The sequence below is a fragment of the Periophthalmus magnuspinnatus genome, chromosome 16, assembly GCF_009829125.3.
Source record: "Periophthalmus magnuspinnatus isolate fPerMag1 chromosome 16, fPerMag1.2.pri, whole genome shotgun sequence".
NCBI classification, from domain to species: domain Eukaryota; kingdom Metazoa; phylum Chordata; class Actinopteri; order Gobiiformes; family Gobiidae; genus Periophthalmus; species Periophthalmus magnuspinnatus.
The window spans coordinates 20283301-20514526 of record NC_047141.1 but is presented as its reverse complement, the minus strand read 5'-3'; the positions used below and the strand labels follow the sequence as shown (position 1 = coordinate 20514526).

Sequence of the window (231226 nt, the reverse complement as noted above, 5' to 3'; positions counted from 1 at the left end):
TCCTCCCTTCTTTGTGATTTAAAACCCACAGCATGTTTGAATCATTACAACGTTGCGACTGTTAACGTTGCAGACCCTGATTACAGATGCCTTTTAAGAGTATTTATTGTTCACTTCCTATTTCTGTGATGTCAGCAGGCAGGAGGGGAGACGTCAGTACTTTCTTGGGAAAATCAACTGAAGTTAGTCATGTTGAAAGCCTCAAATATGAGTTAGATTGTGTTTATAGATATTTTGATTCCACTACAACATTTTTGCATTATGGTTTTTGCTGACCTAAAAAGACCTGTATTATCAACAGTCAGTGGTGCACAAAGGCTGTGTCATAGAAGGCATCAATGAACTGATTGTGAGTGACTAGTGAAATAAAACCATATGTATTTGTTTATGTAGGTCTGTGATGTCAAGATACAACTAACTTAAGACTAGCAATTCAGATGCTAAAGTTTTCCCTAGGCACATTTAATATTGTCATAATAAATAAACTCCACTTTTCTAGTTTTCAGATTGAAGAGCACTCATGTATGGTTCATTCCCAACTATATACCAACAGATCAAGACTTAGGGTAAGATTTTGGGTAAGACAAGCATATTGCAAATCACTGTGGGATCCAATGAAAAAGTGATTTTTCAAAATGTCTCCTCCTCCAGACTTTATTCTGTGCAATGTCACCTTGCCTGAACCTTTTCCCTCTATGCTTGAAAATATCTCTATCTGCTTATATGCATATCCCTACACTAAAACAATGGCAGAAAGGAGAGAGCAGTAAAACATAAGAAACAGTCTACCTCATGTGTCATATCCTCTTTTCTTACAAAGACCAAAGCTACCCGCTGGGTGTGTTGCGTGTAAAGCAAAGCTAATTAGCCTGAAATGGGTTAATGGCTTACCGCCTGGTATCCGTTTACACATGCAACTGGGCTGCACTGCTGTCCTGTCCAGTCAAGATGATTTGGACACAGGGCCAACATTGCTTTATCTAATGGACTGTGATGTTCCACTTTAAGTGTAAGTTTGATTCCTAGGACACATGTTACTGGTAGCTCCCCTGAATATAAGCAATATATGCTTTGAAGATGAAAATCCCATTCCAAATGGTACTTGTAGTCATGCAATACAGTTATGAGACAGACAATACTATATGACTGTATTGAAAGTGGTCAAATGAGATAGAAATAGTAGTAGAAATTAATAATAATATAAATAACATTCTGGGTTCAATTGTATGCAAAGCCTGCAAATTATGTGCATTTATGGATGAACTGAGAAGAATTGCCTTAAATGTTTTCTTGAATGTACTAGTGTAGCCTGGACATAGCTCAAAGTATCAGGAACGGGCTCTGGCTTCTGAGATTTATTTATCTATTTATTTACTTTTTATTTACTTATTTAAATAACCTTTACTTTTCACAGTCAGAGCCTAGTAGTGTCATCTCTTCACCTTTTTAGGCATGTTCTACTGTGACCTGGCACAGTATATCAGTAGAGTTTTTGTCCAATTTGTTGTGTTTTATTGATGGACCTTGCTTTTACTTTAACCTCCCTACCTGTAGCTGTGGAAAGGATCACGACCTTCTTCTCCACTGCTGTTGGGCAGCCAATTAGCACACCTGTGTCAAGAAGAGTGCGAGGTATAAAAGGTAGACTGATTGCCGGTACAAGAAGAACCATACAGAAGTGAGGGACACCAGCGACATGGTCTGAGAAGAGCACCACAACGTAGAATACAGTCAGTGGCAGAGTGGGGTCATGGATGGCGCTGGCCTCTCGTGTTTTGTGTTGCAGGATGGCCTTGTCGTATGGGAGTGGTGACTTCTGTGAGAATGAGGAGGTGTCCATTACAGGTCATTCTACTATTTTTTTAATAGTAAATTTGAACCGTTATCATCAATTTACATTTTCAAATGTATTGTAAATTCCATTCCTCTCTTTTTTTATGAGGTGTTAGTTTAATTCGGCCATGACATTTCAAATTCAGCCCCACCAATAACCCACAATCCCTATCACACTGCAATGAATGATATGTCTTTACTTATAGACCTCTTCCTGTATGGAGTTTGTCTTTCATCTGCATGGGAACTAGAACTTTGCACTGATGTACTACACTAGTTTGCTTGTAAATGCAACTGCAGCCTGTCTCTTCAATACTTTATACTTCCATCTGTGTGTTGTTCATCTGGGGCAGAAAGAGGAAGTTGAATGGCACTCTGGTTTCCTTTCTTTGACTCTATAAAGCCATGGGGACCATTTGTTAACTGTCAATTGGTCTGCCTCTGTCCCCTCTTTAACCTGAAATAAAAATCCTTGAACATCTGTAGCCTGCAATTGTAAAGGTGGAGCACACACTGTTACATCCAGGCTCTACAGGCCGAACCGATTAGAGCCATTTGGTGGTGTCTTTGATCCAAAAGGCCTTTTGAAACATGGTCCACAGGCGCTCAAGCTGCTGTATCTTCGGATGAGATGGAAGAGTACAATGGGCACTGTGATTCACTTCCACATTTGGTTAAAACGGATGTTTTAACTTCTGCATGTCCTCTAGGCCTGGACCTCATTTCAAACACATGCTACAAACCTCAGTCCATTCATAAAAATACAAATATATCCACATTAGAAATACGCTAAAATAATGACTACGGAACATTTTTAAGTTTTTGATGAGGTTGCATCAGGACAGCTAAGGTCACAGCCTATTGCAAATTAACACACAAATATTTAGCCAAACACTAAAGCCCAGATTGTTAGGCTTTGACAATTACATGAAGACTAACTTTAATCCCCATTTTGAAGAAATTATGGTCAATCAATCACAAGTGTGACATCAGCCATCTCATTTTAGAATGATCTTTCATCTCTGCACCTCAGCTAAACATATGTGTTTTCTTATTCACAATACCAATATGATTTAGTCTTATGTATAAATTTGTTTAAAATTAAGCCTTGATGAGATGTCCTTTCACTGAAAAAAGTCATCCAGTCATAGTTTCATTCAAGTCAGATATCTCTCCTCATCCTTTTGTTATTGAATGGAATAGCTGAGAGAGCAAAGGGCGTGTTGAGGTCATTTGACGTGTTGTTATTGGGTGGTCTGACATGACAGGAACCTCCACTGACTCAATCAGAGCCCATCCTTTGGGATCCTCAGACAGTGCAAACACCAGTGAGTGCTCAGATTAATAACACTGCCGTAAAGGACTGTTTATATGCTCCGTGAAGTCATCCTGATAAAGAGGTTAAAACAGCCAATTACTGCATCACATGTGTGGAGTCACTCTCTATAAGGCAAACAAATACGGACTCATGTTAGCTCATAAAATCTTTCTCTAAAGGTATACACATTGCCAATTTCTGTTTCCATTGACATAAGTTGCCCATCATACTTTGTCTTTCATGAGGATAGGGTCAAAACAGAACTATCTATGTTAAAATCTAACATAATGCAATCCCTCTAAGCCATCATACAGCTCTGGGAATATGTAACCATTTAGAATCCCCAAACAATCTGCAGCGCAATGGACTGGCTGACAAACTATGGAGGCTTTGTTCAGGCTCTCTGCTTATATCTTAAACACGTACAGGGGGTAAGCCTCAGTGGGGGGGCTATTATGAAAACTGTGGTGGGAGACTAGCCACACACAAATGAATCTCTCCTCCATGCACTTACCGGCAGAGCAGAGAGGCTACTGGAGGTAATTGTGTCAAAGATGTATGGCAAGGGTTATGGGCAGAGAACAGCAGAGAGAGAGGAAGCAGGAGCTAGAGGGGGCAGTGTGCTAATGGGAGCCAAATGGGCAGCAAATGAAATGAAGTGGTTCACTGTGTAGTCACTCATTCTCTGTTTTGGCATCATTGTCAGTGCCCCATGCAAATTAATTAACAGATCATGTGGCTGGCCGCCTTGCAGTCAAAGCGCCATTGTCAAGCTGGTATAAATCATATTTTTAAATTTTATCTATATTTTAATAATAACATTAAAACAATGATGTGGTCAGTCCCTGGCAAATGAGAGTAGAAACAAGGATGTTGCACTGCAAACATATAAGTAGGCCTGTGACAATAATTCATATATTAACATAATGTAGCAGGAACAATATATTTGTATATATAAATACGAAAGAATTTATCGTGTATAGTTTGTGCAATAGGGGGAAATATGTTGTATTTTTTCTAAAACAATAAGAGTTGGGCTGTAAAGGGTTGAATAAGTAATTTCTGTGGCTAATAATTACTTTATTCTCCCATGTATTTCTTGCAGCTCATTTTGTATATTTAAAAAATTTCCTGCTTTTGAGTTATTGTGTGGAATAAATTTGTTTCAATATCATCATTAATTGCAATATTTCTCTGCATATTGTGCTTCAAATTTTGTTGTCTTAACAGTATTATATGATATTAAAATGTCAAAAGTGTTTAGTTTGGCTGCTTTAGGTGTGAGGGATCAGAAAGCATATCCAGGTGAAGACAGAGACCAAGAGGAAACTGTAGTGGAATAAAAGCAAAAACATGAAAGTGCAGAGGCGCAGTAGTGTGTAGTTGTGATGTGGTAGAGGTGCTGATGGCTGCCCACTGAGAGCAAGACACAAGGAAGGGGTTGTCAAAACACTTACTGAGTTGGAATATTTGAATTTTTACATTTTTATCATGAAGGGGGTTTTCTTCAAGTTCAGAAGCTGTCAGAAAAGAGTTAACAGTTGAAACTAGAAATTTACATACACTATATAAAAAGAGACACTTTTTTTTTTTTCTCACCGTCTAACATGAAATCAAACTAAACATTTCCTGTTTTAGGTCAGTTAGGATTACCAAAATTATTTCTATTTGCTAAATTCCAGAATAATGACAGAAGGATTTTTAAAATGTTTTTTTTTTTACATTACTTTATTTCAAAGTCAGAAGTTGACATACATTGCATTAGTATTTGATGCCATTGCCTTTAAACTGTATGACATGGGTCAAATGTTTTGGATATCCTTCCACAAGATTCTCGCAGGAATTTTGGCCCATTCCTCCTGACAGAACTGGTGCAAAGTTTGTAGGCCGCCTTGCTCACACATGCCTTTTCAGGTCTGCCCATACATTTTTGATTGAGATAAGGACTTTGCAATGGCTAATACATTGACTTTGTTTCCTTAAGCCACTTTGTAACCAGTTTGGCAGTATGCTTTGGGTCATTGTCCATTTGGAAGACCCATTTGTGCCAAAGCTTTGACTTCCTGGCTGATGTCTTGAGATGTTGCTTCACTATTTCCACATAATGTTCTTTCCTCGTGATGCCATCCACTTTGTGAAGTGCACCAGTCCACCCTGCAGCAAAACCACCCCATAACTGTATTTCACAGTTGGGATGGTGTTCTAAGGCTTGCAAGCTTCACCCTTTTTCCTCCGAACGTAATGATGTTCATTAAACAAACAGTTCAATTTTTGGTTTGGTCAGACCACAGGACATGTCTCCAAAAAGTAAGGTCTTTGTCCCTGTGTGCATTTGAAAACTGTAATCTGTTTTCTTTCTTTTTTTTTTTTTTTTTTTTTTTTTTTTTTGTAGTAATGGTTTCTTCCTGGCAGAGTAGCCTTTCAGCCATGTCAGAACAGTACTAGTAGTTTCACTGTGGATAATGACACACTCTTGCCAGCTTCATCAAGCATCTTCACAAGGTCTTTTGCTTCTGTTCTTGGGTCAATATGCACATTTCGGAACAAAGCACGGTCATCTCTGGAAGACAGAACCCATCTCCTTCCTGAGTGGTATGATGGTTGGACATTCCCATGGAGTTTTTACTTCCATGTCATTTTTTGAACAGATGAACGTGGCACCTTCAGGCAGCTCGAAATTGCTCCAAAGGATGAACCAGAATTGTGCAAGTCCACAGTTCTCTTCCTGATATCTTGGCTGATTTCTTTTGACTTTCCCATGACGTTACACAAATAAGCAGCGTGTTTCAGGTGTGCCATAGGTGTGCCATCCATAGGCGTGTCTCTAATTAACTCAAACACTGCCATTTAACCTATCGGAAGCTTCCAAAGACATGGCATCATCATCTGGGTTTTCCCAAATAGTTTAAAGACATAGTAATCTTGCTGTATGTAAACTTCTGACTTTGAAGAAAGTAATGAAACAATGTCTTAAAAAATCCTTCTCATTATTCTGGCATTTAGCAAATTATGTTGGTAAGTTTAACTGACCTAAAACAGGAAAAGTATGGTCTGATTACATGTCAGTGACATTGAGAAAAAAGTATGTGTCTATTTGTATAGTGTATGTAAACTTCTGGTTTCAACTGTATATGAAAAAAGGTTATAACCAAAAACTGATTTGTGATTTGAAAATAAGATAACATAATGTTCACAAAATCAAGGGAGGTGGTGGTATACAATACTTAGTGCTTCAGCCTTACAACAAGAAAGTTGCAGGTTTGATTCCATGGTGGGGCCTTTGTGGACTTTGCATGTTCTTCCGTCCTCAGAGTTTTTCTTTTGGCGCTCTTTTTTCCTTAAATATGTACATAGGCAAGGACTCCCCGACTACTATCATGGTGAAGGTGCTAAGGTTAGGAAGACCATGCACCATAACTTGTACAAAAACAGTAGTTATATGTCTGTGAAACTCTCGTAGAAATCCCGAGGAATGTGAGTAATTCCTTGATCCAATTAAATGGTGGCCCACAGGTCACAGCCAATCAACAGATTGGTAAAAACTCCATGTGATCATTAGGAGAAGTCCAAAAGCCAAACACTAATTAGCACTTTGATTTCTTGCAGGATTTGTGAGACGAAGATGATAAAAAGTCACATGTCAGGCTTTCCTGGCACAGAAAATGTCAACAACACACACTCCCAAGTCTGGAAATCAGTTGGACTGACACCTATTCAGCTAAAATATACAGAATACACTCTCTCACTCTCACGCTCTCACTTTTGACACAATGCTGTCTTCCACTCCCCAAACCACCTCCATGTTATTGGGATCAGGGACCTTTAGCAGCGGCTTTCACATCCTTCAGTTATCACTTTGAGGTGCACAAATGTATTGGGACTAGTATGGGAACGGTGAGTAAAACCAATACCAACTGAAGTGTGCTTTGTATAGACCCAAACCAGCAGATTGAACACGATAGCCACAGTTACGACAGTAAGTCAATGTTTCTCTATATATCATGATGGTGTCAACTAAAAAATATAGGGTGCCTGGAAACATCAACTGGATCTATCCTCATTCAGTAACCTGGATTTAGTTGAAGTCACTGAAGACAAAATGCCACTTTTTAACCAATCATTTAAGCTGGTTGCTCAAACTACATTACTGGACAGACATTGTAAGTGCATGCTTGAACTTCATTTTGTGTGGTTAGTTTGGCAAACACTCAGCCAACTATTGCACTGCAAGGCAACTAAAAACAAAACAAAAAAGATGCCACATCTGTTTCTTTCTCACATGCGGAATGCATTAAATCTGGACATCACCACAACACTTAGAAATAATTACAGTGTTGTTAACAAATCTCTTTTGTTTGGGTGTGCTAATGAAAATGGTCACACCGATTAGCTCAGTTCACATGAGGTTAAGTTAATGTAAGTGTCAATGAAAATGCTAAGCAGGCAGAAAAGATGCAATGGGCTGCATGCAATCATCACAAATACTGGCAACTCATAATATTTGGAGACCTTAGCCCTGTTTGCTCCAGTGAAATCAAAGAAACATTAAATAATGCTAATAACTAGAATTATTTTTCCTTTGTTTAACTGTATTTAGTTTTCCGCACAATTTACTCCTGTGGCTTTTCCAACATAGTGTAATCCAACAGTGATCTTTTTCCTTAACATTTCCCCCTAAAGTTAGTTGCATATAATTGGTGCATATAATTTTGATGAATGTCCACATGAATCCAATATTTTCCCATGACAGTCTATGAGGAAGAGGATTTGTTAATATGCATGATTTCCACTACGGTTAAACAAAAAGGCATCATTGTTCTCTTTGATTTAACTAAAAGCACAGCATACTTACAATTTGCGTTGGTAAACCCTTTGAAAACAGAGATTATTGTATCATATAATTGTAATCACCAAGCCTAATTTGCCAATACAAATGTAGACTAGAAGTTTTGTTATATAGTTTTTTGTCAATGAATTTCTTGGGGCCAAAGAATCTTTCATTCATCACACATGGTCAATTGTCCCAGAGGAAAACCAGTTCTTTTGGTACCGTTTGTTTATTTGTTTATGTGTGTGTGTGTGTGTGTGTGTGTGTGTGTGTGTGGGGGGGGGGGGGGGGGGGGGGGGGTGCGTGTGTGTGTGTGTGTGGTCCTTTACTTCAAGCTTCAGGTCCTCAGCAGAGCGCAGTCTGTAGTGCATTGTTGGTTCAGTATTTCATTTTGTATTTTATTTTTGTATATTCCATTTTTGTATATTCCATTTTTGTGTATTCCAACTACAAAACCAACATTTTTAACCTATTTGAATGGGCAGCAACAGTTAAAGGTGCACAAGGTAGCTTTGCCTGGAATATAGCACAGTATGGCATTAAACCTATCTATCTACTACATGTAGATGTGGGGTGTGGAGAGGTGATTCCAGAGTCGGCCTGTGGCATAGCCAGTATAGGTAAATACTAAGGGTGCACGGTGACGGGGGCCAGTTGCTGCCCAGTGTGCTGTGTTCAATGGCATATGAATGCAGCTGAATGTGTCTGATCATTGACAATGTGCAGTCCCAAATCCAGAGTGGGATTGTAAATATCACTTCCGATAGGTTGAATGGGTTTGCACAATACGGCACACTTGACCCCTACCTCCTCCCTCGCTCATACACACTTCTCAGCGACAGCGTGAAAATAGCATAATGCAAGTTTGCCTTGACTTTGCCTCATGCCAAAAATGTAGCAGCTTTGGTCTGTAGCCGGTTGCTTACAGTTGTTGATACGAGAAGGTTTACCTTTGCTGGGCGAGAGAATGCACCGTGAACGATCCGCAAATGCGCTCCCATTTTTGTGCATAAGTAATGAACGCTAATGTAGGCTACATTTAAGTGCATATCATACACATATTCACTTTGTCCCGCATTTGAAGTTTTCCTGCATTTATTGAACACAAATAACGTGACCATGAAGTGTAACTGAAGTGAAAGTTTTCATGTCATTGCATAGGCTAGTCACATCACATGATAAAGATGGTGAACCTATAATATTTATAGTGAGTAGGCCTAAATCAAAGTGTTATGTTGAAAGTATTCATTTGGAGACTGTCCTAGAGCATGTTTAGGGGCCTAGTATGGCACTACTACATAACATTGTATAACATTACAGATACATAAGTGCTAGCCAACTGGAAAACATTAAAATGCACTAGAAAACAGGAAAAAATGTCTATAATACTGAAAATGTTCTGATGTGAGTATTACAAATACATATAGGTGGATGTTGACAACTGCACATCATATTGTGGCCTGTGAATAATCACTTTGAACCCGAGTGGTACTGAGGTTTACCCAACCAGCCAGAATGACACGCTTTGACAAAACTTTACAAAGACCTGTGGATCTTGAGCCATATCCTGTCTCCCCGATTTCAGTGGGTATGATTGACCTCGTGGTGTCCTTTGGGGGGTGCTCTGGGAGTATGGGGTCCGGGGCTCTTTGCTAAGGGCTGTCCGGTCCCTGTATGACCGGAGCAGGAGCTGTGTTCGCATTGCCGGCAGTAAGTCAGACCTGTTCCCGGTGCATGTTGGACTCCGCCAGGGCTGCCCTTTGTCACCGGTTCTGTTCATTATATTTATGGACAGAATTTCTAGGCGCAGCCAGGGGCCGGAGGGGGCCTGGTTTGGGAACCACAGGATTTCATCTCTGCTGTTTGTAGATGATGTTGTCCTGATGGCTTCTTTGAGCCAGGACCTGCAGCAGGCACTGGGGCAGTTTGCAGCCGAGTGTGAAGCGGCTGGAATGAGAATCAGCTCCTCCAAATCCGAGGCCATGGTTCTCGACCGGAAAAAGGTGGTTTGCTCTCTCCGGGTGGGTGGTGAGTCTCTGCCCCAAGTGGAGGAGTTCAAGTATCCTTGTTCACGAGTGAGGGAAGGATGGAGCGGGAGATTGACAGGCGGATCGGTGCAGCGTCTGCAGTGATGCGGTCGCTGTATCGGTCCGTTGTGGTAAAGAAGGAGCTGAGCCGGAAGGCGAAGCTCTCGATTTACCGGTCAATCTACGTTCCTACCCTCACCTATGGTCATGAGCTCTGGGTAATGACCGAAAGGACAAGATCGCGGATACAAGCGGCTGAAATGGGCTTCCTCCGCAGAGTGGCCGGGCGCACCCTTAGGGATAGGGTGAGGAGCTCGGTCACACGGGAGGAGCTCGGAGTAGAGCCGCTGCTCCTACACGTTGAGAGGAACCAGCTGAGGTGGCTCGGGCATCTGCTCAGGATGCCTCCTCGACGCCTCCCTAGGGAGGTGTTCTGGGCATGTCCCACCGGGAGGAGGCCTCGGGGAAGACCCAGGACACGCTGGAGGGACTATGTCTCTCGGCTGGCCTGGGAACGCCTTGGGGCCCCACGGGAGGAGCTGGAGGACGTGTCCGGGGTGAGGGAAGTCTGGGAGTCCCTGCTTAGACTGCTGCCCCCGCGACCCCGACCCGGATAAGCGGAAGACAATGGATGGATGGATGGATGGATGGATGATTGACAGGTGGATTAACCAATCAGAGAGATGCATGGTCTGTTTGTGTCAAAAACAAACATGGCTGATTAAGGAAAAATGAATGAATGAATTCTGAATGTTGTCAGATTTTTTGAGGGGAGATGTCTACATTTGAGAAACCCATCATACAAATTAGCGACTGTGGTTGAACCGTTTCAAGTTCCCACACTGCTGGATTTGATCAGAATGTAGGGACTTGCTGCTCATACAACCCTGAAGTGGCAAAGGCCTCTATGTCAGACTTTGCTTAGGGCCCCCTAAAGGTTAAATCCAGCTCTGGCCAAATCAAAGATATTAGAAACTGTCTGAAATCTGAAAAAGTGTTCTACATCCACTAAACTTTTAGTCAGTTTTTATTTTTCACCAGTCCGCCTCTTATTCAAGGAGTTATGAGCACAAACAGCTGATGAACTATTACGTCACTATAGATTCTATAGCGTGAATACTGCGACAAAGTGCAGGGCATTTCTCTTTACACTTATGTTGAACATAAAACATGAGGTGAGGAGTCTGAACAAAAGTTTTAGGATACAGACTACATGGGCTGATGTCTGGAGCTCTGTCCAGAGTCCAGTGTGAGGCTGCAGCTCACAGTGTGCTCAGTGCACCCAGTGTGCTGCAGCTGGGGTGGAGCCAGGGAGGGAGCCATAGTAGAGCTCTGAAATCTACCATTGTGTTTGCAATAGAATTCACCAGTCCTATTTTCAGCAAGGTTGAAAAATAGGGGGAAAAAAACAAATAAAATAACCTACACAAATCACCCAAATATGTAGGAGGTGTTAGTGCATTGTCATTTTAAAACCTTTTCACAATAGGGCCCATAATGCCATTCATCAATGCAGAAGGTTTTATTTTGAAAGTGTTTAGTTGAGGTTAGCAGTGCATTGACATAGCATTTGCTGTAGAAACATTTCTGAGGTTTTGGGCTACATGTCAATTAACACACGACTTGATGGCACTTTGTGGCCCACGATGAAACGAAGCAGAAGGAAACAATGTACTACACAGGAAAGCACTCATGTCTCCCAATTGTCACCCCACCACTGGAGAGAGCACAGGTTCTGGGGCTCCACTGAACCACTGATATATGATTTGGACACAAGTGACAAGCACCAAGTGTAAAATACAAGCTAGCTCCAACTGTGCCATGAGTGTTCTTGTAATAGGTAATTCCCCCCTTTGAATCTTGGAGAGAAGCAGCCTATAATCATAATGTATAAATAATAAACAGAAATTAACTGCTGGGGAAAAATAAATAAATGGTTCATCTAATTTACCTCAGATTACAGGGCATTACTTCTTTTTTGTTCAAAAATGTCCTGGGGGAATCCCAGAAAGAATTGTATTTATTCTAATTAATGGACTAATGCCTACGAACATCTAAGCAAATCTACCAATCAATTTATAAATTACTAAATTAATAATTCTCAAATAGGGTGGCAAAAAAGCTAGGGTCAGTGCTGGGTGATTCCACTGTCAGTTGAATGCATGTTTTACAAGATATTTTTGAGCAATGAAAACATCTGTGGTTGAATAAATGCTATTTAGTTAAGTATAATTTCAGGCACAGCAATTATATCTCCATGAAGACAAGCAGGTCAGACTACTACTACCCACCAAAAAAGTTACACATTGCATTTTTATTGCAAGTTTCATTGTTTATCTGCACATTACAGGGTACTGATATTTTCTGATTGTGTTCATTGCTGTGATTTTAATTCTCTAAGGAAATGCTGAATATAGTATAGTATAGTATAAAGTAGTAGTAGTAGTAGTTGTTTAAATATCCTATTATAGCCATGTTTGGCTGTCACAGAATTTCTTCAGTTCAGTGTTGATTTAAGCTGTATTTTGATTTCCCAAAGATGACATACTGTATTTGTCCAAGAATACACAATGGGGACCTTGGTGAGCAGCTTTCACAATCATCTATATACACTTACCAGGTCTTTGGGGATGACATCTGCAGAGTGTATTCAACCGTTTTAGAAAAGGTTGCATGAGGTGAATCAAACTACTTATTTGAATGAAGTAATTTACCTATATTTACAATGATAAATATTAGAGCATGTTTTTGTGTATTTTCATTAAAGCAATTAATCAAACCGTATCACATTTAGTACTGTAAAACATACAGCACAACCTAGTGTTAAACTCAGTATGGGATCATTCAGTGGACATTGTAATGTAAATATGTGTCACTGTGATAAATTAAGGTGTTCTTTAATGTCAAAAACCAAGGGCTATCAGTGGCCCAGGACACTGTCTGTTGGGACCACTGAAAGCATAGCAGATGTAACATGGGGCACTTTTTAGGATGAAACAAGCTAAACCCATTACTCACTTTCATACTATAGTTTCTATCCCCAGCATGCACAGTACCAGGAGGGAAAGGTTCTGTTTTTGTCCTGTTGCTTGCGTCAGAGCTCTCCCATTGTAATTCAATCAGTATTTTATTTGTTGCAACATCAGCCCCAGTTTTGGACACTATTGCCATGGAGATGAGTGTATTATAAACAGAGAGTTAAAGTTGGCATTTTCTAACAATGTCACACCAAAACATCACTGTATAGACTCAAAAAGAAAAATAAAAACTCAAAATATTTGAAAACATTAGAATTTTAGAACATTTATTTTGACTTAAGATATTTTGATCTCATTCCACCTCCCCCACTTTTGCCTCTAAATGCTACTCTTCCGGTTAAGCAGGATTCCCGTTTATTTCAATGGAGTATGTTGATTTGTGTGAAATGTTCATGTGCACCAATGTGGCAACAATGCACCAATTCAGTAGGAAGGCTTTAAAATGCCTTTGTTGTCCGTATAGAACTTATTATTAATTGAAAAGATTGGCAGCCCTATGTAAAATAATATGACCTGAATGATGATGGTCCCCATGGCAACTTCCAGAATAAGATGAATAGTGATAAAATGCATGCTTGTCTTTTATCAAACTCGAAAAAATGTTTAGTCTTAGGTTTCAAAGTCATAAATAAATATCAATATGTAGCCATGATTTCAGATTTGTGTGTTTTATTGAATAAGGGCCTAAGGCAAAATGCATTTGTGTAATTGTTGGCAGAGTTTGTGAAGAAACCTTTGCTCTTAAATCTCTTTGGAAATGCTTTGTGTTTCCAATCCAAACAATGTGTGAATGTTTCATTAGAGCAACAAGGGCAGTTTTGATTCATTTACTTTGATGTTGTTGTCCATTTTCAAGTGATCATAGCACACACCACTTGAAAAGGCAAACTTCATTCATCATTTTAGATATTTTATTGCTGACACATTATTGTTGACTTGTATATTGGCAACAAATGCTCCAGTTTTGGTTCATTCACTGGCAATTGAAGCACACTGAAAACAGGCTTGGTGTTACAGTTTTGCCTAACAGGTTTTAAAGCAGGGTCACACTGAGTCTTATAGTCTGATAATTATAGGTGATTAAGGGTTGGGTGTTCAGCATGAATAAGGTGGGTGTGTGGCATGAGCAGGTTGGTGATTTTTTACATCACTAGAAGTGGTTGATGTTTCTTATGGCACTTTTTCTTTCAAAAATAATCATAGTGAGGAAATACAGGGTATTACAATTTAAGCCAATAAAATATAAAGATGTAGATAGGCCTTGAGGATAGTTAATAGCTTGAAAACGTGACCAATACCCCAAAGACCGTACCTATGGATAAATGCATAATGATAGTATGACATATGGTTACTTGAACAAGGACAAAGCAAGGCTTTAATGCATAAATAACCTTAACATGTTATGGTTTCCATAATCAGTGCTGAAGTGTTGTATAGTCCAGTGCACTGAGGCCAGATGCTTAACCAAGAACTTTATGTGAACTGACAGCCTACTGCAGCCTGCACCTTATGGAGACCAGTGCTTTGAAAGGCCAATAATACAATGTGGAGTTTTACGCTAACTTCATTTGTCACAAAGATTTTAGATTATGTTACAATCAGTTAACAATGACTCTAATTCCCACATACAATATGCATAATGTGAAAGAAAGGTATTGAGCAATAAGTAAATGGATACATTAGCTGTCATTATACGCCTAGTTCTGATACATTTTTACTAGAAGTCCCCAGTGTATTAACCATGTTTTACATTCTACATATAGATTACATATATAAATACAGTAATGATACTGCTGGGTTTCAAATGACATCACAACATTCTATAAGGGGGGCTAAAATGAATTAATGTAGATTTGTGTGGCAATACAGCAAGGTCAAGGGTCCAGTCACTAGCAGAAATTATCAGGTTTAACATTTGTGAATTTACTTTTTGGATATTTTGGAAAATATACTGTAATGAATAGGGAAAACTGTCTCTTGCATTTAAGAACTACACTTGTTTTAAAGCCTGTTTGCCTTCTTTCAACATTGATTTTGAAGAATAGTTTTAATATAGCACACCTGTTAAACTTAACAATAGCACAAAGAGTTACAACAGCCCATCAGAGACCAATGCAGCAAACATCAGTCACATACACAACCGATAGAGCTTTATAGTTTGGGAGGAAAAAAACAGACCGAGATGAAAACCATCTTGATTGATTGTAATGATGCAACATGTGTGTGATTTGGAGGAGAGTGGTGTGGAAAGCCCCTGAATAAAACAGTCCATTGTGTTGGTGTTGTGATAGAGAAGACATTGTTTCTGCTTCAGCTGGACTCCCTTTTACCCCTTTGGCTTTTGTTCATGGGGCAGAAACTGGGGGACAGTGTTAACAGTTCTTGAGGCCTAAACCTTTACTTTATTCTTGAATGTTTGAATAAAACATAGGTCATTTAATATATTGAAACTTTTGTTCTCTATCCACCTTATTCTGGAAGCTGCCATGGGCACCGCCATCGTCATTTGGGTTCGGGCTGCCGATGTTGAGATCAAATCAGTCCAGGAGGCACAGATGAACAGATGAACAAGCCACCTCAGCTGGCTTCTCTTGACGTGTAGGAGCAGTGGCTCTACTCCGAGATCCTCCTGTGAGACTGAGCTTCTCACCCTATCTCTAAGGGGGCACACAGCCATCCTGCGGAGGAATCTCATTTTGGCAGCTTATATCTGTGCTCTTGTCCTTTTGGTCAAAGTAGAACGACCAGTAAATCGAGAGCTGTGCCTTTCAGCTCAGCTCTTTCATTACCACAACAGACCAATACAGCGACCACATTACTGCAGACGCTGCACTGATCTGTCTGTCAATCTCAAGCTCCTTCCTTCCCTTGCTCGTGATTCCTTGGGATTCTTCGGGGATTCTCATCCCAGCTGCATCGCACTTTGCTGCAAACCGTCTCAGTGCCTGCTGCAGGTCCTGGCTCAAAGAAGCCATCAGGACAACATCATCTGCAAACAGCAGAGATGAGATCCTGTGGTCCCCAAACCGGACCCCCTCTGGCCCCTGGTTGCGCCTAGAAATTCTGTCCATAAATACAATGAACAGAACAGGTGACAAAGGGCAGCCCTGGCGGAGTCTAACATGCACTGTGAACAGGTCTGACTTACTGCCAGTGAGCTCCTGCTCCGGTCATACAGGGACCGGACAGCCCTTAGCAAAGGCCCCTGGACCACCCCCAAAGGACACCACAAGGGACATGTTTGAATGCCTTCTCCAGATCGACAAAACACATGTGGACTGGTTCGGCAAACTCCCATGAACCCTTGAGGACCCGATGGACAGTATAGAGCTGGTCCAGTGTTCCAGGATCGGGAAGGTTTGACTATCGGTCAGATTCTCCACTCCAGTACCCTGGAATAGACCTTACCGGGAAGGCTGAGGAGTGTGATTCCCCTGTAATTGAAACACACCCTCCGGTCCCCCTTCTTAAAGAGAGGGACCTCCACCCCGGTCTGTCAGTCCAGAGGTGCTGTCCCCGACTGTCATGCAATGTTGCGGATCCTCCCACAGGTGGTAGGTCCACGGGAGGACGGCCCCATGTCCCTCCTTTGGGCCGAGCCCGGCCGGGCCCGTGGGTAAAGGCCCGACCTCCAGGTGCTTGCTCTCGAGCACCCACCCCAGGCCTGGCTCTAGGGTGGGGCCCCGGTGACGCCAGTCCATGCGACGTAACTGGCCTTGATCTTTCTATCAACATAATGGGCTCTTTGTCTGAGCTGTCCCCTTAGTCCTGTTTGCCATGGGTGATCCTACCAGGGGCACAAAGCCCCCGACAACATAGTTCTCAGGATCATTCAGGTGGTCAAACCCCTCCATCATGTTAAAGGTGGTGGTTCAGGGAGGGGTTATATAATTATTTATACAAATCAATTTACTTTATATAATATTTTAGCAGTGAAAATTTCTCAAATTCTCCATTGAAATGGGATTCCCACTTTACCGGTGCTCCCACAAAGAAAGTGCATTTTGGTACCATTTAGAGGCAAAAGTGGGCAGGGCAGAATAAGGCCAATAATATAAGATACTTATTCAAAACAAAAATGAATGCTTGCACATCTGTTTGGCACCCCTCTATGATATGTGTCACAATACAACCTAGTTACCTTGATTCAACTTACAGTACTGAAATTTGGCCAACATAAGCAATGCTTTTAGGCACGTGTTTTTTGATGAGACTTCACAGTAGTCCTACCATTTAGTGGAACAAGTGACAAGAAAATGAATGTACTGTGTATCAATCATTTAAATGGACAACACATCCAGCTGGAAGTAAAATTATTCTTAGTAAAAAGTGTATCCCAGATGGGCCTCTCACTGTATCCTGTCTACAATTGGCTTTGACTCCTTTTGAATAGTTTCTAGGTTTCTATGGACATATTGAGCAACCCATAGATTTTAACAATCCATTTTACGGTACACTATTGTGACATTAGTCCTGGAGTTTGGCAGGTTGCAGTTGGTGCTGTGGTCAATGCTGCCACAAGAATAAGAATAGTCTATTTGTTACAAAAATATCTGACATGGGCTTGGAAAGCGCCAGCCATTTTTCAATTGCAGTATATTAAGCAATAACGACACTTTGATCGTCTTGCACACATATATTTATGCAGTACAATAAGAATTACTTGAGCTTTGAATGTTTCTCTTTTTATAAATCTTGAAGGATACTGCACCCCATTGTAAAGATTACACAAAGTAAATTACAGATTCAAACATTCTGGATTTGTGGACAGTGAAATACAGTGGACCACAGGTGTTTCCCATCAGCCCCAGGGAAAAACACCTGCTGTGACATCACAGCAATCTTTCCAATCAACTCATATTATTTCCATAGTGTCAACCAGTTTAAACGTTTTCAGTCAATATGTACATAAGCTTCCATTTAGCCTATTCCTCAGCATCTTTATCTATCTCACCAAGTAATGTTTCTTCATGCCTAAATTCCCTGTACACAATTTTTACCATTTCTGATTTTAATCATTCCTCATGTTCTGACCTTATTATTATCATCCCAATTCTTTATGGAGAAGTTGCACATCTTTGAGGGCATCATAAAATATGAAAATAATGTCTTGGTACCTATAGCCATGACTGAACCCTTAATTGCTAAGAGATGAGAATGTACAATGTACAGTCATCTTACATTGTTGCGTTGTGAGTGTGGATATTTCAAAAATGTAGATATTCTTGACCTCTGACCTCACAAGCGTCACAAAGTCATGTAATAATAACAGTCTAATCAGAGAGACAGTCCAGACTATCTGACTAACTGTAGCTACCGGAAAGATCCTGAGGGGCTTTGCAGGAAACTCCCAGCTAACAAGCCAGAAAACTATATGCATCATCATGACCCAATGAAAAGTGTAGGAAAGTATTAGTGATCCTAAATATAACAACAATCTCAAACCGAAATCTTAGACCCTGGACAGACCAGGACTCCCTAACCCCTAACAATACCTTACAATGATAAACTATAAGTTGTTATTGCCCAAGAAAGAAACCAAATCTCAAATACATATGGAATGGATATAGGTTCTTTATTTTTGTTGCTGAGTACCAGAGATTTTTGAAAGTAAAAGCATGCTGCCAAAATATTGTTCTATCATTAGCATATGAAAGAAGTCCAAAGAAAAGCCTAATCATCTTAATTTGTAGTCCCTTTTGCGCCTCTTTGTGGTTTTCCCGCTTAAATGCAGATAAATGAACTTTAATGCAAATAAACAAGAAATATTGAAAGTTCAGTAACCATAACCATGTTCCCCCAAGGCCCATATGTTAAGAGTGGTATCCAAAACATTTAGTCTTGCTCCTCGTCCCAACCTCCCAAATTATGTTAGAAGAAAGAAAAAGGGGGCTTTCCATCGCAGAGGTTTTATGACCCTATACGGTCTTTATCGAGCTCTGGATCAAAAGGCGAATCAGAAATCAAAAGTGTGACGCAAATTACCAACAGGTGGCTATAAATACATTCTTGTCACATTACATTTATACCACAAACTCACGCAAACCTCCGCTACAGTAGTTAGTCAAATCAGCAGCATTAAACGGCATTCCCATCTTCACATTCATCAAGTGACTATGAGTGATGCCGCTCTCAAAGACTTCTGGAGGTTAAGGAATGAATATTTGTGGTGAAATTCTAAGGCTCCTAAATCCACAGAGTCCAACCTAAGCCAAGACTAGACCTTTCCAAGCCAAATGACTGACTCAGTGTGTGTGGACATGCTCCTGAGTGTACTGTGCAGCGAAACAGTCCAGATTTAGAAATATTATCTTACATTAAAGCTGTTGAGAAATTATTAAACAAAGGCTGCATTCAAAACCAAATAGCATGTCAAACAATTGTATTTTGACTTATTTGTATACTAAAATGTCATAAAGATGGTTCTCCTAAGCGTGATGCATGCATTTTTTGCAACAACTGCTATTTTCTGCAATGCCACTATTATCAAAAAGACACTTTGTTGTTGTCATATAATATTCCTACCCTTATATCCACTTTACTTAATGGAAACACACTTTTCATTAGACTGTTGTAACTAATACATTTTTCTTTAGGGCATATGATGTGAAAAGCCATCTATCCATTTTCTTCTTGTGTCACAGGTAGAGTTGAGTACCTTTCATTTATTTTCAGGAACCAGTGCTTAAACAATACTTGATTTGTTTTACTGTTCATTTGTGGTGACTGTTTTAAGGTTCCATTTTTTTTTTCTGGACCAGTGGAACCTTTCTATTCGGTACCAGTATCTTTACACGGGACGCTGCCTTAATCATAGAGGCACTCCAGCATGTCCTAGTTGTATCTTAGGGCCCCTTCCAGGTGAAACATGCCTGGATAAGGGAGACATCCATGGGCTATTATGAGCCAACTCAACTAACTCTTTTCCGAGCTCCTCCCAGGCCGCTCAGCATCTGCCTATCTCTAAAGCAGTGTCTAGCTACCCAGCAAAGGGAACTTATTTTGATTACTTGTGTATCTGAGATTTTGTCCATGGAGTGGATATTTTGAGTTTTTGTACAGATCACCATGTACTTATTCTGCAAGTGTACTGCAGAGGTTAAAGGGATAAGATTTTTCCATCCTCATGAGGATACCAAAATGTCAACACTGAAGTGATGCATACGTTTCAATCTTTTAGATAAGTCCAGAGACATAGATAAGGTAATTTAATCACTGTTTAGTGTAATTTATCCTTATTACCTTTAGGACCTAACTTATAATCTGTTTTATTTCATATGTCAACTCCCAGGTGATATTACTTTTCATAATATCTATACAATCATCTCTTTTAAGTTTGTGTGCAGTGTATGCTGTCCCTATGGTTTATCCTATTCAATACCCACTCTAGACCACACATATGAACATGTAAGTGAAAAATAGAAGAAAAACATAAGTGAAGAGATTATGATTGTAAGCAGTCTATTAAACATGGTCCTGGGGAAAGTATTGTGCCTATTAATAATAAAATATCTCAAAGCTACAATAAGAATACAAATATAGTGTTTTGTTTGTCTTATACATCCTGCAGTGAAGAAATACATATTTTGAGTCAGTTTCATGGCAAATCCGCTTTATCTTCAAACATCTTGTAAGTTTAAAATGTTTAGCATAAGCGCCCCGGATGACTGCACTCTAAATCAGCACACAGCCCATCTATCCTCCCTCTGCTCTGATCAACTGCAGTGGGGCTCACAGTGCTTTTGTTGGACAAGTCAAAGGAGGTTGTTAAACATATTTCCTAACATGTAAACCCATGTGTGTACCACTAATGGGAGTTATAATAAAATGCAAGTTATTTCAAGTGTTGGCAGCACATAAATACTTCCTGACACAATCTCACGTTTCTTACATTACAAAAAGGGACTCTTGTTAAATACATATATAGTTAAGTAATTCTCCAAGGTGTTGATTTTACCTCAGTGCATTTCAAATGAAATTCAATGTTTTTTCCTCATCTTTTCTTAAATTATAATTAAATCATTAATTAATCATTATTCACAATAACCGTCTTGTGAAAGTTCTTCACAGCTATTAGTCTGGGTACCATTTTATAATAACTATACCAAACAAATTCTTATTTCATTATGTATTGTATTATAAAGCGTTACCATGGCCTATGATGTGATACTGTAAGATTTTAATGGAAATGGGGAAAAGCAGAATTGGAACATCAGGCTTTTCTCTCACATGTGCTGTTGTTGCCAAAGCTCAATCCATGCCACTGTGAGAAACTAAAAGTGTTAAAGTCACTTTGAAAGTCAAAAAATCTTTTAGTAATTCTGCCTGTGATCTCTGTATTGGTCATGTTCTGGATCATATGAATATTATAAGGGCTCATATGACTTACATTTTGAAGACTAACATGTCAGTTTTCTCATGGTTGTCAACTCAAAAGCTAAAACATATAGTATTTCTCTTTGTAGTGAATGTATTGCCTTTACCACTGAGAATACAGGAAGTTTGGATGTAAACCATAGCAGGAAATGTGGGCCACATCTTAGGGTGAGGTCACCAATGGTTTCATTCCCTTGACAGTGATAAGTGACACAGCGAGGATTAGGGGTGAACTCAGAGTTTCAGGAGCAGAGCTGACAGACAACACTATGGAGTTTAACTTGTGAAATGATGAGAATTACATTAGTTATTCCCTTACATTTATAATTGCGAGCACTACAATTTAAAGGGACCATATTACGCTGTTTTCTGATCTATGTTATAATGTTGTTTTTTGTCATCTCAAAAATATGTGGAGTTGTGCTTCATTCACACATGTTTAATGACACAAATCCTGCATATTTAGGCTAATCACTAATAAAAGTGATTCTGATTCTGATTCTGATTCTGAGTTCTTCTCTCAAACTGAAAACATTCTGTTTCATGTTGTGGGGTCACGTGGTAATACAAGAAGTGCTCCACTGTGTTTTTTAAATCTATACTTCACTAGAATCATTTGGATTAGTTCAGCCCTAGATTTGAACAAAAAGTAAAATGTAGCTGTTAACTTGAAAACTACCACTTCATAACATCACAAGGTGGAACAGAGCATTTTGAGGTTTGGAGATGTAGACAGACATGAACATGAAGCATGAAATGCTCAATTCATTTACTATAGTTATATGGTTGGTTAAGGTTAAGGTTTGTTGTTGATAAACCAGGGAGTTAAGGAAGGTCCTCTTATCAGCTGCAAAAAAGTACAGTCTGCATGCTCATCTAAAAAAAATATTTTCTTCACTGACCCCTTACGGTAGGAATAAGTATGTTTGCAGTGTTCCTAACTTCCAAAATCCCAAAAATCCAAACAATGACCTCTACACCATATACACACCTTATTAACAGGTCAACAATCAAACCAAAAGTGTTAAAAAATCGAGAAACTATAGCACTGGCACTGACCATACAGTTTTTGTAATAAATGTCTGTCACTGAAGATTTCCTGTGAAGTTTTACCCTAAATCACTTGAGTGTAATTTGTCTGGACTATTGGAAATGGTCACGCCTCCTCACACTTTAGACTAAACATTTTAATGAGTCTCCCATGACTACTCCTTTGGGTCCTGACTGACAGGAGGATCACTCCACCCCTGACCTACTGCTGTTTTTTGGTCATACAGTCCACCCTAGTTTCTTCCAGTGTCTATGGATCTGTTGTATGTCATTTGGTGAAAAATACCTTGATGTAAAATGCTTTGAGGCCCAAAAAAGGTTGAAAAGAGCCATACCCCCATTTATCATTTATACAATACGGAATGTAAAAATCATCAAATCAATGTTATCAGCAGATAGAGGACCAACCTTGTTCACTCCGATTACATTTAATGAATATAGCAGTCAGGGCTGTAGTCAATGAGCGTGGCCCTGAGCAGACAGACAACATAACCCTGCAGTTCCCTGGATACAGGTCACTGACTTTGACTCTCCACTGTGTTACAGACATCATCATTAAGGCAGTGTTGCTAATTAAGATTTTTATGAATGTATTTGTGATTTTGATGATTTCAACACATTATTATACAAGTATTGACTAACATTAGTTTGCACTTGTAAGGTTTGAAACAATAGGCCATATGTCTGGTTAGAATTATGCACTTCTTACGATTAAAATATTTCACACTTGAACTCTGACTACCTGAAGGCCTCTTAAAACTCAATTATTTCTTTGCAGTGAGCAAATATGAAGTGTTTTTGTGACCTTAGCATATCTTTACTCCCACTGCAACTGGTTGTGAATTTGAATGAGTTTAGCCCACATGAAATTTTAAAAAGGCCTCTATTTATTAAGACAGCAACTATTTACTGTGACAGCGACAGGAACCACATGTAGATGATTGAGACAGCTTGGGACATGTACTGACTGCATAATTAGTACATATCCTTTGAGGTTAATAGAAATGGAAGTTTTGGCTTGTGACTGAAATGTTGACAGTGTGTCTGCTCAAAGGAAACACCTGCCCTGTGTCTGAGGGCCTGGAGTCTGCAAAAGCTCTTTGAACTACAGTGGACATATACACATCCTAACGCAACACTATAACCACAATGAGAGTGTTGGTTTGGGACCAGTGAAAGAAGTCATCAAAGCACAGTGACGGGCTGCCCCAGACATGTACTTTAGGACCACACAAAGACATCAACCACTAAAGGAGTAGTATGTAACATTTGTGGTACTTACCTGGCTGAGGGGCTGCCATCTGCACGTGTATGTGGAGATTGGATTGCTTTGCCTGAAATGCTCCACAATTTGGAGTTATGGAGACAAACAGGAGATGCCACCAGGCCACGTTACTGGATCTGTGTAGAGGCGAGTTACAATTCATGTTCAAAATATTCTTCAGCCATATAAAGGTCTACAACCACTAGATAAATGTAAACTTGTTTAATGACAAAAAAGGAAAGATAGGAGAGTTACCATAAAAAAATCAAATAGTGCACCTTTAAAATGTACAGATGTATCTATACTGCCTGTTCAATCAAGTTGTGGCTACAGTGTTGGTCTTAAAAAAAATCAGACCTATATTTTGGAGGCAATTTTTTAGGTTGTGTTCACACTTTTTGTGCTTTGGATATTTTAGCTTATTTTAATGTGTTGTGTGTGCACACATGTGAATAGAACCTTATATGCTTCACTTTGTCTTTCTAATCCTTGGTTCCCTTTAGCACTGGATTTTGGAAACCTGTCTTTTGCACCTCACAAAGTCCTCAGTAGTGACCACTCTCTTCAGTTTCAGATCTTCTCTTTGGTTTTCATGAGCTCCTCGCAGCTCTGGGTCAGTGGGTCAGGCCTCCCGCTGCACTCCACGCAACCATAAACACTTCCTCTCCATTTGTCTGTAGAAAACAAAACAAAAAAAAACCCAAACACTAAACCTGCCTCAGTAACTGAAAAGATGAATGAAAAAGAAACACCAAACACTTCAAGTTTACTCATTCAAGTTTTAAGTTGTTTAAAAAGCATATAAATACTTTTACTTTTGCCTTGCAATACATTTATCTTTTGGGTATACTGGCAAAATAGCCTCCTTCTTAACATAATATTTACACCTTTCTTTAATGTTTGGCAGAATTCATTAATCACGTCACATACCAGAGGAAAACAATCTGCTTTTGTGGTCTTACAGTTCAGTTACAATTACAATTACAATTACAATTACAATTACAATTACAATTACAATTACAATGTCATAGATCAATTGATAAATGATAATAAAATATGGAATGTAGAAAGTAAATTTTGTTTGAATATTTTAGAATTATTCAGTAATAAATTAATAGTGGCAAAGAGCTTTGCAATCTGTCTCCAAATGCATTTTTAATTATAATCCTTTTAGCTAAGTGATGTAGTTAAAACAAAGCCACACACATGCAGTCCCTTTCTCAATACATTCTGGGAATGCTTTCTGCTGATCATTGGCTACTGCTGCCCCTAAAAGCTTCTCAGTAGTGAGCTGCCATCCAGTGATTCAGCCTTTAAAGGTATAAGCCAGACCAGACAAGCAGCTGAGACCCTCTGTCCAAGATCAAGGTTTTCCATGATCTCACCAGGTTTTTCCAGGATACGTCTGGAGCCCAGCCATTACAGAGCCTAATGTCAACCTCACACTTAACACAAGTTCACTTTCCACTGTCTTCCTTAAGTCCTCCATTATCCTGTCACTTCACAGTTTGGACAACACTGTGTCTAATAGAGACCCATTCACAATTGATGCCTCCATTTGTGAAGCTGCATTTACTCAAGAGTATTTTATTTTGAATATAAAATGGCAAAAATGCAACAATGAGAAAGGGATTGAACGAATGAATGTTTACACCATACATTTACATGTATTTTGCATGAAATAGTTATGCATATTCTAATATTCATATCAACTTGGTCTTCCTAGCTCAAGATCGAGACATTCTTCCCCGGGCGATGCACTGTGGTTGTCCCAGAGACATTGAAGGATAAATGCAAATGCAAAAGACAAATTAATAAAATAAACCTTAAGCTTAACAGAAGGCTTTGCCCATATGAGCAAAGATCATGCACAAGATCGGAGCAAGAACCACTACTTCTTCGGTGACCAATCTGGGATATTAGAACAAAAAAGTTTCACTGACAATTTAAAGCTCCTGAAGTCTTGGCATCTTTAGTGAAATCCCTGTGGAAAAGGCTTTGGCTGTCTACTTCCAGCTTACTGTGGCCATATCACATTTTATTGGCGTGGCCAGAGGATCTGCAGAGCTTGCCTTCTCTTTGGGCTATGTCACTTCCACTGGATTGAGAAATGCCTCTCAATATCCACACTGTTTTTCAGAAACCCTATTAAGTGCAAAAGGAGTGGCAACCATCCATCGAAGTTACATTTTTCTAAGAAAAACTAAAAGTAAAAATAATTCTATAAATGATGATACTATACTTTTTATTAAGTATACTAAGTAATAATCTTGAGCACACAGCTGTTTAATTACTTTTATAAAACCCCATCTTGACTTATTCTAAGTATTGTAAGAACCATGCTCTTGGACACGTGCACGCTTAAAGCGCCCATTGTATAAATACTGTCAAGTGATAATGTTGAAACCAGAGGGAAGAAGTTAACTTAAGGTTATGTAAACCACTCAGCAACCGTGTAGCCCTTAATAACAGTAAAACATACTGAGAGTGAGGTGGAGAGCTTTCCACTAATAACCAAATTAGGATTGTTGGACCAATTCAATTATTTGTAATAAATGCTTTTCTTACTTAATATCATAATAAACAACCCAGTCCCAAGGGAGGAATAAGCACTAGTTGCCCCCGCATGATTTTACATAAATAGCCTGGACTGACTGGAAATATGCTGGTGTTTGTGGGGTTGTTATCAGAATGGGAAAAAGATAGTATAGAGAAATTGTTCAGCTCTTTTAGAATGACATTTCCCAGTCTGGATCCATAATGGAAACACACCTATGTTAGTCTGCACTTTTCTTATGGGAGAGCCAAGTGGATGGCTGACCTTTGACCTTTTGACCCAGCCACACCTCTGTCTGCCAGCTGAGCACACCCACGCAACCGGTGAACAGGCTGCAACAATCACTCAACATTATTACACTCATTTTACCTCTCACAATATCTAAACCTCAAATTGCTGAAGTCCCTCCTTAACGCCGCACAAAAGTAGCCTCAGACATGTCTTACGTTAACCAGACGTCAGTGGTTCAGTGGTGTCAGGAGGTGAGATCATCTGGGAGACTTCCTCAACAACTAAAGCTTAGCAGACATAAACATTACTAACAGAGAGCATTTGTGAGAGGAAATGGTTTACTCCAAAACATAATCCACCGCTAAAAAAGTAGGGTGCAAGTCAACATCAAATGATATTGTACACCCCATCAGTCTACCGCAAATGCCTCACTACAATTTTCCCTCAGTCACTGCTATCCCTGTCCCCTCTTGTGTGTGTTATATGCTGAAACTTATGCTATTCCCATTACTAAATAAAATGTATATATAAAAAACAACACCCATCAATTCAAACAGCCTTTATGGTCTGTTGTAAATGGCTTTCTGAGAGACAAAATGTTTTACACAGCATCCTCACAATTTCAATTTGGTGTTGTATTCCACAATATTATGAAATACTATTACATGGTGTATCTTTAAGCTTTATGGAAATGTTATGCTTTATTAAGCAACTATTACAGCCTTGGGACAAGACCACAGCATCAATTTCTTGGAAATGGTGCACACCGGCTGCTTTTTTTCCCTTCAAAAACCATGACAACAGTATATTTGTAAATGCACTGCTGCTTCCAATGACTTGGCTGTGTATTAGTATGTACACATGTCGGTGTCTAAAGTATATAGAAACAATAACTATGATTCACATGGTGTTTATCGATTAAACTGGGTAAATATACTTTTTGGAAACAGTCCAACAATTAGATTTTTGTTTCAAATTTTTACTTTTATGAATGTGTATATGCATATTGTTACCCCAATACAAACTGCAATTTAAAAAAAATGTGGTAGCTTGTAACAGCTTATAGAACTTCAAGGACGATTGACGTCTTGGGATTTGTCTTAATGCAGACTGTTATTTCTTTCAGTGTTGTTAATTATGATCAGCTGTGATTGTAACATCTTGCATAAATGCAAAACATGTTCTGCCCTTAGTTAACACCGTATGACAACTGACTCAAATGTTTCTTTTTAGCTTAATAGGCTGGATGAAGGTATAATGACGCAACTAACCTTTTGAGGTTGCTCAAGGAAGAAGGGTGGGAATGTTATTGATTATCGCCATGGTAATGGCCAGAGATGTGTTCTCTTTTATTGGAAAGATGGTGGGTCAAAATCAGAATTTATGTATAATTTTTATTGCAGTGCACAAGACGGTGAACTGTGCACCATAGGCTGCACAGATCCAGATGTTTGGGACATGTTTGTTGGCAACACCCTTCATAAATCAAGTTCAAGTTCAAGCTTTTATAATGAACACATCAAGGAAAGAGAGAAACAAATGCAAGAAAGAAACTAAACAAAAAGGAAGAAAAGTGAATTCATGGAAACAATAAATGTTATTTATATTTATACAGGACAATCGGTAGCAAAAGAGAGCTTCACAAATATTAATGCTGCTTGGATAGCTATGTTACTTATCAACCCAACAGGGAGACTGTTACTGTATTGTTGGTGCTGAGATAATGTTGATTGAGATTGTTATTGAGACAGTGGGGAATAGAGATGGTTGTGAATTGATGTGGTAAGGATCTGTCATAACAGGAGATATCTGTACATGCTGAATTTCCTTCAAAGCACTTACATCAAGGAAGCACTCACCCATTCCAACACATATTTATACACCAATGTATACCGACATTGGGGGTGAGGTGGTTAAGTGTCATGCCCAAGGACAGAATGGCAGCATTCATCTATGGGAGTTGGAATCACACCACCAACCTGTGGGTCAGTTCGAACCACCAATCTTTGGATCAGTGGACAAACGCTCTACCAACTGAGCTACTGTCACCCCAATCTGCATTTTTTCACCCCAATTAGCATTTTTCACATGCATATTGTAGTGTATTTTATGTTGGTAGCACATACTCTTACAGGTTTTCAACAGCATTGCAGAATCAGATCCAGATGAGGGGTGATAAAGATTATATAAGACCATTATAGCAGAAGAATTACGACATTTGGTTAACTTTAGCTCATATCTACCAAGCTTAGAGGTACCTGAGACGAGGGCATTTTTGTGGATCATAACCTACATTTCAGTAAAGTATTACCAAACACCACTATGTTCATTCATGGTTATTAGACACAGGATGTTAAGGCTTTTACCAAATAACGAAATCTGATTATGCCTCATTGGATCACCTCTTTTCACTGTTGCCCTCAATCTGTCCATATGTTTCTCATGTGTCAATTTTCACGGCCTCCATCTCAGTCCGAGTTTGGTTTAGAAGCTGAAGTGAACATGGTCCAAGAAAGTGGTGGGATATACAATGATCCTGAGGGGATTTGCTGTTTGATGGAGTGTAGCGGTCACTCAATTTTCAGTAAGATACTATGTAGTACAAATGTAAAAAGAAACTTTTTTTTATAGAGCTGTGATTATGATTTTTTTCTTCAGTGTTACTTTGGTGTTTGGATATGAAGAACCCATACATCTGTTTTGCTTTGTGTTTGCCTTTTGATTTGCTGATATCTGTTTAAACAAGTGTAATACAGAGAGGAGTAGACGTGTACTTCCTACTCCCTCATGCCCTCCACGTGAACTTTAAATTTTTCAATGTCTCACTGATTGGGTAAGCCCGAAATCCCCCACAGCCGAATAACTCAAAAGTCGGTCACCACGATATAGACTCCCCTGGGACCTCGGTATCTCGGCTGTGTGTTCCTGGTCTCTGAGTCACCAAAGGACTGAGACTATGGCTAACATGGGCTTTACTCTCGTGGATGTGTGGAAGGTTACGCCAAAACCTCTGTGTGAGGTATTCAATGAACTTAAAAAACATGCTAGGCTAAATAAAGAAAATTAATTACAGGTCTGTCAATGGAAGCTGTTATGCAGTACTTGATATGTTTGATCCAACTACATGTAATTATGTAGTGTTTCCAATCATAGAATCCATATAACTACATTTTTTTTTTTTTTTTTTTTACATGTAAGAGGGTAGAATATTGAAGTAGATATTCTCATACAAGTTCAGCAAGTGTCTACCAAATGCATTGGCTCATAGTGAATATCACCACATTTAAAGATTATTGTGTTGACGTTACACAGATTTATTTCGCTCCAATATTCACGTTGTTTCAATACAGTAATTTTAAAAATGTATTTACGCCAGCTATTGGCAACCTCACTTCAAGTGATCCGATATTCTGTCCACTTGTATAGTTGTCATCCATTGTGCACAAGTTGTTCTAGCCAAATATAAGAGTCTTACTCAGTCATTGGCATTGGTGCTTAAGCCCATTATGAGGATTTGGTGCCACTGTAAAAACACATGTTTTTTACAGTTTCACTTTATAGGTGAAAATGTAATGAGTATTGAAGCAAGCCAACTGCATTGCAACACATAAATCTGTAAAACTCACCTGGGAGATAAAACTGGGAGACAGCTTTGCAACTTTCTTGCAAGAGACAAAATTATTTTGATGAAGTGTGTTAAAATAGTGATACTTGTTGGACATTAAATGGGACCATTCCTGCAGTTTGGAGAAGAAAAGAGTTTTGACAAGAATTCATCAGCGTCACATCCAGACTATTTTCACTGGGGCGACCCAAGGGTGGCACCAGGACCTGCCTAAGTCCTTAAGATGACAATTTTGAGAGAAATAGCTGGCAGTGACTCTGACTTGGATTGATGTTTTCATTGTTACCCCTAGCTCAGACTATACACAAAGCAACTGTGGAGGAGGCATTCTGTTGGGAATCTATTTTCATCGTACACTGCAGACCTTTACAGACGTTTTTCCTATATATGGTTAGTTATAGGGTGAACAAGTGCAGCTATCAAAGCCTGTGACCGCAAGAGCAGTTCCCCACTCCTTTTGTGAGTGGAACAAGAATATCAGTCCAACACACGGTTTACAAATGCTGGAAGACATTTCTTGAGAAATGTGTTTTCTCATGATCCCTTTATTACATTTCCTCTCAACAGATTATTAGAAAGCACCCATTCTAATGATGATCATATACCACCTCAATTAAAAGAGTCACTTTTTGTGAATGAACACTTATCTCAGATTTCCATAAACATGTTGAAATCTAAGCAATAATACAGATGATCCGCACCTAATTTAGTTATCTTGTCCTTGACCCATAACCGACCTTTACTAAAATCTTTGTAGCAAACTGGATTTGAATAAAAGAGACTAGGTCTATGTTTTAAATGGTTTATTGTCCCTCCCTGTTCTGGCCTGATGAAGTCCTTTAAGCACAAACAAAACACAAACACACGTGTCTTCCCTGAGTCCTTCCACTTGAGCATCTGGGCTCAATTTCACACTTCAAAAACATGGAGAACAGCACAGGCAGTGTTGGCCAGTGCTGTGTGAATGTGATGGTTGTCCTATTGGAGGTTGGAGATTTAATTATTTCTTGCTTATATTGTTGTATTAGCCGTTAGCAATGCCAGGGACAATAGCTGGCACTGACAATCTCTCTGTGTAGGGGGCACCCAAGGACTGGCTGTATATGGCCATTATTATGTACACAGTGGAATTGGTCCTCTGACTTTGTGCCACTAATATGGGCAGGAAAATTTGTACTATTTTTGCATTTCTTTTCAAGCTTACACAACAGCTTACAAAACAGCTTACTACCAGCAATGAAAGCATTCAAAATAGGGTCCCATTTGCTTTGTGGTAGTGAATCTGAACAGATGAGGCCCCAGCCAAGACAATGTACATTAGACAAATGAATAATTTTCTATATTCAATTATTTTCTACATTTTGATATTTCTGCCATACATTTTCATTCAGTATGGCTACTGTATGGACGAAAGCATCACGATAAATGAACAACAACCTCTGGGGATATGTACACAAGATTCCATAAAACTGGCGCCATTATAATCTTCCAATTCCAACATAGTAGCACAGATCGTTAAGCTGCATTTTGTTGAACTGCCTAAAGCAAATACCCAAGCTAAGTCTTAGCATATGAGGCTAATGCTAGGTCATGAGACTATTTACTTTGAGATCAACCTTTTCCATAATTTCACTTTGATCAGAGGCTGGATGATCCCCTTGATTATTTTCAATATTATACCTCTCCATATCATTATTGGAAGCCTGTGCTCATTCCTCTCTCTTGGTACGCTATTCAAAGATGAGCCACTCTCTGCATTACTGAATTGCTTTTGTAGTTTAGCTCTGCGCTTCTCTCGTTCTCTGTAATGGTTCTTTAAAGTTTAAATCCTTCGTGTAATCAGCTGTGTGGCTCAAGGGGGAAATCCTCCTCAAATTGCCAAAAGGAACCAATCCAAAAAACTAATCTTTTACTTAGAACGATAGTTCTGAGGACATGAAGACCACACCGACCTGAGAAGTGATGATTAAAACCAGATTGTACAGAGACCAAGACAAAGACTTCTGGGCTCAACAGCAGGGACAGCAGAAAAGTGCTGATGTTCAAATAGTGCAGAAAGCCCAAGCTCATCACAATGGCACACATTCACCGGAAGAGCCCAGAATAATATCCCTCTGTATTTTTATACTGATTGATATCAGTCTGGTCCCCACACCCTTAACTGTGTCTCAGACATGGCCAAACGTGATCATGCAGTCAAATTTGTCTTTTTTCAGTGAAAAATGTAAAACCAAATTTATCTCACCTCAGAAATCCATGAGGTTTTTAGCCCCATGTGATGTTTTTTTTTTTATTATATTTTTCAATACAGATGGACCATACACATCCCTGATTGGTTAATCCATCTGTCAATCATGGCCAAATGAATATGGACATAACTGATCATATTAATCATCTTCATAAAGTTTTGAACAAGTGTGTATTCTGGATCCCAGGCAAAAAAAAAAAAAAAAAAAAAAGTTTTTTCATTATATTTTGTGGAGATTGTAAAAAGGTAGGCCTTTTGATAAATTAAGACCTCAATTATAATCTATAAGCCAACGGCCTGGTGTCTCAATACAGTGTGCTATTGTCTATTGTCTCTAATTCTCCTTCCACTAACCATATCATTATGTGTGAGCTGATTCATTCAGTATCAAATTGTTCACCTTAAAAGACCCAACTGAGCTGCATTAAAGTCAAACAACGTCACAGAACCAGCTGCCAAGCTACACAAAGTTTCAACGCTACACATATGTACAGCACTTTCCAAGCTGGGATCCCCACTTATGAAAACCATTTTCATCTTTAGAGCAGAGGAAGTAATCACAAAGCAAATTGTAGCTGAAAAAAAGAAAAGAGAATGATCCTGTTGTTCTGGAGGATGCAACATTTTAACATTTTACTAAAATTGTCACTTAATGAGCTCAACTTTGTATGGGTGGTCAATAGAGAGGTCCTACATGGAAACATTTAAAGAAATTCAAAGAAAAAGTAATAACATTGTGACCATGGGGTAATAGGGCATAATTATAGTATTAGTAATAATTTTCGGACCCCTTTTATGTTTAAGACCTTTTGATTTTTGGGACCCACCTGGTATGTTTACAACTCAATAATACCTTAAAATCAATTGTGCAGTAAAAAATTCATAAGCAGTGTTAAAGGGGCATTATGTTGGATTATAGAATTTCTAATCATTACACTTATTACTAGTGAAACCACACTACATTTTAGATAAAAGATTATTACAACAAAAATGTGTTAATTAAATATTCTTTGTTTTTGAATGAAAAATAGTTTCAAAATTGAATCGTTTTAAATCACATTGGACCCCAAAAATCAAATCACATCATCTATTAGTGATTTTACGCCATAGAATGCATGATAGAATGTTTATATATTTACTTGACACCAAGTGGAATTGGACAGGTACGCACATCCTACAGATGTGCAGTGCAGTGTGCAGACCCGTACACCCGAGTTTGAACTGAGTTTACGGGTCTGGTACAGGCTGCCACGGTTTATGGGTTTAAAAAACAGTTGTTATTATTACAGAGAATCTTACATAATGCATCTTTAAGGGATGTAAAAACTTAACTGCCTGTTAATTTTTTAGTTAATGAAAAAGAGCTGTTGTTGGACAGTAGACAAGGGGTCATGGATAAATGGAGAAAGTTGTGCCTGCCAACCTGCATAAAACCAGTCCATGGATCTATCACCAAAATGAAATGTAGAAAAGGAGATTTGGGATGACACTGGTGAGCACACACAGCAATAGGATCCTTCGATTCCTAAACCAGGTGGAGGGGGAGGGTTTGGGTAGGTTTCCTGCAAATGCTCCTTGCAGACTGAATCAAAGGGTGATGCAGAGGACAATTAACTATACTGACAAAACACTAAAATCCATAAAACAGATACACAGAAAAACATGCAGTGGTCGGCTCCTGTATTGATGGATGGATAGGGGTCATACTGGGTCTGGAAGAGGTCAGGTTGTTTTGGGACATATTTAGTATAGGTCAATAAAGTGCTATGGGACGGGAGTTGAGAATTAGCTTTTGCTACAAACTCTATATGCATCACATCAGCTGCAATGTTCATGTTGTAACTATGTCAGATTGCATTGTCCCTGTCAAATAAATATATAAATAAATAAATAAATATGTCCGCTGCATTCAAATCTATCAAGTCTTCTGGAAGAGGCGCGTGACTGGCTATGTTAAATTCATGCTTTGACTACGTTTGACTTGTATGTTTAGGCTTTACAGAGTGCAGGATGGAAAATGACTAATTGTGGGTGGAAAAAATACATGAATTTCAATGTATTTGAGGAAAAGATCAAATTATATTGGCATAATAACCAATGTACTAAAAGCACCAAATCAATGTTATTAAATATAAATTAGATTTTAGCCACAAGAGACTGTTATAATCAGTACATTTACATGCAAGGTCATGCATTACGCTAAGGTAAACCAGGTCAGTTGACAGGGGTGAAAACTAAATGTTGAGGGAGAAATGGTTTATTGAACCACGTTTTTCTTCTTTTGTAGAAGAGTCCTGAAACAACATAATACCAGTACCATCTGACCATTCCTTTTTCAAGACAAACAATGAAAAAACAGAAAATGACCCATTCAAAATAGATGAAAAAAGTCTGCTTATTCATTGTTTTTAGAATTCAAAAGGAATGAATGGATACATGGAATCCAAATACGCAAAACATACAGAACTGTGCATTGGAGAATCCCTTTTAGACTGAAACTCTGCACGATTACCCATTGACATTGAGTAATAGGCAACATTTCCCAAGAATCATCAATATTCAATCCACTGTCAGAACTAGCATCCAAAGAAATAACTCATAATATGGAATGGTACCAACATGTATTGTTGCAAAGAGGACAGCTGAACAGTAGGCCTATAGATGTTAGCCTTATTCTCTATTGCTTACATATTGCTATTTATTTGTTGAAGACTGGGAATGAACCTGGTCCGACCCTATTATAAATCACATAGGTCTTTGAGTTGATGCCAGACAATGTGAGCAATTACATTCTTAGCACCTCTCAGCAGTGGTTAGACTTTGATGATTTTTTACAGTATGGAATTTATGTCCACATCCACTTTTACTGACTAATTCATTTTTTAAAAGTTTGAACCCCTAGCAAGATCCAGCTGAGCTTATAGGACTGTATAATTCCCATGTTATCATAAGGCCTGGGGTGAAGACATTTTTTTCACTGAGGGAAAAATATTGAACAAAAATATTCTAAGCAGAGGGCAGTGACTCATTTAGATGAATGCATTTTACTTAGCGTTCACAAGGCCACCATACCTTTAATAAGGCTTTAAATCCTATTATCAGTTGAGGTTATAGTGGGATATTTATTAAGTTTGCAACACAAAGTACTGCCTATGATTATTTGGGCCAATTCCGCAGAAGGCCCATGGGCCAACAAAAAATGGTCTGAGGGTTGCATATTTGGCCCAGGGCCATAGTTTGGTCACCCATGGGTTAGACTATGGGTTGTGTAAAGGTCCAAATGACATCTGACACTAAATCCCAAAGAGATGTTATGGCATAATGAAAACAGAAGCAATCTTCTGAAGTCTTATGAAAGAACTGTAAAAGTTAGCAGTGTCTTTCAAATGAGAATGAAAACAATGTTTCAGGATTGAGTTCAAGTTTCTTTAGAAGGTCAAATACGGGTCAAGGGTCAATTAAGCACAGGTCTGTCCTTGCGTAATGCTCCATCGCAAATGTAACAAAGGTGTTAAAGGGTTAACATAATGTGTGAAGAGGAACTGAGGAGCCCAGCTGTGCATAAAGTAGAGCATGAAATTATATAATAGAAAGAAGCAGTCACAGCAGTGGATGGTGTTGGATTACATTTCATTGAATGCTAATTGCAGGAATATAGATGTACTAATGTTAAACATATTTTTTTCCTTCTTTGGGCTCATACCACATAAAATCAATGGCACTGTGGGGAGTTGCATCAGTCCAAGGTATGTGGTTAGGTGAAAAATGGCAAGATGATTTTTGCACTTGCGGTCTATATTAAAAATGTTTGTATTTTCTCAAATCCAGACCAGAGTGAGTCCCTGTGTTCGCTTAGTTTCATCTGGAGGTATCTGCATGAGGAAAAAACAAGTCTAACCACAACACTGGCTCTCTGATACAGAATCTGCTTGCTGTGGTATCTGACTGTCTCATAGTATGACACACATTTTAGGTATAGTGCACATGGTTTCTATTTCCTAAGCTCCTCTGCTGCATACCCCCCACTGCTGGCAGCATTCCTGACTTTCACCAATTTCCCATTCTTATCCAAAATCAGTCCCCAAGTGCACCCTCTCCCACAAAGTTCAACGTGTCAACCAGTTATGTTGATTATATTTGTGTCACAAGGTCAAAGAACCAACACGACGTTGTCAGTCTCTGCAAAGTGTGTGAATTGCTAAACACTATACACATCTTATATCACAGCTATTCATAGCTAGATGAGATATGAACTACTGTGAAACACTAACAACATGTAAGCATTATGACATACACAGAAAGGCTTCAATTTTGGCATTCATTACATTCTTACAATTCTTTTCCATAGATCCAAATTACCTTGACCCTTCTCAAGGGGCATTAGGATCCCCAATAAAGAAACTTCAGTTAATCTTGAACCATTCTTCATGCCTTGTTTTCATTCTCACTTGAAAGACACTGCTAACTTTTGCTTTTACAGTTCCTTCATAAGACTGACTCCTTGTGTATTGATTACACCTTAACATCTCTTTGGGATTTAGTGTCAGATGTCAGTTGGACCTTTACACAGCCCATAGTCTAACCCATGTGTGTGCAAACTATGGCCCTGGGTCCAAATGCGCAGCCTTCAGAACAATTTTTGTTGGCCCTCAGACCTTCTGCTGAATTGGCCCAAATAATCATAGCAGTACTTTGTGTTGCAAACTTAATAAATCTACCCCTAAAGACATATTTTTCCTTTCTCTACTTCCATATATGCCCTATTACAACACTAGCTGATGACTCTATTGCCATCAGTGGCACAGAAACAAGAGGAGGTTAGTCCGTGTTTGAGTAATCTCAGATCTTGAGACTGGTAGCATAAAACTAGGTCAAATTTGGGCTTGAGAGTTATTATGGAACCAATATAGACAAATGTTGTTATTGTTGTAAAGCAGGGAAAAGTGGCACAGAAAAATCTTATGCTGAGAGAATCCTTATGCTCAGAGAAAGCTTATGCTGAGAAAAAATCTTTAAAGCTGGGCCCCTGAAGGGAAGTGGATATTTTTGACCCTTGTCCTTAAAGCTCTGATTGTTAAATCACTTACATAATCTCACATTACCTGTGGTCCACTGGCAGCCCCCTTTACTTTATTTGAGGGAGTTTACTTGTATGTATGATCATAACAAGATGAAGATGTATAACTAGACAATAGTATTTTTTCAGGTTCTTTTTACTGTGTGGTAATAAAGTTTCCAAAAGGTCTCCATATTCCTTTGATAATTTCGCTTTGTGATATCGAAAAGAAAATTGCACTTGGTATTATTTGCTTAATGGGGATGAAGAGACATTACTTTGTTAAGAAATTCCAAGTTCACTCTTATAAAACTAAACAAAATAAGAGGGGATTTATCATGAGAACAAAGGAAATGTACTTGCTCAGACTATGTTACAGTAGGAAAGATATGGATAAATTAAAGAATAATATAATGTTAACACGGGGTCTATTCTTAGTGATTGAAAAAATGCTGTTATGTTTGCTCCAAAAATAATCTTGCTATAGCTTCTTTCGTCAATCTAGCAGTTCAAAAATACTTGAAAATCTATTTGTTTCAGGAAGTCTTCCAGTATATGGTTTAGCAGAACTACCACAAATGTGTAGTAGTAGCTTGATTGATAATTGTGTTGATATTGGTTTTGTTCAGCTTGAATTTCTTATAGCACATGCTATATATTGTTTCCCATTTTTAAGCTTGTTTTTAAAGTAGGTCAGAACTGTCTGCTCATAAATATGGTCTGTGTTTTGAAGATGCTGGGCATAATCGATTAGAGCGTGACAAGGTAATGGAAGGTAATACTCCACAAATGTCACTTAAGGCTGAAGAGGTTGGGTCATGTCATCTGGGGTACTTTATTCTTTACATAAACTATTGGCTTGAGCTTCTTATGCCTCACACAATTTTAAACATCTTTATCATATTGCTCACGATCTCAAATTACAAATGTGTTAATTCTATCTTTTGGTGGAGCCCATGCCTCCTTCACAGTGGGTTTATGTCAAAGTGTGAAAATTGTTGAGTGCATGAAACCGTCTGAAGCACTTGTAACTACTTAACACTGACAATTACAAGTACTTAAAACACAGACAGTAAAGAAATAATGTGCATCAAGTGACCAGTAAAATCATATAGTGAAATGAAGTTTGAGAGACATCAGGCTACGAGGTAGAAATGAAGGAAACTGAATGTTTGTAAGCTTTTATGACATTATGTTAAGCAAGCAATTGGCAAGTTATGTAATCATCAAAAACAACTATTCTTTTGATATTGAAAGGTTTTTGTCTTTAGAAGTGGGATTAGAGTGTTTGTTAGTGAACAATTACAAGTAAAACCATGTTTTACTATTTTCCCACTTAAGGTGACTGCGTCCTTTGCGTGTCAAATGTTCATCACCCCATTCATTACAAAACCTCTGAGAACGATTTCATCAGTTTTATTTATTAACCTAATTGTCAAAAGGAAGTGAACTGTTAACGCATATACCCCAAAGAATCTTATTCTTAATCTAAGTTATTATGTTTGGAATGTTGCCAGAAAGATAGAAATATGAATATGCTTTAAAGTCTAACTAGTCTAACTACCACTGAGTGAAATATGAAATTGCAAGTCTATCCTTATGACCTTTAAGCATTTTTCAGAGCAAAGTAGAATGAATATGCAGTAAAATGGAGTACAGGTGATGACCAGAAGACCAAACAAATGAATACATTTTTTGACATTTGAAAGCCGAAAATATGTGTAAAACATGTGAATGTGTAAGAAGCTGGTTCTGCAAAATATTATTAGAACTATAAGGATTACTTATATTACTTAAAATCAAATCAAATAAGTTGTATTTTGAAAGAAGTTTGATTATGGTCCTATGAATCAAAAAGCATTTTACACATTGTACTCTCATCTATCTACAGAATCTACAATCAACAAAAATCTGAAACTACTACTACTACTGTGATCACTACCTATTTTTTACACCATACATTTTACCACTCAACTCTTAACATAATTCATGATTGTTCAGTGATATTTCTGCAACTACAACTACTAAACCTCTGACCCAATCCTGCCATTACACTTGCATGTGGCTGGAGCTCCTCAGCTTCAGGCTGATTTTCACAAACATTTATCTTCCGGCTCTTCTGTGCTGACCTTATTTTAGCAGCAGCCGTGCTTCCAGCAGCCTTCGAGCCAAACCAAACACATTGTAAGCTATATCTGATGTTCCTCTTATCAGCACCCTGAGCTCCTGCTGTCTCAATCCAGACACACTGGAGCTGGGTCCATGAAATAGACCTCTATGCGCAGCGCACCTTTTAAATTTTCATAACCCTGCCCCCCTACACACATTTCCCAAACATATGCCGGGGGTTGTAGGTGATTTGGTACTGGGTCAGAGTATGCTGTTTTTGCACAACTCAGGGTCAAAAATTTGCAAAGTGGTCCAGCAATTTTTTTTTTTTTTTTCTTGGATAATAAACTGAAAGTCACTACACTGAATTCACTTACATAAAGGAGGGATAATTCTCTTGCTATTATGAATGAATATGTGCAGACTCATATATGGTCAGTCTGCCTATGTGCAGACTGAGAACAGAGTAAATTAATAAAGAGAAGCCTCTAGAAAAGAAAGTTTTTCCATCATAATTGCTCATTTTTTGGGTAAAAAATGAAGGACTGTTTGTTTTTGTGCAGCTGTCCTGTTCAAATGGCACAGTTATATTTCTGAGATGAAAGGTGGGTGCACTGGTGGAAGCTATTGCTGTATTGTTAAGGAAAGGCTCCAGATGTAACCTTTGGTATTTTCCTGCCAGTGAAAACAGACCCACCCCACTGCCTCTGCCCTCGCTCTGACCTCCCTAAAAACCTGTGTGTTGTGAAGTGCTGTCATCTTAACCTACATCTGCCAGTCTAAAGGAGGTTGCCTCTGATGCAGAGGGAAATCTAAGAACCTCTGTCCCATAGCACTGTGCAGGCATGATGACTTTACAGAGAGCAAACAAATGCAACTGGTGAGCACAAAAATCCCTTACTTTGTTTCCAGGCTATGTGTTTTTATTGTCCGAAAGCCTAAAAGTGGATTCAGATTTATTCACCAAAGCCTTCTCATGAATGAGGCGAGTAATTTTATCGACACTGTGTTGTAGGGTGTGGTGCACTGCTTCCACGACCTGTACTGTCTGGCCAACACATGTCAAGGTCTGGCACTGAGAATGACCACAGATAACTCTGGGAAAAAACTCTCCACCGGACACAGGCAGATTTTTCTCACAGTTACAGTCAAAATGACTATTTATTTCTATTAGATTTTGATATCTTCAGAGGTGAACATAAAGAGTCAAATTACTAGTTCACACCTGAAGCTGCTGATGATCTAAAATGGATCCTTTGTTTACTTTATATTAGAATTATGGTATGATTTACAAGCAATAATCAGATGAATACTCTCAATAAAATCTAACAATAAAACTTATTAAATGAATTAAATAAATAAATACATATATTAATATATTACTACTTTTGGAACATGGCAAATATAAGTGTTCACACTTAGATAATGTTGGTGTAGGCCACCATACCTTTGGAGCAAATTACTTATTTAAATTCTTTATATAAATATATGAACAACACAAGGGCAGATTCAGGGCCTTTTAAGTGATCTACTCAAAATCCCTCCCAGTCTGTCGTTAATGGATTTCTGTGTAGACACAACATTGTAGTAAGGTCATGCATGGTCATGACACATTTTGATTTATTTATTAATCCCTATTACCCATGTGCTTTGATTGGGTGATTGGTGAAGATGATAAGCCCAGAGAGCTGTAAGTTTGTTCTGATTTATGATGCTGATGAGCAGAAGCAAAAGTAGGACAGGAGCTGAGGAGAGTCCTAGTACTGTGGCTGTAACTAGGACTCCAGTAGTACCAGCATAAAATGCATTACATAAGAATACATGTGTAATCTCCAAGAAGAACATGCAAGTATAAGAAAAAACTACTTCGGTGTTAGGATTTTTAGAGTTTCTAAAAGATTGCATATTTATTGTGTTGCTGCATGACTGTTTGCTTTCCCAGTTTTCTATGTTTGAATGAAAACGTTTGAATAAAAAAGTTAAAGTTTTAAATAAAAAGTTTTAACTTATTTTATTGCCACCACTCAGTCAACTGGACTATAAGAATGACAGAATAATGAGCACATCTAGATACTGCACCTTAAGATTCTGGAGTAGTAGTTCTATCTAAAAATGTTTATCCAAAGTGGTGCAGAATGTTGTGCTTTCTTTTTGTGAAAGGGCATTTTTATTCATCTCTACAAGGGGTCATTTATACTACACAAAGATAGAAAATAGAATCACAAGTTGTCATTTTACCCAAACAAAACAGGAACACTTGCAACAACCAAATGATGTGAAATCAAAAACATATGGTTTGGTACTGTGGTCTCACCATACGCCCTCTGCGGTTGCCTTGGTAAATTTACTGGTTTGAAATAAAAACAGCCGTTCTTGTATGTGTATAATGTTTACCAGGTCTAAACCAAAGTGTGTACATTTGCTCATAAACACCGGACGCAGACTCTTTCCTCTCTCTCCCACCCATTTCATAATAAAAACAGAGGTAATCAAATGAAAAATGGGCAAATGTCTACAAAGTAAACTTCAATCTTGTTATTCAATATGAAATTGCTCTTCATCAATGGAATGGTTTAAACTTATTCGTCTTACTTTAACATGTTTATTACTTTAAATTTACCCACACTGTAATTGATGTGTTCAGCACTTTGGTCACTCTTGTTGTTGGTTTTAAATTAAAGCGCTATACTGTTTCACAGTACTGATACCTGGAAATATACATTTTTGTTGTGTTACTCAAATCTGCCTTTTTTGTCATACAACACTCATCCAAACCTACACAAACAAATAGACTTTTTCACATCGGGGTTCTTGGAATTGTCCCTAGGTGACCTCCTTGCTCCGTTTAGCCAATCAACAGCCTGATCTGCTCAGACTGTAATCTTGACTCCCTGGTTTGATGGAGGAGGCCTGTCGTAGAAATCATCCCACCCACAGTGACTAACCCTGGCCCAGCCCTGTGTGTGTGAGGGGAGCTGTGATGGTGCAAGAGTGTATGGCTCCCTATAGTGTTACTCACAGGCTGCCAATGCCTTTGTATTGTTTTGTATTGTGATGATAGTCAAATGAGCACATGTGGAGACAGTGTGTTTATCATGCTCTTGTTTATAAGGCTGTTGCACTTGTAATTGTGATTGCAAATAAATCGTGAGTCTGAATCGTTGTCTGTTTGTGTCAGGCTACAGCAGAAGCGTGGAGTGATAGACAGATATTTTGTAAAATGTAAAATGCAGATCTCATCAGATCTCATTTTCATATTTATAATTATAGTAAGTGTGTACATAATACTTCTTTTGGCTTTTGTTCCATAACATACATCACCGTAAGAAGAGACAAGGTGGCTTGATAGTCTTCCCTAAGGGTGCAATGACAATAATGATAAAGGGATCAAACCCTTTAGTAAGTTATATTTATTAGTTGTAATATTACTTACATTTAAAGGCTTGGAACTGGCAAAACATGCTTTTGTTTCACCTCACTTTGGATGAATTGCGCACATGCTGCTTTCAAACCCCTGTAAATCAGAGAAGCATGTCAACAAAATTGTCCATTCAAGTTTATTACAGTTTCTGTGAAAAATGTAATGTTTTTATCCAAATGGCTCAGCTCTGTTTCAAACCGTAACCACTCTAGCTTGGACAGAGTTGTGGGTGCATGTGTGTGTAAAATTTTCACATGGTGTAAATGCTACAAATGACCACAGATGTTCTTCTGAGCTCTGTGCTATCAAACCAGTAAGTCAATTTAGTGTTGACCAGGCCCTAATGTGGGCCACTATAATGAGATTTTTAGTTACTTTATGAAATATATAATACAAACTGCATAACACATTTTGACCATCTTAAATTCAAAGGGGTAGAAAATAAATACATTCACTGTTGCCTGGGCATCACTTGTTACAAAAAGGGTCTTTTGTGTGTACTGACACTGCTACACTACTTTTTATTACTGGAGAGAACGACAGATGTCAGACTGTACGTTTTTATCTAAGGCATACTTTACTAGCCTCTGCTGTTTCTACAACACCCTACAGTTTAGAGATTTCTTGCTTCATGCTTTCATGCTTAGACATTTATGCTGTATCCAATAAAACCCACAGCAAGAGACATTGCCAGGACTTAGTTGCCCTCTTTGAGTGCTAAGATGTTTACTCATTGGTTGTCTCAAATTTATAAGACTATTTTTGGTTGTGCATCTACCTATCTGCCTCCCTCCTGCAGAGAGGTGAAGGCCACTATACCCTGCGTCCATCCATCCATTTCTTCCACTGGGTCACAGGGGCAGCAGTCCAAGCAGGGAATCCCAAGCACCCCTCATGAAAAACACTTCCTCCAGCCCTTCTGGTAGAACTCCAAGGTCCCCAAGGTGTTTTCAGGCCAGCTGAGAGACATAGTCCCTCCAGTGTGTCCTGGATCTCCCCTGGGGCCTCCTCCCGGTGGGACATGCCCTTAACACCTCCCCAGGAAGGCGTTTAGGAGACATCCAGAAAACAAGCCCAAACCACCTCAGCTGGCTCCACATGGAGGAGCAGAGGCTCTACTCTGAGCTGCTATCGTGTGACTGACCTCCTCACCCTCTCTCTAAGGAAGCATCCAGCCACCCTGTGGCGAAAAACTAATTTCCAACATTTGTGTCCATGATCTTGCCCTTTCGGTCATTATTCAAACCAGCCACCATGTGTTTACCAACACATGGTGGCTGACCTTTGGGGCAATAAGCAAGCCCATATCAGCTCGCCACCTCTATGCGTGGGCAATGCCAGTGGAGAGTCCAACCCCTCTCAAGAGCTGGGTTTCAAAGCTCAAGCTGTGCATGTTGGTGAGGATGACTATATGAAGTCAGTAACGCTCAACCTCCCACCCAGTGAAGTCCCCAGAGCCAGTTTCCATGTCTGGAGATCTGGTTGTCGAGGTCCCCGCCTTCAGCTGCTGCCCAGATCCCTCTGCACCAGAAGGCCCGGCCACCAGAGGCTCCCTGAAGAGCACCCACCCTAGGTCGAGCCATGTGAATCCAGGTGATGTACCTGGCCTTGTTGTTACATTTGTCATAAGGGGCTTGTGAACCGCTTTTAGTCTGAACCATTCCCTAGGGCCTGTTTGCCATGGGTGACCCTACCAGAGGCATGAAGCCCCTGTCAACATAGCTCCCAAGATCACTTGGGTGCTCAAACCCTTCTACCATGTTAAGATGGTGGTTCAAAGAGGGGACTATGCCCTGGACTTGCGTGATATTTACTGTCTTTCTGTTGCTCAAGTGACTGAACTGAAACAAGCTCATTCAATCTGAATTTAAGCTTTGTGAGCTGTTTTTTCAGAGGTTTTCACTTGTGAATCTTAAGAACATTGCCTCTGTTCTTAAATTTAGTCCTTTAAAGTCATTTATATGGTTTCCAACATGTTAGTGCCATATGAACCATCTTGCATACTAAGGACTTCAGGGACCGGCCTCCTGCTGGTGCCCAGAGTCAGGACTAAACATGGGGAATTAGCATTTAAGTTTTATGCAGCTAAAACCTGGAACAGTCTTCCTGAAGATGTGAGACAGGCCTCGACTTTGACAATGTTTAAATCCAGGCTCAAAACAGTTCTGTTCAGCTGTGCATACGACTGAAGGGTTTTTATTCTGCACTCTTCTCTTTTAATGGTAATTTTATGATGATTATTTGTGATTATTTATGTTTTTATTTGTGTGATTTCGATGTCTTTCTTATTCTGTAAAGCACTTTGAATTACCTTGTGTACGAATTGTGCTATACAAATAAACTTGCCTTGCCTTGCCTTTCTATTTCAGTATGTCTACATGTTTTTTTATGATGTGTGCTGCAGTTTCACTTTGTCCCAGTCCACCCTTGAAAAAAAGATTTCGACCTGTCTTTTCTCTTTTCAGCTGGTTAAATAAAGATTAATAAACATTTCTAAAACAAAACTAAAAAGAGGAAAATGTCTATATATTTTATGCACTATCAGTACAACTGTTTTCTATTTAGAGCCACACACTGAAATGATTTTTCACAGAATGTACAAACAGGACAGACATATTGGGTCTTGAATCTTTAAGAGTAATGCTATAGCTATAGCCATTGTCCATTATGCAAGCTTTTAGTATAAAGTATTATGCTGACTTTATTATTAATGTGGCTTGTAAAGTAACTATTTTGTTTCAGCCACAAGCCTCTTTAGAATATATTCCATGTACAGAGTGTGTGTGTATATATATATATATATATATATATATATATATATATATATATATATATATATATATATATATATATATATATATACTTACTTATTACTTCAAAAATTAATCGCTTTCTTCAACATATCCAAACTATTTGATTTTTTTTATTTATTTGAGTTTATTGTCATTTTGCAAGGTATTTAAATGTTGTTTAAATTTAAACAAAAAATTGTTTTTCACCAGTAAATATTAACTAATCAACAAACTAATCAATCATTAAAATGAAAATAAGCCAAGAATAAACCTGTCTTGTTCTTAACCTGGACTAAACCAGGGCATAACCTAAACATAATGTCTAAATCTTACTAATGTAGCACTAAACCTGGACATATGTTTGTTGATTCAATCATGTTTAAAACAGGGAATGCAGTACACAATACTGGGAATTGAATCACCAACCTTTTGATTAGTTGGCAAATGTCTCTTCCATTTGAGGTACCAGACCAATATTTCACTTTTACTTGTATAAAACAAAGGTGTTAGCATTCCTGGATCCTGATCACATATCCCCACCCACCATATTACAAACCACATGAAAACCCTTTCAGCTACTAAACCCAGGTTAAGTGCACAACGTAATGGAAAAAGTGAAAGTAGCTGCTAGTAAATTCAATAATTAGATGCTTGATTAAGTCATATTGGAAAACTTGTACTGCACGTGCAGAAGTGATTAAATAGACAGCTGTGAGTGTTTGCTTTTCAAAAACAGAGTTTCTAACTTGTGAGGGTGACATGCCATTAGTGATGATGTAATATTGGACACATTAACGGGGTCTGTCTTCCTGAGTGTGCTCCTGACACATTCCCAGCTGTATCAAAGTGTGGACTGCTATTACAGCTGCTCATGTGAAGAATACCTAAGGCTCTTTTACAAGATGTGGGTGTGTCTGCGATGGGACAAGTTCAGTGCTAATGGCTGATAATGAAAAAGACTAACTAGTAATCAGTTATGTATACTTTATGTCTAAAATTATGATATATTTTGTGTTGGATAGTTTGCAATTGCCAAATATTGGCCATACCTGCTTTAGCTTTTCAATGCCCGACTTGGTCAAATAGTGGAACTTAAGCAAGGGCAGATCTGGTTAGTACTTGGATGGGGCAGCTGGGAACACCAGGTGCCACAGTGGGGCAGCACTGGCTCTAGCGGAAACTGCCATTGTATCCTAAGGCAAGATATTTGTCCATCATTGGTGTGATATACATTTTGAGTTTGCTGATTAACCTGAATTAAAATAATAATAATAATAATAATAATAATAATAATAATAATAATAATAATAATAATAATAATAATAATAATAATAATAATAATAATAATAATAATAATAATAATAATAACAACAACAACAACAACAATAATAATAATAATAATAATAATAATAATAATAATAATAATAGTAGTAGTAGTAGTAGTAGTAGTAGTAGTAGTAGTAGTAGTAGTAGTAGTAGTAGTAGTAGTAGTAGTAGTACTATTAGTAGCATTTGACTGAACTCATTACATTACATGTGTGGTATTGCTTTAAAACTAACCCCTGTTTTCACACCACATCATTTATATTCTACTATAATTTGTATAGGCCTCTCTGCTGGAGCCATGCCCTCTGGCCCATTTCCCCAATTACTCCTGTCAAAACAGTCAGAAAGCTGCGTCTTTTTCATCTTTACCTAGCGTTGGTACAAAACTGTTGGTGAAATGAAAAACAAACAGAGTATAATGCCTTAAGTCATTTGTAGGTAGCATAAATGTGTTGATCAAACAACGATCTTTGAATGAAAATGTTATTATCATACAGCCTCATGTGTCAGACTGATCCAACTAGAAGATCTGAAAGAGCTTTTTGTTTTAAACTCTCTCTCTTCCCAAAAGTTATTGTCCGCATATGCTTGGGCTCAACTCTTGCTGAGGACCAAAAAGGCGAATAAAGAATAAGGTTAGCCCCCGTAGAAATAGGAGCTTGGTGGCTTTTGCATAAAATTTTCAACCTGTGAAAGTAAATAAAACAATATGTCACAAGTCTTCTGTCACTGTTCCTGCTGATTTCAGTGATAAACTAAAGGGGAAACCAAGTCTCAAACAGTTTCACCTTCTCAAAACACTATGCTCTGAGTGGTGCTACAGGTTTAGAAAGACATATACAGCAGACCTTTTTGAGCATTTAATTGATCAACTCTATTCACCCATTGTCTTTAATCAGATGTAGAATAAACATCTTCAAGTACAAAGCAAACAGAGCCACAGTCATTTGGCCTAGTAGCAGACTACAGACTGTCTATGCAGTGTCCAGGTGTGAAAGAGGAGAAAAGGACAACCACAGGAAATCCTCGCTGACAGCACTAACCAAAAGGCGTTTACTCAGGGTCTGCAAGTCTGGGTGGGTGGTACTCCAATTTGTTGCAGTCCTTTAAAATAAGAGCCCTGAGCTGATTGGCAGACTAGAGGGGTCAGTAATGATGTTTGTGGACTGTCAATCAAATTGTGGGAGGAAATGAGAGAGAGATTGGCTTTGGTCCTGCTGCTGTGTTAACAAGGCTGAAACAACACGATCACCCAAATGCTTTCCTCTGCCCTGTCTATTTACAGCACTGCTCTGTCGACCTTATCTAAGTTTACTTCAAATGGAGAACAACTGGGAAATCAGGTCTTAATGGATAAGGTCTTTTTACTTTTTAAACACCTTGTATTTTAAAGGTAATCAAAGATTTATCTGCAAATTTTACTTTTTTTTTAGCTTATAACCATGTAATATTGTTGTCCCCTCATCAAAAACATACCTGGAGTAGCCTTTTGCTTCATTTAAGATTCTTTCATTAATCCAATAATCCACAGTTGTCTTCACTGAGCACTAAAAAGGCTCTGTTCACAGTTTGTCAGTTTTGTTGTGTTGTAGGTAAAAAATCGCATTTTTTAAATTCATAAACCATCACCAGATTTGTTCTGCGATCAAATTGTGTTCACAATGAATGTGTGGCTCTATTAGCATAGCTTTCACATGGGGATAAAGGGCTCATTTGTTTACTTTGTGATTGTTCATTCCTGTTCTGACAGCCTAAATTCCTCATTGAAAGCAGAGTTGAAATTTATGAAAGCATATTTTACAAATGCAGACATTATTTTAAGTTAGAAAATGTGAAATACTTGATACGTGACCCAAAGCATGCTTAAAGGGGAATTAAATAACCTGGCTCATGCCAGATGGATATGTGTAGTGCTCTGACTTAAGCTCTACACATCAATCTGGAATGGATCTTGCTGAAAGAGATTGGGAAAAAGCAGAATGTCATGACTAATATTTGAATCTGATTGGTTGAAGCATCACAAAATCAAACTTTTGTAACGTCCACTTGAGAGAAAAGCATAGACATCTTCCCTGCCACAAATGCACAAACCGCTTATCTTCAACACTTTTTCACAAACCAAATAGTCCATATTTTTGCTAAAATAGGCTAAAGTACGTCTGTTGGTGCTGCCATGTTTGATTTGGTTTGCTTGGGCGCTTCGCCTTTAGCTTCCGAACAAACCTCAATGCTGTCGTAGATTCTTGTGAGTTTGTGAATATCGAGAGAATCCATCTTGCTTTGCAACGTTAGGGATTAAAGGCATGAGAATGTATAATATGTGTTCTTTAAACAATGCCTTTTTGTTACATATTTATATATATAGAGTATAGAGAGGACAACAATAGCGTAATGATTGTCTTCAATAGAAAGAGGGCACATTTACCATTCTATTTCATGGATAACCCCCTTGTTGATTACTGTGTTTTAAAATACAATCCAACCATGAAAATTAATGTATAAGCAAATATCCAATGCACCAAATCTTCTGAATTGACAAGCATTAATACTGACCAAACCACAGAAATAATACATTTTACAACACTCACAAGTCCTTTTCCTCAGTAACGAATGTAATCTCTTTATTCTGATTAGTAAAACCATTTTTCCGTTGCTTCTGTCGGTCTTTAGGGAGAGCAGTGTGACGTTTCTTTGATTTTAACAATAACAGATCTTATTTCTTATCCTGGACTCATGTACTTAGCTGACAAAATAAAAAATTACCTCTCTTTTCACTGCAACTGCCAGTCACAACACACAAGTCGATATACAGAGGTCAAATCTGCCAAATCCACCAGATCTACATCAAGTAGAGTTAAGAGTGCACTGTGTAACTTTTTTGGTACAGGGATCAGCCAACTGACATTAACTTATTTATCATTTATTTAATTTCAGGTTTTATTCGTAATAAATAAATAAATAAATAAAAATAATTGAGAAACATGCATTCTCATTGTGAGTGGGCTTGCCCTTCCACATATCTGACCACTTTAATTACAATTTTAAGATGGCTGTCACAATAACCGAAGGTATTATTTCCATTATTTGTACACATGCATTTTTTACATCATTCTATGCAAATGTACCTACCATAATGTGGTTTGTGGAAAGACTTCTGTTCATTTATGTTCCTTTATGAGGGACCTCTCATGTTATGATCAGGTCTGCAGACCAGTCTAGTTAAACTACAGTCTCCTTCCTGTAGCTGCTGATTGAGCTGTGTTTACTCATAGGGTAGCTGCCTTCTTTACTTGTTGTCTTCACTTAACAATCTCATTCGTCACTGAAAAATGGGCCAAGTACAACTGTTTACATTCAAAACAATGATGCAATGCTTCTTTATACTTCAGCCTCCAGTCACAAGGATTTGTGTTATTCTAGATTTCACCACTAGGAGGACATTACTGGACCCACAGAATAATAAGGCAAGTGAAATTCAAGTTTGAACAGTTGTCAGTAATTGAGATAAACTTCTAAAGTGATAAGATAAAATGATTGTCTGTGGACTTTTCATTTGAACTCCTTTATTGGTGTGGGTTATTGGAAGTTATCAGATGACAACAATTTGAGCAGTGATGGCCCCCCCTGAGCAGCTGAGTGCACTTACAGAGGGAGAAGAGGAAGTTCAAATGTACCACAGGATGGGTCACTTTGAATCAAAGGGAGCATTATCTGGCACAATAGTCATCCATCTGAACATTTGGTTTTTGTCTGCTGCTTTTAGGACTGTTACAGCTGTGCAATTTTTACTAGTCAACATTTATTTTCTTTATATCATCATTATGAACACTATCCATTTGTGCTCAATGTATTGCCTTTTATTTTTTATTTTATTTTATTATTTTTACAATATAATAAATATAATACAATATAAAAAAGATGATCTGTACAAAGTTAACAGTTGACTAATCACATGGTAAAAAATGTTGTTTATTGCCTACCATTCCATCAACTTCAAATTAATGATTTGCATGGAAAATACCACAACATTAGTGATTCTTGTTTTGTTATGTAATCAAGCATTTCTTCACTCAGCATGTGGTTTCTACTCAGTAGAGTCCATCTGAGAGGTTATGATTTTGTAAGTAACTTCAAGGTCACTTGAAAGACAGTACCTGTAGATGTTGTATAACATACTCGAAGACCTTATAGTCATTCTCAAACACATTGGACCACTGTATTGCCTTACAAAAAGCAAAGATAATTTCAAAATACATTCTATTCCATCCCATGAGGGTCATCCAGCCACTGCAGAGTTCACATGCACAGGAGGCTTGAGCTTGATGATTAAAGTTTAACCTTTGACAGTGAACAGTAGCAGCCAGCAGGACACTTCTTCACGCACCAGTTTTTCTCCATGAACATCATAGTGAGATGATAAAGCACCTCTCTGCTTGTCAGGTTCACAGGTTTCCTAATGAAATACCAGCACCAGCACCTTTGAACAGTTATATAAGTCAGACAGCCATCTTTTTGTGCTGGTTTTGCATTCCAATGAAATCTGAGGCCTTGCAAATTCTTAATTTTCTTTGAATTTCATTGTACTTTAGACTATTACTAAATTGAGATTTATTATAAACAAACTATTGAGATATATGTCAGCGCTGCATAATACAGTTTGAAGCAAGTCCCTTCTTTACTGACCATCCAAGCCAAGGTTGACAGGCCTCAAAAGCCAAAAAGGTTAGAATGATAACAACAATTAGCCTAAAACTGTGATTTATTTACTCCAAAACTTGATAGTTCATTAACTAAACCATATAAAAGGACTGGAAACATCTCTCCAACAGCAGATGGTTGGAGTATCATTGTCACCAACTGTGCAGCTGTCTGAATCTTTTATGAATGCAAATAGTTCTTCTAGACTTGTATCCATGAAGAATACAAAAGCAAGACTAAAACCATGATGTGTCGTTTTGGGATTGGGGTTGGAGATTGGGATTAAATTGACATGAAAATGATAGATCATATTAGTCACTTCATCATTACTTTTATTAGATATGTCTTACTTATATTATTACTATTTTTGTGATTTTTAATACCACAAAATGTCTTTCTTCATGCAGTCTAATTTATTTCCATCTTCTGAATTAAAATATTTAAACTGGAAATAACCTCAAGTTTGAAATCACTTTATATTGCACAATTTTCAGACACTTTTGGGCGCCTACAATTTTGAATTTCAACATTTCTGTTACTATAAAAGGTTCCAGCCTGACACCAATGCCTTTTGAAAGATGTGTTTTCATTTTAATGCATTTGTTTCTGTACTGAGCTGGGTGTTTTCCAAGTCACTGTAGAAAAGATGGGATTTAGACCAAGAACATATAGGAACATACACATATACATACATATACAACAGTGTGTGTAAGAAAATATTTTAAGCCATAAACAATGCTTTGAATTGAGTGCATTAAAGCCGTCTGCGCAAACATTGGGGCACTTTTAGACGCCTATGAATAACTGTTTGCGTTTTGTCTCCTCTTTGTAAGCCATGTCTTCAAACCTGTGCAGCGGTACATGGGGGAATACCACAGCATTACATCACCAGCAGATTCCTCTTCTCTCCCAGCAGAAAACTTGACAAGTGTCTGAATCTAAAGAAACACACAATGCTGTATTTCTTGGCAAATGGGGAACTCTCAGTGTAATTCCCTGACTCAACTTTGGCCAAGGTCCCAGAAACATATGCAGCATATGGCAGACATGACGAAGGAGCAGGGGTTCATGGAGGAGGGAGTTGAGCCTATATAGAAGTGGGTTAAAGGGAAATTCAGTGTTATAAATGAATTTGAAAGCAGAGGTGTTATAGTAGCAGCAGTAAGATCGGATTGTGACAAGTAGCTCATGTCTCTATACTTTTTAAAGCAGCAAGAATTAATGCCACTTTGAGTCACAAATGTCTGTGATACAAGCAGCGTACAGTAACTTTGCATAATAAAACAGACATTTATGGTCTCTTTGGAAATATTTCAAATGAGCAACAGCTTGTATAATAGCATTGTAAGCAATGATAGCGTTTGCACGGATACACTTGAGAAAAGAAGAATGTGTGGATGCCAAGAAAGACGTGTAATGATTCATTGGAGATCTGTAGTATGTCAGTAGCAGCAAAATTATGGTAGATGAATGCATTGTTTTGATTTAATCCTTCTCATTAATCACATGTAGTAATTAGCCCCAAAGCAGCTATACAGTTAACAAAATATAGACATCAAAATATACAAAGTGAGGTGTAACATAACTCAATACATACATATATGAAAAAGGGGCTTGTGAATGTCCACAAAAGTTATGAGACAAATGCAGGCTTATTATTTTCTGGGTATATTTTATGCAGCACAGCATATTCTGTTGTATCTGTTTTATCTGGTGTAGCAAATTAGTAGTGGCAGACAACACTCTACTTCACTTTTTTCCCCCTTTTGAACAGAATGTAGAAATGTTTCACCAATATTCGTTTCATATCACAATTTCTTTGGCAAACAATAACGTGTATCAGATTAATGCTTGCTTTTCATTGCTTGTGTGCTATACAGGACTTCTAAGATAATGTGCTGACAAATGTTGATTTCACCAAAACAATATGATCTATCAATAAAAACAGCAGTCACTATGATACTGCACAACAGGGCTGAACAGAACCAGATGTTCCAGTACAGTGGCATATAGACATACCAATACTAAACAAGCATAACACTGATCCTTGGCTTTGGGCATTTTTAAATAGACACCCAGGCACAACATGGTTCTTTGGTTCACATAATTTGTAGTTTTCTTTTCCGAAATACAGCCTGATTTATGCCCATGGTCCTGGACCTGGACTTGGATTTAAACCGGGATCATGACGGATCAGAGTTATGTCTGGCACACACTAATTTCTCTTCTCACTGTCACACTTTCCGTACGTTGTCCCAAGAGACAAATGTATTCAGACTATAATTCACAATATATAAGTGATGAAGTGAATGTTGAGTATATGGCAAGACAAATCCAGCTAATCTACAGTTTTTAGAGTGAGTTATTGCAAAGGCCATCTGTGTATTTAAGAAGCAGATATTCTAGCCACTTATACACTCAAGTTGAATGTTCAGTTCAATGATGTAAAAAAAATACTTCACTGTGTTTGCTTCAACTAAACTATAAGCAATTATTGGGTAAGATGCTTTCTAAAACATTTCTGCCTGTATAAAAGGACTATCGCACTATATATAGTCCTCTTAAAAACATACAGTACTATGAAAAACCTGTTCAGTAGCAGCACAGACTAGATCACTGTTAGCGTTTTCATTTTTCACAGCTTTCACTAAAACTATGTTGAGGTGAGAACGACATTACCAAAAATTGCACCCTGATGACAGCATTTAGTGTGTTCCCAGGGATAGAAAAATACATTATTAAAATGCTGTCAAATTTGGTCATGTCAGTGTTGTAATGTCAATGGTCCTTATGATTTGCAACGGCAGTGGGGGGTCTCTGTGGTAAAGGGAGAAGTGTGTGTGTGTTTTTGTGGTAGCAAACAGATGTGAGTGCAGGGGGTAAGACCAGGTCCAAATTGAGCACCCCCCATGAACATTAGTTACAAACAGACTTGGGACAGCTCTGAGGTTGAAAAACGAGGGATGAGAGACCATGAATGTAGAAAAAAAATGACAAGTTAGAATGTGTTGAAGGAAAGAGAGGGGAGGGGTTGAAAGAGATCATAGGAGACCAAGCAGATCTAGGGCAAAAGGCAATGTAAATCGAATGGAGGCACTTGAAGGTTTGAATTTCAGACAAAAAAAATCCAATTTATTTGCCAAATCAATTCCTCAAAAAGCATCTTTGGTTTATTTAAAATGCTTTAAGCAGATTAGTTCTTTACAGCCGCTGTGTGTGTTTTGTGGTCCATGTGAGCTATTCCCCAAGGTGAGAATGCTAACAAACTATTTCGCGATCAGATATTTTTGTTTTCTCCTGCAATTTTGTGTATTAATGCACTTCTCATACACTTTTTATGATTTTAAAGAATGCTTTCCCCTTTATTAAAGAAAAGCTGTTCTTTACATACCAGAAAAACATACAACTTCTCTTGAGAAATATGTGGTGCCATTTCCCATTGGTGTCATTCACTCACTCAGGGGGTAACCATTGCTGGAAACCGTTAGTCACATTAAGACAGTTCTGGCTGTCAGCTCGACAATGAATCGAAGCCAAAGCTGGTGTGCATTTTTATTTATTTATTTTTTGTCCACCCTACATTTCCATGGTGTCTGAGAGTCCTCAGATGGACAAGCAGATAAATTCATATTCAAACAGCCTTGAAATATATGTTCCTCATAAGAACATATATGCCAAAAATGTGGAATGCATTATAAACAGTATTTCAGAGTAATATTTCCAAAATAATCAAAGAAACATACTAAAACAATGTAGAACTTGTCTTAAAGACCCACGAGTACTTGTCCAGTCAGCTGTAAATGTAAATAAAAGCATGTTGTTGTTGTTGTTGTTGTTGTTTCCATTTTGGATGTTTTTATTGCACTGAAAAATGTAGAAAAACATCCATCCTTAGTGTGAGCTGGCTTGCATCTCCACAAACCTCACTCTTACTTGGACTGGAGCAGGGCCAGCTTGTTTTCATGGAAATTATGTTCCTTTGGTTATAATATCCCACAGTATGACATAAAATGTATGTATCTCCGTGGAGAATATTTTGAAGTATGGATGTAACTTTCTATCTCCATTTAATCATGCAGGTGATATGCCACCTCCAGAAAATTACACAGTGTCACTTTAATTATGGAAATAGAGACCAAGAACTCCCACCCTGATGAGAAAAAGGTGCAATCTCTTGAATTGAAGATGTAATCATTGTATATGAAAAGTGATAGTTCCACTTTCTGTCCAGTTAAATAGGTAATGTTGATTTGAATGACGAACTGTTTTCATTCAGACTTAAGAAGCTGTTGAGATATTGAATGTGACAAGTTAGATCTATTAAGATTAATGAGCAATGATTTTCGACACACCCTGGACTTATTATTATAGAATAGAGATAGAATCTTGCCAAACAATTTACAGATATTTTAAAAGATTAATAAGATGGACAACGTATATGCTTTTCATATTTCATTATTTATATATGTATATATATATATATATATATATATATATATATATATATATATATATGATCGATGGTCTACCAATACTCCTGCCGTATGTTTTTTTTTTTTATAATTACAACGAAATTACCAAGATTTATGATGTGATAGAGATTGATTTGATAAAATATGTGTGTCTGATGGAAAATAAATTGAAGTAGCCCAAGAGCTGAATGAAGAGGCAAAGAGGCACGAGGCTGAAGTTCTAACTCAGGAGAAGTTTATTTATCATCAAAACACAGGAGCCATTGACATGAATCCTCAAAACATTGTGATAATATTATCCATTCCGGTCTGGTCCAGTACAGGTTTGGTCGTAGGGAGTATAATACTTCACATGTGGATACTGCCTAAAACGAATGAAGAAGTAAGAGCAGGTTCATCTTACTCACAGTGATAGTATTCATATTTACTCATTTCTTTTAGTCAAACAATTTCATTGTCAAAATGTATTTACCTTGGCCTGCTTCAGCTGCTAGCTGCAAGCCATTTTCAGAACTGTCACTAGTCTTGGTGACATGCCAGCTGCTGTTACTTCCTGAACGGTGGTCAGCCTGATGAACCTCGCTTTCTGATTTCAATGACCTCATTGAGCCAGCGTCTGAACTTGTGGATTTCGGCTGCTATCACCCCAGGTCTGTCACTGTCCATGATATGCTTAATACTTTTGCGGTGATCTGTTTTTCACCCACCTCCCATGACCACTGGGCAGCAGGAAGTAACAGCTGATATGTGACATGTCACCAAGACTCGTGACAGTTCTAAAGAGAGCTGGTAGCTAAGGAAATTGTCTGACTAAAATAAATCAAGAGATTAAGTGCTTGTATTTGCAACCTTACAACTCTGCAAGGTGCTCTGAACTTTCCCCATCTACCATTTATTTCACTGAGGTTGTTTCTATTCCTCAAAAAATACACTCAAAATGCATTCCTACTGTGACTTAGGTCACCCCTCCACAGATCTGACCTGTAACTTGGCCTAGTGGCATATCACCTGCTTGTCTGTATGGAAATAGATGAGTTTAATGCCATACTGTGCTTTGCCTAATATATAGGCTCAATCTGTATCTTGCAACAGCCCAATTTTATGGCTTGGAAAATCAATGCACCCAAATTGGTTGCGAAACCCTATTCAAACAAGGCCCGTGCCAGTGTAGAACGTGGTGCATGAGAGGGTGATGTCAGCTGGCAGTGTGGACAGACTGAACTCTGTGTCGAAAGAGTGTCTCAATGTGAATATGCCATATGTGTGTTAGCCTGACTCAGTCCACAACATCATGCAGATCTGAACTGGCCCATGCAGACTTTGAAGTGATCTCAGTGGAGCAATTAGCCTAAAGCTGGAGGGTCCTGCCAAAAGAAGGATGGCATCATGGAACAGAGAGTGGTGACAGCATCCAGTTTTGCATATGAGAAAAATAGTTACCAAAATATGAGTACAAAGGTCCAAGAGAATGGTTTATCAGTGTTCAAGTGCTTTAGCATGATTGGTTTGCAATGGTATTATACAATAATAGAAAATTAAAAGAAAAGCATCCATCCTTCAGTTAGGAATACTACTAAGGAATACTAGTGCAGCATAGGGTAATAATGTGTCACCAGTTTTATGTTGGAAGAAAATGTATGTAATTTATCCAAAATATCACTATTCATGCCAAAATCGGTCTGATGTGCATTGATGATTGTGTTTTTACGTCCTCTGCCTTCTCATTGTCCATCAGACACTTAAACTGACCGCTAACAGAGTCACGCCTATGTAGAGGTTACACCCCTGTTTTTACTGGCACATTTTCCAATTGGACTTTATGGGCAAAAACACATCCTCCCACTAGACATTATCGATGAGGGTGATCTGAACAGCACCACACACACTTATTTTGATTTTATTGGCACAAGATTTGGCCAAAATGTGAAGTCGCTCTTCAGTTCATGGTCATTTCTGCAAGAAATACCACCTTTTCCAGAATATGATTTTTGCAATCATTTCAGTAATATGAATTTGCACCACATTTATTGATATGTCTCTTGTAAAACAAATCTTTCATTTGTCCACTGTCAGATGTTGAAAAGTTTGAGCGTATAATCATTTTGAGCATGTAAAATGATGTTTGAAATACCTTTGAAGTCATTTGCATTGGTGAAAGAAAAGTTTTCCTAATCTACTCTTAGAATTCAATTTTAATCATAACAAAGATATAAATTTATTGTCAAATATAAGCACGTAGTATAATGTTTATCATTGTCCCGTGTGCATGCATGTGAGTTTCCACCCAAACAGAGGGTTTCCTAGAGGGCTACTTGACACTGAGTCTGGTGGTCTGGTGTTTGGGCTCAGGAGGCAGGGGATTTTCCCTCAGCAGCCTAATTAGCTCCAGCGATGATGTCACAAGCCAACCATGGGTCAGTGTTGTCAGGACGACAGGTACTGTGTAATACCTGACTGACAAATTATTTTACAAAGGTGTTCATTGCAAAGATAACATTAAAATATTATGATTGTATACTGTAACTAACCTGCAGCAGGTGTAATTCAAACCTAAGAGCTATTTACTGTGATAATACACCCTCCTCAAAAGATTGTTAAAGCTATGACTTTTCCTAAGTATTTATTAATCTCAGATGAAAGGAACTGAGTCACCATTCTTTCATTTATTGAAACAGCAATAACCATGCCTACAAGATGAAGGGTATAATGCCAAAACAATCATTTTCTTCTTGCCTAGACCCATTTGAAAAGGAAATGCAACTTGAACTTATTAAAGCCACAGTATGTATCTTTTAGCTAGAAAAATAGACTAAAATAGAAACAAAAAACAATTTAAAAAAAAAGCATCTTCACAAACCTGTGTCTTGTGTGGCCTGGAGGTGGGCTTACTTCTGCTTGTTTTTATGGAAATGTTGTTCTTTTGGCTATAATCTTCTGCAGTATGGCATAAAACTTTGGTATCTTCATAGAGAATGTTCTGAATTATGATTTTCTGTTTCTTTTTCCTTGATCTCACAGATGACTTACCACCTCCAGAAAGATACATACAGCACCTTTAATAATGAAGGAACTTTGGCTTCACAGTAAATCATTGTGTGGTAAAATAACTGATATTAATTCTGATTAATATTTTTGGTAACATATGTGGGGGATAAATTGTAGTTGTATTTCAACCTTGCAATGATTTTTTTTGCATAGTCTCACATGAAAGCTGCAAGATGTTTGTGTTGTCCCAAAACAATGCTCTCTTTCTCCGCGCTGAGGGAGATTTCAGGGATGCACGTCCAGATGTAGCCGGTGTGGCAGTTTGAGTTCTCCCATGCGCTCACTCACAGGCCTTCCTAAATGTGTTCCTCATTGGGTCAGGCTGAGTGACGTACTACAGACTCTTTATCTCCATTTAAAACCCGATCAAGACACACATGAATAAGCCCTCTGTGCAGGGTTCTTGGATGTGTGTTAACCAACAGTTTTGCACCCGTGATCTTTGTATTTTACAGTTGTTGACACAATGTTAGACAGTCCAAGGATCCTTTTCCGATTTGAGCTCAGGCCAGTGTCCTCAGAAGAATAGGAGCTTCAGTAACACACTGAATTGGTGAGAAATATATTTGACAGTTTTAGTCTTTTAGTCTACTGCTGATTCTGGAAATGCAACATACCATGTCATTGGCTGAACTGATAAAGGTGTGGGAGTACACCGTAAAAAAGTGTTTAAAAGAGTTGGTACATCATTACATTTAACTAGGCATGGTACTGTCATCAACTACTCAGGTTAATGGCCTTCCAGTTGAATTATTCAGGAGGTACATTATTTTAAATATTATGGTTTACTTCATTACAGCCAGTCATTTTTGCAACCCAACTTTTTTGTTGTTGATTTTTAATACTGTTTTGCTTTGTACTTAATAAAATTATATTTACTTCAAAACAATTGGAATAAAACATCTTTGTTGCAGCCGTATAAACAGTACAAATTGGCCAACTTCTTGCTAATACTCAGACAATGGCATCAGACACAACTGGGTCTGTAGAAAATGATTAATTGTCCATTATCTGAGTCCCACAAACTCAAAGGTCTGCAATTCCCAGAAAACTGAGGAAGTGGAGCCTGTTCTCTTTATCACCCAAATACTGCTGCGGCCAACAAACTGGAAACAAGCTGGAAGTGATTTTACAAGACAAAAGGTAGCCTGTGTCTCATCCTTACACAATTCACCATGTTTTTTCATGGTATAGACATGATAATGATATAATGGGGACAGTGAGATACTGGCAACTGCTGAGACACAAAAGCATAGAGAAACAGAAATGTGAACATCAGGAAGTAGGAAGAAAACAACGTATGAAACCTATAGAGGGAATATAAATCTCGACATATGGCACACTCTGAAAACATCATAAATCAAATCATGCAATAAAAGTGTGAAAAGAATCGCTGGCATGTATTTGGGGGCTAGGCTTTATCCAAAAGTGTATGTCTATCAAACAGCAATCAGCTTAAATAAATAAAATGTCTGCAAGGATGTGGACAGAGGCAAGAGTAATCTGCCTCAAGTGGGAGAATTCTACAAAACCATTAACAGCATTAGTGCTAACAGCTAAAGGCCTCGTGTGCCAACCAGATTACACATCATCCTATTGTAGACTCAGATTAATTTTAAACACATTTGAATGTTGTTGAAAGTGCCTTCAACAACTCTTTGGAACAATAACACATATTTTGATATGACAGATTTACATGGAGGGCTTGCACTGTGTGTATCTTTTTGCAGGTAAAATTCTATAATAAAACTCCAATGTGGGAACTTGAAGAATGTAGATGGATTTTGTCCTCTTGATTATTATTTTGAAGCCTGGTTGCAATGTTTCTGGAACGTTCATGCTATGCTAAGTATTTCATGCTAGAGGTGACATGGGGACTCCCTAAATATTTAATATTTAATATAATTATAATATTTGGGAGCAATCTATCCCAAAGCATTAACCTTTAACCAAATGAACTGTCCCTAAACCAATACAAAGGAAAGAAAATGAAATAAATAAACCAATAGAATGTTAAACTACGCCCTGGACGAAATGCTGAATATCATGGTAATCCCCATCCTCTGGAGACATGGGATTACCAGGGTAACACACTATTGCCAAATCTAAAATGTCATAACAGAGCAGATACAGATTTATGTCACAGTGAAGCAATGTTTATCTTTTTATAGAAAATAAATTTAACTAAAGCAGTACTTTTCATCAGCTATGTGTGCGACAATAATTTGTAAATGTTTTCAGTTTAGCACCTGATGGAATCACTAACGGAAGAATGAGAGAAATAGGGACATCTGAGTGTGGTCCTTAGAGTGCAGGCTCTCAGTTTGCAAACTTGTACCACTGTGGTGGGCTTGTACTGTGTTTGCACTTCTAGGGTAAATAATTTAAATCCTTTGCATTGCTATTGTCTATTCTCTGTATGGCTTTTCAAGATACAGGTAAAATTACTCTTATAGACAATTAAATAGTCCAAGTCTATTGGGCATTTGCGCGAACTTACACATTTATGTGAGTGTCACTGGCCACTTTGCCACAGTGCAGGTGAAAAAGAGTTATATATAGAGAGAATATTTCAGGCAAATTTAAAACTCAAAGATAGCTATACATATTTAAATAAAAAGGCATCATATTCTTCAGTAGTAAATCAAGTAAATGTCATAATTTGTGGTTACACTTCCTCATCTCTACCCTTAATTTGACACAGTTTGAGTAAATGTGTCCATGACATCCATCAATTTTATTCATCCAGCATGTATTTAGTTTATAGTCAAGGAAACAGTAATGCTGTCTCAAGCTTCAAAGCCAGCGTGAGTAATTTTAGTGCGTACTGGGACTCCTGGATCATTTGCTCTCCCTGAAATCAGTTGTATGTTTGGTCGATGACACACCCATTTGCAAATCAATCATTTTGTGGGAGCAATGCAAGAGAGTTGTGCTTCTTAGTATCTGTGCTGCATCACCTTCACAGAAATACGAGGGAAAGTGTGGGTTCTCACATGGAGCAATGCATCAAGGGATTAAAATAATATGTTTTGGTCAAAAGAAGTCCAAGCTATTAGAGCTAATTGGTTAATTAACAACCATACATTTTACAAATATCACAGACAGGACCAGATTATGTTTTTCTAACAAAGCGTGTGCATGTTAGCACCAAAGCATCCCTAAGGAAACACAGTGGTGGCCAGGTCTTCCTATACAAAATAAATACAGGCACAGGCGTTTATTTATTCTCATCTTAAATAGGGGGTTTAGAAAAAGAGTGAAACAAACCTACGAAGGGGGCAGTGAGAAGAAAGTGGTTTATTTTTGCTGTGGTAAAATGGGTTTGTTTAAACTCTGCAGTGTTTTGAGTTGGAGTTATCCCCTCTGTGAAGTCGGGAACAGATGAGGCAGAGATGGTGCACAGGGCGACAGGAAAGAGAAACCCAAGACGCCAAAAGGGGAGCAGAAGAGAAAAGCAGGCAACAACATCAGGCACATGTGTTGGTGCTTATTGTTGGGAAATCGGACATTGAAACAGGAGATCCCAGGGGCTTTCACTCCACTGCCTCGGCCAACTTTGTGTTTTTGAGCCGCTGCACACACCACTGTGAGAATGACCAAGGCACCTCCTCTGTTGACGCACAACATCAGTGTGACGTTACTCTTATAATTAATCCCTGCTCACTCTCTCGCTCAACACTAAATGACATAGACATTAAGTTTGAACAAATCTTTTTAATTAGGCAAATACATATAAACTGAAAATGATGTTTAATCTTTCACAGTTGGCCCACATTGAACGTACTTATATACTTATTTTGATGTTCTCAAAATGTCTCATGTAAGTCCTACTGAAAGTTTCATAGTCTGTTCTATGTCTCCAACTATACTGTCCTGAGGGTAAAATACATTTTTGGGTTTTGTTTTGCTTAACTACTGTTTATTTCACAATGCTATGCTCTTCAAAGCCAGTAAAAGATTTTAGAAGGCTGTGGTTGGCTTTATTGACTGTTTTGAAATTTGTTCTCAGAATTTGGATTATATTTAACCACTGGGACAACCCTCAGAAACCGTAGATGAATACAGCACCTGGAGACCCTATTCCAGATGTGGAGCCAGGATCATGGTCAGGAACACCTACCTGGAGGATTACTTTGCTGTGCATGTTTTAGTTTAATGCAGAGCATCCAGCAAATTCCCATATGAATACCATGTAAACTCCAAACAGAAAGCCCCAAGAAATGAGTCTGTGTGGTGGTAGTGCTAGCTTCAATGTCTTTATATTTTATGATAAACTTAAAAAGTACCACCCATTATATAGTGTTTAAATGTTGATGCTGTCCACATAGTCAAGTTCACTTTTAAACATATTCAATATTTTGAGGTCTACAGTATTATTTGCGCTTAGCCTTGATAACACATGACAGCTAAACATAAATGTTCAATTTACTTTAGCCCCATTTGGGCTTTCAATTTAACATCAGACCTTGAGGCTAAACAGTACTCTGCTTAGTGTGTGTATCTTCAACAACACAGCCATCACCTGAACTATACTACTCTCCCTCAACATTTATTTTGGCTTTGTCCTTTGGCACCATCTAACCCATTGTCCATTCTGGTTCGCATCAATCATTGACTCTTAATTTTCTATGCAGAATATGTCTCAAACCACAACTGGACTGTAACTGCTGAAACCAAACCTGAGCGGGGAGTGCTGGTGCGGAGCATCTCTGTGTGCAGCCCTGACAGGAGTTTATAGAGTGAAGTGAGCTGTTTTATTCTGGGATGCTTGATGCTACTGCCTGGAGAGTTACTGCAGAGGGAAATTGGCCCGGACATATTCTTGGTAGAATCTTACACAACAAAGAGATAAGCAGATGTGAAAGAGCAGTGGCCTATTGCCCTTATGGTGTCAGTTACCCTCTTTGAACCAAAAGGCCTGATTTATTTCACTTAAAAAGCCAAGATATAGCATTAGTCACAAACTGTTCGCAATCTTCCAGAAGAGGCCTCACATCATGTGTTTAGGTACACACTGAGGTCTTAACGCAAACACTAGCCTTCATCTTCTCAAAAATAAGAGCGGTAAAAAGGTGACCAGAAAAGATGTAGAAAGAAGTCATGGTTGAGTGGAGCATTGTTTACTTTCTATCTATCCTGAAACAATGTATAATTTGGAAAGAGTAGGTACTTCTGTAGAAAATAAACTGCCTATTGGTGAACAATTCAAAATCAAGAAATTGTAAAAAAAAAAAAAAAAAAAAAAAAAATTGACTCAATCAGTCAAAACATGATTGATGTATATACCTACGTAAGTGCACATGAGTAATACCATGTGTTTTCTCTCATAGGCTCATCATAGACATTGACATGTCCAACGCATCTGACCCAAGTAATTTAGAATGGCGTCCGCAAGCTGTAGAGTGCCAGATCAATAGGCTGCTTTGTGGGGGAGGACTGCACTGACTGGACAGGACAGCTGTGCCGTGTCCACTTTGACCTTGGAATGAAATATATCTACACCTCAACAGCATGAACCATATGATCAGAGCTTTATCTGCTTGTGACCTGCTGGGAGAGAAATGAAAGAAGAATGATTGACACTAGCGTTCGCCTTTTCACTGGCTGAGGATAAGCCACCTCCACATCGAATGCGACATGAAAGCAATGGGATGAAGGGGTGGGCGTACTTCTAACTGTACATTGGCCCTTGTCTGGTGCAAGCCTAAGCGCCATGGATCCTCTTTTAGCTCCTTATCACTAACTTAACAGGCATCCCGTAAGATGACTCACCCCAATGACAAAAGCACTGCAGTATAAAAATAACTCGCCTTGTATTGGAAGATTTAGAAGACTGCTCGCAATTGTAAAATGTGTGTGGACAAAATCTTGACTAATTAATGCCACTGAGATATGAACATACCCACAACACATTCTAAAAGGAGGGCTTATATATGTATTTGTAAATTGGATACTCATAAACTTGATCAAAGGCAGATTGCTACTCTCTGTATGAAAAAAGATAAAAGTTATTTAGATGACATGACTAATCTTGAGTTTACGATATAATGTGACATAACAACATGACATAACAGTCCACTTGGAATGAAAATGATACTAATCGGAAAACTATAGGTAGCCATAGTGGTTTAGTTATTGCATTTCTTGCAAAAGCATATATATGTCCATTCAACATTTAACACTGCATGTGTCGTTCCTGCTGCTTCTGTGGCTATAAGCCTGAAGAGCCCTGTGTGAGAACTGAATTTCCACCAGCAGGGGTCCTGAACTTTGACCTATGAGGTGACAGGTCATGAGGTCATTATTTTTGCTTGCTGATCACACCCATATATCTTTAAACACGCTGAATCGATAAACCACGAAATCGAAAGTATATTGACCTATGCATGGGGAAAAATAATGACAAGGTAGAAGGCATTAGTCAGTAAAAAGAATGTGTTATCCCACTGGAGGGGTAGTGGGGGGCTGGGTATGTCACATGTTTACCTGTCTGTTCAGATAAGGCCAATGAGTACAATGAAAGGACGGCAGTGTGCTCTGGCAGCGGGAGGCCAGGATAATCTAATGTGGCACGTCCTATACTCTGCATGTACCTGGATCCAAAAGACCACAAATCAGACTAGCTGTTTCACAAATAGTAACATTACAACACATTTTTACTTTTTTATTATAACTTTGATAATAGTCTACTAAATAGCATTAGTTGTCTGACACAGAATAAACAAAATTGTGTCTAAATGATGGTTTGAAACAAGTATTTAAAAATAAACATGAAAAATGGAAAAAAGTAAAATAGTCCATTTACTCACTCTAAACCAAGTAGAAAAAAGGCAAATATCAGAACTAAGTCAGGTAAGGCATAAACCACAAATGTGCAAATACAACTCAAATTTTCTCAAACTCAAATTCAAAGGACTGAAGACTGTACATTATTTGACTGATTCGATTGGTTTTATATTCCCCAAAGTGAAATAATTAAATTTTTTATATAGTTGATATTTTATGTAACTTGTGACTAAAATGCAAATGCACAGAAAATGTTGCTGATTTAGTGGCAGATTTGTGCACTGTCCCCATAAATTGTCTCTGATAAATAGCAGCTGTGTGCAAGTGATTAGACTATGTATTACTTGTGTGCAGTGAAGATGTCATCCAGCACTCAGCTCAGGTCTATAATGACTCTCCTAAATGTCACAATTATAGCCATCAAAGACCCAGATTCCTTTAACATCCCATTGATCTTCATTAAGGTGCAGGTACATGCAGAAAACTAGTTAATGAAATTAGAGTGAGGCCATCTCAGTACCAGGCTAGTAATAGTTAGGAAAGATGTATGACTGTCATTTACGCTGCAGATAAAATCTCGAGTTACTGACATGAACATATTTTGGTGCTGGTCTGATAGAAGTGCTCGTTGAAGAGTTTTAGAAGATGATTGGGGCAGTAAAAATAATCAACAGACTTCCTGCTTCACTTCAATCATTCAACAGAAGGTTCTGAACTTTTGAGATGTGGTGAGCATTAAAACGACTCGCCCTTCACCAAATCATAAAAACATCAAAAATAAAAGTAAAAGTAACACAGTCATGTCCGTGGATATAATCATGAAAGATGTAGGTATATTTTTTAAAAAAAATACTTAAATTATAAGTATGTGGACAAAATGAAACAGTACAGTAAATACTGTGCTCAAAGTTTGAAGTCCTACAAAACCTAGAATTGTAAAAGACCCTAGTCATTACAACCCTGTTTTTGTGTCTCATGATGATGTCTTTTGTTACATGATAGTTGAATGGACAGGATCACATGTGACGAGTGAAACTGATTTCTTTAGCTGAGCAAAAGTTTACATTTCTTGGCAGCAGACTTGTGAAGTTGTTAAAGATAGATGTCTCTCGGAGGAGGTTGTAGGGGGTTTTATGACATATTTCGTGTCTAATTTTATTCGCAACAATCCATCAATCTGAAATCTCTAGTCCCAAGTTGTTTGTGGCATTAGGAACAGCAGAAGTACATGTTGCATTTTACAGCTCTGGTAGTCTTACATATTATAAATAAATGTAAGTGTCTTTGGTGAATGTGCTACTTGAGGTGGTGCTAAAGTTTAAAGTTTTTTTGTGTGTCCATTTTCTTTGGCTTGGTCCTGTACAGTGTCAGCTAGTTGAGGGGCATTCTCTCATCCACTAAGTTTAGACTAGACTCCAGTATATTGGCAGTTGAGTGTCACTGCATTATTGAGCCAACGATAAGTCTGTTATTTCTGACTATCAAACTAATCACATATTCATAATGTTATAATGTATCCTCTTTTTGTCTCATTTGCAGCTTCTCATATGCTATACGTTGGTTCACCTCAGCACACATGTTCCCGATATGTGCTCTTTGCCCTGTAATGATATAATCTTTCAGGGGTTCCATGTTGCAAACATATGGACTGTTGGTAAATGCTGTATTGTCCTGTGAAAGGGGATGATGATTGAGCGCATGTCAGCTGTAGTTCACACAGGTTTAGGGGCCCTAAAGTGTGAGTGACCTCGAATTACCTAGAGGTAGACTGAGAGAAAGGTCAGCAGGTGATACTAAGAGAATCAAGATTAAAGAGTTCCTACATTCAGTTATATATTATACTCCATAAATACAACACTCATTGGGATTTTGGATCTCTTCACAAACCCTTCCTCCATTTCTTCTCAGGAAATCACAGTAATGAATTTGATTTTCATAGTGACACCCATCGTGCCTTACATTGCGTTTTTCATTCATCATACACTCGATACTAGTGTAACCACAGCTGCCCTGGGGTAGACTGACGAAATTGAGCCTTTCAAATTGCACCATCGACTCCTCTGTCCACCACTAACACTTGCTCATACACCACTTTCATACAAGGCAACGTGGGTGAAGTCTCTTGCTTAAGGACACAACAGCAACTTTCACTAGAGCCTCACTATCAAACCTGGTATTCCCAGTTGCCCCATCTGAGTTTTAACCATACTTAGTTTCTGAGATCAGAGGAAATCGGGCACTGACAAGCACGCATGGCCACACAACAATACACCAACTAAGGAAATCTCTCCAGCACGTCCAAATTTGTCCGTGAAGTCTGTCATGACCTTCCTTTTACTTGAAAATGAGAATGATTTAAGTAGTAAGGTTTTACAGATTAAATTAATATTTGTCATTTCTAGTTATATCAGCCTCAAAAAAGACCTGTGTTTCATCCACACAAACTTGAAAATTACTCCCTTACTTCTTCACGGTGCATGAGGCTCATAAGTTTCTATAGTAACAACACCATAACAAGAAAGGGCTGGGTCTTTTTAGTCCAGACCTTGTTTCCATCGTTGAAAACACACCCCATTTGTTCCCCACAACTCCCCTCTGAGAGCAAATCAACACCAGTACCATCTCCTCAGCACAGTCTCGGGTCTTCCCCCCTAAAATTATGACGTTTTTGCCAAATCTTTTTGCTCTCCTCGAAGAGCTCTGTGGCTGCTCTGACGTTATATGCATGTTTTATTTCTGCAGATGTGGTGGTTGAACTCTGACCTTAAATGAACTCTCAAAGATGAATAACATTTCTGATATATTAGCCATACATTATAATAATTTGTTCAGACAAAAGAAAATGCTGCATGTTTAGATTCATCTTATACATAACAGACCAGCTAATTGTGGAACCAGATGGAACATGCCAAAGTACCATTTCATGAATAACAAACTTTACTACAATACAACAAGCTGATAGCAAACAAGGACCATCAACTACTAAACCAAGATTTAAAAAAATAAGATAAGATGTCTGAAACAGAACAGGAATTCAGGTACATTTGAGTAGTGCTGAACTGCCTCCTCCACATAAAAAACTCTGTACTTTTATGACCTGTATTTATCTTCTATACAAACCTACACTTCCAGTAGACTTAAAGGGACACTTAAAGAAAGAAAGTAACAGACTGAGATAAACATTTTCTTTTCTGATGAGTGGTTGATTGGAGAAGAATAGCAATGACTTTTCCTCAGTTTCTGACAAATCACAGTTCAGCATACAGCCCTCTAGAGGAATATAAAGGAAACCATCCACTTGTAACATATTAAAGGGCAGACACATGGTACCAATTGAGCTTCAGCTTTTGTATAAACTCGTTTTGTATCAACAACAACAACATGAAAATTGCTTGTTTTCTCACATTTCTATACGGTTTCTATGGCTTGTTCCAGTGTCTGGCGTAATCACAGCAGGCAAAATAACACACGTCTATATCCAATCAGGATCTTATTTCTGGTGGCTTGGTGATGGAGAAGTTTAGAAACATGACTTCACGCCTTGAAACCACACCCTGGGACTAATTTACGTCTGCGGTTACCCTAAACTCTTGATTTACCATCCACCCATTACCTTCCAGCTTTTTACAGGCCTGTGCCATTGACTAACACATTTTCATACGTGACCCTATTTAAACCCACCCAAGTTCTATCCAAACAACTAGTGATGGGGACTCAAAATGTATCCAAATTAAAAGTCAAAAAGGTCTTAATAGAAGCTACTAATTATAAAGGAATACCTCCACAAATCCATTAGCTATTATACAGTATTCTACAAACAATAAACCTGGCCATATGCTTCTTAGATTGAACTGCCAATGTTACGTTACATTAGTGAGGTTTATAATGGAGGCAGCCCCCGTATACTGAGTGCTCCAAAGCTAAAACAACACAACACTGACAGCATGACATTTTATGAACATTTGCCCATTGCTAACCATATACCTCCCAGGATAATTACCCAGTTTATTCCCCCAGTGCGCTGTGGATATGTCTGCCTGCAGAGTTTCACAGTGATGGACAGTTTCAGTCTGTGTTTTACCAACATGTCATGTAACACAAAATGCAAAAGTAAAAACATGGAGCTGACAGAGCTATGGATGGTTTCAGAGAGTAAAGTTGGATATTATCCTATAAAACGATTGCAATAATTGAAGTCTTAGAAAAAGCAATGTATTGATTTTGGCAAATTTGTTGAATTTTGTTTCTCTTTTTTTGCTCTTACAAGTGCATTTTGATGTGAGCAAGTGCAGACTGAGATCATGAAATTGCTACACAGAAGCAACAAAAATATAATTGGTGGTAAGATGTGTCAATGTATGTGATCAGTTTGATCAAAGATTATTGTTATGCAAACAAATCCCAAAAACATATTCACAGAAACAAATTGCATGATATTTGTACCAAGCCACAGGTCTAATACTCTCTACTGTTAAGAACTGCCTGCCCTTCTTTTCTGTGAACACATATATTAATACAGTCCTTTCCATTCAATAGAGCTTTTTAGTGGGCAGAGTTGAATGATCACTATGAGCCTGCGCTGTTTTAGTAATGAGTCTTTCAACATAAAATATACACATTGAATCATAATCACAGAGCAGATGACGTACCATAGTAACAACTTAACTCCAATCTCACTACCATGTTTAGGAAGCTGTAAGTAATGGTATATTTCATAAAGTAAATAAACATAAGGGGAAATGAGTCAGTGCAGAAGTATAAACCTAAACAGAAAACCATATGAGGAGTCTTCAACAATATGTGACCCCAGAGACACTATAATGTCACTGCCTCAGACCTGGCACAGTCAGACTGACCTACTGCAGCTTGGAAAGTGTATGTTTATTCTCCATCATATGTAAACACAACATGGTCTATGGGGGGTTCCCAGCAGCAGGCCTCATTCTATACGTCGCTTTGGCTGAACGTCTAAACGTACAGAAACCTGCAACATGCTCTGTGTGTGCACTCCCATGACCTCAAATGAACTGCACAAAACAGTGGCACTGCATTGTAGCGTTGGAAAGCTAGCCTTTTTACTATGTGAAAGGGAATGTAAATACAAATTATTGAATTTGTCTGGAACTGCTGAACTCACACCCAAAAATCGCTTTCCTTGCTTTTGTATTATTTCATGTGTGCTCATTCTTTTACAGTGAGAGTGCTGTCATCTTAAGGTATAAAAGCAAATCCATTATTATTGTTATTATTATTAGTCTACCATTACTCTATTATTACTTTTATCATTATCCCCATTATTAGCAATATTATTATAATGGCGGTAGTAGTATGGATGCGTTAAAAGTCACGGATGCTGATATTATCCAATAGCCCCCTCCATCCGACCGGAGTCATCTCATATCCTCCTACGCTCTGCATTAAACAGCATGACCTGCTGGTCAAAGCCGGATACTGCATGTACATTATTCAATTATTCGATTTTAAAATTACAATTTATAACTGCTTCGGCTATCTTGAGAGGGGAGAGACATATTTTTGATTTATTTTACATTGCTCCAAATCTTTTCCATGAGTAAGTTAAATCAAACTGCAAAGTGTCAAACTCTCATCTTAAATTCAAATCCGTGAGTTTTGAACTGTGCCAAACTTCACACGTTGTCCTGTCATCATGGGTGATGCGTTTTGCTCGTTTAGGTGCCTCTCTGGAAACTGGCACAGCCGTGCGCGGCTGCCTCCAAATGGCTGAGCAGCAGCCGGCGCATCTCAGCGTCGCTACTTGAAGAGTTTGAATGAGTTGGGATGAGATAGTCCCCCTCTTTTTCCTCTCCTCTCCCTTTGCTCCTCCTTGTGCGCCCTCAAACCTTCCCCTCTTATTAAAACAACACGCCAATCTGTTGTAGGCCGGTAAAGGGCTTTGGGAGCCACAGCAGCTGTAAAGGAGGCTCCACATACAAGCGTCTGGAAGGAATTAAACGACTGAAACACTTTTGGTCACCACTCTGCACGTTGGCTGGCCTGGATGCTTGGGAGAAATTCTAACAGAGACTTATCTATGTGTGCCTCAAGATAATGCTGACCTGACATCCAATACCGTTGGGAATAGACGCTGGCAAATTTGACGTCTTTTTGCATTTCATCCCGTATACTTTTGTATATTTTACACATCGATGCAGATATTTTTTTAAATAATGAGAAGTACCAAATTGTTTGACACGCCCCCTTTTCAACAAAAATGTACACTTTGACAAGTATTTTACCGGACACAACAGTGAAATATATAGGAGTCTTCTCAGTGGATTCATGAGACATATTACCAACCCTCAAGAAGTTTTGTCCATTTTTTCACGTGGTGAACTGGTACCAACGCCACCTGAGTTGACGCATCGTTGAGGGGGACGAGCAGCTTTTGATTCAAGGTAAGTTTTTCATGTATGTGCACAATTAATGGAGACAGTTATGAGTTAAGAGTTCATAACATTTCAAGTATGACTAGTGTCCAATTAATATCGTGCGTAATGTGTGCGTAATGTGCGGAACTGTCATTTTTATTGTCATTTTAAAATAAAAAGGAGATAAATGTATTTAATTTGCCACATTAATAATGTGGTAAGTTAATTAATGTGTAAAATATAGATAAAATCGCTCTTTTCCATTGGCTACATAATACTATGACAACTGTAACTGATGCTATGACGTCCAATGCCTACGTGGTTGTGGGCTCGTCCAATACGCTGCATGGAGTGGGCCAATGCGCACCTCGTGGTGGAAGCGCGTATTTTAATACAAATCCCATCCACTACCCCACATTCATAGTCATGTATCATTATAATCTAACAATACGTCTGGGTCTGGACTGACATGCATTCGCGAAGTGTATAATTGATTCACACGTATAGGCTAAACGATTCTTAACCACCTCCGAACATTTGCCCCTTGAAAAAACTTTAGACCACCGACCTTGCCATTTGCTTGCACCCAGTAACGAATACCCATATAAATGCAAATTGCCATCTGTCACACTGCTTTCTTTCTGTCATGTTTTTTTCATCCGCCTCTCTCAGATACCACTGCTTCCTCAGATAAAACCCACATAAGGAATGTTCATCTGTGAGTTGGATGGCTAAGAATTCATGACATTTATTCTTGATGTATTCTTGAATTTTCCATCCTACACATTAGGTCCTGGGCCATCGATTCATAATCATGATGCACTTAAGTTCCCACAATCTGCCATTGAATCGTTAGTGGCAGGGACAGAATATCAGCACAGATAGAAATGGCACCACAAATGCTGATGTTATGAAAAAGCAAGAGAAAATTGTCAATTGCTGTGATAGTGAAGTGATTTCATTTCCTGTGAGAGAGACCTCTTTTGGTGACACATAAAGAGATGTGCAAAGTCATCCGGATGCAGCTGTGGCCATGGTTTTCCAGCGTTAGACAGGGAGCAGTTTACTACTTACCAAAACAGGCATTCCTTAGCTGGTCCCCATTAGGGCTCACAAGCAGTCTCATGTGCCATTACTCCTCACAGCAAGAGTCAGTCAGTTTAGAGGCCCTGGGGTTACCAGGCCAGCTACTGAAGTCCAAAGACCAAAGTGACTTGATACAAAGCTCAACAAACCACTATATGCCAACTTCAATTTCTAAGATTTCCGTCTTACTTCGACCAGTTAATTTAAAGTACAGTTGGTTATCGGTTTGATGGTTATAATGGCATAATTTTACTTTAATTATAACTCATCCAGGGGAAAAAGAGTGTATCCAAATCATATTCATTATATTCAAGTGGACGTTTTTAATGACATCCTTTTCTGTTCTTTTCTTGCTATTATCTATTTAATGTGTGGCTCCTCTCCCCACTATCTTTTATCTCTTGAGACAGGATAACTAAGTTCTATGTATAGTCTTAGTCAAGCACTGGGTTAGATCAGTAGACGACGGCCTGGTAAAACATGCCAGCAGAGGTTGTTAGGGCTCTTAAACTCAATGATAAGTTATTTGCACAGAGTAAGAGTTTTAATTTACTACATAAATGCAGGGTAAATGTAGGCACTGGGTTAAGGAAATGCCCAAATGAGCTACATCTGTAATTTGGCTCAGTTTCTTGTAGACTGGCACATGCTACTGTATAGGCATACCTCCAGTGCCTCAGCTGGCAGTGAAATGGGCCAAATCCAATGCCAGGCTTCCAGTTTTCTTACCTCTTTGTGGTGTCTGCCATGCTGCCCTCATTCACCCAGTTCTGCTTTTTATCTCGGATTCACTCACAGTTGCAGCCGACAATCTCCTTCTGTGATACGTTTGCATATCTTTGAGTCATTCACATAAAACAGCAACGGGTTTAGTCAAGATACCAAACAGAAAACCTTGGCCTTGAAATCAAATAGGGATTATGGAATGATGAAGCACAGATTCACCCAGCAGAGCAATGAAAGCAGTGATGCAACTCCAGTGGTAAAAGGCTGAGGTGAAACACAAGGCTATATTATGCACAATGAAGAGCAGATTTTAAACCATGGTCCATTCTGACCCCTCGGGACTTCCTTATTAGTTTATCTTAGATTTCATTCCAGATTCACTGACTGACATTTTTATTGATCCAAGTTTAGGAATATTTTGACTCGTAGTTGGAATAATTTTGATATTTTTCAAAGCCAGATCTTTGGTTTATGGTGGTTGCCCTTCCTATAGCTGCCCTTAGCTGTAGCATTCACTCATCTTCTCATCATGACAAAATAACATAATGTGCATGTTTTGCAGTTGCCCTTTGCCAGTGGCGGCCGCGTCCACCTGATTTCAATCATGTAAAAAAGGTAGTGCATTGCCGCTCTGTGGGTGGTGTTCACTGTTTAGCTCTGGTTCTTATAATGACAGCAGCTTACTGTGGCCATTGAGGGGTTTATGAGTAGGAGGAGGGGACGAGGTCGAGTGACGAGATGCAGTGACTTCTTTTTATTACTGACATGACCTTTAGTTCATTCACAGTGTAATGTTTCATTGTAGTAGCGTCTCAGGCAAAGTGCATATACCTTATCATGCATGGTACTGTAATTAGAATATGTTCTGTCCAGCAGAATCTTAGGTCTTTCCCAGCCTCTCCCTCTCGTCTGCCTGGGGACTTCAGATCTTGTGTTGCACTCTGCTATAGCCATCATGAGAGCCATCTTCAGATTTAATGCTTACTGTATTCAGACCTGCCCAGTCTTCCAGACACACACCCACCTGCCGTTGCACGCAGCACTGCATACAATATAAATGGAGTCAAATCTCTACATTACAAGCCTTTACATGCTTATTTAATTTTCTCTGGTTTCTTACTGTCATTGATTTCAGAAACCTTTGTAGAGTTTGCCCGGCTTTCAGCAAGTTCAGCCTGGTGGTCAGAGTGCTTGCAGGACTATTTGTATCATGATGTTTTATTGCAGAACAATATGGGAAAAACATGGCAGCAGTACACCAGTTTAAGACTTTTCCTCATTCTCTGACAACCACCACATGTCAAAATACTCTTTGTAGTAGTCTCAAACCGTTAAATGGAGAGGACTGCATCTGTATGAATATATGGCACATGCAAGTAAAAAAATATATAGCACAGGACGTAGACAGTTTGCCATGGTGACCTTAAAAAAGAAAAGTAAAAGTCAAAAATCTTGCAGATGATGATGGCATGATCTTTAGTGTTATAGAAAGTGCTGTAGTTTGAATTGTGGCCAGCGCCTCCTCTCAATGTGCCGGATTTGTGAGTGTTACACTTCCAGCTTGTGTCTGCTGAGTCACAATAATATAAAGATGTGGGCTATATGTTATCTCAACTCCACACGGCCTGGTTCAGCGGCTGTCTTTTTTGGCTGTGCTTCAGATATACAGTGCAGAACATGTAGTAATGGATCGCACATTCACATATAGCACATAATGTATATAGTCGCTCAAGAGTCTGGCAAACCCTGCTATATTTTATGTTCCATCACAGGTTTGAGCTGCGTGGGACCTTCTCTGACAGGGATTCATACTCTCCGGTGTCTTTTCCTCTTTTTCACACACAGATGTTGGGTTTCCATGCTTCTTGGGGACATTACATTGACTTACATTAATTTCCTTCAGACTGAACTTTAACCCCAATCTTAACTTTAAAATATGTAATTAATCTAATAATAAAGGATTTACATAATGGTGATTAATGGTTAGATTTTGGTCCTCATAAGGGAGGCAGGTTCCCTTTAATTGAGTTTGTATACAGATGTCCTCACAATGTTATATAGATCCAACCCCCACACAGTACCTTTAGCATAGTGAGACACACGTGCAACACATGGCAACAGGCAGATCTGACCGTGTGCATTTCATCAGTACACTATATCTGACAACTAACCGCACTTATGTAACTCACTTTAGGGTATTACAACATGGGGGTATTCCTCTGGCTGCACTAAATCATTTCCCCCAATGACCATTTGAAAAGAGTGCGGACGTATTAGTTTTTTAGTGAATGTACTGTATGTCTGCTAGGATTCATTCATTCTGTGTGTTCATTCATCATATGCTCATTAAATGCAGTGATTCCCAGACTTTTCCCACAATGTATAGCGCCTTTTATTTGTTGGCCTTACAGGAGCATTTAAATATTTACTGGCTTGTCTAAATCACGTCTGAAATTGAAAGTTACAATGTACAACTGGTGGATTGGTTTCCCTCTTCCATCTACAACAAGCAAAAGTAACTAGTCCTCCAGCTTGGTACCGACCTAATCCCTTGCTCAAAATTGTTCACTCAGCGACAAGATTTTACAGTTAAATTGATTAGTCAAATGCAGAGGAGACTTTATCCTCAGTTACTTTAAAAAATGTACCCAAATGTGTGTAAAACAAAAGCAACAAAAGACAAAACTATGATTTTCAACCCTGCCCACTCAAATTAAATCTACTCAATATAGATCATAATATTAGAGGAACTGTGATGCAGCAAAGAAGAGTTTACAGTAGTTAGTGGAGGATCCAGGAAAGTTGGTATACAATTGTATCAGGGCCCATTGCAGAGCTGAAATGACCCAGCCCATCCATCTGCTGTTAATCTAGCTACAGACTGAAGTTAATTACACGAGTCTGACCTTTAGTGAGTGTATCTAATCACACGCCCAAAAGGATGCATGAGATTCTGTCTATGAGGGGCACAGCATCTTCACCACACAGATGCAATATTTGTTTTGAATCACTGTTTTCACAAAATCTTCAGAAAACTTTTAGCTGGTCAGTCTGTGGCTGAAATGAGAGAATACTTTCAACGTGACTATTTAAAATGAAAAGTTATTACCAGCTTTGGGAGGATTTTTATGCAGTGGCACTCAAATTTCTTCTAATATTTTGGTGTATCAGTATCAGTCACCTGTACAGAATGTTTCATAGTAATTCATTTTCTAGTTAAAAAATAAATCAAAACATAGAGCTCTATAACAAAATATATTTACAAAGTTTCCAAAAGTACATCTGACCTGCATACTATTGTAACTTTTCTTCAAACCCCTGCATGATTAAGCAGTAATGGCCCATTCATTGTATTGGCCTAATTGCTGACTGGCTGCTGCATTGCTTTCCTCATTTAGCTGTAAAAACAAACATACACACAGTGGCCCACATTGGCAGAGGGGGGTCTCCTGGAATTGATTTACACAAACACATAGCCCTTTCTCTGGCTCTACTCTGTACTTGTGCCTGCTGTATACTGTAGTCAGTGTATAGAATGTATCTATCTCCTGTAAATGAGCAGCTTAGGGTCCGACCTGCGCCACGTGCCAGAGGAGGGCTGCTTCCCTCCCTGCAACATTCTCATGTGGAGATCAAATGAGTTAGATGCAGACAGTGCCAAGGGCTTTGAGCCTGAGTTAGTGTCCTGTCTTCTGTCTGTTTTTATTTGTTTTGCGCATTACTGGGTCGTTTCCTATCATGCTTCTTTCTTCAATCATCTGCACAATTCCTTTCTGTCTGTGTATTTCTCGATCCCTCCCTCCATCTGTCTTGTGCATGTAGGTGTGGTGCAGTGAACTGTTGCCAAATGACATCCACTTCTGGTCTTTGTGCACTCCTCTTTAGATGGCTGCATGGACTTCCCTGATCATCTTGTCCCACATTTCCTGAAAATGACATAAAAAGTGTGACTCAAATGATGAGCATTTAAAATGAGGATGTGTCTTATAAAGATGTGCCACATGGGGGTGCTACGTCAACTATACGACCTTTGCTCTAGACTATTACCCTCAAACTGTAACTCTCACAAATCTTTTTCTATTACATTTATAGACATGATCATTTTCTCTAATAGAAAAAAGACACATATGAAGCGTTTTGCAAGTCTAAAAGTCTTTGTCCAGCTCTTCCCACGGAGATATAAACAGATGACATCACAGGGTGGTCCGCTCTGCGCTGAGCTGAACCACTCTGAGTGGGTCTTCTTGGGTCTGCCAAACAGATGGCGGTAGCAACATAATGAGCCCTGGAAACAAACTGCTCGAGATTTAGTTCAACAAGAACATCAATTCTCAAAAAAAGACAATTGCACCAAAAACATATGTGTTTGTGAAAATGATTTTTAATTTTGTAGTGTTTATCTGAACCACTAGGTTTGGTTTGAAAGCCTGGCATGAGAAAGTATTTTGTTGGTTAATTAGGTCAAGAAATCATGTAATTTGGCCCACACAGGAACTAAAAGAGAACAATCAGCTACTCACAAGTATCTGACATTTAGAGCGAGATTTGGGGAGAGGAAGAAGTGGGTTGAGGAGAGGTAAAGAGGTGGGGGGTTTCTTTACCTGGGTATAGGACATAAAGAAGTCTGTGTGGCACGGTAACAAGAATGCCTATTTTGGTATCCTGCTTCCCTTTTCTTCTGTCACTGGCACAGTGCCAATTTTTTTCATATACAAATAAAATCAGATCATGGTGTGGCATTTGTGAAGTCTGGTATTTCCATTTTGCAAGGATTACTTCCAGATTTGACTATGGCTATTGAGGATACAACCCCATAAAACAAGACATTGCACTGATGTTTATTTGTTATGCCTCTTCTAAATAAAACCTCCTTTTCCTTTGTTGCAGATGAATTGTCAAAAAGGGCTCACATACCTGCGGATACTCGGCACCACTTTGTTCGGCGTGTCCCTCCTCGTGGGCATCTCCACCGCTTACATTATGGGTTACCAGTTCTTCACCACAGCCCACAATTACTTATCCTTTGGCTTGTACGGCGCCATCTTGGTTGTTCATCTCATTATCCAGAGTCTATTTGCACTGTTGGAACACAGAAACATGAGGAGATCTTTGGAGACACCAATCAAACTGAATAAATCATTAGCATTGTGCATCGCTGCCTATCAAGAAGACCCCAACTATCTGCGGAAGTGCCTCATTTCAGTAAAAAGACTGACCTATCCCGGGATCAAAGTTATTATGGTGATTGATGGGAACAATGATGACGATTTGTACATGATGGAGATATTCAAAGAGATCATGGGCTGGGATAAATCGGCTACATATGTTTGGAAGAGTAATTATCACGCCAAAGGACCAGGGGAGACGGAGGAGAGCTTCGCTGAGAGCCTGCAGCAGATCTCCAGGGTAGTCCTCAATAACAAGTGTGTGTGCATCATGCAGAAGTGGGGAGGCAAGAGAGAGGTCATGTACACCGCATTCAAGGCACTGGGCCGGAGTGTCGACTATGTGCAGGTAAGGACACCACTGCAAACATTTTGACCAAAATATATGTTAATATGAAATAGTTCCTTTCTATGGCAACAGACCAAATTTTTTCATCACACTGAAACCAATGGATGGATAAATTTCATAAAGCTGGACATGGGCAATCATCGATACACATCAAATGAGGCTTGTCATCATTTTTCTAAGCAAACGCTTGTTGCTTCATAACAATCATAAACTTAGTTAAAAATTCTAGATTCAATAGTTTTATTTTATTGGTGGTGTCAAAAGTAGCCACAAGATTGCATTGGGATGTCAACATAGATGCAGAGAAAATATTAAGGGCAGGTATGTAAACAGTCACACTCCTGGGAAAAAGCAATGATTGTAAGTGAAAGTACATGGATCCTGTTTTCGTAATAGTATATCAATCTAAAGTTCAACTCCTTAGATGATGTCTGATAGAGAAAAAGTCAAAAATTGGGTTTTGTAGAAGGAGGGGGCTTCTCTGCCAAGTCAAACACACAGTCTACAAAGACACTTTTGTGTTGCCTCAGACTGACTGTGGCTGTGAGCATCATGTTGTGAAGTGTGGTGTGAAGAAACACAGCAGTAGCCTATGTTTGAACGTAATAACAGGGAAAGCTATTGAACACATCACGGACATGAGCTGTTTATTTTTACGACTCATAACTTTCTTTTGATCTCATCTAATCTGTTACTTTAGTTAGGGAAAGCTGTTTCCCACCTGTTCTTGTGAAGAGTATGCCAAAAACTTCATTATCAGTAATTATTTCAAAAGGTCTCATGCAGAGCTTAGGCAATGCCACTGTGATCAAAACAAATGTGTTAGCTCATTTAAGAGTTGGCACCAAGCACAGTTTTATCACCTTGAGTAAAGGAACATATACCATTTAAGGAAGGTGATCAAACGTACAATTACAGTACAGAGTGTCATTATCTGCTTTTCTTTTACCAAGGTCTGTGACTCAGACACTATGCTGGACCCAGCCTGCTCAGTGGAGATGGTCAAGGTTTTGGAAGAAGACCCAATGGTGGGGGGTGTCGGAGGAGATGTGCAGGTAAATACATACAGTAATTCAATATTATTCTCTTTATTCTCCAAAAATTATAATATTATCACTAATCATCAATCATCCAATGTTTCAGCCTTCCTTTGATCTTATCTTAACTTTTTTTATGAAAAGAAAAAGCATGAACTGTTACCCTCTTTGTGTCTTTAGATTCTGAACAAATACGAGTCATGGATTTCCTTCCTGAGCAGTGTGCGATACTGGATGGCCTTCAACATAGAGCGGGCATGCCAGTCTTACTTTGGCTGTGTGCAATGCATTAGTGGGCCACTGGGAATGTACCGAAACTCCCTCCTGCATGAGTTCCTGGAGGACTGGTACAATCAGACTTTTATGGGATCTCACTGTAGTTTTGGAGATGACCGGCACCTCACAAACCGAGTGCTTAGTCTGGGATATGCCACCAAGTACACAGCACGCTCCAAGTGTTTGACAGAGACGCCTATCACATACCTGCGCTGGCTCAACCAGCAAACCAGGTGGAGTAAGTCCTACTTCAGAGAGTGGTTGTACAACTCCATGTGGTTTCACAAACACCATTTATGGATGACATATGAGGCTGTCATCACAGGCTTCTTCCCTTTCTTTCTTATTGCCACTGCCATCCAGCTCTTCTACCAAGGAAGACTCTGGAATATTCTGTTGTTTCTTCTGATAGTGCAAGCGGTGGCATTGATCAAATCCACATTTGCCAGCTGCCTTCGAGGGAACATAGTGATGGTGTTCATGTCTTTTTACTCTGTACTATACATGTCAAGTCTTTTACCAGCAAAGATGTTTGCCATAGCAACTATCAACAAGTCTGGATGGGGCACATCTGGGAGGAAAACCATTGTGGTAAACTTTATTGGGTTGATTCCCATATCAGTGTGGTTTACAATCCTTTTCATTGGGATCATTTACACTGTGATCCTACAGACTAAGAAGCCCTTCCCTGATTCAGAGAAGTTAGTTCTGGTCATAGGAGCAGTAGTCTATGCCAGTTACTGGGTCATTCTCTTGACTTTGTATGCAGCGCTCATAAACAAATGTGGCAAGAGGAAGAAGGAGACACACTACGACATGGTGTTGGACGTATGACACCTGTCATCCTCTACTCCCTTAGTTTTTCTGTCACAATATGTAGGTATCGTATAAAATGCTGCTCTGGAGACATTGGTTGAGGTGAACCAAAATGGGCAAACCAAACAACTTGAATTCTCATTTTAATGCAATGGCTGCTATTTTGTTAAATCATGGAAAACCAGTGTGTGTTGTGGCTATTAGATCTAATATTTAAATAGAGAAATGGATTATATTTATTTTAAATATGTATTATGATCAGTTTATCCACAGTGTAGTTGACAGCAAGAGCGCTAGGCTTTATAATATTTAGCTACCTCTTCATGTGTCATTTCCCTGAGCTCATACATTCATCAAACAAACTGGAAGAATCAGTTTTGCCCATTGAGGTTGTGCTCAGCCAGTGGCGATATCTTCTTCCATTGCACCATTGTGACCAGTGTGTCGAGCAACAGCAGACACAGCAACCTGAGAGATCTGCCACTACACTATATGTATCCGTTTGGACGGTGCTGCTGTGAGAAATAGATGTATATTTTACTACAGGAACTTGGTGCTAACAGCTTTTGATTGTCAATGCTTCTTGGTCAGGCCTTACTAAGCGCAGTTACTGCAAAGCAATAAATGGTTGAATGAATGACACTAAACAATGCAATCAAATCAAACCATGAAATACAATATCTTCCCAAGTTCAAGGAGCTAAGGTGTAAATAGACAGTAAACAATATAAGGGCACTATAAGACCAGCAGTCCATGGTCCTACGATACAAGTACCCTTCACAGACTTCTCTGAAAGACATTCACTTTCTTTGCTTAGGTTATTTATTGTATCTGCCTGCACTCATTGAATGTGCACAATAAAATGTGAAAACATAACACTATGCCAGAACTGAACATCACAGTTACTGATTTGTTCAAGCCAATCATGTCATCTAACTTCCTACAATGAATGACTGCAGTTATTTTTAAAACATCGTTTACATTGTGAATAATCTCAAAATAATGAATGGTGAGTAGATCTAATCTCCACCTGTTTATGTGATCATATGACCAGATGAGGATGTCGTAAACTTGCTGCTGTCACTTTTGCAGAAACAGTGACTATAGTTTTTATATGATGCAATGATGCAAATGTAACACTAGTTTTTAAACTGATGTATGTTTGTAAATTCACCAACATGGCGGACAGGTTCAAATCCAAAAACACTGTGCCTCTCAACTGATTCATTGTCAAAGTGCCACAAAAAATCCTTTTACTACCTTATATGGGAACGTGAACGGGGCACTGGAGAGAAGGAGCAGGTTTTGGAAGGAATCACGTCCCGTGTTTGCAATGCAGCAGGATCAGACATGAGTTTAATTTTGATGCACTTTTGTGTCTATCCTGTTGCCCTTGTGTTGCTTGACTGAAACATGATAAAATACCTCAGTGGTTGTTTTTGCCTTGTATCATTGTCAGGATACAATTATATTCTGATTGTTTTTACTAATTTATATATTTGTTTAAGTGAAAAATTTTACTTTTATGCACACTTTCCCTATTAAGTCAAAGCTGGATTTTTTCTGCCTTTTTGGCCCTTTTTGCTGTAGCCAGTGTCATCTGTATTTTAATACATTTTATAGGCATTATATATTCTATTTTTGCTTATCTACCAAAGAGCTTTTATTTTCATTCATGTTTTTTTTTTTTTTTTTTTTCATAAGAGAGTGAAAAACATTTAGTTTCTGACCAAACAATGTGAAATTTTGAGCTGTGGGTTTTGTTTGCAATAACAATGAAATGCAATAGGGATAAGTTATTGAGTGCAAAAGGAGACAAACCTGTGGCCTTTACTTTACTGTATTTAAGTAAGAATTTTCTTTTTATAGGATTTGTACTTGTACATGTGCTTGTACAAGTACATGTAAAGTCATTAGGCATCCGCTGCATTTTGTACCAAACATTAACGATTATAGCAATAAGTCAAATGCAGTGCCAGTGCCTTTATGAAATACAGGGGAGTTTTGATGTGATTTTTGATAATGAGACCAATTTTAAGCCAAAAGAACAATGAACAGTGTTATGTCAAAGCACTTTTGTGTTGTGCCAAATAAACCAGTGAAATCCTTTTGTAATTTCTGCTGTCGTTTTGTTTCTCATTTGAGTCTGTCTTCTTCTTGTTTCCTTCAGAACCATTAGTGATGGGAGCTTGTCTGCAAAACTAATAGGCTTAGACATTCTATAGTTTATAGACAATAGTATAGACAGAAAACTTTGACTTACATCTACTAATAACATATACAAATTCTATACATGTTCTGACTATACTTAAGTAATTTCACATAGACTCAAATAAAGGTCAATAGACTGCACAACATTGACCCGTGTGTGAACTACTCTGCCAGCTTCCCACAGACATTGACAGAAATATGTATGTGAATGTGTTGTATTTTAGGGAAACTCCATTCTGAAAAAAAAAAACAACAAAAAACAAAAAAAACAAAACAAAACAGATGCTGTTTATAAACACACCTTTTTGTCAAGGATTACATTTTAATTTTTGGAGTTTTCAAACAATATCATACGCTGAGTAAACAGAGTTAAACCTAAAGGTGAGTCAGCCCATCTGGACTGTGGCAGGCTGCCTGGAGGTCCAACTCCACATTAGAATAAGAAGTACTACGCTGAGAGAGGAGGAGGGGAAACAGAGGGTATGTATTTTGGAGGGAGTTATTGATACTACTGAGTGAAATCATCATCCAGACAATGGTGGCTGCTGTTGTGATATTGGGTTTTAGAAACAATCAACAGTTTCTCCTTATTAATTTTGTCAGTTCTACTGAGTGACTTGCTTCTGCCCGAGTGACAACTGGACTCAAGTTTGTAAATCCCTGAAGGTAAATTCATTTTTATGGGCATGTTTCTGTGAAGCCTTGCTGTCTGCCTGTCCTGGCACCACTCATGGAAAATACATGATAAACCTTAGCCATTTGAATACAAAGCCTTTAAACTGCATTTTATTTGATGCTATGTTCCCTTTATGGGCAGCCATAACTACTTTAATGAATCAACTAGAAGTGGGGTACACTGTGGCATTTAATTACAAACTCAAATGTCCTGATGGAATTGCATAAGAGATGTGCATGTGGGTAGAACAGTGAAAAAAAAAGAAGACATTGTTGTCCCTCTGTGCGTCAGCAGTGAACGCCATAGCTGGATTCTGCCAAAAGCATTACAGCACTGCATCTCCCGGCTGCAGCAGCTAATGGCTCCCTGTTGTCAAACTGTGTCCAGCTGCTGACTGAGCTGTAGCCTACTTTTCTCTTTTTAGCCAGTAGTTTTAGGGTTTTTTACACTTGCATGCATACGATGACTTTTAACCCCATTTAATCCTTTACACCTAACTGCAGAACCTATAACTTTGGAGTTTACACAACAAACGATGGTGTTCTTTAGCGACAGATGCATCTTTGGAGAATGACCTCATGCTAGAAATTTCTCTGATTCTCTCTTGCCGGTGCCATATTCAACTAAATAATATAACTGTCTATATTAGTCTGATGACTACAAGAGGATCGATGTTTGGACAAATAAATCACATTGTCATAACACTTGTGAAAACTCTGAAAAAACAGCTTACAATTATATAGCGTATGTGGAGCTGATGACAGGTGACACATGGTAGATAATTGTTTGTTTGGTAGAGTATGGGGTTAAGTAAATGAGAGAAGTGAAATTAGAAGGTGAAATAGTAACACTACTGGCTTTAGAAGATATTATTATCAAGATCACTTTCAGAGTTTGTTTAGTGTGCAGTATTTTGCCCTAAATCACTTCGAATGGGGGTGTATGGTGGCTGGTTTCTCCAATTTCCAGACAGTAGAAAAGTAATCTAAGTTTTGTCAGTCATGTTTTGTCATTATTAAAGTATAATTTCTATTACTTAAGATGCATTGTTATATTTGATTATGTTTTCTTTTTTGTCTTTTGGGAGCATCAGAATCAGCTTCTATTGAAAAAAGTGTAATCTTGATTACTTTCCCTACTCCCCTTTGTCTTCACTGTAAACTTATACTCTGTCTTAAGACTTGTTTCAATCATGTTTTCCTTTTAAACTTTTCCACCACACGTTTACCTATCCCTATGCCATCTTTGATCCATCTCTCACTTCCTTTTCCCCTTGTCTGGATCATCAAACACTAATAGGCCTCATTCACAAGAGTTAATTGTGTTAAAAACTCCCATGTGTTCCCTTAACCTGGGAAATAGTCAAAGCAGACAGTCAAAGAACAAAACCTGCTTTCTTAAATGTGTAAGGAGAATACTGAATGAAACATTATCTTAGAATTCCTGATTAGACATTAATGTAGTATACGTGTACTTCCTCCTTGTCTGCAGACAGAGGAGCTGGTGGGTGCTGTTGGCTGATCCAGACGTCTGTCGCCCAGGGCCAAATGACTGGCCACCCACAGCTCGGCTTTCAGGCTGCACAATGTGAAGGATTCTTTGCTTTGACAAAATTATTAGAACTCAGATTATTCAACTGCCAACAAATACAGAAATTGTGTAGCAGATTTAGGGTAAGACAATAATGTTAACCCTATTATTTAATTGGATTCTCTAATCTTCTGTAACAGACCCAAAAAGCAATGGTTCAGATGGAGTACCTCCCCTTGATTCCAGTTAGTAAAGTGTACAGAAAGAAAAACATGCATAATTTGATGGGGTACGTGTTATTGTTTCTTTGTTGTTTGTCCATTAGCATAGTTTTATATTCTCACTAGAATTTTAAGAATATTAAAGTCAAATATCACATTTCATAACTCTGACGTGGTTTGTGTTAGTGATCATTCTGGCATAGCCAAACGTGACGCTTGTACTTATTTAGACATTGTTTAATACAAAGTTCCAACCTCACTGAGTCACACATTAATCAAAATAAAAGATTAAAGTGAATAAAACTCTAAACCCTGTGTCACGTGTAAGGGCCATGATTTTGTGTTATTCTAGTTTTAAAGTAAAGTTCATTCACCTTGTTCCTTTTCATGTTTTCAGTGTATTAAAATCAAATGTTGGGATTTGCTCTGTATTAAAACAACTTTTTCTGCTGCAACATGTTTACAATTAGCTTACCATTCAAAGTAAAACAATACGTGCCAGTGTCATTGATAATCATGAGCAGTGAGGGTGGGAAGGCTTTGTGTGTTTGAACACTGAAATCCCCACTAGAATAAACAACTAAACAATTATTATATCAGAACACAATAGAGAGAACAGGGAAATCCCATGGACCAGCACTGCTTGGCACGCACATGTTGACAGCAGACAGTCATGATTAGTTTTAGGGGGATACTGGTGCTTTGGTAGCCAGTGTTTCCACCCATGTTTTCTGATGATCTGAAATAAAACAGTGATGGGATCATTGTGGTGGGATTTAATTATTTTATGGCTAAGCTGTCGTCAAAAGTGTGTGAAAGCAGGTTATAAAAACGTATTTACTAGCACATCAACTAGATTATGTGTGTGTATGTATGTGTATATATATATATATATATATATATATATATATATATATATATATATATATATATATATATATATATATATATATATATATATATATATATATATATATATATATATATATATATACCCCCACACACACACATACATACATACATACATACATACATACATACATACATACATACATACATACATACATACATACATACATACATATGCATCTATGTATATGGAATATGGAACACGTAAAAGGGTCAAGGGTCAGGCAAGAAGGAAAAAGCCAACACTCATTTTGTTCACATTCCCTGGTCATGGATGGCTCATTGGGTCTGCTATTGCACACAAGAGACTGCATAGGAAACCCATATTTATCTTTTACAACAATCTTTATAATTCATCAAACCACTATAGGCACAATATGGATACCTAAACATAATTAGAGACAGCTTGTAAACAAATCAGGCCTTATTCTTCTATCCTTTGGTGTTTAAGTTAAGTGTATGGATTATATAACACACTATAAATTCTGTATGTTGTGTATACGTGCTGTGTTTACTCAATGCGCCGGTTGCTCCGCACACAGTTATGAGGCAGAGGGCCAGCTATTGATTTACTGTTACCATGGGAACGGGAGATTTAGGGACCAAGCTCCAGATGTTTGGTTCAGGAGATGGGAACTTCCTGCATCCTGAAGGACTTGAAGAGCACATTAACCTTGGGCTATGTGTGTGTGAGGGAGAGACTGAGTGAAGCCTGTTTCAAAGGCTTAAAGGGTTGTTATAGGTTCAGGACGATCAGCATGGCCTCCTCCTCTGATGTCACACAAGACCTTGTTCAAACCAGACCCTCCCTGAAGAATAGGGTGTCCCATAGTTGTACTTGTAACACACCCAAATGTCTGCGCACAAGAAGTTTTATTTTGATTCCAATCGTGTGAATCAAATATACTTTTTGAGCATTGTTCTAGATGATACAGAAGAGATTGCACTAAAAAGATTTTGATGGGTTTCAGAATTATGAAAAATTTGCACTCTCGTCATAGCAATTAACAATTCAAGAGCAAATATTATATCTGTTGAATGGTGAAAAGTATTCAAAATGGCGTCTTTAAGCAGGAAGCTGAAGCCCATTAATACTTTTTATGCAGGTCTCAAGGGCATTATATGTAAAAAAAAAAAAAAAAAGAAAAGAAAAAAAAGAACAGATACTATTTGTGTCAGTCCAGTCTGCTTGCTTCTACTATTCCATGTGAAAATTCTGCGGGACATATTTCAGTATTGGCAAGACAATAATTCTGCAGAAGAACTACTGAGGGAAGCGTGCAGCAAAAAATGTGTTAACACTATATTGATGGCCGCTCTGCTACTCTCAAGTATCCTTCGGTCTGCAATGTCACTTAGAGTGTATCATGTAAAATGTAAGATTTAACAACACCTTACTTTCATCCAAATCCATGCAAAAACTATTAGCGGTGTTCTTTTGAAAATCTTTGCATGAGAGACAATTGAGAAAGAAGTCAACACTTTTTGTTTCAGTGTCAAATGTTGAGATTTAAAGACAAACACTTGAAATACTTCCCAGATGCATGTAAAACACCCACAGAACCAAGTGAAAAGGTTATAGGCAAGCTGGATTGGACACACCTCAGTTCACGTGCCAACATATCGTGCCTGTCTATGATCTTTGTCAAAATATAAAATCATTAACACATTTGTCATTATGTCACGCTTTAGGTCAAATGCACATGGCAAGCTGAGCCTGTAATGGCCAAGTTTCTCTTTGAGGGCATTGTGTTCTCTATAAAAATTGAGGATTTCATCATTGTCCATCCACAAACTAAGTATATAATTAATACGTTTTACTGCATGTGAAAGAAACTGTGCAGACTTAATAGAGAGAATAATAAACAGGGCTGTGATCATTGTATTGCACTATAGGGAATAAAACTGCTTACCTGAAATCAACTTTTCATTTGTGCAGTTAATACCATTTCATCTAGGCTCATCATTCCCTCATTAAATGTTGTCTTTTCAATTGAATACTTTCCTGGTGATTATTTTAAAGAACCATCCAAAAAGTACTCAAACTTTTCTGGTGGAGGGTTGCCATCTGCTTGTCTTCGTGGAGACAAACCACAGAGACTAACCACTTTGTGTACTAAATATGTGACCACAAAAGGTACCTAGTGCTCCTTTAGCAGAGACCAGAGGACAGTGGAGGCAAAGGCCGTTTGCAGAGGCTAACGGTCTATCTGCATTTTCCTCCTCTGTGGTTACCAATGGTGTTAACACAATATGGCCTCATTAAAGCCAGATTAATGAATGACTCATTCCCAATTTAAAGTCGAGAGTGTATAGAGATATTCCTTTATCATTTTAACTTGTTCACAACTAACTTGTGTATGAATTAATGTGAGACTCTATATGTCTATGTGAGAACTGTGCGCTGCCTGTGGATAGCCCATGACTTGAATAATCTCAGAAATATATTATTATAAACATAATATCCAGGAGGTATGAAAAGTGAAGTCAGGTGAACCAGAAAATGGTGCAGGTGGCAACTTTCCCAAAAGCTCAGTAACATTTTAAATGGTGAGCCTTCAAGCAGCTGACAATAGACCAACAGAAATCAAGGCACTAAATCCCTTTGGGAAAAGCACCCCTGTCCTTACCCCCCACCCTCTACATGGTGTCAGTCTCACAGTCTCACTCAGTGTTATGTAAACCAGGCATGGTAAAAGTTGTTGAAAATCAATTTCACAAAAAAGTGGCAAGAAAAGCTATGAGCTTTGGTAATAAGGTTAGGTTTGATATCTTCTTACACCAAGCGTATTTCATAAAATATCATGTAATGGAACTTAATGCCTATGGCCTTTTTAACAGAGGTACTACAATCACAACTGAACCTGAGTTGCCAGTGCCCAAACATGCATATAGAGGACACATTCTAAGTATATTCTAAGCTCATGTGAAAGCTCAGAACCTTCAGAATTTACTCACTGAGCTGCAGAGGCTGCACTAGCACAGATGAATGATTGGCTGCAGGTGCTGGGGGGACCATTCAGGTCAAAGAGAGTCTTTTTAGGGTTAAACCAACTAGATGTCAGTATTGAAACTGGCAACCCAAATGAGAGACTCATGTGAGGCCCATTCTGCTGTCTGTTTGCATTATTGTCTGAGAACCAAAATGCCACATTATAACATAAACTACTTGGCTATTTTGTCTTATGTTATTGTAATGAATCTTAAATCAGCATTGCAACTGTGAGCAGTAAATGCTATATTTGGTTTGAAGATATATACCTCATTAGGGGGCACTGCAGGTCATGTTTGTGGAATTTTAAAATTAAAATCCATCAAAATGTAACCTCTGTAACATGCAATGTTAATTTTGTTTATCCATTGTTGACAGCATGAAAATAATCTCTGTATATATTGCATGAATACTCGCTGCAAGGACAGAAGATGGCTATTTGCCCCGATAAGCTGCTCTAGACCAAACACTTAGCCAACCACAGTGGACACAAACAGATTTCCTGCCAGAACAGGTAAGTGAGCAGGTAACAGCTATATTTACCAAAGTCGTATTTCAGTAAAGCCCTTTTACTTAAGCTACTTATGTTTTCCTAGAAACTATTACTTCCTAGTATATTGAAGTAATGTCTACTAATGTCACTGGTAACAGATTAACACTGTATCTGATTGTTTTCATGATTATCTGTCTGGTTCATAATGCATCTGTACAATTTCTCGTGTCCACTGATTAAAAAAAAAACAAAAAAAAAAAAAAAAAAAAAAAAGATTATGGTCTTTAGCAGGAGCCATCCTATCTCCATTCTATCTCCATTCTATCTCCATTCTGTCCCTTGTTATTCCTCTTGATACAGCTTTTAATACACCACCCTATAGTATGAACAGTGTTCCCTCAGTACTGTACTCCTCCCTTATAGGGGATTTGGCATAAAGTCATCTTGTTACATTTATGGGAGAAACAAAATCCATGCTGACTAATGCTATTTTTAATGGTGTCATTATATTTGACCGCATGTGCTGATTAAGTAAATCAAAACGTGAAATGGTAATGACAGGTAATGATATCAACAAATGCCTGGCCAAAATCTGAAAGTAGGCCAGATGGAATCCACAAACAAATAATGGATTTACACAGCTAAATAACCCATTCCATGTTAAGATATTTAACAAACAAAACAGGTAAACAATCACACTGCATAGTGCAAAACATTATGCTATATCTCTTCCCGAGTAAAACTACACATGCATGGATCATATGGGAGCTATTTCATTGTTAGTTTGACCAATACTGACAGAAGTCTTTATGGGGAGTCACGTGCAGAAGTGAGGTAACTGGGCCAGGAGTGGGTGTATATGGGAAAGGGCACTTTTAGGTTTGTAAGACTATGCTTTTGGGGTTGAGACTGAACAACATCACAATTTGACTCTCATACACATGCACACACACTCCCTGTTATTATGAGTCCTAAAAAGAAAACATAACTGTGAAAAGGCTCATAGCAAGGAGGTTATGTTTAGGCTAGTGCTAGTCTTGTGTTGGTGACTTTATAGAATGTTTATCAATATTAACAGAGGACTTTTGTTTCTTTTATTCTTTTATTTTATTTTAGTATTTTTTGCCCTGTTGACTTAAAGGTGCACAGGTGGTTGCTCCGTCACCTGTTTGTATTTATTTATCACAGGCGTTTTTATTGCTCCAATAAACTAAACAAATAAACAAACAAACAAAAAACTCAACAGATCTGACCTGTATCTTTGTTCCAGGCAACAGCAATTACATATTAATGGAGACAAGAAGAAAAGTTACAAAGTGCATCTATAACTATAAACTAATTTAGGTTTGATAATCTTTGATGTCTGAATTAATGTCATTTTGCAGAAAGTTAATTGCCCCTTGCAAGAACAGCTTACTACAAAATCCATAAACCAGACGGAGGATAACACAGTGCATTATGAGTGCTGCTGGTCATCTAAACATCCTCAAGGAAAAAGCTCACTAGTGTGTGTGTGTGTGTGTGCGTGCGTGCGGGGGTGTGTGTGTGTGTGTGTGTGTGTGTGTGTGTGTGTGTACACCATCAGTCAAACAGCCATGATTTAAGTGTCAGTGCTGCATTGGGCCCACCCAAAGAGACTGGGGCGATAAAACCCTTGTCCCATCTCACTCTGGGAGTGAGGACTCCTCTGACCTGATTCAGATACTTAGTATGAATCATATTTTCATCATATCAGTAATGCCTATATGTGCCAAAACAAAATTAATTTGAAAGAATTAATATTTTGTATTTAATTTAAATTTTCTGTATTTCATGATTGCATTAGCAGAGCAAAGACTGCTGCCAGGGACCATTCCTTGCGCAACTGTATCAAACTGGGGTTTCTCCAAAAGCGATAAATTCTTTCAGACAAGACACTGAGTTAATAACAGAAAATCTACTAAAATGTTTTTTTATTTCCCCCTTGTGTTTCTGCTTAGAAAACTGCCCCTTCTTTTGCAATGGTATATAAACTATTTAAAAATAAAATCTGAACGCAGGTGTCACAACCCATGTATTAGGCTACTGTTTGACAAAATAGCCTCAGTGATGATAACCTTTTTTCTTTACATGTGCACTATGGCTGTCTGTTTTACAAGATGCTACAGAACTGAGCTTTGCTGTGAAGGTTTAGTGAGCTCCACCCAGTGCTGCCTAACCGGCACATTTAAAGTCGAAGCAGTTCCTTTTTCCTTGACTCTTCTTTTTACACACATGGATACAGTCACACACTCATGCATTCCCCAGGTGATAGCCCTGGCCCAATCCCTCAGCTGACCTCACGCTTCTAGGAAAGGACACAGCAGTAGGAGAATCTGTGGGTGGGACAAGGGCTGACAGACCCCAGCATAAGTGTCCCAGCTGTGCAGTGGGTGGGTTTTGCCAGGATACCTGAATGTTGTTTAAATGAATGGAATGCTAAGTAAAATGTATACGAAAGAGGCACAGTAAAAAAACACTGTAACTGTGTGTAGCATCACTGCACCAAATAAAAGCCAGACTTGGTTTAAGAGAATCCTTTTTAAGAGTTGCATTTGGGTGATGTATTTAGAGGCTTCCATGACTTCATGTGACAGCTGCTGATCCCATAATGAAGGAAACATCTTCAGCAGCAAACATAGACAACAGAAATGAATAACAATAAAGTTTATGTAAAAACGGAATAATAGTAAAGCAGTTGTATGGAAAGTCTGCATTTGGAGGGCTGTGGCTAACCCTTCTTATAAAATGCTATATGTGTGGTCTAATGTAAAACGTCTATAGTCTATCTCTCAAAACTATTACTGCTGATATTGCTAAAAAGTTGCACGTATAGTCTTCTCTACAGAGCAAAGTTACGGCATTAGGCCCATCAGTAGGCTTATCTCGTTAAAAGCACTTTCTTAGAGCAAACCGCTCAAAGAAACTTTTCCCCTCCGTTTGTGAAATGTGTCTCGGGCAGTTGCCATAGCACTACAAAGACACACAGAATGCAGCTGTTGCGGAGGTTCGCCAAAACACTGAAAATGTGCATATTGTGCCCTCTAGCGGGTTTCCATGAAATTACCAACATGACAGCTGTCTCCTGCCAAAGCTAGATAAGCTGCAGCAGAGATCTTTTGTTAAAATTAATTTCATGGACAATTAATTTGCACGAAACAAACTATTTACATCAAAGTCATATTTCAATTTAGCTATAATAAAAAAGGATCAAAAAGTCAACAAAAACACTAGAGATCAAAAGCTGAGTAAATGTGAAATCTTTTGTTTTAGCGGAAAGTTAATGGTTGTATATTTTAAAGTGTACACTTCGCTAATACATCGATCGAAGCAAGCAATGAACGCACTGACCGGTTTGGCACAGTTTGGCACAGTTACCACGAGCGCAACACGCACGCCGCAAACACAGACTGTAGCCACGCCCTTCGCTGTGACGCATGGCCGAGGCTCAGGCTACGGTGCGCCATTTGTGTCTAGCAGGAAAACGCGCGGAGATCCCTAAAGTATCAATTTTTGCCAGGTATGTTTTAAATAGCAAACGTAGGATAGTTATATAAACAGCCTAAATTGTTTTAACGACAATCTGTGTAAGTTTTATGCTTTATAAAAAGCTCATTTTGGGAATACAGTGTACTCAGATGGAGGTCGATGTTAGCCTCCTTTTTGGGCCAGTGTGCTGCCGTCGTTTCCCAAGCCTGAATCTCTTTCAGACCCACCTCGTCTATGCTGCGATTGGATAAAAAAGTAAAAAACGTGTCTTGATTGGCTTTGCGTTACACTGCTCAAAGTACAGTTGAGAAACATGTTGCTAGTTAGCAAGTTAGCTCATCTGGCTAAGAACAGCATGGAAAATGTCTCTGTTTTGTCCTCTAATTTGAAAATTTTAATGATATGTTTGTTTCTGGACGCGCATTTGCCATACATGCCATCGAAAGTTTTTGGCGTTGCAATATATAAACTCTGGTTTGCAGTTTAATGTCTGAAGTGCCAAATATCAGTTGAAGCATTGGTGGAAACAAGTATTAAGTTAAAGCATTCAGTGCAAATGCATTTTATATTCTTTTACTCTTAGTATCAGTGATTAAATGCAATTATTATTCAATAAAATCCATATTAATTTGAGAACATTTTTGATTTAGTCATGTGTAAGTTTGCACATATTCTTTTTTTTGTTCCTGGATATCCTGCAATATCAATTGAGTATGCATGTCATTTATTTCACATATAGGACTAGTTTTTTTTTTTTGTGAATCTTGCTTTGCACACATATTACAAATGCAATAAACTAGAACTAGGTCCCATTGTGAGCAGGGTAGGAATTTTCAAAAACATTTCTTAGCAGAAGCATGCATTTGTGGTTGTTGTTTTTTAACATGTATTTTCTTCCCATATGTAAATTAAACATAGAATATTCTTGATGTATTTTTCCTTTTCAAAATATTTGTAAAGTAATTACAGATATGTTAAAACTGGACCGTAGTTCACTAAAATACCCAATAGATGGCGACATTGCCCTAATTTTGATTACATGATGGTGACCTCTGAATAAAAAATGTTCTTCATAAAAGCTTATATTTTGTCTGCACATGATTGTTTAAAATAAATGTAATGCAACTTTTCTTTTTTTCTCAGGAGTTAAAGCCTTGATAACAATGATAAATTTGAGATAAAATATGGAAGAAACAACAGAAGCTGTAACGCCCCAAGATGGTGAAGCAATTTGCACAGTGTGTGGCTTTTGTGCCAAGTGTCCCCGGTCCCTAAAAATACACTATGGAAGAAAACATGGGAAGAAGAATGTCTCTGATGACATGGAGGCCGATGAGTTAACACAAAAGCAACAATGTGACGGTGATCAGAGTTCATCACAAAATAAGAAACAAACCAACAAGGAAGAGGCACAGTCACAAGAGAGACGAGTAAGCAAGCGAATCCCAAAGCCAAAAATCATTCATTCTTGCAATTACTGTGGTCAAGAATTTAGGGACAAGGCACCGCTGGACATTCATATCCAGAGATACCATACCAAAGATGTGCCGTACACATGTAAGTATTTTCAGACCATTAATACACAATATTGCATGTTTTTCCATTAAATAATAAAAATATTATTATATATTTTTTTTATTTAGTTGAAGTTGACGATATGGAGGAGGAAGTGGGAGCTGAAGAAGTAGTATCTGAGGAATCGGGCGATCACATAAAGGCCTCCCCAACACTTGGAACCCCTAAACTGTTCCCAGACAAATTTCAGCTGAAGTGTGAACACTGTGATTTCAGAACAGGAACCCTTACTTCCCTGGAAAACCACACTCGAGAGGCACACCCAGACTCTGACTGGTACTGCTGCAAAATCTGCAATGTTTTTTCAGCTACAAACCAGTGGATGGACACTCACCTTGTATCTGAAAGTCACCAAAAGCAACAAAAGGAAGAGATAAATTTAGAATCTTCTTTATTTGACGTTTGTGTGAAGAAAGTTGGTAAAGATGAAGTCATTTTTGATGCAATCACTGAGGTTGTACCAATAGTTGGAGATCAGAAAAATGATGAGACAGTCCGTCCTAAAGTATTGTTGGTTGAGGAGCATGACACTGAAGAGCCTCCTAGGAAGAAAAGGGGCAGACCAAAGCTTGGGGCTTCACCAACTTGTGAATACTGTGGCCTAGTGGTTTCTAATGCTACTAATCTTAGTGTCCATGTACGCCGTAAACACAGCAAAGAATATGGTTACAGCTGCACCCTCTGCAGCTATAACTGTGTGACCAAAGGCGATATGGACCGCCATTGCATTACAAAGAAACATATCAGACGTGCACAAGAGTCTGCAAATAAAGGTGATAAATCTGTTTTAGCAGCTGAGGAGCCTGTATCCACAGAAGAGCAAGAAGAACCCGAACCCATGCAGACCACTGCCACAGAAAATATCACTAAAAGCACAACAGACATCAGTGGAGAAGAAGAAAGCCAGTCTAGCCCCAAAGAAATAAGTGATGACCCAGTCACTGCTTGCATTTACTGTGATTTTGTGGCTCAGTCCCTCCCTTCACTTCATCTCCATGTGAAGCGAAAGCACACCAAAGAGTTTGAATATGTCTGTTTAGCATGTAGTTACTATGCTGTAAACATTAAGGAAATGTCTCGGCATGCAAACACTGATAAGCATAAACAGAAAAGCTTGGAATACTTGGAACAACAAGGAACCGAAGAGCAAAAAACTTTACTCGTCATAGAGAAAGATCCTAGTGAGGCTAATTACGATAAACAAAACCCTGATTTTGTCCCAGTTGTGGAGGAATCTCAGTCGAGTTCTGATGGCAACGCAGGAGCACAAAACTCAAATACTGAAGCAGTTGCATCAACTGAAGTGGCGTCAAATGAGAAGTTGACAGAAACTGTTGTATCCAACGAGGATCAAACCATTGTGATTTCTCAAACTCCATCAGGTCCATCTAACATAAAGACTGAGGTTACAGTGTCTAATACAGAACTTTCCACAGAAGTTCAAACAATAGAGGATCCAGTAATAGAAAAAGACAATGAGGAAGATTATGAAAATCTAGAAAAAGATGAAGTTTTAAATTCTGATAGTTTTGATGTACAGTTAACAGGGGCCTCTTTTGATGCATCTATAGTTTCCTATAAAGCGCTTGTGGAGCAGGAGCAGTTTCAGGAAGGGGAGGCTGCTGTCATATGTTTGACTACGGGAGCACCAATGCCTCCACTCTACCAGTCTGCAGGTGGTGCCTTTGTGAAGAAGCTAAAAACCAAGGAAACAAGGCCGGAGTCTGGGGGCCGTATCCGCTGTGAAGACTGTGGTTTCCTGGCGGATGGTATGAGTGGTCTCAATGTCCACATTTCAATGAAACACCCAACAAAAGAAAAGCACTTCCACTGTTTGGTGTGTGGCAAGTCATTCTACACCGACAGTAACCTTCATCAGCATCTGACCAGCGCCGCTCACCTCCGCAATGAGCAGAACAGTGTGGAAGAGCTTCCAGAAGGGGGCGCTAGTTTTAAATGTGTAAAGTGCACAGAGCGATTTGAGAATGAACAAGAACTCTTTCTTCACATCAAAGAGAAACATGAGGATCTTTTGAGAGAGGTCAACAAGTATGTACTGGAAGACACCGAGCAGATCAACCGGGAGAGAGAGGAGAACAAAGGCAACGTGTGCAAATACTGTGGCAAAGTCTGCAAGAGCAGCAACTCCATGGCTTTCCTGGCCCACATTCGAACACACACAGGTAATGAATCTTCTTACATTTTGTCAATACAAGCTAATACAAAATATATAATTCCACACTATAAAACATTTCCAGAATAGGTTATGTTTCCAGTGTTTGGAGTGGATCCAGACCACTGTTTGGATTTATCATTGTGTAAGTGTACATCACAAATCTCTTAAGAACTTTTACATTTCTTTTCCTCAGTCATATGTTTAATGCGTTTATTGTTAAGGCCGACAATGCTATAGCTCTAATGTTAAGGCCCTATCTACTTGGGCCAGGTAATGGCTGTTTCTGTAGAGGTGAAGGTGAAGACTGATTGAGCTTCAGACCAGCAGGAGAGACGCTAATGGACCCCAGATTGGGATTCCCTGAGCAACGCCTGGTCAGAGACATGTGCGACTCATAATTGATGTGTCCATTACTAAGACTCAGTTGTAATTATAGTCAATAAGTCTCTGTAAATGTGTTAAAGCTTAGGCTAAAAGCATTGGAGGTCCAAAGAGAGGTGGGCTAATAATTTAAAATAATCAATGCAGACGTATTCAAAGCCTTTAATTTCCCCAGTGTCTGTACGTCCATGTTTGTGTATGTGTGTGAGCCGCTCTATGTGTAGTCACTGTGTGTATATGTCAGCCTTCATGGCCAGCTGATTATTCTCAATCCATTAAGATTTATCTTGTCATTTATAATGCAAAGCAGGGCTCTGTTGGTCAGGGCTTTGGCTGGGAGATGTCCGGCAGGTTAAGAACATAGGGCGCTCCATTACTCCTCGCCTGACCGTGTGTATTAATTGCTTTTAAAATCAACTTAATGCAGAAACGAGATGTGAGGGCGCCATCAATAAATGCCCTTCTTTACCTCCCATGGTCCATCCCCCTTTCAGCCCAAACTTTAATGGGACTTTAATTAAAGTCCTTGTTCTTGGCTTTGTGCGCGTAAGTGCTGGTGTCTTGGTGTGTTCTAGTGTCGGCTGAGTGCAAGATGCAATAGGATTAGGCAAGTAAAATGGCACACGGGGCTAGTAAATCTCATGGGTGCTACACAAAATACATAAATTTGTTAAAAAAAAGTGTGACTTGCTGTATTTTTCCCCTTGTGCATGCATGCCAGTCACCTTCTGTGCCAAACTCAAATTGGTTACAGCTAAAGTAAGATGTATAAATCTGTACGATTTAGAGGTTAAATTCTTGATGATGAATGTCCGGTATTACTTCTTTTTTATTAACAGTCTATATGTATTCATAATTTTTCCTTGTGCCATAATTTTTGAGTTTTAAGGTCAAGAAAGTCTTACTTAAGAAAATGAAGATTTGACACTGAGGTTTCAATGAATGGCTTCAAGTCAAGGGCACTTTGTAATATATGGAGGAGTGATATGTGTGTTATTTCTCTTACTCTGTTGTATGTTTTTATTAAGCATAGTTATGGAATTATGTTGTTTGTTGCATCCTCACTTTTATTTGCACAGTTCTTATTTGCAGAAAGGATTCATTTTTTATCAGCTTGACAACATATGCTAGTGGTTATTATTGCTAAGTTCCCTCATTACCGTGAATTATTCACCTTTTATGTTGTGGTCATTTATTCTGAAGTTTGTTTGCGAGGCTGAGGAGCAGCATGGTGGGGGTCTGCCAGCATCTTCACTGGGAGCATGTCTAGATTCTTTTAATTAAGACCTACTTTTGTCCACGTGATTAATCAGTGAAATCAGGAGAAGGCAGGGGGAGGCTGTACTCAGATTTGTCATGTTTTCTTTTAAGGAGCATCTACACATAAGTGTGTTTTGCCAATGAGACCTCAGCTGGGATTTGCATTTTGAGCCAAATTGGTCAGTTTTTCACAGGATGAGCTGCTGACCTCAGGCTGAGCTTTCAAACTAATGGCCAATACCTCAAATGTGTTTGAACGCAGGGTGCACTGCAGAATGTGCCGCATCATTTAAATGAATACTGACCTGCCATATGTTTGTGGCTACAATGAACACAGAAGGAATCACTGGTCATTGCATCAAAACATAGTAATGTCTTTTCTGTCTGTAGTTTTTGTCATTAAGGGCAAGATGGTAAGATGACAGGAATGAATAAACCAGCCAAAGCATTTGTAAGGCTTTATGAAGAATGTTAATAAATAACTATTTGTATCCATGGTTGTATTTGATCCACTCACATTCAGATTTCAAGACCGCATATGTGTGCGATGTGCAAAACTGAAATGTGTGTCTGGTGAAATGTTGCATGAGGTTCCTCTCTCCTCTCAGGAAATGAATTAGTCATTCCCTGTCTCATCTGGGCTGTGAGGGAGCCACATCGCCCCTGTGTGGATGGCAATATTAATTTAACATGACACCACATTGATGGTCAATTTCAGTTTCACGGAGGCTGTTTAAGTGGAGTGGTGGAGTATTAATGTGATAAGATGTGAGAACTGAGGGACGTAACATCTCTCTCCTCTCTGCCATGTCTCATCCTCAGCCAGCCATCTGGACAGATCGGCCCCCCACCCACCCCTCTGTCTCACTCCCACTCCAGGTTATGTGCGACTATGGGGGAACCATTGTGTCGCCAAAGCTGCGTCCCTGTTGAGTCTCAGAAATGCCATTCACATCTAAAGGTGTGACATCAGGCCCTGAATAGAGATGTTTTTTGGTCTCATAGAGGGTGTTGTGTATGTCTTGACTCTTAGTTTCACTAAAAGTGTTAAGGATTTTGTTTTTTAAAGTGCGCGTGAAATTATGCGTACATTTAGGTGTGAATGTAGACAATGTGTGGTGCTATTATCTGTTTACATGCCTATTATATTTTGCTTATGTGGCTTCCTGACTTGTGTTGCAAGCTGTTTTTGTGCATGCAGTATTCAGCAGGGACATGTGAAATGAAAGGGGCTTGCTCTGCTGTTGCCCACATGTGTCTCCCCCTCCGCAACACCTTGCCCCCTGTGTTTATGGGCCTTGTTAGCACAGGCTTGCCTTTCAATCTTCGTTACTGGCTTAAAATTCGATGTGTCGTACTAGCAGCTCACAGCAAGTGAACCGTGTATGAACGAATTAGTAATCTACACAAAGTGCTTAATCAAATCAGTGGCTGCCCCTGGAATAAATATTGCAGAACGTCTTGGGATCTGCACTGGGAGTGGGTGAAGGTTTCTCAAAGATGTGTGTGTGTAATGTGGATATTGTACTGGATGCCACTTTAGAGCACAGTGTTGTACTGATGTCTCATATGATCTTATGTTTTTTGTTTTATTCTATTAAATTCATATATGTACTTTCGGTTTTTATAAACATTTCTCTGCATTTACTTCAGGAGTCTACATTTTAGGGGCAATATAGTACTACAATGACAGCAAAAATATTCAGTTAAATACAGAAAAAAATTGTGAGGCCAGCTTCCTTGATTTTTAAAACAGTTATGTCTCATTCTCACTGACCAAATCTCGTGATGTAGAAATTATGTCTTGTCCCATCCCTCTCAGTTTATGATGTTTATCCCACTTAAGGCAGTTTGTGCTACTTCTACAAAGGGCTCCTATGATCAACAGGTCTCTGTTACTATCTGTAATGCACCTGACATCAATATATACTTCATTGAATTGGGTTGTAAATTTGGCCACTTTGCAGAACATGAAAAGCTTCTTGTGTTTTGTCCAAAGCCAGAAACATCAGCGTTGCAGCTCTGCCCTTAAGTGACAAATGAGAAGCAGAGGTTTTACCACTCCCTCAAGTGCCACACCACCTTCAGGACTTATTAATGACAATAATTAGGGAGGACCGTCCTGGCGAGGCCCAGCCGAGTGATTAGTGCTTTCATGATGGAATGTGAGGTACTGGGCACACACAGAATTGATTTACGTATTTGCCCTGACCTTTGAAATTCAATTTACGCATCCACAGGAAAAGAAGCTTATGAAGGAGAGTGACAAGAATAGACGTAACAAAAAATATTATTTTCTGTGAAGACAAGCAGACGGCCAGCTTCTTTTAGAGGTCTAAAATGATTTTGTGTGAAGCTTTACCAAAGGAACCAATCTAACATGTCTAAAACAGACTTGTTGTAATACACTAATGTAAAATTAAATATCTGTCCTGCTGTTATACAGTCATGTTTGACAAAAATACTGTAACATATGAACTCTTCACACTTTATTCCTCAGGATCCAAGCCCTTCATGTGCAAGATCTGCAACTTTGCCACGGCTCAGCTGGGCGACGCCAGGAACCATGTGAAGAGGCACCTCGGCATGAGGGAGTACAAGTGTGACATCTGTGGGTGAGTTCAGAGCCCAACGTTTTTAGACACGATTAGAAACATTTATTTTTACATCAAGTGCCTGATTTCAGACTTTGGCATGTTGTGTCTAATTTATGTAGACACTGGGTGCGCTTTAAACAGTAACCAGTAGGGGGCTTTGTGACGCCTGCAGTGCATTTTATTTTTGTGCAAATTCAAGTCATTTAGTCCCTTTATCTTTGTCTTAGCTGGGTCTTACTATTAAGATATCGAACTATATTTTTGAACTAAAATAGTATCTAGTACGGTATCTAGTACATAATTTAGCCTTCTGGCGTTGCAGAGAGCCTCCTGCTGGAGAGTTATGTGAATTAAAGGCAGTGAATTTCTACAATAATAATTTTAGCAAAGTGCAAATAATGGTAATTGAAACTATATGTAGGTAGCACAAAGCTATACATATCCAGTGGTGTGCTGCCTAGAGTTTGTGTGGCACGATCTGGTACCCCCTACTTGTGCACCATATGTTGTGCTGCTTGCTAGGTTCCCATGGTAGACCTTCTCTCTGGCACTATGTTCAAATAGATTTGTTAAGCACTTTTACATGCAACAGGGGGGAATACAGTAAATTGTGGGAATTCTAGTCTTCTACCATTGAGCTTCTGTGGCTCCACATGCACCAAGATGAAGACATATGTATCATTATTAGTTTCTCCCTCTGTGTAATTCTATGTAAACCATTCCATTTAGTTCAGTCGCGGGACGATTTTGTTCCTCCAAAGCGGAGCCGAGTGAATGTGTTTATTTGCTCCCGCTGATGTACGCAAACATTACAGCAGGAGCAAACAAGCTTTGGTTTAAACACAGCTTTTCTCTTAATGAGAAGCAAGACTCATGTTTCACAGGCCCTCCAGCTAAAAGCCCCTTTTCCCCAGTGAAGCAAATGTATTGGGCTATGGCCAACTGTACACACATGCAACGACATACAGAGCACTTCTCCAATATACCTTTAAATGGGACTACTAAATACAAAGCCCAGTTTCACAAATCATGTGAAAGGAGGAGCAGTGTGCTGGTGACAAATCGTCCTGGTGTGTGCCTCAGTCCTGACTGATCACCCGGCCATCTCTCTCTGTGACTAAAGAGCAGCAAACACAAAGAAAGCCCCAGAAACAGTCATTAAGGCCAGAGCTATACATATAAGCCAGTCCCTTTGCTAAACTTTTCACGTTTGACGATATGTCCTTAATCTGAATCTAAAGTGTGTTAGTAATGGAGGGCCATGTTTCAGGTGTAATGTGATTACCTGTTTTATTTTGCATGACCCAGAAAAGTGAGATTATGGTGCGATTAAGCTGTGCGCTCTCTTGTGGTTACTAATGGCAGGGCGACATTTCACTTAACAAAAGAAAGTTTTATCTGTGTATGTAATCACCATTTATCATAGCAATTAACTACAGACAATGGTAGTATGGCTTTTTATTGTTATAAAATGTATTTTTTATACATTGTTAAACACCTTTTGACTCGTATCGTTTTGAAAAAAATGTGTTTATTATTATTTATTTAAAGTTTTTTCTTGAGGTGTTTTGCTTTCCGCTGCCTTTGCCTTGTTAACTATACCTAACTCAATGTTTTAAGCTGGCTCTTGGGCTGCCCGCCTCACTTAAGCTTCATCCCGCTTCGGTTTGTCCCCCCACAGTTGATTGTTAAAGATCATATTGTTGTGGCATTTAATTAAGAAATGCAAATGCAGGGCCAGCACAGATTAGAACCCCTGACCATGCTGCCAATCAAAGCTGAGTGTAGTGGTCAGCTCCTCGCTCATCCTTGCTAACTCTTTATAGGCTTTCTGTCTCTGCCTCTCTACCCTCTCCTACTCCCTCTGTTGTTTCAGTCCCACCTCTGTCTCACTTTAAAGCAGATTGATGTATCTTAATTTGCCTATATATAAAAATCTCTTAAGGCCCTGAAACTGCATAGAAACACAAATTGGCTGTTAGCATGCAAGATAAGATTCTTCATATTTAATTGGTTGAAAAAATCCTCCAGCATTCGAGACGGCAGGTTCTTTGCATCTCCTTCTGGCGTGATTCGTCCACAATGGGGGCCCGGGCCACTTAATGAGCATCCTCCTCTCCTCCTCAATCATGTTCGGTGGGAGATAGCCACAGATTCAGCATTTCGCGTGCACTCCCCGCACCTCCCCAAAGATACAGTGGACATGCAGTTGCTGTTGTAGATGTTAAATTATGCATAAACACTCTAAATGCTTTGAGGCATTGGTTTAATATCTCAGCCCGGGCCCTTTGACGCATTAACTCTATCATGATGTGGATTGTCCTCCTGTGAAATGGCGTTTTATGATTATGGGTCATAAGCTGCTCTTTTTCCAGTCAGGAATTTGAGCAAAACTTTACAACTATTTGGTAAAAGTTTGACTGAAGTTCTCTGAGGAGGGCATTGCATTGTGCACAACCCACTGCACCCTTTTCAGACGTCTTATATGAAGGGATTGTGAGGTCAGGTGATAGATAGGTTTAAATTTTATTTTGTGTTATTAAAAACTAATTAACATGGCGTAAAGTATTAATCTTATAAACAAGACAGTCATTTAATGCCATGTAACACAAAATACAGTCAAATTTCTTCCTCCAAAGGCTGAACTCCGCTCCAAACCACATGCTTTTACTGACTGAGGACTGGCTATGAAATGTTAAAAATTGGGTTAAAGTTCCTTTAAATGGCAGAAATATAAAAGATTATGCCATTGCTAAGAATAATATTTATAATACATATTTTATTTGGTCAAAATGCAATTTAATTTATGATAACATAGCACAACAATGATTCACCCTAGCAATCTTGTGTCGTGTGGGCAGTGGACAGTTAAAAGAAGTTATTATGTAGATTTATACAATTTTAAATACTGTGATCACTGGCAAACCCTTTTTAGTTTAGCTCTTGAAAACAGTTGTCGAAAGTTTGTCGAAAGTTCACCGTCGGAAGCGGCATTGTGCATCGCCCTCCTCTCTGCACTTCTTGACTTAGTACTGGAGTGAGTATATATAGTCAGAGCTTCATGTCGTGTGTTGTGTATGTGATTTGACTGTTAACAGGGTTTTATGTCCCCCCTGTCTTGTGAGAATGTCTGGCCCGTTCCCAGAATAGCCCATCAGTTCCGCCCTGCGTGGCTCATCCCCTGTAATGTGCCTTAATGCCCGGGCCTGTATGAGTAGTGTGAGGCCTGCCACTGACACAGCATAGCAGCATGTTAGCTCTGCTGCTTATCCACAGAACGCCGTCACTTAACTTGCTACCCCTCTATTGTCTGTCCACACCCCCAACATGATTCTCTATAATCCTCCAGCAGATTGTGGTTAGAACTTTCTGCGAACTATTTTTATGTTTTTTTTTCTTCCCATTTAAACATTAATGGTTGTTGCAGATGAAGCTAAGGATCCCTATGAAGATGATTATAATGTCACTCCGCTGATCTCATGCCGCCCCGAAATAATTGTACATCATCGCTTCATAACGTGTCACAGCGACACTTTGGTGGCGTGCAATTAAAACCGCAGAATATAATACACCAAATTACTGCCTGTCAGGCCTACGAACAACACACTCTGTATTTGAGTTACACTTAATCATTACGTACATTAGCGATTTTGCTAAGATCCTTCCTGCCTACCCCCTCTGCACAAGTGTAAGATGTGCTGGTACTTAGAGGCTTAGGGATTGCCTGTACTGCAACAATACAATGTAGAAATGTTGGAGATGCATATTTTTGAATGTTCTACAGTTTAAATGAACGCTTCCTGCAAAAGGGCAGCACAATATTAAAAACAGATGAAATTAAATAACACACAAATTTAATAAATGTGGGACTGCAAATAGAATTAAAAATAAAAATTTAAACATTGAAAAATAGTTTGTAAAAAAACGCAAAGTGAAATACAGTGTTTATTTAATTTGATTTAGATACAGATATAAAGTCTTTGTTATTGGGATAATGACAGAAGTATTCCTATTCTGATACCTTCCTCTACTTCCCGTAGTTGGCCATTTTAGCCAACATATTCTTCCCAGCAGGGTGGTGATTTTTTAATGTTTACTGGTTTGGACACTTTTACTACCTTTGCTCGGGAACATGGTCCTTGTCAGTCAGTCCAGTCCCCTTCACCAAAATAAACACGTTTCACTCTGATGCATTTAACTAAATTTAGTGTGCCATTATTGGAAATGAAATAAGTAACACTAAAGGTCATAGTGAAAATAATGCAGAAAGGCTGGTCTGTAAAGGTTAAGTATGTGGTGGAGCGGCCCTGATGATAACGAGGATGTGGACCACTTGGAGGAGAGCTGGGCGTTTGGGTCGGACTCGGCACTCTGCGATCGCTCTTTATGACCGCGACAGCTTTACAGCCCGTTACCCCCCATAACACGATAAAGCGCAGCATAATGGATTGGATGTGTTTAGTAGCCTTGGGCTGATGTTTGTAAAATTAATGTTTTTTGCAATAGAAACACTCACAGAAAGAAGATGGGAGAGGAAAACTGGAGGAGAGGGGAATCAATTCTAAGTCCCATCAATATATCAATATAAATCTGCCGCTATGCTGTTTTATAGTTTGTGTACAACTGATTTGTCAAACTTTATCTTCTCAGATGCTCTCGGACATCTCTCCTTTAAAGAGACGACAAGAAACATATGACTTCATTAGTCCGGTTTGGCTTAGAGTCCTAAAACTCAGCAAAAAGGATGTGGATGCTGAACAGCAGTCAGACTACTATTAAATTTGTGTATCAAATGACACTGCAGCAGTACTTGAGGGAGATAAAAGTCAGCTTGTGTAGACCATAGTCTGGTGAAGAAAGCTTAGTTTTAAATGGAGCTTCTCAACCGCTCCGAGCGCCAAACACTAAGAGAGGAATCTTTGTCAGCATATCAGTCCTATTAGGTTTTAATAACAATCTCATATTCTTTTGTGGCTTCAGAGGAGGCCTGGGGGGTTCATAATCAAAGCATTTTCCTTTAATCACATGCAAACAAAAACAAAATAAAGGGCCTATATAGGAACAGAATTGTGGCTAGGGAGCCAGCACAGCACAAAGGCTTTCAGTAAGTTATACCACTCCTGAGAAACGTGTCTACTAAGATCTACTAAACTCTGAAAACTTTTTTACTCATTCACTTTTTTGTCAATTTCTTCTCTCAGATGCCTTCAGCAGGTAACATGTAACGAGCTAGAATTATCTTAACGTTGCCTGAACAATCCATTCTATAGAGCTAATCGTGTCGTATGTATAGGCGCGGCTAGGGGAGAAGTTAATGAGTGATTAACAACAGCAATTAAAAGATGAAGAGGAAGGCAGATGAAATAAGGGGATGTAATTAAAATATCAGTCCTCTCATTGTCACAAGTGCGAGTGTCATCCATTGTGCACTTATTAAAAAGCTAGGTGGAGGGGGTGGAGGAGAGCTTACACTTTCAGCAGCCCAAAGTGTCGGGTAATCTCCCCATAGACGGCGCAGGGAGAGGCCGTAACTCATGTTTAAGTGTTGAGGCCATGTCATTGCAGGTTCACAGTCATGCATTTCCGTGTTGACACCCATCGGGGCAGCGGATATTTGGCAGTCAGGAGTAATTTAACTTAATTAATGGGATGCATATTTGATGGAGGAATAAAATATCCCCGGCTCAGCAAAGTGGAAAAGGGGAAGATTTAGAGGGAGTTAAAGGTGGAGGGGAGAGTAATTTGTGCGTTGAGTTATCAGCGGCTTGAGAGACAGAGAGAGAAAGGAGGAGGAGGAGGAGAGAGAAGTGAGAGATGGATGGTTGACACGGAGCGGGGCTGATGTGGAGAGGGGAATGTGCTGTCCCACCATTGAGAGGCCATCACACTGACAAGCCTTGATTTAATTGATATCAGGATTGAACCTTTACCCAGCGCAAACAGACACATTACAGCGCTTTGTAAACTTGCGGTGCTGCTGCAGCCTGCCAAAAGCCACTTTAATATTCATAAGGGGGCTTTTAAGAGTGTTGGTCGGCCGCCTCGTCTCTCTGCCACTGCCACCTGATTCACACACACCTTTTACAGCTCAGACTCCAGACAAACCCGTGGCCTGACAAAAAGCTGTCACGGTGCTCTTAATCTCCCCTGGCACTTTTTAATTGACTTCCTGTAGGTATAGATTATTTTCATGGCGAGTCTGCCACGAAGATGTTTGATACCAACGCACAGACTGGCATCTGGAGTGCTGTAGCTCACTGTAGCTGATCAGTGTCTCTCGCTCCTCCCCTGTCGCGCCTCTGTCTGTGTGATGGCCAGACTTATGGGGGAGCGGGGGGAGAAGTTAAATGTAATCAGTCATTGCCATCATCATAATTGAGCTGATGTACCTGCTGGGAGTGTTGGGCAAATGTTGGCCAGGCTGGAGGAAAGGCTCTTTGTGTCTGCCTCGAGCTGTTAGGAGCATCAGGCTGCTAAGAAAGGCAGGCAGTGGCCTTCTGTTCAAAACTGGACCCTTGCCAGTTTCTGATGTCCATCTTAGGTCGATAGATATGATATGAAGAGACTGGTTTTCACTATATTCTCATGAAGCGGCAGAACTTGGTCACAAATGAGGTCTCTCATAGGTGTATTCTATATCTTTAACTTTAAGATTCACGTTGTACTCATATTATCAATGTCATACTTGCATAACATGATAATAATGAGTCAAATTCACAGTGCTCTACAAAGCAGTTGACTTTTATAAAGTTATGAAATACTTTCTGAAACTGTCAGCTGTCTGTGGCTTGTGTCCAGAAATATAGTTAGTTGTACAAGACTTATCATTTGGTGTGCCAGAGAGTGTTCTCACTTTTGGAGCACATGTGGTGTGGCCCACACACTCTCATAGCAGGACCATAAGCAGCCCTCCTCCCACACAAGTCCCTGTCTGCACTGACGCACACAGACGCATGCAGATGCATGCGGGCGCACACAGACACAGACGCACACAGATGCACACAGACGCACACAGACACAGACACACACAGACAAACCACGCTGGTTAGAGCCCTCATCCTTCTCAACTCTTCTCATCTGCTGTCCTCAAGATACGCACTCATGCACCCACGATGCGAGCATACGTAATGCGCGCACATACAATGCACGCACATGCTGTGTTAATGCCATTTCCTATAGGCTTATAGAGAGTCTATAGGACACTCAGTCAGACGGCTCTGTACGGCTCTGTGGGTTGGGACCTGAGGTGTTTAGGTCTGACAGCCCGGTCCGGCCCGAATCATGTAAATCCTGTCTAATCCTGCAACATTTGGGTCAGAGCCTGCGTTTTTTTATCCTGTACTTGTCGTTTTTGTGGACTGTGTGGACTTTTTCCTGCAGTCAATCATTGAGTCAGAGTAATCAGACATAATATGATCCAATCTCAATGATTTTCAGATTTATGAAGTGATATTGACCATTGTCTAAGGAAGATAGATAATAGGCTGTGATAAATGGCTGACATTAGTGATGAAATTACATCAAGCCTAATAGGCTATTGTCTTAACACACCTAGCCCATTCCCCTCTCGCCCGCTGCCCGTTTAATTGATTAATTGCTGACATGGATGGATGAGGACTTGTGGGCTCTGAATCGGTGGCTGATTGCTAGTCAACCATAAACAGCAGCAGCCACACTGGGCCCTCAAGGGCTATATTCATGCTCCCCAACCTCATGGTGATTCCTTATCCGGCTCTGACAAGAGGAAAAATATTCATCCATAAAACTGCTGGTATCACTGAGCTGACATATAACGTGCTCCGTCATTCCCTCTCTTTCTTGTTCTGCAGCTCCTTTAGCTCCGCGACGTTCAGCACACCCGTCGGGCCCAGAAATCACCCTGCCTCCTTTTGCATGTATAGCGACAATCCCTCAGGTAGGCCCAGGCCTCTCAGCGTTAAATATGAGCGAATAATGGTGGAGTGAGTGATGCTGGCCGTGTCCTTGACTGGGATCCTCTGTGTGCTGTAGCCACTGCTCACTGTCTGCAGCCCCACGGGACCCATAAACCTCCACAGAACCACTCCCAAGGCTTTGCAGTGCCATCTCTGGATGTATGCAGCGCCGCACAATGCCATTGCTCGCTCTGTTTATGCACGAGTGGCCAGCAGTATTAATGTTTGCACAACAGTGTGTTTAATGAGAGAGGAGCTGTGTCCACTTTATGTGTTTGCATTTCAGATGTGCTGAAACAAAGTTATAAAAATGCCGCACTGTATATCACATTACTTTATAGATGAATGTTTTCCTGGAGCGGCGCGGGTTGGGTTCAGTGGAGTAAGAGGTTGTGGCCAGACTCTGTTGCTGCTGCCACTAAAATCTCCTCATCAGCACGCTGGCCACTAAATGGTTGCAAATTTTTTGACAAGGGCATCTGGGGCTAAAATGTGAGCATCATAGGATGAAGTGGAGTTTGCATGCCCTCCAGTCAGAGATCCACAAGTGTCAGATCTTTGGGAAAGAGGAGTGGACATGTGGCCAAAGAGGACAGGACCCCATTGTCAGCTGTGCTTTATTTGTTCACTCCTAAAACTGCACCACGTTAACCCTTCAGTTGCTCAGCCCTCGCAGCCGCCCGTAAAAACGCTGACACGTTTAGTACCCTCAGGAAAAGGAGTGGAGCATGATGAGGAGGAGTGCGTATGTGAAGAGGAAGCATTTATTCATTTATTCTGTTTATTCAGCAAAACAAACAGAGGTCATGCTGCAGCACTGATAGCTCGATGTCTATTACAGTTAAATTTCAAATTAGGGGTTCACTCTGCCCACTTTAATGGTCATTTCAAAGCCTGCCCGCTGCCTTGGTTTGCCCCCACAGCAGAATCTGATTACTTGAACTTTTATTAGATACTCAGCTTCAAGAAGAACCAGCAACTAATTTGTTACTTTGACTTTGTGCTTTTGCTCAAACAAACAGATGTATGTTACCAACTCTTGTTGTGGTATTTTTATTGACCAGTAGATGGCGCCATACAACTTGTTTGAAAACCCACAGTTACACGTTTCATTTGTAAATATGACTGCCTGATGTGTGGTATCTTTGGCCGTCTCCTATGAATGAAAAGTAGGTATGCTTTTCTTTGCACCTACTTTATTATATTGCCTACTTTATTATATTAATACTTTAATCAATAATTTGTGTTCCTATTGATGAAGTTGTTTTCAGTGTGAAATATGTTTATCAACAGCACTAGTACATATAATTAGGAATAAATGTTCAATTGTAAATTGTATTTGCACAAATACAATGGGCTCGATTACTGTTAATTAATTAAATGCCCACAATAAAAATATTTTCTTTCACTCTGTGCTGGTGAATGTTCATTGTGGGTGTTTTTACACTTTGAAATGAGCTGAGTTGGAGGCTGGGCTTGTGCTGGGCACACTGTGAGAGGGGTGTCCCTGCTGGAGCTGCTTTAACTAGGACAAGGCTCTCTATCGCGGTGGACCTCAGGGGCCGATCAGCAGGTCTCAGGAGAGGCTGCACTCGCTGTGGCACCAGGCCTGTCACAGGGGGCTGAGGCTGGGTGTGGGGCTGTGGCGAGGAGGCTGGAGCCTGGGCTGACATGCCGAGAGGGCAATTACAGCAAGGACAAAGACTACCCAGTGATAAGTCCCCACAGCAGCCTAATGAAGAGCGGGTTAGCCTGTTAAGAGGAGCCGGGGAGCCAGCATGGCCTGAGTGCGTGTTTATTTGCATGTGTTTTTCTGTTTAACCTACCCGAGGAGGATACATTTTCTGAGGTCATGTTGCTACCACGCTCGCTAACCTCTCTGACTGATGCTCTCCTAAGCTGCAGCGTTAACCCTCATAGAGCAAAAGCAAACAGCAACAGAAATCTGGAGGCCAGTGTGTCTGTAGGGAACAGCTTTCCTGGTTTGTTTGTACGGTGTGAAAAAAGTGCAACCCATTAATGTAATAAAATCCTTTTTATTGCTTCTAGAAGTAGAAATATTTTAAATGTATTTTTAATACAAACTGATTGTTTTCCTTCCTAATCTTCTGTTTTTTTTCTTACAATACATTCTGTACATTATAGGTGACTTATACATAGTACAAATTGGTGTAGATCAGTTCAATATAATTAAACAAAAGAAAAAATAAATTGATTATATAAATTATAAAATGTTTTTACAAAAGATTTTTGCTTGTCTCTTTAGAACACTTTTGCATACATCACCGGGCGTGATTCAATTGTGTTATCAGGGAACACTTCCCAGATGCTCCAACTCCTTTTACTCTTTCTTCTCTTCTAAAGTCTTTATTTTTATTTATTTATTTATTTTGGGGTAGTGAAGAGAGATGGTTTGTACCTGATACTGCTGTGTTGGCACACCCGTCTGGGATCTGATAAGAAGCCTCTGGAGCGGCGCTTATTCAAATCAGTGCATGTTCACAGTGAATAGGAGCAGGTAAAGGCAATAAGATACAACGCGATAACCTTTGTGGAGAGAGAGGGAAGAGTTTAACACTGTTTCTCAGTCCTGCACACCACATCAGCCATTTGACTACAGTCTAATTGATTTGCCTCATCCTAAATGAAAAAAGTAAAAAATGTATCGTTAGTACAACTGTAGACTTGTTAACTGTTACTTCATATAGCAGCAATGATTTTATCATTTTTTTTCTTTGTGAATTGATTATCCCTCAGCTTCCTCATTGGGTGGTTTTGCCTGTGTACTTGTATATGGCTCTCTAGACAAGTGTGTGTTTGGATTTATCAGTTCCATATATTTATTTCCATTTATTTTGAAATGTTACAGAATCGTTTTTTAGCACTCTGTAATCTCTCACAACTGACTAAAGTGGCCTGGTGTATATGTGTCTGTGTAAGCCACAAACATAAACATCACATTAAATCAATTAAATGTACTAACTTGATCTGTATTTGGATCATTTTGAAGCCAGTGCAGAGAGGGGAGCGGGGCTTGGAGCTTAATTGCAGAGCGCGGGGTGGTGTGCCGGCGTCTCGGGGGCTGGGGCTCTAACATATGTTGCATGCAGTCGGCGCAGGACTCAGTAGCAGCCATAGTTAAACATGGTGGTGAAGCGCGTCCTCCAGGGCCTCAGTGTTAATGTGTTTGGCTTGTTCTGAACTCTCACTACATCCCTACGTTTAACAGTGCAGTGTTGTAAAACCATGGCCCTCTACAGTCGTATTTAAAGATACAAATTAGAATAGAAATTAGAAAATGGTTACATCATAATATTTGCAAACAATTATTTATATATTTAAAAAACTACATTTAAGTGGTTTGTACAAAAGGTAAATGGTAATGGTAAGGGATTTAATGACATTAGTCTGTACAGTTTATTTTTGCATTTAAAAGGGAATAGCTTGGGCAGTAAATGCATGACACACATTTAGTCCAGCCTGTGCTGTGTTATTTTCTACCTTTAAACCATGCACACATTTCAATAATATGTGGCGTAGCAGAAACATTGAAGTTTCTTGTTTATTTATTAAATCACATGCTTTTGTTATTTCAAATGCATTGGGTTCAATTCTATATTTCCATTTTGTCTTCATCCTATGTGCACCTTACTGAGCGAACAAGATAATGACACAGCTCCTCTTCCCTTTGCAACCAAACACCACTAATCTAATGTATTAGTCAGCCTTTGCTTGTGTATGAGTGAGCAATTATTGTAAAAGTTTCTGCGCCATGCTGAGGTGACAAAGGGGATATGAGCGAGGAGCAGCGGACCTGTTTGACGGCTGCTTGCTGATGCTGATAGGCCAAACGGTGGTGGGAACCCGCCACTTTTAATCATGCGCTGCCTGATGCCTTTCATAAGAGCGTGCGGCGACTCTGACAACTCTAATAAGTGTGTCACAGAAAGTTTGGGAGTTAGAGGCAAAGCAGAGGGGGAAGGTTTGCTTGTTTTTTATGAGTGACATTTTTTTTTTTTCTTTGGTTTTGGTCTTAGTATACAAGAGGAATTTCACAATCTGAGACAGTATTTGTGCTGAAAGAATGTCAACATTAATAAAAGGCTTAGGGGACAAGGTCACCCGGGTTAGTGTACCACGGAGCACCCCCAGTCTGTTTGTGACTTCGAGATACAGGGAAACATGTTAAGAAGTTTCCTTTTGCATAAGGTAACTGACCATAGAGTTTGCATTGTCAGTGTTCTCTTCCCAATCCAATTTGTGATTCCTCAGCTTTTTACTCAAAGACAATCTTAGGTCTATGTAAAAAAAAAAAAAAAAAAAGCAGAAAGGAATGATGCTTTGAGGATATAATTAAAGATATCGTTCGAAGAACAACTTTTTGCATATTTGAATTATTACTGTCGTTAAAAAGCACACAAAATATGGAAATATGATTGCCGTAAGCACATAAATCAATGATCAGCAAGGCCTCAGAGCCCAATAAATATGGGGAGTTAAATACTTTAAAATGCAAATCACATCTTAAAATTAGCATATGGGTGAATTTAAAGGAAGCGTGCTTCTTTAAGACCCTCTGAGGTAGAACAGATCGGAGCTGGAGGGGGGCAGACCCAGACAGGCAGCCAGCGCTCTTTTGTTTCACTTTGTCATTGGTCAAGTTGTCTGATCGCTCAAATGATAGAGATGAAGTGGGCTGACAGAGACGGTCGCATCTCTTTTGTGGATCCAGAAAGTGCCTTAAGTGATGTGAATAATTAGGAGTTAATTATTCTTCATCCATCTAAATCAGAAAAGGACAGATATGGGAATGGAATTTATAATTTTAGCCCAACGTCCTGTCTCGTACTAATGTGGTAAACTAAAGTGACTGTGAATAATACCTACTGACCTTCGAGTAATTACGCCTCGCCTGGCAATTTACTTGCTGTTGCTAATTGAGGGTATTGATTCAGTGAGATTCATATTAAAAATACATATGTTTTATGGCCTGGCTTTTTTCTCCTGCTTGTGTTTAATGTATTATTAATCCTTATTATTTTATTTTTTGAGCAATAATTAGCAGACAGGATGTGCTGCACCGGAGGGCTGCTGCCTTCTTTGTCTAATTCCAAACACAGGTAGTTTATATTAGGATAAACTTTTTGCTGAAGCTAAATATTTTTTGTTTTGGTTGTGGAAGTTTAACTTTTGAGCTCTGAATTTTATGAAACCAAACCATTATGCATTTTTTTTATTATTAAAAAAAGATAAATACTGATGTCATACAATTAGCATTGCATAGCAGTAGATGGTTATCACCCTTAGTTTGGTATAACATCAAATCAAATCCGTGTAGCCCACCCCCCGCTCACACATTTAAAGACACTCTGGCGACGGCACAGCTGGATCAATGGACATGATGTCTGGTTGTGCATTAACACTTAGGTTAGAGTGTTAGGTTAAAAACCTGTCCAGCTCCTCCCTGCCAAGAGACAAGGAGGAGAGAAAAATCAATGTCCCATGTGGAAGCTGGAGGTGTTGGTTCTGAAGGCATCCCTTTACCAAACCATGTCCATATGTGTGTGTGTGCTGCTTTATGGTGGGGGTGGTCAGGTCTGTCATTGCTCAGAGTTTACATGTGTGAATGCCCTCCCTGTGGCGCCTGCAGGTATTGACCAGTGCAGAGGACGGAGCTGCTTCTCCCCTTCCACTTTAGCCTCTAATATTTTAAGCCTTTTCGACCCAGCGCTGCTCACACTGGCAGCTCATAGCCTCGTAATAACCTAGATAGGAATCGATGGTGCTGGATTTAGGCACTTACCCCTGCTAAAACTGGTAAACTCATTTGTCTTTCCTGAGCAGCGGCCTCTCTGTTGTTTAAGGAGACACTTAAAAGAATCCCCTGAATTAAGATAATGTGACTGTTGTGTGTGTGATCAGGCAGACTCAGCGAGAGGACAAGCCGCTTTAGCTCTTTTATTAGCTCTCTGTTTAAGGGGCCATACATGTTTTGACGGAGTCCGACTCTCTTTATTTTATTTCTGTCATGGCGATTAGCGTGCCAGGGAATACCCGCACTGTGGCTGCCCCCTCCCCTCCACACGACCGTATGTGTGTGTGAGAAAGAGAGACTGTTAAGTGTGCCCGCTCTAAATGAGATGGACCAAAGTGTGATGGCCTTGCTGCTTCTCAGGCTGCAGCCTACATGAACAGCTCAACACAAATTTCTGCTGAAAGACTCAATGGATGCCGTGAAATCGTATTTGCTGTACAGCTAATAGCACAGGACTGGTTTTGCAAAAATGTTCCTTTGAGCAAAACATGTCATTTGGCTATAATGCATCCTGACCACGCTTTCTCTGCCATGTAAAGACTATTATGTTCCTGTTAAAACTCAGGAGTTTTGATTTAGATTTTCATAATTTAATTCTTATTGCAAGTTTTAAGTTTTTTAAGCCTCATGGTTTATGAAGATGGAGGACTAATATAGGCAATGCTGAGTACAAAGGCAAGAGAGACAAGTTAGTTAAAATTTCAAAATTGAATTGAAATAGACACAATTATTAAAATCAACTGCAGTTATTTAGGCAATAGAATGTCCTAACAACAAAAACAACAAAATATCTTGCTAACCCTTCAATTTTAAGCCCTCTACAAACATGTTCTGAAATACACAGTATTAGTTTAGTAGTCCATAGTCTATTTCAGTCTTTGCTCAAAGAATTCTTTATAATGAGCTAATGTGCACTCTGAACTAAATCCTACTTTTTAAACATTAATCACAAATCTAATCCCAATACTTCAGAAAAATTACAATTACTTTTTCTCTTTTTTTTACTCAAAATCATGCAGTCCTACAACACAGCCCTTTTGGCATCACGCGGCCGTCTCTCCCTCCCTCCCCCTCTTTACCCTGTGTGTGTCTGAAACTACAAAGGGACGTTGTGGGTCCGAGCTTGCCGCGGGTGCTGCCGGGTGCTGGTGGTAATTAGGCGTCACAACACTTAGAGCGGGTGTCTTGCTGCCGCCCAATGCCTTCTGACGTGACGTGAGGGACGCAAGACTTATTCAACTCTGCAGTTTCTTCTGCTCTGCTGGTCAACTGTCCTCTTCAGGGCCCATCATCAGACTTAACAGCCCTACATCAGACTAACCAATCACACATGCACAGACCCCCCCTCTGCTACCACCAACACTTTGTCGCCCCCCGCAGGCAGTGTGTTGCACAGAGAGATATTAAAGGCCTCAGGGGGCGGGTACAAGGCTATGGGGTAGGTGTGTGGGTATATGTGTGTGTGTGTGTGTGTGTGCGTGTGTGACAAACGGGGTGTTAGTCAATACTCAGACCTCTGCATCACTAACTGTACAGACAATATGATCGATAAGAAGTGAAGGCACATATATTTTACTAATTACAGGAATAATTAAAAGGGTCTGTTGTGATTAAAATGGAATCAGTGGGTGGTCAATTTTCAGGTAAGTGGATTCAGGCACAGTGGACTAATTCTGTTATGGCCTCTTGGCTCCCTTGTCATAAAATCATTTGAGAAAACAGCATTAGTGAAGTGAAGTTTTCTCTTTCCATTTGAATAACTTTGCAGTGATGCATAGAGCAGTTACTTACAGTATACATATGCTGTCAAATCCTAAACACTTGTTTAGGTAAAACCTAATCATTTATATATTGAAGGTTAAATTTTTATCCACAATCTATTGAATTTACATTGTAGCAACAACAATGGCAAATGTAATGTGTATATGCAATGAACTAGCAATTATGGTATGGTCATTGTCCTATGCCCAATAATGGTATTTGCTAAAACAAGATAAGATCATTAATGTAGATCTAGTTTAGTTTGAACTGTTTTCAAATCACCTCGTATTTTCTCATGTTCTGCACTGTTGTCTCACATCAAATGTTTTGAAATATAGGGCCACTCTGCATATACATCAATTAACCCTAGGGTTGGGCAATTTATTGCATTTGAATATTGTGATTTAGTCATGTCTATTCATCAACAATATGCTTAGGTCTTTTTAATAGAGAGGTCTTCATTCAAAAGACAAAGGATTGGTTTGGAACTGAATGACACTGATTAAAGTCTGCATTCTTTATATGTTCATGAAATCAATACTAACTTATTTTTTATTTTGTTTTTGAAGTATAAAAATAAAATTCATCCATAGATTGATCAATATGAAGAAGGCAAAAACATATATTTTTTTTGGCACATTGTCTCACAGGTAACCCTAAAATGTTTGATTGATTATTAAAGCTACATTTGCTTGTAGGGTGGCAGAAATGTGCTGTAGCAGTGACTCTGAAGTTTGTGTAGCATGCAGAACAGGGACTACTAAAGGCAAGCTGCTTTTATGTCCCTAAGCCACATTCATGTCTAGTTCTCTACACAGTTTCTACACAGGTAGGCAGTTTGGGGACTATCTCTGTAGGAAGATGGGGCAAAAGGAAAAAAAAAATGAGACGAAAGGAATCGAAAGGATGTTCCCCTTTTTAATAATGTAACAAATATTCTAATTTCTAAAAATAAAACCTCCTCTTCATCCTTCCTGCTAATCTGAGCGGTAATTTATTCCAACCCAAGGCCAAATTAGTATGCTAGCCAAGGGCACAGTGGTTATGACAAGACTAAGTTCTTTCAAAAAAATAAAAAAAAAAAATAAAAAAATTGTAGACGCATAGAAAAGTGAAGATTTAGTGGCAACTTGTGTGCATGCTTGACTTTAATTATTATTATTTTAAATTCAATTTAGAGAATTTACTATATAGACTAATTTTATTCTCTTATAATTCTGTTGTCTGAAAATAATAAATCAGCAACATAAAATCTGAAGACAAAAGGCCTATTGAGAGCTATAGAAAAATACAGTGTTGGGGTTTGGTCTGCTCACTTCAGCCGTTCTTATGATTAATTGCACCAAAATTGTAAGTTTCCATATTCCGTTGCATTTATTAGCATAAGGTTGCCTGTGTGTCCACGTGGATATATATCGATGTCATTTTATGATAAGCAATTGAGCAATAGGACTTTGTTGCAGCCATCAAACAGACACTTCATTATGGGAGCGGTGATAACAAATACATTGTGTTGGATAATGATGGCAGTGGTTCATATTGTTCATTATACGTCTGGGTGTCACACTGCTCTGCAAATGTATATGCATGTGTGTGTCTTTGTTTTTGTCATTTTACAACATCATGTTTCAGCAAATTAACGCCTGAACCATTGGGAAGAAAAATATACCATCATTTGGCATCGATGACAAACTATATATTTTGGATAATGATTGCATCTATTGGCTTGTGCATTTGCAAATGTGAGGTAATGAATTTCCTTTGTGGGCTATGAAAGCAAACAGAGATATTATGTCACTTTGCTTGAATAGGCCTAGTGTTTTCATGATTGACTGTCACTTGATGATAAACTGTAAAGCACAAATAAATATCTTTAATAAAATATGCACACTGACTTGAGTCCAAGTGCTGCATAAATATTTCCATAGATGGCACTGGTGCAGAAGTGGGTGGTGTGATGTGGAGAGTGACTGCTCACGGCCTCCAGCGCCTCGGCTGTTTCAGAGTCTGGGCCCGTCAAAGGTTTTGGGGCACTGGACTGAGTCGATGCCTGCCACACACGTGTCATGGCTCTCCTCCCTGATGAGCCCTGCAGTTAAGCAATCAATAGAATTATTGCTTAGAAATGTATATATTTAAATTATGAAACAATGACAGTTTCGCTTGATTTATGGTGCAAGGCAAGGTTTAATTAATTGAAAAATGCATATTACCCTGTGACTTAATTATTAGCTAATTAATCATACAGTACTTGTTCAGTGTTCCCCCTCCTGTTTCCACTCTTTTCGGGCATATTTCTCTCTGTGTCTGACACTTGAATTTCCTCCCAGGGTCATTTCTATGTGAGGTCATGCTTTTTCTTCCTGAGTAGTTGCTGAGATGAAGAACATGCGTTCCGTACGGCTATAAATGCTACAAACACCTATGCAGTATGCAACGTTTTTACTTTGACTTAGTTTTAATAAAAAATATTCTGATTAATAATCTCCTTCAGTTCAATAAATGTCTTATACATTACTTAATCTCACCATGTTTGTGTAGATAAATGAGACTCAGTAAGTTTTTACTGTAGTATAACAAGTAAACATGTCAGTATTTCAACTGTCATATAACAGGGGATTCTGAATAACAGTGTTTTTGTCCATCATTTATTTTTATGGGACAACTTCAGGTTGACCGTAAAATCAAGGATTTCTGTTCTGACCAGAAAGCTGCAGTTAGTAAATGATAGGGAATGGACACTTTGGTTGTGAGCTTCCATAAAAGAGAAGGTGTGGCACTCACTTCAGGCCGGCCTGCCAAAACACCTTACCCTTAGCAGGCGTCCAGTGCTGTGTGGCCCTGTGTGTCTGTGCCCGCCCGGTAATGGTAAGCGTTTTAAACTATTAGAGGTGCTGTGAAAAAGGCCCGTCTTGAGTGCAGAGCTGTCAGTCTGCAATGAGCCAATTGGGGGTGGGGGGCTGTCACGGCTGTCACTCACGGGGAGGATGAGAACTGTTTGGCCCTAATGGATTCCTCCAGGCGGACGGCTTACACGCTGTCTCGAAGTAAAATCGATGCGTTGTCATGAGCGAGTGAGGCATCATCAAACGGCCAGGTGGACGCAGAGGCAAGGAAGGAAGGGAGGTCTGCCTGCCCGGGTAGTTATGTCTATATCTCGTGCAATGTGTGTGTGTGCACCGTTTGGAAGAGAGAGAAGAGACAGACAGATGCTCAGCTTGGCTTTACACGCCCAATGGGGCTTCCGTTATGATTGTAAGCATGAAAGGGGGCTCTGACCTCCATCATCTGTGTTGTTTTTATTTTCCGGTTCTCTTGAAATCGGACAGAGATCCGCATAGACGTACCAGCACACATACAGGGAACTAAATGTGAAGCTTGTAGATGGGGGCATAGTACCTTGACAAAAATCAAACATCATCTCGTAGGCAAAATCACTTTTCATAGAGCACTTTTCTATCACACGATTCAAGGTTTTGACTAGCACCTGCAGAGAATATGGCAAAAAGGCTGGGAGGTCTAACATGTGGTGACAGAATATCACATCTGCAGATGCCTCACACATAACATTAACACAAGCAAATGAAACAGCCTGGAAAAGTGTGGCTGTGAAACAGGAGTCTATGGTTATCAAAAGAAGTTTATAGGGAGTATACATTTTGATGGGTTTGAAACATACATCCAAACACAGCTATTAGCTCTGTGTGCTTATTTTAGATCTCTGTGCTAGCTCCTCTGGTGGTGGACGCGGGCCTCCAGGAGTGTGATGGGGGCACCCCCTGGCCCCAGCCTTGGTTCCTGAGAGGGTTCCTGAGAGGGGCCCTGAGCGTGTGATTGACAGCTGGAGCTGGAGGAGATTGCTCCAAGCTGGCGGTGCTGATGCAGAGCAGGGATGCTGGTGTACGACTTCCTCACTTGGCCTCTCTGCCTGTGCTCAGTCAGCCTCCAAATGCTCCTGTCAGTCTGCTTCCCTCTGGGTGCACTTTAGTCTGCTCTGCAGCGCACAGGAATGCTCTTTTCTTCTGATACAGCCTCTATGGTAATAATGTACACACTTTTGTGTATCTTGTGTATTATTATTTTGGACACTCTATTTAGACAGCATTGAAAAAGAAATGGTAATTTCTGATTACGCTTTGTTGAACTGCCATAAAGACACTGTAGTTGATTAGTATTAACATATATTTCCCTCTTCTTGAGACATTATTTTCCTGTGGCTGATCTTTGACATAAATTAATTAATCAATAATGCCCTGTTCTCCAAGCATAACACAACAACATTGTTTGTTCTGCACCCTTCCTCTAGACAAACTTTATAAATGAATTCAAATCAACATTTCCAAGTGAAGACAAGACATTCTCATGATATTCTCAGTTTAGCAAACACATTTTTTCTTTATTGCCAAACACATGAAAGAGTTGGTGTTGATTAAGGAGGCCTTTTAAGCTGCGAAAGTCCTAAATGTGCTGTGTCCTTAGTAAGATGAAAAGGAGTCCAAGTTCACTGGAGTTGTTTCTTACCTTAACTCTTCCAATGGGAGCTGCTCTGAGAGGATGCCTCAGAGAGCGAGAAACTCCAAGCCTGTACTCCTTATGCAAATGTCTCTGTGTTTTACTTGTAATTATGCCCCGGCATCCTCCTTCCTCTCCTCTCATTCCCCTCTATTCTTCACTAATGGCACCCTCCCTGCTTTTGCTCTTATTGCTGATGAAACGTTTTCCTGCTTACTCCGTCATCGTCATTTTCAAACAGCCACATCTCTCAGACCTTCCTCTGTTCCACAAAGACTTTCTGATTATTTCCATCTTTATAAGAGTAGTTGTTCCAGGATGAAACAAAATAAAAAATGTTACTTACTTCATGGGTGCAGGGTGAATTGAAACAACATGGTGCTTTATCGATGCTCTGTGCTGTATGTCTCAAGCCAAAGTGTTTTGTGGTGACGTATGTCCCCTTTCTCCTTCTAGCATGTCACTTCTCCTCCATCTCCACTCTGCCATTGCCCATATTTATTTTATCTTACTAATGTGGGTCACCCCTGTATGGCGGCCATCAGCGAGGCACAGTCAAATAGCTGTGTCTGAAAACTACCTTTGGCATGATTTATGGGCCGCTGTGACGCGGCGCTCTCAGAAGGACCGCCATTGTCCTGCTACAGCTCTCAACTCTCGACGTAGGGGCGCTTTGTCTGCGCTGAGGCAAACCAGACCCCCGTCTTTAAAAAGAATCAAATTATTTCATCATGTTGGAAATGAAAAGGCTGTAATTACTCCTAATTAGAGCCTGACTTTTTTCTTTCTCCTTTCTTTCTCTTCTTCTCCTCCTCATGCCTCTCTCCTTTCTCGTAGTTTCAGAGGTGAATTCTTTTGCAGAGGTTTTGCCATTGCTCTCAATCAGAGCTGTTATGGGTGGAGAGTAGGAAACAATTTTCAGTTCAGTTTGAAATTGATTAATATAGGCTTGTGACAGCTCTTCTGGCTTTGATATTGAGGGGAGGTCCAAAGTGGTGTGATGACACTGTAATATTTGCTTTGAAGATGTACCTTAATGGGTCTTTGCCCCACAAAGTCACAATGTTTCATAAGCCAAAGAAAAATGAGAAGCTAAGCACCACATTTTAAAGCATGTATTGTATACTGTGGAGGAACGGAGTCTGCTTGGGTATTTGACTCTGCTGCTATGTTGAGTTCCCTTAATAACACCATCTATGATGAAAAGCACCAGCCTAATGGTGGACTATCACAGAAAATAATTTTCTACCAGCCAACTATTTACATATATCTTTTCCATACAAGTCTTGTCATTTTAGGCGGCTTAACAATTTGCTAAGTAAATCCACTCACCGTTTATCTATCACTGTGTATGTCTGGAGAGACTCGGGGTGGGCCTTTAGAAGAAGTGGGGGAGTGTCGAGGGAAGCAAATATTTTTTCTGGCTTGTAACACCACAGTAAAAACACACTTCTGATGCTGATGTGTATTAGAAGTGAGCCGGGCAAATATTAGCATTGCTTTACAATGGCAGAGGAGTAGTATGGGAGATGATTGTGTGTGTGGTGGGAGGGGCTATGGACTGCTGCACTTTGTAAAGAGCTGCCATTGAAATATGTTTTGTTCCAAACACACAGAAACATCACTGTTTTAAGCCAGAGGATGATGCTTGAAGTAACAGTTTGTCATATTATTGTCATAAGTTATATCACTTTATTAAAATATTTATGATTGACCATCTGTGATTAAACACTTAACATGTTTGCAAACCATAAACAGGAAATTGACTCTAGATGGATTTTCTTCATCCCACCCGCTTCTTTCAAATAAGTAATCACGCTTTACTCGGCTGGACATTAATTTCTTCAAGTCAACGTGTGCTCAAGGGCACAACAGAAACAATAACAACATTCAACTCCACCCACATTTCCAGCACCAGTCAAACATTAGTGACGGAGAGAAACAGGAAGCAAACATCTCTCTCTCTCTCTGTCTCTCTTACTCTCAGTCTGTCTCTCTCTCTCTCTTTTTCTCTTTCTTTCTCTCTTTCTCTTTGTCTCTCTCTCTCTCTGTCCTTCTCTCTTTCTCACTCTCTCTCTGTTTCTCCAGCTCTCTCTGCCTCTCTTTCTCCTTTTCTCTCTGCGTCTCTGTCTCTCTCTTTCTCTCTCTCTCTTTCGCTCTTTCTCTCTCCGGGTGGTGGTCAGTGCAGTACATTGATGCGACTTGTTTGTCAGAACCCAAGTGCAAAGGAATGTGACAGAACGCTGGAGGAGGTTTCCAAATCCATTTCCTGCTGGTGTCTGTCCACATCAGCCGCTGACGACTGCAGATGTGTTGGTTATTGTGTTGTGTTATAGTGGGGTGGGGGGTGGAGGGTAGCAGGGGTGATTTGCAGTGCACATGCCCAAAATGATGCATGTCCTTTGATCTGCTGCAGCCTCATGAAGAGTTGAGCCGCCAGCTCATGCATACACGTGCATATGCAGCCCTGCAGTTTGGCCCTTGTACTTTTCACAGTCCTGCTCTGTCTGTGCCTCTCTGCGTGTGGCGGTGATCTACTCCCGCATGGTGTTTTTCCATTCACATGTTTTATTCCTCGATACATTTGTAGACTGCAATGTAATAGGACCTGGTGTTGTGGTACTGTGTTTATTAGTTTCTTATCTCGGCTAATTACCCATTAAATAACCACATGCAGACATACTACTATTACTGGATAATTAGCAAGTGGCCCATTTTGAAAACACTGCTCTTAATTTATAAAATCTATCTATTTTAATGACCTTTGTTTCAATCTAATGCTTTTAAGAAAAAAATGTAAAAGCCATACTCTGTAATAGCACTAGAGTTAACTTAAAATAAGTTTTAGGCTGTACAACATGCATTTAATATTCAGTTTGTTGTATTTAATGTAAAATCAACTTTTCATTGCTCCCTCATCAATGCCTTACTCAGTTATATTTTAACTGATTCATGAATGTCTGAGTTGAATAACAATAATGATAATAATATTTTTTTTAATATATGTATGTGTGTATATATATATATATATATATATATATATATATATATATATATATATATATATATATATATATATATATATATATATATATAAAAAATAGTGCTCTAAAAATAGCTTTCCCCTACCCCATATCTCAGCTCACAGGCCTGTACTTACTTATAAAACGTAATGAACTTTAGTTAAAATGTGTCACATACACATTTATTAACAATAAGTAGTGAATGAGAGTGTATTGATTATATTGCTAACATTTTATATTGTACTTCTCACCTGCTCAGGGACTACAGATGGAAACTAGTTTCAGCTATAATTTGGTGTAAAGCATCTTTAATGTTTTTGCACATTGTCCCTGTCAAATAAACTAATAAAAATAAATAAAAAACATGTAATCAATCAATAAGTGCTGTTTGCCATGGTGAAATAACCCTATGGGACGGGTTTCATATTAACTGCATTCCCAGAAAAGGCCTCACTAACTTAAACACAATACCTAAATTATTATTCAAAATGAGATGACATGATTATTTAGGTTAATATGTGTCACTGTTTCTATTTTTGACAATCACCTCTCATTTGACTTCACGGCTTGTGTTTGTTGTTGTTCCTCTATGGCCTAGTGTGCAGTGAACGCTCTGAGCAGTGTGTGTCAGTACAGGTGCATCAGGGGGTCCTGGCAGGTGGCCGCTGACCAAAGCTATCCCAGCCAATCAGCTTTTGGCAAAATGACCTTTTGCATGTCTTCCTGACCCTGATGGGAGGTGAAGTGTGTGGCTGGTAGCAGACAGCAGTGGTGCAGTGGGGCGAGGCAGTGGAGGAGGGCAGGAGGAGTATAAAAAGGAGTGGGCCGGGGGCAGAGATTTTCTTGGCCAGATTTTCCTCTTTCTGCTCTGGGTCTGTCGAACCTGCTCATGACAGCCTCTCTTGGCTGCTTGCAATTTCTCATGCAATGATTTGTTCTTGATGAACCATCTGATCATCACATTTGATGCTTGCTTGGTCCTTAGACTGTTCTTGCCCTAATAACTGGCAAAACAACAATTTTCACTTGTAGCATGTAGTTTTTTGGGTTTTTTTTTTTTTGGAATAAATATGTATCTAAAACATTCAATTGAAAAAAACATTCAATTGAAGTGATATGTTTTTTAAAAGATTGCAATATGTTATTATAATTATAATAAAAAGAACACTGCTCAGCCATAAGTACTGGTTATGGTACTCACCTTCCAAATGTTGTGATTACACACATTTCACGTTTGTTATTGAGTGAGTAGCCATCCAGTCTCCCACTGGGCTCTCCTGTCTCTTCCGAGGTGCTTAGCAACAATCTGTCCACAGAAAACGAAAAAAACTAAAATCAGAGGATGCTCGAAAATACTCTGAATTGCAGTAATGAATATTTTAGACATAAAGGGCCACTTTCCCAGCCTCCATTTTCCTGGCTCAGCCCTCCAAACAGCCCTTTTAAAGTCAAGTGATGGGGGTTAAGTTAATTATGCACATTAGGGCCAGCCTCCCTCCTTTGCCGGCTCAGTCTGTGTGCATATTTGTGTTTTGGTGTGCGCATACAAGCTATGACGGCAACTTGGGATGCCCAAACTCTGCTTTTAATTAAACACAGACGCATAGAAGGCTAGACTGACTGTCACACACGCTTTCTACAGCGGCCGCACGCATACCAGCACACAGGGAACTTACATACACTCAAACTGAGAAGATAAAAAGTGTTGCTGATTTGGTGTGCAGGGTTTTTTTTTCTGTCTTTGTGCCGCACGAGAATAAATAACTTTTAGCCACATGAAGCTCGAGAATGAGTGTCTTTTAAAGAGCAGCCATATTGGTTATAAAAATATTTGTGGGTTCTAAACAGCCAGTGTTAAGTTTGTTTTTTTAATATTTTTGTGTTTACTCTTTCTCTCTATTTGTTTATTTACTATATGCTACCACAGCTTACTTTGGCCTTTTTGCTGACAACCGGTTTGTGTGCTCATATTTTGACAGTTTATTGATCGCGTCTCACATGGTAGCTGATTGATGTAATCCGTTTGCAGGAAGCACATGGATCGACAACAAAACGACGACATAAGAATTACCACTTGAAGGCCAAAAATAATCAGAGTTGCATGGCTAACACAGACCAGTCGCTGCAAAAAACGAATTGTGGCTTTGTATGTTTTGGAATCCATAGATGAGAAACAGCCGCGCTCAAACTGCAGAAGGGAACAAGGAGATTTACAGATAATGTTTGAAAATGACATGTAACTGTTTTTCATTATCAACCAAATAAAAGTATTGGTTGATTTATTAACTGTGTGATTAAAATGCATATCGCATTAACGTACATTCTCATAGTAGCTAAATATATTTTAAAAGCTAAATCATTGTTTAAAATGTAGAAGCCCCTGCTGTCTGACATTGTTGGAAAATATTATCTCAGTCCAGTTTAAATTGAGTGTAGTTGTAAAATAACTCTTTCAATATTTAATTGTGCCTTATTAAGAATTTCCAGCCAACAGTTTTGGTAGTGAATAGAAGTGCTCCTTGAAGCAGTAAGTCCAAAGCGTTTGTTCCTCTTTGTCTCTCGCTCCTTCCTGTGCCACTGCTATGGCCTCATTTTTCATTAGAGGATTGCCCCATTATTTCATTTCTTGTGATAAAATGACAAAAGATTACTCACGAGAAATACTAAATACAGAGTGGACCGATGGGATCTCTCCTCATACGTAACAGCACTGCTCTGCTGCTGAAGGCTTCATATTTCCTATTTCTCTCTCTATTATATATATCTGGCACTGTTGTAGATACAAGGTTTGTGTGTGAACGCGTTCCACTGTATTACACTCTACTCCATCTGATCAGACAGTAGCTGGTCAGCAGACCCTGATCTTATTTTATCCTTATTTAAGTGGAAAATATAGAAAAATTAGTTGCGCTCTTGACAGAGGTGTCAGTGTGTGGAAATGAACATGAACTTATTTTGCACAGGCCACAACCGATGGCTAACCGGAAAGTGTAAGGAAGTACCAAATAAATAAATAATATCAACCCTGTATCTTTATCTAAGATGATTCATATTTTATTTCATAACAGTGCTTCCAGTGGTCACATTTTTCAGTTGTGGATAATAGAAAATGTAAAGATATGGGCGGTGAAATATGGCTTGGTTTGGGGAGGTAAGAATGAGAAAAGATTAGCTTGAGATTAGAATAAGAGAGATGGAGGAGGAGGAGGAAGAGGAGGGCGAAGAGTCTGAGGATGTGGGGAGTTTGTGATTGCAGGTTGGTGTGTCCGTCTGAACCAAAGAGAAAAATGGTGATTGTAATCGCGTCCACATTGTTTTGTTTTTCTTCCTACTAGTCCACAGCACATTCAGGCATCCTTGACCCACCTGCTGGACTGCACTGCCCACAGAGGTTTAGTTATTGACCATTGTGCATGAGGCAAATACATGTACAGGTGCTCTTAACATTGTGATCTTTTCTTTTGCATGTCCATTTGCCTGCTTGTATCAGATAACGCACCTCGCTTGGTTTCCAGTCATTGTTTACCTTGCAAAGCTGTTTTTCATGATTTCTTCAGCTCCAGTCCCTCACTGGTGCTGTGGTTTGCAGGCTACTCGCCGAGTTGCTCTTTAAATGAACAAGATACCCACCATGGAGAGTTGTTTGTGGTCTCTTAGTCATTAAAGCCAGCCCATGGTGAGGGACACCCAGTCAGGCGTTTGTGGGATTGTACAGAGAAACACACAGAGCCCCAGGGTCAATGAAACTCACAGATCAAATATTCTTTGTCCCAACCCAGGCTTTGGAACGTCAAGGGAGTCCAACCACAACTAACACAAAGAACACATACAAAAACAGGATTCTTACCTTTTACTAAGCAGTGGTGGAAGTAATCAATATTTGCCAAGCTTTCATTGTAAAAATACACATTATACAACAGACATGTAAAAACAAGTGATGGAATTTAAAATATTACTCACTATACTACTCATTTGTGTCTAGAAACTTCTGCTACCTATTTACAGAAGGAAAAAAGAAATAGACATTCTTTCCTCCCGAGTTTATAGTCACAAGTAAAAAGAAATTGTGATTCATAAGTGTGTGCTCAAAGCATTTCACAGTTTTTGGTCATTGAACACACACTAAAATATATCTTTAGTTCAGTTCGTTACTGTGTTGTTTTTCTCCTCCTGGTTTGAGGTGCCCTGATGCCATCTGCTCTGCTTTAGAGGAGAACTGACCGATCTACACTGACACACGTGGTTTTCTCATCACGCAGGCCTAATTGACTTGAAGTTCTTCTGTGTTTACATTACCTCACTTCTGTCGCATGATCACATTGATGTTGCTATAGTGCACTGTTGTTTTGTTTGGGCTTTGAGAAACCAAATAGGGAATAGGGGAGTGATGAATAATCCCCTATGACAGATGAAGGCTTTTGTTGCTGGACATGTCTGCAGGGACTGGTGACTACAAGATGTGCTTGTCAATATTATTTCAAGAATTTAACATTTGACGAAAACATAAGTCAAGTGTGTAAACCTGGTTTTTGTATTGAATCAGTGAAAAACAGCCTTCTTATAAGAACGTAATGCTCTTCTACAGCCAAACAATAGAACAAGAGTATAAGAATCCTTCAAATGCTGTAAAATAACTCCTTGAACTGCTTTGTGTAAAAATACCTCTAGTTAACACACTGCCCTCTCAGCAGAAGTGGAATCTTTTTCAAAGCTGCCAGCCTGATTTGAGAGAAGTGCAGCTTCCTACGACTCTTTCTGCAGATGTTGAGGAATTGTTTGTCTAGTTAACACATGTCAGTTGACACTCACAAACCCTTTGTCTAATTAAAGAAGAGTCATTGTCGTCTGTCTCCTAATGAGGAATCATGCAGGCTCCTTAGCTCTCTCTAGTGCCATTTGATATTTTACTGTGTCTGCAAATGAACGCTTGAGTTCCCATATTTTAAGATTGTGTTATAAACAGTTTTTTTTTCCTCTCCGTGTACTGTCAATTACCCAGTGGCACTTGCCTCGCAGATGCAGGGGAGCACTACTGTGGCTGGTGCCTGACTGGGTGACTGCTTGGGTGGCTGACTGGCTTGTCTCTTGGAAACCTGTGAAATATGATTTACATTAAGACCATGTTGTAGCAAACTCTAGCCCACGGTATGCATATTCTCCCATTGTTTGTGACAGTTGGTTGTAGCCACTCCGGGGGGAAGCGCCAAAGTAGGCACCCGACTTTGCATTTCAGTGGCTGAGCTCGGGTCAGGAGCACATCTGGTTGAGTGAGAGGTTTGCGCGGCGTATCGTTTTAGCTTCAGATTACACTGCTCGTGCACAGGCGGCAGGCTCACTTGTTGCGGTGCACAGTGGCTGGTGTGCAGAGAGCAGCTACACACACCGCTGCACTCCCACACAAACAAACAAACACACCTGCTGCTCCTGGCAAGTGGCTCTGACAATCAGCCCAAGGAGGGAGGCAAACAAAACAAACAGTTTAATTTACATGACAGTATCCAGCTTTACATTAGCATGCCGTGGCAATGATAGAGTGAAGCTCAGCGGGAAACAGCAGGTAATGAAAAGTGATGGTCCTATTTGCCATATACTGTAAGCACAGCAACGGTGAGCGCGAGCCATCGCGACTAATAGCATGCACCATGCTGCACAACTCCAGTCCTTTTGTGAGTTCTACAGGCGGACAGCGTTAAGATGATTTTTTTTAAACATTGCAATAAATAAAGTCCTATTAGAACTTTATCTGTTATGTTTTTCCTTAAGGCAGAAACTAAAATGTTTGTGTAAACTGTATGTGTAATTTTAATGAGCAATTAACTCCTGCAATAAATAAATAAAGAGTGTTTTGGCTGTCTTGTAACTGCACAGAATTCTATTTGTGTCTTGAGACTCCATATACTCTTGGATAGCTTTATTTCTGCTGACACAAATGCCATGTGTTAAGTGTGTGTGGTTTGTGGTGTATGTTTGTGTTTTTGTAAATGATAGTATGCCTCAGTGTGTCATGTGTTAATATGTGTAATGCTATTCATGTATTTGAACATGAGTGTGCGGCGGTGCGCTCTGGCTCCAGTGGTCTGCTCCTCATGTAAAGAGATAGCATCTTCCCACAACAGATCAATATGGGAATATTTCTAGAAGCCATACCACTATCTCTGATAGAAATCCTCTGTGTGTGTGTGTGTGTGTGTGTGTGTGTGGTTGGCTTTAAACATTTCTGAGATTGACAGCTGTATTCCTGTGCTGATAATTAGAACCTACCATGATTAAGGCTATTGGTATTTTGTTAAAAGGAGAAATAAGTGCCTCGATGAAGTGTTTGTCAAAGCTTCAACAGTTAAAATATAAATAAACAGATGAGTAGATCCACATTTATATATGAGTAGTTAGAGGTACACTATATGCACCGTAGTATGAACTGCCCTGGAGTAAAGCATACCACACATGATTTATATTGCTAGATATGATTTTCACCATAGTTTAACAGTGATATGTGGCACCACTGTCTGTGGGTCTTGGTAGTTATAAAAGACTGAATAAACAAACTAACAAAATGTTCTTTATTGTTATTGTCAGTATTTTGGAGACTGAAGGTGAAAATAAATTGTGTCATATATCTGCAAATCATATGGTAAAGACTTGTATGTCTATAGAGATATAAGATATCAGGCATGTTTTGTTAAAGATGCGTTTAGAAATTCTGGTAATAAAATATATCTTTAACATGTTCTTAACCAAACAAATATATTTGTTTACAGTTTAATACTATTAGTATTTTAATATTTCTTCACACCGTCCCCGACTCAAGGGAAAAGTTCTTTGTAAGAAATGTGTATTGTACACTTACTTTTGTCATCTTGGCTTCTTCTCATCTCATTTGTGACTTTTTGGAAAATACATTATATTTAAGGTTGTTGTATTGTTCTACAAATCAAATGAATTGTATTACTGTTAGGCTAAAGCACTAGAAGGAACATTGCACGTAGCAGTAATCTAAACAAAAAGGTTTAGATTGTCCTCCTTCTTTCTGTACTGGACTTTTATTCCTCTGGAGGGTTAGTCTTTCCTCACACTGTCCATCTCAAAAGTAGGATTACACAGTTCAAGGTTAGTCTCCAGTCCGTCTCAGTCCAGCTCACAGATGACTGTCAATACAATCGATCTTTCTATCCTGTCCACTCTAAGATCCTGTCTCTGCTCATATGTTTCGTCTCTGTCCCTCCTCCCAGACACTTCCCTTTCTGCCCAGGCTCCTTTGTCTGTGTCCTTCTGGTCATCTTTACTCTGATAAGTCTGTGCCTGGAGTGCCAAGAACACCGAGTATCACTGCTCTGTTTTTCCCCTCTCTCTTATGTTCTTCTCACTGGCCACTGAAGCTATGTCGCCGTTTCTCAGGGAGTTTTGATGCCTGGATGTCTCCTGTCGGGCTCCATCTCGTCTGAGCGCTGGTGCTAGGCCTATGTGATGTGAACTGCGCTGCCTCGCTGCGGGTCAGCCTTCACGGCCGATTAGTGTCGGAGCGCCACTTTGGTCACAAGTTGTCGGGAGCGCTTATCGTGAAGATCAACAGCGATCAGTCTGGCCGCAGCACTCTCTTGTGGTCCTACACTTCCGCTCTTGTGTTTCCTCTCCTTTCTGGTGCCCTTTCCCCTTTTGACATTACCACTCTGTCCTTGTTTTCCACTCAAATCACCAGATTTTCATCTGTATCTTTCACCTTCCCCCAGTCTGCTTTGGTCAAATGCCTTCCTGAAAAATGTTTTTGTACCTATACCTCTGTTACAAATTTTAAGAACATTTTTTGATATAGTCAAAGACTCCAAGCTCCATGCTATCGCTCCAAGTCAAACGTGCCTGCATGGTTCACGTGTCTCAAAAATAAACTTTTCAATGTCTAAGCTTCAATGGAGGAATCACCTGTGAAATACCTCCAGGTCACTGTTTGACTGTTTAGACTCATTAGCTCTTTTGTCCAGTGATACTTTTATTTCCCCCTGTCCTGTATAATCTCCCTCACTTCCCTCAGTGCGTCTGTGTGCTGTCAGGCCTTGTCTATGATGGGAGTAGTGACGACTCATGTTTGGCCTGTCAGAGGGGCTGGTAGTGTCAGTATCTACAGCGACTGGTTGCCGTGACAGCGCTGGAGGGGCCTGGTCCTAGCAGAGTGGCTCCGTCAGCCTGTGACATGCTCCGTGTCAGTGATCTCCTCCAAAGGGTGACATGCTACCCCCCCACCCTACCCACCCATTCTCTCCTCCTCCCAGCCACTGGCCTTTTCACTGCCGCTCACTCACTTACTGCCTAAGTCTTCTGTGACAATGACCTACATCTGTTTTGAGAGCCGATACTAGCATCCAAAGTGGTAAAGTGCCACCAAATGCATCAACTGTTACTAATTTTACGATTGCATTGGTGATATATGGACGGATGGACAGATAGATGGATAGATATATACGGTTGGAGCACAGCAGGACTAAATATGTGTGTGATTTAATCTGGCCTTGGCAAGTGCGGCACAGTGACAAATGGATGCTCACTATGAAACCCCCTCATCCAAGAGACAGTATTAGTTTTTGCTTTAATTACCAGCAGCAGTAATGTTTCCTATCCATAACTGTCGAGCGGCGAGAATGCAGGCTGGCAGAGGGGTGAGGGCCTTGTCTCTTCTCTCAGTGGGCCTCCTGTCTGTTCTCCCCCCTCCCCATCCGTCTACATCCACCACCACCCCTTTCCACAGCCCCATCGCGCCTGCCGCATCTTTCATTTCAATATTTCAATATTTATGTCTCATCTGAGAAAGTTCAAAGTCACTGAAAGGAGGCATAACTTTCTCTCCATGGCCTCCCAGTGGACGTCAGGGGAGGTGCCGCTTCTGGCTACTGTTCACTCCCCTTTCACTGACCACTGGTGACAAAGTGATGGGGAGAGGACTAAAATAGTTAAGTAAAAAAACACAAAGCTGGTTCAGGCATGGATGTCTGAGGCTATTCATGTCCACATACAGAAGTCAGGTATTGAAACAAAAACATGGTTAGCATTCCGTGGTTTTGTTTGTGATTTCAATGTGAAAGACAGAGAATATCCAGCCAGTCAGCTTCCAAATTCTATGCAGTTATATGGCAGTTTGTGTACTTTGTAACTGTTCTAAAAACAGTTATACACATTTATGGCTTCAAATTGAGTTTTTAGAATTTAAGAGAAAGACATTGTGCTTTATATATAATATGAATCAATGCCCTGAATTGTACTGTCCTGGGTTAAAGTCAAGGGGAATGTATTAGGGGTCAATTATCAGACTTCTGTATGCCAGTTCCCCATCTTATCAGACTATCTGCCCCACATAATGCTGCGACACAGAATATTTCTGCTATTTTAACTGACCACCTCTATGAAAAACCTCCAGCCAGTTTTAATAAATAAGGCATGTGACAAGTCCGTCCTTTGCCATAAAGATCTCTGACAGGCGGCGTCTGGTAATAGATTAGCCTAATTACTGCGTCTCTGAGTTTAGATCACAACGTCACGTACTCAGGCTGTCACTCTAATAGCCATTACACTTCTCTCGCCCACTCGCCTTCTCTTAATGTAAAGTTGTAAAAAAAAAAAAAAAAAAAAAACAGCCAAAAGGAAAAGGTCGTTCTCATTTGCATGCGTGTCTTCATTAGAATATGCGAATATGCTAAGGACCGGAGCAGTTTTGCTTTTGCATGTGCAGGTGATGAATGGCCAGCTCACTGCAGATCGGGCCGAGATGGAGGCTTCGTCACCCTTATCTGCATAACGCACTTTATTTACTTATTTATTTATATATTTATTTACTTTTGAGAGCTTGTTTGTCGTGACATATCCCATGTCTACAGATTGAAGAGGAACCTTTGCAATTTACCCCTATCCCTTTGACACAGTGCTTTAATAAACAGCTTGTATAGGAGCCCGGGGTCTACACAGGGCTATATAAAGTGTTAAAAAGCTCTATATGTTTTGATGTAGTCACAAACAAGATGGCTCAAAAAAGTGGAGAGTGTTTTGTTATTGGGCAGTGATTCAACTTGTGGAGCATCACAGAATGTCCACAGTGGGAGGGATGGAGGCCTGAAACCTAGCGTTTTTATGGAAGGTGGGGGTGGGTTTTTTTCTGAGGTGGAGGGCAAGTTTCCAGAGAGAAACTCATCTCTTCGCGCTCCTCAGTTGCTGGGGCGGCAGATGGTGGGTGTCAAGACAACGGCAGCAATAGCTAAACAAAGACGTCTTTTGTGTGTGTGCATACTTCCTGAGAGGTGTAGAAAAGTGCCCGGGCTCTGAGTAGGAGGCTCAGCATCTATAACAACACTTAAACTGTGCATTGTGTGAATTTATAAGCGGCATTTACACTCAATTTACTTAAATACCAATTGTGTTATACTAGCTATCCAAAATACTAGATTGATTGGGATTGGAATTGTGCCAACTAAATTACATTATTATTTCTACCTCTAAAATCACTATCCTTGTGCTTTGTCTTGTCCACTACCTTTTTGGTTGATATTTTCTATTATATTTTACTCATATTACATTTCAAAAGCAAATCTTTAAAAATATATATCAAAGTTTTTTAAAGTATCAAAGTAAGATCTCGTTACTGTGCAGCATGTGAGAAAGATGGAGAGCATTTTTATAAAATGCTTCTTTATATTGGTAGTTTCTCTATACCAAAGTATTGTGATCTTTCAATTTGTTCAATTCTGCTTGTATATCCCTCCTACTGTTAAGCACCTAATAATGGTGTGTGTGTGTGTTGGACTGATGCTGTAATGGCTTATTTTGTTGGTTTGCAGAGTGACCTTAGCTGCTCTTTGGAAAGGCGCGAGGATAATGAGAGTGGTATCTGGCCGACAGACGGGCCTGACATCCAGCTACGCCCTTCACTCAAGACGCTTGAGAAAAGAGGGAAAAAATGAACGTCAATAGTGAGCCCTTATGTTTTATGGATTATGTGCTTTAGCAAAACTATAGTGAGAGAAGTACAAGTCTTTCTTGTCATGTCAGCGCGCTCCGTTTTAATGTGCAGGAACAGTCAACAAAACAACAACAGTGAAAATTAGGGGCTGTAGTTTAGAGTTTGGATTTATTTTTTCACTTTGTTCACATCCTTTTCTTTGTTTTCTTCATGCTTTGATTCTTCAACTTAGAACACTGACCTTCACAGGCACTTTTTATTGCAGCAGGGTTCTACAGTGATAACAACTGGTAGACTATACTTGAAAAGAAATATTTCCTTTGCCATGCAGAAAGGATTGAAATAGTCATAGATGAAATTAGAGGTGAATAATATTGACAAAAATGAAGCTTAGATCTTTTTACTATTCTGATAATCAAATAAGATTTTACAATACAAGAGAAATGTGCTAAAACATGTCTTTAAATTTATCAGTTTAATTATAAGACGATGTACTTGAATAATGACTTATTTTTGCATTTCATCAGAATAAGATTGACAACAACTAAAACCGCTAGGAGTACACAAACCAAAACAAGACTAATCAAATTTAACGATGACAAAGAGACATAGATTAATGATGATCATTTTAAAATTACTTACTTCATTATTGTATAGGTTTAATCAACAAATTCATACATGCCCCATCTTTATTGTGTTCATTACTCTTGCAAGCCCAGGTAAATTAAGATGTTAGAAAGTGCAAGGCTCAAGCATCTGCTGTGGTGACCCTTAACGGAAAAGTTACTGTTCATTTGTTTTCAAAAGATGGTAAATGGCAACTCCAGTAAACACACTGAATAAATCATATTGGGGAGTTAGTTTCCTTGCGTGTGTTTGGGGGCTTAAGGTCTCAGGGCTGGTGTTGCTCTGTATCCTCCAGAGGCCAGAGAAGGTTTGGGGTTGTAAACGGACCCAAGTGCTGCTCTGTTATCCCACTTTAATCTGCCCACTGGGGGCCAGGCGGGTCGCTCGTTCAGGGGCTCATCTATGCTCCCAGAAGGATCACGAGTCAGGGCCAGAGCAGTGTGCAGAGGTGAGAGCAGTGGATAGTGGCCCCAATTAGACTGTTTAGCACAAGATAAGGGTTGCTGTGGCGTTTATAACGAAGGCACAGGCAATAATTGTGATCAGATAGAGTTTCATTTTAGAACAAAAATAATCTGGGGTTATAAATGCTCATATTGGAAAGGTGATGAGAAAAAAATAATGAGATGAGAAAAAATAATTAAATTCAACAACCTTTTTTTGAATCTAATTTTTGAAATCTGGTAAAAATCCTGCCATTTCATCTATGGATGCTGACATACTTTTTCCAGGCATAATAACATTGACAAAGTTGAGAACAACTCCCCAGTCTTCACCTCATATCCCAGTGCTCCCAATACACACACCTAAAGAGACTTTCGAAACATAAGGAAACCTGGATTACAAATTACTGCACATCACAGAAATTGTGCAGCAAGCTTTTTAAAATACCAACGCTGCCAGTGAGCCGCTTTGTAATTTATCCCTTCACGGCTGTTAGCTGCGCTGCGCAACGGTGATTTATTTGGTTTAAGAGAAGTTTTGTTTAGAGAGATAATGAGCAGGACTTCTCTTTAATGATTTAACACGGCGCGGAGGAAAAGAGAGGGGGAAGAGGAAAAAAGCCCATATATTTTTCATATCTTTAACTGCACTGCAGAGAGGAGGAGAAGAAAGGAATGAGAGAGAGATGCATTAGCAAAAGAAGCTAACAGCCTTTAACAGCCTGCATTTTTTTGATTCATTTTGTTTTGTTGTGCAAAATGAGACTTTTTCACCTCCCAGTAGCACAACACTACTTTAAGATGTTATGTATTTCATTTAAAATGTTTCCCAGCACTTGTTCTTTTTTGTAGTGAACGGCGTTGCCATCAATAAAAAAGTGATTCTTGTTTTGTGCTGATTCCACACAATGGATGTGTTTGGTGAAAAGTGCTGCAGCCATTTGTGTAACTGTCTCCTTTCATCTTGACGCCCAGTATTATTCTTTCTTGTTCAGCAGTTTCAACTTTCCCCCCACACTTAAGATTTAAATCCCAAATTAAAGGGCTTAATTAGAAAATATAATGAAGCTGAGTAGCATAATATGCAAACAGTGCTATGACGCCCTGCTCTGGGGGCTCTGTAACATTGAAAGTGCCATGGGCGCATAACGATGATCATATCAATAATAGATGACTTCATCAATCGGTATTCTCTTGAAGATGGAAATGCGCTGTTGGGAGCGGACTGATTTTTTTATTACATCTTTTCTCTTCCTTCCTCCCTGTCTTCCCGTAGCTTGGAAATGTCTGTTTCATCTCACATTAGGCTGTGCTCTGCATAAGTGCAGGTGGAACTTGCTCTCATCTAAATGATCCTTTAATGGAACAGTGTGCACTGGAGCTGGGAGCTCTATGGGGCGCTGCCACTGTCGATGAGAACTTTGCCTCAATCAATCCGTCAAGGCCCATCACCTGCCTCAGCAGATGATCCAAAAAACCCTTTGGAGAGGCACAGAGCTTTTTATGCACCTCGTCTGGGATGGAGGACAAAATGTGCACATACACATGACGGGCTTCAGCATCATAAGTGAGAGGTGTCTGTTTCACTCAGACACTTGACGCTGAGCAGTTGTCAGAGAAACGCCTTTCCTCTCTTGTATTTTTATCAAGATCATCTTAGAATAGATCAAGTATGGGCATGAAAGCAAAATCAATTCAGAGGTTTTATTTATTTATTTCCCTCCCCAATATCTGCTGCATTATGGGACACTTCCATAAGTGGATCTCTTAGAAGCCCAAGCAATATTGATGTGAAGTCGCCTCTTACTTCCATCAAACAAAGCGACAGCACCACAAACTGCATTTGCCTTGGCGTCTCTCCCTTGTTCACATTCACTGCAACTTATCTCACTACTCCATCATGATTTTTTCATATATTCTTGTTTCTTTTCCCTCTTGTCTCCTGTGGCTTCTCTTTCTCCATTCCTCCATCACCATCTATCTCTGCATCTGCAAATTTGACACCACATTTAGTTCTCCCGATGTGCTGCTATGGGCTGACTTGTAGAACATCCATTAAAGTTAGCCTGTAAACTCAGCAGAATGGCTCTTTCTTGAGTTTTGATTCCTGATGCTTGCCTGCTCGTCTGTGGCAGGAAGCAGTCACTCTGTCTGTCAATAAGAGTCTAATCTGCACACTTCTTGTTCCTGTCTGTTTATCTGTCTGTCTGGCATGTCGGCAGCTGTCTCGGCGCTCCGGGGTTGCTGTCAGCCAAGTGTTAGTTTGTGTTCTTCCGTCAGTTCAGCTGCCTGTCAAAGCCACTCACATTAGACATTTCAACTTACCTGTCTGCCTCTTTTCACTCACTATATTTACTAAAAACACATTATGTTGTTTCCTCAGAACAGCCTTCAACATTTTTTAAACTGAAAATATGGTTTTAGTCATGTTAGTCATAAGACCAACAAATATAGTCAAATTGTGGCATTGATATATCCTTTTGAGCGGCCTGCGATTTTTGATAATGAAATAGGCTGACATGTAGTACAAGTTTTGACAAATGATCCATCAGTTGTTTTTCACTTGTCAAGGTTCTGGATTTGATCCTTTGGAGTATTTTATTGGCAATTGTAGTTTATTAGCTTTATGATTTACTATGAACAACTGACTAATGCCTGATGTATAGCCTGCTTCCAAACCCATGAATGCTGCTATATAAGAACTTTAGTGGATGTCAGTTATGTATATTCAATGCATATTATTCCAGCAAGTAGAGTGCATTTTGTTATATCGCGGTGTGGCCATTCTCCAGAAACCATTACACAATACTATGACACTCAAATGACAGGTGATTTTGTGTTCCTATACAGTGAATCTAAGCAGAGACAGATGGATCATATAGTCTATTCAGACGCAGCCATGGCAGATGAGGGAGGCCTGGCTGTGAGGGGAGATGGAGGGGGAAAGAGTGCATCGGGGAGCTACCTGCTGCTGATGGGAGCCGCAGTCAGTGAGGGATGGAGGCCGATCCAGCTGTGACATTAAAGCAGCAGGTGGAGGCCATCATTAGACCTGGCACAGGATGGGCCCACACACACTCATTTCTTTGGGGCTCAGCGGACCTCTGAAAACTCAATGTGTCTGTGTGGTGCTGTGTATGTCCCCTCCAAAAGAGCTCAACCATAGTCCCATAACTTCTAAGAGCGTCTCCGGCGTACATCTGTGCCCCATGGAAGGGCGCTATTCCTCTGCAGGGACCAGCGCCTCTGCCTGGTGAGGGTTGAGTGGTTCCTACATCTGGTGGCTCTCTGGTAATGGCTTTTCACTTACCTTTTAACCAATTACAATACAGAAGTTTGTTCAACTCCAGCCTCATTTTTCAGCTCATAGATTTGCCCATGTTGCAGTGTTGAGAAATGCAAATGGTAGGCAGAAAACTTTTATTCTGAAGAAAACCAATCTTATCCTATGTGCATGCTTGATGTAATCTCTTTAAGATGCTATTCATGTTGAGGAAAGGTTACTAAAACTTGTATTTTCTGACACTTTCTCTACATACACGCCTCTTGGGAATCGCTGGGTGCATGTGATTGGGGAGGATGGCTTATAGCTTTTCTGTGCCAAGTGTTGCTTGAGGCCCTTTCTTAGATCTCCATCCCTTCCAGACCTGTAGATGGGCCTATCCAGGAACACCATTAGGCAAATGAAGTTGTTTGTATCCAATATTGACATGTTATCTCTTCATCGTCAGGCAGTGGAGAAAGAGAGAGAAAGATTGTAACTGTGGGTAATTGAGCCGTGTCTCCCCTGCTTATCGGTAAAGCTCTGGCACGTCACGGACCTAACGAGCTGTGGCGCGCCGATTAGTCTGAAGGGAAAGTCGAACGTGAAACAGCAGCCTCTGTCTTTCTCTTTCCTTTTTTCATATCTGCAACAGATATTATGAGCCTCCCTGGAGGGCACAGGCACAGCCTTATTAGTTCAATTCATGGGGGAAGAGAATTGATATGGATGAATGGCATGTTAAAGTATCCCTTTGTTACAATAACCATCTAGGCTGATGGTTTGGGTTGATGGTGCCCGCAGCAGCGGGCGACAAGCTGCGGCCTTGACCTCAGTGGTATGGGGCGCACTCACACAAGAGCAGGGGGCTGATTACACTCAGTTTTAAACAAATGGACATGGACCTCTAGACACTATATTGTGTTGTGCATGTGAAATGTAAAAAGATATTTGTAGATGTCAGGCGTGAATGTGTGTGCTGTCAATCACTTCTCAAGGTATGAGCAAAAATATATTATGTGTGTGTGTTGTACTAATAATTACATGGTTAATAACTCATTATTTAATGTGTGTGAAATGTGTTGTATTATTTGAGGTTGTGGATGTGCATTCTGAATTTGCATGTTTGTGTGTGTCTTTGCCAGGTGCCTCCGCAGAGTATTACCCATCTTGCACTCTGAGAATAATCCAGGAAAAATGGGCGAGATGAGAATCTCACAACATGCCAGTTTGATTTGTACCCCTCGCAATCAAAGAATGCTAATTAAAATCATATTTTGCATATGTCTTGTATTTCATGTGCATATGCAAATTGGCCCTGTTGCCTTTCAGCACTCTGTAATTAGGTTTATGAAGGACAGCTGTAATACATAATTAACAAAAATGTTTGCAAGCTCTTTTTTCTTTCCGTCTAAACACAGCGACTTAAACAAGCGTGCACTAAGGCCGTGATTTTCTCTCAAATATATCAGTTCATTCTTATTTTGTCAGAAATTTCTTAATTATGCTGTTTGTGTATTTATAGATGATGCCATCAGTGACAGTCCTTTTCATACCAGCACAAAGACTGAACATTTTGATCTTGTTATTGTTCCTTATTGGAGTATACAAGATTTTGCTATGCGCTAGTTTAACTCCGAGGCAACATTGTGGACAAATGGATGGATTGAGTTCGGAAGCAATGATAAAATGTGGAGTGATAACAAGGCAAAACAGTGGCACATGTTTGAATATTTATATGGTAGTGTTAGTTAGTGTGTGCCTACGGGGCCACAATGACGGACTCAGCTCTTTAGTGTGTGTGTGTGTGTGTGTGTCCAGATGTTGGGGGGAGCTGACATGGTGACATAAATGGTGAAATAATTACGCTTTTGCTTCATGATAGACTGACTCCAAAACATAGAAGGAAAGCATCAGAAAGACACAGACGGGCTTGCCGGAGAGAAAACAGAATAATGATCTACAGTGCTGGGAAAAAGGCAAAGTAAAAGCCTCCCCAAATAGAGGGAACAAGGATTCACACAGAGGAGGGCACAGTGTGCAGTGACAGTGCCAACCACAGGCCTGCTTGTCCCGCCTTGGCCCCTTTCATGTTGCCTAGCCCCATCCTTGGTCGTCTGATGTGGTCACTGTCACCCTGTGCACAATAATCACAAGTGATGGGTGCTAAACGAAAAGGCAACTGCATGAAAACACTGGTGAGGCGGCTTGAATGTTCAGTGTAGTTAGCCCTGTCATCCCTTCATTATGTTTTCAGATGCTGTTTAGGAGACACAGTAAACTCCTAAAGTCAGGACACTGTGGTAAATGTCAACTTGTGGTGCCAAGGCAGTTTTGACTGCAGTGCGTGCTTTTGCAGAATATTCTACATGCACGGTCTAATGGCATGCATATTTCTGTGGCACATTGATGTACTGCATATGGCACTCTTTACCAGCACATTGTCATTTAACTGTCAAACTAAAAATGGCTTTTTACTGTTAAACAAATAGAGTAAAATGTTAGTACAGTAAATGATACATTCAGTGGTTTCACATGAAAAGCTATCATCAATTAACAAAAGAAATTCCACCTAAAAGTGCTATGACGGCTTAATATTCTGTATAGATGTTACTCTGGGAAAGGTCTGCAAATGTAAAAGAAGGATGATAGAAAGTGTACTTAAACAAAGAGTTTTCTATCATTTGATTAACCTTAGGACCTCTTTGTCTTTTACAGATGGGCCTTTGTGATGAAGAAACACCTGAGCACCCACATGCTGGGAAAACATGGAGTGGGACAGCGTAAGGAGAGGTATAGACACATGCTTTTAATGCGCACACATAAAAATAATATGAAATAAAACATCCCTGTTAGATTCCAGCTGGGATGTTTTATTTCATTCATTGCTTTGTAAAATAACTAATAATAATGTAAAATGCCTTGACAATAACTGACAGTTACAAATATTTAACAAAAAAACAAACCAAAAAAAAACACTTGTTACGCTTAAATTTGCCAACATGGTTCCAGGGCATTCTTTCTGTGGTATGAGGTGACAAAGCTACCCACAGGGCCCCATGGTTATACATTAAAACCTGAAGGTTAGCACTATTATGCATTTGCTAAAAAATTACAATTCATTTGAAATATCTAGTTATCTTGTTCAATATGAATCTAAATTTTATGTTTGCTGTTTCACTGTCAAACTCACTTCCAAAGATCTTAGAGATGCAGCTGGCAATTAAATTAAATCTTACAACCTAGATCTGGCTTTTGGAGCCTTCAAATCCAAAATTCCCACAAGTTAAGTAACAAATTAAATTTAATGCGCGATCCTCCTCCTCCCAAACCAGTTAAATGACTTTCACTCATTCTGTCTGCCTTGGTCTCTTGCTTACTTCTCCTTTCCTGTCAAACTTTATTTGGCTCCCTTCCTCATCTCACACTCGGCCTCCCTCCTGAATTAAGAATGAATGATGTGTATGAGCCTGTATGAGTGTGTGTGTTTGTGTGTATGTCTAATACCTCCCGCTTGGTCCTGTCCATCAGAAGCAGAGCAATGCTGTCAGTTTGTCAGGGTCTATGTGAACAAGAAAGATGTGGAGATGAAGTTGTGAGGCCTCCCTTCTGTTCTGACAAGCCAAAACCAGACGCTAAACACCTCTCAATCTGTCAAGTGAGCAGCTAAAATAGAAACAGACCTGCTTTTTCATTATACCACAACCACATTGATACTTTTGACAACATGTGATATTGGATTTGACAAGTGGCTTCAGATATTGATGCAAGTAGCCCAGCCAGATGCCTCTCCATCTCCCTGACAGTATAAACAATATTTCTATTGTCAGCTCCTTATCTGTATTCGATGGAGACAGTTCTTCACATCCTCACTTATTACATTTTATTTTGATCTGCATTTTTTGTTTCTATAAACTCTAGATGCAGCTTTCACATTATATTAATTTAGTGATCCACCAAGTGCCAGCAATGGTTCAAGTGGTTAGAGCACTCATCCACCAACCCAAAGGTTGGTGGTTCAAACCTTGCCAGTGCCTACTGCAAGGCACTTCATTCAACTTGCCTAGTTTGAATCTGGTTTGTGAGAAGAAAGAAATCCAGACACTTAACACACATTATTCACTGCACAGTATCAAAACACTGTATTTGTATATTGTATAACACTTTCATTTTATTAACTCATCTGTGAAGTATTCCCAAGTGGAACTCCATTTTTGTCTCCCAAAGACCCCTTTGTGCCAATAGCTTGTACATTATAACGCCACGACACAGCAAGGTCAGCAGGGACGTGCACACGTACACTTGGAGGGACTTGAATGAAGCTGTACTCTTTGTGTGTTACCTGATAGCATTGGGCTTGCCGAAATGACTCTAGTCACTCCACTCAGCCATAACGCATTATGTCACGCTTCATCATTACATCACTCATACTTTAAAAGTAATGCCACCTATATGAGAAACACTCCATTTTATTCACATACTTGCATGCTAACCATCACCAAAGAACAGCTATTTTCCTCTTGTATGCATCATTCACTTAAGCAGTACTTCGCACTTACACACACATCTAGACAGAGAGAGAGGGAGTGAGGGAGGACAGCCACAAGGTTTGTTCTATTTAAACCGCTAAAATACAATGTCATCATTTTCTGACAGTTCTGCAGACAGAATTTATCTCATCATTAATTAACCATCATATTTTCAACACAGAGTGGCTTAATTAGCACAAGGTCATTGGGGAGGGCTTATTAAGTGGAACAAATTTGGGCAGCAAGTGTAGGAGAGAGGAGGTAGAGGACACAAGGAAGGAATGAAGCTATAGAGAAAGCAATATGCACTGAGGAGGTTTGGTTCGGTCCCACAATGATCCTCCGATGATTGATAACTACACTGGTTTTGAAAGACCTGAAGACTGGGATTGTAGATAGAGAATTGTAGTATGTACTGTATGTAAGTGTGTATGGGGGTATCTGAACAGGCAACGTGGGACCAGTGAAGGGGGAGTTGGGGGGTGGGTTCTGAGGAGCGATGGGGGTTGCTGGGGGGAGCCAATTGCAAACATATGCTGGCTGGCAGGCAGCGGAGAGATGGATTGCAGTGGGACAGTGTCAGAGAGGCAGTTTCATCACCATCTCTACCACGGCCCCATTCACCTGGTATTTTTAGAACACGAGGGAGATCTGTTAGTCAAAAGAAGAGAGGAGGAGTGGTAAAGGGAGGAAGAGGCCTGACGAGCTGGAGGTACTTAGCCAAATCAGTCCCAAGTCAGTTCAGGTGAGGTCTGGATCTCAAAGGCATTCACACCAAAAGAGAGGAGCGTGGGTGTACAGGTTGACATGTTTTGGCCTTCTGAATATTTACTATTCTTATGCAATTTCAATTTTTTATTTATCTAGGCTTGGGACTGACTCAATGAATGACTTGTGGTATATTGCTTCTTACTGTTTGATCGTTCTATTTTCAGTAGTGTTGAAATAAAATTTTTGATGGTGGCATTTAAATTTAGTTATTTTTAGAGTAATACATATTCCATAAAATTCCTGTGCATTTTTATGATCATTAATTGTGTCGAAATCTAGGGAATTCTAATTGAATATATCGAAACAAAGAGCATTTATATACACCCTTTTATGTAAAATTGTAAGGAAAAGGGTCTCGCTGTCCTTCCACCGGGGGACAGCCACACTCACTATTCACTAATAAGTGACTAAGGCAGTCCCACTGGTCAGAAGTGACGCTAACTAAAAGGCTAACGCGTATTGTTGTAACCCCAGTGGGAGAGAGGAGGATGAGGATTCAGGGGGGAGGATGGGTGAGATGACAGGCGCTGACTCCCTGACAGGTTCTGGGTGAGAGAAAGAGAGAGGGAACTGCTCCAAAGTGACACAACTGGGTCTCTGTCTCAGTCACACCACCACCGTTCACTGCAGGCGTCGAGGGAGGAAGAGCGCCTTTGTCTGCCGCTATCTATCTGCTTTAGGGTTAGGTATGTAGGTACGTGGACACTTAACTCCCCAAATCTGACACAGTTGACTTTTTCATAGCCAAAGAACTTCAGGACATTGTCATAGTATGTTGTGTATGCTCAGCGTTCTTCCCTGCAACACTGTTTTTTTAGTGTACTACATCTTTTGACCTATATAACATGTTTTTATTTAACATTGAAGGATGACTTTGTATGTTTTGAAAACATTATAATTTTAATATGGAGATGGTAAAGGAGCCAAGTTTTCTCTATAGACGACAAAGCTGATATTGGGAAAAGTAGTTCAGGGGTAATGATTTCTTTTTTTTTTCTATTTATTTTCACCTCAATATCAAATTAATACTACAAATGTGACAGTATTTTAATGGATGACATTAAACACTCCCGGATCGTAATACAGAGAGGCACCAACATTGCTTGCACCAAATATAGTTTACTTAACTAAAATATCCATAACAAAAAAGTGGATTTTTAAAAAAAAATTATTTAACAAGACTTTTTCCCACACTTACTTCCACTTTCTCTTGAACGCAGGATTCTAAAGAGTTCTTTCTTGGCCCATGCTGGCACCTAAACCAACACTTCAAAAACAAGGAACTATATCGTTGGAAGTTTGATTGACAGCACTGACCTTGCCTCAATTGCTTGTAATTAGTGCTTTAAAAACAGGGCCCTGAAAGACAACTGACCTGTCTCGCGTAGCTGTTTTCTTTGGTAATTGTTGAAATGCCTCCCATTTTCACGCTTGTAATAATAAACTCCTTCAGCTAATACAGCCATCTTTTTTTTTTTAAATAAGAGTGCTGACAGGCTCAAAGAAAGATGTTTTTGTTTAAGTCGGAAAGCACATGATACAGGCATTGGGAGAAAAGAGGGTCAAGGTTTCTTTGGAGATTTGCCATTAATAAATCCTTTGGAATAGAAGGTCTATTAAATCAAATCTAATGTTTTTGTATTCATATATTGTTACTGTACATTCAAATGTTGTGTATTAGTTGATGTATGTCCCAGAAAAAGAGAAAAGACACAGTTGTAAAGTATAAAGCATGATCCAGAAATAGTTAAGATGATGCATGCAGCACAGGTGGGATGACTCACAAAGATGACAAGAATATTTTGAGCATCTGTGCATAGCAACATCACAGAGAAGTCTACAGAAGTAGGACTCAAATGCAAATCCTTATTACTAATATGTGTTCCTAAACCTCCCCAATAATGTGAATCATTGTATTCAGCAATTATTCCTGGCATTATGCGTGGTTCAGTTTTCATGTTATGAGGGGGTCAGTCCGTAGCAGTGCCTTGGCTAAGTGGGCATCTGGCTTTAGCGCAGCATGCCGAGCGGCGAGGCCATATTGGCTTGGCTCAGAGGGCTGGGGGAAACTAGGCAGCGGAAGAGCCCTGCCTGGAGCCAGCATGGTGGCAATATGGAGCAGAGATAGCAGGCCCAGGTCAAGCCACATGGAAAACCCCACACTGTGCAATGGGGCAGCACCATAACATAAAAAAAAAAACAAAACAACAACTACTGTGATTAAGGCTATGATAACAATATAACTGCCATTATTTGGGGTGTACTGTCTTTCAGCTACAAACCCACTCAATGTGCACATCACTGCCAGGAAAGGTTCTCCTAGCAGTGGAAACATAGATATAAAATAAATACACAATATTGCATCCAGAACTATGCATTGCTTAAGGCTAAATACTGGATAAGCTATTGTAATATAAAATCACCAGGATGATGTTCTTACTCTGCTAGGGTAAAGTATATTTTACTTTTTATCTTACTTTTTCTGTACTGTTATATTGAGCTGTTGAGTATTTTTTTTATACTCAAATTATATTTAAGATAATTACTCTTGATTTTTGACACTATTACAACATATGGCCTGCAGTTATAGTAATTTTATAATTGCAATATGTTAAACAGCTCATCTGTTCACTGTATATGAGTTAAGTGAGTGCAAGTGAGTTCTGTTATCAGCAGATAAAGGGTACATCAAGACAAGCCCCAATTCATTAGTATAATGCCTTACCCTTAATTATTAATATTGAATAGTCTCTTTAATCTTTCTCTCTCTTATCTCCACGTGTCAGCACTTTGTCTCCCTGGCTTGGTGTTGGGTGGTAAGGCCTCGTTTTCAGCCACCCAAGGGCAGCAGTCAATAACATGGCACGCTGCTAACACTGTAAATGTGAAAATAACCTTGCTTTGGTTTAGAGATATTGTAATATGCCCCTGTAATGATGAAATGCTTTACAAAAAACTTCAGCTCAACTTTTCCGATCGAAGTCCTGACCAAACACCAATGATCAGTGCTGGTGTAGTAATATCTTATCTGCAACATCAGCGTGTAGTTTTTATGTGTTTGCACTCATGAAATGCCTCAATTTCCCAGAGGTCTTTGCAGCTCTGCCCCACTGTAGTACTGGCATGGCCTCAGCGACCCTCAGTTCACCTCTGTGTTTTCTGCTGCCGCTTGTTTGAACAGCAGCCAGCGACGGACCATAGAGCGGGCTGTTTACCCTATTCAATATTTCATGGCGAATGAACACTTGCAGGATGAGGGATTGTGTTAATATTGCTGTTAAAATTAAGCGATAATTAAAATTTGTTAGTTTAAAAGCCATCGCAGTCTATAAAAGTTTGATTACTGGAAAATTAGGAGCATTACGTTTTTATGGGCTGGCCTGTGCTATCACTTGGGAGCGATTTTTATGCACTTGTCATGGGCATATGGCGCAGAAAATGTGTGCGTGTTTGTGGTTTAGTAGAAATGCATGTTGTTCGATGCTGACGCACATAAATGCTAACATCTTCACCCTTGTGTCCCATTCATCCTTAGTTGAAGGAATAAACTAACACAGCCTTGTAGCAGCAACTTTGATAAAATGCCAATTGATAAATCTGGCTACGCTTTTTTCCTAACACAAAGATCAGAGGTTGTTCACAGCTTTCCCTACTTAATATACAAGTCATCCGGTCAATGATCTCACATCAGCACTTCTATGCGTCTGTCCGGAGAATAAAGGCCCCTCTGGGTGGTTGAAATGTGGCCATTATTAGTCACAGGGTGCAGCGTTGTCCTATTGTATCTTATTACTAATATTAATGTTAGTTATTATCTTACAGCTCATAGCATAGTGGGCAGCCACACATCATGTCCAGTGTAACATGACCTTGACTTGTATAATCTGCCATGGTTGTTTTTCTTCACCTATAACAGCCTCTACCTTATCTTTTGAAGTTTTTTTTGGTTTTTGAGAATGATGTCACCTGCCTCTGAAATCCATGTGGCTTTACTCAAGTCGACAAGAATGGAAAGTGTGCAGCGCTCACCTTCATATTCATTTCACATCACGTGGCACAGAAGCAGCGCAGCACAGTGGCACACTTGAGCAGCAAACTGTTGACAGTAGTTAGACATTATGCACAGTGGGACCAGGGGAAACTGGGCCTTTGCCAGACTGTTTTTCTTCTCTATTGAAACATCAGACTGTCATGGCTGGAATGGATGTTGCCAGGCATCACTAATGAACCAATTAATCAATGAATTAGCTGAGCAGCGATTAAATAAATGTGCAGTGGACGACCGAGCGGCAGGCGAGCATATATCCTGGGAAGGTGATTAACACACGGAACAGGCAGCCATCAACAAGGAACCATTAAGTCCCTAAGTAAGGCAACTTCCTGAACTTTTTCTCTTTTCTGCTAAATATAGAAAAGCTATTGTGTTCCTTTTGGCCCGTGATGGATTGTTATAATTCTCCATTTGGGTAAATGACTGTGACAATTTATAGTGACATGTTTAAAAGACTGCACTTCACCGTGTTTATAGATTTTATATCTTTGTTTGTTGGCAACACAGTGAGAAACACACACATAGATCTATTATACAGTATAATAATTTTATAAAAGCTGCTGTTTAATTTTATAGCCAACACAAAGACTACTACATAGTTTAAACATTCTTTCTTGCAAAAGCTGTTACATAACTCAAAATACTAATTTGTTAGGCTATTTGCATTTTTACAGTATAGATTTAAAAGATGTGACTAACTTTATTAAAGCGTATCAGGATTTGATTTGACTAATCAGCTAAGTCTTCCAGGCAATAAAAGATCAGAAATCTGTGACAAATTCCATCAGAAATCCCTGTAGCCCCCGGCAGACCAAGCTAACAAAGTAGAACTGAGATGGTGGATTACCCTCAGCACAACAACAAAGAAAAGATAAACCACATAAACACATTTTTCTGGGTAGAAACATTTCTTCTATTGACTCATTGAAAATGTATGTCAAATATTATACATAAAACACAAAGCATATAATTGAATGAATAACATTCAGTTATTTGCCCAAGAGCAGAAAAGTGGAAGTATTAGGTGAATTACAAACAGTCTCAGTAGGTTGAGTAGGATCTCTGTATACAATGAAATGATCTATATATACAATAGTCTACATGTACTAACCCAATCCCTTTGTGGAAGAAAGCTATCCTTGACTTTGAGCACATATTTCTAGTTATCTAAAATTATGGGCATTATAATGTTACTGGAAACACCTCTTAACGTAAGGCATACACCCAGAGATTCAGATATGATGTACAGTATGTTCTCATGCTCTGAGTCTGCTGCTCTGCCTGTGTGGGCGATCGGAGAGTGTGATGTGAGGAAACTAGAACCATCATTTAGTCCAGACAATTCACTGCAGCTTCTCAGGCCCAAGGACAACACAGTTAACATCAGTTTGGGGAGGCCCTACACCCTGGCAAGGACATCCAACAAGTCATACACTTTTATTTAAACTTACATTTAAATACCAAAATACACACAATCCATTGTAATCAAAACTTTTGATAAGAGTTACAGTTGTACTTCTGGAATATAATCATTTACAACCACTGCTGCTCTGACTGCATCCAATTCTAACTGGTCAAATGAGTTCACAGCCACCTATTGGGATCTTGAACGTGGCCTTTATTTGACAGGGGGAAAACCAACTTGTGTTCCTTTGTACAGCCTCCAACAGGCACTGCTATTTTTCATAATTTGGAAAAAGAAGACTTAAAATGCAGTCTTTATATGTGCCTGTGTGAGCAATGTACTGATTAGAATTAGCTTCCTATTAGCCATTGGTCATACATACATCACATCATTTCAAAGCATATTGTCCCCGACCTGGCTGATGTAAAGCGGTGGTGGATGTGTGCAGGGCGTGGGAGGCCTGCCTGATTATGAGACATCCTCCGGAAGAGCGCTGGACTTGTTTCCTCCATTACTTAGAAAAGGAAAAAAGAGGCCTTTTCACTATTGAGACTGTCACTCTCAATTTGGCCTAACGGTAAGCATGCACAAGGTCTCCTGGATATTCACCATCCTCCCCACCTGCCCCCCACCCGCACATTCGACCCTCCCCCTCCTCCCCTGCAGCGGATCGCCGTGGTGACAGTTTGATTAGATCATCAATCGTGGCCGTTAACAGTGGTTTTCCTGAGCACCTGGACCGGCAGGTCACAGCTGGCTCTGAGCTACCGCTGTCCCCCTGACCCAGAGCTGTGCACGTGTCTGTCTGTGTGTGCTCTGTGAGTGCAAGCAGAGAACATACAATGCACCAGATTGTCCTTTTTGTCATATTCTGTTTTTTATTAGTATTAGTATTTTCCTTTGCTTTAAATATTTTCTGTCCACAGCTGAAAGTCACCGTTAAAATAAGACTTAAGACAAAAACTGGTCGGAGCATAAAAGTAACCCCATAACACAGTTAGCCATGCTCTTATATGAATTGCCAATGCTCTTTTGCCACCTAAATACTTGTGATATCTTTCCTGAGTGGCCCCACACTCACACAGATGTTGCACACTGTAGTTAGGAGCCAGTGTTGCTTACAAACACAATAATAAATTCACCTGCTTTCCTGCGTTGTCTCCTCCGCTCGTATCAGCTGCTTCCGCCGTTCTGGTAAAGCTGTTAAATTTATGGGCTAACAATAATGGGACAAAGTGTGTGTCTCATTGTGATTCCTCAGGTATTCTATGATTAAATAAACATCCCCAGTCTTTTCATAAAGCTTGTTTATGGCAGCGTGGCACCATATGCTACTGCTACACCGCTACCACGCACCCATCCCTGCCTCCCTCTCTCTCTTCTCTGTTTCTTTCTATTTAATTCAATGGTGCTTTTTCTTTGTCGGCTTGTTTCTCTACACTGCCCTACACTTGCTCTTCCAGATGCGGGCTAGTCATTACTTTGTGGCGGAGTCGTGGAGGAGAAGCTAAAGTTGTGAATTAACATGTAGAAGCCATTATGGAGTGATGATGATCTCCATCTGCATCGTTCATAGGTGCTACTTAGTGAGGTGTCTGCGCTGTAATGGCACAGCAGTAACTGTAGAAAGGTGTTTCTGACTGCAGGGTCTGGAGGAGTACTGCTCTCCGTTTGCAGAAGAAATATGAGGTGTTTAATAGACTCCAATAAGTATTTGGGAGGAGTTTAGTTGTTTTGGGCGGAGTCAGAAGTACTTTGTTTTGTGCTGTGTTGTAATAATAGAATGAATCTCCTCTACATCATCAAACATTCAGCACTAAGAATGTATGTGTTTACAATATACAACAAATAAAACATGAAATATACATACTTTAAGCAATAATTTTATTTTTACATTTCATATGATACTTGTGATTTGTTGTATTTTTCATGAACTAAACTTTTTCTTTATTAGCAGTATTTAATTAAATTACGGAAGGTTTAACTTTTTACTCTACTCTGACAGAAATGCATTATTGCATTATTTATATGAGAAAATATGAATAAAGACAGTTGGCTATAGTTGAAGAAAAGCATAATTGTACATTTTAAATTGGATCTAATGGACATATATGAGGAGTTGTGATGTTTTGTCCCTGTCAAAGCCCAGTTCTCCACTCCTATGCGGCTGTGACAGTTTTGACTATGCAAACATAAACAAAGCAGAGGAAGTTGAGAATGGTAATTAATTCTCTGATGGAGCCTCTGCCTGTGTGTATATGTGACTCCCTGGATAGACAGAGGGGACTGAAAAAAACACTGCTACAAAGCACAAAGTCAGAAAAGCAATTAACTTCTCCAGCCGGGACATGGCAGTAAATACACGTGGATGCACATTATATTGTCCTGCTCGGGTTCACTACAGACAAGTCAAGTGAGTTTACTTTTGTTAAGATTATTAATGGCCGTTTTACGTTAACCTCATCTTGCTAATACACTCCACAATGGCCCATATCACCTGCAGTCCCCTGTCCAGCCAACAGCCGCTACGCCAATGTCCCTCCACCAATGACCAAGATTAATGAAACCTCCGCCGATTTTAATTAGCATGGCCGCAGTCATCAATTACGTCTGCCCCACCCCAAATACAAATATTGTTATATTTGGGGGTAAAAAATTCTTGATTTATTTCATTGTAGTGGCCAGAGGAGTGAGATGAATGGCCTCCCATCATGGTCATTTGCAGGGATGAGGAGGAGGAGAGATGCAGAGGGAGGGGTGAGGGGGTAATAAGATCACAAGAGGGGGTGGTGTTGCACATAGTACAGTGTACAACAGCAGTAGCATAGACGGGACAGGCCAAGGGAGGTCTACAGGGACTAGGGCCAGACTGGGGTTTATATCGTCCCAGCGCTGGGACATGACTCTAGCAACTTAATTAGACTTTCCTTGAACCCAGAGCAGTGGCCTTACAGTCCATTTGAGGGGCAGGTACTGGGTTATTGGGTACTTTTACTTTACTATCACAAGCTGCTAGGTTTTATTATGTAAATCTATATTTTGGTACAGTTTCATCTCAAAATATTGTGGAAAGTGAAATGTTTTTTTCTGTGTTAAATGATTCCATTGTGGATGAGTGCAATGCCAAATGCAAAAGAAATACTTTATTATGTTCTTATATAATGCACAGCTTTATCTGATGAGTGATGCTCTGATGGTCTTTTTGCACCATTTGAAAACACTTTGCTCATTGTTCCTCAGACACATTATAAAAAATATGCAAAATGAAAATGGTAAAAAAAAAAAAAAATGTTTATAAACATTTATCTTAGGTTGACGTCATTAACATAATCCCAGGTTGATTTGTACATTTCCACTTCATATATTTTACATTCACCTGCATCAGGCAAAAATAATACTGATCAATTAACCTGATGTAATGATAGGACTAAAATGATTTGTCACATTTTTGTCATCTTGCTGGATTTTTAATAGCCAATTTATATAATTCTGAACAATGAGCAAAGTGTGTTAGAAGTTGAGAATAAATGGCTCCCAGAGACAGAGCATCATTCATTAGATAAAGCTGTGCATTAAACAAGAACATTTAATAAAGTACATTGCATTTGCATTTAACTCTACACTCATCGTCCTCATTTACATTTATCATGCAGGGTTTGTCTCTTAATGTGTCCCATACAGTCACAGCAAATGTACTACTACTATTACCCTCTGTCTCTATCAGATTCTGTTGTTCTAGTTGTCTTGACTTGCATCCTCAACTTGCTATACTGGTTTTGTCCCTTCCTAAAATGAAATAAAAATAAATAAACCAAGCAGCTAAACCGGGAATTAAATCTCTGAAATCTAAACTAAACATTTCAATATTTCTAAGCCACAAATAAACAGTGGCCAAACCATCTGCATTGGCTGTGATGTAGAGCTGAAACCTAACCCTTACCCCTAATAATAGCAGGATTAAAACATGAAAATCTCTGAACTAAATCAAGATTGACTCTTCACTTCCAAGAACAGAACCTTGCATACAGCCAGATGTGTCGGTATCACAGCTAAAGAACCACTCGTCTAGACTGAAATTACTTACATAGGATTCCTTTGTAAGCCAAGATATGTAAAAGCATATATTTAAAAGGGAGTCGTAGTAGGTTTCTGCATTTCATCACACTGGCTAATATAGGAGCAGGATGACTTACAATAATAATCCTATCCGCTGCTTTATAACTTTAAGATGTGCTCATATTTGTGGTTGGGGAGTTTGCGGCAAGCCACCAGCCGACCACACACACATACCGTACACACTATATATATATGAACAAATTTTATACTGCCACGCCATCCCCTGCCCACTGACTCTGGAGGAAAAGGGTGGGAAAGATCTTGAATATTTTATGAAGCTCAGGAACCCCACCTCTGTCTTCTCCCCACTGTCCAGCAACACACGAGCACGCGAGCGCACACCAGCCGCGCAAAACAGAAATAATGTTTTAAATGCAATCATTGTCAGGCCCAAACAATGTCATTTATCAAGGGAGCGTTTGGGACTGTATAATAAGTTTCACATTATTAATACAATTTTTCATCCTCTGTCAAGCCTATCTGATTTATGGCACGCGTGTGATCTAAGGTGATCATTGAATTACAATTCCAGTAATAAGAGGGAGAATGGACCTGGTCTTTTACTTGGTGCCCACTCAAGCGCACACACACACACGCACACAAATCTACACACACACCAAGCCCCCCCCCCATAAGCACTCTGCACTTGCAACGCATTGCAATTATATACAGCTATGATCGCAGTGGAATAACTTTGCACTGTACAGCAAAAAAAATTATATTTGAAGCTAAACAAGCATGTTCCTAATTGGAGTAAGGGTGCTGGGATAGGACAAAAAGAGGTGGAAAAAAAGCGAATGAACAAAGGCCTATAGGTAATTAGATAAGGGACAAAGCTCATTATGCTAAAATGATATTGGGGACCAGAGAGTAAATATGTGTGGCTTGTTAGGGAGCGTGGTAATGGGACAGGGGTGCCTTGTCGTTACCAGGACTAGTGATTTACAACCAGATGATCGTTGATGTATAGACTGTACTGTTTATTAAGTAGCTATGGTTACGCTCGCTAGTTCTAGTGTCTAATCAAAATCCTTATCCACACAGTCGTGACCAGAAAAGTATGAGAAGAAAACTGTAATGTTGGTGGAAGCTCCTCCAGCACACAGCGCACAAAATATTGCCGCAGTTATTTGTGGTACTGAAAAACACATGTAACAATCTACAGCAGCAAATGTCTAAATTCAATTGTGATAATTAGATAATAAAGACGGACTCGGATCATAATATTTGGATCTTGTTTGAACAAGTTGCACTATTAGCAGTCGGCGGTGCCTTATCAGATTATTTGGCTGTTGAGGCCCCGGTGATGGGTGTCATACATCATCGTGTTTGATTTGTGTTAGGAGCCATTTTGGAGAAGATGTTAATTGGATTGTGGAAGTGCCGCTCGGTTAAAAATGGTAAACACTGGAGCAGACTTGTCCCCCAAATGTCTGAGCCCCACAGGCTTTAAAATATGCCCGCTCTTCTCAGGATCACCACAATTTATGACACTTTTTTTCTGTGTTCTTAAAAGATAATTAGGTTTATCATCCAGTTTTTCCTGCCGGCCCCTCCTTTTCTTCCCATTTGTGTACCTGAGAGCATACAATCGCTGCATAAAAACATAAATATTTCTGCAGCGCAGCAGAGCTGGCAGGTGAGCCTAATGAAATTCTAGGAGTGTAATTTGATTTACGAGGTGCTAATGCGGCCTGATATTAGAGAGAAAAAGCTCTGATATGGCTGCCTTGTGCTGCATTTAAGGCCCATCAGAAGCCTGATAAAGAGCATCCTGGCCTCAGCACTGCGGCTGAGTTATTGTTGCAGATATTCATATTGATAGTAATTCTTCCCGACGCAATTTAGTCCTGGCAATATATAAATATGGAGATAATAGTTAATTTTAGTTGCTGCCCAGATTGCCACGCTTTAAATTCCAGAGAACAAAAAGTTGAGCTCTAAAGCATGTGGACACATTATAAAGTGCAGTAAAAGAGATAGGTGCTGATGGGAACATGCCCTTGACCGAGCTACGTCACACAAATCAGATCTCCAGAACTTTCGCCACTGATCATTTTAACTGGAATCTTTAGGGACTCTTGATTTGCTGATGTCTCTTAAAACATTTTGCGTAATGGGACGACTAGTGTAAGAGCTATTAAGATTTTAAATCAACTGAATAGAAAAACAGCACTAGCAGGCTGAGCAAATGCTGCAGATTGGAACCATTGTGTGGAGTGGTCATATTGTTCTATGCACAAAGTTCTGTTAATTTATTGCTGTTTAATTCACTTATTCATTAGATGTGAGCACCTTGCTGAGTTTGTTGTCCTATTGTCTGTGAGTGTGTCTGTTTGTATTAACAGTAAGCACACGTTGGGTGTGTGTTTGGGTCTGCTGAGCTATGGCTCATAATAAAAGCGGGCAATAACAGGGCCACCACAGAGGGACGTGCCCTCACTGCTCCCCGGCGCCCCCTCTCCTGCAGCGCACCTCCTCTTGCCTTCATCCCACCCCCAGAGTTATGGGCTGAATAACAGCGCAACAATATTAAGATAACATTTCCTGATTGTTTGTCAGGCAGGAGGCTCCTTCACCCCGCTTTCATCACGTCCACCGTGTTCATTAAATTGACAATTTGTATTTGCCCTACAGCAGGATAAACAGCAGCTTATCTGATGGGCCTGCTCTTTTATTATTTATTTCATTATCCTTTTTTCTCCTCCTCCTCTCGGGATTGAAGGTAAACATACATCAGCAGCAACATCTCAGTTGTGTCTTGATACTGCAGTCATAACCAGCGCAGTGCTCTCTGAGGATCCCAGTCCTGTGTACATGGTGTGGCCTCTTCAGGATGCTTTACACATTGTATGACAGCAGTAGCCCTTACTATATCACTACTCATTACACTGACTTTTAATGTCCCTCTTCACATTTATTTTGGTTCACTCCTGAGAATTTGCATTTGCATCAGTTTTTTTTCCATTCTGTTGCACCAAATTTGAGCTTATTGTTGTAAATGACTCCTGCAGCCTCAGTCCGTGTTCTCTCCTGTGCTAAAGCACTTTTTCTAGGGAGAGTGAGCAATGATGTTGCCTGGTTCGATATCTTAGTCCAGGAACGAGCCTGTCGTCGGTCGACATTGTGCACAGAAACGAAAAATAACGAAGCCAGTTCCCTTATTTAGGAAACAGTTGTCCCAGAAATTTAATCTTTTTCCCATTTTTTATCCAACACCCTCAACTTAATCAGGTTTCAATTGACTGCCATTGAAGGAAGAGCCTCTCCTTAGACACATATATAGGTCCAAAGGCAGTCAGACAGCATTTAAGGCTTACTCAGTCTTTCTCCCAATATGTTGGAGAGCTCAGGGCCAAATGATTTAATCTTCATTCAGCTAATTTAGTCTAGATTTAAGCTGCTGTGTTGTCGAAGTGCAGAGTGATGGAGTCTGAAAACAGGATGAGAAGGGCAAACGGAAGGAAGGGAGTGAGGGAGAGATATAGAAATAGCGGAGGAAAGCAGAGGGGAGGGGTCTGATGATGATGATCCATCCTGACCCTAGTGAATGCTGTCATGTTCCTCCCTCTAGGTAATCTCTCTCACTCACTCGCTATTTTGCATGTGAAAATGCTCTCCTGACAGTTGCATATCAGATAAATTTTCCCTCCCCCCTCCCTTCCTCTTCGCCAAATAAACAACAGTCTTCACTTTGAAGTTGTCTGTTTGTGTCAGTTTGGCTGCAGGCGTCAGTTGGCCGCACTCTTTTCTCTCGTTCTGTCTTTGTGCTGCAGCGTGAGAGCATGCACACATTATTTCTCCTCAGTGACTGGCCAGCACAATATGAGTAACCAGGGCAGGAGTCGTCAGCTGCCAGATAGGCCAGAGCCATTCATTCTATCAATTAAACAGCCCCATGTGTCTAGCTTAGAGTGATGTTCTGCTGTGGTGTGAGCCAGAGGAAAAAATGTGGCTTTAAGCTTCATTGTCAAAATGGCTTCATAAAATCAGTTCATATAAGAGTCACTTTAGCTTCTGTTAAACACAGTTGACAGTTTAGAATTGCAATTTGAGTTTGTGCAATCAAATCGCAAAGGCTGCCATTGTTTGTCCTCTGACAAGAACAAAATACCCTCTATTTATAGATAAATCTTGTTTTATCTGTAGTTTAGACTGCAAACATGTTCTGAAATTCTTGGGATTCTTGCATTAGTTTAGCAGTTCATATTTCAGTCTTCTCTCAAATGTTAATGCTCCTGGAGTTGTTTACTATGTGCTCTCACACATATATTACAAATCTTATTACACATTCAGTTATAACTATTTATGCTGCCCTATTCTCAGATACATTCTATTTTGTATTTTTTAGTTACTAACCTGATGTTTCGCTTACCTTCAAAGAATGCCATCATAAACCTTTGCTACATAGAAATCTCTAACTAAACCACAATCCTACTCTCATCACCTCCCCACTTGGGGGTGGTAGTGAGTCCTTGCTAATAATTTGGGTCATTTCCCTGCCTTCTTTCCTCTGTACATGTATTCTTTATTCCCAATTAAATCCTGACCAACCCATGATGATGTGACAGTCGCCCCGTACACAGGGCTGGTGGCGGGCTCACAGCGCTATATAGATATGGTAATGAGTGACAGTATAGACACAGATCATGCAGCGCTCACAACGTACAGGCAACAGTTCCACCTGGGCCTTGGAATAAATCTTCACACAGTGTCAATCACGTCACCTCAGCCTCATGATCAGAGGAAGCAGGGTGAAAGGGAGTGAGAGGAGAACAGGACGTAATGACTGACAGGGAATATTTATGATCAACGAGTTCTCTTGAGTGAATGAAAGATGGGAACCTCTGAACCAACTCCTCCTAATTAAATGGCTTTGGGATTTTAGATTTAGTGGCATAAGACACTACAAATTATGGTGTCCAAGCAAGACCATAATCCTCTCAGTGGATTCATTGCTAGGAGGTAGAAAATATATATGTACACAAATTGCAAGTAATCAGGATGTGATGATGAATTAATTTGCTTGTAAAAGGCAATGCTTAATGGTAAAGTACATCTAAGTCATGTCTAAATTGATGTGTATATGGTTGCCCTCACTATAAGGTTGTTCTTGTTTTCTTATTAAACAAAAAGAATGAAAAGGAGCAGAGTTAAGTTGCCTTATGTTATAGTTTACAGCCTTGATTAATAACAGATATAAAATCATGAAGATAACTGATGATTTGACATACATTTACATTGAATAGCTTAATTTAAATTGACCTCTAAATGCAGTCATTAATCTTAGCCAAAAAGACATCTGTTTGTCTCTTTATGCCCGACAATTCTCTAAATTCAATGACATCTATAGTTAAAGATTTGGAACTTGCACTACTCCAAGGACTGTTTGTTGCTCTCACAGTAATGTATTGTTGTGTCTCTGTTGATGTTAATTACATTATGTAGCAGCAATTATAGACCGTAATTTCCTCAAAGCGTCTTCTCTCGCTAACATAAGCAAACATGCGCAGACATTCACTCAGCTCCCTTCCCTCTCCAGCTCTGGTTTCCCCTCTTCCCGTACCTCCTACCTCTGGCGTGTTTTGCATGGTGCCTGGCTGTTTAGAGGCTGTATGCATATGTATGGGCGAGACGGTGGATCGTGACGGGATCTGACACGTGGGGACAAGATCAAAGCGCTCCATCTGATCCCATAAAAACAGACGCAAACCCTCCTCTCATCCTTACAAAACCCCCACTGATAGTCAACTCTGCCAGCCCCGACTCCTCCATCTTCTCTCCTCTTCTCTCTGTGCCTTCCTCCGGTTCTCGCTCATCCTTGTGTGCAGTGTGCCCACGTCAAGGCCTGGCCCGCCTGCCTGCCTGTGCGATTACGCCCCGTGATAAACAATGGCCCGTTTAGCTCATAAAGCAGGAGTGTTGTGCATAATGCTTACAATAAAAGATAGCATCTCTTCACTCATCTTATTTACCTCTCCCATGGTGGCACAAGCGACGAACGCTTCTATAAATACCATAGGGAAGGAAGAGGGAACAGGGGAAGAGGAGAATAGATGATGATGTACACTTGTTAGTCAAGTAATGTTCAAATAAAAGCCACTGTGTGTAGCATTTTGTTCTGGACTGCTTGAAAAAATAGGAGCTTGAGTTTAGTTTTAATGGCGTCGAACTATATTCTGTACATATTTTGCATGAAACATATGAAACATACATTTTACCCAGTCAGAGAGAGTCAACAAAACAGCTCAAACTTTGTGACTATCACTCAGACATCATGTTGGCTTGTCCTGCCAAACAGTTTATGCACACTGCTGTTATGTCCTTTGGGATTACACTCAAAGTTGACCTAGCCAATGGCGATTTTAAGATGCTGAATACTAAATTTTGCGTTCATTTGAAAGTATTAGTAGTGATCCAGCAGCTTATCGGGTTTTTCCATTTTTACATTGTTTTTGCTAGTGTATCTCTATGGATGTTTGGCATGTCTTGCCATAAACCTTTTTTTTGGTGTTTGATCCTGACCTCTAGAGCCTCTGCATTATCAAGATGACTATATAAACCTGCATAAACAATATGAAAAGCAAGTCTACATTATTTTCCCATGTGTTATTTCTTTACATTAAATAATGTTTTATGGTTTATATTACACATATTGATAGTGTAGTGACAATATACTATGCAGACTGGCGCCCAAAGGCAAAGCAAACCCATCCTTTCTCCAAAGTTTGTTCCTCTAAACTACAACATGCATATTACATTCAGATTTATCTAGATTGATACGAAAGCCAGGACACATTTTCTTTGCTATCTCTCCTCTGTCCACCTCCCCATCTTAATTCCCTGCTTTGGTCCCTCTCCCTCTCCTCCACCCCCTTCCTGCAGTAAGGAAGATGTATGAGTTTGAATTATTGATTCAGACACATGCTACATGCTGCTTGGAGTCATTATTTGTTCAGGTGAGTGTCATGCTGCTCACTATGAAACAGATACCGTGGGGATTAAGCGACACAATCAGGACTTAAAGACAGCCGCCCTCCCTAAAATAACATGGCCCGCACCACAAGACAAATGCTCCCAAAAACACCACTTCATTTGTTTATGACTCGCACATTAGTCATTCAGTGCCTAAATTATAGCGCAGGGCTAAAGATTAATTCAAGCACAGGCTCTTTATTGTTTTAACTTGTACGTGTTTCTTGAAGCCTAATAACACAGCAGATGAATATAGGTGCAAACATCCTACACAGAGATATAAAAAAACTCCAGCTTTTGTCAGCTTGTAGGCGTCAGCATGAACAACAGATGTCCAAAGTCAACATAAAGACAAAATGCCATGCATATTCACATTTTTGTTCTCGTTTGCAAAGATGCTTTTTGGAATTGCATATCAAAAACACTTAAATAAACAATGTCTCTTGAATCCTCAAAGAAAATGGTGCAGAACAGTTTCGTATAAATTCTAGGAGAGAGGAAGACCTTAAATAAGAGCTTTAGGATGGTAGCAGTGGCTACAATGTTGCTAACTGTTCATTTAGCCTTGCTAAGTGGTCAGGGACGCTGGACAGGTGAACTCTATTCTCCCACTGGCCCGCGGCATGTGTATACTTGTGTGTGTGGAGTGTAACAGAATTTCTCCAGTCCTCTGGGCCCTGGTGCAAAGCGTAGAATAAATGGTGGAGGTGGCAGGCCAGGACAGAAAAATCAATGCCTGCTTATACAGACATGACACACCAGCAGCAAACTGCCCACTGTGTGTGTTGTGTGTCTATGTACAGCGCACCATCATAAGATCAGGGCTATACCACCACTGGGCAGCCACCATTTCCTTTTTCAAAGGTTACGCTTTGAAGCATTTTAAGTCAGCTTTGGGATCAGTAAATAACGTGTTGTTTTTTTTTTCTCCTCTTGTCTCTTCCCCTGCCGCAGGAAGTTTGAATGTGAGTTGTGTGAGCGCTCCTTTAGTGAGAAATGGGCCCTGAACAACCACATGAAACTGCACAATGGGGAGAAGCCGTACAAGTGTGCCTGGCCTTCCTGTCACTACGCCTTCCTCACCCTGTCCGCCATGAAGGACCACTACAGGACGCACACAGGTGAGACCAGCCACAGGATGAGCCTCAACAAATACTGTCTGACCCTTATCAGGGCCTAACAAACAAACTATGCAATAACTATTGTTGTAATGTCAGCAGACTGAATATTCATATTGAATTGAAATCATTATTAAATTGTTCTGTCTAATAAAGTTGCAGTTTAGTTTTGGATAGCTCTTTATCTAGTCTTTATTCACATTCATATTTGAATAGAGTAAATTTTGAGTTTGTGAGCCTAGTTTAAAAGATAAAAATATGTTATCAAACATATCGAAATCCGTTGTGTTCTGATATGGCAAACTGGACTGTCCACTAGCAGTCACAGACACTTTGACTGACGCCTCAGTGGGAGAATCTGTGCTCACTTAAGGACAGCGTGTTACAACACTATTCTTGGATCACACACAGTGTATTTTTCTAAAAGCCACAACTTTCTGAAGCTCTAGACTTTTTAACAAAAATGAAGTTCATATGTAAACTGTGAAAGTCTCACATCGATTTGAAATCTTCACAGCTTTGTTGGGAAGAAATACACACACACATTTTTGGCAGATAAAAGCCATGACTTGTCCATCTGTAGTGCTTTTCAACAACTGAAGAACGGCTTTCTTGGCATGCTCAAACACAAGCCTGTTTGAGGGTGAAACATTCACATGCTCCCATTATGGCCATCAGATAATCTAATAATATTACAACAGATTTCATTTTAATTAGTGTCCAAAGACAAAAAGATGGACTGCATAGAGACAACATGGAATATTTTTGTTTTGTGCCACCCCAGACTTAATGAGGGGATTATTACAGGTTTGTATTCCCAAAATCCAAATGGTCGTCATCTGTATTTCCACACAATCCATCTGGTGAGCAAGTGTGTTCTCAAACCCAGCTGGTCAGCAAGTCCTCGCCGCAAATTCATCTGATCATGTTTTTCACAAATGTTTGAGTTCTTATTTAAACTTATCAAAGCTAATATCACTCTTGAACACAGAACTGACATGGGTGGCTTTACTTTTAGTTTTTTTGTTTTTGTTTTTTTTTTTATCATACATTTGCCGATGCAATACACTGTAACATTGGCACAAAACAAGAAATCGAGCTTCAGTTTTTCTTTGAGGTTCTTTCAGCAAATGACCATTGTTTTCTCAGACACAAAAAGTACAATGGTTTGTGATCCCTTAAGTGTGAATATATGAAGGTATATATGAGGACAACTGTAGCACTGACAACTCTTGAGTGAAACAGTGCAGGCTGTGTGTGTGGTGAGTGGTGGGAGGACTTTGTTGAATAATTGCCCCTGTGTGGAGGCCCGAAGCAGCTAAAGACTGGACCCCAGCCGTTCGCCCTGAGCCTCTGAACGTCCACACACTCTGACTCTGAGCGCCACAGCAGCAGACGTCTGACAGGCTGACTGAGAGCTTACAGGAGCACCCCCCATTCGTCACCGTTGCCCGCTGTGGCTACCATCATGCTAGCACCACTCTCACTGGATGTTATTTTAAATATGTTTTAACAGTGATGTAACGTCAAGGTGCCCCTCACATAATTAGACGTTTTATTTTCATTTGTTTTTAGTCACCATTGTTCCCCATCAGGAGGTAGGAGTCAAACTGTCAAAGAGCTGTCAACTGAGCACCAGTCAGGAGGATTTTGTGTGGTTTTAGCACCAACAAGAAAAGAAAAAAAATCCAATGATTGAGATGGAAAGGGGAAAGTAAAGAGCGGCTGAGCGTGAGCTATTTAAAATCAGAAAAATCAAGATTGAACCTGAAAAATCTTATTTAAGTGATTGAGGAGACCCTAGTTGATTAAAAGAATTCCCAAAATCTAACAGAATTTGCTCTGCTCTGACCCTCGCCCCAACCCTTTTCTGGTTGTAATTGGTGCAGGGTTGGACGCTTTTAGCTGCAGCTATACAATCATTGCAATCACATTCCAGCAGCCAACCTGACACCCTGAAATATTATCAGCGTGCGTGTGATCTGTTTAAAGGTTATAAATCGGCTCCTTCACAGCGCTAAGATGCAATACTAATCAAATCAGGTGGAGATTTAAGAAGTTGAACTTATCCATCCTGGTACGGAGCAGTCACTTAATGAAGAGCTGTGAGTTGAAATACACTCTTGTGGGGGGCAACGGAAAAGACAATCTGGCAAGTTTGTAAAGTGACTACGTTTAAAACATCTAACTTGTAACTTTCGACTTTAAACCTGTTTTAAAGTGCTCCAGATTTGATCATTGCTTCTGCATCCTGACTGAGTTTGTGTTATTCATGTGTGTTTAATTGGCTTAGAATTTGTTAAAATAGCATTTATCATCATTTGCGGTGTTTGGTGTCATGTTTTAAAGCTGGAGCACTGACATTAGGATGTACATTTAGCATTTTGTTCAAACTTGAGGCAAAAAAACACGTACAAAATACATCGTTAACTACAGCTCTGTGATTACTTGCAACCACAGTATATGTTGCAAATGGCTTCCCCAAAATATTTGCCATCTCTCTAAATCAGCTTCCAGCTTACATTTTCTGCTTGAGTAACTTTTGGTTAAATTGGGTCTCAGGAGTTTTATTGCAAAAGCTTATATTATTTCTTACCTTTCATTTATGTCTTATAGTTTTATTTTTTGGTAAAACCAGACATCTGCCCATCATTTACTTGATTTTTTGTTTTGTTTTATTTTACTTTTTAGTATTTGTTTATTTATGTATTCTTAACTTTTTATTTAAATAATGTTATTATTCAAATGAAACGATACTTCTAAAATACAGGCTATTCTATCCACCTCTGCTCATCGGCCTTTAATACCACACTGAAAGTTATCTCTCCTTCTCTCTTGCTTGAGTTGCGATTCAGTGTCCCTTTCTGATTTGTGTGTTTTTTATGTTAATGGCTGGCTCCTCGCACACCCGTCTTGTCTGCGTTGGGGGCTTGGGGTGGGGTCTGGGTGGTAGTCAGCCGCCGCGGTCATTTGTAAAAGCTGATGAATGACCGACTCAAATAAATAAATAAGTGCATTGAATTTGACCCATAGAGCTTCTTTCCCAGGCTCGTGTGTGTGTGTTGTGTGTTGGTGTGAGCCGACGGAGGCCCTAGTAACGCCACCGACAGGGCCACAATTGATTTCCTCATTGCTTCAGTTTGTCGCTTAATCTGGCGATATGCTGATAAATCTTCGCACTTTGTCAATTAATTTCCCTGAAAAATGAGACCCAAAATGGCGAGCACATCAATACAGCAGCGGATTCGGTGTCAAAAATTAAGCGGTAAAATTAATTGCCCTCCCATCCGCTCCTGCTAAAACATAACTAATGAGGGAGGCAATTATAGCCGCATGCACACTCCTCCGGGGTTATTTCAAACACACACTGTACATATATATGTACTCAGACACCCACAAAGATTGTATATTTGAACTTCTAGGTGGTTTTATTGTCTGATTGTAAACCCCATTTTAATGTAAGATGTGGGTGTGTCAGAAAAAAGATAGCAAGTCACCATTTACGGCGGCAAATATGATATAAAAAAAATTATAATAATAAAGGAATGGACAGATAAACATACTTGACAAAGAAATGCAGAAAAGGGGGGGGGGGGGGGGGGGGGGATTTTGTATTGGTAATGATTCCTAAACTAAAATTGCAATCAAGAGTCTCATTAAATTCACAGCTGATTCTAAAATATTTAATTTCAAATTAAGACATGTCCATCTGGATTCATTATACTTAACGTAAGTTTTTACATCTGGGTTAAACTTTTTTTCTTTTTTTTTTTTTTTTTTTACACATTACCTTTTGTCACTGTTTTAATTTGTTAAGATCCCAGGCTGATGGCTGGGGGTCACCCGTTAAGGTCAAGTCCAGTCTAATATCAGTTAAGTAATAAATTACCATGTGGTTTTCAGGGTCCCAGTAGGTTAGGGGCGGGGGTGCAGGGGGCTGTCCAAGGCAGGACTATCCCATTTGTTGACAGCCGCTTGTCAGTCCTTTGTACCTGCCCCATCTCACTGTCCCAGCCCAGGTTCTCCCCCAGGGCTCTGCGCCAACCTCGAACAGCAGATGAAAAGCACACATGTAATTTATAGCCAATGTTTCCTCTTCAAGAATAATTGTGGCGACCGCGGCTGGGCTCAGGGATCGATGGCTATGGATTTTTCTGTGGTGGGGTCTTGTAGCGTCGGCCGTAATGAGAGATGGTAAGGAGGGGAAGAAGAAGAAGAAGAGAGGAGGAGGGAGGAGAAACTGGTGCTTCTTTTCTGATAGGAAGGAAAGTACTGGCCATTGTGATTCACTCTACAATTAGGCATCGTAACATGTTTGCAAACACGACAAAGCAAGTTTTATAAAAAAAAAAGTTATTAAAAAAAAGTCCAAAGGTTTTTCCTTTCACCTATTTTAATATCTAAATATGAGATATGATATATGAGATATAAACATACATACATATATATACACACACACACACACACACACATATATATACACACATATACATATATACACACACATACATATATGTGTGTGTATGTATATATGTACACATACATACATATATATATATATATATATATATATATATATATATATATATATATATATATTTTTTTTTTTATTAAACTGGTATATTAGATAATATGAATTTTAACCTTACAAAAAAATTAACAATAGCAATTAAAACAAAACCCTAATCTTAAGCAGTGCATAATAAACACAAATGCTCCTGAAAGCAAAGCTTTGTCGGAGAGCAGTTACATAGAGATGGTGTGAACTGGCTAACGAATGTACCTTTTTAAGGCTGTTTTTCTCCTCTTTAAGTGGCACTGCATTAAAACTCTTCTCTCAGTCGAGTGGCTTTAAATGGGCGTAATCGAGGCAAACTTGAGGCTGCTTTGTCTCTGTGGACTGTGTGAAAGCTGCTGTATGAGCAGAGGCCCAGCTGGAAGAGTCACCCAAATGTGTTATGGGTGCACGCCGAGAGTCGAGTTCAACATCAGCATTTAGATGAATATTTAAGTGCGGGACTTTAACGTCCTGCTTTGTGTGTGCGTACAGACACTATAGCACTTGGATATGTCTCACCTACTAAACATGTCATGGCTTTTGCAAATGTGCATGTGGCGCACAACATGTGAAAATGTGCTGCTAGCAGCACACACACATTGGCGTCTAAACTATAGCTGTGTTTTTGTGGGTTGTGTGTGCACAAGTGTGTGACTGCCTGTGTTCAGTGGCAGTGAGAAAGAGGGGGACCATAATGCCGTTAATGACAGAGCCAGATGCAGGGAGGAGAGGAGGAGTGTAAAAAGCTCTCCACGCACCCCATCTGGAAGGCATCGCCCCCAAATGAAGTTGTACAAAACCATCCCATTGATAATAAAGCTAATTTTTATGGCTCTGACAAGTATGTAATTATGTTCAGCGGTGCTTTTCAGATTTTATCACAGTCAATAAACCACACTGGCAATTTCCCGTCCCCCATTTGACATATTTACACGGATCCATCTGATTGGAGGAATTAGTTAGCTGTGAGAGCTCTGATGGATATACACTAGTGATCTGTGACTTCTGCTCGGCTCATCTGTTAGCCAACGAGACCCGCTGTTCAGCTGCTCAATCTGTCTGCACTTTCCCTTCCCACTTTGTGCAGTTTTCTGTCTGTACTGTACATTTCCTTCTGTATTATTCATTCAAACTTAACTTTACCCCATTAACTCTTCAGCATTGAGGTGAATGAAGATCGCGCTAGACTATTTCAGAGACTGTCCTATTGTCATTATATTATCCACCACCAGGATGTGATTCACGGTTATATTGCCTAATTAAACTTTTGACTGGGGACACGCTGGTTGTTAATCATTATTAATTCTGAAAGACTTGTTGGTTTAAAATTAGAGGCAATTGACTGCAATATGGACAGAAAACAACTCAAAGGAGACAAATGCCATGAAACTGAAATGACTATTAATATAAAACATCAGATATTCCATTATTACATGGCAACAGTTCCTTTGTGTCTTAATTGAAATCACTTACACAAAAGTTATTAGTATGTTGTTTTCATGTAAATCATATAATGTCATGACTCAATATAGCACTGTCTATTGTATAAATGAAAACTATTCCTCAGAATGTGAATATTAACTTCTTTCATTATTGCTCTTTGTTTCTTTCTATAGGTGAGAAGTCCTACCTGTGTGATCTGTGTGGCTTTGCAGGAGGCACAAGACATGCACTCACCAAACACAGGAGGCAGCACACAGGTGGGTAACACTGTGCCTCCCAATCATTAAAAAGGAGTAAACCTGAGCAGAATAAAACATTGTCATCTGAATGCAGCATGCTGAGATTTAATTTAGTAAAATGACTGACACATCGAAACCCCGAGTGACATCTCTTAAATATAAATTCTTTAAGTGAATATTATATACAAACTCGCAGGCATCAGCCTGACATGTCTGTCAGTGATGGGCATGTGTACCAGTATGGCTGACTGAATCTCAGATTTTTAATTTCAGTTATCATTTCTCCCTGTCATTCTGCCGCTTAGGGAAATTGCATTTTTCAGATAGGCTGTCATTAACACATATCTTTTTTTTCCAAATTTGGGTAGTGAAATAAATATAGTTCTTAAGTGTTGTCTGGCAGCCACCCAAGGATCAAGTGTCTGCTTATGAACATAAATTTGTTTTTTCATAATTAATTGCATCTTGGCCATTACATCTAGAAACTTCAAATTTTAGTCCTTTTCACCCAAGCTTTTATGTGTCAATTCCCCAATTTAAGAACCCTTACTGATCTGCTGTCATGTCTTTGCCCCCAATAAAGCAAGAACTCTATGGTATACACAACGTTTACTTTGTGTTTTGATTAATATTTTGAATCTCTGTTATGAATGTGGAGACACCTTTGTACACACGTGACAGGGTGATGTATTCATATATTACCATACATCGGCACCTAAAATAAAATAGTCAAGCATGAGGTCTTCAGTCTTTTGTCTTCTTTTGCTGCTTTATGTCTCACATCTTTTTGTGTTCCCCGCAGGAGAGAGGCCATTCAAATGCAAGTTCTGCAGCTTCGCATCCACCACGCAGTCGCACCTCTCCCGGCACATCCGCGTCCACACCGGAGAAAAGCCCTACCGCTGCCCCTGGTGCGACTACAGGTACCGCCTCATTGACCCTCCCACGCTCCAAGGCGCTAATGGCCGCCCCTGCTCCCTCTGATGATCCAGGCCGCGATGGGTGGCGGCAGATAGGAGGGTGCTGCGGGGGGTCCCAAACGGATGTGAGAGTGTGATGGCTGGAACGCAGGTGGCATTGTAGGGTAGTTTAGAAGGGGTGGGGGGTGCTAATATGTGTGGTCTTCTTGCTGTAGGCTGGGAGCGAAGTGGAGGGCACACAGGTCTAATCTCCACAGTACGGCTCCATCTCATCAGTCTGCCCTCGTCAACAGGCCGGGCCAGAGTCCACACACACACACACACATACACACATGCACACACACACAATGTCACCATCACTGGCAGGTCCCTGTCATTAAAACACCATCACACCACATCAGTAATTACACAGGAAATTGTCGGTGAAATTGAAAAAGTTTTGGCTAGCACTGCACATCTCCATCTCTTTCTCTTTTTGTGCCTTATTATAATCTCCCTTGCTCTGCCCTTCTGTTCATCTTTTCCCCCTCGTAGCATGTTTCCTCGTTGGCTGTGGCAGAGGAGTGTGAAAGGGAATGATCCCAAACCCATCATTGGTTTTAGATGCACTCCTCATTCAGTCAGTCTGTGTTGAGGTCATTTGAGCTGTGCCCTACACCTGCTCTACAGTCCATTCAAATTATCTGGCTTTGTATTCAGTTCAAAATCAAAGAAATGTTGAAAAGGAATCATTTTTGCCAGTTTTTTTCTTCGCTATAACAACGCTAAAAAGATGGAGATTAAAATTGGTAATATATTTGACACAATATTGTATCAAATTCATATAAACCTGCATTTATTATCCAAATAAAAAATATAGCTTGATTTGTGTTGTAATTCTTTATGAAGCTGAGACAGAATCCTCCGTAGATCTTGCAATTTTGATTAAATAAAAAGAGTAATTTTGATGAGGAAAAGATTTTAATTTCGGTTATTTTGTAGGAGCACTCTGTGGCTGCACGTTACCTCTATTACCCTGGTGCAGATACCATTCATTATTAATACGTTATCAACATTTTATCAACATTTTGGCATCTCTAAGGGTTATGGTAGGTTCAAAGGGGAGAAGAAAAGTCTGAGCGGAGGTAGAAGGTTAGGGAAATACCCCAATGGTTTACTAATGTGCGCATAAGCAGTTTAATGCCAGAGCCTCAGACATTTGTGAGGGCCTTGCCTTGGGCCTGCTTCTGAATACATGTTTAAAATTTGTCTCTAGCGACCTGACCCATGTAAGAGACTACAATTCAAGTTAGCATGTTTGACCTTTCAGTACTTTTAATATGTGCAACCAAAATCACCATTTATAAATATCTGTGTTACTTTAAGACAAAGACGATTATTAGGCTTCCTTTATTAAAATACAGTTGATTTGCACTAAATCCATATTCATACAACATGGTGGGGGTGCATGCCATCGTTTCTCACTCACACTGTTATCTCTGTGAAAGCTGCCTCTCAACTGCATGTAAATTAGTGGGGAGTGAATGATCTATCAAATGCCACTCATCTCCTATTCACACAAAGATAGATAATAGAAGGGGATAATTACGCTGTGGAATTGTGGGTAAAAAATATTCTAATGATATTGCTCTGAGTCATGTGCTGTCAATTAATGATGGCTATTGGACTGTTCTGCTGCTATTTTTGCCAACTTCTGTACTCTGCTGTTAAATGCATAATCGTCATTGTTACAAATGATGTGTATCTTTGCTTTTTATATACCGGTACTTACATTTACAGTTGCAACTGAAGTCTAATTGATACAACTTACCACTTACTACTATCTTTCTTTGCTTGTTATTGTTTATCGAAAGCCACTGCATTCACGTTTCAATCTAACTGTTAAAATAGTGTGGCGGCTTTGAGGATGGCACGCTTACTGTCAATGCCAAAAAGGTTTCGTAACCTTGTGAAAAGCGATGGGAGAGTGGCGCAGGAAGGAGCAAGCCATTAATGATGATAAGTGGAGCTCCTTGCCAGCATAAGTCCTCAATGGCACCAGTGATCCAAATAGACACAAAGAAAGTGATTTAAATCTCCACTAACGAAGCGCCTCTCAATTACACCTCTGCCATTATGATACAGTCATAAGGAAGAAGAATATGGAAATGGCTGAAATAAAGGGGAGCACTGAGAGGTTGGGGATAGGGGTGATGTGTCTGTTGAGCCTGGAGTGCTGGATGGGGGAGGAAGGCGAAACAGTGTCGGGCTAATTAATACAGTGTATAGTAGGAGGGCTGGTGTGGGCTTTCACTAACTGTGACACCTGCTGACTCCTAAACGCACGTTGTGTTGTTTTAATATGACAATTACACCATTACCATATCTGAGAGATAGCACGGCCCCCCTAGGAATCCGCCCGCGCGCTCTTTAGAACCTTTTAGCTCCGTGGAAAATTTTATCTATTTATGCTCCCATTTTTGAATAAGAAATCGGCTCACTTTTAGTAGTTAATGCATTTTTAGCTCAGTGATTTGCGTTAATTTATGAGCATGTGACAGATTCATTTGCTAATACGGTCTACTTTTCAATACTTTCAGTAAAAGGCAACAGATGTGACCATGATTTGTCACTGAACCTGTTGTAATACCTGTCAGTGAGGGCTGATGAAGTTATCACGATAATAAGCACTTCTTTGCTCAATAATTGACTTGAGTTTTTGCTTACATCTGAAACATCACCTCATTATTTTACACATAAAATGATTGTTGCAGTATAAGCTTCAGTCTGTTTTTTTAAATATATAATGATGCGTGACGATAACTTTTCAACAGGATAAATGCTTTAATTATCAGCTCTTCTTTTCTGCCTGAAGTAGATTGATAAAAAAGTAAACACAATGCCTATAAAGGTAACATAACCCTTGTATTGAATCCTTGGATGTATTGTTATAGCCTAATGTCCAAGAGCTTATTGTTCAATTGTGGCCACTCTTGTATATATTCTACTGCTTGGACAGCACCAAGCGAGGGCCCGCTCTCTTCTTTAGGGCCCCAGTGGAGCCAGGTTGGACTCCGGTTCATGATGGAGAGTAGTGTCTCTGCAAAAGTGAAAACAAATTCTCTCCTTGGCTGGCGTGAGCTATGGCACTATGAGGCTTTATTGTCCCGGCCAAGGTGATAAGGGAGAGTAATTGCGTATTATACTGTCCGAGAATGTCAGGTCCAAACTGAGCACGAGTGCCCCATCCATCAACACTGATGCTGCTGTTTATGTGTGTGTATGAGGCACTGTGCAGGCTGCTGCATGATGCATTATGGGTATGCGCCATGTGCACGTGTGTGTGGTTCATTTTGTTTTCATGTCTATACAGCGCAGCAACACCTTTGTCATGTCATATCTGAGATTTTGTATTTTGTTTGCTTGTGTATGCATAGGTCCATCCGGGGCCAGTATCACACACAGGGGTGTCTGCGGGCAGGTTTAGATAGAGCCTAGGAGCAGGTCAGGCAGCATCATTAATCAGCAGTGGCTTGTGTGTGACTCCGGAGCTGACATCATTACATCCTACACCCCGCAGTAGCGCTCTATAGGCCTGGCCTCTCCGACCAGCCCCCAGACCCACCAGCCTCTTCAACATGCACACAATAAAACTGCATGTCAGGCACAAATGTGCTGGCTCTGTGCTAATTAGCCGAATCTACTCATAACTCGAATAATTCATTGAAGTAGATTCAGCGATGTGAATCATTGTTTCGGAGGACACCAGACAGCATTCTACACAGTTTTACCTTTCACAACTTTCCTTTGGTATTGTTCAAGACCTTTTTTCTGTGTTTGTTTTGGCTGTAGATCGAACTGTGCCGAGAACATCCGGAAGCACATCCTCCACACAGGCAAGCATGAGGGGGTGAAGATGTACAACTGTCCCAAATGTTCCTTTGCCACTAACTCACCCAATGAGTTCAGGAACCATCTGAAGGAGAGTCACGCAGATATCGAGAACCCAGACTTGGCCTACCTACATGCAGGTAACAACCAGTTTCTAATTCAATATCAGTCAGTGCTTTTCAACACAACACCTTTGAATTATTAGCAGCACACAATGACATTACTATCAGTATGTGACTTACTAAAGTGATTAGTTTTCCTACATATTAGTACTAGTTGCTGGTACATATGTGAAACCAATAATCTTGTTTTTTAATACCAAAAATCCTTTATAATAGATAGGAGGTAGCAGTTCATACCCACTTTTGCCTTACTCTTCCATCATGGCCTGGCCCTGGCTTTATTATTTCTGAGGTCTGAGTTTGTTAAATCCTTTGTGACTGTTTGCCCTCTATCAGCATTGTGTTACAACTTGATTCACTGAAAACATCACAGACCAAAAGGCAGCTCTCAAAGATTGCAGGTCTTAGCCATCCCTGCCAATCACTCAGGCCAGAGAGACAGATGAAATCTTTTACCTCCACGATTGGTTTCTTTGTGTCTCCATGTACCTCCTTTGTCCTTGAGGGCTTCCAAATCCAATCGGTGAAGTGCTTGTCCTTCAGAGGAGCAGGGAGGACAAGCGTGATCCTGTTATCCCTCTGACCTCACATAAAAGCAGTGGACTCGGCTGGGAGCAGCACAGGCCAGACTGGGACAATGCAAAGGGTTGTATTCTGCTTCACTGTGGGGTTGATGATAGTAAAATGTGATGGTTACATGCTCTGACCCTAAAACTTTCCCTTTAAAACAAGAGCATACCGCTGTGTCCTCTGGGCTTCTCTTGGTCCCCTTTAAATGACATTTACCCCTCTACCCTTGACTCTTAAACACCTCTTTCTCTTAAACTATCCATATAACCTTTACTCAATTTTACGTTCACAAGTCCTTTTCTTCCTTTGGGCATCTTGCCAGTTTGTCCTTATGCGCAGATGACCCATGCTTTGGCTTTTTTTTTTCTTTGCTGTAAAAAAGCATTTGCTACATAGGACTCAGAAAAAGTTAAAATACAATATGTACTTTTATTTCAATTTTTTCCCACTCCACATGATTTTGCTGTTTCAAAGACAGAAATCAACAGCTAACCTTCTCAAAAGTAGCTTATTCAGACCAAAGGGTTTTGAGAAAGGCATGGGAAGTGAACTTGGGTTTCTACCTGTTCAAACGTAGAATGGCAGAGTGGGGGTGGTACGGGAAGGAGCTGTGTTTCATCTAAGTAGACAGAACCAGACCAAAAGAAAGAGACAGGGAGAAAAAGATTAAGAAGGTAGATGTTGAATTAACCTGCTTGTGATTGCTCTCTGTCAGAGTGGCACCAGGGCCAGCAGCAAGAGGCAAATGGCCTGTGATGGCCCTTCCCACCGCTCCCTCTTTGAAAGACATAGATCAAAAGCAGCCTAGTCACGGACCCTCGCCGCCCCGCGCCCCCCGATTGATTGACACGGCAACGTCTCGGGCGCCGCTGCTCTGTCTCTCCATATCACCCTACCCTTCTTCAGTTCCCTTCTTTATGCAGCATCGTACTCCGAATTAAAGCCCTTCTCAAGGATGAAAGCAGAGGTCCTTTGCATTGAAGGAAGACAGAATTAGAGCCAGCCAGTGATGGAGAGGAATGATGATTAGAGTTTGAGGAAGATGAGGCAAAGAGAAAAGAGGTTAGATGTGTGAGGGGAAGATTCAGCTGATACGACACATTTTAATAAAATGGTAATGACAATTGTCTTCCCTGCTCGATGTGCAGATAGATTTGCCAAAGAGAAGTGTCAGTACGTGTGTGATCTCAGCCTGCACACTGCAGTAGAAGTGGAGCTACAGGTATCTTAGAGGGCTGCGACTGCACCGAAATTACCACTGCTCCAACTTTCTTCTAGTTAAAATGCTGAAAGCACTCAGTGACTGGCGTGGCTTGGGGAAATGTTCCATTTTCTTTTACTTTGTTCCCTCTGGCGAGGTCATCTGGTTTCAGGGCTCTGGTTTTGTTAAATCAGCTCTTGTCCTGGCAAGTTTTAAGGACCATAACACACAGGTGGGGTGTCGCCATTAGCTCTGTCTGAGCTCCTCCACTCCACTATTTTTAATTGTGAAATATTCCTCCAATTTCACACCAAGGTTGCAAATTGCTAATCTTGGAGGCATGGAGATCAAATGCTTTGTAATTAGCTAACAGCATCTGAGTGCTTAGAACCATTGCTTTATGCCTAAAAAGATAATACAGATAAATAAAGAAACTTGTTCAAGGCGTTGTTGCTGCTTATGCAGATTGTGTTTTCTTAATAATGCATGATGGATGGCTACTGTAGAGGACTGCAGGAGACCTGGCCTTGTAAGTGATGATCTTAATACACAGTTACAACCACAGGCAAATGTATTTGTTTGCATAGATTTTGTCCTTATTAAACAAATGTGTACACAAATATGGGCTTGGATGGCTTTTACTTAAGTTATGCAGCAGCTTCTCCCTCTCCCTCACCTTCTGTTCCTCATGTAATAAAACATTACTCTCAGGAGTGTTCTGTGTCCCAGCTGTGTGTTGCATTGTTCAGGACAGGTGTGCGTGTCCCGGCAGATGACACAGTGTCGACGTGGTGAATGAAGCCACAGACACCAGCGATAAAATCAACATCTGCTTTTAATAACAATGTGCTATATGTGACACTTTTGGATGTGGGGAAATATGTGTAAAACATTGTACAACAGTTCTTGAAAAACACCTATAGGACTTCAAGTCGTCAGCAATAGTGATGAACCTGCGTCTTTGTGTCATCGTCCTTATGTTGCTTTTCCTTGATGGGCATTAATGAAAAAAGTCATTCTGTTCACTACAATGTAAAGTCACCTCATTCTGTCTCTGTTGTCTCAAGATGAGAATTTTTTTAGGCATCTTTTATAAACTTTTTCAGACTAAAACATGGTAATCCAGTGATAAAAGAGGTAAGAGGTAAACACATTGGGACACAATTAGTTTGACTTAGTAACAGTGGTACCATTAAATAAATGCTTAAAAAAGGTATCCAATTTTGGCTGCAAATTCTGTACAGTAATGTAGAAAGGCAAATGACACTTGTAACAGTAATATTATTTAAACAATATATTTCTCCAAGAATGAACACTGCAATTAAGGGTGGACATTAAAAAAAATAAAATAAACATTGTCACAATTCATGCACATCTTTTTTTTTTCTATTACCTTTAAGAAGTAAATAAAGTCATCTGTTTCTTCTGAAAGTTGACTGTGATTGGTTAAATCCAGATGTCACTCACTCAGACTTTTATAGAGGCTGACCAATAAGAGAAGTGGGTGGGATAAAGAGTCCGTGTTTGAGCAGACAGCTGCATAAAATAGAGAAATAGTGAATCATGATATGACCGCATCGTTACAGGATTGAGATCACTGTTAGATTTTTATTCCCATCTGCCCTAGCGATACGATGTGCAATGACGTGTGGTTTTGGGTTGTGCACAGCTCCGGTCGTACATGACTAAACCACTGCAGGACTAGTATGGGCAGTGCAGGCAACAATCCCCAGCATAATGACCTGCTTGAATGAGCATGAAAACTCTCCCAAACGGCAGCATTCATCACACATCAGCCACAACAAACCACCTTTTGTTTCTGTCCCTTCACTTCTTGCAAATTACTGAATGGGTGTTCATAGATTTTCACTCAATCGGGCCAATAAAAACACAGAATAAAGGATTGTTACTCCATCGGTGATGTTAAACTAAATCAACAACTGTACATTTTCACACATACATAACTAAAGATGCGTATATTTACTTCCAGTTATTCATATCTTTTTATTTTCTGTAGTGTACCTGTTGAGTTAATTATCTGGAACTGTTTTTGTATTTTATTCATTGAAAGCTTTTTATGACCTAAAAGTATGTATGCATATTATGATGGCACACAGTACACCATAAAGTATCTGAGCAAACTGAATACTGCAGTGCTAAAGTGAGTGATGTGTGATCAGGAGGCTTGAGGCAGTGCTGTCTCTCCTGCACGGGACACTGAATATAAGACCCGACAGAGCGCCGCCTATAAAGCCTTTTCCATAATTCAGGCCTTCGCTCTCAGTTCACTATACAAACACAGTCAGAGCTAAAGGCTAACCTCTCTTTCTTACTAGAAATACAGAGCAAGTGCTAAACAAAACCTGTGGAAAGCCAGTTCTTAAATAATGTTTTCGTATTATGTACACTTGATCTTTATGACCTCTACAGAGTCAACAGTGCAGTTTTCCCCTGATCTTTCCCTCTGCACTGACCTTTGACCTCTGTACCTTTGGAGGATTGTTTGTTGCCCAGACGCCACGTGTCGTCTCTTTGGTGGCTCTCCAAACATCTCAGCATTTCTAATTACTAACAGACTCAACTTTCCAAACTAAACAACCAATTACGAGCGCTTAAGCCCGGCCCAGGCTCCTGTTTCCTGATACAGTGGCCTATTAGGAGCCCTTATTTCTGCCTGTGCATAATTGAATCCCCTGGCTGCTCATCAGTGGGCTAATTTAAGCCAATGTGTAGAGTTGATAATCAGAGGGGCTGCCTGTTAGACTATCAGACCCCAATTAAGTGCCCTCTTATTTCTACCATTACAAGGGACTATCACGACTTTTGTTATTGTACTCCCCACTTTATCGCAAAGGTTTGTTTGGGCAATTTTGAAGCCAGTTTGCTGATGAAGAAAACGCTTTTACTACTTGTGCCGGTGATGATAATTACATGAAAAGTATATAGATGTTGCTTGGAATTTTCCAGAGAATGGCGTTAAACATATCTTTCTTTCTTTCTTTTCATTTTTCTCTAAAATAATTTGAAAAAAAAAGTCTTGTAGTGAGTGGTTCACCTTTCCACATATCTGACCTGTAACTCGGTCTTTGTTCGAACATTCAATATCTCAAGGTTAGCAGATGCTGTCATCACATAGTTTGCTGCATAGAAAGTGCAGGGCTGAAAATTGAAGCTTGTGAAGTTATACAATATTGACATAGTTCTGCTGAAGTCTGGTTCTTGTAACTTCTCTTGATACAAATATGAAATGTAGAAAGTTTGGATCAATAGTTTTGCTGTCTCTCTGGTTTGGATAGCTCACTTTTTACCATGTTCTTTCCTCTCCCTTGTCCTTGTTCCTGTGCCGGTGCAGTTGAGGAGAGCCCGGGTGTGGAATAGCCCCACAGAGGCTGGTGACGACTGTCTTCAAGCATAGCTCCAGTTGGGGACTTTGTGTTTCAAGTGTGTATCAATGTGTATGTGCATGTATTAGTAACAGTGGCTGTGTCTTGGAAATCTTAAGCCTGTGTGTGTGTTTTGTGTTGGCGTCGACTCCCCATAGCCTAATTAAAGGGCGAGGAAAGCCACTCACAGGGAGATTAAACCTAAAAGGGTAAATTAGCACTCAAAGGGGGTGTGGCAAATTCACACATATGCACAGGCCATGAAATCTGTTCTGACACCTGCGAAAAAGGGGGAAAAAAGATAAAGCTGAGAGAAGAAAACTTTTGTAATTTTTTTTAAAAGAGAAAAATACAGTTTGCAGCTAATTCATGCATACTTCTATAAACATTTGGACTGGGTTGGTTAATAATGGTTGGGGTTGGTGAGTTCTTATTAGACATTTATTCAGATTTCTTTTGCAAATAATGTCAAAACAGTCCAAATAAATAGACTGTCAAATATGTACAAATTGAAAATAGTTAAGAGTTGTACGGGAGCAAAATGAACTCAAGGAATTGCGACAATTGTTACATTACTTCTACACTACTTTGTCATGTAAATAAAAGACCGGGACTATAAATTCATTTCAAATTTCATTAATTTTGTGCTGCTACTACTACCACAGGAATAGTGATTTTTAATTCCGTTTTCTTCACTTTCATTTTTTAAAATTAAACCTTATTAAAGAGCCCATATTACGCTATTTCCTGATCTATTGTATGATGTCGTTTCCTCATCAAAAACATACCTACAGTTGTGTTTTGTTCCATTCACACATGTTTAACACACAAGCCTTGCATATTTAGGCTGAGTTCTTCTCTCAAATAGAAAACACTATGTTCCACCTTGTGATGTCATGCGATAATACAGGAAGTGCTCCACTGTGTTTTTAAACTCTGCACACCTTCACTAGAATGATTTGGATAATTTCAGCTCTGGTATTGCCAATCTCTACTGAACAAAATGTTGTTGTTAACTTGAAAACTACCACTACACATAACATCACAAGGTGGAACAGAGCATTTTGAGCTTTGGTGATATTGACAGACTTGTAATAAAGAGTTACTCAAACATGTGTGAATGAAACAAAACACAACTCTAGGTATACTTTTGATGATGGAACAACATTTTAGCATGACTTAAAGCTCACAAGAGTTGGTGTTGCGTAATATAAGACTGTTCCCTAAGTGGAAAGTGATATTGTGAATGAAACTGTCTATGGAAAGAGTGTTATTTCTGCAAATATGTGAACCATATCCTACAAAAGTAATCTTATTCATATTGCTCTATATACTGTAGCTGTGTGTATTGACGCCGCTGGCTAGTTTTGGTATCTTTTGAAAACATCTGTACTGTAGCCCCTCACTGTGCCTTGGCTTCATCAGTCTCTTTCGAGCTGGTGTCTCGGGATGTTGTATCTAGTATGACGTCTCACTATAGCGGCGACAGTGTGTTTGTTGTGAAGTGGAGAGTGACTGATGTGAGTCTGTGCCATGTTATCTGTCACCCTATCTGTTTGCTGGCCCATCTGATGCCTGCTTGTCTCTATATTCTGTTTGGACTCCTATCAGACAAGACTTGGGGTGCTCCTTCACTGTATGTGTGTGTATCATCTGTCAGTGTCTCTCACCAACATCAGACATCTTAAACATTATCTAGCCCATGAGCTGAGAAATGCATATAAAACTTGACTTGAAATCTTTTATTTTAGCTGCCCATATCTTCATATCAACTATGGTCTATAAACACGTCTGTCTCAATAGCTATTAGAAACTCGAATAGTTTATTTGAATCAATACAATGCATGATTAATCAATGTGTCAGCAAAGAGCATTGACAGCAGTGTAAATATGCTGAAGTTAACACAATAGCTGATAGATTGCACCTTTGTATACTTTGTGAAGTTTAAGGTTGTTTATTAAACTAAAAAAATATACTCTATGTACAGGCTATGATGAAGACACATTCATTAAAAGAAGAGAGTGAAAGAAAAGAGTGAACGTAGAAAGAAAATATTTGCTTTAGTGTCTCCACAGCTACATCTTAGTTTATGGGACTTCAGCTCATTATTGGGAGCTCTTGTAACATAATGTCCCCCAATTATTTAATAGTAATAATTATTAGTTGCACTTTGTTCCTAACTTTTACATCTCTATAAATGTTTGGCCCCCAGGTGTAAGAGGCCCTAAAGCATGTCTTCCTCAGAGGAGCACATGCACACTCTCTGCAGACCTGGACCTTCCTGGACCTGCACGGAGGAATACAGATTTAGTTCCTCTCTAGATTAGGATCAGCCTCACCATGGTTTCAGAAATGCTATCTTCACCAGGCAGCTGAATTGATAATACTCCCCCCTACGCATTTTATTACAAAGGCCCAGTTTGTAAAAAGGTAATCATTTACTGGTGCTACTATCGCCTCTGAGCCATACATCTTCTGTCTTCACAGGACAAAGTTCTCCTGCTGCTATCCACACATTTTCCCTTTTTTATTATGCTTTTTTTCTTTTTCCTTTGCCTGTGGGTTTGTTGATGACTACTTTCTATCACCTCCTCCTACTACTTCTGAGTTTTACACCTGGTAGTAGTCATTTTTGTAGTTAAATGTATGTATTTTTGCCTGCATGTTTTGTATGCTCACTGTGTTTACGTTATGTGGGAGTTTAGGGCAACAAGGCTGAAAATGACAGTGAATGAAGGGCTAATCCCTTTGGGCACATAGCAGAATCCAATACCAAGTACCCAAATCTCATCATTTCAATTATCATATTTATCATATTTATTCATTTTCTTGCAGCCAGGCTTAATGCTGCCTCTCTCTCTCCCTCTCTCCCTGTCTCCTCTTCTGTACGTTAATCTATTTTTTCCCTTCATTGCTCTCTCCACTGGCGACATGTGAGCCTGCCAGTCATCTTGATTGACAGAGCTCAAGTGGCCTACGGAAAAGCAGCTCATTTCTCTTTTTATTTTTTTTGGTCAGACGTTGTGCCGGAGATGCCTGGGTCTTATCAGGAAACCCAATTTATTGCCGTTTCTCTGGGCAAAAGGGGTTGCCACTCACGTTGACTGACAGCTCTCAGATTTGCCGAGCTGCAGTGGAGGGATTTCCTTTAAGTTGTTATGTTGTTCGTTTTTTCTTTAGATTGCCCTTGTACCATCTGAGATTATTCTGTTGCACACGGATGTACATGCACACTTCACTCACAAAGACATATAAATCAGCTGCTCCACTTGGGCAACTATTCTGTTTTGGTCCAGGCTTAGCTGTGATTTTGACTGACAACGATGTGATTGGCACCCGTGAGCAGGTCAAGATCAGCCTCACAACATCTTTGTTTAGATGGAAGTGTTGGGAAAATGCATTTGTGAATTTGCTGCATGTGCTTTGTTTGCTTAGAGGCTTTCATTGAATGTGTGATAAATCTTCAGTATTGTAAGAGATACAACATGACACATTTGTATTTTTTCCCTGCAATTTATTTGACCATTTTATTGTAAATGCAATCTGCTTTCAATAGCCAGTAACAGAGAGCTGTAAACCAATATAGTTTTTGTGTCCACCCCAAGCCAGTACCAATGAAATGTTCAGTGACTGTTAACAGATTCAGTAGATAACCTATGCTTAAACAATTTGTGCACTACAGGGGGCAAAGCCTTTCTTACCTTCATCTCACATAGGAAAATGCATAAGGCAATCAATTAAAAAGATAAAAGTGTAGTTGTAAATTGTGTAAGGACTAACTTATAAGCGTGCTTTATTTTTCCATAATCCTCAGTGCTGTGCAGCTGTGTCTTTGTTTGTTGAGTTTGAAAGCACTGTTATGTATGTCATCAGATGTGAGTTTTTCACATGTCCCTGTCCATGCATGCATGTGAATCGTGCACGTGTGTCATCTCCCATGCGCGTGCATGTGTCTATGTTGAATATGACCTCCGAATCCTCAGGCTTATCGTGGTGGTGTTCCACATTATTGATAGCGAGCACAGATATCGACAGGCCAAGCGCCGGCAGCTTCCAGCTGCGCCAGGAAGCGGGATGGGACTTTGATATGACATATTGTGCGTCTCAGCACAAGCCATAAATAATTGTGACACGTTTTTGTATGCATGGGAAAGTCCTTGATTCAGCCTCCCATAAAAATAAACTTCTATTATGGAAGGTATTTGTCAAGTGGGTGCGTGATGGATGGCCCGGCGTTTACCCCATGGCAGGACGATGGGTTATGGATGCCCGCCGCCCCTTGCCGGGGGAGGAGTCGCACCAAGCAGCGCTGACACCAGAGTAATTACTGCCCTCCTCAACACAGCGTCGCAAGGAGGGGAGGGCAGAAAGGTAGGGGAAGCTTGTTAAACGCACCTGCACCTCCCTAGCTCTGCTCTGTCCTGTAATATAATCTGCATGAAGTCACGAGGGCTGGTCTGATGTGACGTGTACAGATGGATGGTTAGGTTCTGTATTGATTGACAGATTGATTGAAGTACTGACTGATTCTTAGTGAAGAGGCTTTTTGTTTCTCATGTTTCCAAGAGTCAATGTACTTTACCGCATTAGTTCACAGAAATGAGCTCATGCTAAAGGTCATGGTTACAACATTCTTCATATTTGAAGGACATGCTACATGAGTTTGCTATTCAATAACAACTCTTAGCTTATCTATGTTTGGACTGGTTAGAATGATTGCTTACGTTTATGTGATACCTGTACAGGATCTATATAGATAATATATTTTGTTTTTTATGGAAGGTGGCCTAAATCACAGTATCGACTTTCTCTTACAATAAATAAAACCTTGTACTATATCAGATGTGTTTGAGTTGTATATTTTATAAACATTTGTGTTTATTGCTGCAACACATAATAATTATAACCCTATTGAGCTCTGGCAATGTGACCTATAAAACCCCAGTATATGTGTGCACATTGAAGTACTGTGTTAGTTTGCATATATTCCTGGCCTTATGTGCATGCGTTCTCATGTTCTCATGCTTATGAATATGTACAGGCATTTGCGTGTGCTAATGAGAGTTTGTGTGTTGCTATGTGTCTTCATACATGTCAATCTGTGAGCCCAGCAGCCAGATTTAGGTGCCATCTGAGGAAGAGGAGGCAGGTGGGCGAGGGGCAGGAGAAGGCGCCCTCCTGAACTGCTCGCAGCCCGATGGGCTCAGAGCCTGCGTGGGCCGACAGGTGGGTCTGTAGCTCAGAGCTGGGGCTCAGAGCAGCCTGTCAGTGGGAGTGGCACCTGTTCACCACTGCACCCTGTTCATCCTTACAGCTGCTCTGCCTCCTCTGTCCTCACCTCCTCTATCACGGTTTAACCCCACCTACCTTACTGTCATACGGTTTCATACAACTTGGGGATGTCGTAGCGAGGTTAGTCCAGATGTTCAGACATGCAGCTGCGAAGGAGGTTTTGTTAGGACACAAACAAGGAGCATCAGTAGATTCAGTGCCACAGAGGCTGCTGATGATTGGTACATGATATGTGTAGAAGTCAGCTTGTCAAACTTTTTATGCATCACACCAATTAAGATGAGATTATGTCCATTTGTATCAGTTATAGCTCATCCTTGCCACTGTTCTGGTCAGTTCAAAGTATAACACATCTTAAGTATTATTTCTTTTAATTGATTTGTTGTTGTTGTTGCTGAGATTTTCTAATTTGATTTGGAAGAGAACTGTGTAGTTTTGTAAACGCATGATTAAACAAAGCCAAAAGTACATAAAAAGATCTCACCACAACAGAGAAAAAACAGTATTTAAATGAGGTTCACATGAAAAAAGCAAAATATAATACACAACCTTTCTACAAACTTGTACTCCATGCATTTGTGTACTACAGGTGTAACAGCTCGTTGCTGTTGCTCATTCACTGCATGTTTGCTCTTTTTCCATAAAATTACTGCCAGTTGGTTAACCCCCCTATGCACAGGCGGAGGCAGCTATTGTTGTCGAGATGCTTGTTTGCATGGATTGGGCTCTGTTTAACCTGGTAACCCTCTCCCAGGGCACGGATAGGTTGACTGAGGCATCTGTCGGCTGCTCCAGATGTGAGGTCAGCCAGAAGAACAGGCCCTAGTCAATAGGCTTAGGAGACCATCAGGGACTATCGATTGTGGCGGACAGTGAGGCCAGCTCCGCACTAATTGTTTCTTTACTAGCCTGTGGCAAAGACAACAGTCACGGGCAGGGACTCATGAATCTTACATCTGTTTTGTTGCGAAAGCACTAAGAGTTAATAGCCTTTGATTACCAAGGGGTTAGTGTGTGTGCTGGGATAATGTGTGTGTAAATTAAGGAGGCATTGGAGACACAATATTATCTTGGTCTTATCTTGGCTTTGGATGTTTTATTTACCCAAGGAAAATTCTATAATAAATATTTGAAAGCGTTTTATGAAAAGCGCATCTTAATTGCTAACATTATCCAAACTTTTTAGTAGGAAATAGTATTTTCTTCAAATTATCAGAAATTACCATGAAGTAGCATCATTTGCATAACATTGTAATCGTGTCCTTGTTAGCAATAGCATTGAAAGTATTATAAAAGTAGTTAGAATAACTTAAAGCAAGGTCAATGTGTTTTGGAGTAAGATTAATTGTGTCTTATTGTGCTACTTTTGCCAAAACTACATTTGAAAGGAGCTGTTGTTCATTACAGTACAGTTTTGTAGCAGGATCCCTGAGTGATATTTGTGTGTATTTGGCATTGTTCAGGGCCTGTTGTCCTGGTGTAGCTGGGCATATTCCAGCTCTGTCTCCCTCCTGTCCCCCTCTTGTCCCCCTCCTGCTCCCCCTGCAGTGGTCAGCCTGAACTCTCTGTGTGCAGTTTGTTTATTGCGTGCAGCAGCAGAGTTTGTTTGTGGCCGCCTGTCAGAGCGCCGGGCCCGTTGTGATGAAAGACACTTGGACCTTCCCATCCATTTCACATTTGCTCCAATCAATTATTCAACAGGACAGCCAATTAAAAATGAGGGAGAGCGGTCAGGGCCTCGCCCCCCGAAGGCCGCCACTAGACAACTCTCTCTGTGAATAATTGGTGCAATTAATTTAGCATTGAGCAATAAAGGAGTTCTCACTCTCAGCTCGATCTCTCTTTCTTACTCCCTACAGTATATACTGCTGCAATACACCGGTCATTACGGACACACATCTCACCACACACAGCCATGTTCAACATTTGCATTTGATTATATAACACTTAACACACAGGTGAACCTTTACCAAATTACCCCTTTTTTATTTACACTCGTGTCTAATTAGTTCACTGTATAGCTATTATGTATCAAAATAGGAAACAATAGGTTTTGGTGTTTGTGCTGTAATGATCACCAGCTGGAGGCAGGCTTCATGTGGCTTGTTATATCAGTTACTATCCCACACACATGCAACTGAAACACACGCTGACAAATACGCTTTAAACAACAGGACAGCAGGACAACAGTTGGTATCATCAACCTTACATAGACCGTAAATTATTGTCATACTGCAAAATTATTCAACTTGCCTGATTCTATACATTTCTCCCCTCTTATTTTTCCTTATCTGCAATTATGGTTAATTTGCTTCTGCTCTCACATGGTGCCTCAGTCTGTAATGGCACACACACTAATAAGAACACTCAGGAGGTGGCTAATAGTGACAGCTAAATTTCACCAGGTCTGATTTATTCAATCACCAAAGAGGCTTTATGATTGGTCCCTAAAACCCCCATCATCTTCTCCTATTGATCAAGCTTTACCTCCTTGTACCTTCCCCCTCTCCCTCACTTCCCATCCTCCTTTGATAGCCAGATTGACACTTGAGTAATTTCCCTGTCAGAGTTTGAGTGAAGCATGGTAATGTGGAGACGTTTGAGAGCGGCATTACAACACAAAATAATTTCCAATTTACCGCTCATCAAAAGTGGAAAAAAAAAGAGCGAGGGAGAGTTGGGATGGAGAGAGAGAGAGAGAGAGAGGTGGTGAGAGGAGAACACAACAGTGGATTTATGGCTTCAATTACTGATATTTCACATTTAGTTTAAAGCGACATGTTTTTGTAATGTGACAGGCTTCAGTGCATTTGAAAACCTCTTCAGACCTCGCCACTATCCCTCTTCTTCCGCTGGTGTTTTTCCCTCCCTGCTCTCCTCCAATTCCTCCCTCGTCGAGAGATAATGAAAGGGCGAATCAAACATGAAGAGGGGCAGTGGAGGGAGGGGCAGAGAGGAGAATGATAGCTGTGACTCTGCAGCCTGTTTAAGGAGCAGGGAGGCGCCTGACAGGGGAGATCAGGCATTGAGGTGCAGGTGAATGTGGCTGTCTCTGCCCACCTGTCATACACCAATCAACTCTGATGCCTTCAAACCACAGCAACCATAGTGTGCTGGGAAAACACTGATTATTTGGCTTCAGTCATTGTCCATCAACATACAAATCCACTGTATTTAGTTTATTTATTTTACAGGGACCATGTACAGGAGTATTAATCAACAAAACATTGAGAGACAATAGCGCATGTAATAAAAGTTACAAAGATGAACTTGGCAGATAACACATTATTGTGAAAACAAGAGCTAGAAAAGGCTAATGGTGCGTTCACACCGGGGCGTCAGGGGCATCGAGCTTACATGCAAAGTCAATGGTGGTTTCTTGTCTTGGACGTCATATGTTTTTGCGGTGCATTTTCAAGCGTCAGAATGGTGCAAATTTGGCATTGATGCAGCGCGTCTTGAGCATTCGTGTTTGCGCCTTGAACGCTCTGTTCGTGTGTCCAAAGCGTCAGATGCCAGAGTTGAAAAAGCTGAACTTTTGGTGTTTGACGTGCAGCTTCAACCAATCAGAGACTATACTCCAGTGATTTAGCTACGTCATTATCTGGAAAAAGTTGAAAGACACCAGCTACAAACTAGCGGCCACTTACTCATGCTGGGTGCACCGGCTAGCATAAAGGAATGTCTCCGCCGAGCCGATCACCTCCGTTGATCTAATAAATACACTAAAGCTACTCTCTCAACCTGGTCTGAAGACACAGGGAAAATAAAACATCCAAAGGCACTCGCAGACCACAACGGACGCTGATGTGCATCAATGGCGTCTACAATATGCATCGGAGCTGTTTGTCCTCAAATGAAAAGGCATCCAACGCGTTTTTGACGCCCCGGAGTGAACACACTGTAAATGTTGTGCTCTGTACCTATAGTTTATGCTTCTATAAATAAAAACAATAACTTTGGACTTATTTGTTTTTGGTGGTAAACTAAGAGCTCACATGACACGCTTTAGGTGACAATAGGCCTGTCATGATTATTACTATATCATTCAATACATGACAGATGGAGCCATCATTTTTGGGGGTCAATATTCATCATGGGTATCATCATGGGATAAACTGTAAAGTCAATTTTATTGTAGAGATTTTTTTTTTTTTTTTACACAGCAAGTGCTTTTGTGCAATTTGACATGGATGTTTTGTCATAAATGTGGCCGTTATTGATTTATTGGTTGGTTGATTTATTGATTGATTAAACTTTATTATCCTTAGGAGGCAATTTGTCTTGGGCAGAATGTGCCAGATTTGCAATAGACAAAGCATTAAAGATAATACCGTACAATCATTAAAACACTTCCTGTTCAATGTTTTCCTTGACATACTTTTGACACAGGAGGAGAGATGTAGTAGACAAAAAAATAAGTTCATTTTTCCACTTTTCCCACCACCTCTCTCACCTGCATTTTCTTGAGCGCACTCATTCACACCAGCAGGTACAAGTGTGACCTCCTATGGCGTGCTCTGTGTGCGTATGTGTCTGCTGAACCCCCTGCCCTGATCCAGCTGTTCTAGCGCCCTGGTGGAGATTGATAAGTTGATGTTTAGAGCTCTTTGTTTGACGAGCCTCCTGCAGTGAGAGGAAAACAACACCTGCTTGTCACAACACGTACTGTACACACTCTGTCAGCACAAAACTAGATAGACATGCAGAATAATTAAGGAATGAGCTAGAACGGTTTAGTTTAGTTTCTGAGTTTGGAAATTAGTTTATAAATCAAATAATACTGTCCTCCAAAGTGGGACATGCTTGATTACAATGCAATAGTGATTGTAATGTTATTCAGTGTCATTAATATAAAATGTATCAATGTATACCTACTTCATTCTTCCAATTTAACAAATACAAAGGACATGGCTTTAATGATGTGGATTTAAAAAGGCCAGACTAAAGCAACTTAATGGATTGCATAACATACGTATAACTTTATGTACATTAATTATGCAGTTACAATATTACAACATATCTATAATGGTGCATATCAGTATTCATACATTTTAAAGTGTTGCACAATAATTATAGTTATCATCACTCTATATCTGTCTTCTTTTTTCCTTGTTGTGAGCCAGAGCTGTAGCTTTGAGCAGTGTCTGTGCTGCGGTGTGTGGTCCAGTCAGGAGTCATATGCTATCCCCAGTGGAGTTCTTTTTTCTTCTGGAGACCGTTTGTGCTTGGGCCCAGTGCTGCCAACGCCACAGTGAACACTGCACTCTCTCTGATACAAAGAGACATGACTGGCTGTCACTCTGCAGCTCTGAACATGTGACTGTGCCAACAGCTGGGGGCGCGTGTTTGGCACACTCTATAGAGCTACATACATCCAGGTGTAGAATATGTGTGTGTATGGGTGCGACTGGTGATGCCATATGTCTCTTTTTTGTGGCTTTAACTTCATATCAATTCCAAAAGCAAAGTAACACAGCAAACCAGGGCACAATGTGGCCCTGTATACACTGTAGTTATCACACATGACATTTTACACACTAAAAAAATCATGGTATCCGCCAATAAGAAAGATGGAATGGAAAACCTATTGAAAAGCCCAGAGGTTTTTATGCATGCATGTGTAATCCTGTGTGTTTTTTCTAGTTCTGGACCGTGACACTTTATCCGTCCTCTATTAGAATCCCTGAATCCAAACTTGTGGTATTCAATCATTTTGATTAAAAGCTGCAGTCTCTAACAGAAGTGTTGGGAGTGGAGCTGCACGGCGGCCTGCTACGTTTGAGAATTCATATATTTTCATAAACTTTTAACAATGTCAATGAGACACGTCTTCAATCTTTGGCCGCGCGACGGCGGGGCATTCAATCTTTCTTTAGCTTTTCGACAGAAAATTTGAATACGACTGCAATGTTATTAATGTGACAGTTCATATGGTGGGCTTCATGGGGGATTTGTGAGGGCTTTTTTATTAGTTTTGGAGACACTTGAAGCAGAGAAAGAAGGAAAGAGAAGAAACGCTCGGTTAGGTCAAAGGCAGCTGGAGGGGCCTGAATTGGCTTCCAGTGACGTGGACATTTTAATTTTGCACGCCCAATTAACAATACTAACTAACCAGGGACATTAATTTTTGCAACTGTCTCAATAATAGAAATCCAAATATAGTTTTGGTCCAGTTGTGGATCTTTCATTTATTTATCATTTCATGTTGCTGGTCCTACCCTTCTCATTTTTGAATACATGCAAATCAATATAGCCCTAATTCTGATTTATATAGAGGCACAGCTAGCTCAGACATGGCTCTATGTGGTGAATATAAGGTACAACCATCTGAATAAAAATATTCCCAATAGTTTTGCAGATTCATGATCTTTGAAAGTGTTGAAAGTGACCGTGACATGCCATGACTTTGAGTCCATCATACGTGGATTGATAGGAGGTTAAATATAGCCTGATGCAGGATAGTGCATCTGATTGCCCTTGATGCTGCAAAGAGCAAACCCTGGCTAATATGAAATGGTTTGTCAATGCCAGATCAATGTGTACATCTTAAATGAATGCACAGTGGCTACATAATCCATAAGTGTAGGTAGGCTGAGCGGCTGAGCGCAGTATTGAGTGTCTGTTGTCTTTGACACATCTTTGGTGTCATGGGTGGTGCCATGAAGGCGCCTGAGAAACAGGCCAGTCCCCATTCATATAGCTTTTATTACCGTTCTCTGGTTACATACCATAACGCAGGCCATTTTATCAGCATTAACAGCACTCATGCATAGACACTATCAATCTGCCAATATGCTAACTCTGCTTATCGACTACTCATTTTTATGACAATCACATTTTGCCTAATGCTGTTGATTAGAGATAAAGGGCTTTTACAAATATGTCAGTGATGTGCAGTTGTTGTTAATTATGTTGTTTTGTTTTTTTTACCATTTATTGTGTAGTATAGCCTCAAGCATTGTTTATATTTTATAGGTTAGGAATATTCATCTTGTCTTCTTAATAGACTATTTTTTTTGTTGATATAGATGAAAAAAAAGAAAACCTGCTTTATTTGTAGTCCAGTAGCAGCCACATGCCTGCACCTAAGCACATTACATGTTTGCTGTTGTATCTTAACACCATATTGTGTGCATGTTCCACTTAGCTGCCCTCTCTTTTGCACACTGCCTGTGTAATGTTTTTCTTTTTGCTTGACTTGTGGACCCTCCCTTGCTCTGAGCGCTCCACTCTCAGCCTCTGCTCGAGGATCGCCTGCCCGTTGTCACGAGAATGAATGGAGTCCGTCGCCCCCAGTGAAAACCTGGCCAGACACAGAGCGCTAACCCACTGGATAACAGATAGACACAGACACCCCACATCCCTTTTGGGGATTTAAAAGCGGGGTTCTGCTCTCCGCCTGTGTGTGTTGTGGCTATGTGTGTTCCAAAAGGGGATCGCATGGTCGTTTGTAACCCTGGCACTCTCATAGCACCTGCTGCCCAACCCAGGCAGCCTAGTAATGATGCAGACTGATGATGTTAATAAGAAGAGGTGCCCCCCTTGGCTACAGAGCTCTGGCAGCATACATGCACCCAGTTATCCACAAGTAAAGCCACCTATATGCTCAAAAGTTTGATATGGAAATTCTTTTTTTTAAATCTTAGATTTAAATCTCACAAAACGAAAATCCAAGATTGCAACTTTGTGAAAATTATCCAAAATTGTCAAAATTGTCTGTATTAAATCCCAGTAACATATTTCTTTAAAAATGCACCCATGGTTACAATCATACCAATCCTATTTTTGTTCCAGCGTATTACACACACATATATATATATATATATATATATATATATATATATATATATATATATATATATATATATATATATATATATATATATATATATATATCACATTATTTGCTATGTTGTACATGATGCTTTGTGATAACATCTGCAGATGATTGTGTTTCTTTTTAATTATAAAACATCTAAACTTTTCAGAAGTGGCTCTCCATGACTCTGCCAGACATGGCATATATCATCCACATGCAATATACATAGTCTGTAGCCCCATACATAATCTTGTATTCGACTTGGGACTTGGAGGAAACACTAGCTTCCTATCTGAACAAAGATAAAGAAATAATAATGGAAATAAAAATGTGTTTGAGCATGTGGGTGCAATCTTTTTGCTGGAAGGTACAAAGACAATTATCACACACAGGGCTGTCCTCATGCATGTAGCAATGGTCTGTCTCTTTTTATTTGGGAGATAAACATCAGTAATAGGAGGTTGATGTACGGTTTGCCTGCTGCACTTACAGGTACATACTATATATACAATTGTACTGTTTTAATCTTGGGCTTTTGGGGGATTGGACATGTATAATCTCTTTCCTGGTACAGTGTAACTGCAGCTTGGCTACCACAGGTCGCTAGTTAGTTTGTGTCTTCTTTTTTATGTGGTCCCATAGTCCTGAAGAATTGATAGAGTCACTGTGTGCATTCCGGCAATGTCAGCAAGGCACTTTCACTCCTTCTCTTTCCTCTCCACTCTCTTCCCCCGCACCAGGTAAACATATTTTTGCAGAAAAGCTGACGGAGAGCTTGTTTTAACAACCTCAAGGTCAGTGAGTCAAAGCGTGCAGTCGTCATGCCGCCTCGCTGCGTGGCGTTGGGGACCTCAGCATGAGCATGTCTGCATGTGTGTTAGCGCGTATGGCATCTCTATGGCAGATTTATTCCTCACAGTGCACCCTCAATAATTCAGAACTAGTGCCACTGTCTCCAGCACTGCTCCCTGTGTCATTATGGAGCAGGGCTAAATGCCACCGGACCTTAGTCCATCTCTCCAACTCACAAACATGCAATTCCTCTGCCCCACTTAGTTATGCCCACACACCTGAGCAGACTGTCTGAAGCAACAGACGCTGGTGAAACCCACACTATATGTGCACTACCTGGAAAGTGAACAAATACCAGCAAACTTTATGTGCATTACTAGTTACATAATATTTTAATGTTGTGTTTTACCATTAACAACAGTATTCACAGTCAGAATATTATAAATATTTTGATTGTTTTTAATGAAAAATTTTGTGACCTAATTATATTACTGGTTTAGTGATTGTTTCATTTTGATGCCAATGCACACACAGTGGTCATAAACACATTAAGGTATTACAGTAAGTCACTTCCTACATTCATTGGCGCGTATCTTTTATGGTCTGTCAATGCTTCCTCACTGCAGTGCAAGGCTGTTTTAACCCTGCTGACCCGCTCCTAGCCCTGCTTAACTGTGTTCTGGACATCCGTGACTCCTCTGGTATTACGGAGCTCCTTCAATCTCTCCCATCGATCCGGCTCCCCCTCTGTTGCTATGTGCTTCACCCTCTCTCTGACCCTCCTCTGCTGCCTCATAGCCTGTCTCGTAATGTGCCCTGCGCTGTGCCCTGTGATGCGTATGCGTGTGTGTGCGTGCGCACCGCTGACCTGAGTGATGAGTGGTGACCCTCTGGCTGGCGCCTGCCGTCCTCCTCACTCCTATTGATTAGATCTGAGGTTTCATACAGTAGCCACATCACGTGACTCTGTCATTTACTGTCTCTCCACTGTCTCCAACCTGTCCTCCACACACAAGCATTGACCAGTCACATCAGAGGCACACTTATAAGTGATGAGCTCGCCGCTGCTAATGAATGCGAGGCAGGCTAAAGGGTCAGATTCCATATTGCTTGTATGAACATACACTGGCATCCAGGAAAATGGGTTTAATTAAGAGACAACAGATGCTGCAGCTACAGAGTGAGTCAGCAGTCGAGCCAAGTGTGAGTGAAGGATCAAAACGAAAACGCGGATACAGCTGTCAATGTGAATGTGTCAGAGTTTGATTCCATAGATTACAAGTCTTTCATTACTCAACATGCCGTGTCGCTTCCTGTGCATGCACACTTTGGTAAACAGTGCTCAAAATTCAGACCTATGAGTGTGCTGCTGTACTTCTCCCACTCAGTCTATGCCACAGTAATGCTCAGGTTAAGTGTAGTTGCAGGCTATTATACATCATTAGGGTAAGTAAGGCACAGGCAGCGCGGCAAGAGAAATGGACTCTTTCAGATGCTCCATTCCTCACCGGCCATGGCTCAAATAGGGCCCAACATCACACATACACACAGTAGTAAAGGCACACTGTACCACACAGGGAAACCAACGGGCCACTTATCCTTTCAGTCAGTCACAAATCACCTTGTCAATCAGCCTGCTTTACAGGGACTAAATCCTCCTGATCGCCACGAGTCAGTCCGCCCTGCCACTCTCCTGCCTCAGTGCAAATGAAAGTGTTCTTAATGGCAGCGTGGCAGTGTTTTATTGTGTTTTCATATTTTATGATACATGTTTTACACAGAGCACGCTGGATCCAGAGTGTGGTAATTTCTTCTAACCGCATCAATTAGAGTCAGCTTGCTACATAAGCCAGATATGGGCCTTTCATTAAATTGAGAGATTACGCATACAGTATGATAGATAGGATGCAATTTATTTTTGTGTTATTGTGACATTGATTAATAATAAATCCATTGCTAATGCAATTTTATCAAGTTAATAATTTAGTGCTTATTTGGAGGGATTCCTCATTTCTAATTGCAGACTTATTTGGGAAGCAATGATTCTTAATGACTATGCCAGGAAATGAAAGAGTTGAATACAAAGAATAATGGATCTGAATTTCAGATTACAAACTTGATATTGATTTGAAAATAAAGCCAAAAAGAATTTACTAAAATATTCATGGGTTATATACAGTGAGACATTGGTTTGCACTAATGCATCTCTGCAAGGTTGTGGGTGCAATTCTCTTGGTGTGTGGCTTTAAGTCTTGGTCTGGTTGTATGTGCCTTTGAAAGTTCCCATTATATTCAAATGATGGTCTTCCTATCAATTAGCCAAAGTTTACTGTTTTGAATGTGAAAAGCTCTTTACGTGGACACAGCCTGTGCCGGGCCAAATGAGCCTGAACAAATGCCCCTTGTTGTTGCTTCTCCTCTGTCTTGTAGAGGGATACTCTGCTGTCCGCTGACCAGGGAGAGCACACCTCGGCTGGGTGCTACTGTGAGACAGCGGCTAGCCTGGGTGGCAAGGCTCCACCACCTGGGTGATAGATGAAACAGGGCGAGAAAAAGACTAATTGTTCTCATTACAGTACAAATAAAAATCAATAGCTTTCAAAGTGAGGAGGAGGTTCTAGCTGTCTTGAAGGGCACTGTAGTTATTGCAAGCAGTGGATTTAGTGGGAATTACAAGTAGTGGCAAAAGCGCTCTGGTACCAATCACATTTGAATGCTAATTTCGATAAAGGACAGTTAGATTAATAGATGTGGCTGCGCAGCTCTGGTCGCTTTCCCCCAGTATAAAGGCAGGTGTGTGGGTGTTGGAGATTGAGGTCCAAAATGCAATTAAAATGGAAAACACAAGGCAAGAAAGCATAGATATTTCACATTTTTTTCCAAATTACAGAAGGAAATTTTATTATCAAGGGAGCATAATTTACACAGGCAATTACAAGGTTAATACATCTTCAGCATCCCTCCTTAAAGCCCTCTTATATTTGTTCAGGGATCTTGTTCTTGTATTTTAGCTTAATTGGCTATGCGGAGGGCAACACAGAAGGTCTATGCACAATCACACACAAATATGCACACTACTGGGCATATAGCAGCATTCAAGAGAAATATATTATTTATCTTGGGATTAACGATCCCAAGTAAAGTAAAGCACGCAAAGGAATTCAACTTAAAGGTTTATTATGTTCAATGATGCTACTGATTTGTTTTGTTCTGTATATTCCCTGCTGCTATTTTATGTTTGTCTATTGGGATTAAAAAAACAAGACATTGGCAGGCAAATTCTAGCACATTTCTGGTTGCCATGATATTGTCTGAATTTTGTCATTGGTATGATCCAAAAAGATATTGAAATCTTCATTTTTGTCAGGTCTATTGTGACAAGATCTTTTTTTAACTTTTAACTTTTTTTTGATTAGTTATTTTCGGAAACCCTTCAGTTTGCTTTGACACTTGATTGTTTCCCTGTGTAAGCAGATAAAACCTGTTCTCTAGATGTTGTTGTTGTTGTTTTGTTTGTTTTTTTTGTTTTGTTTTGTTTAGTTTTTTTTGTAAAATCATTGGACATACAATATACAGTTTTATAAATTATCATTCTAGCCATATGTAAATGTGATTTGCATACTTTAATAGTATCTCAGAAATATGTTGACTTTTAATGAATATTCAGTAAACATGTCCCCAGGCCTTCCTACACATTGCATCCAGAATGTCCCTAACTTGTCAAAAGTCAGTGTTGGTGAGTGGAGCTAGGCTCAAATGCAAACACAGTGTGGATGGGGAGCTGTGGAAGCGTATTGGCAGCAATGTGAAGGCTGTGCCCAAACTAGAGTGGCTCAGGTCTGTTTTCTCTTTGACACACATGACAGCTGTGAGAGCAGGACTTCCTCTGTGTTTGGGAGAGTATACAGATTACACACATGTACACTGAGTTATGGGGGGATGAGAACTCTCACTCATCCAAACTTTGGCCATTTGCTTAAACTTTCCCGTACTCAAGTCAAGTTCGTAACAGATATATGCATATGTTCTCTGAAGTTAATAACTCACAAATTAATTATTCGTGATTTAATAAAAATTACTTTAATATGTGGTCTGAAGTTGTAAAGTGGTTTGAAGTTAAACCCGTCATTGCCAATCTCCTCCGAGTTTCTTGCCTGTCAGGTTGTTTTCCTCTGATTTGGCCTGTCTTACAGCCGCAGACACCATACCGTATGATAGAAATTCAACAGTGAAGCAAATTGGCAGAGCCACAGAGGGCGGATCGACAGTGAGAAGACAAGCTGGGAAGGAGGCGGAGAGCAGAGGAGGCAGTGTGAAAGATAGAGCGCTGAGATGGAGATGATGATGATGAGGGAGGAAGAGAACGCCTGGTTTATATAACATATCCAGGACGGCTTTGGCGTGCGTCAGGGAGCTGAGCCATCAATCACTCCATCTGTGTAAAATCACAAGCTGACTCCAATATTGCTAAATATTTATACTGTCACATAGACACAGGCGTGCAGATGAAAAGAGCCATTCATTAGAACCTTCTCAGACCTGTCAGGTTGGAGATGGAGATTAGAGGAGCTACCTCCCACTGCGCTGCTTCTCTCCTCAGCCCTATATATAGAGCCATCAGGACGATAAATATCTGCAGCCACGCTGAAGGTAAATACAGTAAATATGGAGTAAGAGCAGAACGACACAGCTAAACACAATTGTAAGTTTAAAGTCAACATTAGAGACTTATCAAGCTCAAATTTAGACTTATGTAAGCCTCATTGTGACATTCCTATTTACATGTAATTCATTTACAAATTTGAACAAATTTGTAAGCGTCAAGTAATCGCATCTAGTACTTAAATGTAGTGCTGAGGGTAGTGCACAAAAGTGATTTCATTATTTATTTGCGTGTGTGTGAACAAATGGTCCTGGAAGTAGAATAGACTAGTCATTCTTTTGGCTTTCACTATTGTGGGAACTGGAGGCACTCAGTGGAGAATCTTTTCTCATTATTCTGTTCTTGCCCCATAGCTTAGTCAAGTGCTTTGATTTCTAACATGCCATTATTTATTTTGACTGCCACAATGGACCACAGATCAGCGCATAGGCCAGTCCTCGACGACATCAGCAACATCATCTTCACATTGTAATTAACAGAATGGGGGGAAATTTCATTTTGATTAGCGAAAAAGCTTTTATTCTCCAACTCACATTCATAATTAATCATTAAATCATGGGAGAGTGAGTGAGACAGCGTGAGGAGAGGAGGGGTGCTCTGAGAAAAGACGATAGAAGGATGAATACAACGTCAGAGAAAATGGGGAAAAGGCATGTAATTATCTGTAGAAGTTCGACATCCCCTGTAAATCCACCGAGCCATCTGACATGGCTAATTAAAGAAGCAATCAAAAGGTCCACCTCCAGAGATTTTGTGAGAAAGACGAGAGAAGACGGCATCAGGACGGAGGGATGGAACAAGGGCTGTAATGGAGAGAAGGCGTAGAAAAATGGGAAAATATTGTGTTATTGTTTCTCACGTCAACCTCCTGTCGTCTCTTTCTATTGCATTTTGATTTTGCTACTCGCATTTGGTCCGTCACACTCTGATCACTTCTGACCTTCATCTGCCCAGTGCAAAATAACTGATTTACATCGTCAGGCAAATAAGCCGAGGCCTCAGCCAACTGTAATGCTATAGTCATATCTGGTTAGTCATTTTTAAAGTTGAAACGATGCTTTTCTGGGACACATAATCAGTGATGTAAGTCGGAGTCATCAGGTGTTCAGGCCTGCTCTCCCTGCTCCCTGCCGATGTGCACTGTATCAACCACCCACACCAATGTGCTTTTATCTACAGCCAACTGCTCTGATCCTCCACACGTTACTGTTGTTATTGCTAGACCTGTAACATACTAAAAGACTCCCATGTAAAACTGTGCATCCTGGACATTGTATTTGTACCTGTATAGGAATTCAAAGTTTTTCAAGTCCAGGACTGGAGAGTATTTTTCCCTCTTTCAGTGTGATGTAGGACTTTGTCAGCTCTGGCATATGTCTGGTCTAAATATAGTTGGTTGGGACTTGCTGAGTTCACTAGCTGTACTCTTCCACTGTAAGGTTTTCAGTTTAAAAGCAGGTTGAGTACAATACACTAGAAAAGATTCTTTAGACTCGAGGCTACTATTGTTATTTACATTAGCCGGGTGGCTTTTCAATTAAATGCATTTTGGTATAGCCCAAAATCACAACACAACAGAAAATTGTTGATTTAACCAGTATAAACAATGAAACAGTAATTGATCAATAAAAGTCAAGCAGATTGACTAAACTTCACAGCTAATCTTGGTCAAATGTTGTGATTAGTCAGCAATGGTTGTCAAAGTAGTTTTTTGAGTGAACTGTTATTCCTCTACTCGCATTGTCTGGTGGTGGATGATTAAAGAATACAGAAAACTGACACAATAGGCAGTTTGTATAGTTGATGAGAAGAATTGTGTATGGCCTCTTCACCTTTGACTTTTGACCTGTCCCCCCATCTGCCCTCCCTCTGGGGACAAAGACCTAAGAGACACGAGACACTGCGGTGATAGTGGAGCAGATTAGTCCTCAGCAGGTTGTCCTCTGTCAGCAGAAACAGGGCCCAGAGCAGAGCAGTGACCTGTGCTCCTCTTGACCACTGGAGCCTCTCACCTGAGCCCTCTCTGCGCCGGACCTCCGTAATTATATTGTCTCTAAATTTAGATGTCACTTCCACTTTAACTGGACATTTACTTTCTCCTTCCCTGATTTTATTATGTCATACTAGCACATTTAAACAGCATTACCGGGATGTCAGTCACTCCGACCAATTTGTCATTCGATTTATGACCATTTAACTCCTCATACATAGCCGTTTGTCTTTTATTTTCACTCCCAAGTTCTGACTTATGATGTCTTTTGAAAGATTTAGTAGGGAATGGTGAAATGGTAAAGCTGCAATATAATTAAACATACTACATGACCAATTTTTTAAGATCAAAAGCATTCTGGAACAAGTCCATATCAATAGTTAACCTTACACAGCAAGATAGATTCTCGCTATATTTGTGAGTTCACTACTCAGAATCCATCTTGACATGCCCCCGCTGTAAGGTTAATCGGGTGGATGAACCAATCACAGAGCAGCATTGAGGTTTGTGCTAAAGCCAAAAAAAGCGCCCAAGCAAACCAAAACAAGCATGGCGATGCTGACAGATTTTTTGGCTTGTTCCGCTTTGACCAATCAGATTCAAAATAATCTTCATGACTTTCCACATCAATTAATGCCGTATTCCGCAGGAGAAATATATTTACCATACGAGACCTGGGAGACATGAACACTCAATTGTCGTAACATACTATTGTCCATTTAAATCTACCATTGTGGAGACCTCTGATGTCGTAGGCCGGATAACGAGGACTGAGTTATAGGTGTTCTAGTAGCAGTAGTAGTAGTAGTAGTACTAGTACTAGTAGTAGTAGTAGTACTAGTAGTAGTAGTAGTAGAAGTAGTAGAAGTAGTAGTAGTAGTAGAAGTAGTAGTAGTGGTGGTGCAATTTCTCTCTTAAATTGTAGTTGGGTTTTTGTGGCTTAATCAGGCAATCTGATAGGTTAAAGATGCAAGTAATAATTACAAGACATTGTATCTCAGAAAACTATAGAACAGAAAATATTAAGGCAAACTACAAGATTTAAAAGCTGTAAGACCTTTTATTGACCTTATTCTGCCTCTCACTAAACCGCTTTCATTGTGGTGGATCTTCCAGTTAAGTGGGAATCCAATTGATTTAAATTGTGAATTTTAGAAAGGTTTTGCAGTTCAAATATGATATAAAGTAGGTTGATTTGTGTCAAGTGTTCAATGATCGTATGCTCCAACAAGTCAACACTGCACCGATTCTCTGGGAGGCTTTAAAATGGCTCTGTAGTCCATATAGAACTTATGTGCTGTCAAGATGGGCCGCCCCATGCAAAATAATACAACCCAAATGACAACGAGGGTGTCTGCAGAAACTTCCAGAATAAGGTGAATAGTAATGTTATGCTAGTTAACTTTGTCGATGAAGTACACAGCGCAGCTTGTGGCTGACAGATTCCTCACACCAAAGAGTAAATCAGCATCAGTAACTGTTTTGTGCCCCTGACCAGTGCCCCCCAATTCTCCATTTCCCTGGTGGTTTCCCAAGCTGCGTATAGTACTACTAAGAGCCCAGAAGGCCTGCTGTCAGTCCGTGCCCTCATTTCCTTGTGTTTATTCGTCCTTGGGGTGCGTCTCCATCTCTCTCGGTGCCCTGTCCACCTGGTGTCAATCTGGCTGCTGTATAATTGGTTGTTTTTTGGTCAGCCGGCCTGTCCTGCCTGGCTTTGATTCATGGCGTTTGTAAAGGTGACAGTAGAGGCTGTCCCTACCAGACAAAGTAGAGCCATCACTAACCGGACCTTGCTTGACCTGCTAGTTTGTGCAAACACACATACATACACACAGCTGTCCATACACATTCACGCATAGCAAAACGAGCAGGGAGGAGAGAGAGAGGCAGGTAAGGTCACTGTGTACACAAGACAACAAAGGACTAAGGGCATGGCAGCACTGTAGTCGAGTCACCAGTTTTGAAGTCCAAGCTCCACTCAATTATTTAGTGCTCAAGGCACTAAAGAGTGGACCAAAGAAAAAGCATGTAACCAAAAATAATGTGGGGGAAAATTACACATGGAAGGTATTTGTACTGTGCAACAAAATATATCCAAATGCCATTCATCAATGCAATTTAACTGATGAGAGAGAGGATATAATTTGGCAACCGTATAAGAAAAAAAGTTTTGCTTAGTTATATATTTATATAGTTCTAAAAATCCTGTTTTCCTTCAAGACGCAAATATGACACATTTCTAAGTTCATGTCTGATTGATATTGTTCAAAAATCAAAGTTTCTACAGAAGTCATTGTTTTAGTAGTGTGAGAATGAAGACATTTAGCATAGGGGCAATTACTTGGTTTCCGATGACATCACATCTCAGCTAAAATTTGTTTTGTTCAAATTCAGTACTTGTAATATGAGTTATGGGTCTAGTCACTGATGGAAGCATTTGTGAATTTACCTTTTGGATATTTCATGGTCTCACACTTTAAAGAATGATGTTATCAATAGGAAAGACTGGCTATCACATTGTTGAATCTGAAAACCACCTAGAGGAACAGTAAACCATATTATAGATGCATGAAAACTGAATTCATATAAAGCTGTTATTACATGTTCTCCAAAACACACATCCATACCTAAGTACTGCACCTGTCCATGCTTTCATTCATACCCAGGCCTTCCCTTGTGACCTGGATACACTCAGGACTGACACTTTATCTATTTAGCAGTGTCACCTTCAAAAGACGGCTCCTATCACACACAACACCCACTCACTCTCCTACCTCATGTGCTCAAATCTGCCACAAATAACCGCCATATGTGTGTCACGTTCAGCCATCTCTGCCCTGTTGTTTTTAAGGCACTGGCTTCATATTTATAATTGAAGGTAATGGGTCGGTAAAAGGATTGTAAAGGGTTTGTGCTGTGGTTAAGGTTGGATCCTAAGCTTTCCATGCTCTTGCTATTGACCTTGTAATTGATTTGGTGGGCATGTTTTTCATAGCTTGTGTTATGGTTTGATACGGTTTAATTTACTTAGACTGTCTTTGTGTTATTGGCTGCAATGAGGTTTAGAAGGTGTGTTAAAATAGGCCACATGTTAACGAATGGTGGATGTCCTGGATAGACCAAGCCTAATGTGTAGTTGTGTGATTGCATTTACTAGGCTTACATTTGGAGCGCCTGACCTGTGTTATAGCCAATGTAATTGATTGTGTGTGTGCTTGTGTCTCAGTGTTAAGGTTAATTTCTCTAACTGCTGGTAAGTGCTGTCTGACCGCTCCCCTGGCGGCCTCTCTGAGCTGAAGTAATGCCACTTAGAGCCCCCCAGGGCCCCCACCACTGGCCAGTGCATTGATCCATTGATCGATAATTGCATCTGTAGCGTACACTGAGCACAGAGGCTCCGGAGCTGACCTGCAGCTAACACAGCCCAACTATTGTACGAGTGGTGTCACCACTGTGACGCTTATCAAGCGGCAGTCCGGGGAGCACCTAAGTCTCTAAACAGGAGCCAGAGGTGTGCTGAGCCAATGAGGCCCACTTCATTTACTGTGTCATCCCATTCATTAGAAGCAATCATATTCTGAAATAGATTGGTAATAATATTACATAAAAGCAGCACATTTATTGGAAAAAATGTACTGTATTAAAATGTTTGCAAGAAAAGTAAAGCTGATGAAAAAATATTTTTAAATACATTTTTTTAGGATATAAAACATTTTACTTCTTCTTTTGAAATAGGCACATTATTTATTTATTTTTTTCTTATAAATAGTAAAATAATGACCTTCACTTTTAATTTACTACATTTTATAGATTGTAAACTGCAATATTGATGTTGAAATGATCGGCCCATTCACAGCCTGTTCAAACTTGCAGATCTGATCCTCAGGGGATGGTGTGATCCTCTGAGAATGGTCCCGCTTCTTCACTGTGGTATTTCACTGTAGCAAACAATACATTTTCAATTACAGCTTCTGTATTTTGAAAATGGCTACACTTTTTTTTCTTATATGTATGACCTGGGTTTGATTGTTTTAGGCACAACACTTTTGTGTTGGTGAGGTGCTGATGAGGTGCTGAAAAGTTTTTATATCAAACTAATTTATCAATTTACCTTATATCACATGCCGCCCAGAAATGTTAATAATTTTGATTGATACAAAATTATTGACCCCTCTACTCCATCCGCCTCTTGTCGTTTTATTCCTCTCAAGTAGCTTCCATCTTGTTTCAAATCACAGCCAATAAAGCCGGCTGCCTCCCTCTCCGTTATCCATCTCCCTGCTTCCTGTTAAAGCAGTCAGTGAGTCAGAACACTCCAAACACATATTAAACAGGCATCAGCTCCTCGCCGCGGCCAAATCACGCTCTTCAAATGTTGTTCTTCCACCGGGAGTGCAGGACAACTGAAGAGATGGGATCTGCAACATTAACTTGATTCACGGCTGCGGCAACTGAGTGACACTCCATAAACCTCAGCGGGCCAGCACGGAGCTAATGTGAGGCGCCCCTCCACCCCCACCGCCTCAGACACATATACATAAGACATATAGATAATAGACTGACCATATAGGACACTACCACCCGCATGGGACAGCAATATGGCATTCACCTATAAACATGAGTGATACCAGGAAGGCTCATCCATGCATGAATTAGAACATGCATGTAATATTAAGAGGATATACAACTGTGGACAGAAACCAGAGATTTGACTCCCTGACCATTCATAATCCACCAGTGATTTTAAAGGTCCTATATTACACAAAATTGATTGTTGTGAGTTTTAAGTCATGTTATAATGCTGTTATCTCCTCAGAAACATACCTGAAGTTGTGTTTTGTTTTCGGTCACACGTTTGAGTAATCCTGCGATATTAGTCTGTTTACATTTCCAAAGCTCAAAATGCTCTGTCCCACCTTGTGATGTCACGAGGTGGTAGTTTTCAAGTTAGTAGTAGTGTTCAAGTCAGCTACCTATTGTAATAGCCATTTTATCTTTAGTTCAGTAGAGATTGGCAGTTCAAGGGCTGAAATCATCCAAATATTCTAGTGAAGGTATATGGAGTTTAAAAACACAGTGGAGCACTTCCTGTATTAGCACATGACATTGTATTAGCACAGTGTTTTCTGTTTGAGGTCTGTGTGTTAATCATGGGTGAATGAAACAAAACACATCTCCAGGTATGTTTTTGATGAGGAAACAACATTATAACGTTTATCAGAAAATAATGTAATATAGGTTGTTTAAAGCTAGTTTAATGTTTGCTCAATGGCACAACTTAAGACTGTGTCAAAGCTGGAATTGAACTACAAAGCATCTCCGTGTCACCAGCTAACACTCCTAAACCATGCATGCATAGGACACTAAATTGCAGTTAAACAACTAAATATATTTATGATTTGTCAAAATTAGGTTCATGATATAATTATTTAAATACTTTATACTAATTACAGAACTCTTGCCATAGACCCTGGACCAAAATGGCTGTTAGACTAAGACTAACAGATATAAATTGCAGCTCTAGATATTACTGAGGTTATATATTACCACCTACATAAGCCGCAAACATGCACTTACCTATAAACATGAATGGTGCCAGGAATGCTTGTCCATGCATGAATTGTGTGTATTATTAAGAGGATATATGAGTACAGGAGGTTGTACATGCAAAAACACACACATACTTTTTATGGTTATCCAGCAGAAAAGTGCATCACCACTGAGTTATTGTCCTTTGCGGTTGACCTTGCGGCTCACGGTGGTTTGGCGTAGGCAGTTAGCATTGGCATAGCTCTGTGTAAATAGGTAACCTCTGCCGCTCCAAATGCCAACTTCCTCAAGCTGTTTCTGACAGCACTATTTCCCCTTTGCGCGCTAACTACTGCACTTGTCACTTAAGAAACAAATAGTGGGGTCTGAACTCATGTTTTCTGTAGTGTCACTATTAAACAAAGGCCTACATTGAGTGGCATTTTCACTCCAAAAGGCTAGAGTTAGAGAGATTTTTTTTTTAGGTCAACAACAAACATTTGCAATGGTTTACAGATCTATGCAAAAGCCCTGGACATTTTGAAAAGAGATGCAAAAATAAAAAGGGACAATGGTTAATATATACAACAAACACTAAGTTGTATATGTTCTTATTGTTTTTGCTTCTCATTTACCCTTACAAAGTAGTAAAGTGATTCATGCATGTTTGGCTGATCTTTATTATCGTGCAATCACGACGTCATTGATTTGAAAAATCCTATTCTCACATATGCTCCCACAGCTCTTTACTTACTTTGTTCTCAGATTATTTTTTTCTTAAACAGTGATACATGCAGTATTCAGCAGCATCATGTAACTATTTTGTCTCAAATGAAAACAAAAAACAAACAAAACCCCCATTGTTCAATACTGTGAACTGGTTTGGCAGCATGGCACTTTGCTGTGATGACGTTTATGGTGACGTACTGTAAAGGGGCAGGCAGAAATTGCCTTGTTTCTTTTATAAAGCTGTTATTCTTGTTAAAAATGTCCCAAATGTATTGATAATATGTCTTCATATATTAGATCAGATTTCCTCTACATAAATACACATCTTTAAGAGTAATAGTTATTACTCTGTCCCTCTCCATCACTTCACTGCACAAAGGACTAGTAAACACCTCTACTTATCGATATGAAGACATTTACAGTCACGGTTCATCTTTAGACTCTCCCTAAACTCAAAGTGGCAGTGCTGGCCACTTGCCTTCCTGTTGTTTTGGGAGCGTGCTGCTCTCTCCTGTTTACGCCGGACGAGGACAGGGCACACCTGGGTCAGAGCACAACTTTCCGATAGCACTGTCACCCTTGTGAGTACAGGACATTAAATGTCAGCAGGAGATAGGAATATCAATGATTGATGAGTTTGTTTCTCTGTTCTTTCACATCTCTGTGATCTTGCCTCTGCCTTTGGGGGTAAACCTTGTGCAGCTCAAATGTCAACTTTTAAGAAGTTGAAGTGTAAAATGTTTTGAAGTATATTTTGTTGAGGTTCTGAGAAATTGTTTGACTCAGACTTAAAGGCAAAGGAAATGTTTAGGAAATGAAAGAAATATACAGTTTAGACTGGCATGACAATGAGCCAGAGAGTGACCACAAGTGGCCAGTGTTTATGCTCTGTGTGAACTCAAAGTGTTCTGTGTAAGATTGTACAACAGCCTTTGCCACATTTGTATGGACAAGGGTATGAATGAAGACAGCATGTTTATGTAACTGCCCCATTGTTCTCTGACTCATGTTTTTTTAAAGATAGACAGAAATTGGTTACATGTGACTGTGACAACATTAGCCTGTAAGTGTCCATCTAATAGCATTGGCAAACCCATTTTGTGACTGAGTGTAATTTTTTTCATAGATTACCCCACAAGTGTCTAACTGAGGCGGGCACTGTTTAAACAATTGCATTTCTAACACTGTCCTATCACCTTGGAAACACCATGGCAACCTGTGATCTGAGAGGGCACAGTGTGGCTCAATTAGCACCCGCTGTATCTCCCACACTCTTCTGCCAGCCTAATATCTCTGCTCTGTCTCTTTTCAAGCATTAAGTGACACAAATATGAAGAGTGTGACATCACCTTTTAAATCGACTTATCTTGTTGCCTTTTCCTTTTTGTGCCACATGTGATGATAAAATGATAAATTAAACCACAGTAGTCAGACAGGGCATTTGGGTAGTTTGAGAATGTGCACAGTGCTATTGATATTTACATATGTTTTAAGGCTATGGATAAATAGGGCTTCAACATCAGAACTAAAGCAAGTGTAAACCAATATTAAGCCAGGACTGTGTATTGTTATATATTGTTGTATATATTTAAGCTCTAAATAACTAACTGTAACTATACAACTATATCAGAATCATTATTTTGTACATTTACATCTACAAAACCAGCATATTTGAAAACATTTTTGTTTTGTCTTCCAGGTATTGTTTCCAAGTCGTTTGAGTGCCGTCTGAAGGGCCAAGGCGCTGCGTTTGTGGAAGCTGATCTGATGGGTTCACCTGTGCGCCGAAAACCATCACTTGACTCGGGACAGGACGATCCAGTCCAACAAGTCATCATAATCCAGGGCTACAGTGAAGGCGAAGTGTCCATTGACCAAGCCTTGGAGGAGTCGGCAGCAGCCACGTTACAGACTCTAGCTATGTCGGGACAAGTAGCTGAGGTGCTTCATATCACAGAAGATGGACAGGTTATCGCATCTGGCAGGGAGGTTGCATCTGCTGGGGCGCACTTAGCTGGAGGCAGCACCCAGTATGTTGTTTTAGAGTCAGGGGAGGCCAGGGAGCAGCTCGGGACTGGAGTTTCTGTGCGGGGACAAAGCCATATTGTATCAGAATCATCCACCGCTCTTGACGCTCTACTCAGCGCCGTCACAGAAATGGGCCAGCAAGAAGAGATGCAAGGAGCGGCTACTGTAGTCCAAGAGATGGTCGGGACAGTGGAAAACGGTGTACCCATGGAGGTGGAGGTGAAGCAGGAGCAGGAGGAGGTACAGGTGGTGGAGGGGACAGGGCAGGGGGGCATGCAGGAGGTGCTCCAGCTGGCCGCGTCTCAGATGATGAAGGAAGGACTGACGCAGGTGATCGTGAACAATGACGGGACGCATTACATAGTGACAGAGCTGGATGACTGCACGTTACAAGTGGAGGAGGGTCTGTACGGGGAGGCCGGGGCAGAGCAGCAGGGGCAACAGGAGCACAAGGAGATGGTGGTCTATGTGGATGGGACTCCTCATAATGTTGTACTAGAGGGATAACATTATCACAGTTAGACATCAAGTCTTCCTTTGTTGAATTTTTCACTGCATTTTTCTTTCTTTCTTTTTTGCTTTGTTGTTAATTTCTGACAGGTAAGAGCTCAGTGGATATGTTGTGGCGCTACATGATTTGCTCATCTCAAATTTTCTGATCTTATGACAAAATGAATTCTTTCTGGAATTTAGTAGGTTAATCTTTCTTTTGTTGTTGTAGTAAGCTTTTCGTATAAACTGCACTAATGTTTTTCAGGCTTCCTTTTTGTAAAGTCAATACATTGAGAAATACAAGGATTATCTTTTTCAACAATAAATTAAGAATCAGAGTTTTAAAAATTGCGTTGTGATGGTTGTGATCTTTAATATTAATATTTGAAAATACCGTATTTCCAGCTGTGATCCTTAAACTGATCTCGAAAGCTTTCAACTTTAAAACACCAACATTACATTGCTACAGGCATGCTTTTTCATTCTTTGACTTTACCACAGTTTACATTTGAACAAATACAATAATCACAAAATTGCCACATTCTTTGTTCCTTTGCTAAGACTACTCATTAACGTGCACATTTAAATATTACATTTGACAAACCTGCTTCGCATGTTTTTATTTCAATGATAATAATCTGATGGAGAAGTTAAAGAATACTGTCTACTACATTTCACCTGTAGTGTTTTTCCTTAAGTCCCCTACAGCTTCATATACCGCACAACACACTCCACTATATGCTATTACAGACGCAACAAGTACATGCATCAGCTGCTAGGCCCCATCATGCTTTCTGATCACTAACACAGTCATTACCATTATCATTATCGCCATCATGATCACCATCATCCTAATCGTCTTCCTCATTCTCTGCCTCCATCAGGCCCATTCTGCTCATTGCCTACAACACTCTATTCTTTTTTTCCCCTGCAGTATTCAGCACTGGAGGGAGAATCAATATTCATTTAGGCCCCTACACAGGCCCGCTTTTCTGATGGAGTGAGTGGGAGAACGCTATGACGGCTATACAACACAATGGCTGACCACTGGAAGCAGAGAGAGAGAACACTTGGACCAAAAGGCATCAAAAGACCATCCCTTCCACACATGCAGAGAGAAGGTGGGCAGAGGGGAAAGAGTGGAGGAGGATTACAGATGGATGGAGAGAGATGAGGGCAGTGAAAGAGCAGTAAAATCCAAACTGCACAGTTGGATATAGTGAGGCGGACTCTTAATTTCACATAACACCTGTCTACCTTTTATTCTTGCTGATGCTCTCTTGCCGACTTGGTCAGTCCACATTCAGCCGTGTAAAGCCTCCATTATGTCAAACAATCGAGAAAATTACACTCAAGTGGATTTTTCTCACAATCAAGGTTTGTTTTTTGCACTGAAATTGCACTAGAAATACGCACACATCTGTGACTATTTGAGATTATATACTACACAGCAAAAGTTAATTCATTGTAAAAAAGCAAATTGAAGTTAAAGCGTCAGTATAATCAGTCATCTGTTGTTTGAAATTGATGCTTCATTTTATGAGTAAAACGTTAGGTTGTATTAGAGCCCCTATATTGATCGTTTGAGGTGATCTTTGCATAAGACGTTTTGGGGGAAAATGCATTACTTTACATATTGCAATGTTAGAAACTAAGTAAGTTAATCAAACATGTTTTCTAGTGGATCCTGGACATGATATTGTTTTGCATGTAATGTTCAACAGTATGGTTTTAAACGTATAAACCTTATATTGCTCAATTACAGGCCTCTTTACTGCAAAGACAATGGTCCGACTTGGTGGTGTCACCTGCATGTCTCCGTGAAGATACATTTTATGCTTTACTCTGGAACATTCAAGGTAAAATTATGACATCTGAAGAAGAAAACCTCTTAACAATTCAGCACATTTTAAACATTTCCTTGTGAGTTATAAACTGTTTTTTATGTCGGAGGTGAAATGCATTACATAAATCTAAAGGTCAAGGTCATACCCAGAAAAGAACTCCATTAAGTGATCTCTGTACCTTCAGCTGCAGCTTACATTCATACTGTGAGTCTATTCTCCTCATAAACTTTCCGTGTTGCTTTGAATAGGCGCATCAGTCTGTATCTCTCCTCTAACATCCCTGCATGTGTCGTCTTGAGTGATTGTGTACAGTATTGTGTGGACCCCAGTCTCCCTCTCCCCTCCTCTTCGTGTATCTCCCTAATCAGCGCTGGATGGCTCATTATTAACTGCAGCAGGCCACTCGTGTGACATGGAAGAGGCAGAAATTAGCAGCTGTCAGCTCGTGATGAGTTCATTTCCTGACAGGCCTCTGCTCTGAAGAGTGCTGCTGCAGACGAGCCGACAGCTGATGGAAACCTGCCGCCCGAGCCTAATTGGAGAGCCAGAAAAGGGCAGCGAGAGGAGGGGAAGGGGACCCACATAAGCATATAGAAGGAGGGGTGAGTGAGAGAAATGGAGCACAACAACAACTACTATGTTATATTTATCTACTGACTTACAAGCAGATTGGTACACGCACTTGGTACAGTTACTTTTAACTTCAGATGCAAGATGTATACAAACAGCTTTGTGATCATTTCAGAAGATTCAATTCTGATCCAAAAGAGTTCAAGTGCAAACCTAGACCCTAGAGCCACTACATAATATGGTACATATGTGTAACTTATCATAATGTTCTCTACTAGGTCATTGTTGGTTTTACTACTATTGCCATCCCAATTTTTTTTTGCATGATAATCGTGACACAAAATTTCAGTATTGCCCCACGCCTACTACTGGGTCAATGAAGTACACCTTAACCTCTATAAATTAAACATTAAAGTTATTAAAAAATTAAAGTTCTTTAGGCCACTACAACTCATGCCATGTGTAACACTTGTAGATGAAGTGACCAAAGGTGTTGTTTTTTTTTTTTTTAATCATGTCAAACACCATCGGCAATCTTTATTTAAGTTAAGTTATCTGTTTAAAGGGGAAGACTACAAATGTTAGCTTTGTATATTGTTGATCAATACAGTTTATATGCACAATAAGGCCTTAGGCAGTTATGCACATTTTACAGTTTGCTTACGTGGAGCTCCAAGTATCTGCTGATCCCAACTTTGACAAGTGAAAGAACTGCATAAATATAAACTAGATTATGCTAAACCAATGCCCAGCACACAACTAAGACTAAACGTGGAATGAAAATAAGATGATTTTGTTTTGGGTTTTTTTTATTTATGACACAAATATATATATAATTTATCCCCCATGTGTTTCAAGTATATTTTTCAACTAGGGAACTTGGTGTGCTCAGCCAATGCACTTGTTTGCACCGCACCACATTATCCTTCCTTTAAGTTGGCCTTGATCCTAGGGGCACCTCTCCTCACTCCTGGGGACATCTGAGAGGGACAGCACTTTGGGTAGAGCTCCCTCCTTTTCTCTCCTTCTCTCCCTGTGTTTCTCAGAGTATGATAAATATGGCAATTCACTTTAGTCGCCATCTATAGGAAACATATCAGCCCCAGGATCATTTTCTTAATGTCTGTGCTATTACTTTGGCTTCCCTTTGGCAGTATTAGCATGCCCGGGTGATATGCTCTGCCTCGTGTGTGTGTGTCCTGGGGGCAGCAGGTACAATTCTATTAAACCCTGACTTGTTTATTTCCTGTCTGTCTCTCAGTACATGTGCCCTGACTGCCAGCAGCCCCAATGCTTCTATGTACATATGTTAGGTCTAGTATAGCATCATGTATACAGTAAGGATTTAATGCTGGCTGTTGGTCAGTTTGGTGGGGTAAATCAATAGCTATTATCAGTAAGGTTTAACATGGTTCATCACTCGTATGGGATTTGTATTGCATTATGAAAGAGTGGAATATTTCGCATGACTTTATGGAACAAAGGCCTTGTTGATCAATAGAGAATTTATTCCAAAAATGCACTAGAATAGTGGTTCGTCTGCATTCCTCTACATTTCAAATATTTGCTATACATTGAGTCAAGTTAATCCACATTTCTGTCCTCCTTTGGGTTACTCCTTGTGTAAAACTATAGTAATTGTGTAATCCTATTTTAGATCAGATTTACCCCTAGGGGAACAGTAGTTCAGCTGGTAGAGTGTTTGCCCACTGACCCGAAGGTTGGTGATTTGAATCCCACTCTCAAAATAGAAAACATCAGTGAGGAGTTCCTTGATGTAAAGCACTTTGAGCCTTGAAGGTGGAAAAGTACTACATAAAAATGTGACCATTTCCCATTTAGTTTAGACATACAATAGTCGTGTTTTAGACCTAGCATTGATCTTGTGGTACTTGGGAGGCCAAATATTTTATTAAAGTGGAAACACCAAACTTTGCCCACAACCACATTTCAAACAGATCTGGTAAACTGGGCAGTTCCTGGAGGACTGGGGAGAGGATGGGTGGAATCTGGACCTAAGAGGAACAGTGTGATTGGTATGACAGGTATCCACACGTCAAACTCCACCCCTGCAGTAGGCGTTTGGCCTCACTACGGCCGGGTGTTTCTTATTACAGAGGCACATTATGTCACCAACTACTGGAAAATGCAAGCAGAGGCCACTGAAGGCAGCACACACTTAAATTTGCAGCTCTCTGATAAAAAAAAAAATCTAGTTTGTACTAAAAATCACCAAAAATGTCTAGGAACAGTAGATAATGCTATATGCACAGTAACCATATACGCAGTTTAGAAGTGAAAAAAGTGGATTGAGTATTTAGTTCCACTTTAAATGGTGCCTGGTGTGGAATTAAAGGACCACTGCTGCAGAACAAACTTCCATATTTTAGGCATTTTCCCAATTACCGGTGTCTTGGCGGAGGTCTTTACCAACTGTAACAATAATGTATCATGTATAACATATAATGAATCTTTTACTAAGTATCTATTCTTTTGTCATTTTGTGTTACTGTAAATCAAGAGTTACAGTATTCATGCAATTCAATCAGGATTCATCTCTTCTGTGGGATGTTTTGATGGAAAAAGTGGGGAGGGGGTTGCCCAGCGTGGCTCTCTCTTTCTCTTACTTTCTCAATGTGGTTGTGCATCGGTGTCTTTGATCACTCTAATCCCTGCCTCGGCTCACACCCTCCACCCTCGCCTCCCCCACCAGTACACCCACTGCCACACAGCTCAGTGGTGACACAAATTGACAACCAACTGCTCTGTCCACATGCACACTGTTCTTCAAATTGGAAAATATTGACTAATGCAACACTGTGGAATACTTGAATCATTGTATTAACCTATTTTTAGCAGTATTTTAACTCCCATATGACTTCAGGTATTAGGTTTACTGGCTGAGCAACCCTCCCGAACTTAGATGAGACGCACAAACTTGAGTGAACTTGAGTGCAGGACAGTACAGAACTCTTCAAACGTGTATCAATCACTCAAAATACACAGTAAGCTAATGATGAGGTAATTCTCTTAACAATATGTTCCCCCTTAAACACATATATGAGTGTTCTGTGGTAGTAGGCTGGTTTGAAAACTAATAAAATTACACAAGTTTCAAATAGTGTAATTTAATTTTATTTTTTCTCCATCTCCACGTGTGTGAGAGCCAGCCCAATGTTGCGGAAATAGCAGATCTTCACTGTCAGCCTGCGATAACACCTTTCCACAGAGCTGCTGCAGCCATCTGCTTCATGTCAGCACTGCAGTATAGGGGTTAATTCTGTTGGTATATTCATTTTAGCAAAACAAACAGCGTGACAGACGAGGAGAGGGAAACATGAAATCATACTCAAACATATTTCACAAAAAGGTGAAACTTTTGTAAGCCTAAAATAGGTCAGCACAACCCAAACAAGACTGGATTTGCATCAGATTCAGTAAAATGTATTAATGCTTATAGTCCAAAATAAGGGCACTGTATTAGAAGCTGACTTCATAGAAAACCATGGGAATTTTTGTTCCAGCGGTAACTAAGTTTTGAGTTACAGCTGCTTAGTGAGAATCCGGGTTTGTTTTTGTACTTTGTGATGCACTTTGACTCCATTGGCCGGTGTGACTGTCCATGTGACTAAGCACTAAATCACCATGTATTGTTGACATGGTTGTGGCATTGTTAATCTGTGACCAATTTCGTGACACAGCGCCGCAGAATATTTTATTTATTTACAGGAATGACTCCCATGTGTCTAGAAACGAAATGAGCTCTCCAGTGTTGAGATTTTGTAAAGATTTTAAATCAGATGCCCTTTTTGGCACAACTCTCTTCATTTATCCAGACTTGAGGCAATCCCAAAAGTTACGTTGAATTCTGTGACATAAATACTTAAGCAACCAACCAACATGTGCTTCCAAAGAAGACATTTCCAAACAAAAATGCCCACCATACTGTTATAGTTTGTCCCTGATTGATTGACTACAACAGCGGAGTTGAAAACACATTGAAATTGATTTATTTTTCAGCACATTTTAAAAGTTTGTTGAAAATGTTTTGTCAGTTGGTTGAAAAACAAAACAGTTGGTATCTTTTACTAATTTAACACAGCCAGGCCCCTTCCCGCGGTTTTGAGCTCTGACACCACTGACTAACTTCTATCTGGACTTTTTTTTTCTCCTCGCTGTCCAAAAAAGCAGGAAAAGCTGAACATTTGCAGATGAGACACATTTCACGTTAAAAAGTGCACACTCTGCCCTTGTGACAAATCTCTGCTTTCATTTATTACACTCTTGTCCAGCTGGATTCTTGTCAGTGTGTGAAATGTTTATAAATGGGCCCATATGTGTTAGCAGTTTAGCAAAAAATAAAAATGTCAAATTTTGCTGCGCTCACAAATGGTCCTCTCTTAGCCATCTCCTTAATATTTCATTTTATCTTAAGGTCTGCTGATCTCATTTGCAGGATTGAGCTTTATTGTCACTGGGGCTGAATTTTATGTGATGTGTGCGTTGCAGATTTATAGCACTGTCGATGGCTTGTGTCTGTGTCATTCAACAGGAGTCATATTATTGGCTAATTCCCTCATCCCCAGTGATCCGCCTTGGCATTTTCGACCGTCTAAAAACCCTACACTGGAGTTAGCCTTTAAGTATAATGCTCTCGTTGAAGAGGAACGTGTCCATTGAGAAGATTTATTTCCAAATTGATCTTAAACATATCTGAGCTTGTTATAATTTCATTGCCGCTGCCATAGCTAGGTAATTCAGCAGTGGTGCTCGGGCATCTTCTAGGGTATTGATCCTGGTTTCAACTGGGTTTGAACCTGTTTTAGACTTAGTCTTCATTACACATCATTCAATTTGGACCTGGTTTAGGGATGCTTGAGTCTGGAGGTGTGTAAAAATATGTAAATATTGTGATACTTACTTTCACTTTGCAGGATTAATATTGCAAGTTACCGTGTAGATATATTGCCATGAATATTTTTAGGTATATTATATAAACTATGTTGTGGCAGTACTTCAGATGTGATTCTTCTTTTGGGAAAGGAAATTGTTTATGTAATACAGCTGACATATTCACTGCTTTGATTATTGAGTTTAGAGCTTTTGCAGGCAGTGGTTTAATAAAGGAATAAAGTCATAAAAATGTCTTTGTTTCTTTAAAAAATAATGACAAATTATAGAATGCCTTCCAATATATAATCTTTTGTATTTTTATTTAGTCTATCAAGTAGTCTTTTATAAATCCTGGGTGTTCATATATATATTTTTTTTACTGTAAAGAGACTTTATTACAAAGGCAATTGATAAGATATCTTAATCAGATTTGTTCTATTGTACTCAGTGGTTTCCAAAGTTTTTACCTCATTTAATACACCTCTATATGGGCACCATTAGTCGCATGAAGCGCATCAAGACGGTACTGGATTTCTTGCCATGTTCACTGTAGCAGAGCCTCATCAACGCTTGCAATTGCATCTGTCATCTTTTGCTTTAGTTCTGTAATGTCCCGTATCTTTGTTCCATACAGGATTTCTTTAACGTAGCTCCATAGAAAGAAATCCAGATGTGTGATATCTGGTGAACGTGGTGGTCCATCCCTTCCAATCCAATGGTCTGGAAATGTTTGATTGAGGATCTCACAAACATGCAGTGAGGTCATTGTGGCGGGGCACAGTCTTGTTGGAAAATGGTGGTTGGTTGAATGCCCTGTAGTTGTGGTGCTACATATTCAGTCAAAAGGTCAAGGTAGTCATTTCTTAGGGGTTCATTCAAAAGGATGCCTCTTTAGTCAGCAAGATACCTGAAATATAAAAATGCAATGTGATTAAAAACTTTTATAATCACTGTGTAAAATAAAGTACAATCTATTTTTTATTCTATTAATGTACCTATTCTATTAATATATCTTATCAGTTGCCTTTGTAATTAAATTTTAAAAAAAATGTAAGGAGATTTTATGGACACCCTGTACATTTTATTTATACTGTTGTTCTCTTCTGACATAGCGATGGCCAACCTACTTTTACCATTGCACCTTGTATTGTGTATCATATTGGTTCATGAGGGACCCTGCAACTCTTGGACCTATTTGATTCCTGCTTTAGTTCTGGTTTAATCATAAGGGGTGACAGTGGCTCAGTGGTTACAGTGTTGGTCTCCCAACACAAGTTCTGTTGTCTTAGGCACCCCTACCCCTTAGGCAAGACACTTCACCCTAGTATGAAAGTGGTGTGTGTGTGTGTGTGTGTGTGTGTGTGAATGATTGGTGCCGTCAGTCTGCCCCAGGGCAGCTGTGGCTACAATAGTAGCTTACCATCACCAAGTGTGAATGAATGAATAATGACTTTAGCGTAGCGCTTTGAGAGGCTTTGAAAAGCCTGTAAAGTGCATTACAAGTGTAAGCCATTATTATTATGTGTCATTTTTGTTTAGTCCAGATTCAGTTTTGGTTTCATCTCAGTTTAGTCCTAAATCAAACCTTAACTCCACTTCTCTTTCTTTATTCATATTTTTCCTGGGTTAATCTTAATGCTTTATTTCTTGATTCCAGAGTAGGATATAATTGCAGCATGCTTCTTCAGCAGCCACCCTGACCGGCTGCCTTTAACCATCTTGCATGGCAAATTGAGCCCCACATTTGTGAAGTGAAGCCCTGGGAGTCCCCTAGTGGCCCCTGCCTTGCTGTAACAAGCGTGGGGGGCCCCTGTGGTAAGTGCTCCCCAGGGATCCTCAGCTCTGATCTGGACCATCCCTAGGGTCCTGTTAATTCCTGCCTGGCTCAGAAAGTCTCTCCACTCTCCACTGCTCTTCTCTTTTCACAGGCCTATCCTCCTCCTACATTCTGTTCTTTAGGTGTGTCGTCAAAACACTGGTCCGCTCTCATTAGAAGCCAGCTGAAGTTGTGACGCTGACAGAGATGTGCAGATCAGTGGCACCAAAACATCCAAACTAGAATGACATCCAAAGACAGTGCAACCCGCTGGTATCCACATTCAGCCTACATGTTGCAGATGACAGTTTAAGTTGTGCAGCAGAGAGTTAAGGTATTGTTTTGCTTCTTGTCTGTTTGTAGCACATCATAATGTATAGGGCTTATTGTTTGGAGTAATGCAGATGCCATATTTGCTTTATTTGACAAGTGACAGTGATGAGCAATTAGGGAATGTGAACACTGCCATGTGTCAGGTGACAATGATTTGGAGGCAGAATCAAAGTCTGCAAGTATAAATGTACTCCAGCTCAGACTCAAATATAAAGTTAGAGGAAGTTTATGTGATGCCAAGTGTTCCAAAAACTCTGGAGGTTTAGTTTCTGTTATGCCTGTCCTTAAATCATCTTAAGCCATAATTATTGCTGCCCTTTTGATCTTTAAACCATTTTGTGTCGGTCCACAAGCACTGTTCTGCCCTGCAGTCTCTCTTACCCTCTGGACCCCCGGCCCGTGGCTAGACTCAGAAAGGGCAGAGTAGAGTTGAGGATTTGGAGCAAGAGGAGGGTGAGAGGGGCATGTACAGGGGGGAGGATGGGTGGAAGAGCCCAGATCATGCCGGGCGACTCCACGGGAGTGATAAGAGCGAATAAGCTGTCAGTGTGGGCGTTGGATGGCTCTTATTGTTCATATTTAGATGGAGGAACAATGGTGGGGTGTCAGGCGCCTATAGTTCATAATCTGCTGATGCTGACCAAGTGTCAGTGTGATCCATGAGTGCAGAGGCTCCTGAATCCTTAAGCAATCCCCCATAGGAATGTCATGGGGGAGAGTACAAATGGGACAGCATCTGCTGGACTATAGATAGATAGGTAAAGCAAGAGAGGAGGGGAGAGGGGAGGGCAAGAAGACAGGACTGAAACAAAACTGGGGAGAAGATAAAAAGGCAAAATTAGTGAGGAATTTCCAGAAAAAGCAACTGAGCGTTTTCTCGGCACAAATGAAAGCAGCTAATTGTGAACAAGTGCAGCGTCTGAGCGGAGCACCTGCAGTAGAGATGGATGGGGTGAGTGAGGCAGGAGGGAGGGCCGCAGATGGAGGGAGAGGGGCTGATTGTGCACAGGCCAGAGCCGCGTGAGCTCCCACCTGCAGGTGAGAGACAGGAGAATGGGCGTCAGATTAGAAGGAGGCCCTCAGCTCCTTCCCCCACAATAAAGGCTTGATTCTGGGCAGAGAGATGCCCCGAGACGCCAGCACACCCTGGAGCCGTCACACTCTATCAGACACTTTACTCGCTCCCATTTTGATGGGAACGGCCCTCGCATGGCTTCAGCTGTGACAGATGACAATTAATGCTGATTCTCTGATGGAGATTTTTGAACAGATCACATCAAGCTTGGGAGTGTGTGCTTGTGTTTTGTGACAGCACTTTGAAGAATTGTAAAGAGCCAAGCCACGCTGCAACCCCCCCACACACACATACGCACACACACACACCCACACACGCACACACACATACACACTCGAGATCTGCGTTTGCTGGCATTCTTAAATGTGTCACAATGAAAATGCCCCTCCAGGCATTCTTCATTTACTGTCACAACCATTAGACATGGAAGGGGAGAAAAATAAGAGATAGTATCAGTAACGCATGAGCTACAGTAATTAGCCTCCTGATGCAAATATGTCTATGGGTTTGCCTGTACATCTGTATGTGTGTGCTAATGCAAAGCGTACATAAGTTGCGGTATATTCCAACAACTGCTTAAGGCTCTCATCATAAAGCAATGCAAACTCGAATCACCCGGAGTCAAAGATTTTCTAAATTATAATTCCCAATGACTCATGGTCATAGTATAGATAGACTATGCTGTTTATGGACTGGCACTAGATATAATGGGAGCCTAGGCATGCCACACTGATTCCTGCCAGGTCCCACATCTTCCTTTTTCTCCAGCCTTGTTCTCTGAGCGGCCATTTTAGTGCCTCCTCTTGAGTGTATCTAGCCTTTATGTCAGTGTAATGTGTCTTTGTGCTGCTCATTGTTCATACTTTTCATACACTACTATCATGAGAAGCATCAACATTTCCCTTTGCGTCAGTCACTCATAAAATTACAACCATTTTTGACGTAAATAGTTATGTTGTTTTCCCATGCCTGCTTATTGTGCAATTTAATGTATGTAAGTTTCAGCATAAACAATAATAAGAAAAAAAAAAGTTAAAGCACATGTATCCAATGTGGAAAGAAGTGCTTGTCCATAATAACTAAATGTTATTGGTGACTGTTGAATTATGGTTAGCTACTGGTTCATAGAATCCTATTATCTATCTATCTATCTATCTATCTATATTATGGATCCTATTATGCATGCTCCAGTTTTCACCATCGACCACATCTTGCACCTTGGTACTTTAAGATCTAAGATTCTGGGCTTAAAATCATAAAGAAGAGTCCTAGGGTCACCCACTGATCCTGGCGAGTTATTCCAAGGTTACTGAAGATGGGTCATAAGCAGACAACCTTAACATAACCTTATTTGACAAGATCCACAAATCAATCTACAAATATTATGTCGTAGTTGACTTTTGACCTCAGACTCTAACTCCAGCCTTTTGTGATGAGTGACATTTTGCCAGTCAGTCCAGATCCGGTTACCCAGCATGCCACAAGTCCTTCCGCACACTCCCATTGCACAGTGTTGGTTTCGTTGTCTGTGTTGCATCAGGCCGACGGTGCAGACGTCCAACACAAACATACAGCAGTCAAACCAGGCTACAGTTAGAAACATTGCTGAGGCTTTCCCCCCGATGCTAACTGCCAGTGACATCACAAGAGCTAAACCAGTCGCTCCCCAAGGCGGGACTCTGTAATCAGTGGCTAGAGCTCGATCCAGGTCTGAAACGGGACATAGAATTTAGGACAGGACACTTACTTTTGTAATGGAACCAATAATAGTGCTACACTGTCATTGAAGTAGGTCGCCTGATTGATTGATTACGGCAGCTTTTGACATTTGAAAATGAATACTTGGAAACCTATATGCCTCACTTTATTCTTTCTCCTCTGCATCTTTTGTCGGCAGTGCTTGTATGCAAACATCTGTGAAGCTGAAAAATTTACAAAACCGTTATTGTACTATGAATATCCAATATGGTGACCTCAGCAAGAAGACAAAGGGCCCTCCACAATGCTAAACCAAGGATCAAGGAAGTGTGAGGAATAAAAGGTAGTAAACAAAACAAAAACGCTGTAACCTAATGTGCCGTATTTTATTTCAGGTGTGACTTCAAACTGTCTGTGAGTGCTTCTTCCTCTGTAAAATGTTAGGGGCACAGTTCAAAATAAGTTTAAGTTTTAAAAGCCCATATTGCATAACTTGGTAGACAGGTATAGGCAAGACAGACGTTTATTGTCCTTGTTCATGAATTTTAGTGTTTACAGGAACCATTTTCATTTTAATTCAATTCAATTTTTTTTTTTTGTAAAGCCCAAAATCACAGCAGCAGTTTCCCCTTAGGGCTGAACATGAGAACTGATTTAACCAACAGAAAGTTAGAAAATCAACAATGAAAGAGAAACAAGCAAATTAATTGACAGAAAACAAGCAAATGGATAACTCTCCCAGAACATCCCCAACAAGTCCAACATTTTGACTGACCATTTCGAAAAACAATATTGTGTAGACAGCTGCATTTTAACACGATGATAAAAAATCTTAGCAAATATTGTCTTTATTGTGACCACAGTAGACACACAGACCCTTTTTATCTTGCCTTTCCACATGTCAGGTGTAGGTAACAGCCGTGTAGTGAAGGTGTGTGTCGCAGTTTAAGTGTAGCACATTGGCAGTAGGCTACAGGAGTGCACTGGCAGCCTGGGAGTTCAGTGAATGCCTCCGGGGCCTCTCCTGATCTGACTGTGGGCCAACTCAATACTTGCGTCACACTGTAGTTCTGCTCACTGTCGCTGACCAGTATTAATACTAAGGGACAGTGTCTGCGTCAGTCCGAAATTCACCTTTAGTGCAAGGACGACTTCAAACTACATGCAGTTGTGGCATCACTTTCTAATAACTACACCTTAATTATCCGTAATGAATTAAAGAGTTAATTCATAATGAGCAAATTATAAGACTGAATCCTTCTTAATTTTTTTTTCATTGAGAATTAAGTCTTTGTACATTTATTAAAGCTATGTTAATCAAAGTAAAGTAAATGTAATGTATGTACACACAGTAAGTTATTCTCAAACGTACTCAACCAATGTGAATAATTATAAAACTGATTGAGTAGTGCAATCATTTTTATTTTCAAATAATACACATTTTAAATAGGCATAAAATGTCTGTAAGATGCTGCTGAACGTAACCAGCAGACGAACCTGTATAAGTGTGAAAGCATGGAGAAGAAAAGCAGAAGGATAAACATCTGCTCTTATAACACTTTGACAAAACAATCCCTCTCTCTCTTTCTCTTTCTCTCCCATTCTCTCTCTTTCTTTCTCTCCCCCTGTTTCTCTCTCCCTCTGTCTCTTACTCACAAATGTCTTGCCAAGCTCATGTCAATTATGGATGCGCCCTATTGAAATGTTCATGGGATAGAGGTTAATAGTAGAGAACATGTTTTATTACTTAATTGAGTGGAGTTCCAGGCGGCCCTGAAATGAGGAGTGACTGTAGGCGTTATCACAGTGCACCTTGGGTAATTATGTCTAGATAGATAGAAGAAAGACGCACAGTTTTTTTTTTGTTTCTTTCTTTTTTTTTCTACCCATACTTAATTTGTGTACATTTTCAACTTGTTAGCTTTATTTTATTTTGAGAGCAGATATTTAGATTATTAGTTGAATCCTATACTTTCACCATGTCACAAGATGAAGAGAAAAAAGGCTATTTATTGCAGTGAATGTTTTATCAATTTAAGGCTTCCGTGTCTTAGCAGCATATCCTCACTTGAAACAGGATTGCACCGCACAATTAGCACATGTAACGACTTTGCAATCAAAAACAAAAACAAGCACGTTTGAAAGCACTCAGTCCTAGTGAGAGGTGTAATCATGTTCAGGGCAATTAGACAGGTTTGTTGTTGTCTGCACCCATGTTATGTACCTGTGGGACGCTGATTGACTCAACAATCCAATTAGTTTTCGTAATGTCGGCTTCACAACAACGTACAGTGTAGATGGAGACACGAGTAGCACAGGGCAACAGGGTCAAACCGTGTAAGCAGCACACAAGTGGATGCAGTCAATGTCAATATGCCTGTCTTCTATCAATTATTCAAATCATGAATGGAGGGAATATTACATGGAAAAATGTGGATACTCCCTGCTCTACACCGGCTTTATTTAAAATGTATTAAGCCTATGTACGAATATCAAAAATGACAGACTGTATGGAGGACATGCATAAAGATAAGAGGATGTGAGTACAGAGGAATTTATAGAAACGCTACAATTTTGTTGAGTTGGTAGTATTTTTTCAATTTAAATCCATTTCTATTACTTTGTTTAAGATGACATCAGATTATACATTATATTCATGTTTTCGACTTCCTGTTTATTGGCAACATTTGAGGTTCTGATTTGTTCATTTCTATGGCAACGGTGATAGTTTTCCATCACTCTGAAACCCATGGATGAGCCAATAGTCTTTAGTTTTGATGGAGGGAAGCTAAAATGGGTATTGTTAAAATGCTGCTTTTTGTTGTGATACAGCAAGTTCTACGTTCACTAAATGAAATGATCAGGTTCAACATGTAAATTTACCTTTTAGATATTTCTCATGAGAATACAATACGGAAATCTGGCTCTTTTCCACCGCCTGACTATAAGACATCAACACTCGCTCAAGTAACTTTAAAGAAAAAAACATATGTGGACATCTTGTAGTTAAATTATTATGAAAACATCCAAACCTTTCTAATATTTATTGTTATATTGTTTTTGACTACTTAGTAACTCAAATAGCACATCTCCTGCTTCCAGGTTGAAAGCGTGTCAGTGTAATCTATCTGTCTGACCACATAGTGCAGATAAACCTGGACGATGAGCAGTGCATGATGGAGAATCGCAGATGTTCTGAGGAGAGAAGGCTCTGCTTGTGTCACATTTTATCTGAGAAAAGGATAAGGCCAGAGGAACAGTGGATCAACACTCTGTGAGGGCAGAGTCTCCATAGACTAATTATTCCTGTGACAAAGTGGAAAGTGTGCCACCATTGTCCTCGCTCCGCCCAGTCACACATGTTAGTGCCTGTAGGAAACTCTCTTTTGTGGATCACATACATTTCAAGTATAGAAGAGTAGGTGAGGAGCTGTGATTAAGCACATAGCAGGAGGATGAAGAAGTGCTAGCATGTTGCTCACCTTTGGGGCCCTTCTTAAGTGGCTTTAAATAAGATAATAAGGGCGATGGGCAAAGAAGAGAGGACTTTGTCTGTTGGCATTAGCGCGATGGCCATGTTAGCGGTGATATCTTTGAGGGGGGATAGTGTGCCAGTAATGAGACAGGGTTGCCTTCCCTCACCGGCCTAATTAATCCTACATTTTCATAGCGTATAATCACTGCCCAGAGTGCAGCCTTCTACTGGCCAGTGAAGAGAGATGTCTTAGCGGTCTTTATCTGTGGGCCTATCTCTTTTCGTCTATCTCTTTTGGGCACCTCTTCCACTCGCTTCTCTATGCAATTTATTACACTAGTATCCACAGTGAAGTGAAACCTCCCAGTATGGACCTATCTGTCATCTCTACATTATCAGTAAAAACACACCACCAACCATATTGTGCTACAAGAGGCACGGGCAAATTACTATTTTTATGGGACATGATAAAGAAAATGCAGCCGTATGTTCAAATATTTTACTGTCATGGAGGAAATGGGAAGGATTGAGTGCTCCAGACGTGTTTCTGTGTGTGTGTGTTTGGCATCAGTAACATCCAGTGGATGGATAAGGCAAAGATCATTTATGTCCTCATGAAGACACGCATACAAAGGATAAAGGCTATGAAAGCAATCCATTGTTAAAATGTATTGCTACTTCAATTGTATTTGTTTCAAGTGGTTTATTGTGACACAGAAATCTATTCAAAACACCTAATAAACTGTGTCCTTCCATGTACAAATGACATACTCCAAATATACAGTCACATTGTTGTGTATTTTTTCCTTTTCTGTTAGCATTCTGGTAGCAACCCTCATTTGCAGTTCTGAGAAGTCACTAAATACATGTAGCGAAAATACATATTCTGAATAAAAATGTTGAGTACGTGTATTCTGGTAGAGTTACTCTTTCATTTGGTGGTATTCAGAATACAGTTACTTTCCTAAATTAAATTGAATACATGGTGAAAAAAATAGAAAACATAGCTCTTGCAGAGTGTGCATGTGAGATTTTTTTTGTCTCTAATTAGACATACATTAATGCGTAGCAACAAAATAAAGTTGTTTGTATTCATATGTGAAGTTTTATTTACACTATAATATAATGCAGCTTGATGCAAGTTGATGTCCCCATGCATCCGTCTTTGGAACTGGCCCAAATAATGCAAATACGTTTGTGAGCTCTAGATCAGTATCAATACAAGTCTTACATTATGACAAAATTAAAGCTGATATTAACAAATGCCCTCTTGAGTTAAATGCCTTTCCTAAAAGCAGATCCAACATGGCTGACATGGCTGATGTTTTTCCTCTGTCTCTGCTGGACTGGAAATGAGCTGCGGACCGCTGTGTCTGCTCAGTGGCATTGAAGCTGTGCTGCTGCAGAGCGATCCCTGAGATGATAAAGAGAGGAAAGTGAAAAGTCACATCCTGTCACGTCTCATGATCTCTGGGCTGAAATGTGAGGCCTGCGGGGCCTTGAGGGTGACATCCTCCATATACCAACGCATCCCCACGCACACACTCAAGACAAACACAGCGCTGCAGAGAGGAAGGGGTGGGGTTTATACACAGTCATGTTAAGACATATTTTATTTACTTTTATTTAAAAATGTATACTGTTACCCTTTACATTGTATTATAGGCAGTAATAGGATGGAACTGTATTCGAAAATACTAATAGCATTCAAGTCACTATGACTTTATAATATCAGATATTGGTAATGTGATCTCTTCTGATCCTAAACTGTTATCTGTTCAAATGCTGTATATTCATATTGATACATTTCAAACCTAGTCTCAAAACCTGGAAAAGCCTGAAATATTTATATCAGGAAGGACATCTGGTGCAAAACTGTCCAAGGCAACTTGAGGAAGTACAAGCAGAAAACTAAATGTATTTATGTTATAGTTGTATAACGACAAAAATGTAAACATCTTCTCTCTCATTCCATTTCATTCTCTCTCTCTCTCTCCTCCCTTTCTCACTCTCTCTATCTATCTCTCCCTGCATTGCTGACGTTTGTGAGACAGATACCCCAACCTCAAAGTGACAGGCCCTCAAACGACTTGGCGAAGAAACCAAGCATTAATTAAGTCATTGCCGGACTGTAATTTCCTTCAGAAGAGAAAAAATGCACAAGAAAAGGTTACTGAGACCTTTTCTGTGTCAAAATTACCATTCGTCATGAATATTAATGCACCTAATGAAGACAACCTTTGCTTCATCAAGAATGTTCTGGAGCAGGGTGCCACGCTGATAGACTCTGCCTGTTTTCTCCTTCAGTCAGGGGGAAGAAACTGGCACACATAGTATACATGTATATATATATATATATATATATATATATATATATATATATATATATATATATATATATATATATATATATATATATATATATATATATATATATATATATATATATATATATATATATATATATATATATATATATATAAAGTACAATACAGTAAGCACATCTTTATTATTATTATTGTACAAATTTCAATTGAATATGCACAATAGAGCAGACATATAAACAACAGAATAAACAAATAAATAAAGGAATTACTAATATTTTATCTATAACCTCAAACTTTTAACTTTTATTGTATACTGTATCAATTATCACTTCCAAGGTACTTGGAGCCGAGTTCCATATTTGGAATTCCGATAATGAGTATCATAGCAACCAAAGAGCCAATCCGGAGTGAGGCTGTTGAAGGTAACGCTCCTTCCTGCCCTGCTGGATTAGCAGGAGGTGGGCATATAGCAATGCTGTCAATCAAACCTGTTGCTAATGCTAGCAGGAGCGACCTTGGTCTGTTATTATTGTTCATATCTTGATTTACGGTCATATAAAACACCAGGATCATGTAAACTAGGTTAAAATGAACATTTTAAGACCAAAATGATGAGCCTGACCACAGCAGTTAAGGAGAGAAGGTGAAGTTTTTTAATAGAACGTGTATTGAAGTCGATGGAGCCAGAAGTTCTCCCATGTTCACTTCCTATTTAGAACGCAGTGGCTAGCAGGTCAGATATGTCCATTTATATATACAGTCTATGGCCCTAATTTACCTTTTCATAGTAAACCCTCCATATGTCTATTTTTATTCAATTCTATTTTAGTCACATGTCTATGTCAGTACAGGGTAAAAAAATGTATTTAACCTCAAGACATAAATTATATCAATTTTTTGTCCCTAAAAAGTTCTACAAGACATCTCATTTTCATGACATTGCATACAAGCAGTTTTCATAAAGTGGTTACAAGTGAGCCCATATCAGTCAGACATATGGAGTGACAGGAGATGTTCTCATATAAAACTGTCAGTGCAACTTATACCATTTATCTTTGGCCTGACTTGGTCTTAAATAACTAGGCAGGAAACAATGAGGTGATGCCTTCAGGTACCACTCTCCGTACACATAACATGCAGATGCCATCTTTGCCCTGCTCACTCCTGGATGTCTCTGTCTCACTCTGACACCTACCTCTCATTAATTCAGCCTTGTCACACAGAGACACGTTTTCATGTCTGGGCGCGTGGTGGCAGCTCGCCCTGACTGACAGTGTCTGCTACAGGGAGATCTTCTGCTGCCAACAGTTTTGTAAAGTAACCGGGAGAGATAGGGAAGGGTCAGCTCTGCAGCCTGCCGTAAATAGCTATCATTCATTATTAACCGCTTTAGAATTAATGGTTATCTGTGTGTGGATGTGCCGCGTGGTTGTTAATCCAGTCATGGAGACAAATTTGTGCCAGTCCCAGCCCTATTCAAATCAAAATATTAATTGATAGAGAAATTGCAATACTGTTCTGTGCATTGGAAAATACTATCACAATGTCTTGAGGGTTCTCCGGGTTTTCCAACTCTTAAGCTACATCAATTTATTCTACAACTACAACATTAAGCAATGGTACTACTGGTAAGAAAATATTTAAATATATAAACAACACATGAAAACTGAACTTTGAAAAGTTTGAAAGCACTAGAGTATTTTACCACCACAACCTCTTCCATTGGCGAATCTACTAAATTGACTAAAAACAGGACATTACTTTTGCTGACTTGACTCTTGATGTCTTAAACAGTTCATTGGAAGATTATTGTGGACACATTTATATTTATCTCATATTGTTTATCTTTGTTTCAGATGTAACTTTGAAAACTTTACAAACTTGCTGCACTGGCCAATCTGTGTCCAAGGCAAAGTCAAAAGCACAAAAAGCTTATAAAATGTCTTGTTTAAAGCTGTCAAAATATCAGCCAGAGAGGTCTTCTCTCCATTAGGCACATTCTCAACATAAGTGTAATATCTACCAATGAAAATATCAACCAAAAACACTAATATGTTTTGTATCACATGGATCGTCTATAGAGAGATGGAGAAGGCAAACTGCCAATTATTTTTAGGTATGTTTGTTCTTTTAAATATGCACTTTCTTTCTTCTGTGACCTGCACATTTGGGAAGTAGACTTGGAATGGGTCCAGTACGAAATGCTGGGACAGTGAATGCAAGTCAGAAGAATCAAAATTTGGTTTGTAGACAGAAGTTGTGCCAAAGAAGCCCATTGCTGGAGGGCTCGGAGCTCAAGACCGACATGAACATACAGCAAACCGAACGTCAAAAACGCATAGTTTTTTTTGATCCTCTGTGCATCAGTCAAAGAGAAAAGAAATAATTGGCTGTTTAGAGCCACAAAAAGAAAGTTGTCCTTTGTTGTGAATCTGCATAAGAGTGACTACCATACATTATCATGAATAATACATCCATATCTCCTCTATAGCCGCGGGTGGTAGGGATTAGATAAAGCGCCATAAATAAGCTTCAAAGGCTGCCGGTTGCCGTTTTGTTACACCTCACCATAGAAGTCGCTCCCTTTAATCACAACCTTAGCCTCCGCTCGCTCGTGGGGCCCTTTTGTTGCGACTGTGCTGCAGTTGCTATTAGTCCGGGGCGTCCCTGTCTGCACACATATTCATTTACCTAATTAACAAGGAACTCACACTGGGAGTCAAATGAAAGCTATAGCAAAGGGGGAGACACAACAAAGCCTGGAGAGGAACAGCAGCTTCCTACAGATGCCCACCACTGGAGGCACCACAGTGAGCCCATGGACATGACTGTGTTTTGGCCGGTCTAATGTGATTGATATACAGAGTAATAACATGACCAACAGGTTTAGTAGGTTGTTATGGTCTATGTTTTTTTATTTGCTAGAGTTAGAAGTAAGTTGTTTGCAGATGTTTATTGTTTAGTTAGTTTATTCAATGAAAAGTATGAGGTATTTAGCACTCACATAAGCACATGTCTGGTTCCAGATCAGTTAGATAGCCAAGATTTTAGCTCAGGATCTGTACGGCTCTTTTGCTCCTGACAAGTTCTCCATGGAAGATTGGACAAATGTAGATAAAAATAAATCCCATGGAGACATACTGTATAGCAAATATAGCAGCTGTGGGCTTCACTGAGCAAATGGCCAGTGAGTTTTTGCCATCCATTTCCATTGGCCATGTGCCTCAAATGTTCTAACCACTTATTACTTCTCTTGCACCCTTTAAAGCTACCATCTGCAAGTTTATTTTATTTATTTTCGTCAACAGGAGATGACAGATGTGAAACCTGTTCTCACCTAAACTGAATCTTCACCTGGCCTTTGTTCAGACTCTCCTGCGCTCTCTGGTCTTCTTCTGTCAGAACACAGCTGGCACACTATCAGACAGAAGTAAAGTAGAGAGCATCTAGTGGTGAAATGTGAGAATAACAGGGGTGGATCGGCCAATCTAATTACAGATTTAAATAAAATAGGATTGTTATACCACAAAAATCCCTTACTTCCCGTTCATCCTATAACATAATAGCAAAAACATATTTTAAATTCATATTGAGTTAATATTTATAAATCCTTAGTAAATTATTATTATTCACTTTTGCTAAATAAGCTTGTGGGCTTTTTAGCTAAAACACAATAAAGCTTTGAAAATAGCCTTCCGTATTTGAAATGATCGTTTACGATTTATCTTTAATTTTACAGCAGATAGAATCTCTACGCAATAGCACACTCAATTAAGATGTTAATTTTAGTGACAT

The 231226-nt window shown here is 39.8% G+C and overlaps 2 protein-coding genes across 2 annotated transcripts; both read left to right on the top strand.

Moving 5' to 3' along the window:
* Positions 1-72023: 72023 nt before the first annotated feature.
* has2 (hyaluronan synthase 2) lies at positions 72024-84062 on the top strand. Its single transcript, XM_033981174.2, has 4 exons — positions 72024-72519; positions 79192-79818; positions 80772-80873; positions 81036-84062. The coding sequence occupies exons 2-4, from the start codon at positions 79192-79194 to the stop codon at positions 81963-81965; spliced, it is 1659 nt and encodes a 552-aa protein (XP_033837065.1). The 5' UTR covers positions 72024-72519; the 3' UTR covers positions 81966-84062.
* A 10370-nt stretch (positions 84063-94432) lies between these two features.
* znf407 (zinc finger protein 407) lies at positions 94433-209745 on the top strand. Its single transcript, XM_033981046.2, has 10 exons — positions 94433-94517; positions 95630-96043; positions 96130-98244; positions 102379-102493; positions 143507-143581; positions 163590-163756; positions 169928-170011; positions 170796-170916; positions 174745-174923; positions 208577-209745. The coding sequence occupies exons 2-10, from the start codon at positions 95671-95673 to the stop codon at positions 209410-209412; spliced, it is 4065 nt and encodes a 1354-aa protein (XP_033836937.1). The 5' UTR covers positions 94433-94517; positions 95630-95670; the 3' UTR covers positions 209413-209745.
* The last annotated feature ends 21481 nt before the right edge of the window (positions 209746-231226 follow it).

Bases quoted from the DNA above. Each gene is read 5' to 3' on its own strand.
- has2 (XM_033981174.2), top strand. From the start codon at position 79,192: ATGAATTGTCAAAAAGGGCTCACATACCTGCGGATACTCGGCACCACT. The intron at 79,819-80,771 runs GTAAGGACACCA...TCTTTTACCAAG, and splicing joins GGAGTGTCGACTATGTGCAG to GTCTGTGACTCAGACACTAT. The intron at 80,874-81,035 runs GTAAATACATAC...TTGTGTCTTTAG, and splicing joins GTGTCGGAGGAGATGTGCAG to ATTCTGAACAAATACGAGTC.
- znf407 (XM_033981046.2), top strand. From the start codon at position 95,671: ATGGAAGAAACAACAGAAGCTGTAACGCCCCAAGATGGTGAAGCAATT. The intron at 96,044-96,129 runs GTAAGTATTTTC...TTTTTTATTTAG, and splicing joins CAAAGATGTGCCGTACACAT to TTGAAGTTGACGATATGGAG. The intron at 174,924-208,576 runs GTAACAACCAGT...TTTGTCTTCCAG, and splicing joins CTTGGCCTACCTACATGCAG to GTATTGTTTCCAAGTCGTTT.